The following is a 288358-nucleotide window of genomic DNA, read 5'->3' on the forward strand; positions in this document are numbered from 1 at the left end:
CATGAAAGAAACCTAGGAGTCTACTCATGGTGGTGCTCATGGTAGCACGTCAGCGCACGCACCAAGCATCTCAACAGACGATGGATGTGGGACATCACCCCCACTGTGTGCCTCTGATATGCGAACGACACATTCGCCAATCTAGCATAGCCTGGAATCCCTTGGGTAAGTCCCTCGAGATTCTGCACTAGCTCTTCCCCCAAGGCACCTCCTGCCTGAGGTTCAGCTGCAGGTTGGCCCCTCCTCACTATAGGAGACAAACCGGTTGGACGCTCTGGTCCCACATTTGCATATATATATATCACTGTCATCAGAACATGCATTGACAAAAAACATAAAAAATACATAAAAACATCAAAAAGAGAAGATCATACCTAGCTCCTCTTCCCATTCTTCCCCCTCGGGCAGTGGGAGGTCTAGGTCCCCCATGAAGTTGGTTCCCGCATATGGCCAGTCTTCCACCACGATCAACTGGCGGCTCCCCCTCGGGCAGTGGCAGGTCTAGGTCCCCCATGAAGTTGGTTCCCGCATATGGCCAGTCTTCCACCACGATCAACTGGCGGCGAAGCCATATGAAGAACTCGGGCCGCGAAGACATCTGCTGGCCCCCTCCTCCTCTAGGCATTAATGCTGCCTAGCGAGCCATCCTAGGCTCTCGTGGTAATGGGTCCGCTACTACAGCTCCCTGGTACTGGAATAAAGGTAATCGTTCCAGGAAGAACGATACCACAATCGAACCATATCCGAACTGTTTCACCCCCCCCCCGCTCTTACACTTTGTAAGCTGCCTCTTTATATTTGTAGTCACTGCTGTAGCCCAGTCAAAAATGGTGGGGCTAAGACACTCTGTCGCCAGTAACAGATGGTTCTTGCTAGCCTCATGGGGCACGTGTGCCCTAGCTGCACGTGTGATGGTGAACAGTATCACCTTAAGAACCAAATCATGGATGGTGGCGATATCCACCTTGGTGCTGTTCTTCCCAAATTGTGCCTCTGGGCACACACGAGCCTTTACTTCACCTATTTTCTCTGCGGAAGGCCTGCTTCCAGTCAGAATGGGGATTGCCCCTCTCCGTGATAGTCCAGTAATGAAGTACACATCGGATACATCCAGCTCTAAGGTCTGATCTCGTAGTCGAAATACTTGGTCATCGATGTCCCAAGCATCCACTATGAACTGTAATAACTCTGGTTGAGCTCGTAGATAGGAGGTGAGAAAGGATTTATTGAGACCATAGTCTCTCAGCGCATTCATACATCCCTCATCTGCGATGGCTAAGGCATCTATGGCATCGTGCTCTCGTTCTTTCCATTCCACCAGCATTTTTGCGTGTTTCCTGCACCCACAAGGATGAATAAATCATTAATGAAGCCTTGGTAAGCATATACACCGGACAAATTTCAAAATCAATGGGAAAATCTAAGTAAAAACCTAGGTCGCGCGGTTGGCGCGACTGTTTCTAAAACAGTCGCGCCAATGGCGCGGCACCTTTGGGTAAATCACCCCATTGGCGCGGACCCGTGCCGGATACCCGCGCCAATGGGGCGCAACCCTAAATTTTGAAATCCCCCTTGTAGAGGCCCAAATCAGGAACAAAATGCATGAAAACAGGAATGAAAATGAAGCTTATGAGAGCGCCTCTTACCTGGAACTGGCGGAATCTCAAATGGTTGCCCGGATTGCTGGTAATCGCTGCTCGAAGTTTGCACTCCAAATGGACCACTACCACTATGCACAAGGTAAAAAGGTAAAAGTAATTTTGTTTTTACATTTTCACCACATTTATAGACTTTTTGACTTGTAATAAGGTTTAAAAAGTTGATTTTTGAATATTTTAATGTGCTTTTGGTCAAAAACAGGTTTTACGCTTGTTTCTGGTGCTATGACAGGTCCTTTTTGCAGCTTCGATGGTGAAGTGAGTTGTGTTTTAGGCTTTTTCGGACTCGGTAAATACACGAAAAAGTCATGATGGAGTTATCTTTCAGCTCTTTTCTAACTCATTAAAAGTGAAAAGATTGCCGAGTTGCCCCTCTTGACTCGTTAAAAGTAAATAAGAGGCGGTCGTCTTTAAACTCTTTTCCGACCGTGTAAAAACGAAAAGATCGTCGGACCCTTGTCGTTTCAGGTTCGTTAATGGTTACGAAATGACGTGATGTTGATCTCTTTTTTACTTTTTCAGGTCGATGTCACTATAAATGAAAAGTACTCCTCGATCGTAATGGTCGGGTGGTTCTTTCGAGCATTGTTTTATACTTTTTCGGGCTCGAGAGACACAACTTTACGAAAAAGGACCCCCCTGGAGTTTTTCTTTTTGCTGTCTTTTCAGACTCTCTAAATAGGAAAAGACGCCGAGTTTTTCCTTTGTCAGGCTCGTTAAAAATTAATGACATCGGATTCCGTTGTAATGACGCTCACAAGCACATGCTATCCCCATCAAGCTTGTTAAAAATAACTAGGGTACTCGCCAGAAATGGTGGGGAAAATGGATCCATGATTGTCATCGTGTCGGCAGTATGTCGCTCTTGAACATGGCACTTGTCTGCGTTCGTGTCGGGGTGGGGACATCTCATATTGTTTTACACTAGCCTCCATGGGTTTGGGTTATCCTATTTGACCTCTGTTTTACACTAGCCTCCATGGGTTGGGGGCATCTGTTACACAGTAATTTGTCACTGTTTGTCACCCTCCCTATTACCCCTCACCTGTACACTGGAGGACTCATTCCGAGACCTGTGAGAAGTGACATGACCTGAAACCACTTGCATCATATTCCTCTTAGTATGAGCTTTATTTGCCCTGAAGACATCTCCTGCAAAATCCTCATGAAAACAACTCTTTTTACATTAGCGCGGGTTCACAGTTTACTGCACGGGCCAATGAGGGGAATCCTCTACAAAGGGCGCGCCATTGGCGCTCTATCCCAGAGTCGCACTCGCGCCAACCGAATTGAGTAAAGTTTTCAACGACCAAACTCCCGAAGGTTCTCTTCAACCCATTCACCAACTGAATCTATGTTGAGCTAGGATGGTTTGGCTTCGAATCTCCATAGAAAGGAAAGTGGTTTGCCACCTTTCATGGAAGTTTCCAAGTGATAAAGCCAATCCCATGAATAATGTGGTTGATCCTATCTCTTTCCCTCTCTATCTATAAAAGCTTGTCTCTATGTCTTGAGCAAGCTAGTTGGAGTGATAGTTCCAGGAGTTTAAGAGTTTGAAGCTGCAAGAGCCTTCTTTGCATCCATAAGGCCAAATCTAAGTAAGGAGATTCTTGTCACCCAAAGAGAGAGAAGCTTGTCCCTCATCCCAACAAGCTTTGCAAGACTTGTGTAGCTGACTACCCAGCCAAAGGAGGATTTGACGTCAGAACAATGGTTGTATTCTTCTTTGTTATTCATTAATAATAGATGACTATCGTTATGGTTCCACTCTCATTGTTTCATGTTTGATGTTGAGTTATATCTTTTCTGACTGATATATAATTGCATCTACTAGATTTTACGCTTGTTTTCGTGTGGTTCTTTGCGTGTGCAGGTATCCTATCACGGAGATCGTGCAGATCGTGACCGGCCAAAGCGAAGGAACGAAGGCGACATCTCTTCGACGAACACTAGCGTTGGAACCCAAGTAGGTTCTCACCATCTACTTTGTATTTGCAGTTAGGAACTTGCGTGATAGCATTGTGTGATTGTTGCTAGACCCGGTCTGGGCTAGTAGGGATTGTCTCTGTCCGTAGAGAGGATTTACCTCTACAACAATGATTCCAATTTCACCTTTAATGGACGAATTGGAATAAAATGTACTGCTCCCAATATTTCTGCTTTCATCCATTGGCTCCAGATGAATGTTTTCTTCTTCTTCTTCCCCTATAGGTTCTTCAAACATGTCTAGCTGTTACCTAAGGGTTTTTCTTGATTGCAGCCATCGAAGAAGAGAGTAGGTTGGCTGTGTGAAGTAGTGGAGGTGTTGGGTGAACATTTTCCTAAATTATATCTATTCCTACGAGGCATGAAAGGAAATATTTTTGGTTGGTTTTGTTTCTTTTTTCCCACACTGATAGTACCTGCAAAACTGAAATTGATTGAACAAAATAAATTGCAACTAACTGAAATGAACTTATTGAGATGAAATTGAATAACTATAAAGGAAAGCAAATGAAATGCAGAACTGAAAGCAAGGAAACAACTAATCTACTTTTGCTGAAATGGAAATTGCATAATTGAAAATGAAAGTGGGGAAATTGCTGAAATGGAAATTGCAAAATTGAAAAGGAAAGCAAGGAAATGTAGAAACTGAAAGAAATAACTATTCTATTTTTACTGAAATGAAATTTGCAGAATTGAAAATGAAAGCAAGGAAATGTAGAAACTGAAAGAAACAACTACTCTATTTTTGTTGAAATAAACTACTTAGCATAAGGTTGCGATAGAAAATAGAAGAAAGCAGTAATCACAAAATACTCTGACGCTTCCCTAGCAATGATGCCAAAAAGTGGTGAGCACCAGTGTTGCAACAATAATGCTTCAACTCCTGGGGCTTCCTACTTTACTTTTATCAACTTGGTAGTTCGTAAAAAACTTGGAAGCAATGGTGCTATATGCACAAGTACTAGCTCTTACTATAGGATGTCACTTGGTCAGCTAGTGCAAGATCATAGAGGCTACTCTACCTGCAGAAAGAGAAAGAAGACTGAAATGTGAAGTAAACCTAGCAAACTCTAATTAACCAACTAACCCTAATTTTGCAGAAAGAGAGCTGAAAACCTATTGAATGAATGCCATTACCTACAGAGGAAGTAAACAACATATATTCAAGCTATTTCTAGGAGGAAATGAGGAAAAATATCTTTTTGGGTTTTTATGTATTTTATGTGAAATTGTCATGCATGTAATTTATTTGTTTGTGAATGTGGCAGTGATTAGGTGGCGATGGAGGGAAACTTTGGGATTTGTAGAGGTGTAGGAAGGTGTGGATGGGTCCTAGGGGGCCTCTGGTAACCTTTTGGAGGCTTTCCCTGCAATCGGACTTCAAAAAGTCACCTACAGGAAATTCTACAGGAGGCTGCAGGGGATCTACATGAAGTCAACAAGAGGATCTACAGGAGGATGCCGAGAGCTATTTTAGAGGTTCTGAAGGTGGGAAAATGGTTGGAAAGGATAGATGAGGCCTAGAAGGATGTGTTAAGGTGTCTGAGGTTCATCAAAGAGGATTAGGGAAGAGAATGATGGTTGGACTTGTTCAAGGGAAGAGATGAGAGTTCATGAGAAAAGTGCAGAAAATTAGGGCAGATTTATGAGGGACTGTGGATGACCTATGGAACATGGATAACAGGGAGATGGTGATGGCTGATTTATTGTGAGGAGAAAATTGTTGTAAGAGAACTGTAACTCACCATGAGATGAAGCAAACAATGAAACTAGCTACAACAAAAACAAAACTGTGCATCAAGTTAACCTAAATTCTGATCTAGGAAAATAAAATGCTGAACAATGCTATGTGGAAAGGAAAGCATGGAAAGAGATTTATTGTAGAAACAGAAATGAGCATGAAAAAATAGATTTGAAGCAAATCATTAACCTCTAAATCAAACTACAACACTAGAAATTGCATGGAGAAGGCAGATCTGTGTTTTTGTGACAGCAAGAGGATCTTGACCTCAGCTCATGGTCCCAAAGGCAGGAAAGGAGGTCAAGGCTCTGTTGATGGCATTTTTTTATCTTTTTCATATCACTATTTAACCTACTTTAGCAAACTGAGATGGAAACAACTTTGTAAATCACCAAAAGCAACCTATTCTAACCAAGGAAGAAATCTATCTAACATCAACTAATTCATAAACTGCAACAAAACATATAAATACAAAACAAGAGGTGTTGGGTAGCTTCGGTTGGGCCTTAACCCAAGAGCTTTAGCCCTCTAAGGTAACTTAGTCCTGGCTCAGAAAATATTTCATCTTGATTATCAAAATAATAATCACATTACATGAACTTGTCCACAAAAGTAATCTCGAAATGAGCTGAGCAAAAGATGCAACAAAAGTGTGAAAATTTGTTTAACATCCAACAACCTAATGAGGCCCTAGGCCTCTCTATTTATACAACTGGAGCTCCCAACAGCTCCCCTAAAATCAAGGAGGCTTGGCTCCCAAGACTTGAGATAGACAACAATTATTCTTCACTTGCTCGGCTGCCTCTTTGATGCATTGATGTGGCTGGTTGTGCTTCGAGATTTCCGAAGGAGGATTCAAAGTAGGGAGTCATAAATGAGGGGGACACCCTCCTATAAATCCTCTCCCTTGTCTTCTTCGAATATTTGCTGCCAAATGCTCATTAAACCTTTGACTTTGTCTCCAAAATTGACCAAAAATCTGCATTAAGCACACATTAGACTTCATGGCATAATGACTAACCCAACTCACTCTATTAGCGTAAATATAATAAAAAACATGCAATAAACTAATGAGAATGGTGGATTAAGCTAAGTTAGGAGGCAAAATGAGCCCATATAATTAACCATTTATGGGGCTCATCACTAATATTATAAACCCAAGGTATATAAACCATAAGATAAATATTATAAACACTAAAATAAACATGGTTGACCATGGTTGATTTTTATATTGAGATAATATTTGTCACAATAAGACATTAGACCATGGTTGAACATAGTTGGCTATGATTAATGCTCGACCATGATTTATATTATAAACCTAAGGGAATAATAAACCCAAGGGATTGATTCTATAAAACATGGTTGACCATGATCAACCATGGTTGACCATGCTTGACCATGATTATCCATGATTATCCATGATTTTCACATGGAAATTTTTTTTTTCACAATGCGACAATTGACCATGGTTGACCATGGTTAACCATGGTTGATTACGATTGACCATGGTTGACTATGGTTAACCGTGGTTGATTATGATTGACCATGATTGATATTATAAACCCAAGGGATTAATATTAAAACCCCAAGTTATTATGAAACCAAGGGAATAATATTAATTCCAAGGGACTAATATTATGAACCCAAGGTATATAAACCCTAAGATAAATATTTTAAACACTAGAATAAACATGGTTGATTTTCAGATTGAGGCAATCCTTGTCACAATGCGACATTCAATGATGGTTGACCATGGTTGGCTATCACTGACAACAGTTGACCATGATTGATATTATAAATCTAAGAGAATAACAAACCCAAGCAACTGATATTATAAACCAAAGAGAATAATAAACCTAAGGAATTAATATGAAAACCCCAAGGGAATAATATTAAATCCAAGGGACTAATATTATAAAGCCAAGGTATATAAACCCTAAGACAAATATTATAAGCACTAAAATAAGCATGGTTGACCATGGTTGATTTTCATATTGAGACAATCCTTGTCACAATGTGACATTCGACCATGGTTGACCATGGTTGACCATGGTTGGCTATGATTATGGATGGTTGGCCATAATTGGTATTATAAACCTAAGGGAATAATAAAGTCAAGGGATTGATATTATAAACCCAAGGGATTAATAATAAAACCACAAGGGATTATGAACCCAAGAGAATAATATTAAACTAAGGGGACTAATATTATAAACCTAAGGTATATAAACCCTAGGATAAATATTATAAACACTAAAATAAATATGGCTGACCATGGTTGATTTTCATATTAAGACAATCCTTATCACAATGCAACGTTGGACCATGGTTGACCATGGATGATTTTCATATCGAGACAATCTTTGTCACAATGTGATGTTGAACCATGGTTTACCATGGACGTTTTTCATATCGAGACAATTTTTGTCACAATGTGATGTTTGACCATGGTTGCCCACGATCGACCATGGTTGACCATGTTTGATTCTATAAAACATGGTTGACCATGATCAACCATGACTAACCATGGTTGACTATGATTGTTCATGATTGTCCATGATTTTCAAATCGAGGCAATTTTTGTCACAATGCAACATTTGACCATCGTTGACCATGGTTAACCATTGTTGACTATGATTGACCATGATTGACGATGATTGATATTATAAACCCAAGGGATTGGTATTATAAACCAAAGTGAATAATAAACCCAAGGGATTAATATTAAAACCCCAAGAGACTATTAACTAAGGGAATAATATTAAACCTAAGAGACTAATATTATAAACCCAAAGTATATAAACCTTAAGATAAATATTATAAACACTTAAATGAACGTGGTTGACCATGGTTGATTTTCATATTGATACAATCCTTGTCACAATGCGACATTCAACCATAGTTGACCATGATTGCTATTAAACCTAAGGGAATAGTAAACCCAAGGGAATAATATTAAACCCAAGGGATTATTATTATTATTATTTTAAACCCGAGGGATTATAAACCCAATAGAATAATATTAAACCCAAGGGAATATTATTATCATTATTATTATTTAAAAATATTTTAATAATATTTGTGATATGTAATTTTTTTAAAGGTTAATCTCTTTTCACATTTTGTATATATATAATGTCAAGGTTCATCTTAATTTCAAACTTCAAAATTAAGGAAAAATTTGTAGGTAGAGGGATTTGATCTCTTCAAATACTTGATAAATCCAAAGTTAGGATGAATTTATCACAACCAAATACTTCAACTTAATTTTTCTCTCTTTATACGTAAAGCATTTGAATATTACTGTGAAAAAATTTGATACAATTAACACATAACATTTAAAAAGGATTGTAATGTTTAGCATATATAAATTATTTTAATGTTCACATAACATTCACACAATTGATTTATATTATATACACTTTGACTAATACATATGGAGTTGTCTTTAGTGTGACTTTTTGGACTTCTGGTGGCGAAATCCAACCGAACAATTTGAGGTGAAATCTTGATTTGTGTTATTTAAACTAGTTTTTTGACTACATATATGGATTCAGCACCCTGAAAAACTCCTAGGGAAATGCAAATGTGCAAGTGTTACCCATCACGCTTGTGACTTCAATAAATTCATGTTGTATTTTAGAGAAATTAGACTGGAAAAGCTTCCAAAAAATCTCACTAAATACAACTCAGACTAATACACCATAGTCTCGACTCTTATCACATATCTCAAATATATATAATCCCATGCGGCATAAGTTTATTAATAAATTTGTGGATGTTATATTGAGGCTCTTGATTTAGCTTAATTAATATGTTTCGATAATTTTTGTGTATCTAACAGTTAATTATCATGCTACAAATGAATTTTCTTTATTACTTTGAAGTTACTTAAAATGCATAGTATATCGTGAAGTTATTTATTAATATGTGCTATAATGTAATGATATTTTTTAATATCTTATAACCAAACGTATAAAAAGAAATAGATTGATGTATTATTTGGGCTATAAAGATACATGCTCTCCATTTATATATTTATCTATTCATATTTCTTTTTTCATAAAAAACCATGTGTATTTTAATGTTTTGCCTATATAAATTATTTTAATGTTCACATAACAGTCACGCAATTGATTTATGTCATATACACTTTGACTAATACACCATAGTCTCAACTCCGATCACATATCTCAAATATATATAATCCCATGCGACGTAAGTTTATTAATGAATTTGTGGATGTTATATTGAGGCTCTTGATTTAGCTTAATTAATATGTTTCAATACTTGTTGTCCATCCATTGGTTAATTATAATGTCGCAAATGAATTTTATGATTTTTCGTTGTTTGAAATTACTTAAAACGCATAATATATCGTGAAATTATTTATTATTATGTTCTATAATCTAATTAGATTTTTTAATATCTTATAACTAAACGTAGCGAAAAAATAGATTGATGTACTATCTAAGCTACAAAGTATACATGTTCTCCATTAATATATTTATCTATTCACATTTTTTTTCATTAAAGGAAAAGTGAAATTAATCTTTTTATACTTTACTATGAATTTTTTTGGGGAAATTGTCATTAACATTTTATTAAAAAAATGTACTTTTATATTTCAAATATTATAAAATATTCTATTTATAATTATCTTAAAATAAAAATTTAATTCAACACTTGAATTGTATAAATTAAATAATAATTATTTTATACTTTTTTTCTCCTTGGAAAAATCGTAATTTTATTCATAAGACAAAATTACATGTTGTAGTTTCTAAAAAGCATATGCATATGGTTTGTTCCTGTTTTCACTAGGAACATATATATATATATATATATATATATATATATATATATATATCTATATATATATATATATATATAAACTATTCTTTTCTCCCTTTCTTTTGTTCCACCTTTCACCAACCTCTAGCGTTGGGAGTGGTTGTTACAATGGAAAGCTGATTTTCATTTGTATGTATGGGAGAGTCTTTGTCAGAATCAGATCCTTCTGATCCATGAGTTCGCTTGTTGCCAGTTATTTCTATCCCTGTTAATTGAGATTCTTGTTGTTGCAAAGGGTTGTTGGGGTCTTTCTCCTTTTTTAGTGTGCTATTCTGGACCTTTTGATCATCCTTTTTTGTTTTATATTATGTTGTTTCTACTTTTTCTGCTTCTTCATCCAAGGGGGCTGTATATTTCCATGCTTTTGGCTTTTTCTATTGCTTCTTGTTCCATTTGGGGATTTTTTTTGCTTGAGGACAGGCACTATGGAGGTGTCCTATTTGTAGACATCCACGACATCGGAAGGTTATATTTTCGTAGTCTAAAGGTTGAGTCCACTGTGTATTAAAGTTCAAAGTTATGCTATCTAGTAATCCCTGGCTAAGATCCACTTCAAAGCATATCATGGCAAAAGTAAATATCCCTCTTGTAAGTCTGTCCCCGTCAATCTTCAGGAACTTTCCCAAGGCGTTCCCTATGGCTATTAAATGGGAGGTTGTGCAGCCTGACCCAAACTGGCATTTTTGATACCACCATTGTGTTGGCGTCGAATTCTGGAAACCAAGGGGTCATGAAGAGTCCTTCATTGCCCTAGAACCATGGTCCCTTATTGAGTATATGTTCCCTTTCCTGTACTGTTCTGAATATGACTATAAAAACCCTTTGGGGAATAAGTATATTTCACAATTTGGTGACCATGCATCATATATCCATTGGCGCAAAACATCTGATTTAGGCAAAAACCCATTGAATCTGCATATAACTGATTTGGAATAGAGATATGTGTAGAAGTCTTTTATCTCAGGCATTGCGATGGTGAGAGCAGGATTCTTAGATTTTTATTCTACAATGTAGGGCCCTGGTAGCTCAGGTAGTGTTGTTGGTTTGGCTTGTGCTTTTTCCTTACCTTTAACTACATCCTTACAGGAGCCTGAGCTCTTTAAGCTGGTTCCAGCGCATCCACCCCGCAGACGTAGGTTGATCATGATGGTTGAGTCTGTGGTAATGCCATAATCCTGAAGTGTGAGGTTATCCTGTAAACTGAGACCTGAGTAGATCAGATTTTGCCTGCATGCTGGTATACCGAGGTGGTTTTGGATTTTATACCTTAACTCCTGAATCATCTTCCCCTTTTAGATCCTCTAGCAAATATGTCTTCCTTCCAGCATTTTAATGAAGATTTGTATCAGATCCGCCTCAGTAGAGTGTGGATCTGTCTGAGAAGGGGCTCGATCTGTTGCCCATGTGCCCAGATCTGATGGATCTAAACATATCGATGCTCTATCTGGTTCTTGCTTTGCCAGATCCTGTTCTTGGTGGGGTGGTAGGTCTGTGTAAAGAGCGCCCAGACGGATGCCCCATAAATTCTCCTGTGCTGCCATAACCCTCATAGAGGGTTTCCCATTTCCTTTTGTCACAGGGTTTGCTAGTCGATGGTAAACAGAGGAGAAAGGTTTGTAGACAGCCAAATCTGGCCAGCATATGAGCCGAACTTCCATCTGGATGCCCACATCGAAGTTCGCATGGCCAGATCTATAAGGAGCATTGCGATTTAGGTAAGGGGAGGTCATACGTGGCCGTTGTGGAGGTCGCTCCGCCTCTGGGATTTATACCCTGGTTCACGATGCTGCCAAACGATTGCTTGCTTTTCTGCATCGTCTCGCACAACTTTGTTGAGTTTGTCATAAATTTTGTTTGTTAATTTAAATTGTGTTATATGTTTTCACTTGATACTGGATCCTTGAATATTGATGACAATTTTATTTTGTTTGTTAATTTAAATTGTGCAACAATTTTGCTAGATTGTATTATATTTGATTTTCTTTGCTACTCCATTCTCATTGGAGTTTTTCAATTTGACTATAATATAAGAATCTATAAATTTTCAAAAAAAAAAAAATCAGAAATTTGAATAAAATGATATTAAGCTAAACAAATATCTATGAGTTAATTACAAATCTCTATTATGTTAAATATGGGATTTGATTCTTGGAGGGATGCTACTACTACCTTAAATTTAAGTGAGTTAAAATATATTAATCCTTTTACAATTATGAAAATGTTTGTTATTAATATTGTATATATCTCTCTTTTTGTCACTAGTTTTGAAAGGCTATTTATTCTTTTACTCTTCTTTCTAATAAATATGGTGCGTATGTTTTTAATGTACTACAACATATTCAATAGTTTTTTGGAATTTTATTGTGGAAGATGAGTGAAAATGTTACATGTTTAAGGTGGAAATTCCACTCATTATTATCTAAAAGATTTAGCTATTTTCCCCAATGATGGGTGGAGTGTCTATGTTGGACATACTCACTCATCTCACACACTAACATTCCAAAAAACTTTATTAATCTTTTTGGGAGTTAATTTTTGTATTACCTTCAAAATTCAAGATACATCGCTAAAAGGCCATTGTTCAAAAATAAACCAGCCTCAATCCACCATAAAGGAAACTTGATCTATTGGCAAGTAAAAAGAGAAACATAGTATCAACATAAATAAACTACCACGATCACAGTTGTACCATATCAAAAAAAGGCTACAAGATAAAATAAGATAACTAAAACAAAATAGAATCGAGAATATGAAGATGCCATAGGAGCATCATTCCTTGCACTTGTACCATCCAACACAAAGGGCTGAAGCTCATATTGGAGGTGGTTTCCCAGGTAACCCAAGAAAGCATCCATTCCCTCTAGACAAGACTTCTAATAACGTTTCACCCTTTGGATTTTGTTCAGGGAAGAATCGATATCATTCTTATCTTTATGTTTCTCCTTCATAACTCTACTTAACAAAGTCTTCAACTTCCCATGGAAGGTGAGGGAATGTAAGTATTCGTTCCTTCTTCCCATGGTATGACTAGGGTGAGGGAGCTAATTGAAAACCTCCTCCATTATTTTTGAATCTAAATAGGCCTAGCGAGCATTAATGACATAGGTCTCCAATTGATGAATCTCCTCCTAAATACTAGGAGAAGTCAATGAGTGATAAATGACAATCATTTCCTAGCATGAGTCTAAGCATGCAACTAACCCTGTTGGCCACACCCATTAGCCTCTCTATGGTTGTGCATGCTCTGATGAGGCATTGAGGTCAAATAAAAAGGATACCATACACAAAACCAGGGCCTCAACCAACTCCCCCAAAGAGAGAAAAAACCAACTAGGCCCTCCTTAACTACAAACTAGCGACAATAGAGATAACAGAGTCCCCTGAAACACCCAAAGGAAATAACACATCAATATATAATTGACTCATAGAAACATTGCCCTACATGAACTCCAAATAAATAGGCAACTATAGGTTATAGAGTGTTAGATAAGACTGAACCAAAGAGCAGGATACCAGTAGAATTAAGCCATAAACCCCCCAAAAGGAAAGGGAAAGGAATTGAAATTGAAGACGTGATAAGAACCACCAAAGACCCAAATACCTTGATGATGCAGGAGCATCTTACTCTTGAAATTAGAAAAAAATTAAATGAAATGTGGAAGGAATTACATTCCTTTATTTTATTAGTAAATTAGTTTTTTTTTAGTTTAAAGATCACAAAATTTGGATAGGAATGATGTTAGAAAAAATAAGAAATATTATCCACTTTTGTGGATATAGATGGAAGTAGTTTTTCTATTAATTTTAGTAAAACTAACTAGATTTTTAGGAGGAAAAAATATGAAGAAAGCTAAGACTTTGTGGAAAAAATAGGGAGCTTGGATTCCTTTTTTGGAAAATTCCAAGTGATTCAAATTTTAGTAATGATAGAAGAGGAATTAGATATACAATTATCTATGAATATATCTACTTAGGTTTTGCAATTTATTAGAAAATAAAAAAATATATGTTAGAAATTTGTTGGAGATTCTGTGAATGGGAAATGTAATTCGAAAGTGTAAATGAGTTAATGATGTTTCCACACTCCAACCATTAATCATGTTCCAAGTTTTCAGGATTTGGCATCGATTTTGGTATTATAGCTATAGCACATAGAAACAAAGTGTGAAATGGTATTCCATGCTTGATGAGGAAGATGAGGTCGAAGAGGGAGATAAAACCATGAATTGAAAAGGTATCCATGTTTTAATGTAAATTGAAAAGTACTTCCACAAGTAGTAGGGACAAAACCATCACTCTAAAAGTTAGAAACCAAGTCACACTCCCAGACACTTTGACCATTCTCCCCGCTGTGGACTACAACACAGTTGGTGACATGAAGAAGGTTATTGTGAACATTTCAACGTTTGAGTTAACAAATATCATGAGCCAATGACACAATATCTTACAAGCAGTTTGGTAGTCCTCTGTGAGTAATGATACCTCTTCTAACATGGGATCTCGTATGTCTTTTGGTTCCCTCGAATCTTTACTTAATTCTTTAACAATGGATGAAAATACATGATGCCCCCCTTTTCTGTTAACTTTCAAAATATTTAATTTCAATGTACACAATTTCTTGGTTGATTCAAATGCATCGATGAACATAATTCCATTATCTTTCACCAAGAAAATCAATGCAAAATGGGACAAAACCGATGCACAGATTATTCAGCTGGACATAACTCATGTCCATACTATTAGTGAGCTCAGAGATGTGATCATTTATTTATCATTCGATGGGTGAGTCCACCAAGGTATCAACATCATAATTGTGGACATTCCATAAGCATATGGAGTGTTGTTGAGCAAATATTGGTCCAAAAATCTACAAGGGTACTTTTCAATTGACTGGTCACATTTATGGCTTCCGTATAAGGGTAAAAATAATCAGATTTGGGTGAATTCAGGAAGATACATGAAACATATTGTCACTGCCTTGAATTGACAAAATGCACCAGTGGATTTCAAAGAACCAATCTTTGAAAATTGCTTCTTGGAAACCAAATTAGGGTGTTATCTTACATAACCATCCCAGTCCCACCAGATACACATTTGGAGCTCCTTCCTAGTTCAACTGGTGAAAATGACCTTTATATAGTTAGTAGTAGTAATAATAGTATTAGTGTAGTTATGAGTCCCTATACATATGATATGTGGACTTTGTACTTTGATGGTTCCAAAACGTAGGAGGCCTCTGGAGCTGGTTTCATTTAAATAGACCTACTACAGAGAAAGAATTTGATCTCTAACTGCATGGAATTTGAGTGCATGAACAACACTATAGAATATGAAGCACACATCTTAGGCTTGAAAAGAGCCATTGACCTCAATGTTTCCATCTTGAAAGCAACATGTGACTCAGAAATTGTGGTGTGATAGGTATTCAATACCATACATTGTGTGTCACCTCATCTTAGAAGCTATCAACAAGAGGTATGGAGTTTGATTTCACACTTCCAATCTTTTAATATCATTTGTATTCCAAGAATGTGTAACATAGTTGTGAATGCATTAGCAAATGTCATTGCTAAGTTGTCACCATTGGGGGACAATTTTCTTGTTGAAATTATAAGCCATCCGTCCCCTGATAGTATCATTGATTTACGCGTTTTTTATGATGACCAATAGATATTGTGCTTCATGGTGAATGTTGATATGTTCAAAGATGCAACAATAAATGAGGGTGAGCATGAAATGGCATTGCAGGATGCATCGATTGCAAATAAAAGAAATATCATGCGAAAGGGTGTGGTATCGTTGGAAAAGTTGTATGACCTGCATAATCTCTTTCAAGGACCTATTGATGCTACAACCCACAGTTCCACGTCATCACACGAGAAGATTAACTTGGGGACAGAAAATGATCTGAAGTATGTCATTCTTGGTACTTGTTGTACACCACAAGTGCGGAAAGACTTTATCCTCATATTCAAGCATTATCGAGTTTTGCATGGAAATACGGCAAGCTTAAAATAGATGGCATGCAACTTGTTGGGTGTGGTTTTTCACCCATTTTCTGCACCTTATTTCCTTTGTTTTGACCTTTATGTCCTTCGGACTTGTGCCCTTATATGACCAAATTCCCTGATTTATTACCTTTTTCATCCATTTTACTATCATGTTACTTTACTGTATTTTACTAAATAAATACGAGGCTTTATTTATTTTTGAGGCTAACTAGATGAGCATTGAAGGATCATGTTAGAAAGTTTATATTTTTCAGGTGTTGCCTTGCGGAAGTAGACAGGCAGTAGGACTTATATGCAGGAAAGGGTAGAACAGTTCATTGTTACATTTTGAATGTTGTTACATATCATTGCTACATACTTGGTGCTGTTACAGGTGGCTACTGTTACAGGTTGCTGCTACACATTGGTGTTGTTATAGGTTGCTGTTACACATTGGGTGTTGTTACACCTTGCGTGGATTCGCCGTTACACCAACAGTGCTATCTTTAGTTATGTCGCGTCAACCCGAACCATCATTTGCTTAATATTGTTGCACCAAAGCTGGAAATGTGGGTACTATTCCACATAATAGCCGTTGGCAGTAGATTGTTTATTTTTGAGGCAACACGACTCAAGAAGTTGTAACTAATGTATATTTATTTAGAAGTAGGTTGCAACTTCTTTATTTTTGGATCAGCATGAGAATCAAAGATTCTCATGGCTAATCTATTTTCTAATTTTCGGGATGTAATAGTTATAAAAGACTCGGCTTTTTATGTATCAAGGAGGTGCATTTAGAAGAGTATTGTTACTCTGCTTTTGTAACTCTTGAACTTATTTTAATATCAATTGGCATGGTGATGCTGTTATTGCTTCTCAATTTATCCATTAATCACTTTTTGTGTCTTCTTGCGCCATACTGAGGAGGAAGGGCTCTCCTCTTTGGCAAGGATTGTAGTGATTAGGTAGTGTACATTTTAGTTCAATTTATTGATTTATAGTTTCTCGCTGTTGCTGTACATATCGTGGATTGCATTCGATGTTGTTTCTATTTATCTTATGCTGTTGCACAGAGTTGAACAACAGAAGAATAGTAACCAGCTGGAATAGATGTTAGCTCTAGGTGTGGTGCGCCTTTATTTCAATAGCTGCGAGTTGTGATTTAATTCTATGGATTTTTTTTATATCTGCATACATGATTGATTCAGTAATTTAGATCAGTGACACCTTTTACAGTTTTTCTGCAATTTCTTATGCTTGGCTGAAGTGTATCGGCACAGATAGTGCGAACTCCATTGAAACAGCAAGACCTACCCTGGGTTGATAATTAATGTTGCAGTCTGAGTCAATTAAGGTTGATAAAACAACACTACATTTTGGCACCATTGTCGGGGATGGAAAGTTGACGATACAGTCAGCCAAGTTGTTTGTTTAATATAGAAGTGCTCCTAGTCCACAACTGTTGGGCGGTAAGATGAGAGGTAAGAACCTGCGCATCGCTCTAACATACCTGGGCAGGCTCACCATTGTGATCACTAGGACACTTATGAAATTTTGATGCTTTGATTAGTGTGTCTTCAGCTCTTCAGTTGCTGGGTGGTAAGACGAGAGGTAAGAACCTACACAATGGTCTAACATACTTGGGTGGGTTCACCACTGTCGAAGGCTAGGATACTTAGAATTTGAATTGATACACATAGGGTCCATGTGTGTACTTTTTAGGACTTACAGAGATATTGGAATTACCGCCACTCTAATAAGTCACAAGAACAACGGGTTGTAAAAAGGAAACAAAGGGTGAAGATTTGGGAAGGAAGAAATTTATCCAGTAATTAATCTCCAAGGCAGAAAAAGAATACTCTAGCTCTCAAAGGAATGCAAGGAAGATAGGTCCAAAAAAGGCTATTACTCCCATAGTGAAATCATAAACCTCCAATCCCTCCATCTCGGGACCATATCATTCTAAGGCCAGCACTCATACCTTCAAGATCAAGGATTTGATTCATGAGCAGGAAGGGGAAGTGAGTAGCCAGAATTTGAGGACTGAGGGCCAAGGGGAAACCGAGGGGGAACATCGGACACCTGAGAAGGAGAAGCACTTAGAGACTTATCAATATCTAGATACAGGTAGTGCGGTGAAACAACCAACTCCAGGAGTATCTGAGGCATTAATTGCGTCTGCAGGGCCATCACAAACGCAACTGGAAAAACGTCTGCTACAGGAAGGATTAGAAGAATTAATCATGGGGGACAACAATGATAACAATGCTAAAATAGACACCACCACTACCACTTTTGAATTCCCAATTGGGAATCTCAGGGGTGAAGCTCCTATGAAGAATATTCCTCTATCATCCTTACCATCCTTTCAAGGGATGACTGTGGAAGACCCGGATACATTTCTATTTGAGTTTGATGTCTTGTGTAGAAGTTATGATTATATAACAGATGCTCAAAAGTTAAAACTATTCCTTGCTACCTTAAAAGGAGCAGCCTTGAGATGGTTCATGGGATTAGGCCCCGCTTCCATTTCAACATGGAATGATATGAAGGAGACGTTCTTGTCAAAGTACCAAGACTATTGTAGGACTAGGGACTTGAGGGAAGAGATATTTAGAATGACACAGAAGGAGGAAGAAAGCCTAGAAGATTATGTGGAATGGTTCCACTACAATTTGCAGAGGTCTAAACACAGTGATTTAGACCTAGAAATCTTGAAGACTATATTCATCAGAGGAATGAGGGACAACTGCCTTGATACCCTGAACCTATTAGGAAAGGGGGATATATCACAAGAGCCATTTGTGGAAATTATCAAGCTCTACTTATGATGCTCTCGAGGATCATCTAGAGGAAGAAGTACGATTTGGGATGCCTCTGTTCGCATACAAAAATCTGCAGGCGAAGGAGTAACCAGAGCGGAGATCAGAAATTTGTTCAAAAATTTCAAGACCGATATCCTTAGTACTCTCTCAGCCCAGATAACAACAACACAAATAAAAAAGGCACAACCAGAAGCTGATACACCCCTAGTTGTGTTATGTCTAACTTTTCAGAAGAAACATCCTTATAGGGAATGTGAACTGAACAACATCAGCCTCTGCAACATCTGCGAGCTGGAACATTTGACAGAGAAGTGTCCAGAGCTTCCTAGACTAAAGGCAGCACTTAGAGAATCAAGCGAAGAGGTGCAGTCCTCTTTTTGGCTTATTGGGCCCTGACCCAGGTTCGGAAGAGTTATTTAGCCAAACAAATCCCGCAACTACCGGCCCTTTTGGCAACAACCTGCGGAGCGCAGACTGAGGTCGCACCTGTGGTAGCTGGGGAGGGTGCTGGAACTAGGTTTTCGCACCCTTGGGATTTCTTGATGTGGTCTGGAGGGTTCACGCGCTGTTCTATGGTCTTGAGCCACTCTGCTTCCACGTAGATCTGGAATAAGGCAATTCCTTAATACTTATTATTAATGAGTTATTATAGATCAGACCTACTTTTCATGGTCTTTAAGCAAACATTCAATAGAGATAACCAGTGCGTGCATCCAGAAAATTTATAGCTTTGCATAAACTCCTAACATAAGCATAAGCGTATATATAAAACAGATATATCAACCATAAATTAACCAGATCCACAATATTTTAGATTCAACACAGTATTTCAGAACCCATTTATCTTTATTCAACTCTTTTGCCAATACATCTAGATCTACCCTGTGCACTCAGCTGTAGGGGTCTGTGCACATAGCTGCGGACACTACTAGGCCTCTACACACACAACTGCAGAGCCTCTATCTACCCACCAACACCCTTGACTCAAACTTACAGACGCCGAAAATATTGTCTTCACATACCCATAGCACTATGATTCATTCAAACCCAAAAAAACCTACTTTCTACCCTTAGAGCCTCGCTCTATTTATACCTTCCCATGGTTCGTGGACCACGGACAGGCCGACTTACTTCCTATTATTCTATATTATTTCTTGGGTGGACAACACTTTGGCTCGGCCTATTACATTTCATGCTCCACATATTTCGGAGTTTTACAATATTTTCATCCTAACTTATAGGCTTTAAGCCCCAAAATTGTTACGCGGGACCTCCGCTACCCAACAGTCCCCTAATACAATCATTGTGACTCGTCTCAAGTCACTCATCGGTTCAGCGATACGCAATTCACCTTCCTACGAGTGACATGATTCTCCCTCTTTGTCTCCTGCAACGCTTCATCTGGCTCTTGCTTCATTGTCTCTACCACTTCACGCAATCAATAATGCTCATTTTGCTCTACTTGGTTAACACAGAACACCCCCTCATAGAATTTTAGTTCTAGCTGGGGTGTTGCATACAGGACCTCCTCATGCCAACACAGCTAATTTCTAATTTCGTATCTTCTCTTCGCATTGTCTGTTGTAGCTTGTGTTGCAATTTTTCAAGACCATTGTTGTTGTCCACAAGATCCCAATATTCAAGGTACATCAGAGACAACTTCTTAACTGCAATTCCACCATTTGTCTCCATATTTACAACCTTTCCCTTATCTTTTATGGTTCGTCGATCAGCCCATGGGTGAGGCCACAACATGTGGACCAGTTCTGCTTCGTGTCTACAAATTTCCGGCACATTCCCTACCGTTGATGCGGAACTTTGCATAGTGCCTGCAGTTGTCAACACTGTATTCTTCAGAAAGCCCTGCATCTCCATTGGCCATATCACAACCCTCGAGCTTACTCCTTGAGTGTAGATAATGAAAATTTCCATAGTAGCAGGAAGGAAACTACCATTTACTTTTCTCGGGAAGGGGTCTCCATTAAGCTTGGCAAGCTAGACCGCGCCCCCATTTGTAACTTCTTTGACTACATAGGGTCACAACCAATGCATTTGGAGCTTTCCAGGGAATTTCTCGAACTTGCTGTTATATAGTAATAGTATATCATTCTCCTTGAAAGTGTGCACCTTGATATGGCGATCATGCCACGCTTTCTCTCACTGTTTCTGTACTTGCTGATGGAATCCGGCCAAAAAATGTTCCTCTTCAAGTTGCTCCAGTTGTGCGAGCTATTCCTCCAAAGCCCCACGGTCTTTCATGCCTGTTATTGCCGCAATGCGCAAACTAGGTACAATGTATTCCATGGGCATGACGACTTCCTTGCCATAGACTAACTGAAAAGGTGTCTGGCTCGTCAACTTCTTGCACATGGTTTGGTATGCCCATAGCACAACAGGGATGTGCAAGTCCCAGTCATTTCGTTGCGCATTACAGACCTTGGTCAATGCAGTCTCCAAAATTTTGTTGAATGCTTTGACGGTCCCATTCACTTGTAGATGGTATGGCGTACTCTATTGATGATATATCTGGAATTCCTCAGTGAGCGCGCTGATCATTTCATTTAGAAAGTGCATTCCCTGGTCGCTCATTAGAATTTTGGGACATCTAAACCGTGTCAACACATTCTCGAACAAAAATTTCACAGCTGTAGCAGTCGTGCAGTCCTTAACTAGCTGTGCTTCTACCCATCAGGTCAAGTATTCTATCGTGGTGATGATATAGCATGCGCTTGTCTTCCCTTGAGGTGCGATAGGTCCTACGAAGTTGATTGCCTACTTCTCGAACGGTTGCAGCATCATCTGTGGCTTAAGTGGCATTTCATCCCTCCACGATGGTTTCCCAATCCATTGACATACGTCACAGGCCCGACAATACAATTTTGAGTCTTAATGTAGAGTTGGCCACCATAGTCCTGCGTGAAGAATCTTCTGTGCTATCCTCGCTCGAATTCAGGGACATATTTGCATAATATTTCATTGTTGCCCATTTGGTAGAGGTGCCCTGCAATAACAGTAAAGTCTGTTGCGCTTTTTCTTAACAGAATATCCCTGCGGCATGGTTCCTATGGTTAAGAAGTGGATTATATCCTCAAAATGGCCATCCATGATGCACACTGCATACAGTTGTGCATCCGGTAGTCCTTCCCCTAAGTTTGTGGGCTTCTCAATTTGGGACAGGTGATTTGGGCTTGCGTTTAGACATCTAAGCTTTACGATGACTTTGAAGTCATATTCTTGAAATAATAGAAACCACCTATAAATGCGCCCCCCCAACACAGGCTTATTCACTAGGTATTTTAGCATAGAGTGGTCAGTATACATCTTAAAGTGTCCTCCGAGCAAATAGTGGTCGTATTTCTGGAACGCGTATACCATCTCCAACCCCTCTTGCTCAGTAATGGAGTAATTCTTCTTAACTTTTGATAATCGTCGACTTGCGAACGCAATTGGGTAATCAATTCCCTCTGCTCCTTCTTGAGTGAGTACCGCACCTAATGCGATACACGACGCGTCGACATGCACGTGAAATTCGATGTCCCATTTTGGAAAGACCAATATAGGGGCTGATGCCATCTTTTCCTTAAGCATTTCCAGACTTTTGTTGCATTCCTCATTCCAGCAATAAGTAGCATCCTTCTTCAGAAACTGTTCCATTGGTGCTGTGATCTATGTGTAGCTTTTTATGAACTTCCGATAGTAACCAGTGTGTCCTAGTGTGGCATGTAGTTGTTTGACACTTCGCGGCGCTTGCAGATTGAGTATGACAGCGATCTTCGCCGGATCCACCATCAGACCTTGCTTACAAACCACATGGCCGAGTAGGTTCCCGAAGGGGACGAGGAAAGTACACTTCTTTAGGTTTAACGCAATCTGGTGTCGTCGGCAAGTATCCAGCATTAACCATAAGCTCACGGTATGTTTCTTAACTAGCCCGAATACTGTCCAATCATCAATATATACCTCTAAGAACTTGTGTGTAAATTCCTTGAATGTAGCTACCACAACATGGGAGAATATCGCCGACGTGTTCTTTAGTCCAAAGGGCATCACCTTATACTGAAAATAACCCCATTTGGTGGCGAAAGTTGCTTTACTCCGGTCCTCTAACACGATCTTGATCTGGTGGTACCCTGAGAAACTGCCCGTGAAGGAGTAGGCTTCCTGTCCACCCACATTTTCCAATACCTCGACTGTAAATGGCATCAGAAATGGATCGTTAACACATGCATCAGTGAGCTTCTTGAGATGCACGCATTTGTAAATTTCACCTTTATGTTTCTTCTCCTGCACAACCATAGGACTTACCCAGTTAGACTCCTCTACTGGTTCAATTATTCTTGTTGCAAGCATCTTGTCCAACTCTTCTCGGACCTTCGCTTTGTATTTTGGATTCAACCGGTAAGGCCATTGCTTAACTGGCTTTGCATCAGGCTTTAGGGTTATCTTCATCATTCCCAGGTCACTAAGGATTCCTTTTGACTCCATGATTTTTGTTGGGAACAAATCTTGATATTCTTTAAGCAACTCGATGACCTCTTTCACTGTGGCATTGTCCCAATAGTCCCCAAGCATTGCATACTTTGACTCTTCCTCTATTCCGATGTTTAATTGTTTCGTTTTCAGTGGCACGGTGATGTCTGGATCCTCGATTGCTAGTCTGCGCACTTCACGACTCCCCTCTGTTTCCGGAATATTGATGTTTCTAGGGTCGTCCTCATCATCTTCTACCTGCACATTGTAACATTCTAGGGCCTGGCTCAGTTGTCGCGACCAGTCTGGCTATGCGATTTCTTTTGGTTCCAGTGGTATTTTGAAAATAGCGACCTTCACAACCTGCAACGCGCCATCAACAGTATCCATCCATTGATCTTCAAAGAGGATTGTTGATAGAAACCCTTCGTGCAAGATATCCCACTCGCCTGTGCCATGTCGGAGCTCTGTTTCAGTATACCAGTTCCTTGGAATGAGATCCAAGGTATGATAAAATAAGTGTACCCACTTTGGTTGAGGCTCTTCTCCATAAGCTTGGACCCATCTGGTAAGGTGCATGCGTGGATCATCACGTCCATCGTATTTCTCAGTTATTCATAGTTCTGGCCTCCCAAATCTTATCTGCATCATGCGCCTGCAGCCGCGCCAATCTTCGAAGGTTCCTTCATGTGTGCCCCACCATTGCGTAGGTATCAGGCGCAATGCCCATCACAATGCATCAAACTGTTGGTGCTCTGGTACCGCGCTTTCAAACTTGGTCAGGAATTCATCTACTACTGTCAGCGCATCATACATCGATAGTTCGTGATTCTGAGATATAATGTAATACAGAGATTTAGTCATCATATTGCAGTGTAACGTGGTTACTCCATTCAACCGGTTATGCCACCGCTCGTCTTCTTCATCTAAATCTTCAATGCAGGACTCTGCATGCCCCCATGATATTCTCCCTTCCTCCGTTGGCTTGACCCACTCTTGATTTCGTGCAAAAATTTTGTAGATACAATCTAATTCATCGTCACTCCCTTCGTTGCGCACAAGTTCAGTGTAACGTGGTCCTTCAGCCAGATCTAGCAGAATGACTACGTGGAGCGAATTCTTCTCAAATATCATTTTCTGCTTCTTTAAATTAATAACCCCATTCATATCGGTGGCCCAGTCTATCCCTAACAATGCAAGGTAAGGGATACTTTCATCCACAATTTCTATTACTTCAAAGTTTGTCCGGGTGCTCGCGCCTTCTATATCTACCGTAATTCCTTGCAGTCTTCCCATGGGCAGGATCTTCTGTTGGTTCACCATCCGCAATTGAATAGGAGACCATTGTAGTGTGGGCTTGCCCATGCACTCCCAAGTCTATTTAGGTAGTACATTTGCATCTGGGCCCAAGTCCAGAATGATCTGATCCATCTTATAATCGTCAATCTGTGTCATTAATCACATTTCCCGCATAGTATGCAAAGCATGTTTCCCCAATTTTCAAACCACGCGAGGTTCACTCGACCCTACACACCTATTTATCAATTCTTGTAAGCCCCTAACTGCCCTATTATCATAAAGCAATTTCATGCATGTCTCTAAAAAGGTAGTCAGCATCGAGGGATCCCTTTCTGGGTCGGGTTGATCCCTACTACCTGGGGTAGAGACCTCCGCGAAGCTCTCCCTAGCTTCCAAACATGTCTCCTTGCAAACCCCGGCATCGTCCTTGGTTACTTTCCTCTTATCCTCCCCTGTAGCTGTGCCACTTCTGAGCACCATGTTTATATTGGGGTCTTCCTCGCGTGGTTCGGCCCTCATCATTTGGACGTTCTGCGTTGTCGTAGGTTGTGCTGCCCTCTTCTCACGTATCTGTGCTATCAATGTGGGGCAATCTATTATTTCATGATCAAATTGCTCACAGTAAGGGCATGATATTCTGGTCGGGTTGGTACAGTCCCGCGCATAGTGTCCTGGTCCTCTGCAGTTGTAACAGATTAGCTGCCCGCAACCCCTTCTTGGCCCCATTCCTCCCCGTCCTCGTCCACGTCCATTTAACCCACCATGCGCTATCGCCGCAGCTAGATCCTGACCTCGCGCTGCAGTCTCCATTCTATAAGCAGGTGACTGGTCCATCAATAATTGATAACTATGGTAGTCTCGCTCCTCATGGCCCACCAATCTGCAAAAGTTGCAAAATAGCTGCTGGGGGGTCTAGTTAAATTTTGGTAGTAGATGACAGTTTTCCATGTTGTGCTTTCCTCCCACCTGACAGATTGTGCACCAGAGCGAGGGTGTCATGCTTGGCCCTGCTTGTGCCTCTGGTTGCAACGGTGTTGGTCCCCCTGTTACCACATAGTTAGCAAAGACCAGACAGTGATGTTTATCATGACCCTAGCTTCTACACTTTATACACCACACTTCCTCCTAGGCTTCGGGGCGGGGTGCCTATTCTTGTTTTAAATTCTGCATTTCTAAACACATGTTTTGTATTTACGTGTAATGCCCCATTTAAATATTATCCTGCAAATTTTTTTAATGTTTACATTATTTGAAAATGTAGAGAAATATTGGTCTAATATAAAATTCATGATTTATATTATTCAAATTCCCAACTTACCTTCTCAAATTGAATCTTAGGTAGAGTATGGTCTCTTTCCATTATTTCAAATAATATATATATTCATCTCACATTCCCCAATGTACCCTCACATTTACTAGGGAGAAGACATTGGCCTCTCCATTTAATTACATCTCACATTCCCCAATGTACCCTCACATTTACTAGGGATAAGACATGGTCCTCTCCATTTAATTACATCTCACATTCCCCAATGTACCCTCACACTTACGTGGGAGAAGACATGGTCCTCTCCAACTCATTATCAATATATATATTCATTTCACATTCCCCAACGTACCCTCACACTTACTTGGGAGAAGACATAGTCCTCTCCATTTAATTATCAATATATATATATATTCATCTCACATTCCCAAATGCACTTTCAGATTTGCTTAGGAGAAGACATGGTCCTCTCCCATTAATTTCCCAATTTTATATTCATGTCACATTTCCAAATGTACTCCCAGCTTTACTTAGGAGAAGAGAAGTCAACTGTAAGGATGGATGAGAAGTTAATGACATTAATGAGGGGTGGTTGAGATGGAGAAGAGAGGGAGGGTATAAAAAGGGAAGGGGGAAGGGAGAAAAGGGAGGTGGGGTCTTGCTTATGATTGTGGGGTTGGTTGTGATTTTAGGATTTGTTGTGTTTTTGGAGACCTTAGGAACCTGTGGAGGTTTCTTGGGTTGTTGAGAGGAGGGAAATATTGTTCATCTTGGTCTAGATCATTCATCTTGGACACACACACTATATCTGGTTAGACTTGGGCTCGGACGGCTAGGGAACCTGTGGAGGTTTCCTGGGCTAGGTATTATTTCCTAGTTGGCTGAGAGGTAAATCCAGTTGGGTCCATCAAGAGGAACGTTTAGTAGGAGCAATAGGACAAAAGCATCTCCACCAGCCACCGGTACAAGTATTCCTCCATAGATTACTCATGTAAATTTTATTAGAATGAAATATTCACCATAAGTTATAATGATTAGAATGTAAATGGTAAAATTTTATTTGTTTAAAAGTCTTGTAAGTAAACTATTGTCTCTTATTGCATTTAAATTCTTCAAAAATAGATCTGTTAGTAGACCCTAGGATAGGGCTCTTACACATGGTATCAGAGCATGGTTCAAAATCTGGACCCAAAGCCCACTAAACCCCAAATACTGCTAGAAGGAGGGCTTGAACCTCTGACCTTGTAGCTGTTAAGCTATTGTGGTTAACAACCTTTACCCATCAGAGCATCTTAATTTTGTTGCTCAGCAACCCCATTAGGGCATCTTAATTCTGGTGTATGTAATATTAAAGAAATGAAATAAAGGGCCAACTTATTGATCCTCCTAATAATGACGTGGAGGTGTAATAAGAGGGGTTTTTAACCAGAAGTCAATGGCAGCCTGTGAATGAAAGTGGGTGTAAGTCGGATGAGTTGAATAACCAAACATTGCATTGCAGAAGGATATGGAATCAATGCGTCCATCCCATTTCTTCTTATTACTATGTCTATTTCCTTTCTATTTCTCAGATGCAGAAGCCCATGGTCGCGGATCGGCTTTTAATGTGACTCTGTTCAGGTAGATTTAGGGTTTATAGATAGAGAACCCTATTTATATGCTCATTCTCATGGTGTATACATTTATGATTTGTATTATGGCTGAGAAAACTTTGTCCCTATGTATACATACTCTTTTTTCGTATGGCTGTTTTTTTTTTAACTACTGTTGTGGATAAATTATCCGCTAAGGTTTCGGTGCAGAAGAAAATAGAAGAAATGGAGTTGTAAACCCTTGAGCTCAGTGCACGGGTTACTTGAAGAGGGGTAAGAAGAGCAGCATAAAGGAATGTCGTAGGTTTTGTAACCTCTATGGACCGTTTTTAGGGGGGAATTTACAAAGGTGGATTTCTTGGTTTTGATTTTGAACGATTTGTTTGGGGTTTTGATTTCAACTGGTGGTGGCCTATTTTCGTCCGAGTCAGGGGTTGATTCCGGTTTGGCATTTTCTTGAAAGATGATGTAGTTCAAATGCCCTTATGGAGCCTGAGGACGTGACGGAGAGTTATACATTGTGCATTTCAACTTGTATATGATTTATGTGGTTATTTCTGTCGGTGTTGAATGTTTTGGTTAAGAGTTGCAGGTAATTTGAGAGTCCTGGTCCTAGTCAAAAATGGTTTTGGGTATTGAAATGTTCCCCATATATTTGATGCAATGTATGAGCGATGGACGTGCTTGGCTTGTTTTCTTGGGGTTTTTGGGATTTCTGTCATCTTTTTTTTCTACCATTTTTTTCTTCTGGGTTTTCGCTTTATTGGGTATTCAATGACACTCTGCCATAGCGGAATATATTAGCCTAGTTGCATTCTTTGACATTAGGATTATCAGGAGTCTGTTTTCTGGTTTTACAATCCTCCTTTCTACCTCTCTTTCTAGAATGTGCTTTAAAATTATACCATCATTACAATCGCGTCAAATATCCGGTAACACAAAGTGGCTCATTTTTTTCTAGAATGTGATTTAAAATTATACCATCATTACAATCACGCCGAATATCCGGTAACACAAAGTGGCTCATTTTCAGAGGCCAGATGTCCCTGAAAAGGGAGAACCATTGTTCATAGCATTTTGGTTTGGCTAACCTGCTCTGTCAGGTACTTTTCCGTTGAAATCACCCAGGTCTTGCACCTGGTCTCGGCCACTTATTCATGCTTCCAGGGGAATTGAACCTTGCTGGATGGTTTGACACGCCTCTGTCTTTTCTCAGACCAAAGGATATTTTGCAAGAATGCTTGGTTTTAGTTTCTTTGGCTAAGATGGTTGTGGGTTTTTGGTTTTGGGGCCATAGAAACTTGATACAGTCAAAGCACATTTTTGTGAGCTTGGATATGCAACTCAATAGTCTTAGTATGACAGAGTTTGGAGTAGTGGGGTGACGGGCTTAGGGCTTACTCTCAGCAACATATGCTTTTCTGAATGCGATCTTTATCGTGGACACCTTTGATGACATAGGTGTCCTAGCAGGCAGCTCAAAGTAGTCATTCGCTTGAGCTCACAATGGTCATCTTACTCTACACTTGGATAGAGATGCTGTCACTGTGGGATCACAGGTAATTATAACTTAGGCCCATATCATTTCTCAATCTAAATTCTGCAATCAATGAATGATAATAATAATAATGCATCACAGCAGCCCAGAACCAGCATGTATTCATGCTATAAATGAATGGGTCAATAATGTTATCTTACTTTCCATTATGACCTGTATACTTAATGGTTTCGATGATAGAATCTCTAGGATTAGATGAATAAAAATTCCCCCAACAAGGTACAAGTGAATTCTAGGAAGAGAATGTGTGATCTTTTAATTTCCCTTTTGATGGGTATTAAGTTTTAACAGTCCAGAATCAGAAAAGCTATTCTTTGTTATATTGTCAACATAATCCTGTAGACCTTTTTGGGAACGGTAATATCTTTGATGCAAAGCAGAAAATTTGATTCCATATCGGAGAGATGGCTGAGCAGACGAAAATGTCAATTGCCACTTTCATTACAAGGAACTCAATTTGATTGATTGCCACTTCCATTACAAGGAACTTGATTTGATTATTTTTCCTGATAAGGAACAAAACTCATGATATTTGGTTCTTTGCATTTAGGTTCCTGGATCTGTGACATTAGCTACTCACATATAACCTGAATGAAGTTTTCCGTTGGGTTTAAGTTGGGGATGAGATTTCTTTCTATGTGTCCTGGTTATAATGGATCTATTCAAAATCGAGTTGTTGTTTGGTGATACTGGTTTCATAACCATACACGTCATACACTGGTGGGATTGGTTTCATAACCATAAATACACTCTATCTCACCTTGAGTTGAGAAACCTGGCTGACATTGTGATTGCATTTTTGACATATTTGAAAGTCAACCACTTTGGAACATTCATCCAGTGTATAGCAGAGTGTATGGCAGATTTGTGGCTAGAAATGCTAGTGCTAGTGTAGTGTTTGTTGTTTTAGTTGGATGTTCATCTCAGATTAATGTTCAAGTTCCGAGTTAATATCCTCTTTTTCTTAAGTTTGCAGCTACGTGTAAATATTGAACATTTTGATTCTTACCTAATAACCATGAATTCAAGAGTAGCTGGTGCAGTTGCCGTTATTTTAATTGAAATTTTGTCTCAGTTCCATGTTTTCAATTTTACTGTGAGTATAAAAATTCAACTTTGTAATATCTTTTTTGGTTGCTTCTCAATTTCCTACAAGTTCGGAGACAATTTCTTATAATTTTTTGGCAGAGTTTGTAGTGATGTGTGAATATAGAACATTGTGATTCCCTTGATAACCATGCAGTTGATACAGTTGGGCTAATCCTACTGGGATGTCAATTTTCTCAAACTCAACTTTTAGGAAGTATCTTGGATCTTGATCAAAGTCATGTTCTCTTCCATTTGTCTTGACTTTCCTAAATTTGTTGTTATTATTGCTCAGAGTGTAGATTTCTTTTATTATTCATTTTTTTTTGCTGTAGTCTAAGGAGACTGTTTTTTTTGCCTTGAAAATCATGGAAATTCTGGTAATATTTTGATAAATTCTGGCAGAGATTTTTGTAAATTTAGGTTACAGTTGTCAAACTTCAAGATTTTGGGTGCCCCAGAGGTTTTTGATGGTGCTGAATCTATTTCTACTGTCAAAAACATGATTTAAACATTTGTCTTGATTGAGTTTTCTTGTCTGTTGGTAAAAATGTGGTGATGCCCAAGAAAATATTGGTTTGAATCAAACTACATTTCAGAAGCCTAGATTGATGGTGAGGAGTTAAGGATGAACAAGAAAAAGCTAACTTCTTGGACAGCTCCACCCCACCCAAGCCCATTGCCCTCCACCAAACTGATACTATTTTAATTAAATATATAAATATGATACTATAAGTTGTCCGATCTTCCTTATAAAGTTCTTTTTACATATCAATATCCCATCAAAACTTGAGTTGGCTAAAATATTGAGCTAGTTCAGTTTAGTTTCATTACCCAATTGATTATGGTAAGAAATTGTTTGAAGTAGTTTACTTTAACTACTTACAACTTTAGGCTTCTTAAGAGCATATACCTATGTGTGGATTAAATTTTGATGAGTTTTCCAACATTATGAGAGATTGTCAGATAGATCTAAGACCTTGAAATTATTAGCCCATAAGTATTGTTTAGTCCAATCAACCATCTAGTGAAAGGATCTGCAAAACATTAGAGTTTAACTTATTATATCCAAAAAGGAAATGCAAGTGTTTAAATGTTTTGAGCATGAAAAAAAAAGAACATAAATGATTTACGAGAAACTTTCAAGCCTAATTTAGATCTGAAAACTGTTATCCTAAGACTTGAAAATTTGCAATCTAAATCCACAAATTTAACTTGATCAAACCCTAGATTGCCAATAAAAGAAAAATGAAAGGGAAAAAACTTTTAAATGAATGGTTAAAAGTGCAAACGAAGAGTAGTGCCCATCCCACTTGGGCTATGGGGGACACTTAATCTATTCTTGAGTAATGCTCTTGAAAATGGTCTTGAAAGATGATGTTATAGTAATTGATTACCTAGAGAATTTGCTATTATTCCTACCACTCAGCCTAAGGATGAAAGTCTTCTTTTGTTTGCACCTCCTTCACCCATATGTTAGGCATGAGGTTGCACATATCATTGGGTATGTGGATCACTACCAATATTTTGGATAGTTGATATTGAACATGGTTGATACAACATATTTTATAAATATTTCATCTTGGCATAACTTGAATTGATCTATTGCTTGGGTTATCTTTGGACTATCTAGAGTGTGGTAGAAAATGTTAGGAATAATGATGATAAGTCTTAGATATCGTGTAGATTTTGTACAAATAAAAATGGTAAGGACGCGAAGGAACCAAGGGCTCGGAGAGTCTTCACAAGGACCTCCTTCAAATAACCCATTACCTTCACCAGAATTGACTCTCATCCTGTGTTCCGTAGAAGTGATTAATGAGACCTTGAGAGGGCACCAAACAAATGAAATGGAAGGGGAACACCCTCCATCAGGGTTAGGGAATCCCAAGGGATCTAGAGACTATGATAGGGGACCTCTAGTTGAGGACATTACTAGGGAGCTCCAGAAGATTAAACTCCCAGAGTTTGTAGGAGGTCGTGCCAGCGAGCGTGTAGAAGCCTGGTTAGAAGGAATGAGAAGATGTTTTTCACTAAGGGATTACAATTCCAATTCCAAAGCCAAAATAGCAATATTCCAACTCAGAGATAGTGCTCTGAATTGGTGGGGTAACTTGGAGCGTCAACTGCACCTCACTCCAGACACAGTTACTTGGGAATTATTTGAGGAGAGGTTCAGGAAGAAGTACCTGCCAGCGTATTATGAAGAACAGTAGGTAGGAGCCTTCCATGCCCTGATACAGGGAGGTCGTACTGTAGAAGAATACGAAATTAGATTTATGGAATTGGTCAAGTATGTCTCCTACATGGATACTGACCAACGCCAAGCAGATCGTTTTATGTATGGATTGAGACCTAAGATTAGGGCAATGGTGCGGATGTGGAAACCATCCTCAGTTGTAGAAGCTATAGAATAGGCTGGTTATGTCGAAGAACACTTAGACTCAAAGGGTGGAGGTAGGGCCATCTTTTCATGTCAAACAGGATTCATAGGGAAGGCCCCTCGTACCTTCCAAAGGGGAGGAAGTCTGCGGCCACCACCATATGGAAATATGATTATACCTAGAACACCGACAGTAGGGATTTTAATGGTTTCTAGTGCAGCTTCACCTATAGCTTCAAGGGTGCGTACAAATCAAAGTCATACGCGAGGAGAAACAAGTAGGGGCAAGGGTTCCAGGGGAAGAAACTCTTTCCAAAGAACTCCACAACATTCGATTCAAGGACCACCATGCATCACTTGTTGGGGATGCAGAGGACCTCATTACCAGCGGGACTACCCTGAGTTTCAAACCGGTAACAACAGAAGAGAGGGAAAGGAACCAATGGGGAGAGCAGGTATCCACCACTGAATCTATGCAGCAGTTGACAATCAGCAAGTTGGGCACCAGTCTGCCGTGGTAGAAACCTCGAGTATCATAAACAAAGTAAAAGTTAAAATTTTGTTTGACTCTGGTGCTACAGATAGTTTCATTTCACCAGTTGCATTAGAAAAACGTGGGTTGGCAGCCTATGAGCACGATGACTTTAAACAAGTTGAGATGGCTTCTGGAATAAAACATGCAGTAGGGCCTAGCATTGACCAATGTCACGTAAACCTCAAGGTGTGTATGACTAAGTTGAAGGCATACGACATAGTATTGGGGATGTATGATGTAATTATTGGGATGGACTGGCTAGAAGCTCATCGAGCTTTGGTAAACTGTTTCAAGAAGAAGGTGATCTATTTAGATGATGAAGGTAGGCCAATTGAGATTTTTGGAATCAAGAGGGGAGTGTCCCTACGATTCATATCTACGATGAAGGTAAGATGTTGTCTCAGACAAGGTTGCAAGCTATATTTGGTCAATATTGTAAGTGACTAGAAAGGACCTTCCCTAGATCAACATCCAGTCTTCACAGAATTTAAGGATGTTTTTCCATAGGAATTGCCTGGATTACCTATTTTAAGAGAGATTGATTTCACCATTGCTCTTACATTGCACGTGGATTTGCTGAACTCCTAACCCTGGATCCTGTATCGGAGTTTCATGCAACCTCATTACTGTCTCTAATGCTTCAGCCTGGGTTGAGATCTTTTCCTCTGACAGCACCATCCTCAGATGTGGTGTCAATGATGCCACAAACCACGCACAATGTTTTGCATCTGACAGTGTCATGTTCACTTTACGGATTGTAATTTTCAATATTTGATCTAAATCCCACGGAGTTTCACTAGGCAACATCGCGATCTGCTTTAACCCTATGATCGACTGCATTTCTGATTTCAGTTGGCTAAATTCATTTTTCAATTCGGCCAAGATCTCCACTATTCCCGCATTCGGGTGATCGCTTGAGTACTTTACATACCATGTCAGTGCTTGGTCCTGTAGTGCGCTAACTAAGGTAACATTTTTGATGTTATCATCCGTAACTATGTGCACTTCTCATACTACCATTACCACGAACCAAGATTCTTCTGGATCTTCACTTCCTGCTCCTTTGAATACCGGTAACTGGATCGCGCTCGTCATGGTTAGCTTCTGTTTTGCATGTCGGTGGACCTACTGTGAACTCGTACCGCTCTTGATCCAATCAATCCTCAAACTCTTTCTCCATAGGGTTCCAGCGTCCTGACATCAGACATCCCTTAGGTAGATCCCAGTCCCAGCAACGGAACCATTTGTTGGCTTATTGGGCCATGACCCAGGTTCGAAAGAGTTATTTAGTCAAACAAATCTCGCAGCTACCGGCCCCTTCAGCAACAGCCTGCGCAACGCGGACTGAGGTCTCACCCGAGGTAGCAGGGGAGGGTGCTAGAACCAGGTTTCCACACCCTTGGGATGTCTTGATGTGGTCTGGAGGGCTTGCGTGCCATTCTGTGGCCTTGCGCCACTTTGCTTTCGCGTAGATCTGGAACAAGGCAATTCCTTAATACTTATTAAATGAGTTGTTATAGATCAAACCTATCTTTCACGGTCTTTAAGCAAACATTCAATAGAGATAACTAGTGTGCGCATCCAGAAAAGTTATAAATTTGCATAAACTCATAACATAAGCATAAGTGTATAGATCAAACAGATATATCAACCATAAATTAACCAGATCCACAATATCTCAGATTCAACACAGTATTTCAGAACCCACTTATCTTTATTCAACACTTTTTCCAATACATCCAGATCTTCCCTACGCACTCAGTTGCAGGGGTCTGCGCACACAGTTGCGGACTTTACTAAGCCCCTATGCAAACAGTTGCGGAGCCTCTATATACCCACCAACACCCTTGACTCGAACTTACAGACACTGAAAATATTGTCTTCACAAACCCATAGCACTACAATTCATTCAAAACCAAAAAAAAAACTACTTTCTACCCTCAGAGCCTCGCTCTATTTATACCTTCCCATGGTCCGCGGACCACGGGCAGGCCGACTTACTTCCTATTATTCTATATTATTTCTTGGGAAAACAACCCTTTCACTCGACCTATTACATTTCACGCTCCACATATTTCATAGTTTTACAATATTTTCATCCTAACTTATAGGCCTACCCAACACCTCTTACTTCATTGCACCATGGAGGCCATGGCAACCGCGACCTCTAAGTATGTCTTAATACTTTGCTTGTTTAAATTCAAGGAAAAATGCATATAATAATCAACCATATCCATGGAAATATTTTTCCCCTCCTTCAGCTCAGTTCCCTTCGCCCTGGAACCAATGGTCTCCATCTCCTCGTGTCCAATATCCTCAACCCCAACCATACTCGTGGAACTAGAACTGGAGAGGAAATGCCCAGAATTCAGCTTTTCCTGCACCACCCATGCAGTAGTAGTTGCAGTTACCTCCTTTCCAAGCTTCTGCTCCTCCACCACCTGTACGACCTCAACTACCTATGCAACCTAACCCAAACCCAAATAATAAAGTAGCTCAGGGCATAGAGGCTCCTACAACCTTCCAGACTTACCTTATTACCCCCGTGGAATTTAATGAAATACAATTACGATCGGGCATGGTAATTAACCCTAGTCACTCCCCTATCATTACGGAGGAAGACTGTGAACCATCCAGGGGAGAAGTCAGAGACTCTGAGGCAGTTACTACACCTACAACAACTGATATAGAGGAAGCTATTACATCTGTAACAGCCAACCCGAGAAGAACTGTTACATTTGTAACAACTACTTCAGGGAAGGCTGATACACCTGTAACAACAGATTCAACTGTTGTTATGTAGGAACCCCCGTATCCTCAGAGACTGGTTGAACCGAGGATGATTTCCCAGCCTGAATCTGATTTCCTTAGGGAGTTGCAAAATCTGTATGTACGAATCCCTTTACTGCAAGCCCTTAAGGAAGTACCTATCTATGCCAAGACAGTGAGAGATTTGTGCATCAAGAAACCTGGAAGAAATCCTAAAGACCCTGCCACCATACATGTGATGGGAGAGTTATCCGAATTAATGTTTGCTCAGCCTCTCCTTACCAAGTACAATGATCCAGGCAAGCCTACAGTCACCATCTACATTAATGATCAACCCATAGCCAATACATTAATTGATCTTGGGGCTGCCATTAATGTAATGACGAAATATCTCTTCATTTCTCTCAGGCTACAAGGACTTAGACACACCCCTACCATGCTGGAATTGGCAAATAGGTCTCGTGTTAAGACCGAAGGAATGTTAGAAGATATAGTGATTATGGTAGCTTCCTGGAGATACCCGACCAATTTCCTCATTTTACAATCCAAATCCAATTTGAGGGGGCATCCTTTGATCCTAGGGAGACCTTGGCTAGCCATTGCGAACACATTTATAGGCTGTAGGGCAGGATCCATGGTGATATCGGACGAACAGGCAACCCAGAACCTTAATCATTACCCCCCAAAACCAAATGTGGATGTGTACAACCCTTGGTGGGATGAGTTTGAACCTGAGTCAGATCTTTCCCTACCACTCCTCACTCTAGGGAAAGCCCAGTATTTTAAATATGAAACAGAAGATGATGTTATTAATGGTTTTATTAGTAATTCCATGTTTGTTGCTTCTGTTGAAAATGAAAATGAGGAGGAAGAGGTGGAAGATATAGATTTTGAACAAATGAGGACAACTCCGAATATTGCTAGTAGCCCAATTGAGATTGAGGCTGGAAAGTTTTTGAATGTTAACCCCAATTTGACTGCTGAATAGAATCAACGGCTGTTACAACTGTTGCAGAAGTATAAAAAGGCATTTGCATGGGATTATACGGATATGAAAGGGATCCACCCTAACCTATGCACTCACCGTATTTATTTGAAGGATGGTTGCAAACCAGTCAGACAGCCACAACGCCGCATGAACCCTGCACTAAAGATAGTGGTGAAAGAGAAACTACAAAATCTTATGAGTGCTAATTTTATTTATCCAATATTTGACAGTCAGTGGGTGTCACCGCTTGTCATCGTTCCTAAAAGGAATGGCAAGTGGAGGGTCTATGTCGACTATAGAGAACTCAACAAGGCCACTCAGAAGGACCATTTTCCATTACCATTTATAGATTAGGTCCTTGATACTCTCTCCAGAAAGAAATTCTTTTCATTTTTGGATAGATTTAGTGGCTACAATCAAATACAAATCGCCCCGGAAGACCAGGATAAAACAACCTTTACTTGTCCTTGGGGAACCTATGCATACAGAGTGCTACCTTTTGGGCTCTGTAATGCACTAGCAACCTTTCAAAGGGAAATTCTGGGAATTTTCTCCAACTTATTGAATGACTGTCTGGAAATCTTCATGGACAATTTCACACCTTATGGAGATGCTTTTGAAGTAGCATTAGTCAATCAAGAAAAAGTGTTAGAACAATGTGTACAAACTAATGTTGCCTTGAGAACAGAGAAATGTCACATGATGATGACTGAAGGGATCATGTTTTGACATTACATTTCTGCTGATGGAATCAAGGTAGAACCTGCAAAAATAGAGGTAATCCTAAAAATTCCAACCGCTAAAACACAGAAAGAGGTACGTAGTTTCTTGGGGCATGCAGGGTATTATAAAATATTTATAGAAATTTTTTCAAGAATTGCATCTCCATTATTTTCCTTACTCATGAAGGATGTGGATTTCTTGTGGATAGGGAAGTGTGAGTAGGCCTTTTTAAAGCTGAAAGGTTGTGTATCAGTAGCCCCAGTGTTGCGAGGACCTAATTGGGAACTGTCATTTCACATAGCTATGGATGCATCAGATATTGTTGCAGGTATTGTTTTGGGCTAGTTGGAGGATAAGAAACCTTATGCCATTTACTACATAAGTAAAAATCTAACTCTAGCTGAGCTCAACTATATAGTGACCGAGAAGGAGTTCTTATCAGTCGTGCATGCCATCAATAAATTCTGACATTACATCATTGAATATCAAGTATTTGTACACACACCAGTCTGTCATTCGTTTCTTAATGAATAAGCCAATTACAAATGGTAGGATTACACGTTGGTTATTTCTGTTACAGGAATTTGATATCACTATTGTAGATAAGCCTGGAAACCACAATGTAGTAGCTAGCTTTCTTTTCTAGGCTAATTATTGATGACAGTTGCACTCCTACTGAAGATTCTTTCCCTGATGAATATTTCTTTTCTATTTCTACTTACTCACCTTGGGATGCAGAGATAGCCAATTATCTTGCTGTAGGGAAGTTTCCCCAGTATTTGTCCTTTAGGGAGAAAAAGAAAATAATACAACAAAGTGCTACATATACCTGGATAGATAGGAACCTCTACCACACTGGACCCGATTTCCAGACTAGATGATGTGTTAGAGGATGAGGTCTTTGATATCCTCAAAGCCTATCATGAGGAACCTTGCAGAGGACACTTCAAAGATAAATAGATAGGATACATAGTCCTTTCAACATGGTACTATTGGCCAACAATATTTCAAGATGCCAAGAAGTTTGTGAAGGGATGTGCTAGTTGTCAAAGGATGGGCCAAACATTGCAATCGGATGAGATGTTGTTACAACCCCAAATTGTCATAGAACCTTTTGAGAAGTGGGCTCTTGATTTTGTGGGACTAATCAATCCTTCATCAAGACATAGATCCTACATCTTGGTATGTACTGACTATGTCATGAAATGGGCTGAGGCAAAGGAACTAACTACAGCCACGAAGCAGGTTGTCTTATATTTTATGTTTGAAGACATCTTCGTCCGGTTTGGCATACCTAGGGAGACAGTAACAGATGGAGGGTTGCAGTTCACATCTCATAAGATCTGAGAATTGTTCAAGAAATATAAAATCCATCACAAAATCACAACACCTTACCATCCACAGGCGAATGGCCAGGTGGAAAGAACTAATAAAGTCATTGAGGGGATCCTTACTAAGACTATGGCCAATCATTGAAGAAATTGGGCTGAAAAAATTCCGGAAGTGTTATGGGCATACAATACTACATGGAGGAACACCACTGGATTCTCACCATATGAACTTGTGTACAGAAAGAACCCTTTATTCCACATTGAATTTGAAATCAAGACACTAAGGACAACATTGTAGGTCAATTTGGATTTGACTACAGCAAAAATGCAAAGATTGAACTAGCTCAATGAATTGGAGGAGAAATGGTTGGCTGCTATCTAGCAAACAAAGATTATCTGGGGGGAGAGAGCTAAGTGGCATGACAGATTTATAAAGAAGAAACAATTCCAGAAAGGAGATTGGGCTCTCTTATACGACTCAAAGTTTAAGGACTTCAAGGGTAAGCTCTGTGCCAAATGGTTAGGCCCTTATGAGGTAGATGCATTCTTTGACAATGGGACTGTAAATTTGGTAACCATTGACAGTGTAAGGACATCATTACTTGCAAATGGACACCGTCTCCGGTTGTATCACAAACCTACCTCGAAGGGTTCATTTTTCAACATTGTCACAAATTAAGATCTACATGTTATGGGAACAGGGGAAAACCCTCCTATGCTGCAAAAATTTTAACTTTTTCAATAAGTGTAACAGTTGAAAACCACCTAGTGGTGGCTGTTACACCGTTCTCAAAAAAAGAAGAAGGATATATATTAATAAAAATAATAATAATAATAATCTAGCTGTGAAAACCTTTTGCAGGCGCAGACAGACACTGTTTGTAGTAGTTGAAAACCACTTGGTGGCGGCTGTTACACCCTTTGCAACAACATTTGTTATTTCAAAGTGTATCATATGATAAGTGCTATTACACGATATTTTGTTTTTTATCTTTTTGTAAAAATTAAACTAATATATATCAGTCATCTTGGCTATTACACCTGTAACAACCGACAACTTTTTAGGAATAAAATGAAATATTTTATTGTAATAAATAGCATAAACATCACCGTGAGCCTCATTAGCAGATCCAAGTCTGTGTGTCTCGCTGCCCAAGTATGATTCGACGTTGCACCGCCCATCACCATGCCCCACATCACCTAGTTACATCATCAAAAAGGTAAAGGTTATATTGCATTCCATTTATTTTGTAATTATGGTAAGTTAATATGACCAATTGACGGCCGAAGACGGCTGTCATAATTAAGCTGGGGGGGTGTTTTGGGAAGTTTTAGTGTCTACAGATAAACGCTTAAACCCCTAGACTAGTAGCTAAGTCTAGAACAACAGTGCAAAGCATTCTCTACTTTTTCTATAACCAATAGATTAAATAAGACAGGAAATAAGCCTACCTGAAGCTTTCACTTACTCCTTATCTCCCTTGACCAATTCTGTCGCTCCTTTCCATACTTAATCCGCTTGAAAAGTACCTGCACACTAATGCAGGAGCATTCAGCCCTAGTCAGCAATGTGATGGTAAGATCACATGTTGTGACTAACAAAGGGTTGGAAGACAAGAGTTTAGTTAATTTTATTTATTTAAATGTATGAAAGTATTTATTTATTGTAAAATATGAGAAAAAGGGTATAGTGGTTGATTGATCCTCCCTGTGTGGAGATCAAGCCAAACAGTTAGAGTTATTTGGTTTGAATAGGATATGAGGAAATTGAAAGCTTGATTTAGCGTTTTTTTAGAAAAGAGTGGAGTTGAAGAGACTCTTTAGGAGAGAGTAAGAGATTTCTGGATCTGAACCAAAATTGGTTCATGAATCCACTTTTTTATAAATTGTGATCTTTTTGTATAATTCAGAGGTTGGAGAGCTTGGATAGGTTAGCTAGAGGTTAGTGAGAGAGAGGTTAGACAGGTGGAGTCAACTAAGAGAGAGCGAGTATTCCAAAATAGAAACAAGGTCTTGTATTGTTGTAATCGATCTAGAGGGCCGAGAGTTTGTAACTCATTGTGTTGAATAAAATATCAGTGTATGTCAATGTGCATTTGAGCCACTTTAAAACCTAGTCGTCGATCCAAGATATCATGGATTGCTAGATATGGAGTTGTATTTGTGAAAACAGAGTAAATAGAGGAACCATTGAAGAAACAACGAAAAACCTAAAGTAAAGAGGTAGACAAAAGGATAAAGAGAAGGCACGATGGCCGTTGGATCTATAAGATCAACAGACCAGATCTAATCGGGGAAGCAAAGCCACTTTATCGCATCGGCGAAGTTCATATGTATGCGATAGACTTTATGCTTTAAGTCTATGCGATGAGCAATCGCGATATATCGCATCGACGGAAGTCTTTGTGGATGGACCAGGCCCCAACCCTTTGCCAACGCTGATTGGGATAATGTGATGAAGCGTGGACCGTTGGATCATATAGTTGATCAACGGCGGAGAACTAATCGTTGATCACATATCGGGTAAGTCAAGTGACAATGGGAAAAGGAATGCCGATAGCGATATGTGATAGCGATGGCCGATTGCATATGCCGATAGCGATGGAGCTCCAATCGGAGGTCGGAGATCGGAGGAGTAGTGCTACAGAAAGGGGTTTGAAATACACAGACCCGATAAAGTTATAGTTGCGGGTTTATAATATCTGAGGTCTAGCCTTAAGCTTCCAGTCGGATTTCTCATGTGTTTAGTGCATTTCCGTCTATTGCAACAACATAGTTGTCCCAAGGTTTTAAAAGGAAAAGGCATATGAAGGAGCGGACCCAAGGAGATTTATAAATGTGGGTTGATGTATTTTGAAGTTTGATTTACATGATTAGAGTGAGATTTTCCCTTGTATTCCTTTGTATTATGATAAAGTTGTATAATCGGGTTTTTAAGGCAATAGGGCAATAATGAACACTTTCGATATAGATTGTGAGCCTAACTCATAGACTACACATGGGAGATATGAAAGGATGTCAGTCAACTAGCATCATTTTGGTATCAAAGCTAGCTCAATGCTCTGTAAAGAATGGTTTGGAAATTGAATTGTAATCTCAACATATATATAATTGCACTGAAGTGAACCGATACAAATGGGGATCGGACTACAAAGGACACTGAAATTAGAGCGGGGAAACAATGAATTTTCTAATGAAGGTCTAGTAATAATTTTTATTTTGATGATTTTGCAGATATTTGTTTTGAATAACTAAGGAACAACAAGGGATTGAAATTTCAAAGGAGAAGGTGCTTTCCTTTCAGGAAAAATGAAATTTCTTTGTAAGTTGATTGTATGATTGATTTGAATTAAAAGGTAAATTGAAATGAAAGGTTTAGAAGTTAAAGTTAAATAGAAGAGTGGTTTGTTGTGGCATTGAAGTCATTTAAATTATTTGAAGAATTTTGTGAAATTTGAGAATGATTGAGAATTGCTTAAAGTATTGTTGAAGACAATGATATTGATAGATTAAGGAACATTTAGACTGAATGTAGGATTCAATAGATCTGAAAAGAGAGTCATGACAAGGAATGAATTTGGAATTTGTAGAAGCAAGATAGGATTTTCTTACAAACAGGTTATCAGAAGAAATTGATAGTGTCTGCCATGAATTGGTAAAAATAAGTGAAATTTAGATCTAATTTTAATTGATCTTGAAAGCTGAAGAGTTCATTATGAAAAGTAAAGTGGGAAATAGTTCTTGGTTGTATGGAGTCTTTTGAATGGAAAGTCTAAATGAAATAGTGAACAGATGAATCATTTGGCAAAGATTTAACTGGTGGAATGGGAATTAGTTTTAAGACATCTTGGAAGGTTTAAAAGGTACTTTGATGTATCTTGAGATAAGATTGTGCAGGTCAGTGGAAACAGTGGAATCACTGAAAGGTAGAATGAGTTGTACCAGCTTCATAACATATGAGCTATGTTAAAGAAGATAAAGCAATAAGAACTCTTAGATGATTAAAGGTGACAGTACGCAACAATAAATGAAATTATTGAATGAAAGAAGGAAGTGAGCAATTGAAGATGCAAAGCCTAAAGCAAGGAGTGTTCGGGAGAAGATGAGAACAACTTCCAACTGTGGTTGGGTAGAAGTTGTTGAGGTAGCTCCACAATTATGATTATGGATAGGAGATAACAATTATAGCAAGAGGAGTGTTGTGTAGAATTGTTAGTCAGTGAAAGGTTCGAGGAAAGAACCAATAGGTGCCAAAAGGTTGAACTCAGGAAAGTTTTTTGAGGCATGAATGATACTTGTTACAGGTGAAATGAAAAAGGCTAGTTGCAACTCACTAGTGAACAAGGAAAGTTCAGCAGAGGAAGAAATGGAATTCACTATTGTTAGTCATGATAGAACTAAAAAAGGAAAGTCAGAAGCAGAGGAAAAAGAGTGCTGAAGTAGTTGGACTCAAAGGGATGAGCAAAGAAGAAAGAGACATAGATTTGGCTGAGATGAAGACAAAACTTAGTCATTTGAAGAAGCTAGTATTGAAAGGAATTAGAGAAAAATGGAAGCAAGGATTTTATGTGGAAAAAGAGTTAAATGGCCTGTCAGAGAATTATTTGCTGAGAAATTAATACTCCAAACAGTTGAGAATGAGAGGAATGTGTTGGTAGCATCCTCACAGACAAGAGGATCTCATATTTTTGGGATTAATTATTTTTGTAAATGTAAAATTGCAGGCATGCAACCTATTGAATTTTAACATGTGTATGAAAAGGTGAAAGAGTCAAAGGCAAGACAAACACAAAAGGAGATGCATAAAGACTTTCAAGACTTCAATTAGTGGAGTAAATTAAAAGGTATGGCTGAATGGTTGTGTCTTTTCTTAGTAAAGGCATATTGGATCATATTTGAAGGAATTTTAGCATGGATAGAAGACCAATGGGAAATGGGCAAATGAAAGGAAACATATGCATTGCAGATTTTTGAAGTGAAGAAAAGGAAAGCTGACACAAAGAACTTAGCTGAAGAAGTTAAGTTAAGTAAATATTTGAAAGATCAAAGTCTTATCACAGAAGAGGAGGAGACATTGTTGTTTTATTGGGATAAACTGAGTGTTGGAAGAAATTGTGTAGAACAGGAAGGTATTCTACAAACTTATGATGAAGTTTCCATGCATAGTCAAGAAGTTGCAGTCCCAAAAGTTTTCTTTGATGAGGAAGAAATCAGAGATGTTGAGGAAGAATTTCTCAATAACTTAGTGAACTATTAGAATAGTTCAAAGAAGCATGAGGAGCTGATCACTAAGGCTTCAAATGAAGAGCCTTGTATTTTTGAAACTAAGATGTTGTGTATGTTTTCAGGTTTGACAGGTGATGAACACCAATTGGACAATGTGCTTATGCATGTTAATGAAGAAGTGATATTACTGGAAGAAATGGTTGAAACAAAAAGATATTTTGAGCATGTATTTAATAATCTTGACAATGATGGTATTGACAAGGAAATTGTCATGATTAAAGAAGCTAAAGATAAGGAAATGAAAGTTTGTGATGATAGCCAGAATGAACTATCTTCAGTAGAGAATCAAAATAAGAGTATTATAGAAATTGTGAAGGAATATATTATGATGTTGGTAGATGCAGAAGTTCAGGAATTATGTGATTTTAAATTGGATTATTTTTATGAATCTGTAAATGATAAAGAAGTCTTAGAAAACCAAAATTTTGTTTCTAATGTGGGAAAAGATGAAACAACATCATTTTGTTGCAATATAATAAGTTTAGAAGATGAAAGGATACTTCACAATGATATGCTCCAAGAAATCCTAGCTATTGAATTGTTGAATGATAGTCTTGTGTTAGAACAAGAAACACTGTGTAATGCAAAGGAAAGTATGGAAATGAAAATTGATGACAATTTCATAACTTATGCAGAAGGACAATATAAATATTTGATGACAGAATTACCTATGGAAAGTGAAAACCATAGTTATTTTGAGTCTGACAATTGTGATGGAAATTTTGTTTTATACAGGAAGGAGGAGTCATATGTAATTGACATGCTTATTGAATATGAAGGAATCTGTATTTTTTTGGAAAAGATATTAGATGAACCTGATAACATAGAGGAAAGGATTATCTTTAATGATAATGGAAGGGAAGCTGTAGAATACAAACAACAGTTTGTAAATGATAGAGGTGAAGAAGATTTGGACATAAATTTTATAATTTATATGGTAAAGGAGAATGTACAGTAGACAGATGTCAGAGGAGTTCAGTTAAGAACAAATTGTAAGGAGGAAATTGAGAAATTTTGGAAGATGAAATCATATGAGAAGAGGGACAGCAAGGAAGAGAAATTAACAAAAGGAATTTGTATCTATAAGAAAAGAGGACAATAACAAAATAAGATTTGGAATCCTGGAAGAACATAAGTGACAGTGGAAAAAGAATTGAATTAGCAGCATGATGAAAATGATGACCAGTTACAAAGTAAAGTTTGGGATAATGGATGATCAACAGAAGAAACACATGACTAGGAGGTCATGAAAGCTTTCAACTTTGGGAGTCTGATGCAGGAGCATTCAGGCCTAGTCAGCAATGTGATGGTATGATCACATGTTGTGACTAACAAAGGGTAGGAAGACAAGAGTTTAGTTAATTTTATTTATTTAAATGTATGCGAGTGTTTATTTATTGTAAAATATGAGAAAAATGGTATAGTGGCTGATTGATCCTCCCTATGTGGAGATTAGGCCAAATAGTTAGATTTATTTGGTTTGAATAAGATATGAGGAAATTGAAAACTTGATTTAGCATTTGTTTAGAAAAGAGTGGAGTTGAAGAGACTCTCTAGGAGAGAGTGAGATATTTTTGGATCTGAACCAGAATTGGTTCATGAATCCACTTTTGTATAAATTGTGATCTTTTTGTATAATTCAGAGGTTGGATAGGTTAGCTAGAGGTTAGCGAAAGAGAGGTTAGATAGGTGGAGTCGAGTAAGAGAGAGCGAGGATTCCAAGATAGAAACAGGGTCTTTTATTGTTGTAATCGAGCCAGAGGGCCGAGACTCTGTAACTCATTGTATTGAATAAAATATCAGTGTGTGTGAATGTGTTGTTTCTATTAAAAAATCCCCCGCTTTCTCTGCATATTTGCTTGCGGAACAAATTAGGCATTTCTTCTCTGTTTTTATGCTTTTAGTATAAATCACAGCGTTCAAAGCCTTATTACAGTCCATAGTGTAAATAACAACGTTTGAGCCGCTTTAAAACCTAGTCGTCGATCCAAGATATCATGGATTGCTAGATATGGAGTTGTAGTTGTGAAAACAGAGTAAACAGAGGAACCATTGAAGAAACAACGGAAAAACCTAAAGTAAAGAGGCAGACGAAAGGATAAAGAGAAGGCATGGTGGTCGTTGGATCTATAAGATCAATGGACCAGATCTAATCAGGGAAGCAGAGCCACTTTATCGCATCAGCGAAGTTCATATGTATGCAACAGACTTTATGCTTTAAGTCTATGCGATGAGAAATCACGATATATCGCATCGGCGGAAGTCTTTGTGGATGGACGGGACCCCAACCCTTTGTTAACGCCAGTTGGGATAATGCGATAAAGCGAGGACCGTTGGATCATATAGTTGATCAATGACAGGGAACTAATCACTAATCACATATCGGGTAAGTCAATTGACTACAGGAAAAGGAATCCTGATAGTGATATGCAATAGCGATGGTTGATTGCATACGCTGATAGCGATGGAGCTCCAATCGGAGGTCGAAGATCAGAGGAGTAGCGCTGTGGAAAGGGGTTTGAAATACATGGACTTGATAAAGTTATAGTTGTGGGTTTATAATATTTGAGGTCCGGCCTTAAGCTTCCGGTCGGATTTCTCATGTGTTCAGTGCATTTTCATCTATAGCGACAACATAATTGTCCCGAGGTTTTAAAAGGAAAATACCTATGAAGGAGCGGACCCTAGGAGATTTATAAATGTGGGTCAATGTATTTTGAATTCTGATTTATGTGATTGGAGCGGGGTTTTCCCTTGTATTCCTTTGTATTCTAATAAAGTTGTATAATCGGGTTTTTAAGGCAATAGTGCAATAATGAATGCTTCCAATATAGATTGTGAGCCTAACTCATAGGCTACACATGGGAGATATGAAAGGATGTCAGTCAGCTGGCATCACACATAGACAGAAGACAAAAACTGATCAAAGCATATGATAATGATCTATTGATTAAACATAGAATGGAATCAAGTTTATTATATACATATGAAAGCATCAATAAACAATACAAACATATGGAAAAATATTTGAACACGTTATTAGTAAAAGGAAGAGTTACAACCCAATTTGCTTGATTCAATGTCACTCCTCCAGTTCAATCCCATCCTCTCCTCATAACAAGAAAGACATTTTGACATCATTACAATACTTGAAACCAATTCAAGTCTCATACTAATAGTATCTCTCTATAATTCAATGATTTATAGCCCTTGATCACTTAGATGAGTGGTTTTTTTATAGGTGAATGAAGCAAGTTATGCCATAAATGGTGATAATGAATGCCCTCCCAAACTTAGGATTTAGTTCCATGGAGGAATGGATAAAGGGATTGATGTTCCTTAACTTCCTCCCTCATCCAATTTCGAGCCCAAAGGAGTTGAGAGCCTTGGGAAACTTCTAGAAGCATCCTATGGATAAGAATATTCCAAACCCCAATGCATATTTCGCTCAAATTCACCTAGTGTAGGCAAAAAAGGGCTCAAGTGCACTGCAATGCACCTTGGTAGTATACTGGACTGCATTGCACTGCACCCTGATAAAGGCCCGCCTGTGCTAATCTTCTTAGAGGCAGTTTTTGGATGATTTTAGTCATGGAAACTCTTGGGAAGGAGGCATTCTAATGGTTGACTTCATTTAGGGCATGTAATAAATAAATTAGGGTTTGATGGGCCCTAATAGTACTAATCTGTAAGTCGGGGTTGATGTGCCCAAATGGATCTGTAACAGTTGCCCCCTAAAGCATGAAGTCGTAAATATGTATGTCAAGTGAAATGCTTTACTATGTGGAGAGGAGGTTTCAAAGTGGAAGGTGACCTGCATCAATTACAATACATATATCATGATAATTTGATTTTTTCTCATGAACTTGCTAAGGGAAGGCATACCCATGCTTAGCTTATAAACTTTCATTACATGTACAAATATAGTCGTCTATAGATATAGACCCATGAATGGATGACCATGAATGTAAGGCCATTGTACATTTGATTTAGTACTCCTGAAAATATCGCAACCCAGATGGATGAAACTAGATTCGGGGTCTTCAATCTCGTTCAATCTTTCACTCAAGTACAAGTCTAACCATGTGAATAGATGATCTGAAGTTGAACATGGGAAGACATCGTCTGATTACTAACCAATGATGTAAGCCATTAACAGACGTGAGAGGAATCACTGATAATGATGATGACCCTCAAGGTACTACAGTACATTTCACATGGTGTGAATAAATGATTTGATGTCGAACACCATACAAAGTCTTTTGGTCGAAGGCTAGTGATGTCAACCTATCGCTGGAAGCAAGAAACCTGCCACTGATGTATGCAAGCCTTAAGGTAATGAAGGGGTGTTTTTAAGTTAACTTCTTGGATAATGTGTTGATGTCGACAAGAAGTGACTCATCGCAGGAGGGCCTTGATGTATCCCACATCAATGACACGAAACGAGGTAAATGGTTTGGAGATGAAAATCGACTAACAATAGAAGGTTTAGGAATGGCGGTCATGAAAATGAAGGTTTACGGTATTGCAACGGATGAAGTTTGAACTGAATGACTTCTCTTGAACATGTCGGTGACACTAAAATGAATTGGTAGCATTGACCCAAAACAAGGTAATGGATGGTATGATAGACCAATGGTGTGATAACCATCAAGCTGAATGACCCAACCCACATAGTCACGGTGATGAGGTGAAAGTGTCATGTTCAAGAGCGACTTGATACCATAAAGCTTTTTTCCAATTTTCCCCAGTCATTTCTGATGAATGTCCCTTTATTTTTACCAATCTTGAGGAGGATAACATATTCTTGTTTTATAATTCCACCCTTCAGGTGAATCCATCGCTATTTGATGCTTTAACGAGTCTAGCGAAGGTGAAACTCGGTCTTGTCTAGATGGACAAGTTTGTCGCTATTTGATGTTTTTAACGAGTTTAACGACAAAGATAACTTAGTCCTTTTCATGTTTAAAGAGTTTGAAAAGGGACAAAAAGAAAACTCCACAAGTTCTTTTTCGTAAATTAATCTCTCAAGTCCGAAAATGCGTAAAATAATACAAGAGAGATCCCATTGACCATGTTCGATCAACGTATTCCTTTTTCGTAGTTAATCTATCTTAGTCTGAAAAAAGGTTAAACTTATACTGAGTAGATATCAATTCCAATCCGTTAACGAGCTGGAAATGACAAGCGCTCGGCAATCTTTTCATGTTTAGAGAGTCTGAAAAGAGCTTAAAGAGGACTCCACTTTGAGGAACGAGTGGTGTCTAGGATAGAAACTGGTTCCAATGATGTTGGAACTTCTCAAAACATGTTGATTTATGTGAAGAGGCTAGCTAATAAGACCACTCATTGCAACCGTTCTTCAAAAAGGGTAAAACAACCAAGTGAAGTGTATGATCGGCCAAAGGGATGGTGGCGATGGGATAAAAAGAACCAAGGCTCATCTTACAAAAAATGTTGATAGAATGGCAATCACAAGGGTTAAAAATGGAAATGGGTTCATTTTTAGATAAGCTTGAACCATAGGGATATTCTTGGATTCAGTTTCATGTTTACACAAGCTTGAAACGAAAAACTATGCTTGGATTCAGTTTCATTTTTACACAAGCTTAAAATGAAGAACTATGCTTGGATTCAGTTTCATTTTTACACAAGCTTAAAATGAAAAAAATATGCTTGGAACTAGTTTCATTTTTACACAAGCTTGAAACGAGGAAAATCTTTGCTTGAAATTGGTTTCATTTTTACACAATCTTGAAATGAGGAAAAACTATGCTTGAAATTGGTTTACATGCCCCCAGCATGATGAAAGGAAGAGTCTCCTGTAACCAGATGGAAGTCGCTGCGGTGAAGCAGAACGGTTATCCAACACCTATTTGGCTTTGTCCAGATAGGGACAAAGGTGAATGGGGTGATTCCCTTCACATAACCTACAGGGAAACTTAACTTTACCATTAGGTACATGCCCCCCAAGCTTCATTACATTCACCTAAGTAGACTACTTGTAGCTATCAGGTGGATGGAATGAAGGTTCTTTTATGAGATCAAGTGAAAGACTCGACTGGGATTTTATGAGATCTAATCAAAGACTCGACTTGGAACTTTGCTCCAGGGGACCTTGTTTCATTTTTTAATGAGCTTGACACAAGACAACGAAATCTGCTCAAATTCTTTGTTTCATTTTCTAACGAGCCTGACACAAGACAAGGAACTCTGCTCATGGACCTGTTTCATTTTTTAACGAGTTTGACACAGTAAAAGAACTATTCTCATATCCTTGGTTTCATTTTTTAATGAGGTTGACACAAGACAAGGAACTATCCTCATGGACTTGTTTCATTTTTTTAACGAGGTTGACATAGTAAAAGAATTGTCCTCATATCCTTGGATCACAACGCACAAGAGGTCATGAAGGAGAGATCTAGTTCCAATGCCCCCAGTACATGATGTACAACATCACTGAATTGATCGTCAGTTGATGTATGTATGGAACAGGTTGCCACATAATTGACCCGTGGCGGGGATGATACCATTGGTACAAAAGGACCATTAAGGGAAGATGGTTGACTGGAATCCATATTTGGACCGAGAAATGAAAGCTAGTCAACGGTGATAATTCTTCTTTCATGCAGCAAACAAATCATTCGAACGAGTGTTGAAACAATAGCTCCCATGTCATAAACATAGTCGTGCCCAAGAAGTAAATTGTAATCTAAAGGGCCTGGGACTACCATCACATTCAGATAAATGGTTTTTCCTCCCAAAGTAATAGGTAACTGAGGGAGGATCCCTAATGGTTGACTGGTTCCTTTGTTAAAAGCTAATAGATTCTGGGTAACAAGCACAAGCGGTAGCGAATCGAGCGCTTGCCACACAATTGAGGAAAGGATACTCACAGATGCACCTTCATCTATAATAGTGCCAGATACAATCATATTACAAACTTGTACTATGATCTGGAAAGGCACATAAGAAGGAAGACGAAATCCTGCCAGTTGATTCCAATCAAAGGAAGTGACCATACTACTTGGAGGGGGTCCCGTAAAAACGAGAGAATTAACCCCTTGAGTTACGAGAGCGGGAGGATTTTCCTCCTGTCCTGATGGAACAAGAGGATTGCCCCTAAGCTCATTGGAATCTGAAGAAACAAAAAGAACCTGAGTGGTATCATATTCACTCTCTTCAGGAACGGTACGATTAGTTGAAGGTGAAATCGGGTCAACTGTTAACTCGACCTATTGATTTGGGTTGAGTATAGACTCATAGGAGTCACTTTCAGAGAGAGTGTGTTTGATCGACAATTAATTTTGGTCAGTCAATTCATCAACTAGTGAAGGATTTAGGGAGAGTTTCCTGTAACCAGATGGAAGTCACTGCGGTGAAGTAGGACGGTTATCCAACACTTTTTTGGCTTCATCCAAATAGGGACAAAGGTGAATGGCATGATTCTCTTCACATAACCTACAGGGAAATTTAACTCTACCCTTCTTTCCATGAACTTTTCTACCACTAGTTTATGGTGTGTCACCAACATGATCTCTAGAAGTTGATGACACAGGATGATGTGAACGAGAAGACCATTCTTCTAAGATCTGAGGAATATCAAGACAATTTCGAAGAATATGGTCTCCTGCATAAATTTTTCATGGATATCGAACTTTGTGAGGCTTGATGGACGGTTTCTCATTAGATGTTGCATTCAAAGCAATGGTTTCTTGGTTTCCCCTCTGCTGAATTTGCTTCTTCTTCTTCTTCTTCCATTTCTTCTTCTTCTTAGACAACTGTTTACTAGTACCAATACTTTCATTAGGCAAAGAGGAAGAAGGGGAGGAAGAAACAACCAAGGAAGAAGGGAAAGGGTCAATTTTAGGATCAACTAGAGGTTGATTTTGTCCAGTTGAAGGAGTACTCGATTGCGTAGAAATCACGACATTTTGAAACAAGGGGGTTGAAAACAACCATACTGGCAAGCCAATGGTAAATCCCAGAAGGGACAATGTAGCCATATATGGAACACCAATATTTCCGAAAGGAGGAAAAGCACTAGGATTCCCATCAAAAAGAATTCTTTGATCGGTGGACTCCGGATTTTTCACCATATGTTTCAACCTAAGATCAACTAAGGAGTGAGCATGGAGGATGTTATTTGCGGTCAATTAAATTTATTTTAATCAAAGTAACATAACAAAACAAAAGAGGGATAATCTAGAAAAAAGGTTTACCAAGCAACTGTGAACTGTAGAATACCTCCCACTGAATCGAGAAGTACGGGCAGGAAATCTCCTCAAATGTTGTTTTTGGTGTATCACAGTTTACAAGGTGGCCAACTTGGTTACCTAAGGATGTATAGCAACCTAGTGTTGTCCTCCCATATATACCAGAAAGTACATGGAGGCCCAATCCGTATAAGCGTTGTCTAATGCAAAATCGCACAATGAGAGCATTCCCATATACTTTACGTACTGTAACACCGCCCTATATACCCGAAGGTACGTGGACGAGCTACGATATACTCACGTACGTGGAATGAGGTATCGCACTCGGGATGTATTGCAGACAAGTTAGTGACAGCTGCTTTGTTTTACGACGCCGGAACATGTCTCTAGCCTAGAACCACTAAATTTTCTCGTTAATGACAATTCTCCATTAGATAAATTGATGTTTATTTTAAGTTGATTTCCTAGGAATGCAACTATCATGATAAGCATTTTTTCCATTCAATTTAACGATGGAAATCCTAGCTACTTAGGGTTAAAGCAATCAGATCTTTGACAAAGAGAAAAGAGCACTTCTAATGCAATTTCCCTAGCTATTCCTTTCAAGCATTCACAAAATTTTTCAATTCAACATGCATTTATTTCTTTTCGATTTCCCTTAATGTGAATGAAAAAAAAGGAAAACTAGTGCACAATCGATCAATAAACTCTTTTCATAAAAATGATGATGTTGCAACAATTTCTTTTCAAGGAAAGGAAGACTTGGCACTTTCATTTTCAAAGAAATGAGGAATTACGACACTTTCAATGAAAAGACTAATCATAATGCACACATCAATCAATCGACCTTTCATGAATGAAGACTTTACGACAATTCAATTTTTGAAGGAAAACACGATTTTACGACACTTTCTTTCGACAAAGACCAATCGACCAAAAACTAACTTTCAACTATAGATTGAAAATGACAAAGTAAATACATAAGAAACATTTATCAAAAATTTATCAATCCTAGTCTAAGTAGGGCCAGGTAAGGAGATGAAAAACTATTTTCAGAGACAAGACATCATTGACATTCAGCAAATCATTCAAACAAGAGAAAATTGGAAAAAACATTCAGCTCCTAGATGGAAAACTGACCCTCAAGGGATCAGCGCCTGTTGCAGTGAGAGACAGTGCGCTTCAGTGCACTGGCTCTATGCGGGAAGTGCATTACAGCACATTGTGTCCTTCATTGGGTTGCGCTGGTGACAGTAAGCCATTTTTGAAGGTAATTTGACACAGTTTTGACTCAATTTTCAATGAAATAAGACTGAAATTCAATCAACGACCACAAGTACAGTATGTAGAAATGTCTTAAGAGGCTGATAAGCTACTAAGATTGATAATTTCTCCCAAGTGGAGTCGCCAATTTGTTTTTGGAAGTTTTAGTGTCTATGGATAAATGCTTAAACCCCTAGACTAGTAGATAAGTCTAGAACAATAGTGCAAAGCATTATCTATTTTTTCTATAACCAATAGATTAAATAAGACAGTAAAGAAGCCTACTTGAAGCTTTCACTTACTCCTTATCTCCCTTGACCAATTCTGTCACTCCTTTCCACACTTAATCCACTTAAAAAGAACCTGCACACAGACAAAAGACAAAAACCGATCAAAGCATATGATAATGATCTATTGATTGAACATAGAATGGAATCAAGTTCATTATGCACATATGAAAGCATCAATAAACAATACAAACATATGGAAAAATCTTTGAACACTTTATTAGTAAAAGGAAGAGTTACAACCCAATTTGTTTGAATCAATGTCACTCCTCTAGTTCAATCCCATCCTCTCCTCATAACAAGAAAGACATTTTGACATCATTACAATACTTGAAACCAACTCAAGTCTCATAATAATAGCATCTCCCTATAATTAAATGATTTCCAGCCCTTGATCACTTAGATGAGTGGCCTTTTTATAGGTGAATGCGGGAATTTATGCCATAAATGGTGATAATGAATGCCCTCCCAAACTTAGGATTTAGCTCCATGGAAGAGGGGATAAAGGGATTGATGTTCCTTAACTCCCTCCTTCATCCAATTTCGATCCCAAAGGAGTGGATAGCCTTGGGAAACTTCTAGAAGCATCCTATGGATAATAATATTCCAAACCCCAATGCATATTTCGCTCAAATTCACCCAGCGCAGGCCAAAGAGGGCTCAAGTGTGTTGCAGTACACCCTGACAGTATAATGGATTGCACTGCAGTGCACCCTGATAAAGGCCCGCCTGCGCTGATCTTCTTAGTGGTAGTTTTTGGATGATTTCAATCATGGAATCTCTTGGGAAGGAGGCATTTTGATGGTTGACTTCATTTAGGGCATGTAACAACTGAATTAGGGTTTGATGGGCCCTAATAGTAATAATCCGTAAGTTAGGGTTGATGTGCCAAATGGATCTGTAACAGGGGGGAATGAATCATGTCATGACATGACTGTCGCATGATTTGTAATTATTGGAAAATCCAGCAATTAAGGCACACGACCCGGGAGTTATTGTTACTTCATACCAAATCATACCAAAAAGGGTAAGGGCACTATTGACGAGACCTCCCCACGACTCACCATTAAAGAAAAATTCATTAAGCTGTACAAACCATGCATGCCAAATCTTAATCCAAATCTGCACCTGCGCCACCCTACCACCCTATCATTTACCCTTGTCAGAGGCACTGAATCCCTATTCATAGTGTTTTGAGAGAAACAAGGTAGAAATGTAGGTTGAAACAGCTAGAGTGTGTGCCAGAGGGAAGATAAGAAGGTGAAACAACATTTGAATTGCAAAAGCAATGGGTGGAGCAACGATATAGCACGAACCAGGAACTACAGAGGCCTTGGAAGGCTGTCCTGAGGCATGCCAGGTCTTCAAAGATGCAGGCTAGTTCAAATTCTTCCAACAATTGGAAGGGTTAGACAATGACATGGCCATGGAATTCATGAAGAACCTGGAAAGGAACCAGATGGAAGTCAGAGGAATAGAATTTGAGGTCATGGAAGAAGTTATTTCCAGAGTAACAGGATTGCAGGCAAAAGGGAAGAGATGGTTCACCAAGAAGGTTAATGACCCCTTGCTAAAAGTGGATTTTCTTCAAGAAAGCCAGTTGTTGGTAAAGAAGGCCAAGGGAATTGATAGGCTATCACTACCCCAACCATGGGCGAACATTTCTCTCTTCCTCATTAGGTACATTAATTGTGAGGGAAGAGAAACAATTGTGTTTAATTACCATTTCCCATAGCTGAACCATCTCTGCCATCAATTGTGGATTAACCTGCCATATTTCTTGCTAGCCAATATTAGACATATGGTTGTAGTTGTTAAAATAGCTGCACATCTAGAGACATGTGTCATAAATCATGGCCTTATTAAACTCGTCATACTGGATGCCTTAAGCCAACAAGGAAAAAATTGGGAAGAGTTCATGTGAAAAAGACCCAGGACTACTCATAGAAGGCAAACAGAGAGGCCTGGGGAAAATCCAGAGGTAACAAAGGAGCAACCGTAACCCTCGACAGTGAGGATCAACAGAAGTCGGCTAACAAACCAATTGGCGATAGAAGACCGAAGCAGAGGATAAGGGTCAGTGGACCCCTAGAGTTCCCATCTACGTCGAAGAAGAACAAGGAAGCAGTTGAACAAAAGGACGAGGAGCAAGCTCAGCCAGAAAAACCTCCTTCACCTGGTAAGAGTGAAACACAGTCCTTGCTGTCAAAAATTGAAATTTTAGAAAAAGAGATTGAGAAATTAAGGGAATAGTTAGCAGTAGGGAAGGCGGAGCCAAGATCCCTAGGGTTGGATACTTTGGCAGAGGCTGTGGACAGGGCTAGAAGGGGAGAAATCCCGGGAACTCTGTGTATAGCCTGTGCTGGGAAGTTGGTGGAAGCCGAATTCAAAGTTTGTGCAATAGATGCTACCTCAAGGGAGATTAAAACTGAAAATTGGGAACCTGTTACACCCGAACCTATCGAGGATGTTGTTGATACACAAGAACCAACAATCAAGAAATCGCAATCCACAGAGAGTGATCAAGAAATGGATACACAAGAACCCTTTGCTGACATTGTTGTTTCGCCCAGAACAACAGTGGAGGAGGAAATCAGCCAAGCAGAGGAAGAAAAATATAAAATCCATGAGCCAATGATCACTCTTGTTGTTACACAAGAACCAGCAGCAGATATCGAAGCTAGTCCGAAGGTAAACGATGAGCAAAAACCTATGGATATTACTGCTGTGACACAAGAACCAGCAACAAGAGTGGGGGATGACCAGGAAAATAAAGAAACTATGGTAAAACCCACTGATGAAGCTACTGTTACACAAGAACCAGCAATCGAGGTATGACAGTTTCATCCTCAGAAGGCTGCTACACTGTTAGTTGATGATGCATGTGGGAGAATGTCAAGACCTATTGAAGGATGGAATTCTGAAAAATTGTTGTTGTTGGTAGAGCTGCAAAAGTGGAAGCAACTAACACTCTCTCTACAGGAGGGAGTGATTCCACTCAATGTGCATAAGAATATGATGGATTCCTTGCAAGAGAAATGCTTTAAGGAAGAATGGGAAAGAAAAGACGAGGCACAAAGGCATAGAAAAATGATAAAGGAAAGGGATGAACAACTGTATCAACTATAGCGGGAGGTCTCTGGCCTAAAGTTTGATAAGACCAAACTCTGTGACCTCGCTCTAAACCTGTTAGCATGTAGGAAACTATCCCCGTCATACCCTATGTTCCTGTGGTAACATTACTATTTATTTCAGTTGAGAGCAGTTTATGAGAATAAGTCCTATTTGGGTTCTTTTACCCGCACATTTTTGGAAATATTTTAGTCCTGTGATTTTGATGATCAGAATTTGCTATGCGAGCTGTTCCCGCACAACATGATGTGCGAATATGTGAGAACGAATATGGTGGTGACTATCCTCTCTTTCATGGGATATTTTCAGTTGCGGGCATTCCTCTCATTTATGAGGAACCGGATTGAGTGGCAATTGGCTAAGAAGACAATAGAGACCAATGAGGAGAGGACAACACTATGGGTCTGGGTTGAATCGGGAATGGCCTATGAACTCCGTCGAGATTTCAGGTAGTTCTTGAGCACTCTAAAAAGGAGAGACCAATTGGCCATCTACAGAAGAAAGATTGTGAGGATCTGCCTTAACTTATTTGCAACCATGAGAAGCCAAGCACTGGTTGGATGTCTCAAGCACACTGAGGCTTACAATGCAGAATTGAAGGAGGAGGACCCATTTGAGTATAAGAACTTTGTGGTTGTTGTTTCATGGGTGTCAGAATATGCCAGATTGTGCTGACACTAGGGGCATTCTGGATTGGCCTCAGGTTTAGATTCCCTTTGATCTGGTTTCCATTGGAGGAATATTAGCCTGGCTATTAGTTATGTGATCATGAAGAAGAATCTTGGCCACATGAGTTAATGGCCGATTAAGGATTTAGAGCTCCAGGTCATGACACTACTGTTGCATACAATTTTACAAATTTCCATTGGGGGCACAGTAGAAGGATCTGAGATTCTGCATGGGGACATGCAGTGGCTTCAGTCGAGGGGAGATGTTGGGTGTGGTTTTTCACCCATTTTCTGCACCTTCTTTCCCTTGTTTTGACCTTTATGTCCTTCAGAATTGTGCCCTCATATGACCAAATTCCCTATTTTCTTACGTTTTTCATCCATTTTACTGTCATGTTACTTTACAGTATTTTACCGAATAAATACGAGGCATTATTTCTTTTTGATGCTAATTGGATGAGCATTGAAGGAGCATGTCAGAAATTTTATCTTTTTTCAGGTGTTAGCTCGCAGAAGTAGACAGGCAACAGGACTTAGTTGTAGGAAAGGGTAGAATAGTTCGTTTTTACACCCTGAATGCTGCTACATATCGCTGCTACATACCAGGTGTTGTTACAGGTGGCTGTTGTTACAGGTTGCTGCTACACATTGGTGCTATTACAGGTTGTTGTTACACATCAGGTGCTGTTACACCTCGTGTGGATCCGTTGTTACACCAACAGTGTTGTCTTTAGTTATGTCGCATCAGCCCGAACCATCATTTGCTCAATACTATTGCACCGAAGATGGAAATGTGGGTACTATTCCACATAATAGCTGTCAGTAGTATATTGTTTATTTTTTAGGCAATAAGACTCAAGTAGTTGTAACTAATGTATATTTATTTAGTAGTAGGTTGCAAATTCTTTATTTTTTGATCAACATGAGAATTGGAGATTCTCATGGTTGTTCTATTTTCTAATTTTCGGGATGTAATAGTTATAAAAGACTTGGCTTTTTATGTATCAAGGAGGCGCATATAGAAGAGTACTGTTACTTTGTTTCTGTAACTCCTGAACTTATTTTAATATCAATTGGCATGGTGATGTTGTTATTTCTTCTCAACTGATCCGTTAATCACTTTTTGTGTCTTCCTGCACCCTGCTGAGGAGGAAGGGCCCTCCTCTTTGGCAGGGATTGCAGTGATTAGGTAGTGTACATTTCAGTTTAGTTTATTGATTTATAGTTTCTCATTGTTGTTGCACATATCATGGATTTCATTCGTTGTTGTTTCTATTTATCTTATGTTGTTACACAGAGTTAAACAACAGAGGAATAGTAACCAGCTGGAATAGATGTTAGCTCTAGGTGTGGCACGCCTTTATTTCAATAGATGCGAGTTGTGATTTAATTTTGTGGATGGTTTTTTATATCTTCATACATGATTGATTCAATAATTTAGATCAGCAACACCTTTTACAGTTTTTCTGCAATTTCTTATGCTTGGTTGAAGTGTATCAGCACAGATGGTGCAAACTCCATTGAAACAGCAACATCTACCCTAGGTTGATAATTAATGTTTCAGTCTAATTCAATTAAGGTTGATAAAACAACACTACACAAATCATCCAAAATGTGATACCAACAAAAGAAGGGGCCAATCCATTTACAAAAAAAAAATGAGAAAAGTATAGTCAACACTTGAGCCTCTTATTTAGAAATAGTTAATGAAACTGTTGGATGCCTAGATCATATACAGATTGCATCACTCAACTTGGGTGTCAAATTTGGTCCTAGTGAGAAAGAAGTTCGGGGAAATCCACTTGTGTGTCAATTTCTAAAATATCAATTGTGCCTCAGACAAGGAAAACTACCTCATGTCATCCATGGAATAAACACTGCAAATAGTATCGGGTTCAAAAATGTTTTCTTTGCTAGAAATTTATTCAGGATACCACCAGGTTCTGGTTTTGGATCTTGACAGACTTAAGACCACCTGTCACATGAAGTGGGGCACGTTCACATTCAGGTGAATGTTGTTTGGGTTAATCAATGCTTATGCAACATTTCAACATGCAATGGAAATCAATTTCCGCGGACTAATTGGATGGAGCGTAGTGGTCTATCTTGACGATGTAATAGTATTTTCTAAATAGAGGTTAGACCACATACGCCACTTAAAGAAAACTTTTGATTGATGTTGCAAGTATGTGATATCCTTAAATCCCAAGAAAAGTATCTTCGCAATTTCTGAGGGTAATCTCTTGAGCCACATTATTGCCAAGTGTGGGATTAAGATAGACCTAGACAGGGTCAAAGAAATCATGTAGATTCCCTTCCCAGTGAACAAAAAGGCTATGTAGTCCTTCTTGGGGAAAATCATTTTCCTCCGCAAGTTGATCTTCAACTACGCCCAAATTGTTAAGATAATACAAGAGATGGTGAAGAAGGATGCAATTTACAAATGGGATAAAAGGGAAAAGGATGTGTTTTCCCATATTAAATAGGCTATCACAGAAGCACCTGCATTGTATAGCCCAAACTTCAACAAATATTTTTTTCTCTACACCTTTTCTTCTGACACTTCTCTCACCGTTATACTCACCCAAAAGGATGATCTGAAAAATGAGCGACCTATCTCTTTCATGAGCACGAGTCTGCAAAGACCAAAACTTAACTACCCCACCATCGATAAAAAATATTATGTGGTATACAAGGTGGTAAAGCACTTTCGACCCTATCTATTGAAGAATCATTGCATTATCTTTGTTCTGCACCCGACATTCAAATCACTGCTCGTTCAACAAGAGATGGGTGAAAGGAGAGCAAACTGGATGACTGGGTTGCAAGAATATGATCTAGAGATCAATCCAGTTCACACAATCAAGGGCCATGGTATTTTTCAACTAGCGGTAGAAGTAATGAACGCAAAAGAAGAAGAAGGCCTTTCAAGATGGGAGAAATAAATTGAGATGTACAATGTTGAGTGAGCCTTCCCCACTATGAGAATAAACTCTTGGTATGTTGATGTGCGCCAATACATTCATAATGACATTGTGCCCTCCCAAATTTCCCCATGGAAGAGGGCACTTAGAATTAAAGAATTATCCTATCAGTTGGTGCATGGGGTGCTTTTCAGGAAGCACCACAACGAAGTACTTCTCAGGTGTTTGAAAGCACATGATTCAGAAAAGGTATTGTGTGATCTCCATGACAGACCAGCCAAGGGTCACTTTGCTGGAAACACAAAAATGCATAAGGTCATGCGGGCTAACTTTTACTAGCCTACATTATTAAGAGGTTCTCATGCTTATTCCTGCAAGTGTCCAGCCTTTCATATGTGTGCTAGCAGAAATAAGAAGTTAGCCGCCCCATTGCATCCCATTACAGTGGAAGAACCTTTTCAATAGTGGGGCTTGGATATTATTGGAGAAATATTTTCGCATTCATCAAAGAAACACTGCTACATCCTTACTGCCACATATTACTTCACGCGGTGGACAGAAGTAGTTTCTCTCAAATAGGTGAGTGATCCAGAAGTCATTATCTTTCTGCAACAAAACATGATTTCTAGGTTTGGTAGTCCTACTTCACTTATTTTCGTCAATGCAACATACTTCTCATCATTAATACTCTACAATTTTACATTAGAAAATGGTATTATATTGAAACATTCAACCAATTATTATCCGCAAGGGAATGGTCTTCCTGAATCCATGAAAAAGAACCTAAACCACATTATCAAAAAGACCATTTCTCTAAGCAGCAAAAATGGCACTTCACTTTGGTAATTTCCTTAAGGGTTGACCGAGTCACACTGAAGCCTTCACTAAACACCTCCCGTTACTTCTTGGTATATGAAAATAATACATCCTCTCACCCAACATCTACTTGCCTACCCTCCAACTCTCACAAGAATCCAAAGGCAAGTCGTGTCTGTTAGTGCAACATAGGATGGACACCCTTCGCAAGCTACAGGAAGAAAGGTTGAAAGAAAAAGAAAAAAATTCACTTCAACAAAGTCATATCAAGAGGTGGTTGGATAAGAAGTCTGTAGGGAAGAACAACTTCAATGTGGATGACTTAGTCTTAAAGTGGGATAAATCCCACAAGGACAAAGGCAAACACACTAAGTTTCAGTCCCTGTGGATTCGGCCATTCACAGTGCACGAAAGTCTTGGCTAGCACACTTATCGTCTTCAATCACTTGACGGTAAGATTGAATCTCTCCTTGTCAATGTCCAAGACTTAAAACATTACTTCCAATGAATATTTGGGGTTGTTCCCTACACTATGTACATAGTCTTTTCTTTCTTGTTTGCTTGAGTTTCATTTTGTTTTCATCATGTGAATAAGTGTTGTGCATGTACATGTTGTGGCTTCTAATTATGTGTGTGGCCAAACTCTAAAGAGTCTTGTGACACTTCAAAATTTGGCTAACCTTCTATCCATCTTCCTTGTGTTGGTTATATATTTTTTTCCGATGAAGTTCTGAAGGAAAATACAATCTGTCTGTAAGGAGAGTTTTGGTCCAACCATGAACCCATGTCTTCTGAAAACCTCATGCCTACACTTAGTGTTTATGTTTCAGTGTCTTCATGCTTATCCAACTAGTAGAAGCAAAGAAGGGGAAAAATCTAAACAAGAAAACCTAAATTAGATGTCTCTATATGATTCTCTAAAGGAATAACCCCTCCTGCTCTCAATAAGTTGGGATCCCTCTTCCACCCCAAAATAAATAAGTTCTAATGCAAAATCCTCTTTAAAATAAATAAATAAAGGTGAAATAAGAGAAAGGCTTCCTGCGTAGAGAGGTGAAGCAAGCAACTTTGTCGAGGTCCCTTATAGGCTCACTGGTAGCAGAGCAATGTTTGTGTTCCTGTGTGACTCCATCAGGGTACTATCCAAGCCTCCTTGTTACACTAAAATTTGTCACCATGACTATTTGCAGTCAATATGGCTCCATCAATTGTCATACTGTCCTCTTTGGCAAGTCTCATACCTCTGCTTCTCATGTCAAACTCCAAGAAAGAGAGAAAGTCCTTAAAAGTCAATATAACTCTGGTTACGCAGTTTCTCTTAGCCTTACCTGCGTGTACGCACCTCAAGTTCATAAAACCTGCGTACTTGTATGCTCTGTCTGTAAAGGGGTGGGTGCGTACTCTTGTAAAGGTCAAAAGGCGCAAGTTTCACTTCAAAAAAGTTACTTGTGGTCAATTCTAGAGCATTCTAGAAGATGGTTTGACGTGGATTGAGCGCCTCCAGATGGTTCATGCATCCCAATGAAAGAGGAGCTTATCCCATGAAGAGGGGAGCTATCCCATTGAAAGAGGGGCTTATCCCATTCATGGTGGACCTAATTAACTTCCTCCAAAGCACTATAAATACAGGCATTGGGCCAGAGGGAGGGGAGGTTGAAAGCTGAACATTCCTAAGGGTAGATTCTGCTGAAATTAGGACTCCCTTATAGAGCTTGAGAGGAGAGATTCCAATCCTTTCCTAGCTTCATTTGGAAGTGGGTGAGCTGATCAAAGTAAAGGAGAACTCTTGCTGGACCCTGGGAGGGACCTGCACAACACCAAGGCACTGGTTGTAATGGTTTCTTTTGTTTCCAATTAATACAATTAAGTTCATTTTTCTCAACAAGTTGTTATATATAATTTGTTTCATATACTCCTTGGTCTTTATGATGAATATGTTTTATTATATGAGTTATTCAGGTGCTATGTAATCGTTTGCTTGTTAGTGAATGCAGGCTTCAAGGAGAAGGAGCTCATCTGGATCAGAGAGGCTGGACTACAACAAACAAGCGTTGGACCAAAAGTAAGCCTTAAACACCTGGTTGCTTTTATTTTAAATGCATATTTAGGGAAAGATAGTGCTTGATTGTTTTGTTTGTCACTAGACGACCTTTGGTTGCTAGGGAGGTCAGTTTTGTCCACAAAATTGACTCTTTCCGCATGACAAAATGGCAACCATACTGGGGAATCCATGGATTTGATTGATTTCTCTTTTGATTGATACTTTGATTTGAGAAACTCTGATTTCTTTCTAGTTTTTGACTGATTGACTGTGAATTTGGGTGGAATAGCTTAGGGTTAAGTTAGTTTTTATTTTTCTTGATTTTGAGAGCAGTACGCACCCTCTGCGTTAAGCACAGTGCGTACCTGTACGCACTTTTGCTGTGTACACAGAGCGTGGCCGCACCTGTGCAAACAGGCTGCCTGCGTACCCCTATCAAAAGCTTAGAAAATTTCAATTTTTTCCTTTTTATCTTTTAGATTTTGTTTATAGCTTGTTTTTGCTACCCAGATCCACTGTTCACCTGTCAAAAGTTTTCATCTAAGCTTGTTTCATTAGCGTCAAGGGTTTTAGTGAAGTTCATAGAAATTCTAGCCCTAGGGTTGATTTTTGCATTGGTCTTGTAGTGACTTTGGCTTTAGAAGTTGTAAAAACCTTGGATCTCCCTGGTCTTTTCAGTCTTCTTAGAAGTCGGACCTTTCGTAAAATCCACCTTTGTGAGAAACCTACCTTTGTGTTGTCTCTTTGCGGAATTTCGAGCAGGCTTGTTGGTTAAGCTGTGAATTTCATTCTTAAGAAAAAGAACAAAAACATTTTATTTTGTTTTTGACTAGTTTATGATTCTGCATGAATTAGTCCTTGGTTGGATTGTAACTGAGTAAAACATCCTGGAATTATTTTTTGTAGGCTTTTACCTCATTAGATTTGCTTTTAGGTGAATTTCTCTTAGATTTGCGTAGCTCTTAAAATTGATTTTCGTTTTCATAAATCTTAGATTGATTTGATTATCATAGATCTTAAGATTGGTTTTTGTTAAGTAGTCTTGTATGTTTTGTTAAATAGGAAAATAAAAAATCTCTTTTGAGGAAAGTTTGTTTTAGTAGCGTTTGAAGTCTTTGAAAAGAGAAAGGAAGTTTTCGTGAATAATTAGTGGTCATGTGTTGTGTGCTTTGGAAAAGATAAAGAGATTGTTTCTTTGATTTTCATTGCCAAGAAAGTTATCTTTATAAAATTTTCATTCTCCAACTCTCTTAGCTAGGGAATTCATTGAAAAAGTAAAGATTGTTTTGTTTCACCCTAGGTGCATCTTTTTAGTGGATTTGAGTCGAGTCTACACACCATCAGTTTCATCTCCGCTACCTTTTGTTCTAAAGAAAAGCCATAAAAATTAATGCTTAAAGTAAAATCAACTTAGTAACCTTTTATTTACTAGGGCTCTGAAACACCAATATAGATCAGGCTAGTGTCTTGGAGTAGGAGAGTAATTAACTCTCCAAGATAGTAAAACCAAACAAGTAGCTTATCTTGTGGTAGGATAAATCCAATTGTTTCATTTGTACTCTGGGAAAGCTCCTCTTAAAGGAGAAGCACGAGACCGTGTTCGAACCAGTGAGGGAATCAATCCTCCTTCATTGGGAAAGGCACCAGATACGCACGTACTACAAACAGTAAACCTCGAATTAACCATTGTCGAGGAGCCTGGGGTCACTTGTCGGTAAACCTTGGATTATTGTCAAGGAGCTGGCAAGGGGATTGAACTTGTTACGCTACCCTTGCATGCTATCGGGTCGTAGACTGTTCCCCCAGGTATATTTGTTGTTGTTGGTAACCTTAGTGACTATTATCTTTAGGATTCTACCCAAGGTGACGGTGGAGGGAAGATCCCACTGTACCTGGAGCAGACGTCGACTAGACTCACTTGGATTTTCTAGGGGGTTCACTTCACTTGAGACGGTTAAAGTGGAGGAACTTGGTCCAGTCTATTCATTAAGCAGGTTGCTGGGGTAACTGTTCCACCCGCCACTTCTGTACTGGATTCGGCGATGTTGGATTTCATCACCAACTAGTTTTTTCGGTCCGAAAGGTTACTGTTTGTGTTTGGTTTGACGCCCTAGATTCTTTAGGCGTGTGATTTGAATTTGTTTGGTTCTTTAGAGACTTTAGGCGGTTTGCTTTGAGATTTTACTTTGTTTGCGTGTGCAGTAGTTAAAAGTTTTTAGCTGTGGCTGAATTACCAAGACAGTCCCGTAGACTTTGGGGCCAATCTCCTGAGGTTGTAACCGTGGCTGATTTGTTGAGGAAGTCCCGTAGACTTCGGGGCCAACCTCCTGAAGACATCCCGGGCCATTACGAAGGTTTGAAATTCCTTGTAACTCCTAGTGGCAGTAAAGTAGGGTCACCTGAAGAAGGCGAGTCTTCATTGGTTGTTCATCCTGATTACCAAAGTCTAGAAACAGGTTATAATCCTGAAGCTGTTTCGGTTTCCAAGCTTGCTGGTAGTTTTTCATCTACTAGTGATATAGGCGAAGAACCTGAGATATCTGAACCTGTTACTCCAACATCGGGGTTAGTCTCTCCAGTTTCTAGTGCTCCTAATTCACCTAGGGTAGAAAGAGTCATCACCGAAAATCTTCCTTCTGGTTTGATAGCTATTGAAGAGCTTGCTCCGGAAGAGGAAATAGGTGTCCCTATCCCTGAGAATCAACCTACTATTGATCTAAGGGAGCGTGAATCCATTTTTTACAGTCCACCTAGAAGTACTACTTGGTATCTTTCTTTAACTAATTATTTGGACAACTCAGTGTCGAGTTTTTCACCACCTTGTGTTTCTTATCCACCTAGGGGTATTTATACTCCCATGAATATGTCAGGTCAGTCGTCCATGTTTACTCAATCGCATGAATCTTTTTTGTACGGCGGTCCTTCTGTTCCTGCTGGGTATCAGTCTTTGTCCGGTACTTTTTCGGGAGCATCTCCTCAACCCATTGAACAAAGGATGTTCACTGGAAGTAATGGTGCAAATCCGTTGAGTGTAGAAGACATTCTTATGATGTCAGGTTCTATTCCCGCTTCTCAACCTCAAGGTGGCCAGTTACCGCCTAGGGGGCAGCCTCAATTAATGCCTGGTGGGCAACCTCAAGGTACACAATTTGCATCTGGGGGGCAACCTCAAGGACAGTATGTGCCTATGGTACAATACATTCCTCAAGGTCAACCCCAGACTCAATATGTACCCCAAGGTCAACCCCAGTATCAATTTACACTTCAAGTTCAACCCCAGTATCAGTACATGCCTCAAGGGTATCCGCCCCAAGGTCAGTACTCAAGTCAAGGTTTCCAACCACCCCAAGGTCAATCTTATGTTCAACGTACGGGAAATGTGCCTTTCAATTATCAATCCTACCCTGAACCCGGTTATGGATCTCAATATCCTCAACCTGTTATGGGTCAATACCCCGGAATAAATATAGTGTGGGATCCATCACAAGTTCAACAGGTGTTGCAGCCAAGTGTACAGTTTTCATCTCAAACTGGACAACCCTTAGTTTATGGTCCACCCCAGCAACCAGTCCAGTCTAATATTCAAACTTCTGTACCTTCGGTAGTTTCACAGTCTGGGCCTATTTCGCCTCGTACTCCATCTCAAACGACTACTGCAACTACCGCCACATCTGTTCCATCTACCACACTTACTTCTGGAGTATCGACAACTCCAATTTCTACTGTCCCTGTAACTACTCAGACATCTTTACCATCGTCTGGATCCATGATTCAAACTACAGTTCAGATGCCTGTAGGACAACCTGGTTTAAGTACGGTTGTCACAAGTCAACCACAATTCACTTATCAACTGTACCAGGGACAGTACCAATTCGGTCCTGCTGTCCAACAGCTAGTTTACCAGTATCAACCGTATCCTGGGTACACTTATCAACAACCACAGCAACCCCAGTACGGTCCGGTTAATCCTGGTTTTCCAGGAGGATACAATATCCTGAATGCGATTCCTATTCCTAGTTATCCTGGATATCCTCCTCCTCGGGCTGGTATAATGACCCAGAGTTTTAGGGATCCTAATCGGCAGCTGCCGTTTATCGCAACTTTGGGTTTACCAGACTTGTCGCGCCTAACGAACGATCCAGTTAATTATCTTCAGTTTTGGCCGCCAATGCCGAATAAGTTGCCCAGTGACATTCCCAAGTTCGAGGGTAAGTCTGGAGAGGACCCTGATGACTTACCACCTCTGGTGTGCCTCAAATTTCATCTCGGATGATTCGATCCGTTTACGTCTCTTCCAGCGCACTCTCATTGGTCTCGCGGCCAAGTGGTACATTGAGTTACCACGGGCCTCTTTTTATAATTTTAGCCAGTTAGCTACCTCGTTCCTAACTCATTTTCAGTTGTCAGTCAGATATGATAATGGCACCGAGTTACTAACTTCATTAAGACAATCGACGTCCACTTATATTTCCGATCATATTCATGAATGGAGACGTCGAAGGCGATTAGTGAAAGTTTTTATCCCAGACCAAATCTTAGCTGAATGGTTTGTTAAATCATTGTTACTGAAGATTACTGAAGATGTAGCCAAGACCGAGGTAGTTACTGAGGAGCAAGTGATTGCTCAAGCGCAGTACCTTGACTTAGTTTACACTCAGTCAGGTACGTTACACGAAAAGATCCCAGATCTTCCAAAGTCAAATCAAATCGCTGCTGCTCCTTCGGGATCTCATGCTACTGATGGCATGATTGGTACGGTGAACACTAAAAGCAAGAAGAAATCCTCCAAGAATTCTTCTCCTATTATAACCTTACCAGACTCCCCGACAGGAGATTCTTCTGTTGAACTCTCCGCCGATATTCACGTTGTAGAGTCATCTACGACTAAATCAAAATCCGGTGGGAAGAAGAAAGGTAAGAAGAAGAATAAAGCAGACAAAACTCCAAAGGAGAAAACTGAAAAGGTGGAATCCAGTGATGAAAAACGCAAGCCTCGTTATCCATGTCTTATTTGTGAAGAAGAACACTTTACAAGAGACTGCCCTCATCGAGCAGAGGTTGCGAAAATCGTCAAGGGTTCCCAAATTCCTGCTGTCTTGAAGGACCCATTTCCGAAAGATAGCAAAATGATAGGTTCTTCCTTGAGTGCCACTGAAGAACCCATATTGATGATGTCTCATGTAAGGATTGCGACTCGATCGCAAGATTATGGTAGTAAAAGTCCTGTTGATGGATCGAAAGAAGCAGAATCTTCTCATTCTAATCCATCAACCTCAGCTCCCGGTTCCGATCCACTACAGATCGAGAAACCTAACCCAGACTTAGTAATCAAACCGCCCGCCAAGGGTGTACTTCGAAGGTCTGCTTTCAATCCACATGCGAGAGCAGCCCAGAATTACAACATTGTTGAGGACTTAGCTGTTTCACCCTCAGCAATGTCGGCTTTGGAAGTGCTGCAATCATGCCCAGCACAACACAAATTACTTTTGTCGGCTATAGGAGTTGTTGATGTTCAGGACCCGAACCTAATAATCTTTGATCTATAAAATAGTACACCGCGTTTGCCTCATCAAATGGCTTTCCAGATCCCAGTGATAGTAAAAAACAGAGCTGTTCATCAGACTATAATTGATGAGGGAGCTTCCACGTGTATTATGTCGATGCAGTGTTGGAGATCGCTTGGTTCTCCTTCACTAAATCAATCCCCGACGATTCTTAAGGCCTTTGATGGTCGTGGGTTCCGTCCTTTTGGCATTCTATAGGATTTGCCTATAGGGGTTGAAGGAAAAACCGTTAGTCTAGATGTGGAGGTGGTTGATGCCCCTCTAGACTACAACCTTCTCTTGCGTCGAAGTTGGACTTACCCTATGACAGCGGTCGTTTCATCGGTCTTCCGAGTAATAAAGTTTCCACATAATGGAAAGATCGTAACAATAGACCAGCTGACTTACTTTTCATCCGACCCAACCTCTTCAGAGAGTATCCAGCATGTCGGTAAAACGACTATCCCATATAAGGATGTTGGTGTAGGTTTAGTTAAAGATGTCGGTTTACTGGGAACTTTTCCTTTTCCTCCACTCAACGCGTCGTCTTCATTCGCAACCATTCATATGATTACATCAGACACTATTTATTACGACGATCCTTGGATCGTTCCTTCTGAATCTGAAATAGACTCGTTTGGTAATTCTATGCCGTTGAGTCCATATGAAATTGCCTATGAAGCCGTGCAGTCTTTTACCGACCCGTGTTCAACCAAAGTCGACCAAATGAATGTGGTCCGTGAGGAATCACTTTTCACATCAACCTCGGAGTTAATAGCGTTTCCCAAAGTTGTGTCATCTGACGAACAACTTCGCGAAATCCTGTGTATAGATGATTTACCATGGGAGGATCTCCATCATAGATCTTCGTTTTTACCTGAGGTTGATCGTTTTGAAAATGATTTCTCATCAGTTTTTATAGCTGAATATGTCAAAGAGGCTCAGAATCCCATGAAACATCCTGATTCAGAGTTGAATTTGGGAAATATCTCTCGAACTCTTCCCATTGACATTTCAGTAAAACCCGAAATTTTTGAAAACATTCATATAGGTGCCTCGTGTACAGATGACGAAATTCAGACATACAAGGCCCTATTTCAAGAATTCTGCGACGTGTTTGCCTGGTCTTATGAGGAAATGCCAGGAATTGATCTCGCAATTGTTGTTCATGAGATCAAGACTTACCCAGATGCTAAACCCGTCCGGAAACGTTTGCGTCATATTCACCCACGAAAAGCTGCTGCAATTAAAGCAGAAGTTGAAAAGTTGTTGAAAGCAGGTTTCATTTATCCGATCCCATTAACGGATTGGGTATCGAATATTGTTCCGGTTAACAAAAAACAGGGAACAATAAGAAAATGCATCGACTATAGGGACATTAATCGAGCTTGTCCAAAGGACAACTACCCAACGCCCTATATCGATCAAATCATTGATGATTGTGCCGGCAGTGAAATATTTTCCTTTATGGACGGTTTTTCTGGTTACAATCAAATCAATATTCTACCTGCCAATCAACCAAAAACGGCTTTCATTTGTCCATGGGGGACATTTGCTTACTGAAAATTACCTTTTGGGCTTAAGAACGCCGTAGCAACTTTTCAAAGGGCAATGTCTTACGCGTTTCATGACATCAAACACATTGCGCAACCGTATCTCGATGATTTGCCCGCTCATTCATTACATCGAGCTGATCACCTTGTCCATTTACGAGCAATCTTCATGAGGTGTCGGCATTATCGTATTCGGTTGAACCCGCACAAATGTGTCTTCTGTATAGAAGTGGGACGATTGCTACGATTTGTAGTTTCAAAAGCCGGCATTCGCGTCGATCCCTCGAAGGTAGAAGCTATCATCAAATTGCCCCCTCCTTCGAGTCTTCACCAACTCCAACATTTGCAGGGGAAAGCAAAATTTTTACAACGATTCATTCCTAACTACGCCGAGGTTACAAAAGGTTTTACACGGTTGTTGAAACAGAACGCTCAATTCTCTTGGGATGAGATAGCTCAGAAATCTTTTGATGCACTCAAACACGCGTTGACCCATGCACCGTTGTTGCATCCTCCCAACTACAACCAGGACTACTTTTTGTACCTCACCGCCTCCCATTCCACCATTGGAATGGTTTTAGTTCAGGAAGATGAATTCGGAACGGAACATGTGATATATTACCTTAGTAGGACGTTAAATCCCACTGAGCTAAAATACTCACATGTGGAGAAATTGGCATTGGCAGCCGTTCAATTTGTCCAACGTTTTCGTCACTACATTTTACTCCGTAAAACTACAGTCATTTCGGATTGCAACCCTATGATCTACATTTTGACTAAACAATTTCTAGGGGCAAGTACTCCAAATGGATTGTTATCCTGTAGGAGTTCAACTTGGAGTTTGAGAAATCTAAGTCTAAGAAATCCTTAGTTTTTGCAGAGTTAATGTGTGACTTCCCGCGTGCTAACACGGAAACTGTGGCAGAGGAGCCCATTGCGGACGAATCTCTGTTTCTGATCAGCACTTTAGATCCGTGGTATGGAGATATCATCATCTATCTCCAGACCCAATCCTTTCGGCCTGAAGCTTCAAAGTCGGAACGTCGGAAAATTCGATTCCAGTCCCAACAATACAAAATTATTGGAGATACTCTTTATCGTCGTGGGGTGGACTCTATTTTTCGACGTTGCTTAACTCACGAAGAGGTAGAAAGGGTTCTAAATGACTGTCACTCTGGAGCGTGTGGCGGTCATATGTCTGGGTATGCCACAGCCCAAAAGGTGTTGCGCGCTGGCTACTTCTGGCCGTCCTTGTTTAACGATTGTATTACTGCGGTTCGAAAATGCCACAACTGACAAGTGTTTGATCGAAAGATGTGCGCTCCACCTGCTCCTCTCCACCCTATAATTGCCGTTGGTCCTTTCGCCAAATGGGGTATCGATTTTATTACATGTAACCCTCACTCGGCCGGGGGGCATGCGTATATCATCCTTACGGTTGATTATTTTACTAAGTGGGCCGAGGCGATGCCTACATTCGAGGCAGACGGCAAGACAGCTGCAATTTTCGTATTCAATCACATAATTGCTAGGTTTGGTGTCCCACAAGAAATAATCACTGACCATGGGCGCCATTTTCGAAACGTTATGATGACAGAACTTACAGGCCAGCTTGATTTGCGTCACGATAGCTCAACTCCTTATTATCCACAAGCGAATGGTTTGGTTGAGTCTATCAACAATGTTTTAGTTATCATGATCTGACGAATCATTGGTATTCATCAGTCGAATTGGCACAACATGTTATTTTCAGCGCTTTGGGCGTACTGAACCTCAGTGAAAAAATCAACAGGGTTCACTCCTTTCCAACTAGTTTATGGTTTGGAAGCTATGCTACCCATTGAATGCGAAATCCTGTCACTGCAAATGGCCATTGAGTTACTTCCAGCTACTTCCGAAGAGGAGAAGCGTTTATTATACTTAGCTCAATTAGATGAGAATCGATGTGATGCCGCATTGGCAATCGAGACTCACGCAAAACGAATGAAAGCTCAGTATGATCGAAATGTGACCCCTCGAAATTTTTCAGAAGGAGACCTAGTGTTATTATATGATCAAGCTAATGATAAATTAGGTGCTGGAAAATTCGTTCCTATGTGGCATGGGCCCTATATTGTCAAGCGAAAGCTAGCAAAAGGGGCCTATGAGCTGGTAGACTTTGACGGGGACTCTTTGGGTAAACCCAGAAATGGACTTTACCTTAAGAGGTATTATGCTTAAAAGATGGGTATGGAGATCTTAGTTAGGTTAAGGCTTTCTTTCTAGTTGGTGTGTTTGTTAGTTTAGACAGTGTGCTTAGCTTAGAAAGTGTGTTTTCATCGTTATTACGGCTTATCTCGATTTTACTCTTGATGATGCAGATGTCGATGCCTCTCCAAACATACATTGGTTTCGCTGATGGTGCTTGTCGTAGTACACGGAATATTTCTTCCGCAGCTTGGGTTATCTATTCGCCCTTTGACAAGTTAGTTTCTATGCATGGGGTAAGCCTCGGTCAAACAACAAACAACATTGAAGAATACAGTGCAGTGATTGAGTTATTGTCTGAATCTATTTCATTTGGGATTCGGAGTTTGATAGTGAGGTTAGATTCTGAACTCATTGTATTACAGCTTAATAGAGTATATGCCATTAGAAATCCAGTGTTATTAAGGTTATTTTTGCGAGTGCGTCTCTTGGAATGTGAGTTTGATTACATTGAATATCAACATATTCCAAGGTCTTTAAATACATTAGCAGATGCAATTGCTTCTCGAATGTTAAATAGACATTTGCAATAAACATACATGTAAATTTAAAATCATTCCATAACATGATTTACAAGATAAGTCGGTAATAATGATATATATAGATAGGAGTGTGTCAAAAAATACATCGTCTTCGATCATAGGTTGAAAAAACACCTTATGATCGGCAAAAATGATAAGTACAAAAAACCAAAATGTCACATGTGTCTACAAAAACGACCATCCAATCACTGGTGATGATCTCTATATGACACCACTGCACGAGCCACCCTACACAAGAACCTCCTAAAAGGTCCTGGGACTCCGACTACAAAGCGCTGAAGCCTGATAGGAATATCATCTATAGTAGTCTCCGGTATGTCTGTTGTAAGACGCTCTAGGTCATGCTCCAACTCAGCTAAAGTCTCTGTGGCCTCGTCCTGTGGGGCCGGTGCCGCTGCAACTGGTAGTCTCCTCTCGAAAGGCCGGAGATTGGCTGGTCGACCTGGGCCTACATCTGCATTTTGAAAATTGTCACTGTCAGTTTTGAGACGATTCAAAAACAAAACAAAAATAGACAGTTTAAAAATTTGTAGAAAATGAAGTTACCTGTATCATCCCACTGTTCTCCCGGTGGAAGAATCATGTCCGGATCTCCACGAAAATCAACTCCAGCATAAGAAAAATCCTGTATCGAAAAGACCTGGTCCTCTAACCAGTGAAAGTACTCCGGAGTAAATCGAACAACCTCCATTCCCTCATTAGGATGACGGGCCATAACCGCAACCCATCGCATCAATTTGGGCTCTCGAGGAAGCCCAACACCAACAGTGAGTTGTTGTGGGATCAGCATCGGAACCCTCTCTAAGGCAAAACTGACAACTAAAGGCCCATAACCAAAAGACTTCAGCTGCCCGTTTTTTACTCTAGTTAGTTGGCATTTTACATTGGCCAACACAGCATCACACCAGTTAAAAATGGTTCCTTGATAGCAATAAATCGCCATCCGCATTTGGGACCCAGTGGCAATGTGCAAAGCGGAAACCCCGCAAAGTCTGGTAACTGTAAAGGCAATCACCATAAGTTCAGGTTGATATATAGTTTTGATCTCTATCCCCTTCTCCTGGTTCTGAGTGTTAGACCACTCTAGTCGGAGACTAGTGATGGACTGGCCACCCGGCCTAGTCCCGAACAGAGTCAAGTGTTCGTCTCTCTTGGGCAAACCAGTGAGAAAGTAAATGTCTGAGGGCTCTATCTCGAGCTAGTGCCCTCCAATATAAAAGCATTGGTCCTGAAGGTTCCACCTTTCTACCAGCCATTCTAGAAATCTCACTTGGGCCCTCATGCCAGGTATGGCCCAGTATTTATAAAGGTCGCATGCCTTCAAAGCATCAATTTACGGTTGATGATTAATGGCGGCCAAATCAACATCTTCGTGCTCTCTCTCGCGCCAATCAAGCATGGTGGGCAATCTACACACCAAAAAACATCTGTTAGATTCAATGAAATCAAAACATTTTGGTCCATTTTGAAGCAATTGGGGTTTGAAAACTCGTTTTGCGGGGTACGCACCCCGCCTTTAGGAACAGAGCATGCGTACGCAGGTTCCCTTAAGGCAAGATGCGTACGCCCGGCATTTTCCCAACTGAGAAAATGTCGGGGTACGCAGGTCACCAGTGGAGCACCTGCATACCCCGAAAGGCATATCTTGAAACACCAAAACCTCCAAAACATGAAACTAGGGCCTAAAAATGAATTCCAAACGGATGAAAATGAAGAGGAGGATGTTGTAGAATACCTGAAATAGACGGCGTTCAATTTCGACGGTCGGATTCTCCACAATGTCCACGGGAAGTTTCTTGCCAAAAGCCCTCTTTCTCTCCTCAACAGTAAAATGGTAAAAATGAATTGGTAAAAGCCCTTTTTATAGGTTTTTTGGGTAAATAAATGGTAAATTTGTTTATTTTTCACAATGGGAAGGTATTTTTCAAAGTATTTTTATCTATCATCAACAGGTATGAGTAATGTGTTGGTTTTTGTGCAGGATAAAGGATTTTCAGGGAAAATTGTCATTTTTTACAAACAAAAACATCAGAGTCATCTTTAAGCCCTTTTCTGACTCCTAAAACATGAAAAGGTTGCCGAGCGTTTCTTTTACACTCGATAAAACGGAATTAAAAGACGGTCCTCTTATAGCCCTTTTCTGACCGTAAAAACATGAAAAGATTGCCAGATTTTTGTCGTTTCAAATTCGATATTGGAAATAAAACAACGTGTCCTTGATCGCTTTTTACTTTTCAGGTCAAAGACACTAATCATGAAAGTACTCCTTGGTCGTAAAGATCAAGCGGTTCTCTCAAGTATTATTTTATACTTTTTCGGGCTTGGGAGACACAAACTTATGAAAAAGGTCAACCCTGGAGTCTTCTTAAGTTTTTCAGACTCTCTAAAATTGAAAAACGCTGAGTTTCTCCTATACTGGACTTGTTAAAATTTCACAGTAAAGGACCTGTTCGATTACAAACAGGAACGGACCACTCCTTTTTAGGGTTCGAATCTAAACTAAGTTTGACTCATCCAAAGGATGAGCTTATAATCAAGCAAATGTTATCCTCCTCAAGCTTGTTAAAAAATAAAGAGGTACTTGCCAGAAATGGTGGGGGAAAAGAGAGAAAAATGAGTCTATTTGTTATCCTTTGTCTCAGAGAAACCTTATCACCGCTCTTGAACACGACACTTTTCATTCACCTGGGTTGGGAAATCCTTTGCCTCACAGTTGATCAAACCACATTAAAAGTATTCAGCCAGGTATTAACTTTGGGTCAATTGTTACCAAGCCCATCTGTCAGTCGTTATGTGTTCAAGAGGTCACTGCAAATAAACCATTCATCTGCAAAATACCTGTCATCCATCTTGACCGTCCCTGACTCAGTCCTTACAGCTACATTTCTTCAGCTTGATCTGTGATTTCGTGTTGTGGGCTTGCCTATGACGGATCGCTTTCTATCGACATCAACACATTATCTAGAAAGATGATCTACAAATCGTCAGTACCTTGAAATCCGCATGCATCAATGGCAGATTTCTCGCCTTTGACGACAGTTTACATCATTGACTTTCGATCGAAGGATTCCGTGACATGTTCGACATCAGCACATTCATTCACATCTCATGGATTGTACTGGGTACTTTGAGAACCATTGACATCACTGGTGGTCTCTCTCACACTTGTTAACAGTTTACATCATTGATTGGTAATCAAGTGGTTTCTACCATGCTCAACATCAACTCATTTATTCGCATGGATAGAATCGTACTATTTCGGGAAGTAGAAATGAAGACCCTGGATCTAGTTTCCACCATCTAGGCTGCGAGGAGTTTTGTATTCATTATATAGTAGACTAATTATAAGCAGATGGCTGTGTCCATACTGTGTCTGCATGAGTCTATGATTATGATGTACTGCGAAATCATTCCTGTATCAGAGCAGTAGTTAGTTTGTTAGTTAAAGTTTTTTATCTGAGTATGGGAATGCCTACCTCAGCGATGATATGATCTCATACATGTATTTTGTGTTGAATATTTGCAAGTTCCGACTGGGCTCTCCACAAGATAATCCTTGAAATGATAAATTACTTCACCCTTCCTAGATGATATGAAACCCTAATCTACTACAGGCTTCGCACTTTAGGGGGCAATCTGTTACACTAAAATTTGTCACCATGACTATTTGCAGTCAGTATGGCTCCATCAATTGTCATACTGTCCTCTTTGGCAAGTCTCATACCTCTGCTTCTCATGTCAAACTCCAAGAAAGAGAGAAAGTCCTTAAAAGTCAATATAACTCTGGTTACGCAGTTTCTCTTAGCCTTACCTGCATGTACACACCTCAAGTTCATAAAACCTGCGTACTTGTACGCTCTGTCTGTAAAGGGGTGGGTGCGTACTCCTGTAAAGGTCAAAAGGTGCAAGTTTCACTTCAAAAAAGTTACTTGTGGTCAATTCTAAAGCATTCTAGAAGATGGTTTGACGTGGATTGAGCGCCTCCAGATGGTTCATGCATCCCAATGAAAGAGGAGCTTATCCCATGAAGAGGGGAGCTATCCCATTGAAAGAGGGGCTTATCCCATTCATGGTGGACCTGATTAACTTCCTCCAAAGCACTATAAATACAGGCTTTGGGCCAGAGGGAGGGGAGGTTGAAAGCTGAACATTCCTAAGGGTAGATGCTGCTGAAATTAGGACTCCCTTATAGAGCTTGAGAGGAGAGATTCCAATCCTTTCCTAGCTTCATTTGGAAGTGGGTGAGTTGATCAAAGTAAAGGAGAACTCTTGCTGGACCCTGGGAGGGACCTGCACAACACCAAGGCACTGGTTGTAATGGTTTCTTTTGTTTCCAATTAATACAATTAAGTTCATTTTTCTCAACAAGTTGTTATATATAATTTGTTTCATGTACTCCTTGGTCTTTATGATGAATATGTTTTATTATATGAGTTATTCAGGTGCTATGTAATCGTTTGCTTGTTAGTGAATGCAGGCTTCAAGGAGAAGGAGCTCATCTGGATCAGAGAGGCTGGACTACAACAAACAAGCGTTGGACCAAAAGTAAGCCTTAAACACCTGGTTGCTTTTATTTTAAATGCATATTTAGGGAAAGATAGTGCTTGATTGTTTTTTTTGTCACTAGACGACCTTTGGTTGCTAGGGAGGTCGGTTTTGTCCGCAAAATTGACTCTTTCCGCATGACACTCCTGGTAGTAGAGCAACACGAGAGATGAAAAATTATACTATGGAAATCTTAAGCTCGCGAGTTGCACTAACCTTCCCAACTCTAAACATTGTGATATCGTTGATTCTTATGTTGTGTTTAACCGAGAAGGAATAAAGGGGGCCATGTCTATTTGTGGGGTAAGTGGGAATACAAAGTAATCTGTATGATGAATCAATACTCCCTGAAGAACTGAAGCCCTACACAGAATAAGTTAATCGAGATAGAGAAGTTGGAATTCAACCAATGTGTCGCCAAGTGTTGTAGTTGTTGCAACACCCTCCAAAATTTTGGCTTACACTCAATTTCAGAGCCTTCCTTGGTCTTGTACATTGTGTTGCAAACATCGAAGCTTATTTCATGAGATTTCTTGAAGTATTTTGTTCCCTTTTGCATGCTGGGTAAACTATCATCTTTTGGCATGTTTGGTTGTCGCACAATGTTTACAAGCTTATTATGATGGTTTTAAGGGTTTGTATTTATGTATATGAATTTTCCTAACTATGTAAACATCTGTCGCACTCATTCACAAAGTTTTGAGCATTGTCACAGAAGTGTCGTCATGGTCATCCCAAAGTTTATCTTAAGTGTCGCACTTGTCGTAACTTGTCATAAAGCTATCGCACAGAGGGAAATGCTTTTCTCATGTGTTTGGATGATCTATGTTTCATGTCATCAAAATATTCGAAGTGTGTGATCAGATTCAAAGTTCGTCACCGACCTCATCGATCTCACACTTAGCCATTTTCAGAAAAACCTCCTAACTGAGAAACATGTAGGTTTTAACCCTATACATAAATTACTTGCATACAAATTCTAAAAAATAGAAAATAGAAAATGGCGAGAGCATAAAACATTAAACAAATATACATATAGATTTCCCCTCGATCCCAAAAATGGGACTACTAGATTGATTTTTCATTATATTCTTTTCAATGTTACAATACATATATATACATGGCGAAGCATCCATAAACCTTGGATTAGAACATAATCGTCATTCCCTTGACTATATCTACAAAATACCATGGGAAGAAAACCATCATACCCAAAACCATGTGAAAAAACCACGCACAAAACCATAGGTAGGACCTCCCACCTAATATAGGGTCCAAAACAATTTTCCTCAGGGTGCTGCCGTGGGGGGCTATAAACCCCCTCAAACCCCCTAATAGGGGAGGTTTTCACCCTCCCTGTTCCACCCAATGCAACAAACAGGTGGGGTTGTCATCCCCTCGCACGTGGGGCTATTCGTGGAAAGAATATAACACACACCCAACATTCTCCTACTTGTTATTTTATTTCCACAAAGGGCCACACTAGAGCTTAGTCATTGCTCTAGCCCTACAAAACCCATTGTTTCTCTACACCAGGAAACTTCTCAGTTCTCACATACTTTTTCAATGCGTCTAAAGCATTCTTCAAAGTGTCCATCTTTACCAACAACACCTTTTTTGTCCTCAACCATATCCCTCACAAAGTGATATTGAACATCAATGTGCTTTGTGTTTGAATGATTGGCAGGGTGTTGGCTTGAGGGGGCCCAACCCAGGTTCAGTGTTAGTTATCCAAACAAATCCCTACACTACTGGCCTTTCAGCATCATCCCGTGGAGCGTGGACTGAAGTCTCACTCGAAGCAGTATCGGGGGATGATGGAACCAAGTTTCCACACCCAGAGATGGTTGTGATGTCGGTTTATTCTAGCTATACCTTCCTTCATGTAGATTTCTTAGCCCTCTGTTCCACCCTTCAGTACCTTCGCAAAAGGGTACAATTGGCTTTCATGCAGCGCTAACATGCGGCTCAAGAACTTTCATGCTGCTACAGTAGCGAACTGTGATATCTCCCAAATTAGGCTAAGTGTCTTACTTATCTTATTAACCAATCTTAGTTAGCTTCGCGTAAATAGATGTTCTTACTTGCGTTCACTTAGCCAACACATTTACATACATTCGCGCATCATATAAGCATTATAAGTGAAATTCATACCCAACATAACAAGATGCATAAATAGGAAATAAAGACGCAGAAATTGTAGAATACTTCTCTTTATTGATAATTTTGTATAATTACAGACTCAACCCACCCTGTGCATTCAGCTGCAGGGTTTTGTGTACTCAGCTGCAGAGCCTCTACCTATGCTATGACCCAAACTTAGACTTCTACCTCAAAGCTATCTCTCATATATCATATCTTCATGTGTCTATCTTCTATTCTTTGATATCAAACTACTTATAGCTTAGCTCTATTTATATAATCCCATGGTCTGCAGACCATGGGTAGATATACAACCGACATTACATTTCCAAAATAAGAGCAGACAACCCTATGACTCTTCAACACCTACGTGCTCCGCGACCACAAAATACAGAGTATTTACACTTGGATTACAAAATTTGACCAAAATATGGGCTTTTAGCCCCAAAACTACCCTTGGGGGATCCCGCGCCCAACAGGCCCCCAACACAAACATTGTGACTCAACCTCCAGTCACTTTGCAGGCGAAGATCTTAGTGCGAAGACCTCACAACTCCGTTTGGATGAACGCAACATCGGCAGTGCACTAAGTGGCCACCTACTGGACTTCTTCCACTCTCTGCTCGGTGACTACCGCTGAATTACCACCCTGAATCTTCTGCCGAGTTTCTGACAGTGTCACGAGCTTTCCTTCAATGGAAGCTGTGATTGTACATGCCTCATCTATCCATGGCTGTAGGTGCACTTTAAGGACCACTTCTTTGTGCTAACCGACATCCACCTGTTCCTTAAGCGCCTTTTCCTCCTGCATCCATGCGAGTCTCTATGTAAGGACGACCATCTGCATGGTCCCTTTGACCTGGTCATATCTTTGTTGTAGCTCATGCGCCTCTATCTCCAGGTGCTCTACATCTGGGTCCTCTTGGAGGGTGGTCAGGACCTTGAATGATTGTTTAAAAAGTCGTGTGTAGTCTACTACTGCACTGTCAACCACTGCTATTGCTATTGTAACAGTGGTGGCACGTTGTTCCCTAACTTCTGATGGAGTTGAAGGATGAGACCTCAACTACAATTCTACAATATGTAGGTTCAGCTCCATCTGAATCCTGGCCATCACTATCCGAGCATCATGCACCCCTATTGCCAACTTGCAGACGCGCGTCTCAACCGGTTCTTCTTCTTGAATATCCAACTCCGCGAAAATTCGGCAGGATTCCTCCACTACCTGCATAATTTTCTTATTCTGGTCCACTGCGTCATTACGCTGCAAGCCCAACTTCTTGATATTGATGCACTGCTCGCTCATCACCTGCAGAGTGTGACTCTCTCGAGCCCTAAGTTCCACAATGACTCCATCCTCCAAGAGGTGGAGCATCTCTTGAGGGAGCGCAGCCATATTCAATCCCACCCCTTTCAGGCTACTGACCGTGGGCCTGTGGGCCTCATTTTATGTAGTAAGTGACCCATCTGGTAGCAGTACCACGTTGGTCATCCTTGTGCGCAACATCTCCACGGAAACTGAAGCGCCAATCGCGAGGCTGGTGGACACTGTGCCGGCCTATGGAATGTGAGCCTACAACTCATGCAGCTATGTTCGGAGAGCCGCTAATACCAATTGCTACTGCTCTTTGAACTATTGGAGGGCCTCCGCGGTGACATCCCTCACCATTTCTCCAATATCATGCAAATACCCCTTAGTGAGGGTGATTGGGTCCAAGTATGTCTTTGAAGCCTTGGTTTTCTTCTGTGACACTGCCTTCTCTTGCGGTCGTTAACGCTTGAGTTGGGTGGACATCGTTTGCGGGTCTACACCACCTTGTTCTGTCGGCTTCTCTATTTCTACCTCAGCCCCAGGCGAAGGTGACTTTTGTCCTTCGCGCTCTTCTCCTCCTGTCTCCTGCTATTCTACCAATTTTGCGACATCACATGCTACCTGAGTCTTAGCCTCTGCTTCCTCTTTTCTGTGCTTCTCAGCCAGCTGCACCATTATGAGCTTTGTTTCTTCCTTCTTACACTACGCAGTAGACTTGTCATTTTCCACCGTCGATCCTATTGCAGCACGCCACTCCGAAGGCCAAGACTCTTTGACTGTAAAGATAATATCATTTGTTTCCCGATAACATAAGCTATGCCATGTCTTCATGGGGTCCTTCCACGCCCTGATAAAGACATGGTGGAAATCTACCTTGAACTCTGCAAAGCTCTACAAACTAGCGTATATTATGGGTGATAACCATGGCTTGCAATTGATCCACATTCGGATACTCATCTCCATCAAGATCCAAAAGATCTTGCTTTCTTTTACGCGCTGCGTGTCCTTGGTTGCCCACAGCGAATCATACTTCGCTGCCTCTGGAAGGCTCGGCACAACCGAAGGGAATTGGCTGTCATCTGGTAGCTCCCATGCTATCAATACAATTGACAACAAGAGCCACACTTATTGGAACATCTTTCCCTGCTCCTGTGCCTCATGATAGTTCACAAGGAACTCGCCGCATAGATAATTCACCTAGTTGAGCTGGACTCCTTTGTAGGTTTTAACCACGTACAAAAATTACCTGCATATGAATTCTAAAACACAGAAAATAAACAATGCGAGAGCATAACACATAAAAAACATATACACAGAGATATTCCCCTGCATCCCAAAACCGGGACTACCAACTTGATTTTTTCATTATGTTCCTTTCAATGTTACAATACATATTTATACATGCCAAAGCATCCAATACCATGGACCAAAAACCATCGCGTCCAATACCATGGACCAAAAACCATCGTGTCCAATACCATGGACCGAAAACCATCACGTCCAAAAAACTTGTGCGAAAATCATACACAAAACCATAGGTGGGTCCACCCAACCTAACATAGGGTCCAAAACCAAAATTTTACGGGGCGCTGCCCCGGACCCCATAAAGTGGGGTTACAGGTGCCCTTCAAACCCCCTGTTAACTACGTGGAAAGAATATAACACAACCCAACATTCTCCCACTTGTTGTTTTCTTTCCACAGGGGGCCACAAGAGAGCTTAGTCATTTTCCCAGCCCTGAAATTCCCATTATCTCTCTACACCAAGAGAACATCTTAGATCTCACAGATTTTGTCAATGTATCTGTAGTATTCTTCAAAGTGTCCACCGTTGCTAGCAACAAATTTTTTTCTTCTATCATATCTCTCACAAAGTGATACTGAACATCAATGTGCTTTGTCTTTGAATGATATGTAGGGTTCTTTGCCAAGAAAATTGCACTTTGGTTGTCATAGCCTATCCTTATAGCTTCCTGTAATAACCCCATACTTGAACACAATCTCTGCAACTAAACTGCTTCATTGCTTGCATGAGTGGCTGCCATGTATTCTGCCTCTGTAGTTGATAGTGCCACTACAAAGTGTTTCTTACTTATCCAACTGACTGCACCTCCAAATAGGTTAAACACATACCCACTTGTAGATCTTCTCTGATCCAGATCTCTAGCCTAGTCTGCATTGACAAAGCCATGAATATCCAACACTCTGTCCAATCCTGGTCTTCCTTGGTAGCACAAACCATAATCACTAGTGCCATGCAAATACCTGAAAACCCACTTCACTGTTGTCCAATGCTCCTTTCCTGGTTTTGACATAAACCTGCTCAATACTCCCACTGCATGTGCAATGTCTGGTCTAGTACAGACCATTGCATACATCAAGCTACCGACTACACTTGCATATGGAACATGGGACATGTCCTCTTCCTCTTTTTGTGTCTTGGGACATTGTTCAGTAGATAACCTCACACCTACAGGAATAGGAACCTTCACCGGTTTACTATCCTGCATATGAAACCTCTGCAGTATTGTCTCGACATACTTCCTCTGGTTTAACTAGAGCTTCCTCTTTGCCCGATCTCTTTTAATTTCCATGACCAAAATATAGTTTGCAGCACCAAGATCTTTCATGTCAAATTTGGAGGACAATTGGGTCTTCAAATCCTGGATAATTTCTTTGTCATTTCCAACCAGCAACATATCATCCACATACAAGATCAAATAAATAACATGGTAACCAATTAATTTAAAATAAACACAATGATCTGCTTTGCTTCTGGTGAAGCCAAGTCCTCGTATAAATGTATCAAATTTCTAATACCACACCCTTGGTGACTATTTTAACCCTTACAGAGACTTCTTTAACTTGCATACCAATTCTTTCTTACCCTTCGCTGCAAAGCCTACAGGTTGCTTCATGTAGATTTCCTCTTCTAGATCCCCGTGAAGAAATGTTGTCTTCACATCCATCTGTTCTACCTCAAAATCAAAAGCAGCAGCAACAGATAAAAGTAATCTAATAGAAGTTACCTTGGCAACAGGAGAAAAAATATCACCATAATCAATTCCTGGCACCTGGGAATAACCTTTTGCTACCAACTGAGCTTTGTATTTCTCCACTTTTCCTTTGGTAGGAGCTTTAGATTTACAGTCCCTTTTGTAGTCCCACTGAACAGGGTCTACCATAGGCCCGAGCGAAACCCCTCAGCAACAAAGGCATCCCCTTGAAGTCAAAACAACTCTGATACCAAATGTAGGTTTTAACCCCGTACAAAAATTACCTGCATACGAATTCTAAAACATAGAAAATAAACAATGCGAGAGCATAACACATAAAACACATATACATAGAGATTTTGCCCTGGATCCCAAAACCGGGACTACCAGCTTGATTTTTTCATTATGTTCCTTTCAATGTTACAATACATATTTGTACATGCTGAAGCATCCAATGCCATGGACCGAAAACCATTGCGTCCAATACCATGGACTGAAAACCATCGCGTCCAATACCATGGACCGAAAACCATCGCGTCCAAAAAACTTGTGCAAAAATCATGAATAAAACCATAGGTGGGTCCGCCCAACCTAACATAGGGTCTAAAACCAAAATTTTTGGGGCCGCTAACCCAGACCCCATAAAGTGCGGTTATGGGTGCCCTTCAAAACCCCTATTAACTACGTGGAAAGAATATAACACAACCCAACATCCTTCAGTGCATTGGGCTGCTAGTGCAATCATAGGCGCAAGCACCTCATCCATGCGGCACTTCCACATCACCTTCCCTGCTAATATTTGCATTGCTACCTTGACTGCAAGGTTGTTAATGCTGGAGATGGCATACCCCCGCTTCTTCTTCTCCAACTTGAATTTCTTCTTCATAGCTTCTGTAAGGGAAAACTCACCACCTTTTCCTTTTGATATATTGGCTAGATCCTCCCCTGAGTAAGGTAGCCATGTGATCCAATGGATCAAGTGGTCTGTGATAAGAATGGGCTCCTCCAGTTACAAACACCCATCATGCTCCAAGCAGAGAAGCTGCCTGATAACGAAGATAATCACTGGGCCACGGTGGTAATGCAATACCCAAAGCAGGTTGAGCAGCCCAACTTTCTCTACACCCTTGAGCCATGTCTGTGTCTCTAATTCGATCGTTCCAGCAGTCGTGCCAATCAGTCAGTGCATTAGCTGCTCAATCACTAAATGCAAGAATTTCTCGTGATCTGCGAGGTCCCAATCTTCGAACTTTAGTATAGGAACTCGCCCTAAGCACGGCCCCTCAAAAACAATGTCATCCGGAAGCAACAGAGTTTGTAGAGAGCACTTTCTCTCATCTATGTCCTTTGGCACCTTGGCTTTTCCCTTGTGCAGAGTAACATATTATGGTAACCTAGTAATAGGGTCTGCACCCTGGGTTTCAAATTCCATTTCCAAATCCTCCTCATCCGCCATCATTTCTTCAGATTCTTCCTCGTCTGCCTCCATATTAATGGCCTTCCCCTTTTCTTACAAAGTGAGCTTGGTCCTTTTTGGGTTTCTTGGTGTCCTAGGTGATTTAGGGACTTTGCTTACCACTTTGACACTCTCTAGGGTAGCTTCTACTACCTCAATTTCCTGTGCGGCTTCCTTGGCTGTCACCACTTCTGTGTCCATGGCTTCCACGGCTGTCAACCTCATTCTATTTAGGAGGTCCTGAGTCTCCTTCGACAATCTCTCAAACACTGAACTTTCTCTCAAAGCCTTAAAATTCACACGGTCCATACACACCTGATAGCGCGACAACTGAATTTTCAAAATGCCAAGTGTTTTTTGCTGGACAGCCACTTGTAATTTATAGGGCCTTTTGAATTCAAATCCAACTGTTCCCCCCACATTCGGCCCATTAATGCTAGATTGGCAGCATATTTTCAAGAATCTAATCCATAAATTTCACCTTAAGTGCCTGTCGCCCGCTCCATTTGGCCACAATCCAACCATCAAATCATGAACAGTGACTTTAACGGTCACTTTCCAGTGGACCTGCATGCTATTTCCATGAGTAGCGTAGCTACCTTCATGCTATCGCGGACCCTGTGACACTTCCCTGCTTCGCGCAGTCCTGAAATCGAGCAGATCCCCAAACCGGGTAGTGTATTTTATTATCTTGCACCTCCTTTTAGCTGCCTGGAGCACTAAGAATGTGCTTTTGTTGCATATTCAAATGGTCGAGCCACCTGTGGATGGCTTCAATTGACTTCCATTCACCTTTCCTAGGAAGGGATCTCCATTCAACTTAACCAACTGGGTTGTGCCACTGTCGGTAATCTCCTTAATAACATAGGGCCCCAGCCAATGCATTCTGAATTTCCTAGGAAATTTATCAAACTTAGTGTCATACAACAACGCCAAATCATTCACCTTAAAGGTGCGCAACTTAATATGTCAGACATGCCATGATTTTTCGCGCTGCTTTTGGACCTTTTGATGACATCCAGCCAGAAATCTCTCTTCTTCAAGCTCATCCAACTATGTGAGCCTCTCTTCCAGAGCCCCATGATCTTTCATACCCATGAGTGCCATTATGTGCAGACTAGGCACAATGTACTCCATGGGCATCACCACTTCAACACCGTATACCAACCTAAAGGGTGTCTATCCTATTAACTTGTTGCATGTCGTCTGATAAGCCCATAGCACTATAGGTATGCGTAGGTCCCAATCATTTCATTGAGCGTTGCAAACCTTGGTCAGCACATTCTCCAGCACTTTATTGAATGCCTCCACTGTCCTGTTAGCCTGTGGGTGATAAGGTGTTCTCTTTTGATGATATACCTAAAATTCCTCAGTTAGTGCATTGATCGTCTCATTCAGGAAGAGCATACCACAATCACTCATCAAGATCCTTGGACATCCAAATCGTGTCAGTACATGCTCAAATAGGAACTTCGCAGCCATCGCGCCCGTGTAATCCTTCACCGGCTACGCTTCTGCCCAATGAGTCAAATACTCCATCGCAGTGATAATGTACCTCGCCCCTGTCTTCCCTTGTGGTTGAATGGGTCCTACAAAATATATTGCCCACTTATCGAAAGCTTGCAACGTCATTTGTGGATTCAAAGGAATTTCATCCCTCCACGTTGGCCTACCTATTCACCACACCCCTGCACGTAGAATCTTTTGTGCGATTGCTCTCCTTGCATAATGTCATCCCGCAGTGCCTCCATGTGCGTCCGCAAGGATGTTTCTTTGTTCGTACCCAGGTACATAACTCGCAATATCTCATCAGTCCCCATCTTGTATATATGCCCAGCAATGACAGAGAAATCTGTTGTGCACACCGCCAATTCCTTCTTTTATTGGACAGAGTATCCTTCCAGTGTAGTTCCTATTGTTAGGAAATGTATTATATCCTCAAAATGACCATCCATGACATATACTGCAAATAGCTTCACGTCAGGCACCCTTCTTCCAAGTTAGTAGGTTCTTCCCCTATTTCGATGCGCAACAGATGATCTGGTCCTGCGTTAATCATCCAGGCTTCACAACCAATTCAAAATCATACTCTTCGAACAATAAGGGCCATTTGCAAATTCGGCCCCCCCAATGCAGTCTTATTGACTAGGTACTTCAGCGCAGAGTGATCCGTATACATTTTAAAATGGCCTCCTAGCAAGTAGTGCCGGTACTTTTGGAGTGCATGAACCATAGCTAGCCCCTTTCATTCAATGGTAGAATAGTTCTTCTCTTCTTTGGATAATATGTGGCTTGTGAACACGATAGGATGGTCCAAGCCTTCGCCTCCATCCTATGTTACTACTGCCCCCAGCTCTATACATGACACGTCAACATGTACATGAAAATCTTTCTTCCAGTCTGGGAAGACTAGAATCGTCTCTTCTTTCAATATATCCAAGCTTTTCTTACAGTCATCATTCCAGCAGAACGTGACACCATTCTAGAATTTAGATTTTGCCTCCATACCGATGTTCACTTGTTTTGTTTTCACCGTTGCAGTTATATCAAGGTTCTCAATCTACGGTCCTTGAACCTCACAGTGCCCTTCTGTTTCTGGAATGTTAATCTTCTGTGGATCCTCATCCTCATCTCCAGCAGTTACATTATAACATTTGAGTGCGTGACTTAGTTGAGTAGCCCATTCAGGCTGAATTAGGTCTAAAGGATCATGCGGTATCCTAAAGATGGCTACTTTCACCACTTGTAGCGCCTCATCAATACTATCAAACTCGTCCTCAAAACTTAATGTCATCATGAATCCTTCGCGTAGGATATCCTAGTCACCTGTCCCATGGCAGAGCTCTATTTCTATATACCAATTCATTGGGATAACATCCAGGGTATGACAGAACAGGTGCACCCACTCAGGTTGGGGCTTTTCTCCATAAGCCTACATCCATTTGGCTAGATGCGTGCGCGGATCATTCTGCCCATCGTACTTGTCTGTCAGTCACATCTTAGGCTTTCCAAATCATGTTCTCATCATCCTCCTACATTCACGCCAATCATCAAAGCTTCCCTTGTGCGTACCCCACCATCTTGCGGGCGTAGCACAATGCCCAGTCCAAGGCCTGGAAGCGCTGCTTTTCTGGTATCTCCCTTTCAAATGCATCCAAAAAGATATCTACCTCATTTAGACCATCATAAATAGGTAGATTTCTTGCCTCTGATGACACACAGCACAGCAACTGAGTCATCATGTTGCAATTCAGCGTAGTTACTTCGTGTAACCGATTCTGCTAGCGTTCTATTTCTTCATCAGAATTTGAAGTGCAAGAACTCTCGCGATCCCATGTAATTTGTCCATCCGCGGTGGGATTCACCCAGTCTTGGTCTCATGCTGTTATCTTATAGGTGCAGTCTAGATCATCATCGCTCTCATAATCATGGACTGGTTATGTATAGCGTGATTCTTCAATAGGATCCAAGGGTATTATTACGCGTAGTGACTTCTTCTCAAAGATCATCTTTCACTTCTTCAGATTGATTACCCCTTTCATATCAGTAGCTTGGTCAATTCCTAGGAGCATAGGGTAGGGATTGCTATCATTCACTATTTCTATTACTTCAAACTCTTCCAGCGCACTCGCTCCCTCAATGTCCACGGTCACCCCGTCCCCATGGGGATGATTTTCTGCTAATTCGCCATCCTTAGCTGAATTAGATACCATTGCAGTGTAGGTCTCCCCATTTGCTCCCAAGCTTGCTTTGGTAGGACATTTGCATCTGACCCCAAGTCCAAAATGACCTGATCCATTTCATACTTTCCTATTTGTGCGATCAGTCTCATCTCCTGTCCCGTCCTTGTTTTATGCTTGCCAATATTTCATACTACATGCGGCTCATCTGGCGTGATTCCAATGTATCTATTGATGAGTTCTTGTAGTCCTTTCACAACTTACTGTTGTGCAGTAACTTCATACAGGTTTCCAAGAAAGTTGTGAGCATAGAGGGGTCCATCTGCGGCTCAGGCTTATCCTTGCTTCCTGAGGTGGAGGCCTCGGCGAAGATTTTCTTAGCTTCCATGAAGGCTTCACATGCATGCTCCAAGTAAAACTTAGCCTCTTTTTCCAGGGATTTGCGAACCTATGAATTGTCCTCTAGCTGCTTCCCCTATCACAATCCCACTACTGAGCACTATGTTTACGTTCAGATCCTCCTCGCGTGGCTCAGACCTCATCATCTACAAGTTTTGAGTCAGTGGAGGTGGTAGCGCCACTTTGTCTCGTATACTAGCTATCAGCATAGGACAACCTTCTATTTCATGATCAAACAACTTGCAATACTTGCACGACAGACACATTGGATTAGTGAAATTGCATGCATAGTGTCCTAGTCCTCCGAAATTGTAGCAAATCCATTTTCCTCGACCTCTACCAGGTCCTCCTCCACGTCGACCTCGTCTGCGCCCCTGAAATCTTGTCCATGTCGTTCTTGCATTCTGGTCGAGGGGCTATGTTTCAGCTTGAACCCTGTAGGCAGGAGTTCTATCCATCATCAATGCATAGCTCCTGGAAGTATGCTCATCATGTCCTACCGACTTACAAAAGTTGCAGAACAACTGTTGCGGTGCTTGTACATACTTCTGTAGCAAGTGATAGTTATCCGTGGCATGTTTTTCGGCTACCTGATAGATAGCGTACCATAATGCAGGCCCTACGCTAGGTCCTACTTGAGCTTCTGGCCTTAAAGGCATCGGACCTCCCCATACAAGGTAATTCGCAAAGATTGGGCAATGGTCTTTGTCATGACCCTAACTCTTGCATTTCAACCACCATACTTCCTCGCATACCTCTGGTCGAACCGTCCTGTCCTGCTTCAGACCTTGCATGTTAAGGCACAAATTCTTCAGCTGCGCATGGATCTGTTGAACTCCTAGATTAGGATCTTGCATCGGAGTCTTATGTAGTCTCATGGAAATATCCAAGGCCTCTACCTGAGTTGTTATCTTCTGATGCGATAGCATACTTCTTAAGTGTGGTAGCAGCGAAGCCACAAACCACTCGTGATGGTGTCCATTTGTCAAGTTCATGTTGGCTTCGTGGATTGTACATTTCAACCTCTGATCTAGTTCCCAAGGCATCTCGTCTAATCACATCGCGATTTCTTTGAATCCCACAATCGACTGCGCCTTAGATTTAGGCCTGCTAAATTCCCTATTTAGTGCTGCTTGGATGCCTACCACTCCAGCATTCAGGTTATCATTAGATTAGTTAATATACCAAGTTAGTGTACGATCTTGTAGAGCACTAACCAGTGTCGCCTTCTTTATGCGATCATCTGTAACACCTTGAGCTTCCCATACAGCCCTCAAAACGAATCGTAATTGGTCTGGGTCCTCATTTCCCAAGCCTTTGAACAAGGTCAACTTCACTGTATTTTCCATATTGAACCGCAGTGGAGCTGGAGGTGGTAAGGGTGAAGTTGGAGGCGATGGCGGTGAAGCCAGAGGTGGTGTGGGTGGAGGTGGTATTTGCGGGAATCCAAGTCTTATTAACTGAATAGCGCTTCGTGCAGAAACCTTCGTTATCGCTTCTTCATCTGTTCGCAGAGGTGAAATCAAGGGGCTATACTCTAGACCCTTATTTCCTTCGTTTCTATAAATTTTTCTACTTCGCGTAGTCTCAAACATCAAGGTAGCTGCATAACCCAGTTTTCGCACAACAACATTTTAATCCAAGTATTCAAATATTTTACGTACTTACTCGCAGTCCTTTGCAAAAGCATCGCTCGGCCTCACTATAGCTGACTGAGGTGTCGACCGCGAATTCGGTAACAAATCCTCCTCTGACACGATCAAGCCAATGATCGAGAGCGTGAGTGATCTTATACTCTGATGCTTCCAACATTTGCACTAGCTCTGGGGTCCAAACAATAGGACCGTCAAATTTCCACCTTCCTTGGCTATCTGCTAGCTTCGCAATCCACTCGTATAGCTCAATAGGGAAAGAGAAGAAAAAGATCTCATGGATCTTTGTATACAGGTACCAGTCCAACCACTGTTCCTTTGTCACTCGCGGGTTTCTGTTCTCTAGTGCTGCAAATTCATGGATTTTTCTATCCAACCAGTATCCAATCTCCTTCTTAGTTGGATTCCAGTGATACAACATCAGACATCTCTTATGCAGATTCCGGCCTCAGCAACATAACCATTTGTTGGCTTGACGGGGCCTGACCTAGGTTCAGTGTTATTTAGCCAAACAAATCCCTACACTACTGACCCTTTCGGCATCAGCCTGCGGAGCGCAGACTGAAGTCTCACCCGAAGTATTATGGGGGGATGCTGGAACCAAGTTTCCACACCCATAGATGGTTGCGATGTCGGTTTATTCCTGCTCTACCTACCTTTGTGTAGGTTTCTTAGCCCTTTGCTCCACCCTTCAGTACCTTCACGAAAGGGTACAATTGTCTTTCGCGCAGCCCTAACATACGGCTCAAGGACTTTCACACTGCTAGGGTAGTGAACTGCGATATCTCCTAAACTAGGCTAAGTGTCATACTTATCTTATTAACCGATCTTAGTTAGCTTCACGTAAATAGATGTACTTACTTGCGTTCACTTAACCAACACATTTACATACATTCACGCATAACATAAGAATTATAAGTGAAATTCATACCCAACATAGCAAGATGCATAAATAGGAAATAAAGACGCAGAAATTGTAGAATACTTCTCTTTATTAATAATTTCGGATGATTACAGACTCGACTCACCCTGCGCACTCAGCTGAAGGGTTCTACGCACTCAGTTGCGGACTTCTACCCTAGGCCTCTGCGCACTCAGCTGCAGAGCCTCTACCTACACTATGATCCAAACTTAGATTTCTACCTTAGAGTTATCTCTCATACATCATATCTTCATGTGTCTATCTTCTATTCTTTGCTATCAAACTACTTAGAGCTTAGCTCTATTTATACAATCCCATGGTTTGTAGACCATGGGTAGATCTTTTATAGCCGACATTACATTTCCAAAATAAGGGCAGACAACCCTATGACTCTTTAACACCTACGCGCTCTGCGACCACAAAATGCGGAGTCTTTACACTTGGATTACAAAATTTGACCAAAATATGGGCTTTTAGCCCCAAAACTACCCTTGGGGGATCCCATGCCCAACACAGGGTTCTTTGCTAAGAAAATTGCACTTTGGCTGTCATAGTCTATCATTATAGTTCGTTGTACCAACCCCATACTTGAACATAATCTCTGCAACCAAACTGGTTCCTTGCTTGCATGAGTGGCTACCATGTATTCTACCTCTTTAGTTGAAAGTGCCACTACATATTGTCTCTTGCTCATCCCACTGACTGCACCTCCAAACAAGTTAAGTATATACACACTTGCAGATCTTCTTTGATCCAGATATCTAGCCCAGTTTTCATCAACAAATCTATGGATGTGCAAAACTCTATCAAATCGTGGTCTTCCTCGATAGCATAGACCATAATCACTAGTGCCACGCAAATACCTGAAAACCCACTTCATTGTTGTCCAATGCTCCTTCCATGGTTTTGACACAAACTTGCTCAATAATCCTGCTACATGTGCAATGTCTGGTCTAGTATAGACCATTGCATACATCAGGCTACTGACTGCACTTGCGTATGGAACACAGGGCATGTCCTCTTCCTTTTCTTGTGTCTTGGGACACTATTCAATAGATAAATTTACACTGACGGTAATAGGAACCTTCACCGTTTACTATCCTGCATATTAAACCTCTAGAATATTGTATTGACATACTTCCTATGGTTTAACCAGAGCTTCCTCTTTGCCCGATCTCATTTAATTTCCACGCCCAAAATATAGTTTTTAGCACCAATATCTTTCATGTCGAATTTGGAGGACAATTGGGTCTTCAATTCCTAAATGATTTCTTTGTTATTTCCAATCAACAACATATCATCCACATACAAGACCAAATAAATAACACGATCACCAATTAATTTAAAATACACACAGTGATTTGCTTTGCTTCTAGTGAAGCCATGTCCCCGTATATATGTATCAAATTTCTGCTACCACATCCTTGGTGACTGTTTTAACCCATACAGAGACTATTTTAACCTGCCTACTAGTTCTTTCTTACCCTTCATCACAAATCCTTCAGGTTGCTTCATGTAGATCTCTTCTTCCAGATCCCCGTGAAGAAATGTTGTCTTCACATCCATTTATTCTACCTCAAAATCAAAAGCAACAAAAATAGATAAAAGTAATATAATAGAAGCTACCTTGGAAATAGGAGAAAAAATATCACCAAAATCAATTCCTGGCACCTGGAAATAACCTTTTGCTACCAACCAAGATTTCTATTTTTCCACCTTTCCTTCTTCATTCATCTTCTTCTTAAACACCCATTTTCTACTAATGAGTTTCCTTCTAGCTGACAAGTCCACCAGATCCAAAACCTCATTTTTGTGCAAAGGTTCCATTTCATCAACCATAACCTCTTTCTAGAGTTTTACATTCTCTGAATCTACTACTTCCCTGATAGTTCTGCGATCATCATCAGTAATAGATAAAGAAAATTTTGAACAAAAAGTAGTTGGACTATACCTTTCTAGCTGCCTTCTTTCTTGAACTGATATTCTCACAGCTCGAGTTTGTGGCTCTTCATATTTTGATTCCTCTTTTGCTGTAGAGTCTGATTCCTCCTCCTTATCTCAAACTCTATCTTTTAAGGTTCATTTGGTAGGACTTCATGTTTAATAACAACTTTCACCTCTCTAAACACAACATCATGTTTGTACATAACCTTCCCTGTTTCTGGGTTCCAAAGATTATAACCTTTTAAACCATCCTTATACCCAATAAAGATGCACCTTTCAGATTTACTATCCAACTTGGTTCTTTTCTCCTTTGGAACATGTACATATGAATCACATCCAAATACCCTCAGATGTGAAAGAGAGGTTTTCTTACTAGTCCATACCTCTTGTGGAGTCTTATCCTCCAACGTTGATGAAGGTGATATGTTGACCAGGGAACATGTGCTCTCCACTGCCTCCTCCCAAAATTCCTATCCTAGCCCAACACCACTGATCATGCTTCTTTCCTTTTCCATCAACGCCTTTTGCATTCTTTTTGCAACTGCATATCGAGTAGTCTTCTGCCACGCTATACCACACTTCTTACAAGAACTCTTCACATTACTTCTTGCAAAAATATCCACTGTTATCTGTCCTCAATGCCATTATCTTCTTCTCTGTCTGGTTTTCCACCAGAGCCTTAAATTCTTTAAACCTGTCAAAGAATTCAGATTTCTTCCTGAGGAAATATATCCATGTATTCCTTGAGAAGTCATCTATAAATGATACATAGTACATATATTTACCCGGTGATGGAATTGGCACAAGTCCAAACACATCACTGTGCACAATCTCTAATATCAATTTCACCCTCTTATCTCCTGTTATGAAACCTGTTATCACCCCAAGAAACTCTCCTAGGTTGTATATCAGAGATGCTCGGGAACATTACAAACTCAACAAAAATGTTGGAAAATGGTGGATGAATGGAAGGAATGAGGCATATTCAAGCCAGATAACCAATTCTACTATGCTTAACCCTAGACATGGGTGAACACCCCCAGACTACAAGGCTTTAGATCACCAATTACTCATAGTTTAAGGAATAGGTGAACATGGAGAATACTGACCACACCAGCAGATGCAAAAGACCATGTGATGGCTGTCTGCAACTAGTAGAAAGGTCTGTAAATCTATTTCCTAATGCGCAGACAGGATGACAGCTCTCTGGCATCAAAATAAGAGAAACCTGCATACAAATTCAATGATACATACTAGATTCTAACACAGAGGTGGGATGACAACCCCTCTAATGCTAAACATCAAGAGCACATGAAAAATGCACAACAGGCACAGCCTAGAACAAAGAAGAAGTGGAAAGTGAGCAATTAATAGCAAAAGAAGCTTGCATTAGCTGAAAATGAAGACCAAACACTGCAGGTATCACAGTAGTTACAGTCTCCAGAAGTTGAACTTTACATCAAAATATCATTCATCAACCCTCATTACATCTATTTGCTGGGTATATATAGAGTTTTATTACAAAGATATTTTTCTAGGCTATGCATGGAGGGGTCATAATGAACCACCAACCACATTCACTCTCTGATAGAGTCTCTGCTACGATCTGCTGGCTTTAATGGACAGATCTGATCTTTTCTGATATTCTGTTGTCCTTCCTGAGCAGGTGAAATGTTGTCTGAGAGGAGCTCCATAACTGATTAATGCTTTGATCAGCTCGAGGTCATCCTTCTCTTTTTTGGCCATGTTGTTCCTTGATTGCAGTGGTTGAAGAGTTAATACAGACAGTACCGGGACTGGTAGCCGGCCACCTTCGTTTTTCGGGAGCACAGAACAGGCTATGGGCGTGGACAGAATGGCGGAGGCATGCATATTACGAGAACAACTATCAGTCGTCGGATCGCGCAGAAGAGCTGCTGAGATTGCATCAGAGGAAACAATCGGGAGGAAGCGGGCGGAGATCATTGTGAACCGTCGGATCGCGGTCGAGCAGATCCGACGGCGAGCGGGCACGAAAGGTGCACGGAGATTAATGACCGAGGAGCAATGGTTTCTCGGGTGGATGGAATTCCCCGCACCGCCTTTGGAGCTACAGTGGTTTCCGTATGCAGGGGCGAGATTCAGTAATATTGTGACGCGTGGTGGATGCGAGGGTGGGAAACCGCTTTCCCTGCGCAATAATGGGTGGGCAAGTCGCGTGAGCGGGGCTTGCGACTACCGTCTGATCGTGCGATGGACGGTCGAATGGCGAGAAAAGTGCACAGGGTTTAACGTGCGGTAAACATAGTGGAGACCATCGAATCGTGATGCGATCGACAATGGGGATTTAACGAAGGATGGAGGGCAGACCATCACGGGGACGTATGGGCGCGATTTCATTGGTTAAGCGCCTGGGCTTAAGAATAAGGGTTATGCAGAGCTTCATAGGAGACAGGAAAGCGGGAAATGAAGAGATTTTCAGAGGAAAAACAGAGAAAGTGGGTTTTAAGAGTGTGAGAGGAAATTGAAGGAGGAGGGGAGAGAAGACTGTTGCAAGCTTTCTTTAACCATCAACAACACGGCCAAGCTGTCATTTTATCCCCCAACTGCTGAAGTTTGTAGCAGAGCTAACAAAACCAACTCACAAAAAGATAGAATAAATAGATCAATGCCTTATAAATCAACATTTTCAAGGGAGAAACCTCCTTTACATTACACAAATGAACAATTCTTGGATGATACAAATGACAAGGCCTCATTTCTATATATAGGAGTCTAAGGGGTCATAACATAATCAGAGCCAACATAACAATAATAATGTAAGGGCACAAAAATAACAATAGTGGGCTTCTATGGGGCACAATAATAACAAGATGGTGACTACATGGGCACAACAATATAATAAGGGGGTTGCAATAATAACAATAAGGGGTTAAACTAGTAGTATAGGGACCTAACATGCCCCTCTCCTTCAAAAAGTGTTGTCCTCAACACTTGAGTAGTTCTGGATGCTTCTGTATAAATTTCTTGTCCTCACATGTGGAAACTTCAGTGGGTAAGTTCTTCCACTTGATGAGATACTCTGAAATTGATCGATTGCGTAGTTGTTGGGTTCTTATTTTTGTGACTGCTTCAGGTTCCGATATGACTTTTCCTTCCTCGACAAGTTTTGACAATATTGTTTGAACTGGGAGCTTTTCATCTATAACATTGTTTAAGCATGAAGCATGGAAACCTGGGGGCACTCGAGAGGATGCAGGAAGCTCCAATTTGTATTCCATAGTACCAATATTTTGCAGCACCTTGTAAGGACCATAGTACTTTCGTGATAATTTATTATCCTTCTTATCTTGCTTGAGGGACACTTGTTTGTATGGTTGTATTCGTAAAAATACCCAATCAGCTACATCAAAACTTTTTTCACTGCGATGTTGATCTTCTTGTGGTTTCATTCGATTATGCACCAAAGTGGGATTATCCTTTGAAATTTGGAGAACTTGTTGTTGATGCTCGATGTGATATTTCACTGCTTGAACCTCTTTCTTATTGATATGTCCTTCTATCTTGAGAATTTTAGGAGTGGTAATTCTTGCCAATGCATTACAATATATGGTCAGATTCATTTCTTGATGCTTGATGTGATCTTTCACTTCTTGAACTTTTTTCTTCTTGATATGTCCTTCTATCTTGAGAGTTTGAGGGGTAGTAATTCCTGTCAATGCATTACAAGATATGTTCGGATTCATTTCTTCTTTCTCTAGGGTTGGTTCTTAGTGTATATCCTCTTCTTTTGACATTTCTTGTTCCTTTTCTTCCTCCTCTTCACAATCTATGTAAAATAATTTCTTCTCAGCACACTTATGACCTTTAGAGTATTTGCTATCACAACTGTAACAAAGCCCTTTTTCTCTTTTTTCTTCCAATTATTGTGGTGTCAACCTTGTAGGTTGTGGAAGGCTAGGGGAATCAACACTTCCATCTTTATAGTTGTGAGTGGTAGGCTTCCTTGTTGCCATAATTTTGCTTTCAATTTTTCTTGCCAACCTGAATGCATTCTCCAATGAATCAGGTTCCCAAAGACGAACCTCATGTTGAATGTTATGCTTTAAAGTCCCTATGAAGGCATCAATCCTCTGCTTCTATGGAATATCATTTACCCTTATATTCAATTTTTGAAAGTCCTCAATGTGCTCTGTCATTGTCAACACTTTTGTTTGAGATTTATCAATTTTTCTAAAGAAGGTGTTGCTCTTTGTATCCTCATAATGTGCTATCATTTCCTCCATGAAAATTGACCAGGTGAAAAGTCGTTTACGAGAAAAAGGCCCTTTATACCATAAAAAATGATTCAGTTCTAAATATAAAGATGCAATATGTACCTTTTGTAACAGTTTCAACTCATATAGATCAAAATATTTCTCCCTCTGTAGTATTCAATTTATCGGATCCTTGCCATCAAACTTCCTCATATCGCTTTTTCTTGATTTTAGGAGCTTGATATTTAAACGATTGTAACTATGTAATTTCATATCTTTAAGTTCTGGAATATTAGCCTGTGATAGCTCTCTTAGTCCTATTTCTAGCACCGCAAGTTTGATCGCAATTGGATTCCTGAAGAAAGAGTTATTCCCAATCTCCTTTGATGACCTAATTATAGACAAGTTCAGTAGAGCGAACTTGTATGACGTGCCATGCGTCACTAGTTCGACCTTAGGTTCTGAAAATGATACCCAACAAACTAAAGTCTGCCTGCTTTTTGTCACATTTTACGAAATTTGAATCACATGCTCAGAGAGAGAGTTATGGCAATTTTCCCAAGGTCACTTGTTTGGAATGTAATTCGAGGGCTTGTAGAAACCATAAATGTGTTGGACTATATCTCCCTAAATATAGCGAACCAAGATTTGAAATTTGGGCCCGCGGTTCACCATGATTTTGGCTCAAATGGGCTTTAATTTCAAAATCTAAACCTTTGTAGAAAACAAATTATAGCGAAACTTCCACGATGACCCATTTGAGATGGAATTTTGGAGCTTGCAAAGACCCTAACTTCCTCAGATCATATCTCCGAAAATATAGCAACACAAGATCCGAATTTTAGACTCGAGGTTCAAAACCATTTCGGCTCAAATGTTTTTTTTTCGTAGCTTCTGAAACTTCGTAGAAAAAAGGTTATAGCGAAAATTCCGCGATGACCTGTTTTGGAGTAGTGAAACCCTAGAATCCCAAAGCTCTGATACCAAATGTTATGAAACTAACTCACATAAAGATAGAACAGATAGATCAACACCTTAGAAATCAGTCTCTTCAAGGGGGGAACCATGAACAATTCTTGGATGATACAAATGACAAGACCTCCTTTCTATATATAGGAGTCTAAGGGGTCATAACATAATCAGAGCTAACATAACAATAATAATGTAAGGGCACAACAATAACAATAATGGGCTTCTATGAGGCACAATAATAACAATATGGTGACTACATGGGCACAAAAATATAATAAGGGGGTTGCACTAATAACAATAGTGGGTTACACTAGTAATATCGGGACCTAACGTCACCAGAGATGAAACTCACTCACTTCTGCTTCCCATATACACAATTTTTACATAAATCAAAATCTATAGAGAAATTAGAAATACCTTCTAACATACCATTACCATGAACTATTCGAAGGCCCTTCTCTCCAGTATTTCCAAGCCTTTGATGCCATAGCATGGTATTTTCTCTAGAGACCACTATATTTTCTGCTCCACTTTCAGGAACCACAAAACTGTTGCACCCATCAATAAAAGTGTTACCTTGAAGCTTGTAGAAAGTTACAATCCAAACTCCCCACATCAATACCAGTGCTCCCTAAACCATCTTGCAAGTATCTTTCTCAGACATTGTTTTTACACCTACATCATCTATCTTGCTTACAAAAATCAAATTTCTAGCTAATGCAGGAACATGCAGAATACTCGGAAGTGTTCTAATCCCTCCACCTTGCAACTTCAACTTGACTTTTCCACGATCGATGATTCTACCCTTCCTACCATTCCTTAAGAATACATCACCAGCATCATATTTATCATACTCATAGAACCACTCCCTGTGGAGAGTGAAATGATAGGATGCATGTGAGTCAACCAACCATCCCTCATGATCTACATATGTACTTGTAGAAGAAGCCAAGTACACATCGCCACCTTCATCTAAGGTGGTTTTTGCCTCTGTAGAAGGAGCATCATCATATCTATTTCCTTTCTAAGGAGATTTAGATCTACAGTCCTTTTTGAAGTGCCCTTCCTTTTGGCATTTCCAGCACACCCTTATAGGTTTTCCTAGAGATTTAGATCTCCCTCTAGATTTAGATCTCCCACTCGAGGATTTATTTTTGTTTCTATTCTAGGACCATCCTCATACAGACAAGGCATCACCATTTTGGCCCTCTGTATTTTTCCCTCTCACCTCCTTCGACAACAAGGATGAGTCTATTTCATCAAACTGCAAGGCAGTCACATTGCTACCTATTGCAACAATGAGACTATCCCACAAATCTGGTAGAGAACACAATAAACTGATGCACTTATCTTCATCCAATTTTTTATATCAAAAGATAACAACTGGCTTACCACAATATTAAATGTGTTCAAATTCTCTATCATTGAGTCTCCATCCTTCATCCTCAAGTTATACAACCTTTTCCATAGGAACAGTTTATTCACAAGAGACTTAGATTGGTACAAAGTCCCTAACTTGTCCCACAAATCCTTCATCGAATCTTCCCCTGATGCATTCAACAATACTTAATCTAAGATACACAACTGTATTGTTCTCTTTGCCTTATGATCAAACTTCGCCCAGTCTTTAGCTGACATTGTCGTTGGTTTAGTACTCAGATCTACCACAATCAACTCACCTTTATCCACCAGCAGATCCTCCATCTTGAGTTTCCACAACTCGAAACTCTGACCATTAAATTTCTCAATCTCTATCTTTCCACTGCTCGCCATATTCTTTCACCATAAGAATCGATCCCGCAGATCTCTCACTGAACAGGGTCTACCACATGCCTGAGCAAAACCCCTCAGCAGAAAAGACGTCCCCTTGAATCCAAAATAGTTATGATACCAATTGTAGCTTTTAACCTCGTATAAAAACTACCTGCACACGAATTCTAAAAAACCAAAAATAAATACTAACGAGAGCATAAAAGATAAAACATATAGACATAGAAATTTTCCCCTCGATCCCAAAACTGAGACTGCCAGACTGATTTTTAATTATATTCCTTTCAATGTTACAATACATATATATACATGCCAAATAATCCATAAACCCCAATCCATTAACCCTGGATTAGAACATAACCATAGTTATCTTAACGGGATCTACAAAATACCATCGGAAGAAAACCATCATACCCAAAACCATGTGCAAAAACCATGCACAAAACCATAGGTAGCTCCACCCACCTAATATAGGGTCCAACAACAATTTCCCTGGAGAACTTCCCCTGACCCCATGGAGGGGGCCTATTGCCGCCCTAAATCCCCCTGACAGGGGGAGCTGCCACTCCCCTGCTATGCTCGGTGCAATGAACAAGCGCTGATATCACCCCCCCGCACATGGGACTAGTCGTGGAAAGAATATAACACACACCCAATACAACCGAGCTTCACCATGCCTCTCCAAAGCTGCACATTGCGTAGTTTTAGTCCTCTATCTATGAACTTTCTTCTTGGAACTACGCAATGTGAAGTTATTTCCTCCTAGGACTACTATACTACGTAGTTTGTGTGCCCAAGCCCCAACCTTGACTTACCTCCATATTGGTGCAATCATGTCCCAAACCTAGCTTAAACTGCACACTTTGCATCATTAATCCTCAAGCTCATCTGTTGAGCCCTTGAACTGTGCAACTACATAGTAACCCAGCCTCCCTTAACTCCTAGAACTACGCAGTTAGCTCTCCTAGTGTCCATTCCATCAACCTGTCCCATTGGCTCCAGAAATGCACAGTCTTGTCCCTCGGACCTGCCTTAGTTTTGCACTGCACAGTCTCAGAGCTCAAGCTTTTCCCCTCACTGTTGGAACTATGCACTATGCAGTCCCCAAGTCTCTCTTCCCGGCCTGTCACTTGTTCTTGGTTCAGTTGGTGGATCAGAATGCATCATCTTAGACTAGGGGGTTTTCGATTGATTTTGCCTCGTCATGAGTCAATTGCAGGAGCATGTAATCTATCATGTCATGGAAATATTATGGAGAATGAGAATAAGGAGGTAGGCATGCTTAAAGACTCTCTTTTATATGAACTTACAAGTTGATCAATCAAGAGAAAGCGAAGGGACACTAATTGCGACCACTATCCAAGACTGGAGATCATTGAAGGGTCTGCATCATGAAGCCATGCAAAGGTGGAGAGAAAGCATATTCAAGAGGAAATCCAACACTTAGTAGTAGCAATGGCTTGACATTGCCATATCATCAAGCAGCCCATGTCAGCAGTGTCATTTCATGAGTGGTCATATGCCACATCACTATTTTGGATCATGTATATTGTATTCAAAATGTATTGTAAAGTGGAAGTCCAAAGGACACACATAGAATGTAAAGAGTCGTGTAAGTTGAAAAGTCATAGGAAGTCAAACAGTCATGAGGGTAGTCAAAGAGTCACCCTTGTTTATATATACTCCCTCATTGTATGAGCAAGGGACTTTTCACATTGGCTCCTCCTGCAAGGCATTAAAGAGATAATCTAGTTCTTTGAGGGTCAAGGAGTGGCTCCAATGCTCCACTACTGGAGCTAGTGATGTACATTGTAAACATTTGACCTGGAACTGTTACTTAATAAAAGAACCCTTCAAGGCTAGCATGTTCTTCATGCATGGATTGTGAATGTTTGTAAGACTATTTTGCGGATGTATGTATTTCATGTTTTCTTTCACATGAGTTGAGATAGTTGAACTATTTCAATTATTTTAGTACTTATCATATTGAGAATGTATTGTAATGGTTGTTATTTTTGTCCCATCCTTGTTGACTATTCCGCATGATAATAAACAAATATTTCCTCATTTGTTAGTTGTAATGACTGTCGCAACCTCTGTGGACTATTCCGTTGGATGTTAGATGGATCCTTCTGGTTCATGTGTGTCTCATCTTGGGTGGTACTATTACCTCTCACTTAGAGGCTCCCTTTTCTCATCTTTTCACAGTAGAATAACCTTGACACATTTGTAACTAAACACTCACTAGGAACATCTTCTTGCTTTTCGAAGACATGATTTCATGCCTCTCTCTCGATGACAATTAGAGTCAAGGATAATATTTAAGGATTCGACAACCGATCCTTTATACCGAATGAGACTCCTACACAAAATGGTGTGAGGTCTAATTGGGATATAACATTGGGGAGATCCCTTGAATGTTGGTGGGTCCAACACCGTCAACAAAAAGATTTTTTATTTTTCCCGAATTTCTAGAATCAGTGCACTTGTAAAGTAGAGAAACCTACATAGATCAGTGTAGTTGCTAAGTTATGCAACATGCGGCCAGTGCAGGTGGACCAAAGGGCAGGTTGCGCTGGGACAAAAACATTTTTTTAGGCTGATTGTCCCATAAGCTTAGAATTTTTGGAGAGGATATGCTTAGGGATTTGCAAAGGGATAATGATAAAGTGTTTAGGATGTTTATTTATCCTATTTTCAGGTCCATTGAATGTATGTGACAAAATGGCATATAAAAAGCTTGTTTGAAAACCACTACTAAAACTACTTCCTCCACTAGAACTACTGGTACTATATCTAAGATGTACTTGCTGAAATTTTAGTATTTTGATACAATACAAGGGGAAGGTTAGGGAGAGGAGGAGTTGTACCACTATGTTGCAAACTGCCACTAGTAAGAACCAAGTGATCTTCAAATAATAATCACCTCATCACAAAATGCATATCATCATCTACAAGAGTATGCTCACCAGGCGTTGTAATCATTTGTATAGTTGGATAAAGCATATGAAATCCTCCTAACTCTGAGTGGGGTCTGTTATCACTCAGATTTTCCTTGAAGTTGTCAGAAGAAGGAAAGGGGTCTGAGATAACCACAAACCAACTTTTAAGTACAAAATCTAGCCAATATGTACTCAGAGAGGGCTCTCTCTTTATGATTTAGCTTTGTTTATAGGATATTAGGCTAGTTATGAAAGCTTGGGGGTTTTGATTTTGTTTGGTGGTGGAATTTAGAAGCAGATGGATAGAACAAGGTATTTCAGGCCATTGGGCTATGGAGTCAATTGAGGATGGCTTAACTGGATTAGGTTGATTTCACAAAGGAGGGTTTCACAGGGCAAGATAGTTAAACAATAGACAAACAATAGCTTAAAAGGGTGAAATGGTCTTGAAAGGGAGGAAGGGCAATTAAGAATCCTTCAACAAAGTTTAAGATGAGGGAAAGTGGGTGCTCATTAACAAAAAGCAATTAAGAAAGTTTTGTTAAATGTCACAGTAATAAACTAAAAATCAGGGAGCAATTAAGAATTCCCTACCTATGATAGCTTAGAAGAAAACATTAGGAATATAAACGATTTTAAAGACAGAATGCAGTAAAGAACTTTCTGAAATATAATTTTTCGTTTATTATTCAGATATGAAACATATATGAATATTTGAACAAGAAAACTGTAAAAACATAAGATATAGAATACTTATTTGTTTCTCATTTGACACGGGTATCCTATAAAAGTCCTTTGCTTTATTACTTTGTCCAGCCAGCCATACAATAGTTGTTCAACAACACTTCTATTCCAAAATAGAGAGTCTACAGAAATGTCTAAGAATCCACACACAGTACTTCGAATGAGGAAGTACTTATACAAAATTTACAACAAAATATCTCCTAACTGAGAAATATATATTCTAGGAAAACTAAATATATTTTACATGAATGTAGAGACAGATGGTCTCGAAAGTAGAAACTGAATGTGAATTGCTTGGTTGCTGTCCCTGTTTTTGTTGAAGGAGCTGGAGGTAGGCCCTATGATTGTGCATCTCGCTGTCTTGCTCATAATCCTGTTCTGGCTTATTGTTTTTATCTTTTCACTGATACTCTTTTACCTGTGACTGATACTCTTTACCTGAACCTGTCACTCCAATAGTTTCAGCTATTTCCAAAAGGGACATTTAGCACTAGAGCCGTTGCTAACGTAGAAGGGACTGTTGTAGAAGCCACTGGCACTACATTGAAAGGCTGAGAGGTCGACTCACTCTGCCTACTTTGTAGTGTTTTCTCTAATTCTTGTTCTGTCTCCTTTAGTTATTCATTTAGCTTCAGGACCAAGTCCATAAGCTCTTCTTCATTCTTCTTTTCATTTACCTCAGTAGTTTAAGGGTGCATGAGTGGTGGCAATTTCAGCTGCTTTCTCAGTGTAGCTATATCTTCATTCTTTCCCTTTACCAAGCCTTCTGTGGCTTTTATATCCTTTGGGTTATGGCCCAATCCAATAATCAAATCCTCCAATGATTTGATTATGTTGTCCTTTGCCTGTGAGGAGGCCCTTTCTAGCTGCAATTGAGCAGTGGTGTTGTTCAGTGAATTCTCCAACCTATGTGCCATCATGGCCTTGCTTGTCAGTGTAGAATAAACCATTTCCCCTGTTTGCTTATGCAATTCTATCTGATCTATGGGGTGAATATCTTTGGCTAAGACCTCAAAATCAGTTTTGAGGTAGTCTGCAATTGATTTGGGTTGTTGTACTGTAGGCTTTAGAAAACTCATCTGCATTTTGCCTTCTTTGATGTCATAAGCTGACATCAACCTGGTTTGATTAGTAGGGGCCATCTTCAAGTATTGAGTGTAGGCTTGGGCCTTCAACTGTTCATTTTTGGCCTTTATCTCCTTAAATTTTCCTTTGATGTCTAAGGTCTTTTCAGATGAAGACCTGAAAGATGAAACTTCGACACTCTGTTGTCATTCAAGCTCTTGTCTTTGTGAACTAGAAGGTGTCCCACCTACTGGGAATGTATGTAGACTATCTCCACCTTCTTTCCTTAAACTCCCTGTTGTTTCTTCAAAAAATTCTTCCTCTGAATGTGGATTTAGCTTGTGCCTCTTAGCACCAGGCTGGTCTGAAGGACCAATGGCAAGGGTAGCTCAGTTTCCTTCTCTCTTTTTAAGCTTTTTTCCTCATTTAGAGGAGTCTGCAAAATTAGGGGGTCTCCCATATTAACCTGAGCTGGATGGGACTGTGGTGGAGCCTATTCTTCAGAGATTTCAGGCTGCTCTGACATGTCTGGTTGTCTTGATGCTGGAGTATTGGTTCCCTGTTCTTTTCCCTGTGGTGGTTCTGCAGGGGGTGCACTAGTTTCCTGGGAGTGCCTTTGAAAAGTATCTGCTGTAGAGGCACTAGTTCTTGGTGTTGGCTTCTAAGCAGTTCCAACTGGTACCTATTCACAAGAGTCCAGGTCAAGTCACTTTTCTAGGTCTTTCATCACATTCTCTACATTGACTTGATCACTATCCATCTCAACTAAAGTTCCTTCCCTCCATTCATCCATATTTGTATATTGCTATATTTTAGGGATTTTGTGATGAAAATATGGTGATAACTTATGTTTCATTCTCCTATCACAAATGAAACCTTGTGGATCATATCTCCAAATAAAACTTTTATTTAATCTCATATGTTCTAGGATTTCTTCTGCTTCTTTGCCTGCTTCTCTATTGTTGCAGACAAATGGGCCTAAGTGATCTTTAATTCTCAATTGTGCTTTCTTCTTGGCTCTGGTAAAGTGAATCTAATCAGAGTTTATCATTTGCCTATAATATTTTAATGCAAACAGCCTCATAGGAACATATTTTGTTAGTTTGAATGGAGGAAGTTCACAACCATATATTCTGATCTCTATGTGATTCTGGTACAAGTACCAGTCAACTATTTTTTTCTGCTTGGATAGCTGAAGGATTCTTTTGATTTCATCACTAATCCTAGGAGGAGGATTTCCTGTCAGCATGGTGGTCACTGGGTGGACAAACTGGTCAATGAATTCATTGTATGAATAGGGACAAGCAAATGAATAGTGGAAGATAGAAGTCCAAAAAATGACTGATCTGGGATTACCCTTTGTATCAAGTTTATTTACAGAGAATGGGAACTTGTCAGACTGATAGTAAAGGAAAAGGTGATATATAAATGTGGAATACTTGAATACTTTTTCATTTTCCAGCCTCATGAACTGGTCATGGATCTTCTCAACAATGAATGCAATATAGTTATACTTGACAGTAGGAGGCTGACCAGCGGGAAAAATGGACATTAAAACTAGGGTCAATTCATTCACGACTCACTAGTATTGAAACCCATGACTACAACTATCATATCAATTATATTTTTACCTAACCGTGTGAAGAAAACTGACAAATAGGGAGGGGGATTTTTGGGTTGATGCTGCTTATCCATAAAAGTCTGGCAAAGGCGACTGACTTTAGACTAGGACAATTTAGATGATTTCTCTAGCAAATCTCGAAGGAAAATATGGGTGAGGTCTTGACTGGGCTGAAACTAAAGCATCTCATTGATTGAGTCTGCAGTAGTTGTGAAGAGAACAGTTTGATTGGGGAACATTACTGCTCTGAGGTTGGGATCATAATTGGTGTGACACTGATGGATAATGTCAGGGAAAATGCACACAGAGGGGAGCATATGCATTGGGAGATTTGATTCCCAAAGTCTTATGGTATCATATCCATTCATGTAATTGTCTCAGCATCGACAAAATACTTTCAAGTGGTCTTGGTCGGTATCAAGGTCTTTTATTTGAAAATCTTTATTTGCTAGGGGCAGATAACCCAAATCACAGTGAGGGGTAGTGATAGGTGCTACACTGAGGGCCATGGGAGTTTCCATTTCGGTTCTTATGGATTCAGATAGGAAAATGGGGTTTTTAAGTGGAATCGGTGAAAACAGAGGGTCTTGGGAATCTTGAATTCTAAACTCAACAACTCAATGATAATGAAATTTGGGTTTTTTCAAATTAATTACAGAGGAAAGCAAGTATTTAGGGTTTTTGGATGGAAACTGGTAAATACCTATTTTTAGTGACGGGCAATGGAATGCAGGTTCACTAGGTGCGAATGACAGACTTAGAGTGGCGTCGAAATGCAATTTTGAGGGTGGCTGACGGTTGGGTGTACGAGCTGGTCGACTTCAACGTTCAGGTTGCATGCATGCATTCGTAGAATAAGGACGAAAACTGTTTAACTTTGTTTTTATACAAAGTCAAAGCTTTTGGCGGGTTCAGGATTTGGACAGATGACGTCAACAAGGAAGTGATTTGATGTTTTGTCGGTAGCGGGAGGCGGTAAACGGTTTTCATCGCACCGCTAGTGGAGGGGAGGTGGTATTTGGGCACGACCGCACGATTCCACACAACGTTTGACACGTAGCACAGGTACTGTTTACAAAACTGCTCACCATCGCACGCTAAAGGTCGACCGTGGAGCTCATGTGATATGCACGATGACCGTCAGATCTGCAGGATCCGATCAGACGGTTGTCGGGGAGGTGAAGTGGTGGAAAGTTAACGGAGGGCGGGCCCAATATTAATTAAAATTTTAATCATATCAGGGGTAAAGCGATTAGTTCAAAAAGTTATTAATTAACCATGGGGATTAATTAATCCTTGCTTTAGCATGAAGGGGATCGGGCTCTTAATTAACTACGGATTAGTTAATTAATCCCGTTTATTGACTTTATTATGGTTATATTTAACCGAGGGGTGGGATATATAAAAATTTGGGGAATTTGCATATTTATAATAATATGGGAGTGGGTAACTTTTATATAGGGGAATTATATAATAATATGAATTAGTGGTTAATATGACTTTGTGAAATGCGTGCTAAGTTTAAAACATTTTCATATATATATTTAAAACTTAGGCTAAGTGAACATGAGGGTTTATATGGAAAGTGTTTTATTTTCCCTAAGTAAAATAGGATTTTACTTAGGAAAAGATTTATTAGGGAAATGAATAACTTATGAAGGGGTGTGATTATTGGTGAAGGGGCTTAAGTGCTTAAGGTATTATAAATTATTGGGCCGAGGGTTCAGTCCCTCCAAAAGTAAAAGAAATGCTCTGAGCCCCTCTAACTTGATAGATACCTTGGCACTTAGGGGAAATTAGTGAAAATTTAGGGGAAATAAATAGGGAAGTTAATTATTTTTGACATTTCTTGCTTGATGTGCCTTCCATGTGATTCATGCCTTTGCCTTGTGATGAAAGTAAAAGATTTACACATTTAGACTTATCATTCACCACATATTATTCTACGACCATCATCTACTTACCCTACCTACTTTAATCTAGCATTTTCACTTCTTTATTAGGGTGCACTTAGACTGGAAAACCCTTATCAAACTTTCTTTTCTTTTACATGGTGATGCTATCTAAGTCTACGCTTATTACATCCAAGGCTCAGATTAAACTGTTGAGATCCTTTTTTCACTCTACCTATCTACTTATCTGCCAAGATTAAATTGTTCGGTCAGATCTTTATTCTCTATTTCTACAACATGAAATTGAAAATATGAACTAACCAAGTTTAAACTATTTGACTATTCATGAATTGTGGCATAGGTGACAAGCTGCACACAATTGTTATTATAAAAAGTATTGGCATTTAGACTTGCACACTTTCTAAGTATTTTCTTTTTGTTGGGGTTCATTTTCTTTCATTTTTTTGACCTCTTTTTATTTCTTTTCACCCTTTGATTTTTCTTTTAGGGTATAACCTTTTTACATTTTTAAAATTTTTGGATTTTTTACAAATATGGAAAACCTTTGCAACAAGTAAAGGTATGAACATATTACAAAGCTAAATCAAGTCAATCATGATATATGACACCTATTGGTATAGGGGCATAACAGTGGCTCCACTTGGGGATGGCTTTCCCTGGTGGAAAGTCAAGAACAGTAGATCAGTGGCCTCTTAATGACTTTGACTGTGCTCTGTAATCTTCTTTTGCTTGTTGCTTTATTGTATGTATGACAGTGATACTTCTGAAGCTTAGGGCCTTCTCTTCGAGCTTCAACTCCAAAATCTTATTGTCCAATCAACACTATGACATTACAAAAGATATAATATGTACTTGTGAGGAACATGGTAACATTAGTAAGTAGGATCAAAGTAATGCTTTAACATCCGACCATTGACTGGTCCTTCTTCTACTTCTGTGCCATCTAATTCTTTAAGAAAATATGCATTGTTTCCTTTGAAAGCATAGATGATGTATGGTCCTTTCCATAGGAAGTCAAACTTCCCATGTTTCCCCTTATCCTCTCTTTTGGAATCCCATCTTAACACTTTATCTCCAAAGTAGAAATCTTCTGCCTTGGTTCTTCTTAAGCTTCTCCTACAACACTTGGAAACTTTGGTACACCTCTTCGCTGGTCTGCTGCAAATTGATAGTCTAGTTTATCCTTTGTTGAATATCATTAGGTTCCACTTGAGCTTCTTGGAGTATTTTCATGATAGGAACTCCTAATGATGAAGGAAAGACAGCCTCCATGCCATATACTAACTCATAGGGACTGGTTCCAATGATTTTTTGGTTGTAAGCATGTCTGCCCACAAAGCATTGATCAGTTTTTTTTTCCAAGTTTTCTTGTTTTCTTCCAACAGTTTTTTGATGATATTAATTAGACTCTTATTGGAAGATTCGACCAGTCCATTTCCTTGAGGGTAGTAGGTTGTGGAATGGCCTAGTGAAATGTGATACTTGTTACGGAAACTAATCATTTTCTTTGACTTGAAGGCTATAGCATTATCAATAATGATTTTAGTAGGGTAACCAAACCTAGACAATATATTGTTCTCTAGGAAACCTATGATCACAATGTCATTGGCTTGTCTGGAAGGGATGGCCTCTATCCATTTAGTAAAATAGTTAGTGGTAGTGAGTATCCATTTGTGTTGGATTGAAGAGGGTGGATGGATTTCTCCAATGAAGTCAAGACCCGATTATTGGAAAGGTTTCTAGGTGGAAATGGGTTTTAAGGGTAAAGGTAACAATTTTCTTTTACCTTCAAACATTTGACATTTATGGAAAGAAGTTACAAATTTCTTCACATCTGCAAACAAGGTTGGCCAATAGAATCCAACCCTTAGGATTTTATCTGCAGTTGACTTCCAATAGAGATGTCCACCACAGTATCCTGCATGAAATTCTTGGAGAGCCTTGTTAGCTTCATCTTTTAATAAATAATTTAACAATATTCCTTCATAATTTTTCCAAAAAAGATTATTATCTAAGATACAAAACTTTGAAGCTTTCATTTTTAAAAACCTATTCTTAGTCCTGGAGGAGCCTGTAGGTTTTGTAAAACATAAATTACATCAGCATACCAAGGGTAGTCTGGAAAGGCCTCGCTGATTTGTGGAGTCGCCATCTCCTGCTCGTTATCCAGTTCATTTTTGTCTAGGGCTTGACAATTAGTTTCTGCCATGAATTTGGCTAATCCTTGACCTTTTATTAGTTTGGTAGGTTTTATCTCTATATCATACTCTAAGATGGTAGCAATACATTTACCTCTTTTGCCATCAATTCCATCCTGAGTTAGGATGTCTTTGACAACTGCGTTAGGAACATAAGCTATCACATGAGAGTATAATATGTAGACTCTGAAGTCTTTAATGGCTTTTACCAGTGCAAAAGCTTGTTTCTCCATTATTTTGTATTTTAATGATGCATCTCTGAGTGCTTTACTAAAAAAGGCTATAGGTTTTCACATCCTTGATCATCCTTTTGTAATAAAACTACAGTTATGGTGTGTTCTGATGCAAAAGAAAAAATGATGAAGTCTCTATCAAATTGTGGACTGGTGAGGACCGGTGTTCTGGTTAAGGCCATTTTAATTTCTTCAAATGATTTCTTGGCCTTTATTGTCCATTTGATACTTGAATCCTTTTTTAGCATGTTATTTAGTAATCTAATGAGTTCATCTAAGTTAGAAATAAATCGTCTTAAAAAAATTATCTTTCCTAGGAAAGCCTGAAGTTCTTTAATACTTCTTGGATGAGGTATCTGTAGAATAGCTTCAATCCTGGAAGGGTCAATTCGAATGCCATCTTTGGAAATGATATGACCTAAAAGTTTACCCTCCTCCAGATCGAACAAGGACTTCTTTGGATTCAAAGAAATGCCATATTTTCTGCATTTTAAAAAGACTTGCCTGAGATGGTCCAAGTGTTGTTGATCTGATTTAGAAAAAAACAATTAGATCATCCAGATATATAACAAGAAAATCATGAATTTCTTTGGCAAAGGAAATGTCCATTGCCCTTTGGAAGGTTTCTCCTGCGTTTTTTAGTCCAAATGGCATTTTGATGTACATAAAAGTGCCCCATGGTGTTGTAAAAGTAGTTTTCTCTTGGTCATCAGGATGAACCAAGATTTGGTTATATCCTGAAAACCCATCTAAAAGTGAAATTCTACAAGAACCCACTACCCTTTACAAATATGATCCATTTTAGGTAAAGGATAGTTATCTTTAAGAGAGACCTTATTTACATTTCTCAGATCAACACATAATCTTATTTCCCCAGTTTTCTTCCTAGTCGATACCAAGTTAGACACCCACTCTAAAAATCTAATAGGGGCAATAATCCCTGCTTCATACATGCGTTTAATTTCTTTCTCAATCAATGGTAATAACACAGGGTTAATTCTTCTGTGTTTTTTCTTAAAGGGCTTTTGATTTTCTTTCAGAGGTATAGTGTGCTAAATAATAGAGGTGTCATGGGACTTCATATCTTCGTAACTCCAGGCAAAGACATCCTGGAATTCCCTCATAAGTTCAACATACTTTAGCTTCTGGTCAGGAGGTGAATATTTTGACAATTTTATCATTTTTGGATTATTTTGAGTTCCTAAGTTGTATTCTTCAAAATCTGCTCTTAATGGTTCCATCTTAGGTTTATTGGGAATGTCATTGGAATCAAACAGATCTTCTAGAGGAGTCAATCCTTTGGGTAGATGATTGTCCTTTAGGTTGATAACCTCTGTTTCTTCTTCAATTATTTCATCTAGGTCCATTTGTTTTAGGTCTTGAATTTCTTTTTGTGTGAATTTTGTGGGATGAAGCATATTTATTGAACTTTCCTCTGAAATGTTGATTTCTACCTCATCTATTTGATTAGAACTAATAATTGTATCAACATCTATGTTACTGTTAGAAAACTCTTCATCTAAAGTTAAAAAGTTATTGATCTGCTCATCACTATCAAAAACTTGCCAATTCTTCAGATTATCAGGGATGGTTGGTCTGTGCCTAATCTCAGTAGTGTGTTGATGATTAGGTTGAAAAGGTAATTTGCAGGTGCTGGAAAACATGGCCAGGCTGTGGGCTTGCATGTTGTGTTTTCTAGGAATAGTCGCAAGCTGAGTTTCCAAAAAAGTATTGAGAATTTCTATGACTGTTCCTCTATAATATCCTAGTCTAGGATCCCTAGTTGAGTAAGTTCCTTTAATCTGTTTGATTATTAATTCTAAATCTCCTATGACAGACACTCTGATTGCTCCTAATCTTTTGACAAGTTTAAGACCCAACAAGAGAGCCTCATATTCTGCTATGTTATTGGTGCACTTAAAATTTAGTCTGTAGGCATGGTCTCCAACATGATCATTTTCTAAATTGTACACCCAAACTCCTACTCCTGCCCCTAATTTATTGACTGAGCCATCAAATTCTAAATGCCAAAGGATTTCATGCTCATAATTGGTGTCTGGGGTAGTAGGAGCTTGTTTAGCAGTGGGATCTGGTTTTTCGTTCTCATCTGATTTTTCTTTGTTATCTGATATTTCTTGAATATGAACACTTGATTTTTCTTTTTTAATTTCTTTTGGTTCTGCTGCTAAAACTTCTAAAGTATTGGAAGGATTGGTTTCTGCATTGTAAAGAATGAACGAGTCCATATCAGAGTGTACTAAGTAGATGGGGAAATTTTGGGGTCTTTCCTGACTACTTACTACGTATTTCATTAATGCTTCTCTATATAGTTTCTTTGGTTGTCAAAAAATCGATATAGTAGCATATGACATATCCAATTGAAGAGATCGCTGAAATTTAGCACCCCAGGATCTGGATAATAACATGCCATATTTGGGTGGTATATCTGCTACCACTATATCCATTAAAATTTTCTTTGCAGGGTATTGAACCAATGAGACACACAAGTCTTTTATCAATCCTAAACATCTCCCCTGACTAGAATCAAAAGAAAACAAATCTTTGTATGGTCTAGTGATGTCTAGGTATAGCTTTTCCATTACAAACATGGGCATGAGATTATGAGATGCCCGAGAGTCAAACATGGCATTGTGAAGTATAATTTTTTTTTTGAACAATTTTTTTTTTAAAATACAAATCATTAAAAAAAAATAAAAATTCTTAAAACAAATTTAATTTTTTTAATTTAAAAAATTATTTAAAAAAAAAATAGAAATAAATATTGGTTTTTATAATGGTTTTTTTTAAATACAAACCATTAATTTTTTTTTAAACAAATTTAATTTTTTTTATTTATTGGTTTTTTAACGTTTTTTTTGTTTTTTTAATTAAAAAAAAAAATTCGTCATCCTCCGCTCCCCGGCTGCGACACCACGGGTGGTCGGGGGGGTCGCTGGGCGATTTTTGCAGGCCACTCTGCCCATGGGCGCGCCACCATGGGCGGCCGGGGGGTGGGCGGGCGATTCCTGTAGGGCCCTCTGCCCACGGCCGCGCCACCACAGGCAGCCGGGGAGCGGAGGGATACAAATTTTTTTAATTTTATTTTTTAATTAAAAAAAAAACGTTAAAAAACCAATAAATTAAAAAAAAAAAATTTGTTTAAAAAAAAAATATTTTTTTTTAATGATTTGTATTTTAAAAAAAAACGGTTATAAAAACAATTTTTTTTTTTTAATAATTTTTTTAATTTTAAATTAAAAAATTAAATTTTTTTTAATGATTTGTATTTAAAATATATATATATATATATATATATTTAATAAAAAAAAAATTGTTTAAAAAAAATTAATTTAATTTTTTTTAAATAAAAAATGTAGGTTTCATAAAAAATAACTACTTTTTTTTTTATAATTTGAATTTATTTTTGTTTTTTTAAATATTAATTTTACTAGTTTTTTTAATTTTTTTCGTTAATTTTCTGTTCTTTTTTTAAAACTAGTTTGTTTTTAATTTTTTTTTCCTAGTTTTTAATTAACGATATATAAATATGTAAAATATCAAAAATGCAAAATATCGACCTTCTTCTTTAAATATGCAAAACAAAAAAAAACGTCACTACAAAAAAAAATAAAAATAAAAATAAAAACAAGAAAATATGAAGAAGAAAACCACTTCCAAAATTATTAAATATACAAAATAATTATTTACATTTCATACATTAGAAAATTTAAAGTCAAAAAATACGTCTTTTAAAAAAAGGGTCTGATGCAGAATTACCACTTTTTAAAATCAGCATGAAAATCACTACCATTCTAAAATGCAATGTACATAAAAGAAATTAAAGTGCCAAAAACTATGCTCTAAAAAAACATGTGTGTTCTGCATCACCCCTTTTCAAAATCGGGTCACTTTTTTGCTATCTCTACAAAACGAGTAACAGTATCAGTTCCCGTTTCAAAGTTTACGCTGTTAAATTCTCCCGAGGTCTTCAAAGCTCCTTTTGTACCGACTAGCCAGAGGAAGGTCTTCGTCTAACCAAAGAGGATTAGGGTTGGAATGATTGATTAGAAGAATAGCTTGGTTGCTTGAAGTTCGAGCATTAAAGTCACCCATTAAAAGGATATTGCCTTCATTCCTTAAGGCTAGAAATATCATTCTCTAAACCATTGTAAGGACTAGTTTTACTAGATTCTTTTTCTTATAGAAGTTAGAATTGATGGGGGGAAATAACAGATTGCTATGTAGGTCTTTTTAGCATAAATGTTAGTAATTTCTATCCAACTATATTGGTTGTAAGGTCGTTTTTATAAATCCTAGCATGGGGAGAGATGTTCTTCTTAATGTAACAAGTTATACCCCCAATGCCTCTACGGGAGGATCGCTTATTCCAGGTAGACCATAATGTAAAGCCATCTATGTTAGGGACCTTAGATTCTTCGTGCTCCAAGTTTCAACAAGCAAAATAATATCAACATCATTCGAGATCCAACTTAGCTTGGGGCCTTTGTTCCATGGAAAGCCCCGACAGTTCCAAGAAAGAATCTGGAGCATGTTGAATTGCTATTTATTATTATATTTTTTGTTTCTATCTCGAATAATGGCTTTTCTATTTCTGATTATTGCCCATTTTCCTTCCTTCCTAGCTTCCTTTACCTTTTGAACCTCCTTTCTCAATTCTGCTTGATCTTCTGGAATGAGATCTCCATTTATTTTAATTAATAGTTTTTTTAATAAATTAATTTACCAAAAGTCAAGGTTAATTTACCAAAACTCAAGGATTCCAAGCAAGATTTTTTATTAAATTATATGATAAAAAATTTTACATTACTAAATAATAATTCAATTGTTTTCGTACCGATTAACCATTCAATTATAATAAAATTTGTTATATTAAAAAAATATATATATAATTTTCAACCTACATATACATAAAAGTATGTGTAGTTTGATTTATAGATAAATGGTTTTTTTACGCGCATTTTTTTTATTAATTTTAATTAAAACCCTATAGAGATTTTAAAAAACTTGAATTTAAGTTCTATAGAATCAAAAAGTTCCAGTTTGTTTTTTCAAAGTGCTGATCCATTTATATATTCAAAAAATGTATTTTAAACAATAAAAAAATCACAATCTCAAACATTTTAAACAATAAAAACAACAATTTCAAGAAAGAATTTGATTGTTTTGTTATTTAAAATGCATTTTTGAATGGATTCAGCTCTGTGGAAAACCCCTTGGGGCACTCAAATTCTATAGATTAAATATAAACTCAAGGTTTTAAAAATCTTTGTCAGATATTTGTTAAAATTAACTAGAAAAAAATGTAGTAAAAAAACTCATTTCGTGTACAAGTTAGCCTACTTCTAGCCCCAAGGGTTAGCTCAACTAGTCGAGTCCCCATTGTTAAGTCCCTCGCCAATAGTCCCTCAACGCCCTTGGAGTTAGGCCCTGCTAGTACCTTCGGGGTTGATCTGCCCAGATTTTCTGTGGATATAACGGCCACTATATATATTCTAATTTTCAAAAAAACATCTACCTTTAAAATAAGAAATATATATTATATATAATTAAAAAAAATTATAACATTTAATTACATTTAATCTATAACTCTTAGTTCTAATCAACATTCTAATTTAAAAAAAAATACTCTAACATTCTAATTTTCATTAAAGAAATACTCTAATTTTGAAATGAGAAACATATGTTATCATTTGAGTCTATTTTTGAGTCCATTTAAAGTATGTCTCCTAATTCTAATCAATAATCTAATGTTTCATTTCCAACCAATTAATAATTTCTTTTTGACTTAGCAAAATAAATTTTAGCAAATCGGTAAAAGCAATTTTTTTGGTTATTCGCACGCTTGGACTTTGGATTTTTCTTTACTCTTAAATAATTTTTCATTAATATTTTAGATCTTTATGCTTCCCGTCAAAGAACTTTATGTTCAAAATTTTATTATTCATAACTGATGTTTTGATAATAAATTAACCTTTCATAAATAATTTTTTTCATTTAAAAATTATCATTCAATAACATAGTTATTTTAATAAAATTCACATATTTAAAATAAATAAATAAAAAATGACCATAACACACAAATGACTTATCAAATCTTGAACCATTGTGATACCTACAACAATATCCAAAGAATAAACCAAAAAAATAAGAGTCATCTTGTAACTCAAATTTATTGAACAAGTATTTTAAGGGCTTGAATCCTATTGAAAAGTCTTCTTCTTCCTTCCTTCCTCCACTGAGTTCAGGGAAAAGTTTTACATCAAAAGAAAATAAAGCATAACAAGAAATATGAAAAATAAGATAAATTTGACATAAACTAGAAAATATTAAGATTCTTAATTCGATACACACAAACATAAATATCAAAATAAGAAAAATTTTGATATACGTTTACCCCTTTTTCGGGTTGAGATTGACTATTTACGAAAAAGGTACACTTTGGTCGACATGGTCAAGAGGTTCCCTCAGATATTTTTTCAACCTTTTTGGATTCGAGGGACAAATTACAAAAAGGGACATGATGGAGTTTTCTTTTTCGTCTCTTTTTCAAACTCTCTAAATGTGAAAAAGATATCGAGTTATTTTTTCGTCGGACTCGTTAAAACTTTACGATGAAAGATTCGTCACCATGATGAGAACGAGGTTTTCCTACCTAGGGCTCATAAAACTTACTAGGATGGATTCATTCGAAGAATGAACTTACATGACAAGCATATGCTATCCCCTTCAAGCTTGAGATAAAAATAATTGGAGTACTCGCTAGAAATAACGAGGGAAAAATGAAGATGAGACATCCTTTGTATATGCAACATCTTTCTCTTGAACATGACACTCTTCTACTCTCATGTCAGGTTTGGGATATCCTCACTTAGTCACTTGTCCTCTCGGGTTTGGGTGATCCGTTTTGCCTCTCATTTGACTATTCCATTTTGTCATCATGGCCTTTAGTCATATGTCGAGTCAGATGCCACCACACTCTGAAGTCGTGTCGTCGATGTTCAAGAGAAGTCCAATCTGCAGTTATTTACCTATACATTATTTGAGTCATTGTTACAGTCCTGACAATTATTCCACTTTATTCCTCGTTTCATGTCGATGATGGGGGATTCATCATTGCCCTCCTTCGACAGGTCACTTCCTATCGAATTTAGCTCATTATCCAGGAAGATGACTTAGAAACTCCCTTTCAGTATCTTAGAATTGGCATGCCCTAATGGCTAGTTTTTCACATCCAATGACAGGTCTTCATTATTGGCTTTCACACGAGTGATTCCATGAGTGTTCGACCTAACCTTCATTATCACATTCACGGATTGTATTGTTGTACCTTGAGATCCATTATCATTATTGGTGGTTTCTCTCGTGCTTGTTAACGGTCCACATCATTGGCTGGTAATCAGGTGGTTTTCTAGGATGTTTGACTTCAACGCATTTATTGACATGTTAGGATTCATATGTTGGTTGGGTCAGGATGGAGCGCAAGACCCTGAGTCTTGTCTGTTATGACTGAGACTGCATGGAATTATATGTAATTCACGATTGTACCGTGGGACTTTATATTTATGATGATCCTTGTTATCTGGATGGCTACACCCATACCATGGATCTTTTCATATCGTCTGCTATAGAATTTCCCACTATAGATCAACAGATTATGCAATATACTAAAGAAAAATACAAGATCTACTTCTACAACAAACTTGCAGAAGCTTAATTGAATATGAGCAACATCAAATAGAACACATATAATTAAGAATGAGAAAGCAATCACACATGAACACAAAAGAATACTATGGGGAAAGCCTCAGCTAAAAACCCCGCTATATGTATTATCATACAAGTGGAAATATCTCAGGATTACACAAAGCTTTAGCTCACAAGCTATCCAGCTCTCAGTATACTCCCTCACTGATGAAGGTGGAAATACATCAGGATTACACAAAGCCTTAGCTCTCACAGCTAGCCAGCTCTCAGTACAATCCTCCTGGATGCTCACAGGCAATCAAGACTTCTCCTAAGCCTTCTCCTTTGCCCTCCAAGCCTCCTATTTCCTTGCGCAGTTTCTTTGGGTGATCCTCTTGTTACGAAGTATAACACTGATCACTCACACTAATCTCACACCCTGCTCTAACACACTGTCAGAACTGCACAATCCTCAAGGGAACCCTATTCCTTCTACATAGATGAGTTTCCTTTATAAGAAAATTCCTCCATCTGATAGTACATTATCCCTTCCTTTAATCTCAACTGGGTCTCTGTCTGAACAAACATGCATGAGTTATTTATGAGAGAATATTCAGTTATCTGGAGAACACTAGTTGCATGCATGCATGCATTAACTGACTGAACTCACAATTAGTTCCTCCAACTATTTGGAACTAATTTAACTGGACTTAACTCAGTTAACTGAGCTAACTAATTACAACTCAAAGTGCAACTCATCCTGATCTCCTTTAATCAAGGGATAACTTTCCTAATCAATGGAGAAATTGTTGCATGTCATGTCTTCACATAAATTTCATTTTTGATTTCCTACAACTAATTAACTCAAGATGAATTAATTAATTATTTTACAAACAACTGCTAAGATCAAATTTGAATTTGAATTCTCAATTTTAGTTCAAGGACTAATTAAAATTGGAATGTATCCTGAAATTCTATTTATAGCAATGCTATTTTTAGCATTTCTAGTTTTTGTTATTTCCAACAAAGTTGGAGTATATCCTGAAATGCTATTTATAGCAATGCCATTTTTAGCATTTCTATTTTTAGAATTTCTTGTTGCCATTTTCAACACTCCCTCACAACAAGAAAGACATTCAACTCGAACCCGATCCTGAACCTTTGGAATGTTCTGCATGCAACACTTCTCTCAAGTGTTGTTGCTCCAGCAACTCTAGGAACACAAAAAATATCCAACCTGAATCAGAATGATGCCTCTATCATCAAAGTTGCTGATTGCTATTGCGTCTGTCGACTAAAAACTCTGCACCTCTATGCTCTTCAGTGTCTGACTTCTCTAGCCTCTGTCACTTTGATCTATGACTGCATCAATCACACTAATTCCTCCCACGACATCCTTGTTGTTGTTGATCCTTTCTCCCAGCGATGCATCTGCACTACACCTCCTCTCATCATGTTGCATCGTGATGCCCACTGCGGCACTGCAACTCAGTTAATGAGAAGTAAGCAACTAATCTCCCAACTGACCTCCCTGTTGGGCTAGAAACACCCTCTGATGCTGAAGCTTCCTCTGCCGCTCCATCTGCATCTTTCTCTACCCACTCAGCCAGTCCTGCTACTCCTTGCCGGGGCTTCCGTAGCAAGGTCTAATTAAAGAGGTTGGTTACCTCAAGGATCCTACCCCTATTTCAGCCTTCTTGGGAATATCACTTCACATCGCCCCACCTCCCACGTCGAGGTATGGCTGCATGTGATCACTCTGCCCACTTGGATCGAAATTCCCCCCTACTGGAGTTCTCTGCATGAGTGGATGCCTCCACTCAATCTACTCTCGTCTTCTCCAGTTGTGGCTACTCCACAACCTCCTGAAGCTGCTTCACCAATTGTGGCTCCTCCACAATTGTCTGAGACTTCTTCTAGTGCTTCATGTTGAGAGGTAATGTACTCTCCCTCTCAACCACCAAGTCTCCAATAGTTGCTTTGCTCCTCAAGGCTTTGCATGCATCTTGAACCTCAAGAGCATACAGGTTCTTGACTCGTGAACCGATCTGCTTCACCTGTCTCATGGTGATGTGTCTAAGGAAAACCTTTCCCTTACTGAAGACTACATCATAGCCTTTGTCTTCTAGCATCGCGATCGATACCAAGTTTTTCTTCAGTCCTGACACATACTTCACATCTGTCAAGGTAATGCGAGCTCCATGCTCCCTCTGAAAAATAACTATGCCTACACCTGAGACACTATACTTTTCCTCATTACCCATCTCTATGAGTATCTGGAGGTCTTTCTCCTCCAAGGTACTGAACAAACTCTTATCGCCGATCATGTGGAATGAAGCTCCACTGTCAAGAAACCAACCGCAACCCATCATCGATGAAACCATGCATGCGATGAGGGTGAAATCCAACTCGAACTGTGAGGCCAGTGCCTCACCTTCTAATCCTTCCAAGGATCCCTTCTTGGATTTCTTCTGTGGACAATTTGTTGCATAATGGCCCACCTCATGACAATGAAAGCATCGCACTTTCGATTTGTCAAACTTCTTCCCACCATGGGAAGAACTCGATTTGGAATGAGAATCCTTCTCCTTACTCGCTAAGGCACAATTTTCTTCATCCTCCTTGGACGAAGAGCCATCTTTGGTGCTTCTTCTTATCTCCTCCTGCATCAGATCCGACTAAAGTCGTTCCCAATCTGGCAAATTTTCTCTTCCATTTAGCGAGTCTTGGTAGCTATGCCAGCTCTTATGAAGACCAAGGAGAGCAAGATTGACCATGTCATTATCAGCTGTCGTGATCCCTACACTTCCAAGCTCATCCCTGCAGGTGGTGAGCTTGTCCAGATATGTAGAGATCGTGTCACCCTTTTCACACTTGATTTTCCGAAGCTTGTCTTTCAATGCCAGCTTCCTCTAATCAATGCTATTCTGATATAGATCTTTCACTATTTTCCACAATGAAAATGGTGTCTCCTTCCCATGGAGACTCGAGACTATGGTCTCGAACTCCCTCCAGAAGGTTCTCCTCACTCTAGCCACACATTTCTTCCATTTCGCCAATTCTGTAGCATTAGCTGCTGTCAGCTTGGGGACTTCTTGATCAATGAAGTCCTTTAGATCGTTGTCCTCTAATACTACTTCCATGTGATCCTTCCAGGCTATATAATTCGAGCTTCCATCAAGGGCATACTCGAGTCTTAAACCATTGAACGCCATTGGTGAAATTTGAGATGTGATAAAAATTCGAATTCTATAATCGGGAACTTCAACCTTCGAACTTATCCCTTCTTTGTATACTGTTCTCTCCTTTGATCACCTTTGCTCTGATACCATGTAGAATTTCCCACTGTAGATCAACAGATTATGCAATATACTAAAGCAAAATACAAGATCTACTTTTACAACAAACTTATGGAAGCTTAATTGAATATGAGCAAGATCAAATAGAACACATATAACTAAGAATGAGAAAGCAATCACACGTGAACATAGAAAAATACTCTGGGGAAAGCCTCAGCGAAAAACCCTGCTATATGTATTATCATACAAGTGAAAATAACTCAGGATTACACAAAGCTTTAGCTCACAAGCTATCCAACTCTCAGTACAATCCCTCATTGATGAAGGTGGAAATACATCAGGATTACACAAAACCTTTGCTCTCACAACTGGCCAGCTCTCAGTACAATCCTCTTGGATGCTCACAAGCAATCAAGACGTCTCTTAAGCCTTCTCCTCTGCCCTCCAAGCCTCCTATTTCCTTGCGCATTTTCTCTGGGTGATCCTCCTGTTACCAAGTGTAACACTGATCACTCACACTGATCTCACACCCTACTTTAACACACTGTCAGAACTGCACAATCCTCAAGGGAACCATGTTCCTTCTGCATGGATGAGTTTCCTTTATAAGAAAATTCCTCCAACTGATAGTACATTATCCATTCCTTTAATATCAACTAGGTCTCTGTCTGAACTGACATGCATGAGTTATTTATGAGAGAATATTGAGTTATCTGGAGAACACTAGTTGCATGCATGCATGCATTAACTGACTGAACTCACAATTAGTTCCTCCAACTCTTTGGAACTAATTTAACTGGATTTAACTCAGTTAACTAAGCTAACTAATTACAACTCAAAGTACAACTCATCCTGATCTCCTTTAATCAAGGGATAACTTCCTCAATCAATGGAGAAACTGTTGCATGTCTTCACATAGACTTCATGTTTGATTTCCTACAACTAATTAACTCAAGATGAATTAATTAATTATTTTACAAACAGTTGTTAAGATCAAATTCGAATTTTAATTCTCAATTTTAGTTCAGGGACTAACTAAAACTAAAATTGGAATCTATCTTGAAATTCTATTTATAATAGTGCTATTTTTAGCATTTCTATTTTTTTCTATTTCCAATAGAGTTGGTGTATATCCTAAAATGCTATTTATAGCAATGTTATTTTTAGTATTTCTTGTTGCCATTTTCAACATCTTCATCCTCCGGATGGCTGTGTCCATGATGTGGATTCATGACTTGATCTCAGATATGTATATGTATATGTGTCATTGATTTGCAGGTCTCCTGATGGTGCATGTCCTTGTCCTTGCAAGAGCTCGTAAAGCATCTCAACCATCACTCCGTGTCTTGCCTTCATGCTTTAGGGGGCATCTTATACACAATATTTTGTCATGCCTCTTGCACTTCCTTGTGAAATACTGTGAAGTACCCGAAACATGACCATTATACAGTATACTCATCCATGTATACAGCTCAGATCCCTCCTAAGACATCATTTGGAAAATGTCTTGAGATTTCCTTGAAGGAATAACTCTTAAAACTCTAAAATGAGAGACATCGCTCTTATGAGGCTTAAAACAATGATGGTCGTATGTTGCATTGTGTCTGACCCACAATGGCATCGCTCTGGCATACCTGCGATGATCCAAAAAAGGTAATTTTCCCAAAGGAGATGAGAAGCTTCGTGATCTAGAAGCTTCCAGAGCAGTGAGCTGGAGGTGGTTTCGCATAGATGAGGTCGAATCCTCCTAACTTGACCTCTTTGTCTTATCCCTATGAGCTACCTCCTTGAGATGTGGGCCTAATTCTATCTTTGGAGAAGTCCTAACTCCCTCTCCCAACCTATAAATTCATCCTCTCCCATTCCCAAATGGTTGGTCTATGTCCATTTGCACCCCTATGTTGAGCTTGTGCCTAGAGGTTATTCATTAGACTTGGAGAAGGAGTGTTTGGAGAGTTTCTTGGCTTGGACTTGGATTACCACTCAAGGAGAGCCTTTCAACATCAAGGCTATGGTTGTAAGCTTCCCTTTATTCCTTAAATAATATACAATTATTGGTTCATCTTCCCAAAATATATATGTTCATGTATGTATTAGCTTGGCATTCCTTGATCAATTAAGTAGGTTGTTATTGGATTTGCTATTGGTTTTGGCATGCTTTGTTGTCTCTTGATCACTTGTGCAAGTACATAAGCGCTGAGAGAAGCAGGAACAAGTTCATGACACAAGCGGTTCGAGGCCCTCAACAAAGGAAATCGAAATAGCATCAAAACGAGGTAGGTCATCTCTTTCGTTCTACTTTTCAATTATAACCTAGGAAGATGTCTAGTTGATTGTCACTTCAGTTGCTAGATCCACTCATTGGGTTAGAGGGACCATCTATGTCCGCAGAGAGGATTAACCTTGTCAACACTTACCACTCGTAGTTTCTCTCCTCAACCATGAAACACATGCAATGACCTAGAATGGAACCCCTTCTAGCACTCTATTATTTAACATAGCCTAATAGCCATCTCAAGTTAGAGGTTTGGTTTCCTCAACACTCAATAAGATAAAGTTACGCTGACTCTAAACTGTTCTTGAAATTCCTTATGTAGCTTGCAACACATATGCAAGTAATGGGAGTTAACTTGGCATGCACTTGTACCATGGCGGTTAACAAGGTAGATCAAATTTTCGAAGGCATAAATTTCACATGCAATCTTTGATTGAGGTAATTCTCACACCATTAGGATGGTTTTAGTGTGTAAATCATTCTTAGGGGCATGGGTACAATTTCTAGACCCTATAACCCGAAAAATTCTCATGTTGTGGACTGAAATAGCCCGTGAAGGTTCCAACCCCTAATTTTCCAAACTGGAACATACCAATAAACTAGGTCTACAAGTTGATTCCTTGACTTTCTCACCCAAAAGGTATCAAGATTTAAAAATATATATATAATGATCCAAAATGGATCATTGATGATATTTTATTAATAACATTAGATTTTAATGCTTATTATATAAAAATAGTGGATGACTATAAATTAATAGAATTTGAGGTTATAATATACACATGCCAATAGGTTCTTGTTATTCTTATAATCCCATATGCATATTATTTCCAGATCAATAATCATCCTAGGAAGAGAAAATATTTGGAATTGCAAATTTTCTAGAGTGCCATAAAAATGAGGATTATGATGGATCTAGGGGTAAGATGGACCTATACTCATACAAATTAATTTTTTTAGCATCTTATCCTTGTGTGTGTGCAGGCCTGCATGTGTGTTGTTGAAAGATTAAACTAACATAAGCATTACTATCTTTATTTTTTATTTATTTGTTAGTGGTAGTAGTTGTATTTTATTTTATTTATTATTTTTCTAAACCTATGCAATCTCTTTATGAGCTGAGCTAAGTTAATGAAATTGTTCCAAATACTTACATTCAAAAATTATAAAAGTTACTCTACTTTTAGAATATAGCACATCCTTCTCTTACTTGTACAATCTCTAGCGGTTAGCGGTAAGTTTATTAGTGACCGTTAATAGTCCTTTGTGAAAAAATTAACACTTTATATAGACAAAATCTATTGTAATTAAAATTTTGTGATTCCATATAATTTTAAAACCCTAATACTAATTATTTACCATTATACCAAAGCATATTTTAAGAAAATTAAATGCCACATGTATACATTCATGTAGTGTTTAAAAAGCTTCTAGAACGAACCTCTTAATGTATTACCTTACTTTATACCTCTTAATGTGTTACTTTACCTTATTCATATCTTTGGATGTGGAATGTGCTATATATATATGCACGGAATGCATTGGCTAATAATTTCAATAATTTCAAGTCTAATGCATTTTAGATATTTGTGGTTAGAGATTTCAACAAATTGATGCTTTAGAATTTTTCCTAACACATTCTTAAAAAGAGTAGTTATTTTATTCGTAAAAATTACATGTAACATATTCTGGAGTTTGTTGAATTATAAATCTAGTCTTTGTTTATTGAGATATTAAAAAATACACAAATATTTTCTTAAAAGTTATGATTGGAGATACTAAAAAATACACAAATATTTTCTTAAAAGTTATGATTGGTCAATTGAGTGTAAAATGATTTAATCAATGTAATACATAAATGAATGATTAAATTACACAAATAAATGACGTGGACAACTCGACCTGACCTTCCCATTTTAGTGTTAGTATTTTTAATATTAGTAAAACTGCGGAACAATGCGGAAAATTCGGTGTTAGTATTTTTAATATTAGTAAAACTGCGGAAAATTCGGAAAATTCTTCGCAGCCAATAAGTGAGTGCGCGCCATATTCTTTCGTGATGCACAATCGCTTTCTTGCAAAATTCTTCGCGTAAAACTCTGTGAAAGTCATGTGTGGGGAAAAACACTTGGCAAGTAGCAATTGCGAAAAACACTTAGCAAGTAGCCATATTTGTTTGTTCGCTTTCCAAGGTGATGTACAAACTCACATGTTGGAATGATAAGTGAAAGCTATCTGAACTTTTAGCCGTTGAAATTTTAGGTTTTCTATGTTTTAGAAAAGTGTAGCCTATAATATTATAAATAGAGTCATTTTTATAATAGGAATTATTTTTAATGTGATTTTTTAAATTTTTTGTGTGGGAATTTTATGGAAAAATTTGAGGTGAAATCTTGATTTGTGTTATTTAAATTAGATTCTTGATTGTATCTATGGATTCAACAGCCTCGAAAATCTCTAGAGCAATTCGATTGCACAAGATTACCCATCAAACATGTGATTTCAATAAATACATGCCAGATTTTAGAAAAAATTGATTAGAAAAACCCACCATAAAAACTTCTAAAAAAAATCACACTAAAAACAACTTCTTATAAATATCTCACTAATCATGAACGTGTTAAACTCTACCACGAAAATTCAGTTTTCAATATATCTATGTTTTGAATCTCTAACCTAAATATAGATATGTTTAATGTTTTTTTCACACTATAAAAGTATATGGATGTTCGCGTCAATGTAAATTCATAGCAGTCTCTCATCTCACACACTTTAAGTGTTGTTTTCCCACTCCAATTCTTTCACCTCATTATCTCTCTTAATATTATTAAATTTTTTATTTTTTGAATTTTAAGTTATTTTATAATAAATGGGAGTTATTTTATGATGATGATGATGGTTAACGTCCACTGGGACCAAACTTTGGTCTTTCGGACCTAAAGAAATGAATTATTTAGTTTGATTTAAGATTTTATTCCTATTCTCAAAAAGCCTGGAGAGAAGCCTCTTGAGCTCATTGTAATTTTGACAACATAAAAGGCTAGGAAGGTCAGTATTGCAACAAAGATTTTGAAATTGAGATCTAATGTGGTTGTATGTGGGGCACTCTAAGAGGAAGTGATTTTCATCATCGATGTTCATATTCTCACAAAGATGGCAGAACCTTTCCATCCATGGTGTTTTAGGAACTGCCTAACTACCCGTTTCACTATGGAGCTCATCAGAGTTCGTTCTAGTCTTGGCTATATTAATTTTCTTCTTTGAGCTAGTTAAAACGAAGAGATACTTTTGATATTCTAGGGTGGGGTTGATGACCTCCTTATAATATCTTAATTTTCTTTTAGCTACTAAATCTTTCTCACACCACATTTTTCTTTGAACTTAGAAGTAACAATATTTTTAATATTATTAATGTTTTGCAATGCAACATTCTTGTCGATCTCCCAATGGTTTAACCAGGCCCTGGCGTATTTATACCAACCTCGTTTGAGCCTTAGGTGGTTTTGGCTGGAATTTAAAGCTAGCTTAGGAAGTCTATGGTCTCCTATGTTATTGAGTTTGTGCTTGTATAACAGAAGCCTAGTCATAGCTAGGCTCTTAATAGGGGAAAGACCCACTTCTTTAAGGAGAATAGGATAGGGTGTGTTGCTTTTAATTTTGAGGTTATATGTTATAAAATGCTTTTGTATTTTCTCAATCTTTCTCCAGGATTCTCTAGAGATGCTACAACCTTAAACCTCACATCCATATAAGATAACTGGAGTGACTAAAGTTTCAAAGAGGAACTTCTTTCTATCCCAGATTACGAGGTTTTCCGTTTTACAATTATTTTCAAGACCAAAATAAGTTTTCCATCCCCCATTAATCCTTTTCTCAATGCTATAATTCTAGTTGAGCTTGTGATGAATACCAATTCCTAGGTACTTGTAGGAAGACACTTCCTCCAAGTTACTATTGTCATACATAAAATTAGCGTAAGTGTCCTTCTTAGATTTGATAATCATAACTTTTGTTTTGTAAGTGTAAATAATCATACCCATGGTAGAGCATAAATCCTTAAGAAGTATAAGTTGTTTAGCAAGATCAGATGGGCACCTTGCGAGAAGAACAATATCGTCAGCATAGAGAAGAAGGATGATGACTATCCTAGGTAAGATCATGCTAGCACATCCTGCTTCTTCTAAATAACCTTCTACCTTGTCAATGTAAATGCCAAGTAGGGTAGGGGAGAGGGGGCAACCTTGTTTAACTCTGATATTACACTTAATACTTTCGACAACCCCTCTTTGCTCTTTAACTTGGTAATTACATTCTCGTATAACCTTATGGAGGCAACTCTCAACTCAAAAGGAACCTTTAGCTCTTCTAATTTGTTCCCAAGGTTGTTTCTAGGAACCGTATTGAAAGCCTTTCTAAAGTCCACAAAGCAACAAAAGAGATTGGATTTATCATTGCGGCATTCCTCCACAATGATCTTAAGCATAATGAGGTGGTTTGTTGTTGAGTGTTGCTTTCTAAAACCCGCTTAGCCTTTAGCCTGCTTACTTTCACTTTCAAGCCATATGCTCAACTTCCTTTCCAAAATAATACCATATAACTTGGCTAGGAGAAGGCTAATCATAATTGTCTAATAATTAGAGGAATTATTTGTATCCCCACTTTTAAAATAGGGATAATGAGGCTTTGAGTCCATGGTTTAGGGAACCCTTGCTTGACCGCTTGATTGAAAAGCTTGTGAATGTGGGGGAATGAGGACATGACCTCCAATTTTCAAGACTTCTGCCTGGTAACCTTCAATGTCCTTAGCTTTCCCATTAGCCAAACAATTAACCCCAAAATCAATGTCTTCTAATGAGGAAACTTCTTTCATTGTGAGCAGGGTTTCAAAGTTATCCATGACATTTGGAGATTCATAAAGCTTTTTAAGATAGGAATTCCAGTCGTGTAAAGAAATTTTATTATTCTTAGTTTTCCTAGTTAGAATCTGCCTCCAGAATTTCTTAGGAGCTACCTTAGAGAGGTGTAAGAGATTCTCTTGTCTTTTACGAATATACTGCCTTTTTTTATTTTTAGTTAGAGCTTTGTATATTTTTATCTTGCCAATTTTAAGAGATTCATCAACAACTTCCTTAATTGTTCTCCTCGCAATTTTACAATCTTTGTCATCCCATGGGTTGTGTTATCACCAAAATAGGACCCTGATAGGCTGCTGATCAGACTATCTCAGTGTAACTGTTTCAAACCAATCTTTGACTAAGGTTTAGCCTCCTTAGCCTAAGAGGGCTCTCTCAAAAGGTTATTGATTTTGATTAAAAATAAGAGGGCTAACTCTTGTTAAATAACAGTGACAAATATGAAGGTTGGACAAACATTACATAAGTTTCCATTGGGCCTATGGAGTCAATAAAACCTCAGCAAATAATGATACAGCCTTTACATAGAAGTCAGGGCATGTGGCTTTTAAATGTTCAAAACACAACTCTTATAAAACCACAGTTCATGAATGTGTACAGGAAATCAGAGCAGCATAAGTGAATTCTGAATGATTACACATCTATGCAACTGTAAAATAAATCAAGGATAAAGTAAAACCACACATCTTGAACATAGAAACACTTTATGAATCCTGAGAAGAAAAGCAGTTCTATTATATTACTGAACTCTGTCTTTCTACATAAGCCAAAACAGTACTCTGTTTTATAAAATCTCCAACCCTCATTACATCACTGTCTTAGCTATATATAGAATTCTTATTCTACCTAATTCGAGATTCCTCCTCCAGTATGAGGGGAATTCGATAACTGCTTTTGATGACACCTATCTACAATTCAACTAACTATTAAATACAATAAAGTGCTTAACTGGAGTTTTAAAGAGTTCTAATTTGACTATGACTCTAACTCTATCTTCCATGTATAATGATTCCTCCTCGTTCTTTGACACCTGGTCTTCTTTCAGTTTGGTTGAGATGGCTGAGATGGGTAATCAATGCTCCATGTTGACCTTGGATGTTGACCCCTTTAACTGCTTCAGTGGTGTTAGGAGATATCCCTTGCTTTTCGGTTCCAGTTTTCCACAACTTGTTCGAATATACAGCAGCATGTCTTCTAGCCCTTTAATATCCCAAAAATATAGAACACTACCATGTTCCTGATGTGTTGGAGGCTTCATCGATGGACAAGTGTGCAGGCCAAAATTCTTTGTATGCAATTCATTTAATACCCCATGAAAGGTGATAAAGTGGCTTTTTAACAGAAACTTTAAACTTGAGTTAAAATATTCCACCTTTTTAAAGGTACACCTGTCTTGATCTGAACGGCTTTGATAGCTTCATTTGGTTTCTTACATATCCTTTAGGTGTTTCCTTTTGAAAATTCCCGCCCATATTACCAAACTGTTTGTTTGCGTTAAAACCATCACCTACAGCAGTTTCGTAGCGCGCTACGAAACTGCTGAATTGTTTAAACAGCTTGCCTTTGTCCTGAGATATTTACCGCCCAGACATTTGATTGCCAAAACTCCCTTTGACCTTTGATATATATAGCAGGGATCTACATGTCCTCAAAACAATAAAACTAAGCAAAATTTGACAAAATTTGGAACAAACCTTTCTTTGAAAAGAAACTTCATTTAGCAGCTAACTGGTCTAGCTGTGCCTTCAGGTCTTTGATTTTCTTCTTCATAGCTTTATTCTCAGCTCTTAGGTGCATATTTATCTTTCTGATGAATTTGGCCTCTTTGATTGCTGGTACTGTCCATGTGTAAACATCAACTACTGAATCCAACTGGTTTTCTAGGGTTTCACTTTCTTTCCATACAGCCTTACGATAATTTGCATACCTGACTGCAGAATCCCTAGTGGCATTCTTCACCTTAGCAATCTCATGTTTAGCTGCTTCTAACTGGTTCCTTATAGCTATAATATTACCTCCTTGAGATATGATGACTGTTCTGCTTGTGTCTTTTTGCTTAATTTTCTCGGCTTCCTCTGTTCTGGGCAATTTCTCGACCTCCTCTGTTCTGGGCAGAGCTTCCTTTACTTGCTTCCTTGTAATAGGTCTTCTAGGTTTGAAAATGAATTCTTCACCTCGCTCATCGAACTTCAGCCTTTTTGAGGCCTTAGACTTCTTGGTACTTTCTGGTGATGACTGTGTCAAATCAATATGCACTGGTTCAATTTGCTCAAACTCAATGGCCTGTAATAAATCATTCAAGCTTGCCTTGGATGTTGGGCTCTCTTCAACAGCTATGGCTTTGCCCTTTTCTTTGTTTATCTGGCTTCTTGTCCTTACTCTTGTAACTGCTTCAGTTCTACTTGTTTTAGGAACAATCTTCTTATCATGAGTTTTTCCTTTTGTTGATTGCTCAGGTTGTTCTTGAATGATTAGTGGCTTCACTGGTTTCCTTTGCTGTAACTTGATTTGCTTTTTAGCTCTTGCTTCTTTCTGTAGCTCAGCTATTGTGAATTCTTTGACTGGTTGTTCTTTAACTGGTTGTGGAGTAAGACCAGTTTTGCTTTGGAATCCAGCCATGAAAATGAACGAATTCCAGTCTCTGCCTATCTTCTGGAGGCCATCTAAAACTAGCGACTTAATCAAACCATGATGAAATAAGGAGGTTTCACAGTCCTCTTTCCTCAGCTGCACCTTATCACACATTTTACTCAAACTGCGAAATAAGTAAAAAGGAATGTCTATGGAAACTTTCCCAGTGAAATGCAAGAGCAGCTTGAAATGATAAGAATAGACCTTATTGCATCTTCCTTCACAGGTCAAGTATTTTTGAATGCAGGTGAGAAGAAGGGCATAATGCTCCTTGACATAGTTTCTGGGCACTGCTTTTGTTAGGTCTTCATTCACATATGCCTCTTTTAAAAACTCCTTACATGGATTCATATCAAACTTAAAATTCTTAAACCATTCTTGCCGTCCTCTTGGGATCTCTGTTATAGCAGATATTGCTTCTGGAGACACTTGAACTTCCAACATAGCTATTTTTGAATTTAAACCAGTGAAGTTTAGCGCAAATTCTTTGGTTACCTGCGCATGTCCTCCTTGCAGCTTTTTACAAAAGTTCCAGCACCCGGCATCTTTGAATGCTTTCTTCACGCCTTCATCCCTCAATGCTATGTCTAGACCTTCAGGTTCAGTCCTCTGGCATTTACCGGATCTGTGTTCTTTTCTCTCCATTTTTCTCTTTGAAATCTTCACACACACAATGACCAACAGCTTCAGTTGAAATGGCGGTTGAGTTCTTTTTTAACTCGGCCTCGCTTGTAATCAGGCTCGCTTGAAAACAGCCTCGCTTGAAATTTCAAATGCATCATCAGACAGACTTGATACTCATGTAGCACTTACGATTATCATAAAGGTCCATGCACGGTAAAATCCATTGGGAATGATATTTCTGTGCATTTCAACAGATCTATTGGTGGAGTAGTGATTAATGAGCGCTCAAACATGATACGAGAGGTACACAAACTGACATGAGAGGACACAATTGGTGACTCATCAACAGACTTGACATTTTGGGAAAGATTCGCTGCGAAATGCACGAATCCCCGATTTCGCAGCGCGGTTAGTTTAAAATTCTAATGATGCGCTGCGAAACGGCCTAATCATAACGCGCTGCGAAATTGTTAAACCATAATTGCGCTGCGAAACTGGCCAATAGGATTACGCTGCGAAATCACTAAAAGACTCGGTGACTAGGATAAGACAAGACATGGCTTATAAAACAATGATGGTGGAGGAGAACCAATAGGATTCGAGTATAGTTTGAATCGAAAACTTTTTAAAACTCCAAATCCTAAGTAAGAAATATAAAACGAAATCAACTTGACACAGACCTTTGTCATTGGACTAAGACAAACATCTATATGCATAGAGTTTTTAGTTCTAAGTGATAACAGGTTGGTTTTGCTATTTCTTTTATTACTTGAAACTTCAATTGAAAACTTGCTAATAGAATATGAGAGGGTTGTAGTAAAATTATGATAGAGATATTCTATGTTGTCTATACTAGATAAATGAAGCAAATTAGTTTTTAATTCATTTAGAAAGAGATCTTTTTTATTTCTATCAAAGATTAACTTCTTTTGGCTATAAAGATGATTTTCTATGGGATCTCTATGCATGACAAAATTGAGAGTTATAAGTAAAGGCCTATGATCAGAGTCAGGCTCGTGGTTGTTTAAGATGTCAAAATTTATTATTTCGTTGTATAGAGGGAGATCAAAGATAACATAGTTTACCACGCTGCTACCAAGCCCATGGATGCAGGTCATCTGGCTAGAATTGGGCCACTTATTTAGACCATTGCAAATTATGAGATCCTGAGCACTACAGAGCTTGACTAGCTCTGACTCAAACAAACAACAATGTAAACTTTGAAACGAGAAGTATAAACTCAAAACGGGAACTTTGATGAAAAAACCCCGAAAAAAACATCAAAAACAGTGCTAAAGACGAAAAGTGTTGACGCTGGAATAACATCTTTTCTTTTTTGGGGTAAATTTTCAACATGTTTTAAAAATGGCGGTGAAAACCAATTTTTTGCCAAAAATTATCCAAAAACACCCTCAAAATGAAAAGTGTTAATGCTAAGAGAACACCTTTTTTTTTTCGAAAGTAAAATTTGAACATTTCGAAATAATGGCGTAAAATATTTTATCATGACCCCAAAAAACATTAAAAAAAACACAAAATATAAATTAAAATATATACTACAAACAAAACATAAAATTAAAAAAAATAAATAAATAAAATCATAAAAATGTAAAAAATACAAAATTAATGATAAGAATTAAAAAACTAAAATAAAAATAAAAATTATAAACAAATAAATAGTAAAATAAATATTAAAAAAAAAATTCCTGTAAACCATAAAAAAGTTGGCAAAAGAAAAAAAAACAAAAATATGGAAAAGAAAAGAAAATATTTGCTGCTGTTGTTCTTCTTGGAGGAATTTCTCTTGTAAGTCAGAGGACTAAACGCTGTTGTTTTGTCCATGCTCATTTCTATTGCATCTATCTTTGTAAATCAGGTAGCCTTGTGCACCTGTACTGCTTTTCAGATGGAGGGTGAAGTTATTCATCCTCAGAGGCCTATTCCTCTCTCTGTAAATATTTTCTTTTTCTTAATATATTAGCTCAGTCTTTACGTAGAAAAAAAAATAAACTAAAAATTAAGTAGGTAAAGATAGAAAAATTAACCAAAAAAATTAACAAAAACAAAAAAATTAAAAATAAAAATTAAAAACAGACTAGATTTAAAAAAATAAATAAAAAATTAACAAAAAAAATTAAAAACTACTAAAATTAAGATTAAAATGTTGATTACTTAAAAAAAGAATATGAAAATATATATAAAAAACAAAAATAAAAAATAAAAAATGTTAAAAAAAATTTATCTCGTAAACCATAAAAGAATTTGGAAAGAAAACTATATATATATATATATATATAGATATATATATATATATATTAAGTAAGTAAAAATAGAGAAATTAAAAAAAAAAAATTAGCAAAAACTAGGGAAAAAAAAATTAAAAACAAACTAGTTTAAAAAAAATTAAAAAATTAACGAAAAAAATTAAAAAACTAGTAAAATTAATATTTAAAAAAAAACAAAAATAAATTCAAATTAAAAAAAATGTGTATTTAACAAAAAAAAAAAGTTATTTCTTATTAAACCTACATTTTTTATTTAAAAAAAAAATAAATAAATAATTTTCTTTTTTTAAACAATTTTTCCTTTAATGTATATATATAAATATATATTTTAAATACAAATCATTAAAAAAAAAATAAAAAATTTAAAAACAAATTTAATTTTTTTAATTTAAAATTTAAAAAATTATTTAAAAAAAATAAAAAATAAATATTGGTTTTTATAACGGTTTTTTTTTAAAATACAAATCATTAATTTTTTTTTTAATTTATTGGTTTTTTTTTTTTTGAAAAGCAAAAAAATTTCGTCACCCTCCACTCCCTGGCCACCCGTGGTGGCACGGCCGTGGGTGGAGGGGCCTGCACGTAGGCCCTCTGCCCACGGCCACGTGCCACGGGCGGCCGGGGGGTGGGCAGGCCCATGGCTGTGCCACCACGAGCGGCCGGGGGTGGGCGGGCGATTCCCATAGGCCCCTCCACCCATAGCTGCGCCACCAGGGGCTGCCGGTGGGCGGCAAGGGAGAGGAGGGACATGAAATTTAAAAAAAAAAAATGTTTAAAAAAAAATATTTTTTTTTAATGATTTGTATTTTAAAAAAATTATATATATATATATATATATATATATATATATATATTTATTTATTTATTTAATAAAAAAAAAAAAAAAAATTATTATTATTATTATTATTATTTTTAAATAAAAAATGTAGGTTTAATTAAAAAATAACTAATTTTTTTTAGAATAAAAAATACAATTTTTTCTTTTGAATTTATTTTTGTTTTTTTAAATATTAATTTTACTAGGTTTTTTTTAATTTTTTTCATTAATTTTCTATTTTTTTTTAAACTAGTTTGTTTGTTTGTTTGTTTTGTTTTTTTCTTTTCTTTTTCTTTTTCTCTTTTTCTCTTTTTCTTTTCTCTCTTTTTTTTTTACCCCCAGTTTTTAATTAACGATGTATAAATATGTAAAATATCGAAAATGAAAAATATCGACCTTCTTCTTTAGATATGCAAAACAAAAAAAAAACCTCACTACAAAAAAAATAAAAATAAAAATAAAAACAAGAAAATATGAAGAAGAAGACCACTTCCAAAATTATTAAATTTACAAAAATAATTATTTACATTTCATACATTAGAAAATTTAAAGTCAAAAAAAGGTCTTTTAAAAAAAAGGGTCTGATGCAGAATCACCACTTTTTTAAATCAGCATTAAAAATCACTACCATTCTAAAATGCAATGTACATAAAAAAATTAAAGTGCCAAAAACTATACTCTAAAAAAACATGTGTGTTCTGCATCACCCCTTTTCAAAATCGGGTCACTTTTTTTCTATCTCTACAAAATGGGTAACAGAATCAGTTGCCGATTAAAAGTTTACGCTGTTAAATTCTCCCCAAGGTCTTCAGAGCTCCTTTTGTACTGGCTAACCAGAGGAAGGTCTTCGTCTAACCAAAAAGGATTAGGGTTGGAATGATTGCTTAGAAGAATAGCTTGGTTGCTTGAAGTTTGAGCATTAAAGTCACCCATTAAAAGGATATTGCCTTCATTCCTTCAGCTAGAAATATCATTCTCTAAACCATTGTAAGGACTATTTTTATCTAGATTCTTTCTCTTATAGAAGTTAGAATTGATGGGGGGAAATAACAGATTGCTATGTAGGTCTTTTTATCATAAATGTCAGTAATTTCTATCCAACTTATTAGTTGTAAGGATCGTTTTTATAAATCCTAGCATGGAGAGAGATGTTCTTCTTAATGTAACAAGCTATATCCCCAATGCCTCTACGGGAGGATCGCTTATTCTAGGTAGACCATAATGTAAAGCCATCTATGTTAGGGACCTTAGATTCTTCGTGCTCCCAAGTTTCAACAAACAAAATAATATCAACATCATTCGAGATCTAACTTAGCTTGGGGCCTTTGTTCCATGGAAAGCCCAGCTAGTTCCAAGAAAGAATCCGAAGCATGTTGAATTGCTATTTATTATTATCTTTTTGGTTTCTATCTCGAATAACGGAATTTCTATTTCTGATTATTGCCCATTTTCCTTCCTTCCTAGCTACCTTTACCTTTTGAACTTCCTTTCTCAATTCTGCTTGATCTTCTGGAATGAGATCTCCATTTATAAATATTCTCGTTCCTTTTATACTCGAGGTTTTACTAAGTATGTCATGCTTATGGTCAGTAGAGCTCACCTTTATTCGGCTCAGCCTTCCTTTATTCTCAGTTAGTTTCCCCAACCTTGTTGCTTCTGTGAGACACGTTGTTTCAATTTGTAATCTATTATGTAATTTTGTCTGGGCTATGGCTAAAGTATCCTCGTCTACCTCCTCTTTCAAAATGAGATTATAAGGTTCAAGGCCCTTTTGTTACGCTCATGGTCTAATTCTATCATTTTCATTTCATCTTTAATTTGTTTGATATCTAATTTACCTACCACACTATTTAGGGTGAGGAGGCTATTAACTTTTTCTTCTAGCTCTTTAATTGTGTCCTACATTTCAAGACTTTCTAAAGTATCAACATCTACTTGTTGGGATGTTTGGTTCATATCTTGGTTGTGTTTTTCTATAACCTGCAACCTAGTCTTTATTGCCTCCATCTTAATAGTTAATAATAACTATTTATAAAATTGTCTATTTGGAGTAGCTCAAGTGGCCATTGCTATGGAATGAAGACTTACAAAACCAGAAAATCTTGAATTTGAATCTTGTACTATTTTCCCCGTTATGAAGTGAATAAAATCATAACAAACTTAACAAAAAGGCATTGTCTTTAGTGAGACTTTTTGGAAGCTTTTCCGGTGGGTTTTTCTGGTCAAATTTCTCTAAAATCCGGCAGCGATTTATTGAAATCGCAAGTTTGATAGCTAATTTCTGCACAATCAAAGCGTCCTAGGGGTTTTTCAGGGTGTTGAATCCAAATATGCAGTTAAAAAACCATTTTAAATAATACAAATCAAGATTTAACCTCAATTTTTTCCGCCGGATTCTGTCACCGGAATCTCCAAAAATTCGCACTAAAGACAACTCCTAACAAAAAAACTATTCACAAAATTATAAACCAATAAAAAAATCATTTACTCATTAAGTTCCTCCATAATGCAATTATATCAAATGCAAACAGAAACATAAATGTTACGATGAGTTTGTATGGCTTATTTGGAACTATCCTAACATGCCCTGCGATTCAAATGGGTTAAGTAATAAAATTTAAATTATTATTTAAATTATAGTTTTGTTAATAAATTAATTTACCAAAACTCAAGGATTCCAAGCAGGATTTTTTATTAAATTATATGATAAATTATTTTACATTACTAAATAATAATTCAATGGTTTTCATACTGATTAACCATTCAATTATAATAAAATTTGTTATATTAAAAAAAAATATATAATTTTCAACCTACATATACATAAAAGTATGTGTAGTTTGATTTATAGATAAATGGTTTTTTTACGCGCATTTTTTTTATTAATTTTAATTAAAATCTCGTAGAGATTTTAAAAAACTTGAATTTAAGTTCTATAGAATCAAAGAGTTCCAGTTTGCTTTTTCAAAGTGCTGGATCCATTTATATATTTAAAAAAAGTATTTTAAACAATAAAAAATCACAATCTCAAACATTTTAAACAATAAAAACAACAATTTCAAGAAAGAATCTGATTGTTTTGTTATTTAAAATGCATTTTTGAATGGATTTAGCTCTGTGGAAAACCCCTTGGGGCACTCAAATTCTACAGATTAAATATAAACTCAAGGTTTTAAAAATCTTTGTCAGACATTTGTTAAAATTAACTAGAAAAAAATGTAGTAAAAAAACTCATTTCGTGTACAAGTTAGACTACTCCTAGCCCCAAGGGTTAGCTCAACTAGTCGAGTCCCCGTTGTTAAGTCCCTCGCCAATAGTCCCCTGACGCCCTTGGAGTTAGGCCCTGCTAGTACCTTCGGGGTTGATCTGCGCAGATTTTCTGTGGATATAACGACCACTATATATATTCTAATTTAAAAAAAAAACATCTACCTTTAAAATAAGAAATATATATTATATATAATTAAAAAGAAATTATAACATTTAATTACATTTAATCTATAGCTCTTAGTTCTAATCAACATTCTAATTTAAAAAAAAAATACTCTAACATTCTAATTTTCATTAAAGAAATACTCTAATTTTGAAATGAGAAACATATGTTATCATTTGAGTCTATTTTTGAGTCCATTTAAAGTATTTCTCCTAATTCTAATCAATAATCTAATGTTTCATTTCCGACCAATTAATAATTTCTTTTTGACTTAGCAAAATAAATTTTAGAAAATTGGTAGAAGCAATTTTTTTGGTTATTCACACGGTTGGACTTTGGATTTTTCTTTACTCTTAAATAATTTTTTATTAATATTTTAGATCTTTATGCTTCCCGTCAAAGAACGTTATGTTCAAATTTTTATTATTCATAACTGATGTTTTGATAATAAATTAACCTTTCATAAATAATTTTTTCATTTAAAAATTATCATTCAATAACATAGTTATTTTAATAAAATTCACATATTTAAAATAAATAAATAAAAAATGACCATAACACACAAATGGCTTATCAAATCTTGAACCATTGTGATACCTACAACAATATCCAAACAATAAACCAAAAAAATAAGAGTCATCTTGTAACTCAAATTTATTGAACAAGTATTTTAAGGGCTTGAATCCTATTGAAAAGTCTTCTTCTTCCTTCCTTCCTCCATTGAGTTCAGGGAAAAGTTTTACATCAAAAGAAAATAAAGCATAACAATAAATATGATAAATAAGATAAATTTGACATAAACTAGAAAATATTAAGATTCTTAATTTGATATACACAAAGATAAATATCAAAATAAGAAAAAATTTGATATACGTTTACCCCTTTTTCGGGTTGAGATTGACTATTTACGAAAAAGGTACACTTTGGTTGACCTGGTCAAGAGGTTCCCTCAGATATTTTTTTCAACCATTTTGGATTCGAGGGACAAATTACATAAAGGGACATGATGGAGTTTTCTTTTTGTCTCTTTTTCAAACTCCCTAAATGTGAAAAAGATACCGAGTTATTTTTATGTCGGACTCGTTAGAACTTTACGATGAAAGATTCATCACCATGATGAGATCGAGCTTCTCCTACCTAGGGCTCGTAAAACTTACTAAGATGGATTCATTCAAAGAATGAACTTACAAGAAAAGCATATGCTATCCTCTTCAAGCTTGAGATAAAAATAATTGGGGTACTCGCTAGAAATAACGAGGGAAAAATGAAGATGAGACATCCTTTGTATAGGCAACATCTTTCTATTGAACATGACACTCTTCTGCTCTCATGTCAAGTTTGGGATATCCTCACTTAGTCACTTGTCCTCTCGGGTTTGGGTGATCCATTTTGCCTCTCATTTGACTATTCCATTTTGTCATCATGGCCTTTAGTCATATGTCGAGTCAAATGCTGCCACACTCCGGAGTCGTGTCGCCGATGTTCAAGAGAAGTCCAATATGTTGAGATTACAACAAGATGATGGAGCTTAGTGAAAAGAGTCGCCTTCACTAAGTGGGCCCGCAGGCTATTTTTGGCGCAAGTCTATTTTTAGACTATGTCTATTTTTAGACATATGGATCATGTCTATGGATTGCAGGTTGCTGTTTATGGATGATTGATCAAGTTGGGAAAAAATAGATGGACTTCTATTTTTGATGAAAGTGTGAGTGATCACAGTGTGAGTGATCAAAGTCAAAAATAGAAAAGTCAAATATTATTATCTCACAATAATATTTGGACTATAAACTTAATCTTATTCTCTTGGAGCACTTCAGTTTGAGCTACAGAGGTGGCACATGCAGCTGTCAGAAGGAAATACGCTTTTCTTATGAGTCAGTTGAGTTGTTGCATGCATGACTTCAGTTAGAACTCAATCAGTTGAGTTTGGTGGAGTTGATTGTGGAGTTGATGGAGTTGTGTTCAGTTTAGCTTTGTTAAACTGGTTGTATTTAGTCTAACTGGCAAATAGACTAGAGATGAGTTGGATGAATTAGTTATTAATTAATTCACAAGTTATTAACTCATAATATAACTAATGAATACATCAGTTAACTCAGTTGCATGTCAGTGCATGTTCAGTTCAACAGGGACAGGTGGTAGAGAATCAGATTGCTATCAGTTGTGACTATAGTTGTGCACCAGATATTGCACAATAAAGGGATTGAGTATGCCAATGAGTTTGCTCACGTATTTGCCCACATTATAGCTTGTGCTCACGTCCAACAAAGAGTGAGTGACTATTTTGCAGGTGAAAAATGAGTTTGGTAAGCCATTCTCATCAGTTCTTGAGGAGGTATTGAGCAGTGGAGGCAGGCAAGCAGCGGAAGAGATTTGGAGATCAGATCTGAGCTGTATTGTGTGTAACAGAGGTGGAGATACTTGTGAGAAGTATTATGCTGTGTAATGTTACATGACTCAATCATTAATATACAGATAGTTGGGGTTTTTAGCGAGATGCTTTCCCCGGGATACATACTGTGTTAATGTGTCAATGCTCTTGATGTTTTATTTTTATTGATGCTGCTATATTGTTGATCAACGTAGAGGAGCTTATGTATTGTGTATGTATTCCGCAATAGTACATGATCAGGATAATCTCTGTTGAATATGTGTTAAATTATTCAAAATTTCTACACAATATGCAGTTATTTAACTATACATTATTTGAGTCATTGTTACAGTCTTGAAAATTATTCCACTTTATTCCTTGTTTCATGTTGATGATGGGGGATTCATCATTTCCCTCCTTCAACGGGTCACTTCCTATCGACTTCAGCTCATTATCTAGGAAGATGACTTAGAAACTCCCTTTCAGTATCTTAGAGTTGGCATGCCCTAATGGCTAGTTTTTCGCATCCAACGACAGGTCTTCATTATTGGCTTTCACTCGAGTGATTCCATGAGTGTTCGACCTAAACTTCATTATCACATTCACGGATTGCATTGTTGTACCTTGAGATCCATTATCATTAGTGGTGGTTTCTCTTGTGCTTGTTAACGGTCCACATCATTGGTTGGTAATCAGGTGGTTTTCTAGCATGTTCGAATTCAATGCATTTATTCACATGTTAGGATTCATATGTTGGTCGGGTCGGGATGGAGCACAAGACCCTGAGTCTTGTCTGTTATGACTGAGACTGCATGGAATTATATGTCATTCACGATTGTACACATGTTTCTAATATATGGATGGTTGTGACCATACCGTGGGACTTTATATTTATGATGATCCTTGTTATCTGGATGGCTACACCCATACCATGGATCTTTTCATATTGTCTTCTATAGAATTTCCCACTATAGATCAATAGATTATGCAATATACTAAAGAAAAATACAAGATCTACTTCTACAACAAACTTGCAGAAGCTTAATTGAATATGAGCAAGATCAAATAGAACACATATAACTAAGAATGAGAAAGTAATCACACATGAACAGAAAAGAATACTCTGGGGAAAGCCTCAGCTAAAAACCCCGCTATATGTATTATCATACAAGTGGAAAGATCTCAGGATTACACAGAGCTTTAGCTCACAAGCTATCCAGCTCTCAGTATAATCCCTCACTGATGAAGGTGGAAATACATTAGGATTATACAAAGCCTTAGCTCTCACAGCTAGCCAGCTCTCAGTACTATCCTCTTGGATGCTCATAGGCCATCAAGACTTCTCCTAAGCCTTCTCCTCTGCCCTCCAAGCCTCATATTTCCTTGCGCAATTTCTCTGGGTGATCCTCCTGTTACCAAGTGTAGCACTGATCACTCACACTAATCTCACACCGTGCTTTAACACACTATTAGAACTGCACAATCCTCAAGGGAACCCTGTTCCTTCTACATAGATGAGTTTCCTTTACAAGAAAATTCCTCCAACTGATAGTGCACTATCCCTCCCTTTAATCTCAACTGCGTCTCTGTCTGAACTGACATGCATGAGTTATTTATGAGAGAATATTCAGTTATCTCGAGAACACTAGTTGCATGCATGCATTCATTAACTGACTGAACTCACAATTAGTTCCTCCAACTATTTGGAACTAATTTAACTAGACTTAACTCAGTTAACTGAGCTAACTAATTACAACTCAAAGTACAGCTCATCCTGATCTCCTTTAATCAAGGGATAACTTTCGAAATCAATGGAGAAACTGTTGCATGTCATGTCTTCACATAAACTTCATTTTTGATTTCCTACAACTAATTAAATCAAGATGAATTAATTAATTATTTTACAAACAGCTGCTAAGATCAAATTTGAATTTTAATTCTCAATTTTAGTTCAAGGACTAACTAAAATTGGAATGTATCTTGAAAGGCTATTTATAGCAATGATATTTTTAGCATTTCTAGTTTTTGCTATTTCCAACAGAGTTGGAGTATATCCCGAAATGGTATTTATAGCAATGCCATTTTTAGCATTTCTATTTTTAGAATTTCTTGTTGCCATTTTCAACACTCCCTCTCAACAAGAAAGGCATTCAACTCGAACCCAATCCTGAACCTTTGGAATGTTTTGCATGCAACACTTCTCTCAAGTGTTGTTGCTCCAGCAACTCTAGGAACACAAAAAATATCCAACCTGAATCAGAATGATGCCTCTGTCATCAAAGTCTCTAACTGCTATTTCCTCTATCGACTGAAAACTCTGCACCTCTGTGCTCTTCAGTGTTTGACTACTCTAGCCTCTATCACTTTGATCTCTGACTGCATCAATCACACTGATTCCTCCCACTACATCCATGCTGCTGCTGGTCCTTTCTCCTAGCACTGCATCTACACTGCTCCTCCTCTCATCATGTTGCATCATGATGCCCACTGCGGCACTGCAACTTAGTTATTAAGAAGTAAGCAACTGATCTCCCAACTAACCTCCCTGTTGGGTTAGAAACACCCTCTAATGCTGAAGCTTCCTCTGCCGCTCCATCTGCATCTTTCTCTACCCACTCAGCCAGTCCTGTTACTCCTCGTCGGGGCTCCCGTAGCAAGGTCTAATTAAATAGGTTGGATACCTCAAGGATCCTACCCCTATTTCAGCCTTCTTGGGACTATCACTTCACATCGCCCCACCTCCCGCCTCGAGGTATGGCTACATGTGATCACTCTGCCCTCTTGGATCGAAATTTCCCCCTACTGGAGGTCTCTCCATGAGTGAATGCCTCCACTCGGTCTCCTCTCGTCTTCTCTAGTTGTGGATGCTCCACAACTTCCTGAAGTTGCTTCACCAATTGTGGCTCCTACAAAATTGTCCGAGACTTCTTCTGGTGCTTCATGTTGAGAGGTAATGTACTCTCCCTCTCAACCACCAAGTCTCCAACAGTTGCTTTGCTCCTCAAGGCTTTGCATTCATCTTGAACCTCAAGAGCATACAGGTTCTTGACTCGTGAACTGATCTGCTTCACCTATATCGTGGTTATGTGTCTAAGTAAAACCTTTCCCTTTCCGAAGACTACATCATAGCCTTTGTCTTCTAGCATCGCGATCGATACCAAGTTTTTCTTCAGTCCTAGCACATACTTCACATCTGTCAAGGTAATGCGAGCTCCATGCTCCCTCTGAAAAACAACCATGCTTACACTTGAGACACTATACTTTTCCTTATTACCCATCTCTATGAGTATCTAGAGGTCTTTCTCCTCCAAGGTACTGAACAAACTCTTATAGCCGGTCATGTGGAATGAAGCTCCACTATCAAGAAACCAACCGCAACCCATCATCGATGAAACCATGCATGCGATGAGGATGAAATCCAACTCAAACTGTGAGGACAATGTCTCACCTTCTGATCCTTCCAAGGATCCCTTCTTGGATTTCTTCTGTGGACAATTTGTTGCATAATGGCCCACCTCATGACAACGAGAGCATCGCACTTTTGATTTATCAAACTTCTTCCCACCATGGGAAGAACTCGATTTGGAATGAGAATCCTTCTCCTTACTCGCTAAGGTGCAATTTTCTTCATCCTCCTTGGATGAAGAACCATCTCTGGTGCTTCTTCTTATCTCCTCCTGCATCATATCCAGCCAAAGTCGTTCCCAATCTGGCAGTTTTTCTCTTCCATTTACTGAGTCTTGGTAGCTATGCCAACTCTTCGGAAGACCGAGGAGAGCAAGATTGACCATGTCATTATCGGCTGTCATTTTCCCTACACTTCCAAGCTCATCCCTGCAGGTGGTGAGCTTATTTAGATATGTAGAGATCGTGTCGCCCTTTCACACTTGATTTTTTGAAGCTTGCCTTTCAGCGCCAGCTTCCTCTGATCAATGCTATTCTGATATAGATCTTTCACTGTTTTCCACATTGAAAATGGTGTCTCCTTCCCATGGAGACTCGAGACTGTGGTCTCTAACTCCCTCCAGAAGGGTTCTCCTCACTCTAGCCACACATTTCTTCCATTTCGCCAATTCTGTAGCATTAGCTGCTACGGCTTGGGGACTTCTTGATCAATGAAGTCCTTTAGATCATTGTCCTGTAATACTACTTCCATGCAATCCTTTCAGGCTATATAATTCGAGTTGCCATCAAGGGCATACTCGAGTCTTGAACCGTTGAACGCCATTGGTGAAATTTGAGATGTGATAAGAATCGAATTCTATAATTAGGAACTTCAACTTTCAAACTTATCCCTTATTTGTATACTGTTCTCTCCTTTGATCACCTTTGCTCTGATACCATGTGGAATTTCCCACCGTAGATCAACAGATTATGCAATATACTAAAGAAAAATACAAGATCTACTTCTACAACAAACTTATGGAAGCTTAATCGAATATGAGCAAGATCAAATAGAACACATATAACTAAGAATGAGAAAGCAATCACACATGAACACAGAAGAATACTCTGGGGAAAGCCTCAGCTAAAAACCCCGCTATCTGTATTATCATACAAGTGGAAATAACTCAGGATTACACAAAGCTTTAGCTCACAAGCTATCCAGCTCTCAGTACAATCCCTCACTGATGAAGGTGGAAATACATCAGGATTACACAAAGCCTTAGCTCTCACAACTGGCTAGCTCTCAGTACAATCCTCTTGGATGCTCACAAGCAATCAAGACTTCTCTTAAGCCTTATCCTCTGCCCTCCAAGCCTCCTATTTCCTTGTGCAGTTTCTCTGGGTGATCCTCCTATTACCAAGTGTAACACTGATCACTCACACTGATCTCACACCCTGCTCTAACACACTGTCAAAACTGCATAATCCTCAAGGGAACCTTGTTCTTTCTGCATGGATGAGTTTCATTTATAAGAAAATTCCTCCAAATGATAATACATTATCCATTCCTTTAATATCAACTGGGTCTCTGTCTGAACTGACATGCATGAGTTATTTATGAGAGAATATTGAGTTATCTGGAGAACACTAGTTGCATGCATGCATGCATTAACTGACTGAACTCACAATTAGTTCCTCCAACTGTTTGGAACTAATTTAACTGGACTTAACTCAGTTAACTGAGCTAACTAATTACAACTCATCTTGATCTCCTTTAATCAAGGGATAACTTCCTCAACCAATGGAGAAATTGTTGCATGTCTTCACATAGACTTCATGTTTGATTTCCTACAACTAATGAACTCAAGATGAATTAATTAATTCTTTTACAAATAGTTGTTAAGATCAAATTCTAATTTTAGTTCAGGGATTAACTAAAACTAAAATTGGAATTTATCCCGAAATGCTATTTATAGTAGTGCTATTTTTGGCATTTCTATTTTTTTCTATTTCCAACAGAGTTGGTGTATATCCTGAAATGCTATTTATAGCAATGTTATTTTTAGTATTTCTTGTTGCCATTTTCAACATCTTCATCATCAAGATGGTTGTGTCCATGATGTGGATTCATGACTTGATCTCAGATATGTATATGTACATGTGTCAATGATTTGCAGGTCTCTTGACGGTGCGTGTCCTCGTCCTTGCAAGAGCTCGTAAAGCATCTCAACCGTCACTCCGTGTCCTGCCTTCATGCTTTAGGGGGCATCTTATACACAATATTTTGTCACACCTCTTGTACTTCCTTATGAAATACCCTAAAGTGCCTGAAACATGACCATTATATAGTATACTCATCCATGTATACAGCTCAGATCCTTCCTAATACATCATTTGGAAAATGTCTTGAGATTTCCCTGAAAGAATAACTCTTAAAACTCTAAAATGAGAGTCATCGCTCTTATGAGGCTTAAAACAATGATGGTCGCATGTTGCATTGTGTCTGACCCGCGATGGCATCGCTCTGTTCCCTGGCATACCTGTGATGATCCCAAAAAGGTAATTTTCCCAAAGGATATGAGAAGCTTCGTGATTTAAAAGCTTCAAGAGCGGTGAGCTGGAGGTGGCTTCACATAGATGAGGTCGAATCCTCCTAACTTGACCTCTTTGTCTTATCCTTATGAGCTACCTCCTTGAGATGTGGGCCTAATTCTATCTTTGGAGATGTCCTAACTCCCTCTCCCAACCTATAAATTCATCCTCTCCCATTCCCAAATGGTTGGTCTATGTCCATTTGCACCCCTATGTTGAGCTTGTGCCTAGAGGTTATTCATTAGACTTGGAGAAGGAGTGTTTGGAGAGTTTCTTGGCTTGGACTTGGATTACCACTCAAGGAGAGCCTTTCAACATCAAGGCTATGGTTGTAAGCTTCCCTTTATTCCTTAAATAATATACAACTATTGGTTCATCTTCCCAAAATATATATGTTCATGTATGTATTAGCTTGGCATTCCTTGATCAATTAAGTAGGTTGTTATTGGATTTGCTATTGGTTTTGGCATGCTTTGTTGTCTCTTGATCACTTGTGCAAGTACATAAGCGCTGAGAGAAGTAGGAACAAGTCTGTGACACAAGCGGTTCAAGGCCCTCAACAAAGGAAATCAGAATAGCATCAGAACGAGGTAGGTCATCTCTTTCATTCTACTTTTCAATTATAACCTAGGAAGATGTCTAGTTGATTGTCACTTCAGTTGCTAAATCCACTCATTGGGTTAGAGGGACCATCTATGTCCGCAGAGAGGATTAACCTTGTCAACACTTACCACTCATAGTTTCTCTCCGCAACTATGAAACACATGCAATGACCTAGAATGGAACCCCTTCTAGCACTCTATTATTTAACATAGCCTAATAGCCATCTCAAGTTAGAGGTTTGGTTTCCTCAACACTCAATAAGATAAAGTTACACCGACTCTAAACTATTCTTGAAATTCCTTATGTGGCTTGCAACGCATATGCAAGTAATGGGAGTTAACTTGGCATCCACTTGTACCATGGCGGTTAACAAGGTAGATCAAATTTTCGAAGGCATAAATTTCACATGCAATCTTTGATTGAGGTAATTCTCACACCATTAGGATGGTTTTAGTGTGTAAATCATTCTTGAGGGCGTGGGTACAATTTCTAGACCCTATAACCCCAAAAAATCTCATGTTGTGGACTGAAATAGCGCGTGAAGGTTCCAAACCCTAATTTTCCAAACTAGAACATACCAATAAACTAGGTCTACAAGTTGATTCCTTGACTTTCTCATCCAAAAGGTATCAAGATTTAAAAAAAAATATATAATGATCCACAATGGATCATTGATGATATTTTATTAATAACATTAGATTTTAATGCTTATTATATAAAAACAGTGGATGACTATAAATTAATAGAATTTGAGATTATAATATGCACATGCCAATAGGTTGTTGTTATTCTTACAATCCCATATGCATACTATTTCCAAATCAATTAATCATCCTAGGAAGAGCAAATATTTGGAATTGCAAATTTTTTAGAGTGCCATAAAAATGAGGATTATGATGGATCTAGGGGTAAGATGGACCTATACTCACACTAATTAATTTTTTTAGCATCTTATCCTTATGTGTGTGTGTGTGCATGTGTGCATGTGTGTCGTTGAAATATTAAACTAACATAAGCATTGATATCTTTATTTTTTATTTATTTGTTAGTAGTATTAGTTGTATTTTATTTTATTTATTAATTTTCTAACCTATGCAATCTCTTTATGAGGTGAGATAAGTTAGTGAAATTGTTCCAAATACTTGCATTCAAAAATTATAAAAGTTGCTCTACTTTTAGAATATACCACATCCTTCTCTTACTTGTACAATCTCTAGTGGTTCTAGTGGTAAGTTCATTAGTGACTATTAATAATCCTTTGTGAAAAATTTAACATTTTGTATAAACAAAATGTATTGTAATTAAAATTTTGTAATTCCATATAATTTTAGAACCCTAATACTATTTATTTACCATTATACCAAAGTATATGTTAAGAAAATTAAATACCACATGTATACATTCATGTAGTGTTTACCAAGCTTCTAGAGTGAACCTCTTAATGTATTACCTTACCTTATACCTCTTAATATGTTACCTTACCTTATTCATATCCTTGAATGTGGAATGTGCTATATATATCTATGAATGGAATGCATTGGCTAATGATGTCAACAATTCCAAGTCTAATGTATTTTAGAAATGTGTGGTTAGAGATTTTCAACAAATTGATGTTTTGGAATTTTTCTTTAAGACATACCTAAAATGAGTAGTTATTTATTTGTAAAAATTACATGTGTAATATGTTTTAACATCGTCTGGAGTTTGTTGAATTATGAGTCTCGCCTTTGTTTGTTGAGATGTCAAAGAAATACACAAATATTTTTTTTTAAAGCTATGATTGGTCAATTGAGTGTATAATCATTTAATAAAGGTAATACATAAATGAATGATTAAATTACATAAGTAAATGACCTGGACAACTCTCACTGACCTTCCCATTTTAATGTTAGTATTTTTAATATTAGTAAAACTGCGGAACAACGCAGAAAATTCATTGTAAGAAATTGGTAAGAAATTCTTCGCTTAAAATTCTGTCCCGAAAATTCTTCGCAGCCATTAAGTGACTGTGTGTCGTATTTATCGCAAAATCGCTTTATCGCAAAATTCTTCACGTAAAATTATGTGAGAGTCATGTGTGGACAAAAATCCTTGGAAAGTAGCAATTGCGAGCCATATTTGTTTGTTCGCTTTCCAAGGTGATGCACAATCTCAAATGTTGGAATGATAAGTGAAAGCTATCTCAACTTTTAGCTGTTGAAATTTTAGGTTTTCTATGTTTTAGAAAAGTGTAGCCTATAATATTATAAATAAGAGTCATTTTTATAAATAGGAATCATTTTTAATGCGATTTTTTAGATTTTTTGGTGTGGGAATTTTATGGAAAAATTTGAGGTGAAATCTTGATTTGTGTTATTTAAATTAGTTTCTTGATTGTATATATGGATTCAACAGCCTGGAAAATCTCTAGAGCAATTCGATTGCACAAGATTACCCATCAAGCTTGTGATTTCAATAAATACCTGCCAGATTTTAGAAAAAATTGATTAGAAAAACCCACCATAAAAACTTCCAAAAAATCACACTAAAAACAACTCCTTATAAATATCTCACTAATCATGAACATGTTAAACTCTACCACGAAAATTCAGTTTTCAATATATCTATGTTTTGAATCTCTAACCTAAATATAAATATGTTTAATGTTTTTTTCACACCATAAAAATATATGGATGTCCACCTCAATGTAAATTCATAGCAGTCTCTCATCTCACACACCTTTAAGTGTTGTTTTCCCACTCCAATTGCTTCGCCTCATTATCTCTTTTAATATTATTAAATTTTTTATTTATTTGAATTTTAAATTATTTTAAAATAAATGGGAGTTATTTTATGATGATGATGATGATGGTTAACGTCCACTGAGACCAAACTTTGGTCTATCTGACCTAAAGAAATGAATTATTTAGTTTGATATAAGATTTTATTCCTATGCTCAAAAATCTTGAGGAGAAGCTTCCTGAGCTCACTGTAATTTTGACAACATAAAAGCCTAGGAAGGTCAATATTGCAACAAAGATTTTGAAACTGAGATCTAATGTGGTTGTATGTGGGGCACTCTAAGAGGAAGTGATTTTCATCCTCGATGTTCATATTCTCACAGAGATGGCAGAACCTTTCCATCCATGGTGTTTTAGGAATTGCCCAACGACCCGTTTCACTATGGAGCGCATGAGAGTTCGTTCTAATCTTGGCTATATTAATTTTCTTCCTTGAGCTAGTTAAAACGAAGAGATACTTTTGATATTCTAGGGTGGGGTTGATGACCTCCTTATAATATCTTAATTTTCTTTTAGCTGCTAAATCTTTCTCACACCATATTTTTTCTTTGAAATTAGAAGTAATAATATTTTTAATGTTATTAATGTTATGCAATGCAACATTCTCGTCGATCTCCCAATGGTTTAACCAGGCCCTGGCGTCTTTATACCAACCTCATTTGAGCCTTAGGTGGTTTTGGCTGGAATTTAGAGCTAGCTTAGGAAGTCTATGGTTTCCTATCTTATTGAGTTTGTGCTTGTACAACAGAAGCCTAGTCATAGTTAGGCTCTCAATAGGGGAAAGACCCACTTCTTTAAGGAGAATAGGATAGGGCGTGTTGCTTTTAATTTTGAGGTTATACATTATAAAACGCTTCTAGATTTGCTCAATATTTCTCCAAGATTCTCTAGAGATGCTACAACCTTAAACCTCACATCCATATAAGATAACCAGAGAGACTAAAGTTTCAAAGAGGAACTTCTTTCTATCCCACATGACAAGGTTTGCCATTTTACAATTATTTTCAAGACCAAAATAAGTTTTCCATCCCCCATTAATCCTTTTCTCAATGCTATAGTTCCAGTTGAGCTTGTGATGAATACCAATTCTTAGGTACTTGTAGGAAGACACTTCCTCCAAGTTACTATTGTCATACATAAAATTAGCGTAAGTGTCCTTCTTGGATTTGATAATCATAACTTTTGTTTTGTCAGTGTTAACAATCATACCCATGGTAGAGCATAAATCCTTAAGAATTATAAGTTGTTTAGCAAGATCAGATGGGCACCTTGCAAGAAGAACAATATCGCCAGCATAGAGAAGAAGGATGATGACTATCCCATGTAAGATCGTGCCAGCACATCTTGCTTCCTCTAAATAACCTTCTAGCTTGTCGATGTAAATGCCAAATAGGGTAGGGGAGAGGGGGCAACCTTGTTTAACTCTGATATTACACTTAATATCTTTTGACCACCCCTCATTGCTCTTTAACTTGGTAATTACATTCTCGTATAACCTTATAGCGACAACTCTCAACTCAAAAGGAACCTTTAGCTCTTCTAATCTGTTCCAAAGGTTGTTTCTAGGAACCGTATCGAAAGCCTTTCTAAAGTCCACAAAGAAAAAAAAGAGATTGGATTTATCATTGTGGCATTCCTCCACAATGATCCTAAGCATAACGAGGTGGTCTGTTGTTGAGTGCTGCTTTCTAAAACCTACTTGGCCTTTAGCCCGCTTACCTTCACTTTCAAGCCATATGCTCAACTTCCTTTCCAAAATAATACCATATAACTTGGCTAGGAGAGGGCTGATCATAATTATCTGATAATTAGAGGGGTTATTTGTATCCCCACTTTTAAAAATAGGGATAATGAGGCTTTGAGTCAATGGTTTAGGGAACCCTTGCTTGATCGCTTGATTGAAAATCTTGTGAATGTGGGGGATGAGGACATGACCTCCAATTTTTAAGATTTCCACCTGGTAACCTTCAATGTCCTTAGCTTTCCCATTAGCCAAGCGATTAACCCCAAAATCAATGTCTTCTAATGAGAAAACTTCTTTCGTTGTGAGCAGGGTTTCAAAGTTATCCATGACATTTGGAGATTCATAAAGCTTTTTAAGATAGGAATTCCAGTCGTGTAAAGCAATTTTATTATTCTTTAGTTTTCCTAGTTAGAATCTACCTCCAAAATTTCTTAGGAGCTACCTTAGAGAGGTGTAAGAGATTCTCTTGTCTTTTACGAATATACTGTCTTCTTTTATTTTTAGTTAGAGCTTTGTATATTTTTATCTTGCCAATTTTAAGATATTCATCAACAACTTCCTTAATTGCTCTCCTCGCAATTTTACAATCTTTTTCATCCCATGGGTTGGTTTTTCTATTTCTTTTATTACTTGAAACTTCAATTGAGAACTTGTTAATAGAATATGAGAGGGTTGTAGTAAAATTATGATAGAGATCTTCTATGTTGTCTATATTAGATAAAGGAAGAAAATTAGTTTTTAATTCATTTAGAAATAGATCTTTTTTATTTCTATCAAAGATTAACTTCTTTTGGCTATAAAGATGATCTTCTATGGGATCTCTATGCATGACAAAATTGAGAGTTATAAGTAAAGGCCTATGATCAGAGTTAGGCTCGTGGTTGTTTAAGATGTCAAAATTTGTTATTTCGTTGTATAGAGGGAGATCAGAGATAACATAATCTACCACGCTGCTACCAAGCCCATGGATGCAAGTCATTTGGCTAGAATTGGGCCACTTCTTTAGACCGTTGCAAATTATGAGATCCTGAGCACTACAGAGCTTGACTAGCTCCGATCCAAACAAATTCTCCCCAAGGTCTTCAGAGCTCCTTTTGTACCAGCTAGACAGAGGAAGGTCTTCGTCTAACCAAACAGGATTAGGGTTGGAATGATTGCTTAGAAGAATAGCTTGGTTGCATGAAGTTCGAGCATTAAAGTCACCCATTAAAAGGATATTGCCTTCATTCCTTAGGCTAGAGATATCATTTTCTAAACCATTGTAAGGACTATTTTTATCTAGATTCTTTTTCTTATAGAAGTTAGAATTGATGGGGGCGGGGGGGGGGAATAACAGATTGCTATGTAGGTCTTTTTATCATAAATTTCAGTAATTTCTATCCAACGATATTGGTTGTACGGGTCGTTTTTATAAATCCTAGCATGGGGAGAGATGTTCTTCTTAATGTAACAAGCTATACCCCCAATGCCTCTATGGGAGGATCGCTTATTCCAGATAGACCATAATGTAAAGGCATCTATGTTAGGGACCTTAGATTCTTCATGCTCCCAAGTTTCAACAAGAAAAATAATATCAACATCATTTGAGATCCAACTTAGCTTGGGGCCTTTGTTCCATGGAAAGCCTCGATAGTTCCAAGAAAGAATCCAGAGCATGTTGAATTTCTATTTATTATTATCTTTTTGGTTTCTATCTCGAATAACGACTTTTCTATTTCTGATTACTGCCCATTTTCCTTCCTTCCTAGCTACCTTTACCTTTTGAACCTCCTTTCTCAATTCTGCTTGGTCTTCTGGAATGAGATCTCCATTTATAAATATTCTCGTTCCTTTTAGACTTGAGGTTTTACTAAGTATTTCATGCTTATGGTCAGTAGAGCTCACCTTTATTCAGCTCAGCCTTCCTTTATTCACAGTTAGTTTCCCCAACCTTGTTGCTTCTATGAAACACGTTGTTTCAATTTGTAATCTATTATGTAATTTTGTCTGGGCTATGGCTAAAGTATCCTCGTCTACCTCCTCTTTCAAACTGAAGATTATAAGGTTCAAGGCCCTTTTGTTACACTCATGGTCTAATTCTATCAATTTTTTCATTTCATCTTTAATTGGTTTGATATCTAATTTACCTACCACACTATTTAGGGTGAGGTGGCTATTAACTTTTTCTTCTAGCTCTTTAATCGTGTCCTTCATTTTAAGACTCTCTAAAGTATCAACATCTACTTGTTGGGATGTTTGGTTCATATCTTGGTTTTGTTTTTCTATAACCTACAACCTAGTCTCTATTGCCTCCATCTTAATAGTTAATAATAACTATTTATAAAATTGTCTATTTGGAGTAGCTCAAGTGGCCATTGCTATGGAATGAAGTCTTACAAAACCAAAAAATCTTGAATTCGAATCTTGTACTATTTTCCCATTACGAAGTGAATAAAATCCTAACAAACTTAACAAAAAACTATTCACAAAATTATAAACCAATAAAAAAATCATTTACTCATTAAGTTCCTCCATAATGCAATTATATCAAACAAAAACAGAAACATAAATGTTACGATGAGTTTGTAGGGCTTATTTGGAACTATCCTAACATGCCCTGCGATTCAAATGGGTTAAGTAATAAAATTTAAATTATTATTTTAATTAATAGTTTTTTTAATAGATTAATTTACTAAAACTCAAGGTTAGTTTACCAAAACTCAAGGATTCCAAGCAGGATTTTTTATTAAATTATATGATAAATTATTTTACATTACTAAATAATAATTTAATTGTTTTTATACCGATTAACCATTCAATTATAATAAAATTTGTTATATTAAAAAAAAATTATATCTATATATATATATATATATATATATATATATATATATATATATATATATATATATATATATATATATATATATATATATATATATATATATATAAATATATATATATATATATATATATATATATATATATATATATATAAGTATGTGTAGTTTGATTTATAGATAAATGGTTTTTTTGCGCATTATTTTTATTAATTTTAATTAAAATCTTGTAGAGATTTTAAAAAACTTGAATTTAAGTTCTATAGAATCAAAGAGTTCCAATTTGTTTTTTCAAAGTGCTGAATCCATTTATATATGTTAAAAAAATGTATTTTAAACATTAAAAAATCACAATCTCAAACATTTTAAACAATAAAAACAACAATTTCAAGAAAGAATTTGATTGTTTTGTTATTTAAAATGCATTTTTGAATGGATTCAACTCTATGGAAAACCCCTTGGGCCACTCGCATTTTACAAATTAAATATAAACTTAAGGTTTTAAAAATATTTGTCAGATATTGGTTAAAATTAACCAGAAAAAATGTAGTAAAAAAACTCATTTTGTGTACAATTTAGACTACTCCTAGCCCCAAGGGTTAGCTCAACTGGTCGAGTCCCCGTTGTTAAGTCCCTCACCAATAGTCCTGCGATGCCCTTGGAGTTAGGCCCTGCTAGTGCCTTCGGGGTTGATCTGCCCAGATTTTTTGTGGATATAACGGCCACTATATATATTCTAATTTAAAAAAAACAACTACCTTTAAAATAAGAAATATATATTATATATAATTAAAAAAATATAGCATTTAATTACATTTAATCTATAACTCTTAGTTCTAATCAACATTCTAATTTTCAAAAAAAAAAATTACTTTAACATTCTAATTTTCATTAAAGAAATACTCTAATTTTGAAATGAGAAACATATGTTATCATTTGAGTCTATTTTTGAGTCCATTTAAAGTATGTCTCCTAATTCTAATCAATAATCTAATGTTTCATTTCTGACCAATTAATAAATTCTTTTTGACTTAGCAAAATAAATTTTAGCAAATTGGTAAAAGCGAGTTTTTTAGTTATTCACAGGGTTGGACTTTAGATTTTTCTTTACTCTTATATATTTTTTATTAATATTTTAAATCTTTATGGTTCCCATCAAAGAACGCTATGTTCAAAATTTTATTCTTCATAACTGATGTTTTGATAATAAATTAACCTCTCATACAAAAATTTTCATTTAAAAATTATCATTCAATAACATAGTTATTTTGATAAAATTCACATATTTAAAATAAATAAATAAAAAATGACCACAACACACAAATGCCTTATCAAATCTTGAACCATTGTGATACCTACAACAATATCCAAAAAATAAACCAAAAAAATAAGAGTCATCTTGTAACTCAAATTTATTGAACAAGTATTTTAAGGGCTTGAATCCTATTGAAAATTCTTCTTCTTCCTTCCTTCCTCGACTGAGCTCAGGGAAAAGTTTTACATCAAAAGAAAATAAAGCATAACAAGAAATATGATAAATAAGATAAATTTGACATAAACTAGAAAATATTAAAATTCCTAATTTGATATACACAAAGATAAATATCAAAATAAGAAAAATTTTGATATACGTTTACCCCTTTTTCGGGTTGAGATTGACTATTTATGAAAAAGGTACACTTTGGTCGACATGGTCAAGAGGTTCCCTCGGATATTTTTTTATACCTTTTCGGATTCGAGGGACAAATTACAAAAAGGGACATGATGGAGTTTTCTTTTTCGTCTCTTTTTAAAACTCTCTAAATGTGAAAAAGATACTGAGTTATTCTTATGTCAGATTCGTTAAAACTTTATGATGAAAGATTCATCACCATGATGAGACCGAGCTTCTCCTACCTAGGGCTCGTAAAACTTAGTAGGATGGATTCATTCAAAGAATGAACTTACAAGACAAGCATATGCTATCCTCTTCAAGCTTGAGATAAAAATAATTGGGGTACTCGCTAGAAATAATGAGGGAAAAATGAAGATGAGACATCCTTTGTATAGACAGCATCTTGATCTTGAACATGACACTCTTCTGCTCTCATGTCAAGTTTGGGATATCCTCACTTAGTCACTTGTCCTCCCGGGTTTGGGTGATCTGTTTTGCCTCTCATTTGACTATTCTATTTTGTCATCATGGCCTTTAGTCATATGTCAAGTCTAATGCTGCTACACTTCGGAGTCATGTCGCTGATGTTCAAGAGAAGTCCAATATGCAGTTATTTATATGTACATTGTTTGAGTCATTGTTACAGTCTTGACAATTATTCCAATTTATTCCTTGTTTCATGTCGATGATGGGGATTCATCATTGCCCTCCTTCGACGGGTCACTTCCTGTCGACTTCATCTCATTATCCAGGAAGATGACTTAGAAACTCCCTTTCAATATCTTAGAGTTGGCATGCCCTAATGGCTAGTTCTTCGCATCCAACGACAAGTCTTCATTATTGGCTTTCACTCAGGTGATTCCATTGAGTGTTCAACCTCAACTTCATTATCACATTCATGGATTGTACTGTTGTACCTTGAGATCCATTATCATTATTGGTTGTTTCTCCCGTGCTTGTTAACGGTCCATGTCATTGGCTGGTAATCAGGTGGTTTTCTAGCATGTTCGACTTCAACACATTTATTCACATGTTAGGTTTTGTATGTTGGTCAGGTCGGGATGGAGCGCAAGACCCTGAGTCTTGTCTGTTATGACTAAGGCTGCATGGAATTATATGTCATTCATGATTATACACATGTTTCTACTATATGGATGGTTGTGACCATACCGTGGGACTTTATATTTATGATGATCCTTGTTATCTGGATGGCTACACCCATACCATGGATCTTTTCATATAGTCTTCTGTAGAATTTCCCACTGTAGATCAACATATTATGTAATAGACTAAAGAAAAATACAAGATCTACTTCTACAATAAACTTGCGGAAGCTTAATCGAATATGAGCAAGATCAAATAAAACACATATAACTAAGAATGAGAAAGCAATCACACATGAACACAAAAGAATAATCTAGAGAAAGTCTCAGCTAAAAACCCCGCTATCTGTATTATCATACAAGTGGAAATATCTCAGGATTACACAAAGCTTTAGCTCACAAGCTATCCAGCTCTCAGTATAATCCCTCACTGATGAAGGTGGAAATACATCAGGATTACACAAAGCCTTAGCTCTCACAGCTAGCCAGCTCTCCCTCTACCCTCTGTTGTGCCATACAACAACCCCCCCATTTCATATCATTTATATTCCAAACATTAATGTATGAAATGGGTCCCTTGTAATTTTGAATTGGTATCAATGCTCTTGTCATCCAAAAAATCCAATAAATAAATAAATGTGCTTTAGAAAACCTTCGGGGCAAACCCTTAAAAATAAATTATGAATAATTGGTCATTGCGATAAAGCGATCGCAAGATCGCATATCGCAATGACATATGGATTGTAATTAAGCACCCAAACGTTTTCCGCCGATGCGAATTCGGCGCATTCGGCGATCGGCAATTCCCCATATATGTTTTATATCAACCATGCCAAAAGATCCGACGCGATGCGCATTCGGCGATCGGTGAAGTGCTTCAGCAGTGGTAATGTTCCCAAAGGCTTGTCCCGATGCGATGCGAAATCAGGAATCGGACATCGGCGGTAATCGCACCCAAATCTTATTGCGCCCAAAGCTTTTCGCCGATGCGATATCGCATTCGGCGATCGCTGATATTCAAAGCACGCCATTAAAACACGCTTATCACACCCCGATTGCGACCCGATAAAGCGCGGTTTTCAACAAAGAGCCGTTAAGTGATGGGATGGCGCAATTCAATTGTAATAAAAGCTTTATCTTTCACGCAGGCCTCCATCTATGCTCAACCGCCAAAACGTCCATCTGCATGCTTAAAAGGTTCACTCACCCAAATAACGATATTAGGAGCATTTAAGGAATGGCGGATTAAAAACGGCCAATTAATAGGAATTATGTCCTAAAATCTTTTTACAGATTGGATCCGCGCCCATGTTAAAAGCTAAATCCCTCAGTTATGCTTCTATTCGTATGTGCTGTTTCACTTAAGAGTTTTTATTGCCATCTCTGTATATTACGCCCAATTTCTTCTTTGTGCAGAATTCATTCGCAGAAACCAGGCCTGAGATGATGGGAAAGAAGTCCAAGAAATCTGCAGGTGCTTCCTCAACACCAACAGCAGCACAAGCAGCCGCGAATAAGAAGAAGGGATTAATTTCTGATACCACTTGCACGGGGCTCACCAAAGCTACTTGGTCAGGCACTTATAACTTAATTGAAGCTAAGAAACCAGAAAAGACGGTGGAAGAAGCTACTGTGGACTTGACCAAGAGGTCTGATTTAACTCTCAAGGATCTAGCCGACTCTTTCCTGCATAGGATAGCGGCCAGAGAACAAATTCTTCCTTATACTGACATTGTGCGATGGGCAATTGAAGAAATTCTCATCACAGACAGAATTTTTAAAACCAGAGATGGGAGGATCTTCGGGTCATTCAGGCCAGAAGACCTAAGGCAAATGTATCATTTGCCCGAGCCAGAGAAAGTATATAACAAGGCCTTTTCGGAGAAGTTTGCAAGCGAGAACGAGATTGAATCTGAACCTATCAAGGATTGGAGGCAAAATCCCAACAAACACAAGCACGAATCCTCCGGTAAGTACTCGATAGATTCTTTAGCTTCTCCTTATTGTTATGCGGGGATTATGATGTGTAGATTGTGGGGTTTGCATGATTCTGCCAATTTTACCATTGAAATGGTTCCTCTAATGGAGGCAGCAGTAAATGGTTGGATTATGGATTGGGCTACTATTCTTTCAGATAAATTAGCAGTGGCTGTTCGAGATTTTAGATTTAAGACTGTTGTTACAGAGAGGAAAATGCCCCCGTTCTACTATAGTGCATATATCATGGACGTTCTTTGTTTCAATTCTGAATTTCCTGTCCTAGGGTGGAGGTGGACTGCACAGGACCCTTCACCCATCCATATATATTATCAAAAATTGTGGAAGTCTTCTTATAAAGACCATCTATACCAAATCTGTAATGGTTTGATGGTGCCCATTTACTATTCCATTTTTGATAAACCCATTCCAAGGATTTCCTATGAAGCTTCCTTCGACTTACCAGCTGTAGCAAGTTGGTTTGGAGAGGAGAATTTTACCTATATTAGGGTTTTCAGGAGCCAGGCCAAGCCGCATGTTCTTCCGTTATATGTTCCAGACAAACTGTTAGCCCGAGAGATCTCCTACAAAATTATGGCCGAGAGTGTAACCCAAACTCTGAAGAAAGAGAAGAAGAGGGGCTGGCCCCCTTTTCCCTTGAGGATTGATGTTTATACGCTGCATGATCTGAAGCATGCAGAAAAGGAGGCAACAAAGATGCAAGCTTTATCCCTAGCTACTATCCCAAGCAGACTCTATGATCCAAACCAAAGGGCCTACACTGCCCTAGAACAGGCCAAATTAAAAAAAGTTGACCATCAAGAGCATGAGTTTGATGACCTGTTCGTAGGTACCGATACAATAAGCCAAACCAAACAGCTTGCCAGGATGAAATACAAAGATGAGAATTTAACTGAGTTCAATAAACTTAGAGAGCAGAGGTTGCAAAATCTGCCTCTAGATTTATTGGCAACAACCCCAGCATCTTCCTCAAGCGAGCCTGATCGGCAACAAATGAGCCAACCTCCTGTTATAACTAAGGAACAAAAGAAACAATAGGAGGAAAGGCAAAAGGAGCTGCAGGCAGAAAAGCAAGGAAAAGAGCAAGCTGAGAGGCAGAAGAAGGATCAAGAACAGAGAAAGCAGAAAGAGATAGAGGAACGGATGAAGAAAGAAGAAGAGGAGAAACAAAAGAAAGAACTGGCAGATAGGCAGAAAAGGGAGCAAGAAGAAAAACAAAGAAAAGAATTAGAAGAGAAGCAGAGGTTAGAGCAAGAGAAAGAGCAGCAGAAGCAAACCACTGATGTCAATGTGGACACTACTACAGACCCCAGTTTATTACAAGAATGGCAACAATTTCATTCCATCATCTGTGGATTGGAATGTTCAAAAGATGGGGATAATTCTAAGACAAACGATACGCAGGATGTTACCTCTCCTCCGGTTCTAAGTGGAACCAGCGGCCCACCAAGTTCAAAGGAAGTTGAAGTTATCCCAAAAGACCCCTCCGACCAGGTTATTCTACAGATAGAAGACATTCCGCCATTGGATGTTTTCTACAGCCCAAAACATAGGGCAGTTGTAAGACGGTCAAGGAAGAGACGAAGGATTGATCAACCTTCTATCTTCCCCGAACCAACGGTCACGGGTAAGGTAGTATGGAAGGAGGAATTGGATCCCTCCGATGACTTAACAAAGCTATCACAGTATGCAGGCGCTTACTCAGCGGCAACAATTGACAAAGCATCGGAGGTGAGCCTCCTATTAAAAAATAAGGACCAAGAAATCTCTGCGCTGCAGGCAGAATTAGTTGAGGCAAGGCAAAGGACAATACAGGCAGAAGAACAATTGCTGGCAAAACAGCAAGAAAATGATCAGCTGACTCAGGAATTGCAAGCAGAAAGGCAAAGGATCGATCAGGATGCAATCCAGAAAAAAGAAGAGCTGTCAAAGGCATTGGAGGATTTGCGAATGGCGAATGAACAAATGATAAAGACCAAGGATGAGCAAATCGCCCAAATGTCATCACAGTTGGAAAAAATGAAGGGAACATCGCATATGAAAGAATTTAAGTCGGAGGCACTATTAATAAACAATGCATTGATAGCCCAGCTTAGACTCTTATGCCAACAGATCGATCGAGCTGAGCCCCTTTGTGAGCTAACTACAGCAGTGAATCAGCGGGTAGAAAAGGCCAGAGCTGAACTGGATCAAGCAGATGAGGACATTGCTGCATATATTGAATGGCAAGATACCGATTTGGGAAAAGCAGCAAAATTGCCCAGGATTATGGAAACAGAGAGAAATATACTTTTCACTTAATGGCATACTCAAATGATGAAAGCAGAAAGGGCGGCTTCACGGTGTAAATCAACCGCCAGCAATCTAGTGGATCTAGTCAATAACACTCTTTACCTGGCCAATATGATTTCTAAATGTACACCGGGAAAGATGACTATGGCAAATGCATTACAGCAGACATGCTACCCTGTGTTAGAAGAAAAAGGAAAATTAATCGCGGGAGTAAAAAGCCTATCCTTAGAGGCATATTGGCTCTTTTTAATTAAGCCGCATACACAGAGATCTGCCCTAAAGTGCCTTACAGACGCAATCGGGTATATAATTCCCGAACTCCAAGATGCCACATATGCTGCACAGCTCACTTCACGCCTCAACAAACCTCTGGAAGTTGAGCCGATGCTTGCAATTAATCAGCTCAGATTCAAAGGAAAGGAACCGACTTGATGAGTCACCCGCCCGCTTGCCAGATCGCCAGCCGAAATTGGATCAGAAGTTATTGATACCAGCTTTAGTAGCTTTTCAGTTTCTTAGATATTTAGATTAGATTAGTATTTATAGACCCTTTCATTGTTTTGGAAAGGGTCGTAAAATTTTGTAATAGACTTAAAAGCTGAAGTTTGCACTACTGTGCTTCAGTCTTTATTCTTTTGTGAAACTCGACCAATAGTTCTTATTTAACGAGAAGGCTGTTTTATGCAATTGCGCACTATTGTCTATTGTTTGGAATGCTTTCTGGTTTGAAGGAAGGACTGCGACATAGCGATTAATATACTGGATTGTTAAACAGCTTACATGGTACTTTTATCTGCATCTGCCTTCTTTCCTCTTATATAAATTGCTGTGTTATTATTCTTGCTATCGTTGAATATATGTATGCGCTATAACTGCAAATCGTTATTTCATTCCACTATTGGATGTTTTATGATATGCTTTCTCTCTCAAACATGCATGTGACAATGATATAAATGATAAAGTGTAGCAATTTCGCTGTTATCGCTTTGCTTAACTATTTAGGCACAGCAGTTCTTAATGATTTAATATCTATGCTTTAGAGATAGAGTCATCTATATGCCTGTCTAAAAGCACAGACCATCAAACGCTACACTTTAGAAATCGATAACTCCCCGGGATAGATTATAGTTGTTATATTCCTGCTGATAGTTTTAGTCCATCGCTTATCGCCAGAGTAGTCTATAAGTCACTCATCCATCCCATTTATCTATATTTCTGGGAAACTGGTCCCATCATCCCCAGTCGGAGCCACTTTTCCAAACGGAAAAGGAGCTGTACTAAGGTCCGGACCGGGTGGTTTCCCCAATGTTGTTGCAGCGATTTTCGAGGCATCAACATTTTTGGCGCTAGAAGGAGGGCCTGACTGTGAATGGCAAGCAAATCTAGAACTACAAGCCATTCTAAGAGTAATTCTCCCTCCGAATCCCCTCGATCTTCCCATTTGCATACTGGTTCGCCGGTATCCAAACAAGGAGAAGGGGAATCAACTACCACTGCTCAAACCCATCATACCTCGGAACAATTAAGTCTTGAATCACCTGAAGTCCAGTCTCTAATCCATAAACTTCAGAGCTTCTCGATTTCACCACAGAAATCTGAGGTATCAGAAAGCAGTGCGACTTCGCAGTTCAATCTCACTCACCCTCTCACCAGACTTCAGAGCGAAAAACTCGGTATTGAACCCACCGAATTCCCTTTACCCAAAAGGAAAAAGGCGAAGAAATATACTGAAGAATCTGATAGTGGAGAACTTTCATCCACATCCTCCATCTCACCTCCTCATCTGCAAAGTCAACCATTCACTCCTCCATTACATATTGTTGTTCACCAGGGATCACAAGCCTCAACATCCCAGCCTGCTCACTCCTCAACTTTATTTCCTGCTCATTCATCTGGAATTCCAACAGTAGTATCAACTCCTGTTGTTATCATAATGGCAGATCCATGGACCAGGCCTGGTGCAGTCAATATGCCTGCACCATTGCACGCTTTACCCGACGCTCCTGAAAAATGGCTGCCCAAGTTTAATCCAGATAATGGGACCCAAGCTGAGGAACATATCAATAATTTCATGTTGGCAGTCAACTTGAAAGGAGTAACAGAGCAAGATGTTGTGGTTAGACTCTTCCCTTATACATTGCAAGGATCAGCAGGATCCTGGTACTTCTCTTTGCCTTCTAGTTCTATTACCAGTTGGAACACTTGCCAAGAGCAGTTTCTCACCAAATATGGAGATGATAGGTCTTTAGCTACCTTAATAAATGATCTCTCCAATCTTAGAATAGAGCATCGGGAACCCATCAATGAATTTAATGCCAGATTCAATAAACTCCTGAACAAAATCCCTACAGATTCTAAACCAAGTGAACAGATTCGAAGCGAATGGTATATCACTGCTCTACCTGCCAATATAGCCATTTTTGTAGATAGAGCTGGGAAACCTACCTTAGCTGAAAACATGAAGGAAGCACTTGCTGTGGAAAAGCGCATAAATGCTCTAGAGAAGAAAGATGCCTTGGAAGACAGAAAAGCCAAAAAAGTCTATTTCAAAGAGGATTCTAAGAAGAAAACCCCAAAAGATCCATATGACATGGAGGGATTACAAAAAGTCCTGAAGACTTTGTCTAATGAAATGGTTGACATAAAGAAACAGGTAGCCGAAACCTCAAACAAAAGACCATTTAGGACTTTTAAGAAAAATGAAACAAAGCCACCCAATGTTATATCTAACGCAGATTCAGAGCAGGATGAAGAGGAAGAGGAGACACCCTCACAAACTGACGATGAAGAAGAAGTAGCTGAATGCCACGGAATGTGGGATTTCATACTCCCTAATTCCGATACTGATAATGAAGAAGAAGCTTTCCCAGTAACCACTAGAAGTAGAAATGCTTCTGAACCTGTCCAAGCAACTTCAAAGAAGAGGAGTGCAGGTGCCACCACAACAAAGGAAAAAGTTCCTCCAAAGAAATCACCTGTAGTCGTTCCCCAAAACCAGCCTTCAACTTCCAATTCTCCTTCAACATCTAAAACACTAGTGGTAGCCGATTCAATGGAGTATAATATTGTTGATGATATGAAGAAGACTAAAGCAAACATCACTTTGTTTGAACTTAGTAAGTTAAAGCATCAACAGAAATTACTTCTAAAAGAATTAAATGCTGTCCCTGTGACACCTCTTCCCAGCTCAAAAGCTGCCAATGATTCAGGCCAACCTCCTCCAGGTATGGTTGAAGCTACTGACTCGGTTCTGATTGGAGATAGGTCCAATTCTCATACCCCACCCTTCCTACTGACCTATGCGATTTACAACCGAAATCTACACAACTGTTTAATTGATTCAGGGGCATCATCTAACATTATGCCAGCTTCAGTTTGCTCTAAACTGAACATCGAACCCCAGAAGTCTGCTATTCACATCGTACAGTTGGACCGAACTAAAGTGCAGGTTGTGGGAGAAATTAATTCTGTAACTATCAGGTTGTCTGCCGATCCCAGGATTGTACAGAGGATAGATATCTTAATTGCCGACATACCTGAATTTTACGGTTTAATTTTGAGTAGAGATTGGTCCGAAAAACTGCATGGGTATATTTCCACAGATTGGTCACATATGTGGCTTCCCTACAAGGGAAAGCCAAATCAAATAAGAATTGATCGTGAGAAACATATGACCCACACAGTTACTGAATTCGAACAAGAGAATCAACCTGTAGCATTTAACAACAATATTTTGGGGAATTATTCGTCAGAATCATTCTTCGGCAACTTTGTTGCCCAACCTTCCCCTTTTTCAGTTAATCATTGTACATCTCAAATTGAGAATTTTTCACAAACGGATATGTCTAGATGTTTTAATGATGATGAAAAAGCTGTAAATACGTCTGTTAATACTCCTTTATTTTGGTCTTTATATTTTGATGGCTCTAAGTCCAGCGAGGGCTCAGGAGCAGGTTTCATTTTGGTTAGTCCACAAGGGGAAAAGACAATGCTGTCCTGTAGGCTAGAGTTCGAATGCACTAATAATACATCCGAATACGAAGCTTTGGTCCAAGGATTATATAAGGCAATCGGCCTTAAAGTCCAATATCTTAAAGTGTTCGGCGATTCTGAAATCATTGTTAAGCAGGTAAGGAATGCAATTCATTGCCTTTCAAACCACCTTAAGCATTATCAGTCGCTAGTGCAAGATCTTACCTCACATTTTTCAGCATTTAACATTTCCTCAATTCCCAGGTCACAGAATTCGGCAGCCGACCTACTAGCCAACGTAGCTTCCAAACTTCTGCCTTCTGAAGACTACAACCTTGATAGATTTTCTGTAGAATTGATTTTTAGGCCTTCTATTCCTGACAATGTCACTAATTGGAGAGTATTTAATCATGACGAAGATATTTTGCAATTCTTAACCTCTGAAAAGTCCTATGATAGTCAAATCATTGAAGAAGACGAGCATGACTCTCAAATGAAAGAAACACCTCGAGAGAATGCGATTCCTAAGCCAGTGGTAAAACTCGAAGACCTATATGATATCAAAGACAGGTTTAAACCTGTAATTAATGCAAAGCTTCAAAGTTCTACCCTTAGGTTTGAATTGATAAATCTAGGTACTGAGCAAGCTCCTCAAAATATCAATTTAGGATTAGGACTTTCTTCGGTAGAAAAGGAAGCATTTATTAAACTGTTGAGAAAAAAAAAGTAGGTCTTTGCTTGGAAGTATGATGACTTAAAGACTTATGATACATCCATTATCCAGCATACTATTCCTATGCTTCCCGATCAGAAGCCGATTCAGCAGAAGTTAAGGAAAATTCATCCAAACTTGGAGAACCAGATAAAGTCGGAACTAAACAAGCTTTTGAAAGCCAAGATTATTTTTCCGGTCCGACACTCAAACTGGGTCTCTAATATGGTGCCAGTCAGAAAGAAAAATGGCGACATTCGAATTTGTATTGATTTCAGGAATCTGAACAAAGCGAGCTTAAAAGACAACTTCCCATTACCTACTATGGAGCAAATCCTCCAATCAGTAGCAGGTTCTGAATTGATGTCCTTTCTTGATGGATTCTCAGGATATAATCAAGTTCTGGTTCATCTCGATGACCAACTTAAAACCACATTCAGAACAAAATGGGGAACATATGCATATCAAAAAATGCCTTTTGGGCTCATAAATGCAGGAGCGACATTCCAGAGAGCTATGGATATAGCCTTTAGAGGGTTGATTAATCGGACAGTAGTCGTCTATCTTGACGATATTACTGTATATTCTAAAAAGAGATATGATCATTTGCATGACTTGAATCAAATCTTTCAGCGATGCAAAAGGTATGGTATCTCTCTGAACCCAAAAAAGTCTTTCTTTGCTCTTGACCAAGGAAAACTCTTAGGCTTTATTGTATCTAAGGATGGCATTTATATTGATCCTGATCGAATCAAGGAGATTTCTGAAATCCCTTTCCCGCACAACAAAAAATCGATGCAGTCATTTTTAGGCCAGATTAATTTTGTTAAACGATTTGTTCCGGATTTTTCTCAAATTGTATTACCACTACAGACAATGATTAAGAAGAATTCAATTTTCAGGTGGGGATTAGAGGAAAAGCAAGCTTTTGATGTTATCAAGCAATCAATAATCAACGCCCCAGCCTTGAATACACCAAATTTTTCTAATCATTTTACATTATATACCATTGCGTCCGATGTGTCTTATGCTGCAGTTCTTACGCAGCCAAATGCGCACAATTTAGAGGCACCCATATCATTCTTCAGCTCAAATCTGCAGGGTGCCGAATTGAATTACTCCGACGTTGAAAAACAAGCCTTTGCTGTATTCAAAGCGGTCAAGCATTATAGACCCTTCCTTCTGAAAACCCATACAAAAGTAATAGTTCCTTTCCCGGCAGTTAGGCAACTATTAATTCAAAAAGAGTTGGGTGAGAAAAGGGCAAATTGGGTCACAACGCTTCAAGAGTATGACTTAGAAATAAAGCCAGCGAAGATTGTTAGAGGTCAAGGTTTTTGCAGGATATTGGCAGGAGCATCAAACATTCCTGAATCAAGCGATATGGATCAGACTGAATCAATCAATCAGATAAGTGTCACTGATTCTGAATCTCAATATGCAGATTTAATATTTTATTTGAAGAACGGTTATGCTCCTCCAAATTTATCTTACAAGAATAAAAGGGCCATTAGGTTAAAATCAAAGAATTTCACAATTATTGATGATGTGCTTTTTAAGAAAAATTATGATTCTGTTCTATTAAGATGCCTTGAGAAACCTGAAGCCCAAAAGGTCTTGCAGGAATTACATGATGGACCAGCAGGAGGACATTTTGGAGCTGACACAACAACTCATAAAATTATTCATGCTGGTTACTATTGGCCTACTTTGTTTAAAGATGCTCACGAATACGTAAGGAAATGTCTGAATTGTCAAACTGCTAGCGGAAGACAACGTAAACTGGCTTTCCCTTTGCAACCAGTCAACATTGAACAGCCTTTTGAGCAATGGGGATTGGACATCATTGGGGAGATTAATCCACCTTCTTCCAAACAGCACAAGTACATTCTTACTGCTACCGATTACTTTACAAAGTGGGTTGAGGCAATCCCTTTAAAGACAGCAAATTCTGAAGCCATCATTGAATTCATAGATCAATTCATCATTACCAGGTTTGGTGTCCCAAACGCTCTTGTTTTTGACAATGCTTCTTATTTCTCAGGCAATGCCATGTTTGATTTCGCTATTAAAAGAGGGTTTAAATTAAAATATTCTGCTAATTACTATCCTCAGGGTAATGGTCTAGCAGAGTCAACTAATAAGAATTTGATCAAAATTATTAAGCGAACAATCGAAGAGAATCATAGGAACTGGCACAAATCCTTAGTATTTGCATTATGGGCTGATAGGATAACACAGAAAGCTTCCATAGGAACCTCTCCGTTCAATCTTGTATATGGAAAAGAAGCAATACTACCAACCAATCTTGTTCTTCCTTCTTTAGCCCTAGTGCAGTTTATTGAGGAGACTCCTTCTTCTTCTATCCAGCTTAGATATGATCAAATTCTCAAATTAGAAGAAGAAAGAGAAAAAGCTAAGGTTATTCATGCCAAGCACCCGCAAGTTATCAAAGCAGCATTTGATCTAGTCTCATCCGGTTCAAAACAATTCCAAGTTGGCGATTTAGTTCTGAAATGGGACAAAGCCCATGAAGACAAAGGTAAACACTCCAAGTTCCAGAAACTGTGGCTTGGACCATTTCAGATCTGTGAAAAGATAGGCCATTCAACCTTTATACTGCAAGATTTATCAGGGTTGAGAGATTCTCTCCCTGTTAATGGTCTGATCTTGAAGAAATTCTTTAATTGAGGAGGTAACCCCTTCTCCTTTTAGATTCATAGATTTTTATAGTTTGTAGGATCTGTAGAAAATAAGGTTGTAAGATAACTTCCATTGACCTTTTGCTATATTTGAAAAGTTATCTCACTGGAGTACTATCAATATTTGCTTTTGAATAATAGAACTCTTAACCAAGAGGGATAATTTCTGGGAAATTACATATCTCTGTATTCTGAAATCGCAGTCTATCTTTTGTAAACTCCTCCCAAAACATAAAAGTTCTATGAGTCATGTTGGGTTTTCAAAATTGGTCTCCAAAGGTTATCTATATTAAGATAGAAGCTAATCCATCTTCAGCATCTTTAACTCTTAACCTGTCATCCATTTACTCTTGAGGAGAAAATTGTTCATCCCGTTCACTAAAGTTTATGGTTACTCAGAGTGTAATTCTAAAATATAAAAGATTAAAGATAAGAGGTCTTATTACAAGCCTTCTTACCATGGTCATAGGAAAATAATTTAACTGACATTACCAAAACTGCATACCAAACAGGGTAATGACTTGAAATTACAAGACAAGGGGTCTCATCACGAGCCAGCTTGATCTGTTAGATTACTACCAGTGAATGGCATTGTCAACAGCTGGCCACCAAACCAGGACAATGGCTTTTATCTTAAACAAAAAAGGAAATGAAGTACAAAATATGAAAATAGGTTTTGAATTCATTCTGTTTAGTCACACTCTTAAGTGAATGGAACAATGGACAATAGCATGGTTAAAAAGGTAACCCTGTCGAGACTATAAACGTTTGCTGGCAGCAGAGGCTCTACCTATGACAGAAGGGTTTATTTTAAAAGCTGAGTTGAGAAAAGTTTTCTATTTTATCATTATAAACCATCAAAGACCTATTTTAAAACTTAGAATGCATTTATTTTCTTTACAAAAAAAAAGAGGAAGTCAACAAAAGAATTCTACTTTATTCAGAATGAATAGATATCTAGTTATATTAGAAAATTTCCCTTCCTGATTGAGATTCTATGTTAAAAAGTTTAAGTGTTTTCATTAGTTCCAGAGATAACTGGTTCTTCCAGCGAATCGCCAATTGTTGTGCCATACAACAACCCCCCCATTTCATATCATTTATATTCCAAACATTAATGTATGAAATGGGTCCCTTTTAATTTTGAATTGGTATCAATGCTCTTGTCATCCAAAAAATCCAATAAATAAATAAATGCGCTTTAGAAAACCTTCGGGGCAAACCCTTAAAAAGAAATTATGAATAATTGGTCATTGCGATAAAGCGATCGCAAGATCGCATATCGCAATGACATATGGATTGTAATTAAGCACCCAAACGTTTTCCGCCGATGCGAATTCGGCGCATTCGGCGATCGGCAATTCCCCATATATGTTTTATATCGACCATGCCAAAAGATCCGACGCGATGCGCATTCGGCGATCGGTGAAGTGCTTCAGCAGTGGTAATGTTCCCAAAGGCTTGTCCCAATGTGATGCGAAATCAGGAATCGGACATCGGCGGTAATCGCACCCAAATCTTATTGCGCCCAAAGCTTTTCGCCGATGCGATATTGCATTCGGCGATCGCTGATATTCAAAGCATGCCATTAAAACACGCTTATCACACCCCGATTGCGACCCGATAAAGCGCGGTTTTCAACAAAGAGCCGTTAAGTGATGGGATGGCGCAATTCAATTGTAATAAAAGCTTTATCTTTCACGCAGGCCTCCATCTATGCTCAACCGCCAAAACGTCCATCTGCATGCTTAAAAGGTTCACTCACCCAAATAACGATATTAGGAGCATTTAAGGAATGGCGGATTAAAAACGGCCAATTAATAGGAATTATGTCCTAAAATCTTTTTACAGATTAGATCCGCGCCCATGTTAAAAGCTAAATCCCTCAGTTACGCTTCTATTCGTATGTGCTGTTTCACTTAAGAGTTTTTATTGCCATCTCTATATATTACGCCCAATTTATTCTTTGTGCAGAATTCATTCGCAGAAACCAGGCCTGAGATGATGGGAAAGAAGTCCAAGAAAGCTGCAGGTGCTTCCTCAACACCAACAGCAGCACAAGCAGCCGCGGATAAGAAGAAGGGATTAATTTCTGATACCACTTGCACGGGGCTCACCAAAGCTACTTGGTCAGGCACTTATAACTTAATTGAAGCTGAGAAACCAGAAAAGACGGTGGAAGAAGCTACTGTGGACTTGACCAAGAGGTCTGATTTAACTCTCAAGGATCTAGCCGACTCTTTCCTGCATAGGATAGCGGCCAGAGAACAAATTCTTCCTTATACTGACATTGTGCGATGGGCAATTGAAGAAATTCTCATCACAGACAGAATTTTTAAAACCAGAGATGGGAGGATCTTCGGGTCATTCAGGCCAGAAGACCTAAGGCAAATGTATCATTTGCCCGAGCCAGAGAAAGTATATAACAAGGCCTTTTTGGAGAAGTTTGCAAGCGAGAACGAGACCGAATCTGAACCTATCAAGGATTGGAGGCAAAATCCCAACAAACACAAGCACGAATCCTCCGGTAAGTACTCGGTAGATTCTTTAGCTTCTCCTTATTGTTATGCGGGGATTATGATGTGTAGACTATGGGGTTTGCATGATTCTGCCAATTTTACCATTGAAATGGTTCCTCTAATGGAGGCAGTAGTAAATGGTTGGATTATGGATTGGGCTACTATTCTTTCAGATAAATTAGCAGTGGCTGTTCGAGATTTTAGATTTAAGACTGTTGTTACAGAGAGGAAAATGCCCCCGTTCTACTATAGTGCATATATCATGGACGTTCTTTGTTTCAATTCTGAATTTCCTATTCTAGGGTGGAGGTGGACTGCACAGGACCCTTCACCCATCCATATATATTATCAAAAATTGTGGAAGTCTTCTTATAAAGACCATCTGTACCAAATCTGTAATGGTTTGATGGTGCCCATTTACTATTCCATTTTTGATAAACCCATTCCAAGGATTTCCTATGAAGCTTCCTTCGACTTACCAGCTGTAGCAAGTTGGTTTGGAGAGGAGAATTTTACCTATATTAGGGTTTTCAGGAGCCAGGCCAAGCCGCATGTTCTTCCGTTATATGTTCCAGACAAACTGTTAGCCCGAGAGATCTCCTACCAAATTATGGCCGAGAGTGTAACCCAAACTCTGAAGAAAGAGAAGAAGAGGGGCTGGCCCCCTTTTCCCTTGAGGATTGGTGTTTATACACTGCATGATCTGAAGCATGCAGAAAAGGAGGCAACAAAGATGCAAGCTTTATCCCTAGCCACTATCCCAAGCAGACTCTATGATCCAAACCAAAGGGCCTACACTGCCCTAGAACAGGCCAAATTAACAAAAGTTGACCATCAACAGGATGAGTTTGATGACCTGTTCGTAGGTACCGATACAATAAGCCAAACCAAACAGCTTGCCAGGATGAAATACAAAGATGAGAATTTAACTGAGTTCAATAAACTTAGAGAGCAAAGGTTGCAAACTCTGCCTCTAGATTTATTGGCAACAACCCCAGCATCTTCCTCAAGCGAGCCTGATCGGCAACAAATGAGCCAACCTCCTGTTATAACTAAGGAAAAAAAGAAACAACAGGAGGAAAGGCAAAAGGAGCTGCAGGCAGAAAAGCAAGGAAAAGAGCAAGCTGAGAGGCAGAAGAAGGATCAAGAACAGAGAAAGCAGAAAGAGATAGAGGAACGGATGAAGAAAGAAGAAGAGGAGAAACAAAAGAAAGAACTGGCAGATAGGCAGAAAAGGGAGCAAGAAGAAAAACAAAGAAAAGAATTAGAAGAGAAGCAGAGGTTAGAGTAGGAGAAAGAGCAGCAGAAGCAAACCACTGATGTCAATGTGGACACTACTATAGACCCCAGTTTATTACAAGAATGGCAACAATTTCATTCCATCATCTGTGGATTGGAATTTTCAAAAGATGGGGATAATTCTAAGACAAACGATACGCAGGATGTTACCTCTCCTTCGGTTCTAAGTGGAACCAGCGGCCCACCAAGTTCAAAGGAAGTTGAAGTTATCCCAAAAGACCCCTCCGACCAGGTTATTCTACAGATAGAAGACATTCCGCCATTGGATGTTTTCTACAGCCCAAAACATAGGGCAGTTGTAAGACGGTCAAGGAAGAGACGAAGGATTGATCAACCTTCTATCTTCCCCGAACCAACGGTCACGGGTAAGGTAGTATGGAAGGAGGAATTGGATCCCTCCGATGACTTAACAAAGCTATCACAGTATGCAGGCGCTTACTCAGCAGCAACAATTGACAAAGCATCGGAGGTGAGCCTCCTATTAAAAAATAAGGACCAAGAAATCTATGTGCTGCAGGCAGAATTAGTTGAGGCAAGGCAAAGGACAATACAGGCAGAAGAACAATTGCTGGCAAAACAGCAAGAAAATGATCAGCTGACTCAGGAATTGCAAGCAGAAAGGAAAAGGATCGATCAGGATGCAATCCAGAAAAAAGAAGAGCTGTCGAAGGCATTGGAGGATTTGCGAATGGCGAATGAACAAATGATAAAGACCAAGGATGAGCAAATCGCCCAAATGTCATCACAGTTGGAAAAAGTGAAGGGAACATCGCATGTGAAAGAATTTAAGTCGGAGGCACTATTAATAAACAATGCATTGATAGCCCAGCTTAGACTCTTATACCAACAGATCGATTGAGTTGAGCCCCTTTGTGAGCTAACTACAGCAGTGAATCAGCGGGTAGAAAAGGCCAGAGCTGAACTGGATCAAGCAGATGAGGACATTGCTGCATATATTGAATGGCAAGATACCGATTTGGGAAAAGCAGCAAAATTGCCCAGGATTATGGAAACAGAGAGAAATATACTTTTCACTGAATGGCATACTCAAATGATGAAAGCAGAAAGGGTGGCTTCACGGTGTAAATCAACCGCCAGCAATCTAGCGGATCTAGTCAATAACACTCTTTACCTGGCCAATATGATTTCTAAATGTACACCGGGAAAGATGACTATGGCAAATGCATTACAGCAGACATGCTACCCTATGTTAGAAGAAAAAGGAAAATTAATCACGGGAGTAAAAAGCCTATCCTTAGAGGCATATTGGCTCTTTTTAATTAAGCCGCATACACAGAGATCTGCCCTAAAGTGCCTTACAGATGCAATCGGGTATATAATTCCCGAACTCCAAGATGCCACATATGCTGCACAACTCACTTCACGCCTCAACAAACCTCCGGAAGTTGAGCCGATGCTTGCAATTAATCAGCTCAGATTCAAAGGAAAGGAACCGACTTGATGAGTCACCCGCCTGCTTGCCAGATCGCCAGCCGAAATTGGATCAGAAGTTATTGATACCAGCTTTAGTAGCTTTTCAGTTTCTTAGATATTTAGATTAGATTAGTATTTATAGACCCTTTCATTGTTTTGGAAAGGGTCGTAAAATTTTGTAATAGACTTAAAAGCTGAAGTTTGCACTACTGTGCTTCAGTCTTTATTCTTTTGTGAAACTCGACCAATAGTTCTTATTTAACGAGAAGGCTGTTTTATGCAATTGCGCACTATTGTCTATTGTTTGGAATGCTTTCTGGTTTGAAGGAAGGACTGCGACATAGCGATTAATATACTGGATTGTTAAACAGCTTACATGGTACTTTTATCTACATCTGCCTTCTTTCCTCTTATATAAATTGTTGTGTTATTATTCTTGCTATCGTTGAATATATGTATGCGCTATAATTGCAAATCGTTATTTCATTCCACTATTGGATGTTTTATGATATGCTTTCTCTCTCAAACATGCATGTGACAATGATATAAATGATAAAGTGTAGCAATTTCGCTGTTATCGCTTTGCTTAACTATTTAGGCACAGCAGTTCTTAATGATTTAATATCTATGCTTTAGAGATAGAGTCATCTATATGCCTGTCTAAAAGCACAGACCATCAAACGCTACACTTTAGAAATCGATAACTCCCCGGGATAGATTATAGTTGTTATATTCCTGCTGATAGTTTTAGTCCATCGCTTATCGCCAGAGTAGTCTATAAGTCACTCATCCATCCCATTTATCTATATTTCTGGGAAACTGGTCCCATCATCCCCAGTCGGAGCCACTATTCCAAACGGAAAAGGAGCTGTACTAAGGTCCGGACCGGGTGGTTTCCCCAATGTTGTTGCAGCGATTTTCGAGGCATCAACACCCTCCAAGCCTCATATTTCCTTGCGCAGTTTCTCTGGGTGATCCTCCTGTTACCAAGTGTAACACTGATCACTCACACTGATCTCACACCTTGATCTAACACACTGTCAGAACTGCACAATCCTGAAGGGAACCCTGTTCCTTCTGCATGGATGAGTTCCCTTTATAAGAAAATTCCTCCAACTAATAATACACTATCCCTTCCCTTTAATCTCAATTGGTTCTCTGTCTGAACTGACATGCATGAGTTATCTATGTGAGAATATTCAGTTATCTGGAGAACACTAGTTGCATGCATGCATGCATTAACTGACTGAACTCACTATTAGTTCCTCCAACTGTTTGGAGCTAATTTAACTAGACTTAACTCAGTTAGCTGAGCTAACTAATTACAACTCATCCTGATCTCCTTTAATCAAGGGATAACTTCCTCAATCGATGGAGAAATTGTTGCATGTCTTCACATAAACTTCAATTTTGATTTCCTACAACTAATTAACTCAAGATGAATTAATTAATTATTTTACAAACAACTGCTAAGATCAAATTTGAATTTGAATTCTCAATTTTAGTTCAAGGACTAACTAAAATTGGAATGTATCCTGAAATGCTATTTATAGCAGTGCTATTTTTAGCATTTCTAGTTTTTGCTATTTCCAACAGAGTTGGAGTATACCCTGAAATGTTATTTATAGCAATGTCATTTTTAACATTTCTATTTTTAGAATTTCTTGTTGCCATTTTCAACACTCCCTCTCAACAAGAAAGGCATTCAACTCGAACCCAATCCTGAACCTTTGGAATGTTTTGCATGCAACACTTCTCTCAAGTGTTGTTGCTCCAGCAACTCTAGGAACACAAAAAATATCTAACCTGAATCAGAATGATGCCTCTGTCATCAAAGTCTCTGACTGTTATTTCCATTATCGACTGAAAACTCTGCACCTCTGTGCTCTTCAGTGTTTGACTACTCTAGCCTCTATCACTTTGATCTCTGACTGCATCAATCACACTGATTCCTCCCACTGCATCCATGCTGCTGCTGGTCCTTTCTCCGAGCACTGCATCTACACTGCACCTCCTCTCATCATGTTGCATCATGATGCCCACTGCGGCACTGCAACTTAGTTACTGAGAAGTAAGCAACTGATCTCCCAATTGACCTCCCTGTCGGGCTAGAAACACCCTTTGATGCTGAAGCTTCCTCTGCTGCTCCATCTGCATCATTCTCTACCCACTCAACTAGTCTTGCTAGTCTTCGTCGAGGCTCCCGTAGCAAGGTCTAATTAAATAGGTTGGTTACCTCAAGGATCCTACCCCTATTTCAGCCTTCTTGGGACTATCATTTCACATTGCCCCACCTCCCACCTCGAAGTACGACTGCATGTGATCCCTTTGCACACTTGGATCGAAATTCGCCCCTATTGGAGGTCTCTGCATGAGTGGATGCCTCCACTCGATCTCCTCTTGGCTTCTCCAGTTGTGGCTGCTCCACAACCTCCTGAAGCTGCTTCACCAATTGTGGCTCCTCCACAATTGTCTGAGACTTCTTTTGGCACTGCATGTTGAGAGGTAATGTACTCTCCCTCTCAACCACCAAGTCTCCAATAGTTTCCTTGCTCCTCAAGGCTTTGCATGCATCTTGAACCTCAAGAGCATACAGGTTCTTGACTCGTGAACCAATCTGCTTCACCTGTCTCGTGGTGATGTGTCTAAGGAAAAACTTTCCCTTACTGAAGACTACATCATAGCCTTTGTCTTCTAGCATCGCGATCGATACCAAGTTTTTCTTCAGTCCTAGCACATACTTCACATCTGTCAAGGTAATGCGAGCTCGATTCTCCCTTTGAAAAACAACCGTGCTTACACTTGAGACACTATACTTTTTCTCATTACCCATCTCTATGAGTATCTGGAGGTCTTTCTCCTCCAAGGTACTGAATAAACTCATATCATCCATCACGTGGAATGAAGCTCCATTGTCAAGAAACCAACCACAACCCATCATTGATGAAACCATGCATGCGATGAGGGTGAAATCCAACTCGAACTATGAGGCTAGGGCCTCACCTTCTAATCCTTCCAAGGATCCCTTCTTGGATTTCTTTTGTGGACAATTCGTTGCATAATGGCCCACCTCATGACAATGAAAGCAGCGCACTTTCGATTTGTCAAACTTCTTCCCACCATGGGAAGAACTCGATTTGGAATGAGAATCCTTCTCCTTACTCACTAAGGTGCAATTTTCTTCATCCTCCTTGGATGAAGAGCCATCTCTGGTGCTTCTTCTTATCTCCTCCTGCATTAGATCTAACCAAAGTCATTCCCAATTTGGTAGTTTTTCTCTTCCATTTACTGAGTCTTAGTAGCTATGCCAACTCTTAGGAAGACCGAGGAGAGAAAGACTCACCATGTCATCATCGGCTGTCATGATCCCTACACTTCCAAGCTCATCCCTGCATATGGTGAGCTTGTTCAGAAATGTAGAGATCGTGTCGCCCTTTTCACACTTGATTTTTCGAAGCTTGTCTTTCAGCGCCAGCTTCCTCTAATCATTGTTGTTCTGATATAGATCTTTCAATTTTTTCCACATTGAAAACGGTGTCTCCTTCCCATGGAGACTCAAGACTATGTGGTCTCGAACTCTCTCCAGAAGGGTTCTCCTTGCTCTAGCCACACATTTCTTCCATTCCGCCAATTCTGTAACATTAGCTGCTGCCGGCTTGGGGACTTCTTGATCAATGAAGTCCTTTAGATCATTGTCCTCTAATACTACTTCCATGCGATCCTTCCAGGCTATATAATTCGAGCTGCCATCAAGGGCATACTCGAGTCTTAAACCGTTGAACGCCATTGGTGAAATTTGAGATGTGATAAGAATTTGAATTCTATAATCAGGAACTTCAACCTTCGAACTTATCCCTTCTTTGTATGTTGTTCTCTCCTTTGATCACCTTTGCTCTGATACCATGTAAAATTTCCCACTGTAGATCATCAGATTATGCAATATACTAAAGCAAAATACAAGATCTACTTTTACAACAAACTTATGGAAGCTTAATTGAATATGAGCAAGATCAAATAGAACACATATAACTAAGAATGAGAAAGCAATCACACATGAACACAAAAGAATACTCTGGGGAAAGCCTCAGCTAAAAACCCCGCTATCTGTATTATCATATAAGTGGAAATAACTCAGGATTACACAAAGCTTTAACTCACAAGCTATCCAGCTCTTAGTACAATCCCTCACTGATGAAGGTGGAAATGCATCAGGATTACACAAAGCCTTAGCTCTCACAGCTGGCCAGATCTCAGTACAATCCTCTTGGATGTTCACAGGCAATCAAGACTTCTCTTAAGCCTTCTCCTCTGCCCTCCAAGCCTTTTATTTCCTTGCGCAGTTTCTCTAGGTGATCCTCCTGTTACCAAGTGTAACACTGATCACTCACACTAATCTCACACCCTGCTCTAACACACTGTTAGAACTGCACAATCCTCAAGGGAACCTTGTTCCTTCTGCATGGATGAGTTTCCTTTATAAGAAAATTCCTCCAATTGATAGTACATTATCCCTTCCTTTAATCTCAACTAGGTCTCTGTCTGACTGGCATGCATGAGTTATTTATGAGAGAATATTCAATTATTTGGAGAACACTAGTTGCATGCATGCATGCATTAACTGACTGAACTCACAATTAGTTCCTCCAACTATTTGGAACTAATTTAACTAGACTTAACTCAGTTAACTGAGCTAACTAATTACAACTCAAAGTACAACTCATCCTAATCTCCTTTAATCAAGGGATAACTTCCTCAATCAATGGAGAAACTGTTGCATGTCTTCACATAAACTTCATGTTTGATTTCCTACAACTAATTAACTCAAGATGAACTAATTAATTATTTTACAAACAACTGTTAAGATCAAATTCAAATTTTAATTCTCAATTTTAGTTCAGGGACTAACTAAAATTGGAATGTATCCCGAAATGTTATTTATAGTAGTGCTATTTTTAGCATTTCTATTTTTTTCTATGTCCAACAGAATTGGTGTATATCTTGAAATGCTATTTATAGCAATGCTATTTTTAGCATTTCTTGTTTCCATTTTCACCATCTTCATCATCCGGATGGCTGTGTCCATGCTGTGGATTCATGACTTGATCTCAGATATGTATATGTATATGTTTCATTGATTTGCAGGTCTCCTGACGGTGCATGTCCTTGTCATTGCAAGAGCTCATAAAGCATCTCAACTGTCACTTCGTGTCCTGCCTTCATGCTTTACGGGGCATCTTTTACACAACATTTTGTCACGCCTCTTGCACTTCCTTGTGACATACCCCGAAGTGCCCGAAGCATGACCATTATACAGTATACTCATCCATGTATACAACTCAGATCCCTCCTAAGACATCATTTGGAAAATGTCTTGAGATTTCCCTGAAAGAATAACTCTTAAAACTCTAAAATGAGAGTCATCGCTCTTATGAGGCTTAAAACAACGATGGTTGCATGTTGCATTGTGTCTGACCTGCGATGGCATCGCTCTGCTCCTTGGCATACCCGCGATGATCCCAAAAGGTTAATTTTCCCAAAGGAGATGAGAAGCTTCATGATTTAGAAGCTTCCAGAGCAGCGAGCTGGAGGTGGTTTCGCATAGATGAGGTTGAATCCTCCTAACTTAACCTCTTTGTCTTATCCCTATGAGCTACCTCCTTGAGATGTGGGCCTAAACCTATCCTTGAAGAAGTCCTAACTCCCTCTCCCAACCTATAAATTCATCCTCTCCCATTCCTAAATGGTTGGTCTATGTCCATTTGCACCACTATGTTGAGCTTGTGCCTAGAGGTTCTTCATTAGACTTGGAGAAGGAGTGTTTGGAGAGTTTTTGGGCTTGGACTTGGATTACCACTCAAGGAGAGCCTTTCAACATCAAGGCTATGGTTGTATGCTTCCCTTTATTCCTTAAATAATATGAAACTATTGGTTCATCTTCCCAAAATATATATGTTCATGTATGTATTAGCTTGGCATTCCTTGATCAATTAGGTAGGATTGGATTTGCTATTGGTTTTGGCATGCTTTGTTGTCTCTTGATCACTTGTGCAGGTACATAAGCGCTGAGAGAAGCAGGAACAAGTCTGTGACACAAGCGGTTCAAGGCCCTCAACAAAGGAAATCAGAATAGCATCAGAACGAGGTAGGTCATCTCTTTCGTTCTACTTTTCAATTATAACCTAGGAAGATGTCTAGTTGATTGTCACTTTAGTTGCTAGATCCACTCATTGGGTTAGAGGGACCATCTATGTCCGCAGAGAGGATTAACCTTGTCAACACTTACCACTCATAGTTTCTCTCCTCAACTATGAAACACATGCAATGACCTAGAATGGAACTCCTTTTAGCACTCTATTATTTATCATAGCCTAATAGCCATCTCAAGTTAGAGGTTTGGTTTCCTCAACACTCATAAGATAAAGTTACGCTGACTCTAAACTATTCTTGAAATTCCTTATGTGGCTTGCAACACATATGCAAGTAATGGAAGTTAACTTTGCATCCACTTGTACCATGGCAGTTAACAAGGTAGATCAAATTTTCGAAGGCATAAATTTCACATGCAATCTTTGATTGAGGTAATTCTCACACCATTAGGATGGTCTTAGTGTGTAAAACATTCTTAGGGGTGTGGGTACAATTTCTAGACCCTATAACCCCAAAAAATCTCATGTTGTGGATTGAAATAGCCCGTGAAGGTTCCAAACCCTAATTTTCCAAACTGGAACATACCAATAAACTAGGCTACAAGTTGATTCCTTGACTTTCTCACCCAAAAGGTATCAAGATTTATAAAAAAATATATAATGATCCAAAATGGATCATTGATGATATTTTATTTACAACATTAGAATTTAATGCTTGTTATATAAAAACAATGCATGACTACAAATTAATAGAATTTGAGTTTATAATATACACATGCTAATGGGTTCTTGTTATTCTTACAATCTCATATACATATTATTTCCAGATCAATCAACCATCCCAGGAAGTGTAAATATTTGGAATTGCAATTTTTTTAGAGTGCCACAAAAATAAGGATTAAGATGGATCTAGGGTTAAGATAGACCTAGACTCATATTAGTTAATTTTTTTAGCATCTAATTTTGAGTGTATGTGCACGCATGTGTGTGTTTTGTTAAAAGATTAAACTAACATAAGCATGTGTTGTTGAAAGATTAAACTAACATAAACATTGATATTTTTATTTATTTATTTATTTGTTATTAGTAGTAATTGTATTTTATTATTTTTCCAACCTATGCAATGTGGTTATGAGGTGAGATAAGTTAGTGAAATTGTTCCAAGTACTTGCATTCAAAAATTATAAAAGTTACCCTATTTTTGGAATTTACCACATCCTTCTCTTATATTATTTACCATTATACCAAAGCATATTTAAGAAAATTAAATGCCACAAATATACGTTCATGTAGTGTTTACCAAGCTTCTAGAGTGAATCTTTTAATGTGTTACCTTACCTTATACCTCTTAATGTGTTACTTTACCTTATTCATATCCTTGGATGTGCAATGTGCTATATATCTATTCATGGAATGCATTAGCTAATGATTTCAATAATTCCAAGTCTAATGCATTTTAGATATCTATGGTTAGAGATTTCAACAAATTGATGCTTTAGAATTTTTCCCCAGGACATACTTAAAATTAGTAGTTATTTTATTTGTAAAAATTACATGTAACATATTCTGGAGTTTGTTGAATTATAAATCTAGCCTTTGTTTATTGAGATGTTAAAAAATACACAAATATTTTCTTAAAAGTTATGATTGGTCAATTGAGTGTAAAATCATTTAATCAATGTAATACATAAATGAATGATTAAATTACATAAATAAATGACGTGGACAACTCGACCTGACCTTCCCATTTTAGTGTTAGTATTTTTAATATTAGTAAAACTGCGGAACAACGCGGAAAATTCGGTGTAAGAAATTCTGTCCCGAAAATTCTTCGCACCCATTAAGTGGGTGCGCGCCATAAAACCGTGGAACAACGCGGAAAATTCGGTGTAAGAAATTCTGTCCCGAAAATTCTTCGCACCCATTAAGTGAGTGCGCGCCATAAAAATGCGGAACAACGCGGAAAATTCGGTGCAAGAAATTCTGTCCCGAAAATTCTTCGCACCCATTAAGTGAGTGCGCGCCATAAAACTGCGGAACAACGCGGAAAATTCGGTGCAAGAAATTCTGTCCCGAAAATTCTTCGCACCCATTAAGTGAGTGCGCGCCATAAAACTGCGGAACAACGCGGAAAATTCGGTGCAAGAAATTCTGTCCCGAAAATTCTTCGCACCCATTAAGTGAGTGCGCGCCATAAAACTGCGGAACAACGCGGAAAATTCGGTGCAAGAAATTCTGTCCCGAAAATTCTTCGCACCCATTAAGTGAGTGCGCGCCATAAAACTGCGGAACAACGCGGAAAATTCGGTGCAAGAAATTCTGTCCCGAAAATTCTTCGCAGCCATTAAGTGAGTGCGCGCCATAAAACTGCGGAACAACGCCGAAAATTCGGTGCAAGAAATTCTGTCCCGAAAATTCTTCGCTTAAAATTCTGTCCCGAAAATTCTTCGCAGCCATTAAGTGAGTGCGCGCCATATTTCTTTCGTCATGCACAATCGCAAAATTCTTCTCGTAAAATTCTGTGAAAGTCGTACGTGGAATTCTTATCGTAAAATTCTTCTCGTAAAATCCTTGGCAAGTAAGCCCTTTTTGTTTGTTCACTTTCCAAGGTGATGTACAATCTCGCAGGTTGGAATGATAAGTGAAAGCTATCCGAACTTTTAGCCGTTGAAATTTTAGGTTTTCTATGTTTTAGAAAAGTGTAGCATATAATATTATAAATATCTCACTGGTCATCGACGTGTTAATCTCTAACACGAAAATTCAGTGTTCAATATATCTGGTATATTTTGAATCTCTAACCTAAACATAAATATAATGGCCACTATATATATTCTAATTTTCAAAAAAACATCTACCTTTAAAATAAGAAATATAAATTATATATAATTAAAAAATTTATAACATTTAATCTATAACTCTTAGTTCTAATCAACATTCTAACTTAAAAAAAAATACTTTAACATTCTAATTTTCATTAAAGAAATACTCTAATTTTGAAATGAGAAACATATGTTATCATTTGAGTCTATTTTTGAGTCCATTTAAAGTATGACTCCTAATTCTAATCAATAATCTAATGTTTCATTTCCGACCAATTAATAATTTCTTTTTGACATAGCAAAATAAATTTTAGCAAATTGGTAAAAGCAATTTTTTTAGTTATTTGCAGGGTTGGACTTTGGATTTTTCTTTACTCTTAAATAATTTTTTATTAATATTTTGGATCTTTATGCTTCTCGTCAAAGAACGTTATGTTGAAAATTTTATTCTTCATAACTGATGTTTTGATAATAAATTAACCTTTCATAAATAATTTTTTCATCTAAAAATTATCATTCAATAACATAGTTATTTTAATAAAATTCACATATTTATCATAAATAAATAAAAAATAACCATAACACACAAATGACTTATCAAATCTTGAACCATTGTGATACCTACAACAATATCCAAAGAAAAAAACAAAAAAAATAAGAGTCATCTTGTAACTCAAATTTATTGAACAAGTATTTTAAGGGCTTGAATCCTATTGAAAAGTCTTCTTCTTCCTTCCTTCCTCCACTAAGCTCAGGGAAAAATTTTACATCAAAAGAAAATAAAGCATAACAAGAAATATGATAAATAAGATAAATTTGACAGAAACTAGAAAATATTAAAATTCCTAATTTGATATACACAAAGATAAATATCAAAATAAGAAAAATTTTGATATACATTTACCCCTTTTTCGGGCTGAGATTGACTATTTACGAAAAAGTTACACCTTGGTCGACATGGTCAAGAGGTTCCCTCAGATATTGTTTTCTACCTTTTCGGATTCAAGTGACAAATTATGAAAAGGGACATGATGGTGTTTTCTTTTTTGTCTATTTTTCAAACTCTCTAAATGTGAAAAAGATACCGATTTATTCTTACGTCGGACTCGTTAAAACTTTACGATGAAAGATTCGTCACCATGATGAGACCGAGCTTTTCCTTCCTAGGGCTCGTAAAACTTACTAGGATGGATTCATTCGAAGAATGAACTTACAAGACAAGCATATGTTATCCCCTTCAAGCTTGAGATAAAAATAATTGGGGTACTCACTAGAAATAATGAGGGAAAAATGAAGATGAGATATCCTTTGTATAGGCAGCATCTCGCTCTTGAACATGACACTCTTCTGCTCTTGTGTTAGGTTTGGGATATCCTCACTTAGTCACTTGTCCTCCTAGGTTTGGGTGATCCGTTTTTCCTCTCATTTGACTATTCAATTCTGTCATCATGGCCTTTAGTCATATCTCGAGTCAGATGATGCCACACTCTGGAGTCGTGTCGCCGATGTTCAAGAGAAGTCCAATCTGCAGTTATTTACCACTCAAGGAGAGCCTTTCAACATCAAGGCTATGGTTGTAAGCTTCCCTTTATTCCTTAAATAATATACAACTACTGGTTCATCTTCCCAAAATATATATGTTCACGTATGTATTAGCTTGGCATTCCTTGATTAGTTAGGTAGGTTGTTATTGGATTTGCTATTGGTTTTGACATGCTTTGTTGTCTCTTGATCACTTGTGCAGGTACATAAGCGTTGAAAGAAGCAGGAACAACTCTGTCATAAAAGCAGTTCGAGGCCCTCAACAAAGGAAATCGGAATAACATCAGAACGAGGTAGGTCATCTCTTTCGTTCTACTTTTCAATTATAACCCAGGAAGATGTCTAGTTGATTGTCACTTCAGTTGCTAGATCCACTCATTGGAGGACCGGTAGGGTGCGTAGCATGCTCGACTAATAAGGCCGCCATTGGCTCGACTGTTAAGGAGAGGACCGGTAGGGGCTCACCATTCCGATGGTGAGGATTTCAGCTAGGGACCATTTATGTCCGCAGAGAGGATTAACCTTGTCAACACTTACCACTCATAGTTTCTCTCCTCAACTATGGAACACATGCAATGACCTAAAATGGAACCCCTTCTAGCACTCTATTATTTAACATAGCCTAATAGCCATCTCGAGTTAGAGGTTTGGTTTCCTCAACACTCAATAAGATAAAGTTACGCCGACTCTAAACTATTCTTGAAATTCCTTATGTGGCTTGCAACACATATGCAAGTAATGGGAGTTAACTTGGCATCCACTTCTACGATGGCGGTTAACAAGGTAGATCAAATTTTCGAAGGCATAAATTTCACATGCAATCTTTGATTGAGGTAATTCTCACACCATTAGGATGGTTTTAGTGTGTAAATCATTCTTAGGGGCATGGGTACAATTTCTAGACCCTATAACCCCAAAAAATCTCATGTTGTGGACTGAAATAGCCTGTGAAGATTTCAAACCCTAATTTTCCAAACTAGAACATACCAATAAACTAGGTCTACAAGTTGATTCCTTGACTTTCTCACCCAAAAGGTATCAAGATTTATAAAAAAATATATAACGATCCAAAATGGATCATTGATGATATTTTATTAATAACATTAGATTTTAATGCTTGTTATATGAAAACAATGCATGACTATAAATTAATAGAATTTGAGGTTATAATATACACATGCCAATGGGTTCTTGTTATTCTTACAATCGCATATACATATTATTTCTAGATCAATCAACCATCGGAGGAAGTGTAAATATTTGGAATTGCAATTTTTTTTAGAGTGCCACAAAAATAAGGATTAAGATGGACCTAGGGTTAAGATCGACCTAGACTCATATTAATTAATTCTTTTAGCATCTAATTTTGCCTGTATGTGCACACATGTGTGTGTTGTTGAAAAATTAAACTAACATAAGCATTGATATTTTTATTTTTTATTTATTTGTTATTAGTAGTAGTTGTATTTTATTATTTTTCCAACCTATGCAACATGGTTATGAGGCGAGATAAATTAGTGAAATTATTCCAAGTACTTACATTCAAAAATTATAGAAGTTTCCCTATTTTTAAAATTTACCATATCCTTCTCTTACTTATATTATTTACCATTATACCAAAACATATTTTAAGAAAATTAAATGCCACAAAGATATGTTCATGTAGTGAACCTCTTAATGTGTTACCTTACCTTATACCTCTTAATGTGTTACTTTACCTTATTCATATTCTTGGATGTGGAATGTGCTATATATCTATGCCTAGAATGCATTGGCTAATGATTTCAATAATTCCGAGTCTAATGCATTTTAGATATCTGTGGTTAGAGATTTCAACAAATTGATGCTTTAGAATTTTTCCTTAAGACATACTTAAAATAAGTAGTTATTTTATTTGTAAAAATTACATGTAACATATTCTGGAGTTTGTTGAAATATAAATCTAGTCTTTGTTATTGAGATCTTAAAAAATACATAAATATTTTTTTAAAAGTTATGATTGGTCAATTGAGTGTAAAATCATTTAATCAATGTAATACATAAATGAATGATTAAATTACATAAACTAGTCTTGGGCCTGTTCCAAAGCTTATATATACCTACCCATATCCATAGCCAACCTCACAACTCACGAAGTGAACATTCCACAGCAAGAAATGGCTCATAGAGCTGCAGTTCTTCTCATCACGTTTTCATGCATTGTGATAATCATGGGTGCAGCTGCGTCTATTAATTACGCCCACCTGGGTGGATTTACCTCTGTTCAGCCCCATTCTCATGATCTGATTCGGAATGAACGCATGCTGGAGAGCGCTGAAATCACTTGGTCATCAATGGACGGCCACAACAAAAGGGACGTGGAGGCTCTTTTGTCGCTCAGAAAGGGCATCACGTTGGATCCATATGGATCGCTGTCCAACTGGACGGCCGAGAACGCCGACAACATATGCTTCTGGCATGGCATTCGCTGCAGAAAGAACACCAGAAGAATCGTTGCCATAGACCTCTCTGGATCGGGATTGGAAGGTACCTTGTCTCCATATCTTGGGAACCTTTCCTTACTGCGTCGTTTGAGTTTTTCTGATAATAATTTGACAGGGAGAATTCCACCAGACTTTGGGAAGCTTAAAGTGTTGGGAACACTTTACCTTAGCTATAATCGGCTCGAGGGTTCTATTCCAGTTGAATTGGGGTTGCTACAGAAGCTAGAGTACTTGTCTCTACGTTTTAACAACTTGGAGAACGCCATTCCTCCGACTCTGGGAAACTGCTCTTCCCTTGTGATTTTAAGATTGGAGAACAACCGACTGTCAGGCAATATACCGCCTCAGTTGGGAAATTTGAAAGAGCTTAAAAAGCTTGTCGTCAGCGGCATTGAGTACAAGGTGCAAAGTAATATTTCGGGCTCTATCCCCGCTGAAATAGGAAACTGCAGTAAGCTTTTGGTCCTAGCTCTTTTTTCAAATAGTCTCACCGGAAGCATACCTAAAACCATTTCCAAATTGAGCCAGTTGAAAACCCTATATCTTGGAGATAATAAGCTGACGGGTAACATACCTGAAGCAATTTGTAATTTGAGCAAGTTGGAAATCCTTTATCTAGATAACAACTTTCTCAATGGTACAATTCCAAAAGTTATAGGAAAGCTTCAATCCCTCATATCATTAGGTTTCAGTGGAAACAAGTTAAGTGGACATATACCATATAGTATAGGTCAGTTAAAATTTCTCGTTCAATTAGTATTAGACGAGAACTATATTTCTGGGAGTATTCCGGAAAGTATTAGCGGTTTGGTTTCACTTCAAGAATTACATGTACGGGGGAATGCAGTAGAAGGACCAATACCCCATGGTATTCGCAATTGCACTACTTTAAAATGGGTAATGTTAGCCTCAAACTTACTTAGTGGAGATCTAAACAATCTGGAATTTCCATCTTCTCTCGAAGTTTTCTCTGCATACTCTAATAACTTCACAGGGACTTTGCCAACATCTTTGATCAATTGTACGAGGATCCATATGTTGGATTTGCATAAAAATAATTTGACAGGTGAGCTTCCAAGGTATTTAGAAAAATTCAAAGAGTTAAGGATGTTAAGTGTTAGCTATAATAATCTCCATGGGGATATTCCTGAAGGGCTGACATATCTCAAAAAGTTGGATGTGTTGGATTTATCTAACAACCATTTTAGTGGAAGATTACCATCTCGTCTTGGGAGATTCCCTGGATTTGGAATGAATGATTCTTCACTAATTTCTGATGATGAATTACTTGAATATGTCAAGGGAAGTGAAAGTAGATATTTTTTGACATATATGACAGCAACAAGCACTTTGATTGACTTCTCTGATAATCATTTAAGTGGAAGTCTTGATATTCACTATCCATATTTTATGGATGTTTTCTCTGCACATTCTAATAACTTCTTTGGAGCTTTCCCTGAATCTTTGGCCAATTGTACTCATCTTCAAGTGTTGGATTTAAGGAAAAATGGATTGACAGGCAAGCTTCCTGAGTACCTTGGAGATTTTCATGAGCTAAGAGTGTTAAGTGTTGGTTATAATAACCTCCATGGTGAAATTCCTCAATGGATCACTTCTCTCATGAAGTTACAAGTGTTAGATTTATCCAATAACAATTTTGGTGGAAAAATTCCACCCAACCTTAATAGATTGCAAGGATTTGCAATCAATGGATCTTCACAACTGAGTGTTGATAAATTATATGTAATTCTAGTGATTAACATGAAAGGATATGAGTATACTCTTCCATATGTGTTGAGTACAAACACCATACTTGATTTGTCCACCAATAAGCTTACAGGGAATATACCTGCAACCATGGGAAAGATGAGCAGCCTTCGTTTATTGAATTTATCAGGAAACCAATTAGAAGGGAGAATACCTGCATCTTTTAGCGAGATATCTTCTTTGGAGCAGTTGGACTTGGCTAAAAATAATTTGAGTGGAGAGATTCCACCTGAGCTCTCTAAATTATCCATGCTGGCAGTTCTTAATATTTCATCTAACAGTCTTTGTGGACCAATTCCAAAAGGAACACAATTTACTACATGGAGTGAGACTTCATTTCAAAAGAATAAGTGTTTATGTGGATATCCTTTGCAAGCATGCAATCAAAGTGATAGTCAAGGGGGAGACGATAATAATAGTAATATTAGTAACACTAAAGTGGGATGGTTAAGACATTTAGATGAAAAAATGTCAGTGAATGCATTGGGGTTGGGAATAGGGATTGGCTTTATGGGAGTTGTTGGTGTGTTGACTGGCTACAAAAGAGCTAGGAATTGGGTATTGGCTATAGATGTATTGTCTGACGATAGAAGAAGACAAAGACCCGCTTATGGACTTTATCGATTCCCCACATAGTAGGAGTGTTTGCTTATATTCCTAAGTATTTTGATGATATGATGTCAATTAAAATAAATGTATATGAGAGAAATAATAAAGCTATCGGTTTCTTTTGATGGTGCAAAGGGATGTTATTAGATTTTGTAAATGTGAACATATTTGTTTGAAAAATAATAATTTAATACATAGGAATCATTTCAAGATATATTTATGTTATTCAATAACTTTCCATCATAAAATGTTCTTTTATTATACCCTATCCAAAATTTCACACAATTCAAACAAATTAAAATACACACATATTAAAACAATGCCTAAACTTAAGTAGTTAGAGTCAAAAAATTTCTTTAAGGTTCATCTTTCATTCAACTCATTGTCTTCTCAACAATGTCCCCACACATATTACCAATGATAAGTATAGGCATGGGATAAAAATCCCACTCTTAAGCAACATCTTGCAAAATCACATATGGAGGCATGCTTTCATTAGCTTGGACTATGTTGATTTTAAAGTAGTCTCTCTTCACTTACCGATATTCTATCATAAAAATTTCTTAAATATATGTAGAGCAAGTTCTTAGAAAAGAATATGTCATTGAGACAAAATTCACTAATCCAAATATCTAGAATTTACCAATCATTTATGTATTACATTGATTAGATGATCATAGACTCAATGCCTAATGATAACCTTCCAGAAAATATTTTTGGGTATTGCTCTAAAATTTTAATAAATAATTAACTCATGATTCAACAAACTCCACACCATGTTAAACTATATTGCACATGTAATTTCTGCAAATCAAATAATCACTCAGTTGAACTGTGTATTTAGGAAAAATGCTTTTGATAAATCTCCTACTGTTAGTTCCAGTCTTCGCAGCCTGTCACCAGGGATCAAAATGGGCTCTTACTATGTCTAGTTTTCAGAGATGTTTTGCACATGATTTTCAGTGCAAATCATATCCTAAGTATTTACATCAGAAGAAGCTCGGAAAGTTCTTTCCAACAATATATGACACTCCCGTAACCAGTTTTTGGATCAGAAGATATGATCGAAATGAATGAGTGATTCTTGGTTATGCATGTTTTGAGGTCAGTTGCTACACACAATGACAAGTTTACTACAAAATCAGTTTCTGAAGTAATGGTAAGGAATTTTTCAAACGTGAAAGGGGTTTTTGTCCATCACATACCAAAAAACAAAAACCTCCTTCAGTTTATGCACAAGTGCTACTATGTGGAAGATATGTAGTGATATTTGGAGCCTGCATTAAAACAAAGCAAAATTTTCATTTATTTTACTGTTTTAGTCATTTTAGTGTGGTGCCATTTTACAATAGATGGAAAGTAATTTTGAAAAACCCAAGGATTTTTTTGTTAACCACGAGCCATATAATAAAAACCTCTTTTAGTTTATTCACAGGTGTCGTGAATTTGAATATGTGACTAGATCTTTACAACTCATTTTTACATATTTAAATTTTTAATGATTTTCTGTTTTAGAGATGATTTTGTGGCATAGATTCCGAGCAACTGGAAAAGAATTTACAAAATTTGAGAGAGGTTTTTCTCCAACATAACCTTGTCTACAAAAACCTCTTTCTGTGTTGTAACAGGTGCTATTTTTTAGGAGATACGGGTTCATCTTCAACACCTATTTTTAGAAATTCGGTCCAAGTTTAATGTAACTGATTCTATTTTGAAGAAGATGGTTGAGCTCAATTCCCTTAATACAGGGATGAGCTAAATGTATAAATTTTATGAATTTCATAGTGTAGAGGTTCGATTTTGGCAGCAGAGAGGCTGTCTTGGCTTTGTGTAAAATTTTTCCTGAATATCATTTTAATAAAACAGTCTTTTGCCCTTTGGATCTGGGATTCATCACGGTGCTGATGTTTAGTATGTTTTTCCTGTAATTCATTTACACATTATTTTTTTCCTGCCTTGTTACAACATTATCTAAGTGATGTGTTACAAATTCATCCATAATGATGCTCCTTTCATGATGATTTTGTTGTTAGTTGTAATGGTTGTCTTAGCAGAATTCATCCTTGGCTACATGCTCTATTGAGCAACCTCATGATTCTCTTTCATCTAAAGTTACTGTTGCAGATTCATCCTTTGTTTGATGCCTGCAGGGTAGCGGGCTTTTTCCCTTATACTTCTCACATTTACAATCTTCACTTGGCTGAACATGGCACTTAATTTGCCCCAAGTTTGCCGGCAGAAACTGACATTGATGCCATAATCCAAATCATCCTTTCTCTTGCTATTTCGACCCAAACAAATCCAAAAAAACCTAGAGCTACTATACCTAGCCTAAAATCAGGATTCATTTTAGTCATCTCAAGTTCTAATTGCCAATATCCTAATTGAGATTGACAAGGAGAGAGCCCTCTCCCGACCTAGTAGGGCTAGCTACCAGGTTAAGCGTGGTTTGATGTTACCCTAGACCTACCTTCCTTCAGCCTAAGGTAGATTTAGGCCCTAACATAGTGACAACCACACTAGGGAAGAGGTGACAGATCTTCTCTGGGAAAGATCATTCAAGTTGTAGATCTGATTGTTGATGATGGACAGTAGTTAGACGCATGTGAAGGCTGAAACATTCACCTGGCGACTCCAACTCAATCCAGAGATTCCAGCGTTCACTGATCTGTTCATGCACTAAAATAAAATGATAGGGTATGTGGCAAACCCTGTGTTTTGTGAAGTTTTAAAAGAAGTTAGAGATCAGTTAGTGGATATTGAAATTGATGAAGTATTTCTCATTATCGTTCTTCAATGTTTGAGATCTCTGAAGTTTCCTCCTAAAGCTAAAACTGGTTTCTTTGAGTTAGTTGTTGAAAAATTTGAGAAGGAGATTCAGTATTTAAATGATCAGATCCAATCATATGAATTCTGAGATCCCAAAAAGTTCTTGGAAACTCTCCCTCCTTTAAAACAAGAAACAATAGAGCTACTCGTGGATGTTTGCATTGACAGTTTGCAGTTGGAGGTCTGTGTTGACGAGTTAGGGCAGCAAACAGAGTCTGATTTCTTTGATCCTATTGTCGCATATATGGATTATTTTTTCAATTTGAATGATAATTCAGATTGTCTTTCACACAGCCAAATTCAATTTGTGCATGGATGGCTGTCAACATTTCCAATTGTGTCCTGGTTCAAGCACTTCCAAGCAGCATCCTTGTCACAATTACTTGATTGGTTGATATGGCATTACAACGTTACTTGATCTATCAATTTTGCAGCAAAGTAGGTTATATTTGTACATAAATAAGCTGCATGAGGTAGCATTTTAGTTTTCGGTATTTGTTTATGTACAGGTTGCAGTATGTATATGTTTTTGGATTGGTATGAGTTCTTTTGGGTTTGCAGTTGTTTGGCTGTATTGCCCAGTGGATGAGGCACTTGGTCTACGGTCTTCTTGACACCTCCAAGGAGTTTCCATCCCCAATAAGGCCAATGTTAGTTCCAGTATTCGCAGCCTGTCACCAGGGATCAAAATGGGCTCTTACTATGTCTGGTTTTCAGAGATGCTTTGCACATGATATTTAGTGCAAATCATATCCTAAGTATTTCCATTAGAAGAAGATCAGAAATATCTTTCCAATGGTATATCACACTCCCGTAACCAGTTTCTAGATCAGAAGATATGATCAAAATGAATGAGTGATTCTTGGTTATGCATGTTTTAAGGTCAGTTGTTGCACACAACGACAAGTTTACTACAAAATCAGTTTTTGAAGTAATGGTAAAGAATTTTTCAAAATTGAAAGTGTTTTTTGTCCATCACATACAAAATAACAAAAACCTCCTTAAGTTTATGCCCAAGTGCTACTATGTGGGAGATATGCAGTGATATTTGGAGCCTGCATTAAAACAAAGCAAAATTTTCATTTATTTTACTGTTTTAGTCATTTTAGTGCGGTGCCATTTTACAACAGATGGAAAGTAATTTTGAAAAACCCAAGGAGGTTTTTGTTAACCACGAGCCATATAACAAAAACCTCTTTCAGTTTATTCACAGGTGTTGTGAATTTGGATATGTGACTAGATCTTTACAGCTCATTTTCACATATTTAAATTTTTAATGATTTTCTGTTTTAGAGATGATTTTGTGGCATAGATTCCGAGCAACTGGAAACGAATTTCCAAATTTTGAGAGATGAATTTATCCAACATGACCTTGTCTACAAAAACCTCTTTCAGTTTTGTAACAGGTGCTATAGTTTAGGAGATACGAGTTCATCTTCAACACCTATTTTCAGAAATTTGGTCCAAGTTTAATGTAACAAATTCTATTTTGAAGAAGATGGTTGAGCTCAATTCCCTTAATACAGGGATGAGCTAAATGTATAAATTTTATGAATTTCATAGTGTAGAGGTTTGATTTTGGTAGCAGAGAGGCTGTCTTGGCTTTGTGTAAAATTTTTCCTGAATATCATTTTAATAAAACAGTGTTTTGCCCTTTGCATCTGGGATTCATCACGGTGTTGATGTTTAGTATGTTTTTCCTGTAATTCATTTACACATTATGTTTTTTCTGCCTTGTTATAGCATTATCTAGGTGATATGTTAGGAATTCATCCATAATGATGCTCCTTTCATGATGATTTTGTTGTTAGTTGTAATGGTTGTCTTAGCAGAATTCATCCTTGGCTAGATGCTCTGTTGAGCAACCTCATGATTCTCTTTCATCTAAAGTTGCTGTTGCAGATTCATCCTTTGTTTGATGCTTTCAGGGCAGCAGGCTTTCTCCCTTATACTTCTCATATTTACAATCTTCACTTGGCTGAACATGGCACTTAATTTGCCCCAGGTTTGCCGACAGAAACTGACATTGATGCCATAATCCAAATCATCCTTTCGCTTGCTGTTTCGACCCAAACAAATCCAAAAAAACCTTGAGCTACTATACCTAGCCTAAAATCAGCATTCATTTCAGTCATCTCAAGCCCTAATTGCCAATATCCTAATTGAGATTGACAAGGAGAGAGCCCTCTCCCGACCTGGTAGGGCTAACTACCAGGTTAAGCGTGGTTTGATGTTACCCTAAACCTGCCTTCCTTTAGCCTGAGGTAGATTTAGGCCCTAACACCTACCATAATTTTGTAACATATGTTAGACAAGGAGGTGTTGAAATCATTAGTCTATGTATTCCATAGATAGGCTATATACATCACATATACCTAATCGTATTTTTCACAATGCACATAGGGGCACATTCCACATCCAAGGACATGAGTTAAGAAAAATTCTTTGGTCAAATTTCCTACCACAAGTTTGTAACATATGTTAGACATGGAGGTGTTGAAATAATTAGTCTATGTATTCCATAGATAGTCTATATATATCATATATACCTAATCATATTTTTCACAATTCACATAAGGGCACATTCCACATCCAAGGATATGAGTTAAGAAAAATGCTTTGGTCAAATCTCCTACCACAAGTTTGTAACATATGTTAGACATGGAAGTTTTGAAATCATTAGTCTATGTATTCCATAGATAGGCTATATATATCACTTATACCTAATCAATTTTTTCACAATGCACATAGGGGTACATTCTACATCCAAGGGTATGAGTTAAGGTAAGGTAACACTTCAAGAGGGATAGTGTAAAAGCTTCATAAATACTATAGAAGTAAATATTATGAAAGTGTATGCATGGGGTTTTTAATTTTCTTAATGTATATTTTCATATAATGGTAAATAATTAAAACCTAGAGGACTTTAAAATTATATGACATCACAAAAATTTAATTAGAGATGTAGCTTTTTTAAACAAAGTGTTAAAATATTCACAAAGGGCTATTAATAGTCAATTATGGACTTACCACTTTTCACTATAAAAATAAGAGAAGGATGTAGTAAATTCTAAAATAGGGTAATTTTTATAATTTCATGAATACAGGTATTTGGAAACTTAAAGTGTTGGGAACACTTGACCTTAGCTATAATCAACTCGAGGGTTTTATTCTAGTTGAATTGGGATTTCTAAAGAAATTAGAGAACTTGGATCTGCAATATAACAAATTGGAGAACACCATTCCTCCATCCTTGGGAAATTACTCTTCCCTTATTATTTTAAGACTAAGGTGCAACCAATTGGCCAGCCAATAGGTACTGCCTCAGTTGGGTAATTTGAGGTTGATTAGACACCCTGGAATTCATGGTTTTGAGTAGAAACACAAAGTAATATTTTGGGCTCTATCCCCTCTGAAATAGGAAATTGCAATAAGCTTGTATTCCTAAGTTTTGTTTCAAATGGTATCACAGGAAGTATGCCTAAAGCCAATTTCAGTCAAATGAAAACCATACTTCTTAGAGATAATAAGCTCACCAGTAACATACTTGAAGCCATTTGCAATTTGAGTAAGTGAGAAATCCTTTACCTGGACACTAACAATCTCAATGGTACAATTCCAAAATCCATAGGAAATCTTCAATCCCTCATATCATTGGATTTAAATACAAATAGCCTCAGTGGACCTATACCCTATAGCATAGGCCAGTTAAGGTCTCTCACTCAATTACTAATAGGAGGTAGTAATATTTATGGGAGTATCCCTAAATTTAAATTATTAACAGTTTTGTTTCACCTGAATATTTAAGTATATATCACACTACATTGGAGGGATCGATTCCTAGTGGTATTGGTAATTGCACTATTATTGACGTTGTGATCAACACCCACCAAAATTTTGCCTTCACACAAATTTTAGAGCCTATTGAGGATCTTACGATCTATTTTCTATGGTCACTTCATTTTCAATTGATGTCATGCTAAGTGTTTAAGTCTTCTTCCTGGTTTTAATTGTCGAGGTCACTTTCTCACACATACTCAGTTAGTAATGAGTTCATGATCACACTTTCTTTATGCAAGCTTGAAAAAGCATAGCGTTTTCCATCAAGGCAGTACCAGTGTGATGTTCAACCCATGTCGATAGTCAGTGCACCCTATCCATTGACAGTCTCCCTCACTTTGGTTGCAATTGTACTTCTATTTTGGTGAGTTTTCTCGACTGTCGTTTTGCACACCTTGCTTTCACAAGTGTCACTTCCACATTCACGGCTATCATTTTCACTTTCTTTCACATTCGCAAGTGGTGTTTTCATGTTATCATCACTCTGGGGTGTGTCTCCTTCAATTTCTTTAGCTTTTGCAAGTGTCATTTGCACATTTTTCTACTATCGCAAGTGTCGCTTCTCACTATTTTTACTCCTATATGTGTCACACCTTTGCACACCACAAGAGGTATCTCTAATGAACTCTTCTACATTACATGGTCCTACATATTATAAGAATATGTGGTAGACACATTCCTACAACTTAGCGCACTTTCTGGTTACAGTAAACCCTTGTGTTGCAATGTGTCATCTTGACTATCACTCTTAGAAATAAGTGTCGCCTTGCTATCTTTTCAAGGTGTGATTGGTGTTCATGAGTCTTGTGCATTCTTTTGGCTTGTATTAATGGCATTCATGTGTGTGATACATGTTTGAGTCTTGTTCAAATGCTTTTCCCTCTCTTACTCTATTGGTCACACTTAGCCATTTTGGAGCTCTTCTTGGTCATCCTACCTAGTGCAAGTTGTGAAGGCATGAACCCCCTACTAGGCTATGAGCATAGCCTATTCATGATCCTTATTGATGAGATATCTCCCTCCTAGACTTGTGCACTAAGCCTTTCCTAAGGTCATCTCCTATGACTGCACATTCAGAACCTTCAAAGCATAGTCACCTAACACTTTTTGCTTGTACTGACTCACAACACTATGTTTTGAGCAATTATATCTTGTATAGAGAATGAAGCACTTCTAGTTCCCCTCTACAAAAGAAAATTGTGCCATAAAATGCCTCTTCCCTCTCACAGTGTGTTGGGGAAATTAATTGTTTAATAAATAACATCTAATCACCTAAACATTAATTATCAACCTGAGGAATGTCCTTTATTTCAAAGAAATCAACAAAATATATGCAGGCAACTACCAACAACTAATACTAGTTCTACATGACTATGTTCTAAACTATCAAGCTCATTCTTCATCAATCATAATAAAATGTAAAAATGAAAGTGATAGAAAATAAATTGCAAGAATGAAAATTATGCTAGGCTCACAACAAAATTCGAATGCTAATCTAGGGCTTGGAAAATAAATCTATTTACAAATAGAAACTACATTCATAATGAAATAAAGAGGAAAAACAATTGCAGTACAAGCTAAAGAAAATAACAATAATAAATCAATAGAAATTGTAAATTAATGGAAACAATAATCTGGAAAAAGGAATGGTAACCAAGACATGAAATGAATAACAATCAGAATTATACCATAAAATCAGCAAGCATGAATATAACAATAGAGCAATGAATAATGAATAATAGATGAAAAATTGTTCAACTTCCATTTCAAATCAACACCATTGATAACAAAATAAATGAAGAATATTTACTTATTGTACATAAACAACAATCCATGCTTAGAGGAGGGGGCCCTTCCTCCTTAAATAAGATGTTGGAGTAAGGTTATGAACAACAAATCAAATCAATGCTCAATAGATCCAAATACAATTATTCATCAATCTTTTATTAATTAAAACTTAGGAAATACAAATCAATGCATCTTCATCCTCCACTTCTTCCATTTTTTAACTCTCTACCACTGTTGCCTAACTCCTTTTCTGTGATGAATTGTTTCATTTAAATACACAGGGAAGTCACAACCAACTCTCCCAAAACTGATCTTTCTATTTTATGAACATATTACAAAATGATTTTATTACAAATTTAGAATTTTTACTATAGATCAATCATAAAGATCAGATATGAAATACCTTTTCATCATCAGTTAGTTCAGAGAAAGTCAAATTTGATTATGCATTTGAGGAAAATTGCAAACTGGCCACAACAGTAAATAGGGGAAAATTGCCTTCAAAGAACCTCATGTATCTCTCAAACTGAAATTTGAAAATTGCACATTAGGAAACTAAATTGGTTCATTATGAACAAAACACATGTCTCTTATTTTCAAGATTAATATTCATTTTCCCGAAACATCCAATGAAAAATTGTCACTTTTTATCCCAACGAATTTCTAAGTTCGAATATTTTACTATGAGTTGGAGCTTCGATTTACAATCTAGAAGATCTTGGAGGCTAAAATTGTGATTGATTCTATAAAAAATCCATTCATAAACCATCATTGGAAAAATTATGTATAATAATATTCAAGTTATTAAAAATAAAGGAAAATAAACATTACTAAACCACAAAATCATTATTAAGCATAATATGGTATTCAACGGGAAACTATGGCAAATGGAGTGATAAAATAATGGTAGAAATGGATGAAATATATGTCAAGAAACGGTAATAATTATGATAATTTAGTGGCCCAACATCTCCCCCAGATTGAACATGCTTCATGTCCTCACGCAACCCAATGTCTCTATACCTACCCACCTATAATTTCATTTTTCAATGTATAATAAAGCACTTCGTCCAACTCATGACATTGATGAAACATAAGATTTCTTTCCCAAAAAGGCTCTTCAAAATAATGGTTATAATATTCTAGTAGTATTGGTGAAGTTATAACAATTTTCATATTGACTTCAACAATATGTATATGGAGTTGCAACAAATTATGATATAAGTAGCAACAATCTTCATTAACCATTTTCTCAAAAACTATGAACCAGATTTTGCTGAAATTTTGCAGGAAAATTTCTATTATACTAATTCTTATCCACCCTAAAAATAAGAGCTATCTGATGTACAAATCTTGATATAAGAAAAATGGATGAAGGTTATAATGTTTAATTTCTCAAAAATTATAAATCAATTTTGCCTGAAATTTTACAGGTTGGTTCCCATTTCCTTAATGCTTCTTCACATTGAAAATAAAAGCAATATGATGCAAAACCCTATTCTATTTCAGGCTTCGCACTTTAGGGGGCAATCTGTTACACTAAAAAATGTCACCTTGACTACTTACAGTTAGTATGGCTCAAATCAACAGTCATGCTACCCTCTTAGGCAAGTCTATGCCTCTGTTATCCATCTCAAACTCAAAATAGAGAGAAAGTCTTGTAAAAATCATGTTTATCTCTGGGGTCGCAGGTTCTCTCTAGTCTTACCTGCGGGGACGCGGACCTTTTTCACAAAAACTGCGTCCATGGACGCTCTGTATGTAAAGGGACAGGTGCGTCCCTCTGTAAAAGACAAAATGCGCGAGTTTTATCTTGAAAAAGTTACTTGTGGTTACTTCTAGAACATTCTAGAGGTCGGTTTGATGAAATGGATGCGCCTCCAGTTGGTTCATGTATCTCTATTAAGGGGAGTCTTATCCCATCAATAAGGGAGCTATCCCACCCAAAGAGGGGGATGATCCCATTGATGGTGGACCAGAATAACCTCTTTACAGCACTATAAATAAAGGCATTGAGCCAGGAGGAAAGGAGGTTGGAGCTATACATTTTCTTTGGGTAAATGCTGCAGGATTTAGGTCTTCCATTAGAGCCTTTGTGAGGAGAGATTGTCTTCACTTGATTCTACTTGGGAGAGGGTGAGCTTTGTCAAAGAAGAGGAAAACCCTTGATGGACCCTGGGAGGAACTTGCACAACACCAAGGCCAGGTTGTAAGAGTTTCTTTGTTTCGTTATTAATACAAACTGGTTTATTTTTCTCAATAGCTTATGTTAATGAGTTATTTCATGTGTTCCTTGGTCTGCATGTTGGATATATGTTTTATTATATGAGATGCAAGTGCTTGGTAATTGTTTGATTGTTGGTGGTTGCAGGAATTGACTTGAAGGAGGAGCTCATCCGGATCGTCAAGAACGGACTTCAACAACAGCGTTTTGGAATAAGGTAAGCCTAAACACTTGTAGTTTTCATGTTATAAAAGGTGTATTTAGAGAAAGATCACTCCTTTTTGTCTTGTTTGTCATTAGAATGTCTTAGACTTCTAGGAAGGTCAGTCGTGTCCGCACCCTTGACAGTTTCCGTGTGACAAATTGGCGACTCCACTGTGAGATATCAACAAAATGGTTGTAGGTGACATTGCATGATTTTTGGAATTTTACAAACTAGTTTAGCTTAAAATTTTCTATGGTTTTCCATTTTATTGATACCTTCTCGCTTTCCAAAAATCGCAAGAATCCATTTCATGGTTTTAAAGATATACATGAATCAATTTCTGCACTGTATAAAAATAAAATTGTATTCCTTAAATGAGGAAGAAAAGAGAAATTCCATTATGTGTACCAATTCCTCCCCCAAACTGTAGAATTAGCATGCCCTCATGCTATACTAGAAAACAAATTGAGGTTGTTGCTACAATCGATGTTGAAATATTTGTTTGGTGTATAACAACATGGAATAAGGGAGGTTTTGGGAATGAGTAGGATGGGGATGAATGATAAAGAGTATTAATGACATGGTCATGATGAATAAATTAATGAAAAATACACTCTCCCAAATTGAAATCTTTTGTGTTTTTGAAAAATAGGAAGTGGTAAGAAGGGGAAATAATGGTTTAAAAATATGAGCGAATAATGCTTAGTGTCTTTTCATGAAATTCTCCTAAAATTTTAATAAATAAAAGACTTATGTTATTTTACCTCAATTTTTACCTCCATGAAAGTGTGGAATGGCATGGATGGACCGATATTTGTTGAATATGATGTAGGTTGAGTTGATGTTGAAAGTGACGTAGAAGGTGGAAGCCATGTGATCCGGATTTAAATAGGAACACAAAAAATTACAGAGATAACCATAAACACAGCGATGCAGTGGAAATAATACTTCATTTCATTAATGTAAAATACTGAAATATTCTTACAAACAGAAATGGAAATAAACCAGCTAGGGTGATGGTATCTTATCTCTGAGAAGAGATGTGGCAGCTACATGCCTCTCAACTCTGTTACAATGAGGCTCGAAGGCCTATTTATTGTTGAGAAACAATGTAAAATCCTAAACATCCAAAAACCTAACCCTAGAAGATGAAATGCCAAACTGTGGGCCCCGTTTGGGTAAATTGGTACATCAACTTCCCAGGGTCGTAACTTTGGCATACGATCTTTGTTTGACGCGCACAATATCTCATTAGAATGATCTATCCGAGAACTACAACTTTGGGAAGAGCAACATTAGTCCATGGACCCACGTTGCTCCCAGTTTTCCCAAAAAACGTCGTTTAGGGCCTCAAAATGGCTCTGGAAATTCATGACCGGAAAAACTGCTAAAAATGGTAAATTGTGCTACAATTAAGGAAACTGAAAAGTTGAAAGAAACAATGGTGGAGGTCCAAGTGGACTTGGTGGGTGGCCACCAATATCCACCTGGATCATTCCTCCCCCCTTAGGAAGAAATGGTCCCCATTGCATTGAGTTCCTCCATGAGATGAGGAAACTTCTGCTGAACTTGGTCCTTGGTGAGCCACTTGCCCTGGTGAAGGAGTTGGCCTACTTTGACAACCCAATACAGTTGGATATTCTACTGGTGAGTGTGCTTGATCTGTGTGTTCATGATCCAATCAGTTCCAGTTTTTTCCATGCAATCTGGATTTAACTATGTGGGTGTGAGTTGTTCTGCAATGTCGGATGTGTCTAGTAATGGTGGAAAGTATGGCCAAAGGTAGTCCACATTGAACACTGGGTGTAGGCCAAGGAATGGGGGAATGCTGAGCTCAAATGCATTGTCTCCCACAACCTTGGTAATGGTGTAAAGACCGTATCAGAGTGGTCTGAGTTTCTGATAGGCTTCAATAAGGCGTTCCTTTTGCAAATGCAACTAGACTTTGTTGCCCATCTGAAACTTGTGTGGCACCCGATGTTGATCATGTCATTGCTTGTACTTGGCATTTGATTTCTTCATAATGTCATGGACCTGCTAGTGAATATGTTGGATGTGCTCAATGAATTTTTTTGCCTTATCTATTTCAGACTGGACATGAGCCGAATCTGCGTGAGTAGCTGCAAATGGCATGGCCACATCAATGGGACATAGTGGTTGGAATCCAAAGCCCACCTGAAAAGGGTTGTGGCTAGTCGAGCTGTGGAGAGCCCGGTTGTAGCTGTGATGAACATAGGGGAGGCTCTTGTCCCATGTGCGAGGATACTTTGAGTTGTACATGTGCAGAATGTGTACAATCATCCAGTTGACAACCTCTGTCTGGCCATTAGTTTGAGGATGGAAGGCTATGGACTTAATGAGTTTGGTGTCCACCATCGACCAGAGACTGGACCAAAATGTACTAAGGAACCTGCTGTCCCGATGTTACACTAAAAAATGTCACCATGACTATTTGCAGTTTGTATGGCTCCATCACCTGTCATACTATCCTCCTTGGCAAGTCTCATACCTCTGCTTTCCATGTCAAACTCAAAGAAAGAGAGAAAAGTCATTAAAAGTCAAGTTATCTCTGGTACGCAGTTTCTCTCAAACTCACCTGTGGGTACGCAATCCAAGTTCACAATACCTGCGTACTTGTACGCTCTGTATGTAAAGCAATGGGTGCGTACTCCTGTAAAGGTCAATAAGCGCAAGTTTCACTCCAAAAAAGTTACTTGTGGTTATTTCTAGAGCATTCTAGAAGCTTGTTTGACGTGTATGAAGCGCCTCCAGATGGTTCATGTATCCCTATAGAAGAGGAACTTATCCCATCAAGAGGGGAGCTAACCCACCCAAAGAGGGGCTTATCCCATTGATGGTGGACCTGATTAACTTCCTCTAGAACACTATAAATACAGGCATTGGGCCAGTGGGAGAGGGAGGTTAAAAGCTAAACATTTCTAAGGGTAGATGCTGCTAGAATTAGGACTCCCATTTAGAAGCTTGTGAGGAGAGATTCCCCATCCTTTCTTGTTTCATTTGGAAGTGGGTGAGCTTTGTCAAAGTAAAGGAGAACTCTTGATGGACCCTGGGAGGGACTTTCACAACACCAAGGCTCAGGTTGTAATTGTTCCTTTTGCTTCCTATTAATGCAAATGAGTCCATTCTTCTCAATAACTTGTTATTTATGAGTTGTTTCATGTACTCCTTGGTCTATATGTTAAATATGTTTTATTTTATGAGATTATCAAGTGCTATTTAATCGTTTGATTGTTAGTGAATGCAGGTTTCGAAGTGAAGGAGGAGCTCATCCGGATCGGCGAGGCTGGACTACTACAACAGCGTTGGACTACAGGTAGGATCTAAACACTTGATTTCTTGTATGGTAAATGCATGTTTAGAGAAGGATTGCTCTTGTTTGTCTTGTTTGTCACTAGAGAGTCTTAGGCTCCTAGGGAGGTTGGTTGTGTCCGCACTATCGACTCTTTCCGCCTGACAAAATGGCGACTCCACTGGGGAATCCATTGATGTGAAAGTTTTTTCCTTTGTATGCAACTTTGATCTGAGAAAAGTCATTTATTTTCTGGTTTTTGGCTGTGTGACTTTGTATTTGGGTGGGTTAGCTTAGGGTTAAATTAGATTTAGTTTTTCTTGGTTTTTCCAGTAGTACGCACCCTCTGAGTATTGCACAGTGCGTACCTGTACGCACTGTTTCTGTGTGCACAGAGCGGGCCCGCACCTGTCTTAACAGGTTGCCTGCGTACCCTGCTAAAAATTAAGAAATTTCCATTTTTTACATTTTTCCTCTTAGATTTTGCTTTTTCTTAGTTCTTACTGCCCAGATCCATTAGTCTCCTGTCAGAGATCTTCACCTGAACTTGTTTCGATAGCATTGAGTGTTTTAGTGGATTTCATAGAAGTTTAAGCCCTAGGGTTTGATTTTTGAGTAGGTCCTGTAGTGACTTTGGCGGTAGAAGTTGTCAAGCCTTAGATCTCTATGGTTTTGTCAGCCTTCTTAGGAGTCAGACCTGTCATAAAGTCAACCTGTGAGAGCAGCTTACCTTTGAGTTGTCTCTTTGGCAAATTTCGAAGTGCTTGTTGATTGAGTATTGAATTCCATTTTACAAAAAGAACAAAAAGATTTGAGTTTTGTTTTGACTGGTTTTTTGATTCTGCATTAGCTGGTCCTTGGCTTGATTGTGGTCAAGTAAAACAACCTAGAATCATCTTTGTAGGCTTTTGCCTCGTTAGGTTTGCTTTAGAGTAAATTTCCTTTTGATTTACTTGTGAGTCAATTTTTTCATAGATTTTATAGATTTTGAGATTGATTTTCGTTAAAATAGATTTATATGCTTTATTAAATAAAAAAAAATACAAAAACATCTCCTTTGAAAAGTTTTATTTCAAGTAGCTTTTGGAGTATTTTGAAAGAGAAAGAATTTTTCGTGCACGTAATGAGTGGTCATGTTTGTATGCTTGGAAAGATAAAGAGTTTTATTTCTTTGATTTTCGTTGCCAAGAGAGTTGTTTTTATATAAATTTGCATTCTCTAAACTTTCTTAGCTAAGAATTTCATTGAAAAAGAAAAGTAGTGTAAATCATCCTAAGTGCATCTTTGTAGTGGTTTGAGTCGAGTCTACACACCATTGGTTTCATTTCCGCTACCTTTTGTCTTTAAAGAAAACCATAAAAATTAACGCTTAAAGTAAAATTAACATAGTAACTTTTTCTTTTACTAGGGCTTTGAAGCACCAATATAGATCAGGCTAGTGTCTTGGAGTAGGAGAGTAATTAACTCTCCAAGACAACAAAACCAAACAAGTAGCTTATCTTGTGTTAGAATAAATCCAATTGTCTCATTTGTACTCTGGGAAAGCTCCTCTTAAAGGAGAAGCACGAGCTCGTGTCCGAACCAGTGAGGGGATCAATCCTCCCTCGTTGGGAACGACGCCAGACACGCACGTATTACAAACGGTAAACCTCGGATTAACCATTGTCGAGGAGCCAGGGGTCACTTGTCGGTAAACCTTGGATTATTGTCAAGGAATCGGCAAGGGGATTGAGCTTGATACTCTGCCCTTGCGTGCTGTCAGAGTGTAGACTGTTCCCCCAGGTGCATTTGTTGCGGTTGGTAACCTTAGTGACCATTATCTTTAGGATTCTACCGAGGTGACGGTGGAGGGAAGATCCCACTGTACCTGGAGCAGACGTCGGCTAGACTCACTTGGATTTTCCGGGGGGTTCACTTCACTCAAGACGGTTAAAGTGGAGGAACTTGTGCCGGTCTATTCATTAAGCAGGTTGCCGGGGTAACTGTTCCACCCGCCACTTCTGTACTGAATCCAGCGATGTTGGGTTTCATCTCCAACTAGCGTTTTCGGTCTGGAAGGCTACTGTTTGTGTTTGGTTTGACACCCTAGATTCTTTAGGCGTATGATTCAAATTTGTTTGGTTCTTTAGAGACTTTAGGTGGTTTGATTTGAGATTTTACTTTGTTTTCGTGTGTAGTAGTTAAAAGTTTTTAGCTGTGGCGGAATTACCGAGACAGTCCCGTAGATTTCGGGGCAAGTCACCTGAGATTGTTACCGGAACTGATTTGTTGAGGAAACTCCGTAGATCGCTGGGTGGACCTCCTGAAGACGTCCCGGGTCAGTACGAAGGTTTGAAGGTCCTTGTAACTCCTCCTAGTGGCAGTAAAGTAGGTTCACCTGAAGAAGGAGAGTCTTCCTTGGTAGTCCATCCAGATTACCAAAGTCTAGAGACAGGTTATAATCCCGAAGCTGTTACAGTTTCCAAGCTTGCTGGTAGCTTTTCATCTACTAGTGATTTAGGTGAGGAACCTGAAATATCTGAGCCTGTTACTCCAACTTCTAGTGTTCCAAATTCACCAAGAGTAGAACGAGTTATCACCGAAAATCTTCCTACTGGTTTGATTGCTATTGAAGAACTTGCTCCAGAGGAAGAAATAGGCGTCTCTAACCTTGAAGATCAACCTACTATTGATCTAAGGGAGCGTGAATCTATCTTTTACAGTCCTCCTAGAAGTACTTCTTGGTACCTTTCGTTAACCAATTATTTAGACAACTCAGGGGTAGGTTTTTCTCCACCTCGTACTCCTTTTCCACCTGGAGGTATTTATACTCCTGTAAATATGTCTGGTCAGTTGTCCGTGTTCACTCAACCTCCTGAATCTTTCTTACACGGTGGTCCTTCTGTTCCCACCGGGTATCAGTCACTTTCTGGTACCTTTGCGGGGGCATCTCCTCAACCCATTGATCATGGGTTATTAGCTGGAAACATTGGTAATAAACCGTTGGGTGTAGGGGACATTTACATGATGTCAGGTTCAGTTCCCATTTCTCAACCTCAAGGTGGCCAATTACCACCTGGGGGGCAGCCTCAATTAACGCCTAGGGGACAACCTCAAGGTACACAAATTGTGTCTGGGAGGCAGCCTCAAGGTCAATATGTACCTATGGTACAATATATGCCTCAAGGTCAACCCCAGCCTCAATATGTACCCCAAGGTCAACCTCAGTATCAAGGGTATCAACCCCAAGGGTATCAACCTCAAGGATATCAACCTCAAGGTCAAGGTCAACCCCAATATCAGTATTTACCCCAAGGTTATCAACCCCAAGGTCAATACTCGAGTCAAGGTTATCAACCACCTCAAGGTCAGTCATATGTTCAAGGTATGGGAACTATGCCTTTCAGTTATCAATCCTATCCTCAATCTGGTTATGGATCTCAACATCCTCAACCTATTACGGGTCAATACCCCGGAATGATAGTGTGGGATCCATCACAAGGTCAACAGGTGTTGCAGCCAAGTATATAGTTGTTATCTCAAACTGGACAACCCGTAGTTTCTGGTTCACCCCAGCAACCGCAACCTATCCAGTCAAATGTTCAAACTTCTGTAACTTCGGTAGTTACTCAGCCGCCAATTGCACCTAGTACTCCATCTCAAATGGCTGCTGCAACTACCGCAACATCTACCGCACTGACTTCTGGAGTATCGACAGCTCCAGTTTCTACTGTCTCTGCAACCACGCCTCAGACGTCTTTACCGTTGTCCGGATCTACGATTCAAACTACGGTCCAGATGCCTGTAGGGCAGCCTGGTTCAAGTACTGTTGTAACAAGTCAACCTCAATTTACCCACCAACAGTACCAGGGACAGTACCAATTCGGTCCTGCTGTCCAACAACTGGTTTACCAGTATCAACCGTATCCTGGGTACACTTATCAACAACCTCAACAACCCCAGTACGGTCCGGTTAATCCTGGTTTTCCAAGAGGATATAATATCCCTAATGCGATTCCTGTTCCTAGTTATCCTGGATATCCTCCTCCTGGGACTGGTCTTGTGACCCAGAGTTTTAGAGATCCTAACCGGCAGTTACCGTTTATCGCAACTTTGGATTTACCAGACTTGACGCGCCTAACGAACGATCCAATTCAATATCTTTCGTTCTGGCCGCCAATGCCAAATAAGTTGCCCAGTGATATACCCAAGTTCGAAGGTAAGTCTGGAGAGGATCTGTCCAATCACGTGATGACTTACCACCTCTGGTGTGCTTCCAATTCTATCTCGGATGATTCGATCCGCTTACGTCTTTTCCAGCGTACGCTCATTGGTCTCGCGACCAAGTGGTACATTGAGTTACCACGGGTCTCTTTTTACAATTTTAGCCAGTTAGCTACCTCGTTCCTAACTCATTTTCAGTTGCCGGTCAGATACGATAACGGCACGGAGCTATTAACTTCATTAAAACAGTCGACCTCCACCTATATTTCTGATCATATTCATGAATGGAGACGTCGAAGACATTTAGTGAAAGTTTTTATCCCGGACCAAATCTTAGCTGAATGGTTTGTAAAATCATTATTACCGAAGATTACTGAAGATGTAGCTAAGGCCAGAGTAGTTATTGAGGAGCAAGTCATTGCTCAAGCCCAGTATCTTGACTTAGTTTACACTCAGTCGGGTACGTTGCACGAGAAGATCCCAGATCTTCCAAAATTGAATCAAATCGCTGCTGCTCCTTCGGGATCTCATGCTGCTGATGGTATGATTGGTACGGTGAACACAAAGAGCAAGAAGAAGTCTTCCAAGAATTCTACTACTCCTATAATCACCTTGCCTGATTCCCCGACAAGAGAGTCTTCTCCTGAACTTTCCGCCGATATTCACGCTGTGGAGTCATCTACGGCCAAATCAAAAAATGGTGGAAAGAAGAAAGGAAAGAAGAAGGCTAAAGCAGACAAGGCTCCGAAGGAGAAAACAGAAAAGTCGGAAACCAATGACGAAAAGCGCAAACCTCGATATCCTTGTCTTATTTGTGAAGAGGATCATTTTACAAGAGATTGCCCTCATCGGGCCGAGGTTGTGAAGATAGTCAAAGGTTCTCCCACTCCTGCTGTGTTGAAAGATCCATTTCCAAAGTAGGAGAGTAAAATGATAGGTTCTTCCTCGAGTGCCAGTGAAGAACCCATATTGATGATGTCTCATGTACGGATTGCGACTCGATCGCAAGATTATGGTAGTAAGAATCCTGTTGATGGTAAAGAAGTAGAATCTTCTCATTCTAATCCATCAACCTCAGCTCCCGGTTCCGATCCACTACAGGTCGAGAAACCTAACTCGGACTTGGTAATTAAACCGCCCGCCAAGGGTATACTTCGAAAATCTGCTTTCAATCCACATGCGAGAGCAGCTCAGAATTATAACATTGTTGAGGATTTAGCTGTTTCACCCTCAGCAATGTCGGCTTTGGAAGTGCTGCAATCATGTCCAGCACAGCGCAAGTTACTTTTGTCGGCTATAGGAGCTGTTGATATTCAGGATCCGAACCTGATAATCTTTGATCTAGAAAATAGTACACCACATCTCCCTCATCAAATGGCTTTCCAGATACCAGTGATAGTCAAGAACAGACCTATTCATCGGACTGTAATTGATGAAGGAGCTTCTATGTGTATTATGTCAATTCAGTGTTGGAGATCGCTTGGTTCTCCTTCACTGAACCAATCCCCGATGATTCTTAAGGCCTTTGATGGCCGTGGGTTCCATCCGTTTGGCATTCTACAGGATTTGCCTATAGGGGTTGAAGGAAAAACCGTTAGTCTGGATGTGGAGGTGGTTGATGACCCTCTAAACTACAACCTTCTTTTGGGTCGCAGTTGGTCTTACGCTATGACAGCAGTTGTGTCATCGGTCTTCAGAGTTATAAAATTTCCACACAATGGCAAGATCGTGACAATAGACCAGCTGGCTTATTTTTCATCCGACCCAGCCTCTTCAGAGAGTATCCAGCATGTCGGTAAAATGACTATCCCTTATAAGGATGTTGGTGTAGGATTAGTTAAAGATTCCGGTTTACTGGGAACTTTTCCTTTTCCTCCAATCAACGCAGACCCTTCATTTTCTTTCATTCATATGATTACTTCAGCCACTATTATTTACGATGATCCTTGGATTGTCCCATCTGAATCTGAGATAGACTCATTCGGTGATGCCATGCCTTTGAGTCCATATGAAATCGCTTATGAAGCTGTGCAGTCTTTTTCCGACCCGAGTTCAACCCAAATTGACCAAATGAATGTGGTCGGTGAAGAGTCACTTTTCACATCAACCTCAAAACGGATAGCATTTCCCGAAGTTGTGTCATTTGACGAACAACTTCGCGAAATCCTAAGTGTAGATGATCTACCGTGGGAAGATCTCCATCACAGATCTTCGTTTTTACCTGAGGATGATGAGTTTGAAAACGATTTTTCATCAATTTTTACAGCTGAATATGTCAAAGACGCTCAGAATCCCATGAAACATCCTGATTCAGAGTTGAATTTGGGAAGTATTTCTCAAACTATTGCCATTGACATTTCAGTCAAATCCGGAACTATTGAGAACATTCATATAGGTGCCTCGTGTACAGATGATGAAATTCAAACATACAAGGTCCTATTCCAAGAGTTCCGCGACGTGTTTGCCTGGTCCTATGAGGAAATGCCAGGAATTGATCCCTCCATTGTTGTTCATGAAATCAAGACTTACCCGGACGCTAAACCCGTTCGGCAACGTCTGCGTCAGATACACCCTAGGAAAGTGGCTGCGATTAAAGCAGAAGTCGAGAAGCTGTTGAAAGCAGGTTTCATTTATCCGATCCCGTTAACGGATTGGGTATCGAATATTGTTCCAGTTAACAAGAAACAAGGAACAATAAGAATATGTATCGACTATAGGGATATAATCGTGCTTGTCCAAAAGACAACTATCCTACACCCTATATCGATCAAATAGTTGATGATTGTGCCGTCAGTGAAATATTTTCCTTTATGGACGGTTTTTCCGGTTACAACCAAATCAATATTCTACCTGCCGATCAACCAAAAACGGCTTTCATTTGTCCTTGGGGGACATTTTCTTACTGCAAATTACCTTTTGGACTTAAGAATGCCGGAGCAACTTTCCAACGGGCAATGTCTTACGCGTTTCACGACATCAAGCACATTGTGCAACCGTACCTCGATGATTTTCCTGCTCATTCTTTACATCGAGCTGACCACCTTGTCCACTTATGAGCTATTTTTATGAGGTGTCGGCATTATCGAATTCGGTTGAACCCACACAAATGTGTCTTCCGCATAGAAGTGGGACGATTGCTAGGATTTGTAGTTTCAAAAGCCGGTATCCGCGTCGATCCCTCGAAGGTAGAAGCTATCATCAAATTGCCTCCTCCTTCGAGTTTGTGCCAACTCCAAAGTTTGCAGGGGAAAGCAAACTTTTTACGTCGATTCATTCCTAACTACGCCGAGATTACAAAGGGTTTCACCCGGTTGTTGAAACAAAAAGCTCAATTTTCTTGGGATGAGATAGCTCAGAAATCTTTTGATGCACTTAAGCACGCGTTGACCCATGCACCGTTGCTGCATCCTCCCAACTACAACCAGGATTATTTTTTGTATCTCGCCGCCTCCCACTCCACCATTGGAATGGTCTTAGTTCAGGAAGATGAATTCGGAACGGAACATGTGATCTATTATCTTAGTCGGACGTTAAATCCAACTGAGCTAAAGTATTCACATGTGGAAAAGTTGGCACTGGCAGCCGTTCAAGCTGTCCAGCGTTTTCGTCATTACATTCTTCTCCGTAAAACTACAGTGATTTCGGATTGCAACCCTATGATCTATATTTTGACAAAACAACTGCTAGGGGGCAAGTACTCTAAATGGATCATTATCCTGCAAGAGTTCGACTTGGAGTTCGAGAAGTCCTAGTCTAAGAAATCCTTAGTTTTTGTGGAATTGATGTGTGATTTCCCGCATGCTGACACAGAAACTGTGGCAGAGGAACCCATTGCGGACGAATCTCTGTTTCTTATCAGCACTTTAGATCCGTGGTATGGGGATATAATCGTCTATCTCCAAACCCAATCCTTTCGGCCTGAAACTTCAAAGTCGGAGCATCGAAAAATTCGGTTTCAATCCCAACAATACAGAATTATTGGAGATACACTTTATCGCCGGGGGGCAGACTTGGTTTTTCGACGTTGTTTAACTCACGAAGAGGCTGAGAGGGTTTTGAATGATTGTCACTCTGGAGCGTGTGGCAGTCATATGTCTGGGTATGCCACAGCTCAGAAGGTGCTGCGTGCTGGCTATTTCTGGCCGTCCATGTTTAAAGATTGTATCATTGTGGTCCGAAAAAGCCACAACTGTCAAGTGTTTGATCGCAAGATGCGCGCACCACCTGCTCCTCTCCACCCTATAATTGCCGTTGGTCCTTTTGCTAAATGGGGTATCGATTTTATTACTTGTAACCCTCACTCGGCCGGGGGCATGCGTATATCATCCTCGCGGTTGATTATTTTACTAAATGGGCCGAGGCGATGCCTACATTCGACGCAAGCGGCAAAACAGCTGCAGTTTTCGTATTCAATCACATTATAACTAGGTTTGGTGTCCCGCAAGCAATCATCACTGACCATGGGAGCCATTTTCGAAACATCATGATGACTGAGCTTACAAGCCAGCTTGGTTTGCGCCACGATAGCTCTACTCCTTATTATCCGCAAGCCAACGGTTTGGTTGAGTCTATCAACAAAGTTCTGGTTATCATGATCCGACGAATCATTGGTATTCATCAGTCGAATTGGCACAACATGTTATTTTCAGCGCTATGGGCATACCGAACTTCAGTGAAAACTTCAACAGGGTTCACTCCTTTCCAGCTAGTTTATGGCTTGGAAGCTGTATTACCCATTGAATGCGAAATCCCATCACTTCAAATGGCTGTCGAATTACTCCCAGCTACTTCCGAAGAGGAGAAACGTTTATTATACTTAGATCAATTAGATGAGACTCGACGTGACGCTGCATTGGCAATTGAGACTCACGCGAAGCGAATGAAAGCTCAGTATGATAGAAATGTGACCCCTCGAAGTTTTTCGGAGGGAGACCTAGTGCTATTATATGATCAAGCTAACGATAAGCTAGGTGCTGGAAAATTCGTTCCTATGTGGCATGGACCCTACATTGTAAAGCGAAAGCTAGCAAAAGGGGCCTATGAGATGGTAGATTTTGATGGGGACTCTTTGGGTAAACCCAGAAATGGACTTTATCTTAAGAGGTATTATGCTTAAATGATGGGCATGGAGATTTTAGTTAGGATTAGGTTTTCTTTCTAGCTAGTATGTTTGTTAGTTTAGATAGTGTGCTTAGCTTAGAAAGTGTGTTTTTCGTCGTTATTCTGGCTTATCTTGGTTTTACTCTTGATATTGCAGATGTCGACGCCTCTCCAAACGTACATTGGATTTGCCAATGGTGCTTGTCGTAGTACACGGAATATCTCTTCCGCAGCTTGGGTTATCTATTCGCCCTCTGATGAGTTAGTTTCTATGCATGGGGTGAGCCTCGGTCAAACAACAAACAACATTGCAGAATACAATGCAGTGATTGAGTTATTATCTGAATCTATTTCATTTGGGATTCGGTGTTTGATAGTGAGGTTAGATTCTGAACTCGTTGTATTACAGCTTAATAGAGTCTATGCCATTAGAAATCCAGTTTTATTAAGATTGTTTTTGAGGGTGCGTCTCTTGGAACGTGAATTTGATTACATTGAATATCAACATATTCCAAGGTCTTTAAACACATTAGCAGATGCAATTGCGTCTCGAGTGTTAAATAGATATTTGCAATAATTGTAAATTTATAAACATTCCATCACATATGTTTAACAAAATAAGCCGGTAATAATGATATATATAGATAGAAGTGTGTCAAAAAATATACATCGTCTTCGATCATAGGTTTAAAACACCTTATGATCGGCAAAAATGATAAGTACAAAAAGTCAAAATGTCACATGTGTCTACAAAAGTGACCATCCAATCACTAGTGATGCTCCCTATAAGACACCACTGCACGGGCCACTCTACATAAAAACCTCCTAAAAGGTCCCGGGACTGCAACCACATAGCGCTGAAGTCTGATAGGAATATCGTCTATAGTGGTCTCTGGTATACCCACCGTCAGACGCTCTAGATCCTGCTCCAACTCAGCTAGTGTCTCTGCGGCCGCGTCCTGAGGGGCCGGTGCCGGTGCAACTGGATGTCTCCTCTCAAAAGCCCGGAGATTGGCTGGACGCCGTGGGCCTACATCTGCATTTTGAACATTTTTACTGTCAGTTTGAGACGATATATATAAAAAACAAAAAAATAGATAATTTAAAAATTTGTGAAAAATGAAGTACCTCTGTCATCCCATTGTTCTCCCTGTGGAAGAACCATGTCCAGATCATTCTGAAAATCCATTCCGGCATAAGGAAAATCCTGAATAGCAAAGACCTGGTTCTCTAACCAGTGAAAGTAACCGTCAGGGAACCAGACAACTGTCGCGCCCTCATCAGGATGCCGGGCCATTACCGCAACCCATCTCGTTAAATTAGGCTCCCGAGGAGCCCCAACTGGAACAGTAAGCTGCTGGGGGATCAGCATAGGAACTCTCTCTAGGGCAAAGCTCACAACCAAAGGCCCATATCCAAAGGTCTTCAATCATCCACTCTTTGCCCTAGTCAGTTGGCCTTTCATATTGGCCAGCACAGCATCGCACCAGTTGAAAATGGTGCCTCGGAAGCAATCTACCGCCATCCGCATTTGGGACCCGGTGGCATTGTGCAAAGCGGCAGCACCGCAGAGTCTGGTAACCGTAAAGGCAATTACCATAAGTTCAGGCCGGGATATGTATTTGATTTCTATCCCCTTCTCCTGGTTTTGATTGTTGCACCACTCTAGCCGGAGGCTAGCAAGGGATTGGCCACCCGGCCTAGTCCCGGAGAGAGTCAGTTGCTCGCCCCTGTTAGGCAAGCCAGTGAGAAAATATATGTCGGAGGGCTCTATCTCGAGCTGGTGCTCTCCGATGTAGAAGCATTGGTCCTGAACGTTCCACCTTTGGACCAGCCACTCTAGGAATGGCACCTGAGCCCTCATGCCAGGTATGGCCCAGTACTTGTAGAGACCGCATGCTTTTAAAGCATCAATGGAAGGTTGATGACCTATTGCGGCCAAATCAACGTCCTCCTGTTCTCTTTCACACCAATCAAGCATGGTGTGCACCCTGCACATCATAAAACATCTATTAGAATCCATAAAATTTTAAAATTTTGGTCCATTTTGGAGAAATGAGGGTTTCAAAACGCGTTTTGCGGGGTACACACCCCGGCCTTTAGGAATAGAGCGTATGTACGCAGCTGCTCTTAAGGCCGGGTGCGTACGCCCGGTATTTTCCCCATTGAGAAAATATCGGGGTACGCAGGTCAGCAGTGCATGACCTGCGTACCCCAAAGGGCGCATCTTGAAACCCCAAGACCTCCAAAAAATCAAATAAAAACCTAAAAATGAATTCTAAATGGATGGAAATTAAGAGAAGGATGTTGTAGAATACCCGATGAGACGGCGTACGATTCTGACGATTGGATTCTTCGCAATGTCCACGGGAAGTTTCTTGTCAAAAGCCCTTTTCTCAACCTCAACAGTAAAATGGTAAAAATGACATGGTAAAAAGTCTTTTTATAGGTTTTTTGGATGAATGAATGCTAAGTTTGTTTATTTTTCACCATGGAAAGATGTTTTTCAATGTATTTTTGCCTATCTTAAACAGGTATGAGTAATGTGTTGTTTTTGTGCAGGACAAAAGGATTTAGAGGGAAAATTGTCATTTTTCATGAACCAAAACATCAGAGTCATCTTTTAAGCCCTTTTCTGACTCCTAAAAAATGAAAAGATTGCCGAGCGTTTCTTTTACACTCGTTAAAATGGAATTAAAAGACGGTCTTCTTATAGCCCTTTTCCGACCGTAAAAACGCGAAAAGATTGCCGGGTTTTTGTCGTTTCAAACTCGATATTGGAAATAAAACGACGTGTCCTTAATCGCTTTTTACTCTTCAGGTCAGTGGCACTAATCATGAAAGTACTCCTTGGTCGCAAGATCAGGCGGTTCTCCCAGGTATTATTTTATACTTTTTCGGGCTTGGGGGACACAAATTTACGAAAAAAGTTCAAACTGGAGTCTTCTTAAGTTTTTCAGACTCTCTAAAATTGAAAAATGCCGAGTTTCTCCTATACTGGGCTCGTTAAAATTTCACAGTAAAGGGCCTGTTCAATTACAAACAGGAACGAACCACTCCTTCCTAGGGTTCGAATCAAAACTAGGTTGGACTCATCCGAAGGATGAGCTTATAATCAAGCATATGTTATCCTCCTCAAGCTTGTAAAAAATAAAGAGGTACTTGCCAGAAATGGTGGGGGAAAAGAGAGAAGAATGAGCCTATTTGTTATCCTTTGTCTCAGAAGAAACCTTATTACCACTCTTGAACACGACACTTTTCATTCACCTAGGTTGGGAAATCCTTTACTTCACAGTTGATCGAACCACATTGAAAGTCTTCAGCCGGGTTCCGGGGATTAACTTCGAGTCATTCATTACCAAGCCATCTGTTGTGTCGTTATGTGTTCAAGAGGTCTGCAAACAAAATTTTCATCTGCAAAATACTTGTCATCCATTTTGACCATCCCTGAGTCAGTCCTTACAGCAACATTTTCTCCAACTTGAACTATGATTTCGTGTTGTGGGCTTGCCTGCAACGGGTCGCTTTCTATCGACATCAGCACATTATCTAGAGAGATGACTTAGAAATCGTCAGTACCTTGAAGTCTGCATGCATCAATGGCAGGTTTCTCGCCTTTGACGTCAGTTTACATCATTGACTTTCGATCGAAGGATTCCGTGAAATGTTCGACATCAACTCATTCATTCACATCTCATGGATTGTACTGGGTACTTTGAGAACCATTGACATTACTGGTGGTCTCTCTCACACTTGTTAACAGTTTACATCATCGACTGGTAATCAAGTGGTTTCTACCATGTTCGACATCAACTCATTTATTCGCATGGATAGAATCGTACCAATTCGGGAAGTAGAAATGAAGACCCTGGATCTAGTTTCCACCATCCAGGCTGCAAGGAGTTTTGTATTTCATTATCTAGTAGACTAACCATAAACAGATGGCTGTGTCCATACTGTGTCTACAAAAGTCTATGATTGTAATGTACTGCAAGATCATTCCTGTATCAGAGTAGTTAGTCTGTTAGTTAAAGTTTTGATTTGAGTATGGGAATGCCTACCTCAGCGATGATACAATCTTATACATGTATTTTGTGTTGAAAATTGCAGGTTCTGACCAGGCTCTCCACGAGATAATCCTTGAAATGATAAAGCGCTTCACCCTTCCTAGATAATACAAAACCCTAATCTACTACAGGCTTCACAATTTAGGGGGCAATCTGTTACACTAAAAAATGTCACCATGACTATTTGCAGTTTGTATGGCTCCATCACCTGTCATACTATCCTCCTTGGCAAGTCTCATACCTCTGCTTTCCATGTCAAACTCAAAGAAAGAGAGAAAATTCATTAAAAGTCAAGTTATCTCTGGTACGCAGTTTCTCTCAAACTCACCTGTGGGTACGCAATCCAAGTTCACAATACCTACGTACTTGTACGCTCTGTATGTAAAGCAATGGGTGCGTACTCCTGTAAAGGTCAATAAGCGCAAGTTTCACTCCAAAAAAGTTACTTGTGGTTATTTCTAGAGCATTCTAGAAGCTTGTTTGACGTGTATGAAGCACCTCCAGATGGTTCATGTATCCCTATAGAAGAGGAACTTATCCCATCAAGAGGGGAGCTAACCCACCCAAAGAGGGGCTTATCCCATTGATGGTGGACCTGATTAACTTCCTCTAGAACACTATAAATACAGGCATTGGGCCAGTGGGAGAGGGAGGTTAAAAGCTAAACATTTCTAAGGGTAGATGCTGCTGGAATTAGGACTCCCATTTAGAAGCTTGTGAGGAGAGATTCCCCATCCTTTCTTGTTTCATTTGGAAGTGGGTGAGCTTTGTCAAAGTAAAGGAGAACTCTTGATGGACCCTGGGAGGGACTTGCACAACACCAAGGCTCAGGTTGTAATTGTTCCTTTTGTTTCCTATTAATGCAAATGAGTCCATTCTTCTCAATAACTTGTTATTTATGAGTTGTTTCATGTACTCCTTGGTCTATATGTTAAATATGTTTTATTTTATGAGATTATCAAGTGCTATTTAATCGTTTGATTGTTAGTGAATGCAGGTTTCGAAGTGAAGGAGGAGCTCATCCGGATCGGCGAGGCTGGACCACTACAACAGCGTTGGACTACAGGTAGGATCTAAACACTTGATTTCTTGTATGGTAAATGCATGTTTAGAGAAGGATTGCTCTTGTTTGTCTTGTTTGTCACTAGAGAGTCTTAGGCTCCTAGGGAGGTTGGTTGTGTCCGCACTATCAACTCTTTCTGCCTAACACCCGATCTGAGATGATAGACTGTGGGATCCCAAAGTGTACCCACACTCGTTCAAAGAAGAGTTTAGCAGTGGCTTCTACTGTGATATTCTTCTTGCAGGCCTCCATAATGGCCATCTTCAAGAACCTGTCGACGACCACAAAAGCACAGTCATTTCCATGCTTAGTGGAAGGAAGGCCTGACATGTAATCCATGGAGATGGATTCCCAAGCTCAACTAGCGGTATGAAGAGGGGTATAGAGGCCTTGCTTCTTGATGGTCAGTTTGGCAATGTCACAGGCAGTGCATGATTTGATGTACTTCCTGACATCCTATCGAATATTCGGCCAATATAAATACTTCTGCAATACTGCCACCATTTTCTCAACCCTGAGATGCCCAGCAGCCCGACTGTAGTGTGCTTCCCAAATCACCTTGGCACGCTCGCTTGAAGGAACCCAAAGGTGATCTAGGTGGCATAACAGGGCATTCTGGAGGTGAAAATCTGGAACATGCTGACCCTCCAAGAGTGTTTGGTATGTGTCACCGAATCCTGGGTCACTTTTGTAGAGAAGTGGCCAATCAGAAGTCTCGTGCCCACAAGAGTTGAGCACGGTGGTTAATGCCATGATCAGTGGTCGACTGAGGCAATATGCAACATTATTGGTGCTGCCCTTCTTATACTTGATATTCAAATGGAATTGTTGCAGGTATGTGGACCACTTTTGATGGCGATCATTCTGCAATTTCCCTTAGGTCTGTATGAACTGCAAGGGTTGGTGGTCTGTGTGGATGACCGTTTCCTTCCCCAAAATGTAATGCTTCCATTTTCGGTAGACCTGCACAATGGAATACATCTCTTTGTCATAAGTGGGATAATTTTGGACTGTGTCTGAAACTGTCTCAGTGTGATATGCCACTGGATGCCCATGTTGAGTAAGGACTACCCCAATAGCATAGTTAGAGGCATCTGTCTTGACCTCAAATGGTTGTTGCAAGTCTGGTAATGCAAGCACTGGTGCCGAGCAGAGGTGATCTTTCAACTCTGTGAATGCCTTCTGTTGAGATTCAAACCAAAAGAATTTTTCTTTCGCTCCTCCCTTGGTGACATGACTCAAGGGCCAAGTGATATGCAAAAATCCCAACACGAACCTACGATAGAAGTTGGCAAGACCTACAAAGTTGCGGAGCTTTGTCAGAGTGGTTGGAGATGGCCAACCCCGAATGACTTGGATCTTGGCTAAACGCACATGCACCCCCTGTTCATCAATAATGTATCACAGATACTGAACCTCGGTCATGCCAAAAGTGCATTTCTCCAAATTGGCACATAACTTGTGTTGCCGTAGTGTTTGGAGAACTTATCAGATGTGGTGGAGGTGCTTTTCCCAACTCTAGCTGAAGATCAAGATGTCATCCAAGTATACCACTACAAATGTGTTGGTGAATGGCCGCAAGATGTCATCCATTAGCCTCATGAAGGTTGCAGGAGCATTCGTTAATCCGAAAGGCATAACCAACCATTCGAAAAGGCCCTCCTTGGCTTTGAAGGTAGTCTTCCACACATCAGAGAGTTTGATTGGCACCTAGTGATATCCTGACTTCAAATCGATCTTGCTGAAATATTTTTCCCCCTTCAGTTGGTCCAAGAGGTCATCAATCCGTGGGATCAGGTACCTATTACGGACAGTGATCTTGTTTAGCGCCTAATAGTCAATACAAAGTCTCCAAGTCCCATCCTTCTTCTGTACCAACGCGATCGGGCTCCCATAGGGCGATGAACTCAGACGAATGTGACATTTCTGCAATAGCTCCTGAATCTGCCTCTTGATTTCGTCATTCTCCAGAACGGAGCGTCGATAGATTGGTCCATTGGGCAGCGATGCACCTAGGGTCAGATCGATGGAGTGCTTAACCTGACAGTGTAGAGGAACCGCTATGGGGGAGGTGAAGATGTCCTCATAATCCTCCACGGCCTTGTCCATCTGTAGTTGTCGTGCGGAGGGGCCCTGTCTGGAGGTCGTGGCCACCGTCTTCTTCTTTCCTTAAGGGCGAATCATCAAGAAAAAAAATTGCTCGGCTTTGGAAATGATGTTACTGCATTGTTTTGCAGTAACCAAAGAGATGGCGGTAGGCGGTGCTACCTCCGGTATCCTGTACAACTTATTTCTCAAAGTAAAAATAACAGCATGGGGCCTTGATTCATACACAACATGTCACTTCCACAAGTATGGTTGTCCTAATAATACATAAAAAACTTCAAGGGGAGCAATGTCACACAATACCTCATCTGTGAAGGGCTTGATGTTGTATGGAAAGCGACACATCTAGCTCGCGCGTAGTTCTCATCCTTGGTGGAGCCACCCAATGGTGTATGGTTGTGGATGTGTTGTGGTCGGTAAGCCCATATGCTTCACAACCTCTGCTGAAATGATGTTCTTTTTTCTCCCACTGTCGACAATGAACTGTAGCGGGGAGCCCTTTACCCACATCTGGGAGTGGAAGAGATGCTCGTCCTCCTCTAGATCTTCGGGTTCCTCCTTCTGGATCTTCGTGTTGGCAACAGTGGCATTAGGCTCCGCATCGATAATCTGCTTCCCTTTGTCATTCCCCTTGTCAAGTTCTGACTCAGATTCGAAACATGCATCTGATTCTGAAACCTTTAGCTCGGCCACCAGTGACTGCTTGGCCCGACACTCACTTGTGTTGTGAGTGGAGCTCTTATGGAACTCACACCACTTCCTTGTGTCCTTTTTCGGCTTCACGGCGCTATTCTTTGCTTGTAGCTTTGGCGAGTTGACTTGGGCCACCCTGCCTTGGCTTTGTCCTTTGTTCTATGGTTTGGGGGCACCTTTCCCTTGCTTCAAATTTGCAGATCCAAAGTCTCACTTCTTCTGTTTAAACTTTTGCTCGACCTTGACGGCGTATCGGTATGTCGTGCTGAGTGAGGAGATGTTTAGGAATTCTATTTCTTCTTGGATGTACTTGTGCAGGCAGCCCTGGTATTTGAGTACCAAATTTTGCTCTGAATCCTCGATACCCAACTTTGTGCAAAGGGTATGGAAAATATTGGTAAACTCTGGCACGTCTTGGTCCCTTCCCTGCCGCAGTGTGGTCCACTTTATGTATTGATCCTCATAGCTTCCGACAGGGTAGTACTACTCCTTGATGGCATCCTGAAACGAATTCCAAGTGGGTGCAGCTGAAAATATTGAGCCTGTACTTTCATCCTTCTGATCGCAGTAGGTTTCCCACCAGTGCTTGACGTGGGGGGCTTCTTTGAGAAGAACGAAAATAATCTTTTCCCGATTGGAAAAATCATGAACAAAAAAAACCCTCTAGAAGATTTAACCATTTATCAACAGCATCTGCGTCTATCTGACCCTCGAATATGGGGATTTCAAAATTAACTTGTACCTTATAAGGTGTGGCATTTCCAGAGTAGCTGTTGGAAGCCGATGTGTCACCCTTGTGTAGCCACTGAAATATCTAGGAAAATTTGTCCATCATTGCGTTCCTTTGTCGCTCGAGGGCTTCTTCGAGCAAGATTTTGATAGGATCTCCTACCCCCTCGTCTTTCTTTTCATCTGCCATGGGAGGCCATCGGGATTTGCGAGGCTGGTCTTGCAAAGGTTCGACCAGTTCAAGCCCTAACTCCTTATATCCCGACCTCATTGGGGACTTGCAAAGAAAAACAGAGAAAAAGCAGACCGCTCTGATACCATTGATCCGTATTTAAACATGAACGCAACAAATTATAGAGATAACCATAAAAACAGAGATGCAATGGAAATAATACTTCATTTCATTAATGTAAAATACTGAAATATGCTTACAGATAGAAATGGAAATAAACCAGCTAGGGCGATGGTAGCTTATCTCTGAGAAGAGATGTGGTGGCTACATGCCTCTCAACTCTGTTACAATGAGGCTCGAAGGCCTATTTATTGTTTAGAAACAATGGAAAACCCTAAACATCCAAAAACCTAACCCTAGAAGATGAAACGCCAAACTATGGGCCCTGTTTGGATAAATTGGTACATCAACTTCCCGAGGACGTAACTTTGGCATACGATCTCCGTTTGATGCGCACAATATCTCATGAGAAAGATATATCTGAGAACTACAACTTTGGGAAGAGAAACATCGGTCCATGGACCCATGTTTCTCCCAGTTTTCCCAAAAAAACGTCGTTTAGGGCGTCAAAACGGCTTTGGAAGTTCAAGACTCGAAAAACTACTAAAAATAGTAAAATGTGCTACAATTAAGGAAACTGAAAAGCTGAAAGAAACAATGGTGGAGGTCCAAGTGGACTTGGCGGGTGGCCACCAATATACACCTGGATCACCATGCAAGCCAAAATAAAGTAATCATGAAGTGTAGCAGAGTTTCCCCTCCCCCAAACTGATTAGTTGCCCTATCATCAAAATTTCTATAACACATCTCATGAGTAGCCTTAATCAGTAATCCATTACCTTAATAACCTCATTATACATAAAATTGACATAATCATGTGTTGAATGCCATGGGATAAAAATGGATGAAAAGGGAATATAAAATAGGGTAAAAATGATGAGAAAAAGATGCATTCTCTATACCCATCAACTTTGGCTTTTATGGGCACACAAATGGTGATACATGGGATGAATTAGTTATCTGAGTCTTTTGTTCTCAAGATATGACCAATTACTTGGAATTCATGATTATAATTAGGTCTCTTTATTCTACCCCAAAATAATATTAGAGTTGTTAAGCTAGAAATAAATGGTGACTGATTGGGAAAAGAAACTATCTTTGATTAAATATATGAAACTTGTAGAATAAAGGAATGATAGATTAGTTGATACAAAATTTCAAATCTCAAATATCCTAAAGTTTTTGTCCCTGACATGTAAAGTGAATATTTAGAACTCATTAATATATATAAACCATAATCATCATCATCTAAGAACTGATTAAATATTATCCCATGAACCATGAGTTCTAGCAAACCTTATATATGCAACAATAAGATTTATCGACAATTAGTTTTGAGAAAGCAAGGTAACCAAGTAGATCATAGTGTTGAATTAACTTCTAAAATATAGACATGACAACTACTTCTAGCAGGTGTCCATAGCCTTGATAAATATGCATTTTTAACCCATTGAGAAGTCAGTGTCCTATATATTAGAAATAAATACATAGTTACAAGAGCATTTCAATTTCCTTATATATCTATTAAAGGTCATTTTTCTGGCTTGGTAACCAGTTAATAACAATGCCATTCATAGGAGCTAACAAAAGTGAACAATTCAACTCATGAATTTTACAACCAAAGGCCATTACCCTGGCTTGGTGACGAGTAGTGGTAATGTCACTTTATTAGGTCCTATGATCATGGTAGGTCAGCTTGTGATGAGACCTTCTATCCTCCAGTTGACTATTTATGTTTAAAATTCAACTATGGTATTGTTAATCAACAAAAGATTACTTAATAGATGGGGTGACAGGTCAACTCCTTAAGAGCTAGGGATGGATTTTTTTTTTTTTGTAATAACTATATTCAACTTGGCTTGTCTTTCTTCTCGAAAAATAATAACCTTAAAATGAATGTTGATAAATATATTTTTCTTTGTTAATATTGGAGTTGAGGAACAATTCATTAGAGAGTGATGAAAATATTTAAGTACAATTTTGTGGTAATCATCATAAATTTTACAAAATCAGGGACTTGGAAAATTAAGAAAGTTGAACGTTGGCATGATGAAATCATCTTTGTAGAATTATCCCTTAAAGATAATATTTTGTTTATAGATAAAAAAAGATAAAATGAATACTCAATCATTATGTCAAAGAGGGCATAGAACATTAAAAGTATTACCCATTCACCAAGGAGAAAAAAACTGGAATGACCTACAAGTGTGAATCAAGAAAAGTGAACAAAATCGTGAAAATGGGATAATAACAATAGTTTTGATTGAGGTAACAAAAACCGTGATTTAGGTAACAACAATTGTGATTGAGGTAACAACTATAATTGAGGGAAGAACAACTGTGACCTAGGAAACAATAGTGGTAACTGATGGAACAACAATTGTGATTTAGGAAACAACAGTTGTAGCTAAAGTAGCAACAATTATTATTTGAGATTTATTTATTCATACCCCCCCCCCCCCCCCACCACAAACTGACGCAATGGATGATCTAGGCATGGTGACATGGAGAAGGATTATCCAATCAATGGTCATAGCCACTTTACAAAATAACGAGGAATTAAGAGTGAATCATTTCTGATAAGACTTATCATAAGAGTGTTTAATATAGTATTTGAGGCAACTATATACTTGATAAGACTGGGGAGCAATAGCACAAAGCTCAAAAACTTGCTTCTTTTATTTTGAAGAAGGAATGACAACTGCAACTTTGAAGGAAACAACACCTGAAACAAAAAAAACATAAGAGAAATAAAATAAGAGACAACACTTTATTGAAAAAAACCATAAATAAATAAATGACTTAAGTTACAACAACTATGATTTCAGATGTAACAATGTTATTTCCTTAGGGAACAACAATCTGTTTCAATAGTAGTTGTGAATAAGCATGAACAAAAGATCTTTTGGAAGAATTCTTTGGTAGAAATGGCATGGTTGATGGTGTAGTGGTCCTAAACAATATAGAATTCAATTCTTCATTTATCCTGTTATGAATCGATTGAGTAACAAAAAAGTCTTCATGTTATTTTTTCTTGTTGGCAAGCATTAGCGAGAAATTTTGTAGTAAGCTCTTATGAAAAAAAAATAGATCATGGAACCTAGAAAGAATAAACATCATATAATATTAAATTTATTAATATATGATTGGATGAAATACCCTTATTTCATTAAAATCTTCTTCAAGAATCACTTGTTCATGAATGGACCTCCTTTATTCTCCTAGGACCTACAAAAAACAAGCATCTACCTGCAATAAAACATGAAATTATGGAAGATGGGAGGTGTACGATATCTCTTAATAAATATGAAAAAAATAAAAGGTATTTACTCTATAATAAAAATCCACAGTAAGAAATAACAAAGTAAAATCCATTTATTACTTGCGAGATAGCAATGGCCAGCCATACTAACCAACAATGTTTTAATCATAACTTCTTTTATTTTTTCGTATGATTTGAGTGATTCCAAAGCCAAATGAAAGCTAATTCATAGGGCTATCTCCAATAGAAAAAAGCTTTAAAAATTATATGTGATGATATGTCAAACATTCTCAAAATGACCTTCATAAGAGAGATGTTTTCTATTTCCCAGTTTATACCAAGAGTCCATATTTTAAGCATAACTTTTTCATTTGATGATGGATTGAGCTTATTCAAGTTGAAGATTAAAGTATATTTATGTAGTTATCTCCAATAGAAACATTTTTTTAAGACAAGAATAATTGATGGGTCAAATATGCTAATGAACAACTGGAAGAAACAAAATTTTAAGAATGTTGATTTACGTTAGGCAATCAATATTTTTGCCATAACTTTCTCATACGATATTCAAATCAAGTGATTTAAATTTGCTTATAAACTAGATTCATAGGGAAATATACCATAAAAAAAGTTTGAAAAATCTAGTCATTTATGTCAAAATAGCAACAAGAAATCCTAATTTAATTTTTCCTTCAATTAAATTAGGAATTAAATCGAAATTCTATTCCATAGCAACTTGTAATAGTTAACTAAGTTAATTTGACCTAGTTGGCTCAGTAAATTCAAGTTGGAAGTTTATCCAGAGTCATGTAGAGTGATTCCTAAATTGTAGGGGTCCCGGTTGAGTTATTTTGAGTTGTAATTAATTAACTCATTCTAACTGAGTTATAGTCAGTTAAACTAGTTCAAACAATTGGAGGAACTAGTAGGAGGTCTAGTAGTGGGGATCGAATTCAGTGAAACTTCATTCCATTAGTTAACTAAAGATTCACTCATAAATAACTCATGCATGTCAGTTATGAGGAAGACCCAGTTGAGATTAGAGTTTAGGGACAATGTACTATCAGTTGTAATATTTTCCGACTTGTACAGATGGTTCATGCAATAAGTTGAGGGCCTATGGATGGATTGCGCAGTTACGGAGAGAGAATTTCCCAATTAAATATGGGATAATTATATTAGGAATTGTGCAAGGAAGTAGGAGCTTGGAAGGCAGCAGAATTGGCTAAGTGTTGGCTTGAGGTGGTTTGTGAAGTAGAGAGATAAATTGTACTTGTGCAAGAATTATTCGGGGTTGAACAAGCATTATATTTTCTTCTCAGATCTTCTGGTTAATGCAATATAGATAGCGAGGTTTTGAGCAGTTGCTTTCCCCATAAAAATATTGTGTTATGTGTGATTTAAATTATTCCTTTTCTGCTTAGTATTTTCATCGATCAATTTTTATTTCCGCTGATGAGTAGAGTAGATTCTTGCCTTATGTTTTAACGTATCACATTAGTTGTTGAATCTATAAAGTAAAAATCTACATTGTATCAGAGCTGAAGACATTATAGAAGAGGAGAATTCGAGTTTTTTGTGTAGGTGAAATCAAATTTGCAGGTTCATACTTCAGAGTCAGCAGTATGTCATTCTACGGTTTGAGACTTGAGTATGCCCTAGAGGGAATCTCGAATTACATATCTTGGAAGGATAGGATGGAGGCAATGCTAGAAGACAATGGGTTGAAGGAAATCATAGATCATGATATTCCAAAGCCTCCAGCATCTGATGCTAAATATCTAGCTGAATGGAGAAAGTGTGTGGCAAAAGTGAGAAGGATTATCCTAGAAGGAGTTCGAGATCACATTGTCTCCAATCTCCACAGTAAGGAAGCTCCATTTGCAATGTGGAAGGCATTACAGACCTGTTTCAAAATAGCAGTGACCACAGGAATCTAACACTGAAGGAAAAACTCAGAATTATCAAGATGGAGAAGGGCAACTCTATTCTAAACTACTTAACCAAGTTCACCTAATGTCAAGATGAGCTTGGAAGTGTCAGGATTACAATTTCTGAAGACGATCTGGTGAGCCTAGCACTTCTAGGACTTCCAACGAACTGGTATAGTTATCAAGACTCAGTTAATGGGAGAGAGAATCTACCAGAGTGGGAGTGATTGTGGTCCGACTTGGTACAAGAAGAGATTTAGCGAAACACCAGAGATGTATCCTCATCAAAGCATGATGATGAGGACAATTGTGCCTTATAGGTCAAGGCAAAGAAATGGAAGAGGAAGTCATCCCATTCCAAATCATATTCTTGTCAGTGTGGAAAGAATAAGGACATGTCGAAAATCAAGTGTTTTCACTATCATGAGCTGGGATGTTTTTCCACAAAGTGTATGCATAAGAAGGCCAGTAATAAGCCCTTAGGAGCAGTGGCAGGTGAGGCTCTCTCTTCACAATTCGAATTGGATTTTACCCTCATCGCTTGTATGGTGTCATCGATGATGGGTAGTGTGTGGTACCTGGACAATGGGGCTTCTTTCCACATGGACGATTACAAAGAGCTCTTCAGTAACTTGGACGAGAAGGATATCCAAATGCATATCAAGATGGGTGGTGATGGGAGGTATAACGCAACTGGGATCGATATAGTTACCTTTTAGAGAGAGTCTGGTTCTCCCCTCACTTTATGAGATGTTATGTATGTTTCGTGTTTGAAGAAGAACTTGGTTTATGTTGCCACACTGGAGGATAGAGGCTATGATGTGATATTTAGTAAGGGGAAGGTGGTCCTTCGTCACATAGCCATAGGACAGGTGAAGAGGATAAGGGTTCGAGTGAATATCCTCTACAAGTTGTTGGAAATAACACTGAGAGGGGGGGTGAATCAGTATTATCAAGTCAATAATATTTCATTTCCATAATCAGATTCATATACGCTAGTTCAGTTAATGAAACTTGCCTGTATACGTGACAGTACTTAAGGCAACTAGCATATACCCTGCAAAATTATAATTTAGTTAATTCATCATATGTTGATCTTTAATCTGTACATCATAACAATATAAACAGTAACCAGGTGTAGTAAAATCAGAATAGACAATCACACACATGAACACAAGATATAAGGTGGAAACCCAATGTGGGTGAAAACCACCTGCTGTAATCATCTCTATCTTTTTTTTTAATAAGAAACTTCTTTTACAATTTTTGTACTGGTGCAGTCTTATACTAGTATGCAGGCTTCTACCTGCAGAAGGCTACAACCTTCTCTCATTCTCCAACTTCTCCTGGAAGGGAGCTATAACCCCCTAGCTCTTGTACTAGATGATGTGTTTACTAGTACGTAGGTGCTAACCTACAGAAGGCTACAACCTTCTCTTTTCTTCGAGGGACCACGTTTCATAAATTTTTAGACTAGATCCATCAATAACATCAATCGAACATCAAATATATCTGCATCAACCAATCTCCTTTACACCAACCAAAAATGAATCAATCAATCACTTCTCAGAATCCTATAACCAGAACCCAAGCTAGAACCCAGAACACTGCAACAACAAATAGAAGTAGCTAAAGCATATTTTATGAGGTATACGCTACTTCAAGGTGTCGAACCTTCATACATATGTTGTTTTCTCAAGGCGAACCTGTGTACATATCTGCAAATCAAATTTAAGATGTATACGTTGTTTTGATATGTAGAACCCACGTGTATATGCACCTTTGCTAAAGTGAACTTGTGTACAGATCTGTAAATGATGATTTAAACTTTACAACAATTCCAGACATCAGTTATACCCAGATCATCATATTTACAGATTACAATATGTGCCAGTTATTCAGATAAAAGATCAAAACCACACAAAGTTACTTCTCTTCAAGCTTTAAGATCTTGACCCATCAATAGAACTTATCCTTCATCAAGCGCTCAGGTTCATCCTTGATTTAGATCCAGCTATGCACCATAACCCAATAACCTGTAATCTGGATCTTGCTCTTCATTAGATATTCAATCCTTGAGTGCCTTTGCCTAATGATCTTCTCTTCCTTTTATAGTCTTAGGCCTTACTCAATACCATGGTCCAAAACCACTTAGAATCAATACCTTGGACCAAATACCTGGGGTCAATACTTCGGACAAGATACCTTGGACCAATACCATGGATCAAAATACCATGGACCAAATATCATGGACCAAAACTAAGTTTTCCAACATGTATGTGCCTTTCCTTCCATGAAAGTGTGTGTGTACGCTATACGTGCCTTTTGGTCTACGAATCCGCGTGTACACGTGGCTTGGTCAATGGGGAACCTGCGTATACTTCTCTTTCTCCATTCTCTAACTCTAAACTGTGATTTGTCATCTGAGTGAGTTGCCATCAAGGACAACACCTGTGTCATAGTGCCAAAACTGTATCATAATGCCAACAATCTCCCCCTTTGGACTTGATGGCAACCCAAAGTCACTCTCCCCCTTTGTCATCAAGGGCAAAGGGTTATGCTCCCCTTGAGTACATGTTGAATTCTCTGATATGCTGAAGTGTGTTGTTCATGCTCCCCCTGAATATAAGCAAGGTCTGCAAAAATATGACTCTACACATCATAAAAGACCTTCCTATCACCTATGACTCATACATAAATCCATCTCCCAACCAAGTGCGGATATGCCAAGTTTGACTCATCCACCCAATCAAGTGGGTATATACCAAATGTTTATACATGTCAAAACAAGAACATTACATCATCTATCCCATGCATAGTGGGGAACAAAATAGGTTGTTTCATGACTTTGACATTAAAAGATATACATGACATAGAGGCTAAATATCTAAAACAAAACTATGATAGTTATCAGCAACTATCATCAGCGGCATTTGTCAATCACCATCCAGACCAGCAACCATGATCTCCCCTTGAACCTATTCCACCTGAATAAAAAAAAATTGTGAATTTGTACCAAGATCTTCTAAGATAATGCCAATAATGCATTATTAGAAGTATATGCTCCCCCTGAACCTGTGCCAGATGATCACTGTCAGACCCATATCAGACTCTTTTCATCCTAAGTCTGGCCCACTGTTTTTCTTCAAACCAACATATACGAGACTGTATCCATAGAAACTGGCATATGTATGTGGATACGCTTCATGAAACTCATGTATAACCACTTTTCTCTGAAACAGATAAGTTTCAACAGCAAGATGATGCATCAACTACTCCCAGCTTCTATCTGAGATATTCAAATGTCTCTCTGGGTAGTGGTTTGGTGAATATATCAGCAACCTGTTCTTTGGAGGGAACATACTCCAATTTGACCTTTTGTTCAAGCACTTGTTCACATAGAAAATGATATTTGATGGGTATGTGCTTGGTCTTGGAATGCATGACTGGATTCTTTGAAATACTGATTGCACTTGTATTATCACATAGAATGGATATGGGTGGAGTACATGTGATATGAATGTCTTGCAATGTCTGCATCATCCAAAGGAGTTGTGTGCAACAAGATGCAGCAACCACATATTCTGCTTCAGTTGTAGATAATGCAATTGAACTTTGTTTCTTGCTGAACCAAGACACTAATTTGGAACCCATATAGAATGCACCACCACTAGTGCTCTTTCTGTCATCAATGCTTCCTACCCAATCTGCATCTGTATATGCATGAAGTGTAAGATCTGTATCTCTAGGATACCATAAACCAAAATTCTGTGTTCCTTGAAGATATTTGAAAATCCTTTTGACTGCCTGAAGGCATGATTCCTTTGGATTGGCTTGGAATCTTCCAACTATTCCTACTGCATGCATGATGTTTGGTCAAGTACCTGTTAGATAAAGCAAACTACCAATCATGGATCTGTAGGTTGGTTGATGTACTGCTGCTGATTCATCATTTGCGCTGAGACTGCATCCTGTTACCATAGGGGTACATACCGGTTTAGAATCTTCCATGCCGTATTTTTTCAAGATCTGCTTGAGATACTTGGTTTGTGATAGAAAAATACCATCTTTCTTGTGTTGAACTTGTATACAAAGAAAATATCTGAGCTCACCAAGCAGGGACATTTCAAATTCTTGCTGCATTACCAAAGCAAAATTTTGACTCATGGCTTCTTCATTGCTACCAAAAATGATATCATCAACATACACAACAAGTATTAACAATTTATCATTGTCAATATTTGTATATAGATTGCTATCAGCTGATCCTTTTGAAAAACCTTGTTGATGGAGGTATTTGTCAAGATGGTAATATCAAGCCCTTGGAGCTTGTTTTAGACCATAGAGAGCTTTTCTGAGTCTGCATACAAGTTTTGGATCATTTGCAAGGATGAATCCATCTGGTTGCTCAATATATACTTCTTATTCTAAGTCTCCATTAAGAAAGGCAGATTTTACATCCATTTGGTATACTTTGAATTTCTGAAAACTAGAAAGAGCAAGGAACATTCTTATGGCTTCAAGTCTAGCAATAGGTGCAAAAGTTTCTTCAAAATCTATACCTTCTTGTTGAGAATATCCTTTACAAACAAGTCTGGCCTTGTTTCTGATAACTTCACCATTTTCATTCACCCTATTTTTGAATTTCCATTTGGTTCTTATGATATTCTTATCATGAGGTCTAGGAACTAATTCCCAAGTATTATTCTTTTCAATTTTCTCAAGTTCTTCATTCATTGCCTTGACCCAACATTCATATTTGCATGCTTCATTTACATTTTGAGGTTTGATGGAGGAAAACAATGCTAGATAGCTTGAAGCTTCTATAATAGTTCTTCTTGTCTGCACACCTGCCTCTTTCTGTCCCAAAATTTGAGTCTCTGGATGATTTTTCTAAACATACGTGGATGGAGTCTTTTCTTCTGCCGTTATCTGTTCTTCTGGTGCTTCATTGGTTTCTTCTTCTTCAGAATTAGTCTGATTTGATGTGGAAGGATAATCCTCATCTTCTCCACAATATTCAGTTTTTACCTGCTTTGAATTTTTGCCTGTTTCATCAACCACAACATCAATACTTTCAATAATTTTCCCAAGTATTTTATTATAACACTTATATCCTTTACTTCGGGAAGAGTAACCAAGGAGAATGCCTTCATCTACTCTAGGTTCAAACTTGCCAAGTTTTTCATTAGTCCTTTTGATGTAACATTTGCTTCCAAAAACTTTGAAGTATTTTACAGTAGGAGTCTTACCATACCAAAGTTCATGTGGAGTTCGAGTGCTGCTTACCCGAACTTTTGCTTTGTTGAGAATAGTGACGGTAGCAAATGCAGCTTCACCCCGGAAGGTTGCAGGAGTTCCATACTCATCTAGCATGACACGAGCCATTTGTTGAACAGTTCTGTTCATCCTTTCTACCACTCCATTTTGTTAAGGAGTCCTTGGGGTGGAGAATTCTCTTTTTATTCCATGTTCTTCACAAAAGTCGAAGAATTCATCCGAGGTAAATTCCCCTCCTCGATCAGATCTGAGGAATTTGATTTTGCGATCTGATTCATTTTCAACCAAAGCTTTGAAGGCTTTGAACTTTCCAAATGCTTCATCTTTATGCTTTAGAAGTCCTATCCAACACACACTGGAAAAATCGTCAATGAACAATATAAAGTATTCTTCTCCATGAGGTGATTTTTTCCTTGATGGACCACATAAATCAGTATGAACAAGTTCAAGAGGCTTACTAGCTGATCCTTCCTTCTTAGGGAAATGTGCTCTGGTTTGCTTACCAAATTGACATGATTTGCATATTGTATTTTCTGGAATGTTGATATCAGGAAGATCACGAATAGCCTAGAATTTGCATGCTTTCCTTATTTGAGGGAAGCTTAGATGCCCCAATCTTCTGTGCCATAGCCAGTGTTCATCATTTTTGCTTAGATAGCACTGTTGTTGTCCTCCCTTGAGTATGTATAAGTTGTTTGGAGTTATTATGCCTTTGATCATGGTTTCTCCTGTATCAAGCTCACGAACAACACATCCATTTGATCAAAATACTACTTCATTTCCTTGATCACACATTTGACTAACACTCAATAGGTTATGCTTTAGACCATCAACATACATAACATTCCCAGCTTTAACCTTTTATTTTAAGAGAAAAAACCCTTTACCTTTTATGATAGCAGGAGTGTCATTTCCAAATGAGACCTTCTTTTCCTTTTCTAAGGCATTATATGACTGAAGTTTTTCTTTATCACCTGTCATGTTTCGAGCATCCACTGTTAATGTACCACTAATTTTCTTGTCCTTCTGCATACAAGGCTATACCACATCTTTCTGTTTGTGGTTCTTTCTTTCTCCACTCAATGAATTTTTCTCCTTCTGAGATGTTTGCCGAAATTTACTCTTGCATTTAGAATGTTCATGATCGAAGCTATTACATATAGAGCATTCTATTTCATTTTCAAGAAGCGAAAAGTTATTGTAGGTCCTTTTCATGATCCCTGTCACATTCTTTTGATTCCGTGCTTCTCTAGTCATGATGGTCTTGTAAGCAACACATTGAGCAACTTTGTATCGAAAGTTATGACATGAAAAACATTGGCCATTAAAGAAGTTCCTGTGATTATCGAATCTACTGACCTAGTGATTATAGTTTCCATTGACATTCATTCTTGAAGTAGATTGAGTATGATTTACCTGAGGTTGGTTATAGCTTCTATTCATCCTTGAAGTAGATTGAACCCAATTTACTTGGTGATTTTCTTTATGTCTTTGCTGACGATTGTCAAATTGTTCATTGCTCTTTGCTGCATCAAGATAGCTTTTAGTGGAGGTTGACGACTTCTGTGCTTAAGATGCTTCTTCAGTATATCCAAGACCTGTCTTTATCAGAGGAGAAAACTGCACTTTGATAATTTCATCTAAAGTTTCTGATCCTTTAGCAAATCTAAGATTGAGAGCTTTTGTTTTCTCAATATCTTTCCTTAGACCCACAATTTCACATTCTAGTTTTTCATTGTGTTTTTCTCTTTCAGCAAGTTGGAATGTTAGAGTATCTATAATCATATTATTTTATTTTAAACATATTTTGAGTTTAGATATTTCTTCATAAAGATCACCTTCATCTAAAGCATCCAAGAAATCATCATCTTCAAAATCCATTAGAAGTCTATAGTCATTATTATCTTCATCACTATTTGACAAACCGTCGCTATCTTCATGCGTATAGTAGCTCTTCTTACTTACACTTTGTTTTCTATTCCATTTTTTTGTTTCCTTACCTTTATCAAGCTTATCTTTATGAGGAAATTTGGTAGCATAATGACCAACTCTTCCACAAGCAAAACATTTGAAAGGTAGTTTACCTCTGAATCTTCCAGAACCCCGTTGAAGGTTCTTGACAAAGTTTGCTTCTTCCTCTTCTTTTGAAATATGTCCTGATTCATTGAGTTCTTCTCTTCCTGGAGCTTTGAATGTGGCTTATCTCATATCTGATGGACCTCCTTTTCTCATTTTGAAAGTAGTTAAGATTCCGTGCAGCTGTGTCATAGTAATATTCTGAAGATCCTGCTTTTCTTCTATGGCAGAAACTTTTGATTCAAACTTAGTAGACAAGGATCTTAAAACATTTTCAACTAAAGTAACTTATTTTATCTCTTCACCCAAGTTCTTCATGCAGTTAACAATCTCATCTATACGTAAGAAGTAACTAGCTATACTTTCATCATTGTGCATTTTGAGAGTTTCATATTGAATTCTGAGAGATTGCATTTTTGCACGTTTTACCTGATTGTCTCCTTCATAGCTTAGAACGATCTTGTCCCATATTTCTTTGGTGATCTTGAGCTGCATAACTTTGACAAATTCTGATTGTGACAGACTCCCCAATAATGTATTGACAATCTTGGCATTGGTTTCATATTGCTTTTTACCTGCCGTATCTGTAGGAATTGCTGATGGAAATGTATATCCTCCTTCCACAATTTCCCAGACATCTGTTCCAAGAGATTGAAGATAGGTTGTGGTTCTTACCTTTCAATAAACGAAGTTGCTTGGTGGTCTAATGGATCCCTCTCTTTCGTAGTTACTCATGATGATAGATCTTCTTTCAAGCGATCAAGCTTCTTCTGAAGGACCTGCTCTGATACCAGTTGTTGGAAATAATACTGAGAGGGGGGGTGAATCAGTATTATCAAGTCAATAATATTTCATTTCCATAATCAGATTCATATACACTACTTCAGTTAATGAAACTTGCGTGTATATGCGATAGTACTTAAGGCAACTAGCGTATACCCTGCAAACTTATAATTTAGTTAATTCATCATATGTTGATCTTTAATCTGCACATCAGAACCATATAAACAGTAACCAGGTGTAGTAAAAACAGAAAAGATAATCACACACATGAACACAAGATATAAGGTGGAAACCCAATGTGGGTGAAAACCACCTGCTGCAATCGTCTCTATCTTCCTTTTTAATAAGAAACTTCTTTTACAATTTTTGTGTTGGTGAAGTCTTATACCAGTACGCAGGCTTCTACCTACAGAAGGCTACAACTTTCTCTTGTTCTCCAGCTTCTCCTGGAAGGGAGATACAACCCCCTAGCTCTTGTACTAGCTGATGTGTTTACTAGTACGTAGGTGCTGACCTACAGAAGGCTACAACCTTCTCTTTTCTTCCAGGGACCACGTTTCATAAATTTTCAGACTGGATCCATCAATAACATCAATCAAACATCAAATATATCTACATCAACCAATCTCCTTTACACCAACGAAAAATGAATCAATCAATCACTTCTCAGAATATTGTAACCAAAACCCAAGCCAGAACCCAGAACACTACAACAACAAACAGAAGTAGCTAAAGCATATTTTATGAGGTATACACTACTTCAATGTGTCGAACCTTCGTACATACATTGTTTTCTCAAGGCGAACCTGTGTACAGATTTGCAAATCAAATTTAAGATGTATATGCTGTTTTGATATGCAGAAGTCGCGTGTATACGTGCCTTTGCTAAAGCGAACCTGCGTACAAATCTGTAAATGATGATTTAAACTTTACAACAATTCCAGACATCAGTTATACCGAGATCATCATATTTACAGATTACAAAATGTGCTAGTTATTCAGATAAAAGATCAAAACCACACAAACTTACTTCTCTTCAAGCTTTAAGATCTTGACCCATCAATAGAACTTATCCTTCATCAAGCGCTCAGGTTCATCCTTGATTCAGATACAACTATGCACCATAACTGAATAACCTGTAATCTGGATCTTGCTCTTCATCAGATATTCAATCCTTGAGTGCCTTTGCCTAATGATCTTCTCTTCCTTTTATAGTCTTAGGCCTTACTCAATACCATGGTCCAAAACCACTTAGAATCAATACCTTGGACAAAATACATGGGGTCAATACTTCGGACAAGATACCTTGGACCAATACCATGGATCAAAATACCATGGACCAAAACTAAGTTTTCCAACATGTACGTGCCTTTCCTTCCATGAAAGTGCGTGTGTATGCTATACATGCCTTTTGGTCTGCGAACCCGCATGTACACGCAACTTGGTCAATGGGGAACCTACGTATACTTCTCTTTCTTCATTCTGTGAGTCTAAACTATGATCTGTCATCTGAGTGAGTTGCCATCAAGGACAACACCTGTGTCATAGTGCCAAAACTGTATCATAATGCCAACACAAGCTGGAGGTATAAGATTGTGTTTCCTTGAGCACTAAAGTAGAGAAGGTGTAGATCTGAGATATCAGTGAATTTATGCATAGGAGGTTGGGTCACTTGCACCATGGCGCTTTGAAGATCATGAAACAAATTTCTACTGGTCTTCCCAAGGGTACACAAGAGCAACTGGACACATGCAAAGGGTGTACATTAGGGAAGTACACCAAAGATTCCTTTCATGAAAAAGATAGTTGAGCACAGGCGATACTTGATCGAGTTCACTTAGATGTGTGTGGACCATTCTCGAAAGAATCCACAACCAAGCACTGGTATTATGTGATATTTGTTGATGATTTTCTCGTAAGTGTTGGATATTCTTCATGTAAAAGAAAGAATGGACTTTTCCTAAGTTTTGGGAATTTAAAGCACTTGTCGAGAAATATACTGGCAGGAAATTTAAAGCTCTTAGGGGTGATAACGGTGGAGAGTATGTGTCGAATGAGTTCAAAAACTAATGTGCATCAGAAGGCATTCGATAGGAGTTGATAGCATCTCATAACCCATTATAGAATGGGGTGGTTGAAAGGAAGAACAAGATTATTGTGGGAGCAGCATGGGCGATGTTGCATGATCAGGGCCTACCATTACACTTGTGGGCTTAAGCATGCAACATAGCTATTTATTTTCATAATAGAAGCCCTCATCGAATTCTCGGGATGAGTACACGAAAAGAGGCTTTTTTAGGGAAGAAACAAGGTGTGGCACACTTCAGGATATTTGGTTCATTAGTCTACTGCCATGTTACCAAAGATGCATGGAAAAATCTAGAGCCAACAACATAGTTGGGCATATTTTTGGGGTACACTGATACACCTCACAACTATCGGGTGTACCTGCCAACCAACAAGATGAAAGTGGTTCGCATAGATGTAAAATTTGATGAAGAGAAGGCCATGAGATGTTCCCTTGAGAGGGAGCTTCAACTACATGTAGTTGAGGAGATTTTAGCTCCTAAGGAGGAACCTTAGGATGATGTGGAGCATCCACATGTAGAGGAGTAGGGAATGGAGACACCCACTCATGCAGAGTCTTCCAGAGATGGGAGAAAGTGCACCAGAGAGGCTAACAGGTTATTGCATGATGCTAGAGAGAATGTGGGAGCACCCACATCACAGTGCACGTAGAGGAGGTCACTGAAGAGGTACACTAGCTACATGACTCTGATGTCGGATGTGTAGAGATTGAGCCATCATATTTTGAGGAAGTAGTCCAACAATTAGTTTGGGTTGATGCCATGGTTGAGAAGTATGACTCCATTGTCAGGAATAGTGTTTGGGATGTGGTCCCAAGATCGGTAGACAAGTCAGTGGTGAGTTCCAAATGGATTTACAAGGTAAAGCAAGTAGTGGATGGTAGTGTTGAGAAAAAACAAGGCCAGGTTTGTGGCCAAAGGGTTTTCTCAGGTGGAGGGGATTGATTATGATGAGGATTTTTCTCCTGTTGTAAGGTACTCATCAATTAGGCCCATTCTAGCATTCTCTGTGCAGATGGGATGGAATATACATCAGATGGATGTAAAGACAACATTCCTCAATGACATGATTAAGGAAGAGGTGAATATTGAGCAGCCTAAAGGATTTGAGACCTTTAGCAGAGAGTTGCATGTGTTTTGACTCAAGCAAGCGTTGTATGGACTGAAACAAGCACCCCATGCTTGGTACACCAGGATTGATAGTTATTTCACCGCGTTGGGCTTTACCAAAATTGAAGCAGATGAAAATATTTACTATATTGTGGTTGAAGGTAAATTGTAGATTATTTTTTATATGTCGACCATTTGATTCTGACAGGTGATGATAAGCTGATCAAGTATTGCAAAGAGCATCTTGCAAGAGAGTTTGAAATGAAGGACTTGGGGCTTATCCACTACTTTCTGGCAATGGAAGTATGGAAAGGTGGTGAGGAACTGTTTGTCTCTCAGGGATACTCAAGAAGTTCCACATGGAGAGTAGTAAACCCATGGAGACTCCTCTAACTGGTAATTGGAGGAAGGAGGATGCTACTTCCGGTGAATTAGTGGAGGCTACTATTTACAGGCAGCTTGTGGGTTCACTCATGTATTTGGTGAAAACATGACCAGACATGTGTTATGCAGTTAAACAACTTAGTCAAGCAATGGTTAAGCTGACCAGGATGTATTAGAAGGAAGCCAAACATTTATTGAGATACCTCAGAGGAGCTACTCAGTATGGTATTTCATACAAACAGACAAAGGGTGTGAAGATTCAAGGCTTCACCGATGCAGATTGGGCAGGGAGACCATCCGATAGTAAGAGCACATTAGGTGGGATCGTTAGTATTGGGTCAAAAACTATTTCTTTGTAAAACATGAAACAAAGATCAATGGCACTCAGTTCAACAGAAGTAGATTACATGGATGCTAGTCAAGCAACTTGTGAGGCTATTTGGATGATGAAGATTCTGGTTGATGTGTTTGGTTAGCAGATGGATCCAACATTGATTTACTATGACAATAATAGTTGTATCAAACTCTCTGTGAATCCAGTTTTTCATGATCGGTCCAAGCATATTGATATTCGGTATCATCATCTTCAAGATTGTGTACAATGGAGAATTATGTTGTTGGAGTACATTCCCACAGATGAACAGGATGCAAACATTTTGACAAAGGCCTTGTTAAGATGAAAATTCAAGTTTCACAGAGGTAGGATTTGGGTAGCAGATAATCCCTTTCTTGTTGAGAGGGAGTGTTAAAATAGCAACAAGAAATCCTAATTTAATTTTTCCATGAATTAAATTAGGAGTTAAATCGAAATTCTATTCTCATAATAACTTGTAATAGTTAACTAAGTTAATTTGAGTTAGTTGGCTCATTAAATTTGAATTGGAAGTCTATCTAGATTCATGTAGAGTGATTCCTAAATTTTAGGGGTCCAGGTTGAGTTCTTTTGAGTTGTAATTAATTAGCTCAGTCTAACAAAGTTATAGTAAGTTAAACTAGTTCAAACAATTGGAGGAACTAGTAGGAGGTCTAGTAGTGGGGATTAGCTTTAGTGCAACTTCACTGCTCCACCAATTAACTGACGATTAACTCATAAATAACTCATGCATATCAACTATGAGGAAGACCTAGTTGAGATTAGAGTTAAGGGGCAGTGTACTATCAGTTGTATAATTTTTCGAGTTGTACAGATGGTGCATGCACTCAGTTGAGGACCTATGGATGGATTGCGCAATTATGGAGAGAGAATTTCCCAATTAAATATGGGCTAAATCTTTCAGGAAGTGCACAATGAAGTAGGGGCTTAGCAGGCAACATAATTGGCTAAGTGTTGCAATGAAGTAGGGGCTTAGTAGGCAGTAGAATTGGCTAAGTGTTGCCTTGAGCTAGTTTGTGAAGTAGAGAGATAGATTGTACTTGTGCAGGAATTGTTCGGGGTTGAACAGACATTGTATTTTCATCTCAGATCTTATGGCTAATGAAATATAGATAGTCAGGGTTTTGATCAATTTCTTTCCCTAGAAAAATATTGTTATGTGCGATTGTAATTCTTCCTTTTATTCTTAGTGTTTTCATCGATCCATTTTTGTTTTCGCTGATGAGTAGAGTAGATTATTGTCTTATGTTTTAGCATATCACATAAGTTTTTGAATCTACAATGTAAAAATATACATGGTATCAGAGCTAAAGACATTATAGAAGAGAAGAATTCGAGTTTGTTGTTCAGTTGAAATCGAATTTGCAGGTTCATACTTCAGAGTTAGCAATATGTCATTCTACGATTTGAGACTTGAGTATGCCCTGGAGGGAAACTCGAATTACATAGCTTGGAAGGACAGGATGGAGGCAGTGCTAGAATGTAACGGTCTGAAGGAATTCATAGATCATGATATTTCGAAGCCTCCAACATCTAAAGCTAAGGATCTGGATGAATGGAGAAAGTGTGTGGCAAAAGAGAGAAAGATTATCCTAGAATGAGTTCGAGATCATATTGTCTCGAATATCCACGGTAAGGAAAATCCATTTGCAATGTGGAAGGAATTGACGAACCTATTTCAAAATAGAAGTGACCACAAGAAGCTAGCATTGAAGGAAAAACTCAGAAAGATCAAGATGGAGAAGGGAAACTCTATTCCGAAGTAATTAACCAAGTTCACCCAATGTCAGGATGAGCTTGGAAGTGTCACGATTACTATTGTTGATGACAATCTGGTGAGCCTAACACTTCTAGGACTTCCCAAGAGCTAGCACAGTTATCCCATTCCAAAACATATTCTTGTCAGGGCGACGAGAATGTCGAAAATCAAGTGTTTTCACTGTCATGAGTTGGGACATTTTGCCACAAAGTTTCCACATAAGAAGGCCAGTAATAAGCCCCCAAGAGGAATGACAACTGAGGCTCTTGCTTCACAGATTGAATTGGATTTTACCCTCATTGCTTGTATGGTGTTACCCTCATCGCTTGTATGGTGTCATCAATGATGGGTAGTATAGTGGATCTTCTTTCCACATGACCAGTAACAAAGAGATCTTCAGTAACTTGGAGGAGAAGGATCTCCAGATGCATATCGAGATGGGTGATGATGGGAGGTATACCACAACCGAGATCAGTACAGTTACCTTTTAGAGGGAGTTTGGTTCTCCCCTCACTTTTCCATATGTTATGTATGTTACGGGTTTGAATAAGAACTTGGTTTACGTTGTCGTGTTGGAGGATAGAGGCTATGATTTGATATTTAATAAGGGAAAGGTGTTCCTTCATCACATAGCCATAGGATAGGTGAAGAGGGTAGGGGTTCAAGTGAAGAACCTCTACAAGTTGGAGGTAGAATATTGTGCTACCTTGAGCACTAAAGCAGAGAATGTGTAGAGCTGAGATATCGGTGAGTTGTGGCATAGGAGGTTGGGTCACTTGCACCATGGCGCTTTGAAGATCATGCAAAAAAATTCTACCGGTCTTCCCAAGGGTACACTAGAGCAAGTAGACACATGCAAAGGGTGTACACTGGGGAAGTACACCTAAGTTTCCTTTCATGACAAAGACAGTCGAAAACAGGAGACCCTCAATCAAGTTCACTCAAATGTGTGTGGAACGTTCTCGATAGCATCCACAACCAAGCATAGGTATTGTTGTAGCTTATATTGTGATTTAAGCCTTATTTATCAATTTTATCACAATGTGTGGCCTAAAATCATTAAGGGGGTTCAACCTCAATGAAGCCCTTTATATTCTCTACCCCGCAAAGTCTAAAAGTAATATTATTTTGCTTGTGGTAATTACATATCAAAAGTATATGAAAACACATCGGAAAGCACATTACGTATTGGAAACAATAAAGAGAAACAAGTGATAAGGGCAATGCTTTGGTTGCGATACGATCAAATCGCAATCGCAAATCGCAGCAACACTTATATGATATTACCCCTGGCCGGACCCGAAAACATATATATATATATATATATATATATATATATATATATATATCTATATCTATATATAGATATATATATATATATATATATATATATATATATATATATATATATATATATATATATATATATATATATCTATATCTATATCTATATCTATATATATATATATATATATATATATATATATATATATATATATCTATATATATATATATATATATATATATATATATATATATATATATATATATATATATATATATCTATGGTTCCGTCGATTGCGATATGCGATGGCCGGACCCGATATTATATATGCCATGTTTTATACTATCGTCGGGTCTGCCATATCGCAAATTGTGTTAGGATTGGGTTAATACACCACTGAAAGCACCGATTGCGATTGCAATAAAGGTATGCCTCGATAGTTGTGCAGTTAAAAGTGGAAAAGGCATGTTCATGGTGTATTTCTATTATAAAAGAGATATAATAGAAATAGCGCAAATATGAAGGATTTATACATAAGTTCAACATTACGTTGATATAACAATGGAAAGCACCGATTGTGATATGCGATGGGATTCCGGATCCGATGCAGTTATTAAACTGGATTAATTCTTTTTCAGTTACACTTTTGTGTGCTTTGCGTTAATTTTGTTGTGTAAAAGGAAAAATCAGCGTTAAAGCCAAATTTGAAGAGGAAGGTAGTTGGGCATGTTTTCTTTGTGTTTGGGCAATATAAGTGCATCCGATATATATGTCACCCAAGTCTACGCACAAGTCAAAGTTTAATGCAGTTAATTACAATTTAAATGGATTAAGCGTTATTAAAGCATCCACAGAGGAACTCAAGAGTCGATTAATAGAGTTGAAAGCCAGCATTGTCATCTTCTATGTTCAATTATTTTCTGTTATTTTATGTTCTTTGAGATGTCTTTACCCTCTGGGTAATATTTTGTAATAATTCTTACTTCAGATAGTTAGAGAAACAGTTTAGTAGTTTGACAGTTTCAAAGATCAGCAACTATTTCACAAATGTATAAAAGGAGGAAAATTTACAGAAAAGAGGGGAGTGGTTCGAATTTTGGAGAACTCGGAGGCTAGACCACTGTATTCCTGATATCATCGTTGATTAATGAAGAATCAGAAGTTTCCATGAGTTGTTGGGTATAATTTTGTAACCTTCTTTGTCATGTGTCATGTTATGTTTTCTTCTTTCAAGAATAGTAATGAAGTTGCAGGTCTTTATTTGCTTATGTAGATAAAGTTAAAATTCCTTAAAAGAGCGCTCCTACACTTGAAGTTTCCACCTTCCTTTCTAAGTTATAGATAATAGTTTTTGTGAAAGACTAGCATATTATCTTTAACTTCTCCAAGAGTCACAGATAGTAGTTTTTGTGTTAAGCAGCATATTGTCTATTATTCAGTTCTCATTTTCATAATTCTCCTAAGTTAAAGATAGTAGTTTCTGTGAAAAACCAGCATATTATCTTTAACTTCTCCTTCAAGCTTTCTTCACTCATCATTTATATCTAGCAACATATGGCATTCTGAGATGTTCTGGTCATACATGTGTTAAGGGTTAAAGACCAAGTTTTCCAAGTCCTTCATTTGAGAACACAAAAAAAAATAAGTGACAGTAAATAATATTTATTAATGTCTTAAGCACAATTTCTCTACAGCCAAGAAATTGGTTTCTTAAGGTACAACAGGTATTATGTGATATTTGTTGATGATTTTTCTCGTAAGTGTTGGATCTTCTTCATGCAGAAGAAAGATCAGACTTTGGCTAAGTTTTGTGAATCTAAAGAACTTTTCAAGAAAGATATTGGGAGGAAAGTTAAAGCTCTGAGGAGTGATAACAGTGGAGAGTATGTATCGAATGAGTTCAAAAACTTCTATGCATTAGAAGGCATTCGACAAGAGTTGACAACACCTCATAACCCACAACAGAATGGGGTAGCTGAAAGGAAGAACAAGAGTATTGTGGGATCGACATGGGTGATGTTGCATGATGAGGGCCTACCATTACTCTTGTGGTGTGAACCATGCAACACAACTATTTATTTTCATAAAAAAAGCCCTCATCAAATTCTCAGGATGAGTACACCGGAAGAGGATTTTTTATTGAAGAAACCAGATGTGGCACAGTTCAAGATATTTGGTTCATCATTCTACTTCCATGTTACCAAATATTCACGGAAAAATCTAGAGCCAACAACAAAGTTGGGCATATTTGTGGGGTACATTGATACACCTCATAACTATCGCGTGTACCTACCAACCAACAGAATGATAGTGGTTCACAGAGATGTAAAATTCGATGAAGAGAAGGCCATGAGATGTTCCCTTGAGAGTGAGCTTCAACTACATGTGGTTGAGGAGAATTTAGCTCCTAAGGAGGAACTTTAGGATGATGTGGAGCATCCACATGCAGAGGAGCAGGGAGTGGAGACACCCACTCATGCAGAGTATTCCAGAGATGGGAGAAAGTGCACCAAAGAGGCTAACAAGTTATTGCATGATGCTAGAGAGAATGTGGGAGTACCCACATCACAATGTAGGCAGAGCAGGTCACCGGAGAGGTACACTGGCTACATGGCTCTGATGAGTGGATGTGTAGAGATTGAGCCATCCTCTTTTGAGGAAGAAGTGCAAAAATAAGTTTGGGTCGATTCCATGGTTGAGGAGTATGAATCCATTGTTAGGAATAATGTTTGGGATGTGGTCCCAAGACTGATAGACAAGTCAGTGGTGAGTTCTAGATGGATTTATAAGGTAAAGCAAGCAATGGATGGTAGTGTGGAGAAACACAAGGCTAGGATTTTGGCCAGAGAGTTTTCTTAGGTGGCAGGGATTGATTATGATGAGACTTTTGATCTTGTTGCAAGGTACTAATCAATCAAGTCCATTCTAGCACTGTCAAGGTAGATGGGATGGAAGATATATCAGATGGATGTAAAGACAGCATTCCTCAATGACATTATTGAGGAAGATGTGTATATTGAGTATCCTAAAGGATTTGAAACCTGCAACAAAGATTCGCATGTGTTCTGACTCAAGTGAGTGTTGTATGGATTGAAATAATCACCCCGTGCTTGGTACACAAGGATCGATAGCTATTTCCCTAGGTTGGGCTTCACCAAAAGTGAATCAGATGCGAACCTTTACCATATTGTGGTTGAAAGTAAATTGTTTATTATTGTTTTATATTTCGAGGATTTGATTCTTATAGGTAATGATAATTTGATCAATTCTTTCAAAGAGGATTTTGCAAGATAGTTTGAAATGAAGGACTTGGGGCTCATGCACTACTTTCTGGGGATGGAAGTATGGAAAGGTGGTGAGGAACTGTTTGTCTCTCAGGGAAAGTATGCCAACGAGATACTCAAGAAGTTCCACATGGGGAGCAGTAAACCCATGGAGACTTCTCTAGATGGTAACTAGAGGAAGGAGGATGCTACTTCCGGTGAAGTAGTGGAGGCTACTATTTATAGGCAGCTTATAGGTTCACTCATGTATTTGGTGAACACATGACTGAACATGTGTTATTCATTTTACTAACTTATTCAAGCAATGGTTAAGCTAACCAAGTTGTATTGGAAGGCAACCAAACATGTGTTGAGATATCTCAGAGGAAGTACTCAGTATGGTATCTGGTACAAAGAGACAGAGGGAGTGAAGCTTCAAGGCTTCACCAATGCAGATTGGGTAGGGAGTCCATCTGACAAGAAGAGCACATCAAGTGGGATCTTCAATATTGGGTCCGAAGTTGTTTCTTGGTACATCAGAAAACAATGATCAGTTGCACTCAGCTCAGCAGAAGCAGAGTACATGGTTGTTAGTCAAGCAACTTGTGAGGCTATTTGGATGAGGAAGATTTTGGTTGGTTTGGTTGGTCAGCAGATGGAGCCAACGGTGATTTATTATGACAATTAGAGTTGTATCAAACTATAATAGAATACAATTTTTCATGATCAGTCCAATCATATTGATATCTTGTATCATCATCTTCGAGATTGCGTGCAGAGTAGAATTATGTTGTTGGAGTGCATTCCCACAGAGGAACATGATGCAAATAATTTGACAAAGGCCTTGCCAAGATGTAAATTCGAGTTTCACAGAGGTAGGATTGGGGTAGCAGATAATCCCTTTCTTGTTGAGAGGGAGTGTTAAAAATAACAACAAAGAATCCTAATTTAATTTGTCCTTGAATTAAATTAGGAATTAAATTCAAATTCTATTCTCATAGTAACTTGTAATAGTTAGCTAAGTTAATTGACTAGTTCACTCAGTAAATTTGAATTGGAATTCTATCTAGAGTCATGTAGAGTGATTGCTAAATTTTAGGGGTCCAGGTTGAGTTCTTTTGAGTTGTAATTAATTAACTCGGTCTAACTAAGTTATAGTCAGTTAAAATAGTTAAAATAGTTGGAGGAACTAGTAGGAGGTATAGTAGTGGGGACAAGATTTAGTGCAACTTCACTGCTCCACCAGTTAACTAAAGATTCATTCATAAATAACTCATGCATGTCAATTATGAGGAAGATTGAGTTGAGATTAGAGTTAAGGGACATTGTACTATCAGTTGTATAATTCTTCGAGTTGTACAGATGATGCATGCAATCAGTTGAGGGCCTATGGATGGATTGCACAGTTATGGAGAGGGAATTTCCCAATTAAATATGGGCTGGTTCTCTCGATACTTGTGCAAGGAAGTTGGGGCTTGGTAGGTAATATATTTGGTTAAGTGATGGTTTGAGTAGGTTTGTGAAGAAGAGAGATAGATTGTACTTGTGCATGAATTGTTCGGGGTTGAAAAAGCATTGTATTTTATTCTCAAATCTTATGGTTAATGAAATATCAATAGTCGGAGTTTTGAGTAGTTTCTTCCCCTTGCTTTCCCCAGAAAAATATTGTGTTATGTGTGATTGAAATTATTCCTTTCCTTCTTAGTGTTTTCATCGATTAATTTTTGTTTTCACTGATGAGTAGAGTAGATTCTTGTCTTATGTTTTAGCATATCACCTAAGTTGTTGAATCTACATAGTAAAAATATACATGGTATTAGAGCTGAAGACATTATAGAAGGGGAGAATTTGAGTTTGTTGTGCAGGTGAAATCGAATTTTCAGGTTCATACTTTAGAGTCAGCAATATGTCATTATACGGTTTGAGAATTGAGTATGCCCTAGAGGGAAACTCGAATTACATATCTTGGAAGAACAAGATGGAGGTAGTGATGGAAGACAACGAGCTGAAGGAATACATAGATCATGATATTATGAAGCCTCCAACATCAGATGCTAAATATCTGGTTGAATGGAGAAAGTGCGTGGATTAAAGAGAGAAGGATTATCCTAGAAGACGTTGGAGATCATATCGTCTTGAATCTCCATGGTAGGAAACTTCATTTTTAGTGTGGAAGGCATTGACGGACTTGTTTCAAAATAGAAGTGACCACAGGAAGCTAGCACTAAAGGACAAACTTAGAAATATCAAGATGGGGAAGGGAGAATCTATTTCGAAGAACTTAACCAAGTTCACCTAATGTTAGGATGGGCTTGGAACTATCGGGAATATTTTTTACGAAGATGATTTGGTGATCCTAGCACTTCTAGGACTTTCCATGATCCAGGTGGATGTTGGTGGCCACCCACCAACCCATTTGGACCCCCACAACTGTCTCTTTCAGCATTTTCAGTTTCCTTAATTGTAGCACAACTTACTATTTTTAGCAGTTTTTCGGGTCCTGAACTTCCGGAGCCGTTTTGAGGCCCTAAACGATGTTTTTTTGGGAATCTGGGGGCAACATGGGTCTATAGACCGATGTTTCCCTTCCCAAAGTGGTAGTGCTCGGATAGATCTTTCTAACGAGCTATTGTACGCGTCAAACGGAGATCGTATGCCAAAGTTACGACCCCGGGAAATTGATGTACCAATTTACCCAAACGGGGCCCACAATTTGGCGTTTCATCTTCTAGGGTTAGGTTTCGGGATGTGAAGGGTTTTCCATTGTTTCTCAACAATAAATAGGCCTTCGAGCCTCATTGTAATACAGTTCGGAACAGTTCAGAGGCATGTAGCCGCACATCTCTTCTCAGAGATAAGCTACCATCGCCCTAGCTGGTTTATTTCCATTTCTGGTTGTAAGCATATTTCGGTATTTTCCATTAATGAAATGAAGTATTTCCGCTGCATCTCTGTATTTATGGTTATCGCATCTCTGTATTTATGGTTATCTCTGTAATCTATTGCGTTCCTGTCTAAATCCGGATCAGTGGTATCAGAGCGGTCTGCTTTTTCTCTGTTTTTCTTTGCATGTCCCCAACGAGGTCGGGATATAAGGAGTTAGGGCTTGAACTGGTCGAACCTTTGCAAGACCAGCCTCGCAAATCCCGACGGCCTCCCATGGCGGATGAGAAGAAAGACGAGGGGGCAGGAGATCCTATCAAAATCTTGCTCGAAGAAGCGCTCGAGCGGCAAAGGAACGCGATGATGGATAGCTTTGCGCAGATTCTTCAGCGGCTACCCAGAGGCGACGCATCGGCTTCCAAAAGCGACTCTGGAAACGCCACACCCTTCAAGGTACAAGTTAATTTTGAAATCCCCATCTTCGAGGGTAAAATAGATGCAGATGCCGTAGATAAATGGTTAAATCTGCTAGATGGGTATTTTTCTGTTCATGAATTTTCAAATCGGGAAAAGATTGTTTTTGCCCTTCTCAAAGCAGCCCCCCACGTCAAGGACTGGTGGGAAACCTACTGCGAGCAGAAGGATGAAAGTACAGGCTCACTATTTTCAGCCGCACCCACTTGGAATGACTTCCGGGATGCCATCAAGGAGCAGTATTACCCTGTCGGAAGCTATGAGGACAAATACATCAAATGGACCACATTGCGGCAGGGACGAGACCAAGATGTGCCAGAGTTCACAAACATTTTTCATACCCTTCGCACACAGTTGGGTATCAAAGATTCTGAGCTGCATCTGGTACTCAAATACCGCGGCTGCCTACACAGATACATCCAGGAAAAGATGGTGTTCTTGAACATCTCCTCACTCGGCACAGCATACCGATACGCTGTCAAAATCGAGCAAAAGTTTAAACAGAAGAAGCGAGACTTTGGATCTGCAAACCCGAAGCCCAAAGGACAAAGCCAAGGCGGGGTGACCCAAGATAACCCGTCGAAGCCACAAGAAAAGAACAACACCACAAAGCCGAAGAAGGACACAGGAAAGTGGTGTGAGTTCCACAAAAGTCCCACTCATAACACAAGTGAGTGTCGGACCAAGCAGTCCCTTGTGGCCGAGTTGAAGGCTTCCGAATCAGATGCATGTTCCGACCCTGAGCCAGAACTCGACAAGGGGAATGGTAAAGGGAAGCAGATCATTGATGCGGATCCCAGTGCCACTGTTGCCACCGCCAAGATCAAGAAAAATGAGCCCGAAGATCCAGAGGAGGGGGAGCGTCTTTTCCACTCACAGATGTGGGTGAAGGGTTCACCGCTGCGATTCATTGTCGACAGTGGTAGCCAAAAGAACCTGGTTTCAGTAGAGGTCATGAAGCGGTTGGGCCTACCGACTACACCACACCCACAGCCGTACAGTATCGGGTGGCTTCATGAAGGACGAGATCTGAAAGTTCGCCAGCAGTGCCGCCTTCCCTACAGCATCAAACCATTCACAGACGAGGTATTGTGTGATGTTACACCTCTGGATGTTTGTGATGTATTATTAGGCCAGCCATACTTATGGAGGCGACATGCTGTGTATGAGTCAAGGCCTCGTGCTGTCATTATTTCTTTGAATAATTCATTATACAGGATACCAGAGGTAGCCCCACCTACTGCCACATCCTTGATCACTACCAAGAAAGGCAGCAAGCTCATATCACAGACCAGGAAATTCATTTGTCTGATTCACTCCCAAAATAAGGGGAAGATCGTTGCTACACCCATGACCCCTGCAAAGGGTTCCTCCATGCAGCAGCAGCAGCAAAAGGATACGGTCATGACAGAACACAGGAACAACTTCTCCGCACCCACAGGGGTACCACATAAGTTTCAGGTGGGCAACAAAGTCTGGTTGCATCGACAGAAAGAACGCCTTACCAGAACCCATCAGAAGCTCAGACCACACCGACATGGTCCTTATAGCAGTACCAAGGCTATGGGGAACAATGCTTTGGAGCACATAATTCCTCCATTCCTTCGCCTGCACCAAATGTTCAATGTGGACCATCGTCGACCATGCTTCCCACCATCACTGGACACATCAGAGATTGCAGGACAAGTTCAGCAGATGGAGGAACTCAACGCAATGGGGACCATTGCTTCCTAAGGGGGGAGGAATGATCCAGGTGGATGTTGGTGGCCACCCACCAACCCATTTGGACCCCCACAACTGTCTCTTTCAGCATTTTCAGTTTCCTTAATTGTAGCACAACTTACTATTTTTAGCAGTTTTTCGGGTCCTGAACTTCCGGAGCCGTTTTGAGGCCCTAAACGATGTTTTTTTGGGAATCTGGGGGCAACATGGGTCTATAGACCGATGTTGCCCTTCCCAAAGTGGTAGTGCTCGGATAGATCTTTCTAACGAGCTATTGTACGCGTCAAACGGAGATCGTATGCCAAAGTTACGACCCCGGGAAATTGATGTACCAATTTACCCAAACGGGGCCCACAATTTGGCGTTTCATCTTCTAGGGTTAGGTTTCGGGATGTGAAGGGTTTTCCATTGTTTCTCAACAATAAATAGGCCTTCGAGCCTCATTGTAATACAGTTCGGAACAGTTCAGAGGCATGTAGCCGCACATCTCTTCTCAGAGATAAGCTACCATCGCCCTAGCTGGTTTATTTCCATTTCTGGTTGTAAGCATATTTCGGTATTTTCCATTAATGAAATGAAGTATTTCCGCTGCATCTCTGTATTTATGGTTATCGCATCTCTGTATTTATGGTTATCTCTGTAATCTATTGCGTTCCTGTCTAAATCCGGATCATTCCAAGAGATGGTACAGTTACCAAGACCCAGGTAATGGGAGGGAGAAACTATCAGAGTGGGAGCAATTGTGGCCCAACTTGGTACAAGAAGAGATTCAACGGAATGCTAGAGATGGATCCTCATCAAAGCATGATGATGAGGAGAATTATGCTTAGCAGGTAAGGAAATGAAAGGGGAGGGGAATTCATCCCATTCCAAATCAAATCCTTGTCAGGGCAACAAGAAGAAGGACATGTGGGAAATCAAGTGTTTTCACTGTCATGAGCTAGGACATTTTGCCACAAACTATCCACACAAGAAGGGCGGTAATAAAACCTCAGGAGGAGCAGCAAGTGAGTCTCTTGCTTCACAGTTTGAACTGGATTTTACCCTCATCGCTTGCATGGTGTCATCAATGATGGGTAGTGTGTGGTACCTGAACAATGGAGCTTCTTTCCACATGACCAATAACAAAGAGCTCTTCAATAAATTGGAGGAGAAGTGTAGAAATTTCACCTGTAGATCAAACTGGTAATGCAATGTACTAAAGCAAAACACATGAGCTACCTCTACAAATCATTAAGCGGAAGCAAAATCGATTTCATGAGCAACATCAACCATAAACACATATAACTGATCAAGAGAAATAATCACACATGACACAGATATATCACTGGGGAAAGCACCAACATAAAACCCCTAACACTGTATTATCAATCAAGTGGAAATCCTCTTCTATTTACAAAAAATATCAGCTCAAGAGCTATCCTGTACTCTCTGCAATCAAAAGATGAAGATGATAGACTCACTATGCCTCAATATGTAGGCAACCATCCATCAATCCCCTATTTCCTAGCGCAATTTTGATTGGGGTCCAATTCATAACATATGAGCATTGGCCCCAAATCATACCTGCTATCAACCATAGGTCCAACTACGCAATCCTTGAGGACACTAGTTCCTTCTGCATGCAAGGAATATTCCATGGGAAGATCCAAGCATTTGATAGTACACTGTCCCTCATCTGATCTCAACTGGGTCTCTGACAGAACTGACATGCAACAGTTATCCATGAGTGAATCCTCAGTTATCTAAAATAATAGTTGTCACATGCATGCAAGCATTAACAAACTATATTTTATTATTTTAACAACTTGTTAAAATATTCTAACTGGACTTGACTAGTTAGAACTAAGTCAACTGATTCTCTCATTATAGAACTCATACTTAATTCCTCAATCAGTGGGACAACTAATTTGCATGTTCTCACAAAGACTTCAAGTTTAATTTTTCCAACTAATTAACTCATGGAGATTAATCAGTTAATATTTTAAACTGCTGTTAAGACAAAATTCGATTTTACTTCCTATAGATAGACCAAGGACTGCTATAAATAGGAAGGGACCCAGAAATGCTATTTTTAGAACTTTCTATTTTTAGCAGTTTCACCTCTCACCCAAGGTGGCCAATGACACACTGGCCAAACTACTATTTTAAGACATGCTATTTTTAGGAGTTCTATTTTTAGCACATTCTAAATTTAACATTTCTTGTTGCACATTTTTCAACACTCCCTCTCAACAAGAAAGGCTTCCTCTTGAACCCGATACCGTAACTCCGGAATGTTATACATGCAACACATCTACCCTGTCCACTTGCTCCAACAACACTTGGAAAAAACACTCCCAAATGACCACTCTGTTGGGCTAGGAACATACTCTGATGCTGAAGCTCTACCTGCTGCTGACAAGTTCTCCCTCTCTGACATCTGCGCTACTGCAACATCTCCATGCATCTTGCACCGTTACACCCTTCTCTGTGCTACCCTGCACTGTGCAACACACTTATGCCTCTCGCATTGTTGCAACCTACATGCTCTGCACTGTCCTGGGATTCCCTGCACTGTAGCTCTCTCTGCCGCTCCATCCGCATCTATCTCTACCCAATCATTAAATTCTCGCTACTCCACATCGGGGCTCCCGTAGCAAGGTCTCATCTAAGAGGTTGGGTACCTCAAGGATCTTGCCCCTCCTCCTTGGGACGATCACTCTATATCGCCCTACCTCCTACCTAGAGGTATGGCTGCATGTGATCCCTCTACCCACCTGGCTCGAAGTTTCCCCCTACTGGAGGTCTCTGCATGAGAAGATGTCTCTACTCGATCTCCACTCAGCTTCCCATGTTGTGGCTACTCCACAACCTCCTGAACTTGTGGCACCAATCGTGGCTCCTCCACAATCGTCTGAGACTTCTTCTGGCGCTGCATGTTGAGAGGTAACATACCCTCCCTCTCAACCACCAAGTCTCCATCGGTTGCTTTGCTGCTCAAGGGTTTGCATGCATCTTGAACCTCAAGAGCATACAGGTTCTTGAGCCGTGAACTGATCTGCTTCACCTATCTAGTGATGATGTGTCTAAGGAAAATTGTTGGGTTCGTATAATACTAGTGATTACCCCATTACTATTGTAGTTATACCCCTTATTAATATTCTTGTGCCCCTATTGCGCCCATATTGTTATTACTGTGCCCCATAGAATCCCTCTATTGTTATTTTTGTGGCTTTATATTATTATTGTTAGGTTGGCTGGATTATATTGTGACTTCTTAGACTCCTATATATAGAAAGGAGGTTTTGTCATTTGAATCATCCAAGAATTGTTCATTTATGTAATGTAAAGGAGGTTTCCCCCTCGAAGAGGCTAAATTCTAAGGCGTTGATCTATCTTTTCTATCTTTTCTTGAGCTGGTTTCATAACAGCTAGTATCAGAGCTTTGTATTCTAGGGTTTCGCTGCTCCAAACTGGTCATCGTGGCATTTTTGCTATAACTTTTTTTCTGCGACATTTCAGAAGTTGCAAAAAAACCCATTTGAGAAGAAATCGCGCTGAACCTCAGGTCCAAATTTCAGAGATTTTTGTCTTTCTTTAAACAATCCATCTTAGCTTCTACACCTTTCTTTAAACCAGCCATCTTAGCTTCTACATCTTTCCTTAAACCATCCATCTTAGATTCTGTTGCTTTTTGTGCAAGTGACACTTGTTGCACTTGTTCTTGTAATTTTGATAGATCATATAGCATTTCTTCTTCTTCTTCATGAGTCATGCTAGAGCTTTCAGGTTCCTTACTAGGTTTTTGCATTTTCTTTCCTCGGGGCATTAGTTACCGATAATAATGCTCTATTATGCCCTTTGAATTCCTTCAAAATAAATTTTCAAACCAAGCTTAAGCAAATATTTAAGAAAATCTACACACCATTTTTTCACTTTGTAGGAGCTCGATATTGCCTCTGATGTATCTTTGTACTTTCCGATCATCTATTTTTGAATTTGTGACTTCTAGTAGCCCTTTTTGTCCTCTTTCTAATGCCACAAGTCTGACCCAAATTAGATTCTCCAAGGAAGAGTTATGCAAAATCTCCCACAGTGACTTGATTATAGACTAGTTCAGTAGAGTGAACTTGTACGACGTGCCACGAGTCACTATTTTGACCTTTGGATCTGAAAAATTCATACAAGAAACTATAGTCCGTCCTATTTCTATACCTTCTTATGAAATTTCAATCCGATCCCCAAAGAGAAAGGTATGATGATTTTCCCCAGGTCACCTGTTTGGAATGTAATTCAGGAGTCTGCAAAAAGACAAACTTCCTCAGATCATATCTCCGCAAATATAGCGCGAAAAGCTCTGAATGATATTCCCTTACTGAAGACTACATCATAGCCTCTGTCTTCCAGCATCGCGATCGACACCAAGTTTCTCTTCAGTCCTGGTACATACTTGACATCGGGCAAGGTAAGGCAAGCTCCATACTCCCTCTGAAAAATAACCATGCCTACACCTGAGACACTATACTTCTCACCATTACCCATCGCTATGAGTATCTGGAGGTCTTTCTCCTCCAATGTACTGAACAAACTCTTGTCGTCGGTCATGTGGAAAGAAGCTCCACTGTCAAGAAACCAACCACTTCCCACCATGGATGAAACCATGCATGCGAAGAGTGTGAAATCCAACTCAAACTGTGAAGCAAGTGCCTCACCTTTAGATCCTTCCCCGGATCCCTTCTTGGATTTCCTCTGTGGACAATTTGCAGCATAATGGCCCACCTCATGACAACGAAAGCATCACACTTTCGATTTTTCAACCTTCTTCCCATCATTGGAAGAACTGGGTTTAGAAAGAGAAACATTCTCCTTCCCCTTATTTGCCTTACTCGCTAAGGCACAGTTCTCCTCATCCTCCAAGGATAAAGAACTATCTTTGATGCTCTATCTAATATCCTCCTGCATCAAATCCGACCATATTCATTCCCAATTTGGCAGTTTCTCCCTTCCATTAACTGAGTCCTGGTAGCTATGCCAGCTCTTAGGAAGGCCAAGAAGTGCTAGACTCACCATATCATCATCAGCTGTCATGACCCCTACACTTGCAAGCTCATCCCTACATGTGATGAGCTTGGTCAGATACATAGAGATCGTCTCACCCTTTTCACACTTGATCTTTCGAAGTTTGTCCTTCAGTGCCAGCTTCCTCTGATCACTGCTATTCTCATATAAATCTTTCAATGTTTTCCACATTGCATGCAGAGTCTCCTTCCCATGGAGGCTCAAGACAATGTGATCTCCAACTCCCTCCAAGAATGATTCTCCTAGCTCTAGCCACGTTCTTCTTCCAATCTGCAGCTTGAGTAGCATCAGTAGGCTTGGGGACATCTTGATCAATGAAGTCCTTAATGCCATTATCTTCCAATACTGCCTCCATGAGATCCTTCCAAGATATGTAGTTTGAGCTGCCATCAAGGGCATACTCAAGCCTCAACCTTGTGAAGGCCATCTGGATGAAATCTAAATTGTGATGAGAACTAGATATCTATATCCCAAATAATAAACTTTGACTTTCTTTCTCTTGCTTGTATATTGTTCCTTGCTTGATTATCTGAGCTCCGATACCATGTAGAAATTTCACTTGTAGATCAAACTGGTAATGAAATGTACTAAAGAAAAACACATGAGCTACCTCTACAAATCATTAAGCAGAAGCAAAATCGATTTCATGAGCAACATCAACCATAAACACATATAACTAATCAACAGAAATAATCACACATAACACAAATATATCATTGGGGAAAGCACCATCATAAAACCCCCAACACTGTATTATCAATCAAGTGGAAATCCTCTTCTGTTTGCAAAAAATATCAGCTCAAGAGCTATCCTGTACTCTCTGCAATCAAAAGATGAAGATGATAGACTCACTATGCCTCAATATGTAGGCAACCATCCATCAATCCCCTATTTCCTTGCGCAATTTTGATTGGGGTCCAATTCATAACATATGAGCATTAGACCCAAATCATACCTACTGTCAACCATAGGTACAACTACGCAATCCTTGAGGACACTAGTTCCTCCTGCATGCAAGGAATATTCCATGGGAAGATCCAAGCATCTAATAGTACATTGTCCCTCATTTGATCTCAACTGGGTCTCTGACAAAAGTGACATGCAACAATTATCCATGAGTGAATCCTCAGTTATCTAAAATAATAGTTGTCACATGCATGCAAGCATTAACAAACTATATTTTATCATTTTAACAACATGTTAAAATAATCTAACTGGACTTGACTAGTTAGAACTAAGTCAACCGATTCTCTCATTATAAAACTCATACTTAATTCCTCAATCAGTGGAGAGAATAAAGCATAAATTCCTCAATCAATGGGACAACTAATTTGCATGTTCTCACAAAGACTTCAATTTTAATTTTTCCAACTAATTAACTCATGGAGATTAATCAGTTAATATTTTAAACTGCTGTTAAGACCAAATTTGATTTTACTTCCTATAGATAGACCAGGGACAACTATAAATAGGAAGGGACCCAGAAATGCTATTTTTAGAACTTTCTATTTTTAGCAGTTTCACCTCTCACCCAAGGTGGCCAATGACCTCACTGGCCAAACTACCATTTTTAGACATGCTATTTTTAGGAGTTCTATTTTTAGCACTTTCTAAATTTAACATTTCTTGTTGCACATTTTTCAACAAGAAGGATGTCCAGATGCATATCAAGATGGGTGATAATGGGAGGTATAGCATAACCAGGATCGATACATTTACCTTTTAGAGGGAGTCTGGTTATCCCCTCACTTTGAGAGATGTTATGTATGTTATGGGTTTGAAGAAGAACTTGGTTTATATTTCCATGTTGGAGGATAGAGGCTACATTGTGATATTTAGAAAGGGAAAGGTGTTCCTTTGTCACAGAGCCACAAGACAAGTGAAGAGGATAGGGGTTCGAGTGAAGAACATCTACAAGTTGGAGGTAGAATATTGTGTTACCTTGAGTACTAAAGCAGAGAACATATAGAGCCAAGATATTGGTGAGTTGTGGCATAGGAGGTTGGGTCACTTGCACCATGGAGCTTTGAAGATCATGCAACAAATTTCTACCAGTCTTCCCAAGGGTTTCTATAGCATTTAGACACATGCAAAGGGTGTACATTGGGTAAGTACACTAAAGCTTCCTTTCATGACAAAGACAATTGAGCATAGGTGATCCTCGATCGAGTTCAGTCAGATGTGTGTGGACCATTCTTAACAACATCCACAACCATGCACATGTATTATGTGATATTTGTTGATGATTTTTCTCGTAAGTGTTGGATCTTCTTCATGTAGAAGAAAGATCAAACTTTTGCTAAGTTTTGTGAATTTAAATCACTTGTCGAGAAATATACTGGTAAGAAAGTTAAAGCTCTAGGGAGTGATAACGATGCAGAGTATGTGTCGAATGAGTCCAAAAAATTCTGAGCATAAGAAGGCATTCAACAGGAGTTGAAAGGACCTTAGAACCCACAACAGAATGGGGTGGTTGAAAGGAACAACATGAGTATTTTGATAGCAGCATGAGCGATGTTGCATGATCAAGGCCTACCATTACACATGTGGGATGAAGCATGCATCGCAACTATTAATTTGCATAACAGAAGCCCTCCTCAAATTATCGGAATGAGTACACATGAAGAGGATTTTTTAGGGAAGGAACTAGATGTGGCACAATTTAGGATCTTTGATTCATCAGTCTACTGCCATGTTACCAAAGATGCATGGAAAAAGCTAGAGCCAATAATAGAGTTGGGCATATTTGTGGGGTACACTAATACACCTCACAACTATCGGGTGTACCTTCCAACCTATAGGATGATAGTGGTTCACAGAGATGTAAAATTCAATGAAGAGAAGTCCATGTGTTATGAAACCAGCTCAAGGAAAGATAGAAAAGATAGATCAACGCCTTAGAATTCAGCCTCTTCGAGGGGGCAACCTCCTTTACATTACATAAATGAAAAATTCTTGGATGATACAAATGACAAAACCTCCTTTCTATATATAGGAGTCTAAGGAGTCACAATATAATCCAGCCGACCTAACAATAATAATATAAAGCCACAAAAATAACAATAGAGGGATTCTATGGGGCACAGAAATAACAACATGGGGGTAATAGGGGCACAACAATATAAATAAGGGGTATAACTACAATAGTAATGGGGTAATCACTAGTATTATAGGGACCCAACATGCCCCTCTCCTTCAAAAAAGTGTTGTCCTCAACGCTTGAGTAGTTCTGGATACTTCTGCATAAAATTCTCATCCTCCCATGTGGAATCTTCAGCGGATAAGTTCTTCCACTTGATAAGATACTCTGAAATTGATCGATTTCGTAGCTGTCGAGTTCTTGTTTCTGTGACTGCTTCCGGTTCCAATATAATTTTTCCTTCCTCGTCAAGTTCTGGCAATATTGTTTGAATTGGGAGCTTGTCGCCTATAACCTTCTTTAAACATGAAACATGGAAAACTGGGTGCAATCGAGAAGCTGCAGGAAGCTCCAATTTGTATGCCATAGTACCAATCTTTTGCAACACCTTGTACGGACCATAATACTTTGGTGATAATTTATTATCCTTCTTAGCTTGCTTTAGGGACATTTGCTTATATGGTTGTAGCCGTAGGAATACCCAATCACCTACATCAAAACTTCTTTCACTGCGATGTTGATCTGCCTGTTGTTTCATTCTATTTTGTGCCAACACGAGGTTATCCTTTAAGAGTTGGAGGACTTGTTGTTGATGTTCGATGTGATGTTCCACTGCCTGAACCTTAGAATTTTCTCTTAAATATGATGTGATGGATGGTGGTTGATACCCATAAAGTGCCATAAATGGGGTCATTTTTGTTGCTGTATGGAAGGAAGTGTTATACCACCATTCAGCCAGAGGCAACCATTTGACCCATTGTGTCTGTTTATCAGATACAAAGCAACGAAGATATCCTTCCAAACATTTGTTTACTATCTCAGTTTGCCCATCAGATTGAGGATGATAAGATGAGCTATGAGCTAACTGAGTACCAAGACAAGAAAATAATTCTGTCCAAAAATTTCCAGTGAAAATGGGATCTCTGTCACTTACAATAATCTTTGGGTTTCCATGTAGCTTTTGAATTGTTTCCATAAATGCAGTAGAAACTGTACTGGCTTTAAATGGATGTGATAATGCACAAAAGTGTGCATACTTGGTAAGTCTGTCAACTACCACCATGATGACACTCTTTCCCTCAGACTTGGGTAAACCTGTGATAAAATCCATTGAAACCTCCTCCCAACGTTGGCTTGGAATGGATAAAGGTTGTAATAGACCCGGTGTCTTAATTGTTTCAACTTTATTTTGTTGGCAAACCAAACATTCCGCCACAAACTTTTGAATATCTGATTTAAGGCCATCCCAAAAAAATTCCTTCTTAACCCTGTGGTAAGTTTTTAAAAATCCTGAGTGCCCTCCTAAGGGAGAAGTGTGCAATTCCATAAGAATCTTTTGTTTTAGCTGGGAATTCTTACAGAGGTATAAGCGATCTTTGTACCATAACGAATCATTTTTCCAGCTAAATGTATCAGACGTACTGGAATCTTGTTGTAGCTTTCGAATAAGTGCCCACACTTCTTCGTCATTCTTCCATTCCTCCCTTGCTTCGTTTATCCAATCTGGTTGGATAATAGAAATGGCGCACAACAATGCTTCCACATCCTCATCCTTTCTTGAGAGTGCATCTGCCACCACATTTTGCTTCCCTTTTTTGTAGATGATTTCAAAGTCATAACCCAACATCTTTGTGACCCACTTTTGTTGCTCTTCAGAGGATAATCTTTGTTCTAAAAAGTATTTAAGGCTATCATGATCCGTTTTTACCTTGAAGTGTCTTCCCATTAGGTAGGGTCGCCATTTCTTAAGTGCATGGAGTATTGCCAACATTTCCTTCTCATAAATAGCTTTGCTTAAAAACTTTCCCTTGATTGGACGACTTTCAAAAGCAATGGGTCTTTCATCTTGCATTAGAACAACACCAATTCCATTTCCTGAAGCATCACATTCCACAATAAAGGTTTTTGTGAAGTCCGGTGTAGCTAAGACCGGTGCTTGGCACATTGCCTCTTTAAGATGTTCAAAGGCCTTTGTTGCTTCCGGAGTCCATGAAAATGCATCTTTCTTCAATAATGTTGTTAGAGGTGCTGCTATTCTCCCATAATTCTTAACAAACTTGCGATAATACCCTGTCAACCCAAGAAATCCTCGCAGATGCTTTATGGATGTGGGGATTTTCCATTCCTTAATGGCTTTAATTTTGCTAGGGTCTACCTTAACTCCTTCATGAGATACAATATGACCCAAATATTCCACCTCCTGGACTCCAAAGAAACATTTGGATCTTTTTGCATATAATTGTTTCTCCTCCAATAGTTGTAGCACCTTGTCAACATGTTCAACATGATCCTTCCAAGACTTGCTGTAGATTAGTATATCATCAAAAAATACTAACACAAATTTTCTAAGGAATGGTTTGAAAATTGAATTCATCAAACCTTGAAATGTTGAAGGTGCATTGGTAAGGCCAAAAGGCATGACCAAAAATTCATAATGACCCTCATGAGTTCTAAATGCCGTTTTCGGAATGTCTTCAATCTTCATTCTGATTTGATGATATCCTGAACGAAGATCCAACTTGGTGAAGTAAATTGATCCATGCAATTCATCCAGTAATTCATCAATGACAGGAATGGGGAACTTATCTTTAATAGTGAGCTTGTTGAGCTCCCTATAATCCGGACACATGCGCCATGATCCATCCTTCTTGTGCACCAATACTACTGGAGCAGAGAAAGAACTTTGACTTGGTTGAATTATACCAGCCTCTAGCATTTCTGCAACCATACGTTCAATTTCACTTTTTTGGACATAGGGATATCTGTACGGCCTGATGTTTGGAGGAACACTTCCTGGAATCAGATGAATAGCATGATCATGATCACGCATAGGTGGGAGACCTTTGGGAGTCTCAAATACCTTGGAATGATTGTCCAGGACTTTTTGGAGATCTGGAGAAATAGATGATTCCAATGTGGAAACATCTAGCGAACATAATTGTGCAATTACACCTCTTTGCTCCTTTTTTAGAAGCTTTGTCATACCATTAGAGCTGATTATCTTTCCTGGTTTCCCTGCAATACCCCTTAATTCAACTTCCTTTCCTTCCATAGAAAATTTGATGAAAAGTTCTTGAAAATTAAAAGCTATTGTACCCAAGGATTGTAGCCATTGGACTCCTAGTACAACATCAGCACCTCCCATTGGAATGGAAAGCATTGGGCTAGTCAATACATATTCTCCCATGGATAGCTTGATATTATGGCACTTTCCAGAGCAATTTATTGTTCCTCCATTTGCAATCATCACTTGACACTCTGGTGCTGGATATAGGAAGCAATTCAATTCTTTTGCTACCCTACAATGAATAAAATTGTGGGTGCTTCCTGAATCAATCAACACTATTACCTTTTTCTTCTTGATTTGTCCTTCTATCTTGATGGTTTGAGGAGTGGTAATTCCCGCCAATGCATTACAAGATATGGTCGGATTTATTTGTTCTTCATCTAGGCTTTGTTCCTGAAGTATATCTTCTTCTTTTGACCTTTCTTGCTCCTTTTCTTCTTCCTCTTCACAATCTATGTAGAATAATTTCTTCTCAGCACACTTATGACCTTTAGTGTATTTGCTATCACAACTGTAACAAAGCCCTTTTGCTCTTTTTTCTTCCAATTGTTGTGGTGTCAACCTTATAGGTTGTGGAAGACTAGGGGCAACAACACTTCCGTCTTTATAGTTGTGAGTGGTATGCTTCCTGGTTGCCATAATTTTGCTTTCCATTTTTCTTGCTAACCTGAATGCCTTCTCTAATGAATCAGGTTCCCAAAGGCGAACATCATGTTGGATATTATCCTTTAAAGACCCTATGAACACATCAATCCTATGCTCCTCTGGAATATCTTTTACCCTTATGTTCAATTTTTGGAACTCCTCAATGTGCTCCATTACTGAACCCTTTTGTTTGAGACTTATCAATTGGCTAAAAAAAGTGTTGCTTTTTGTATCTTCATAATGTGCTATCAATTCTTCCGTAAAAATTGCCCAAGTGATAAATTTTTTACGAGAGCAAAGCCATTGATACCATACAAACTGATTTGGTTCCAAATATACAGTTGCCATACGTACCTTTTGTGTGTTTTGCACATTATTGAGATCGAAGAATTGCTCCATCTGTAATATCCATGTGGCGGGATCCTTGCCATCAAACTTCCTCATATCGATTTTTGGAATATGGTGGGTCTTCGATCCAACATTAGAGTCTATGGAATCATGATTAACATTTCTTTTGTTCACATCATGAGTTTCCTTTACAACCTTTTCACCATTAGTAAGTATTTCTTGTAGAAAATTTGTCAAATTTGTCTTCAAATCTGTCATGTCTGTCTTCAAATCTGTCTTCAAATCTGCCATGTCTCTCTTCAAATCTGTCTTCGAATCATCCATATTAGCTTCCATGCCCTTTATCTTAGATTCCACGCCATTTATCTTAGATTCCACACCATTTATCTTAGATTCCACGCCATTTATCTTAGCTTTTGTTAGCTTTTGTGAGCGTGACATTTGTTGCACTTGTTCTTGTAATTTTGATATATCATGTAGCATTTCTTCCTCTTCTTCATGAGTCATGCTAGAGCTTTCAGGTTCCTTACTAGGTGTTTGCATTTTCTTTCCTCGGGGCATCAGTTACCGATAATAATTCTTTACTATGCCCTTTGAATTCCTTCAAACCCAGCTTACACAAAAATTAAAAAAAAAAAAAAACTACACACCTTTTTTCACTTTGTAGAAGCCTGATATTGAATCTGATGTATCTCTGTAATTCCAGATCCTCCAATTCTGAAATTGTGACTTGTAGTAGCCTTCTATGTCCTCTTTCCAATGCCACAAGTCTGACCCAATTTGGATTCTCCAAGGAAGAGTTATGCGAAATCTCCCACAGTGACTTGATTATAGACTAGTTCAGTAGAGCGAACTTGTACAACGTGCCACGAGTCACTGTTTCGACCTTTGGATCTGAAAAATGCATACAAGAAACTACAGTCCGTCCTATTTCTGTACCTTCTTACAAAATTTCAATCCGATCCCCAGAGAGAAAGTTATGACGATTTTCCCCAGGTCACCTGTTTTGAATGTAATTCAGGAGTCTGCAAAAAGACCAACTTCCTCAGATCATATCTCCGCAAATATCATGCGAAAAGCTCTGAAATTCGGACCCAAGGTTTAGCGCGATTTTTCTCAAATGGGTTTTTTTTGCGACTTCTGAAACGTCACAGAAAAAAAGTTATAGCGAAAATGCCACGATGACCTGTTTGGAGCAGCGAAACCCTAGAATCCAAAGCTCTGATACCAAATGTTATGAAACCAGCTCAAGAAAAGATAGAAAAGATAGATCAACGCCTTAGAATTCAGCCTCTTCGAGGGGGCAACCTCCTTTACATTACATAAATGAACAATTCTTGGATGATACAAATGACAAAACCTCCTTTCTATATATAGGAGTCTAAGGAGTCACAATATAATCCAGCCGACCTAACAATAATAATATAAAGCCACAAAAATAACAATAGAGGGATTCTATGGGGCACAGAAATAACAACATGGGGGTAATAGGGGCACAACAATATAAATAAGGGGTATAACTACAATAGTAATGGGGTAATCACTAGTATTATAGGGACCCAACACCATGAGATGTTCCCTCGAGAGGGAGCTTCAACTACACGCGGTTGAGGATGTTTTAGCTCCTAAGGAGGAACCTTGAGATGATGTGGAGCAACCACATGCAAAGGAGTAGGGAGTGGAGACACCCACTCATGCAGAGTCTTCCAGAGATGGGAGAAAGTGCACCAAAGAGGTTGACAGGTTATTCCATGATGCTAGAGAGAATGTGGGAGCACCCACATAACAATGCAGGTAGTGGAGGTCACCGGAGAGGTACACTAGCTACATGGCTCTGTGAGCGGATGTGTATATATTGAGCCATCCTCTTTTGAGGAAGAAATGAAGAAATTAGTTTGGTTTGATGGCATGGTTGATGAGTATGACACCATTGTTAGGAACATTGTTTGGGATGTGGTCCCAAGACCGACAAACAAGTTAGTGGTGAGTTCAGATGGCTTTACAAGGTAAAGAAAGTAGTGGATGGTAGTGTGGAGAAACATAAGGCTGGGTTTGTGGCGAGAGGGCTTTATCAAGTGGAGGGGATTGATTACGATGAGACTTTTGATCCTGTTGCAAGGCACTCATCAATCAGGTCCAATCTAGCACTGTCAGCGCAGATGGGATGGAAGATACATTAAATGGATGTAAATACATCATTCCTTAATGACATGATTGAGGAAGAGGTGTATATTGAGTATCCTAAAGGATTTTAGACCTTCAATGGAGAGTCACATGTGTGTCAACTCAAGAAAGCGATGTGTGGACTGAAACAAGAACCCCATGCTTGCTACACCAGGATTGATAGATATTTCACCGGGTTGGGATTCACCAAAAGTGAAGCATATGAGAACCTTTACCATATTTTGGTTGAAGGTAAATTGTTTATTATTGTTTTATATGTCGACAATTTGATTTTGATAGGTGATGATAAGCTGATCAAGTCTTGCAAAGAGGATCTTGCAAGAGATTTTGAAATGAAGGACTCGGGGCTCATGCACTAATTTCCAGGGATGGAAGTATGGCAAGGTGGTGAGGAACCATTTGTCTCTCAAGGAAAGTATGTCAACATGATACTGAAGAAGTTCCACATGGATAGCAGTAAACCCATGGAGACTCCTCTAGTTGGTAACTAGAGGAAGGAGGATGCTACTTCTGGTGAAGTAGTGGAGGCTACTATTTACCGGCAACTTGTGGGTTCACTCATGTATTTGGTGAACACATGACCAGACATGTGTTATGTAGTTAACCAACTTATTTAGGTAATGGTTAAGTTGACCAAGCTATATTGGGGTGTGGTATTGGGGATGCACTGGTGCACTACTCCACTATTAGACCTCTACTAGTAGGGCATGGAGGATTTTGATGATGTCGTTGATTGGGTAGTGTGGATGATTTTGATAGACAAGAAAGATGTTGTTGAAGAGCTAGTGAAGAATATGAATGGTGTATTTGTGCTACAAGATGAGAGAAATTAGTCGTGTAATCATAAGATGCACCATGCCAAACTTGTGGAAAAAATTGAGGGGGTTATATTTAGGTTGACATGGCTGCCCTAATACAAGAGCATTCCATGATGGATAATGCGAGTAAGAGAATGGAGAGAAAGTGTTTTGAACCATACATGTAGGCCACAATTTCCATGGATGTGAGCTTGTAGCTCTTCAATCTCTTTGATATGCTACTTCCATCCCATGTAAGAAAGAGTAGCTATCTATGGGATTCTTATTTCGGTACTAAGGGAAAAACACTTCTTCAAATTCTTCCTACTAAATATCCAATTGTGAAATTAGAGAGTTGATAATATCAGTTTTAAAAAATTCAAATAAATTGTTGATTTCAACTCTTGTAACTTCTGTTCTTGCAACAAATTTCAAAAAAGAAGAGGAATGTTCTCTAGAATTCTTACCGGCCTTGGAGATTCCTCTTGAATACCTTATGCATAATTCACAAAAATCATCATATGATAGCTGAAAAACATTACCTATTCCCACTAGATTTAAGAGTTCTAAAAAATCATCTTGGATTCCTTTAATTAGGCTTGTTTTCAAGGTCTCCTTTTCCAACTATTTATTGAAATCACTCCACATAGTCCTCCAAGATTTCATCTTCCCCTTGTGTTAGTATGAAAATATATTCATTGGCCTTGCAGTGGTCTTTGTACTTCTTCAAGAATACATCCTTCATGTCTTCCCACGTTTGAATGTAGTTCCCACAAAGGCTCTTGAACCATTTGAGAGGTCCTCCTTTTAGAGTAAGAGGAAACAATTTCAACCTTTGAGAAATAGTATAATAATACATATCCTGTACAAAGTACTTCAAACTCAAATAATAATGTATTTGGGTCTTTGTTTTCCAAACCATGAAAAGTCGGTGGAGCAGATGGTGGAATGATGTGCATTTGTGTCACTCCACCTAGATCTACGATAAGGAATTAAAAAGTAGAAATGTGTGCCCTTTCTTCCCAAAATAGAAGAGGCTCTTCATGTGCTACTTCAAGGATTCTTATTCAAATGTTCCTTCCAATTGGTTAGTGGAATGGGTGGTGCTTGCATCACCATTTAAGTGAAATGATAAGATTTTTCAAATTTCTACCTTTAAAATTCCTACTTTTATCCATCCATGCTATATGATGTGAAAGTGCCTACTGAGTGATAACTTTTCCACAAGTTAGATAAGGTGTGTGCATAGGTTCTTACATTATGTATTTAATATCTAACCCTCTCAGACTCAAGTATGCATCTACAACCAAATATTAGTGTGGTAGTGTTATTTGACTGCCTCCCCAACAATGACACTAAAATGTTGGGGAAATTAATTTCTTAATAAAAAACAACTAATAACCTAGACATTAATTATCAACCCAAGGAACATCATTTTATTTCAAGGCAATCAACAAAATATATGAAAGAAACTACCAACAACTGATACTGGTTCTACATGACTATGTTCTAAACTATCAAGCTCATTCTTCATCAATATGAATAAAATGTAAAACTGAAAGTGATAGGAAATAAATTGCAAGAATGAAAATTTTGCTAGGCTCACAACAAAATTCAAATGCTAATCTAGGGCTTGGAAAATAAATCTACGTACAAATAAAAACTACAATCATAATGAAATAAAAAGGAAAATAAATCATAATACAACCTAAAGAAAATAACAATCATAAATCAATAAAAATTATAAATTAATGGAAACAATAATCTGGAAAAAGGAATGGTAACTAAGACATGAAATGAATAGCAGTCAAAATTATACCATAAAAGCAACAAGCATAAATATAACAACAGAGAAATAAATAATGAATAATAGATGAACAATGATTCAATTGTCATCTCAAATCAACACCATTGATAAAAAAAAAATGAAGAATATTTACTTACTATACAGAAACAACACTCCATGCTTAGAGGAGGGAGGCATTCCTCCTTAAACAAGATGTTGGAGTAAGGTTATGAACAACAATCAAATCAATGCTCAATAGATCTAAATGCAATTATTCATCAATATTTCATTAATCAAAACTTAAAAAATACAAATCCATGCATCTTCATCCTAGCCTCTTCCATTTTCAACTCTCTACTACTATTGCCTAACTCCTTTTCTGTGATGAATTGTTTCATTTAAATACACAGGGTAGCCACAACCAGCTCTCCCAAAATTGATCTTTCTAATTTATGAGCAGATTGTAAAATGATTTTACTACAAATTTAGAATGTTTACAATAGAAAAATCATCAAGATAAGATATGAAGGATCTCTTCATCATCATTCAGTTGAGAGTAGGTTGAATTTGATTGTTGATCCAGGTTCAAGTGTGACGAAGGACCCTTCCAAGACCCTTTACTTTTGTGATGTGTTAATTTGCATTTTTAAAAGAACATAAATGAATACATCTGCATGTTGTAAAGAATAGGAACATGACAATCATCATCACATGAAAACATAAGTCGTTGATAATGGAGTTCGTCCATAAGGGACTACGTCTCCGGGCCCTAGTGTCAAGATGGTGTAGGCTGCTGCATTAAGTGCTGTCAATAGTGATGATGTACATAAGAGGCGATGTCGCTATCATATAATGAAAATTCCCTCATGCGGAAGGGGCTCCAAGAGATGTTCCACTACAGGAACTCTCAGTCAAAAGACTCCTATCAGTATGACACAAACTCATGCATGATGATAATGAGCATGCCGCCAAACTGGCATAAAAGGGATCTCCATGCAAACATCATGAAGACAACATGGGTATCCCATCAACATACAACAAAGGTATCTCAAACACAACATGATGAATCATGACAACAAGTACATCACACAGATGATTTCGTATCATATCAAGCAGGAATCATGAAAACGAGTAAGGAACAAGATCCCATATCAAGCACCAAACAGGGATCTGTGCAACATAATGCATAGAAAAAGAAGTACATGAACACACTGCATATACCTCACATCCAAGGGCCATCTGAAGAAGTGGATGTCAAACTGCTGAAGTTGTTCGTGCCATCGATCTCATGGCGTCGAATCGCATGGAAATGACTGCTCGCTCATGAATGTTGACACTTGCACTCCACTTAGAAAAGTGGCTGGAAAATAAAAAGAGCAAATAAAAAATCTGAACACACCATCAAATTTGTGGCGTCGAATAGTGCAAAACCGACTGTCAAATTTCTGAATTCTGAGAAATTGAGAATCTGGGGCTCAAGGAATCTTTTAGATTCCCCCTAGATTCCTCAAAGATTCTGATCCATGGGTGGACTGGAAATTTGCAACTCAAAAGGTGAATCCAACCTCGCCATTGCGATCCCTACGGAAAACCATGAAAACCGACTGTAAACTTGACTATGTTCCGAAAAAAATAATTTTTACCTCCCCGGAGAATCTTTGGGCATCAAAGAATATTCTGCCTCCTCTCTCTTGAAATCTATGCCTGCTCCTGGTTCCTCCATCTCCCCCCGTGCACTGGTGAAAAATGAATGTTTATATAAAATCCCAGGCAAATTTAACAAGGAGTCAGTTTAGGTGGATTGGTAAGGTTGGCATTTGGTTGAGGAGGGGTCGGGTGGTCAAACCCCGCCCCTCTCATTTTAACATTTTATCATTTCAATAAACAAATCTACATATGGTTGGGGGGGTCAGGCCCACATTGGGCGGCCCGCCCCCGTACCTCCCGCAATTCAACTGGCGCTTGAAATGACGCGTTGTAGGTTTTAATGGATGGTACTACGGGTTTTGTGGAGGACCGTTGTAATTTGGTGGTACGTTGGTACCATTCTGCATAAATGGGGCCGCCCGCTTAGGGGCTGGCCAAGTGGGGTGGGTGGGTTCGACCCCCTCTGGCTCCCTTACCCAATTTTCCAGTGCCGTTGTTTTGAGCTTTCGAGGGTGTGGGTCGGGTCCATCGGAGGTGGCCCGTGCCCACCCCATTATGTGTTTAATATTGTTACGATGGTTGGTGGAGGGCTCAGCGGGGTGATGGTCGTCGAGCCAAACATTAATTTTTAAAATTTTTGTAAGGTTTGGGGTTAGGCCGATAGGGGTCATGGCCCGTCGGCCTTATAAAAAATAAAATTTTGTCATGTAATAGTTTTTGGGGGTGGTGGCCCGCCACCATAATATATATATATTTTAATTTTTATGAAGCATAGAGGAGGTTTTCCAACCTTTAGAAAATAAGGGATATTGGGAAAATTAACGAGGCCACAATTTTGACCGATTTCGGGAGCTAGGTTTCATGCCTCAAGGTCAATCAAATAGTAGTACACTTAAACCTGGCCCACAACCCAACTTTGACCAAAATTTTGACTGGCTCGTTCTCCCTCATACAAGCTCGAATTGACGAACCGTTCACACCGTCGTGATCAGGACGACGAGATCTATGCTCTGGTACTACTTTGAAATCATTCTGATCACTTTGATTTTCGAGCTTTCATAAGTCCTCTTTGTCCTCTGTGTGTCTCTAGAGCCACCTAGATCTATCCTCCCCACTGAGGAGCTTTTGGTCCTCCAAAAGCATGAAAAACAATTTGAAAATTTTTTGTACCTTGTCTGCATCACAAGCATCCTGAAAGGCCTAGCTTCCATCTCCTTCACCTTTGTTCTTCGGAGCCTTAAGCGATGAGCCAACACCTGCAACCTTTGCAACCAGTAGTTCTTTGTTCTGCAAATTACATGCTTGACTTTCATGACCAACTAATGACCCAAGTGTCCTACACTTGCCACGAGTTTATAACACATACTCGTGGTCAAGTTTAGATCAAGATGGACACAATACCCCAGCTACAAAAACAAGGCCAACACATCATTGTTGCTTCAACAAGTGATGGAAAACACATCATCACTGCAACACATGATTTACAAAAATAAGGCCAAACACTATTGTTTCCTTGACAAGTGGTGGAAACACGACATCAATTTCACAGTTTATCATGCAACTTAAAATAAGACCTGACATTTTTGTTGCTTAACAAGTGATGGAAAACACATCATCACTTTTACATTTTAAAATGCAACAAATTATTTACAAAAGTACGACCATGGAATGCTAACATATCTAGAAACCATTTTTCACTTATCAATGTGAATGGGTCGCTTCCTTGTGGTGGCTTTGCTTGTCGAACCATCACTTCACCTAGTTCATGCACCAACACTCTACCTTTAAGGCGTTGTTCTAGATGGAGCCTCCAACAAGTGGCTCTTTGATGGCCATTTCTGTCGCAATGACTGCAACACATCTTCTTCCTCCATATTTTCTTAACCTGTTTCTTTACATGTTGTTGAGAGGGTATTTCACACCTCATCCTTTTGTGTGTTGCCATTCTTTTCCAACACTTAGAAAATGCATGGTTATGTAATCCACAAAAGGTACATGTTTTTCTATGCCATGTTTTATGTCCATCATTAACAACATGATTATCATCAAAATGATCATTCGAATGTCGAGAGTGGTTATACCTTTCCTTGTTGTCTCTGGTCTAAGTATGGTGATGAGAGCTTGTCTCAGCTCTTTCCTTGTAATGGAAACTGCCATGGGATGATGGGGATGTTTTCCCATCATTCTCTTTCCTCGATGATTTCGATGATGTCTCGGAAGAATCTGACACCTTCGAGCATTCTCCTTTGGTGTATCTTGAGCCTGCAAATTGAGGTCTCTGCACTACCTCCAATGGTTGAGTTATGCCTTGGTTATTAACACCAAGTTTTCCTTTGTCGATTTGGAAAGAACTAATGAGGGTTGTTCATCATCTGTTGTTAGTGGTTTTCTAACTGTTGTGGCACATTCCCCAACTTCCTTTCTGACATATCCAAGTCCTGCTCGACATGGTAATTCCTCTACTTTGATGGGGTTGATAATGCCTTGGCCATTGACGCCCAAGCCCTTTCCTTCATACCCCATTTTATTCAACAGTTTGGAGCCAATTCCTGTGGTATGATTTTCAAAAACAACGACACTATCATCAGGAAACATACATGAATTTGGAGAACTACTTTTTACCTCACATGGGTCTCGCTGCAGCTTTTCCAAGGCCTCATCCTTTGCTTGCAGTTGTCATAACAAACCATGTTTTTCCTCCTTCTCTTCTTGTAGACGCATCTTCAATTCGACGTTCTCTGTTTTAAGGTTTGGTTGTTGTGTTTCAGTTCTTCCATGGCCTCTTTTGTGGCTTGCAACTGAAGTTGCAATCGCTCCTTTCCCTCTATATCTTTCTGTAGAGTTTCATACATTATTTCCACCCTTTTGGAAATTTTGAGCATGGTCTCGTACATCGCTTTTTCATCCTCTATCACCACACGTTCCATTGTTCACGCTGCAATTCGCATCCACGCAAAGACCACTCTGATACCACTTGATCCAGGTCCGGGTGTGACAAAGGACCCTTCCAAGACCTTTTACTTTTGTGATGTGTTAATTTGGATTTTTAAAAGAACATAAATGAATACATCTGCATGTTGTAAAGAAGAGGAACATGACAATCATCATCACATGAAAACATAAGCCATTGATAACGGAGTTCGTCCAGGAGAGACTACGTCTCTGAGCCCCGGTGTCAAGATGGTGTAGGCCGCTGCATTAAGTGCTGTCAATAGTGATGATGTACATAAGAGGCGATGTCGCTATCATACAATGAAAATGCACTCACACAGGAGGGGCTCCAAGAGATGTTCCACTACAGGAACTCTCAATCAAAAGACTCCTATTAGTATGACACAAACTCATGTATGATGATAATTAGCATCCCGCTGACATGGCATAAAGGGATCTCCATGCAAACATCATGACGACAACATGGATCTCCCATCAACATACAACAAAGGGATCTCAAAACACAACATGATGAATCATGACAACAAGTACATCACATAGATGATTTCATATCACATCAAGCAAGAATCATGAAAATGAGTAAGGAACAAGATCCCATATCAAGCACCAAACAGGGATCTGTGTAGCACAATGCATAGAAAAAGAAGTACATGAACACACTACATATACCTCACATCGAGGGGCCATCTGAAGAACCAGATGTCAAACTACTGAAGTTGTTCGTGCCATCGATCTCACGAGGTCGAATCACATGGAAATGACTGCTCACACATGAATGCTGACACCTACACTCCACTTAGAAAAGTGGATGGAAAATAAAATGAGAAAATGAAAAATATGAACACACCATCAGATTTGTGGCGTCGAATAGTGCAAAATTGACTGTCAAATTTCTGAATTCTGAGAAATTGAGAATCTGGGGCTCAAGGAATCTTTTAGATTCCTTCTATATTCCTCAAAGATTTTGCCCCATGGGTGGACTGGAAATTTGCAACTCAAAAGGCAAATCCAACCTCACCATTACGATCCCTATGGAAAACCATGAAAACCGACTGTAAACTTGACTATGTTCTGACAAAAATAATTTTTACCTCCCCGGAGAATCTTTGGGCATCAAAGAATATTCTTCCTCCTCTCTCTCTAAATCTGTGCCCGCTCTTGGTTCCTCCATCTCCCCCCGTGCACTGTTGAAAATGAATGTTTATATAAAATCCCAGGCGGATTTAACAAGGAGTCAGTTTAGGTGGATTGGTAAGGTTGGCATTTGGTTGAGGAAGGGTCGGGTGGTCAAACCCCACCCCTCTCATTTTAACATTTTATCGTTTCAATAAACAAATACGCATATGGTTGGGGGGGTAAGGCCCACAATGGGTGGCCCGCCCCCATACCTCCCCAAATTCAATTAGTGCTTGAAATGACGTGTTGCAGGTTTTAATGGCTGGTACTACGGGTTCCATGGAGGACTATTGTAATTTGGTGGTATGTTGGTACCATTCTACATAAAGGGGGTTGCCCTCTTGGTGGCTGGCCACATGGGCCCGGCGGGTTCGACCCCCGCCGGCTCCCTTACCTAATTTTCCGGCGCCATTGTTTTGAGCTTTCGGGGGTGTGGGTCGGGTTCAACGGAGGTGGCACGTGCCCACCCCATTATGTGTTTAATATTGTTATGACAGTTGGTGGAGGGCTCGGCTGGGGACTCGGTGGGGTGATGGCCGCCGAGCCAAACTTTAATTTTTAATTTTTGTAAGGTTTGGGGTTAGGCTGACGGGGGTCATGGCCTGTTGGCCTTATAACAAATAAAATTTTGTCATGTAATAGTTTTTGGGGGTGGCGGGGGTGGTGGCCCGCCACCATAAGATATATATAGATATATATATATATATATATAGATATGAAACATAGAGGAGGTTTTCCAACCTTTAGAAAAGAAGGGAAATTGGGAAAATTAATGAGGCCACAATTTCAACCGATTTCGGGAGCTAGGTTTCATGCCTCTGGGTTGGTCAAATTGTAGGACACTTAAACCTAGCCCACAACCCAACTTTGACCAAAACTTTGACTGGCTCATTCTCCCTCATACGAGCTCGGATTGATGAACCGTTCACACTGTCGTGATTAGGACGACGAGATCTTTGCTCTAGTCATAGTTCGAAATCATTCTAATCGCTTTGGTTTTCAAGCTTTCATAAGTCCTCTTTGTCCTGTGTGTGTCTCTGAAGCCACTTGGATCAATTGTGCATTTGAGGAAAATTGCAAACTAGACACAATAATAAATCTAGGAAAATCACATTCAAAGAACCTATTGTATCTCTCAAATGAGGGTGAAATTTAGAAAACTACATAGGTGGAAACTAAATTGGTTTATTTGGAAAAAAACCCATGTCTCATATTTTCAAGATTCATCTTCATTTTCCTGAAAATTCCTACGCAAAACTGTCACTTTTTACCTGAGCGAATTTTTGAGTTGGAATATTTGACTATGAGTTAGAGCTTCAATTTATAATCTGGAAGAGATCTTGGAGGCTAAAATTGTGAGTGATGTTATAAAAAAATCATTAATAAACCATCATTGGGAAAATTATGTATAATAATCTTCAATTTATTAAAAATAAGGGAAAATAAGAATTACTAAACCACAAAAGCATGATTAAGCATAATATGGTATTTTACGAGAAATTATGGTAAATGGAGTGATAAAATAATGATATAAATGGATGAAATATATGTGAATAAATGGTAATAATAATGATAATTTAGTGGCCCAACACAGTGCATGATGCCTCTCCCAGGGCAAAGTGACTTCCCTTCTACTATTTTCCTTAGCGATCTTCACAATCTCTTCCTCCATTGAGCCCCCTTGGGTGCATAGTGAATCTTTAGTGAACAACCAACCACTATTAAAGAAAATTTCACCCAACAAAAGGATGTCTCCTCAAAAGTGCACTTCAGGGGAACAAGGACATTCTCTTGTTTAAAAAGTGCACTTTGGAAAAATAAGGACCTTCTAAGCACAATTTGAGAGAACAAAGATTGTTTGAGCGCAATTAGGGATAACAAAGACCCTTTGAGTGCACTTCGGAAGAACAAGGACCTTTTGACCCTTTTAAGCACAATTCGGAAAATAAGGGTCCACTATCTCTTTAAAAGTGCATGGTGCACTCTCAAGCAACAATCGTTCATCCTTGTCCACTGTTACTACACCCTACTCCCTCTTTGGCTCTTCCAAAGCGGAAAATGCATCCTCAAGCAATAGTCAGACAACCTTGTCCACTGAGCCTCTCTAGCGCATAGTGCACTATAAAGGAACAATGGTTCCTCCTTGTCTCTTGTGACTGCACCCTGAACCCAAGTAGTTTCTCTCTCTCTCCCTGAGCACATGACACACCTTTAGTAAACAACGGGGTCATCCCTTGCTCACTATCTGACTCAACTGCACTTTTACTATTTCCTATTCCTTTGAGCCTAGCGAATTGAGCAGTCTTAACCAACAAGCTCATCAACCTTGTTTGTTATGCTTGTACACTACATTGTATCATGGAGATCCCCTTCTTTACAATCCATGGCGTAGTAACAATAAACAAAGATGCTTCTCTAGGCCACTATTAATTTGAAATGCACTTTCCTTATCAAGCCTTCCTCTTTCAACCCTCACATAGGCCTATTATAAGCAACTTCTTCTATGAGCTAGGCAGAGATAAAATAGAGGATTTCAAGGCTAATTTTTCCTTGTCATGAGTGACTTTCAAATGTAGATGTACCTTCTCAACATGGCAAAGGGATTCTCAAGGAAGACACGAATAAGCACTTGCGGAGAAGAAGCACAAAGAAGAATCATCATGAAGACATGAAGCAAATCTTAGACCATGACAAATGGATACATTGCATGATAACTCAGAAGGTCTCGATGTTGATCTATGACCCTTTGAAGGCTGAAGATAAGTGTAGAACCTCTATTCTACACCTATTTGTCTACCATTTTCTTCAACTTTTCCTTATCTTTCCTTCACTTTTGCCTCATTTTCACCATAAAACCTCTCAGATCATTACATTCAGTGTCAATAAGCATGATCAAGCAAGTTTTGCTAATGGATGACTATTTGTTTAGTTTTTGACTTACTTGCAGGAATCCCGCAGCTATCTGATGATACCGCAGCTATCTGAAGATCCTGCAGCCTTTTTGTTAAACACTATGATCCACGTGTCAGTTTGCTAGATGAGCCACATGGGCACTTAGGTATCAGTGTGCTCGAGGTTCCTGTCCCTTTGTTCCAGCCATCCACGTCATTTTTACCCATGGTCAAAGCTGGTTAAGCCACGGTCAACTCAAGGTGGTTTAAACGGTGTTTGAAAGTTGTTTGGTCACGTCACCTTAAATGGTGATTTGTCCATGTTCTACAGATGGCAGGGGACGTAATACAACATAGGATTTATTATCCATGTCGACAGAACCACTAAACTCGTCCACGCAGCCGTGATGTGTCAAAGGACCTTTAATACGCATACCGTTTTATTGTTTTTCTGTTAACTAGCTGTACAAGTAGGCTATCTTAGAAACTCCTATAAATTGATGCGTCTGCGTACGCTCAAAGAACTTTTCATTAGTCGTAATTTGCTGCACTTGTGTTGAATTTAGAAGCTTTTGTGAACTCTGTTTTCTAGTGCTATTCCAGCACTCTGTTTTGTAAACTTTTTGCAAATGGAGGAATAGATATAGCACCGTTTTGAAGTTTCCAGATCTCTGAGTTTTCTTGTGGCCGAATGAACAGAGGGCCCCTGCTCATCCCAGCCTTTGTAAAGTATTTTATGTGCAGTATTTCATTATTTTCTTATTTATTTCCTTAAGCATGTATAGTTTCATTTACTTGTTTTCCTTTCTCTTCAGCTGATCAGTGTTATTTCTTTGCAGGTTTCTTTTAGCCCGGGATTTATTTTTATATGTGTTGTGTTTGCTTTACAGCTAATGGTATTTGAAGTTGACAATTCAAGTGCTGCCTTTGCCTTTATAGTTAGTTTTTAATCTTATTTCTCAAAGAGCTATTAACATACATGAATGATCTTCATCATAAATTACTATCTTTTAAGATCAAAATATCATTAACTTGCAGCTTGTTTGGGTACTTTTTGGACTGTTCTTAAGCTACTTTCTTTCCGTGCTTTACACAGTACATGTGCTTTGAAGCATCGAGTTAGAAAGAGTAAATCATTACCACTAGTCTTTAGAGTAAAAGTTTTGATTTTAAAGTGCTTCCTAGACTATTTCCTCACTACTTTCTAATCATGCTTTCCATAGTACATATGGCTGAAGTAGAGAATTAGAAATAGCAAATTATTATCATTAGTTTTTCAAGCATATTTTTCTCACTTTTATAAATTCCACTTAAGCTACTTTCTTTCCGTGCTTTACACAGTACATGTGCTTTGAAGTATCGAGTTAGAGAGAGATAATCTTTATTCTTGGGTTTTAAAAGTGATTCTCTTTTCTTTTATTAGCAGCAACTTGAACGGTGTCTAGTGCCATTGGTAGTGGTCATTTGCTTTCAAGTTTATTTCAAGTCATTCCAATTCATTTATTCCTTCCAAGCATTTCCTTTCAAGCAATTAGTTAGAGATCACTCCACACACACTTCCACTCATTTAGAATTCACTCTACACACACACCATCACTCACTTGTTTATAAATTCTCACTCCATCTTAGGAACATAATTAACCACAACAACACCCCCCAACGATAAGAAAAACTCTAAGAGGTTATTTAAGTACATATAGTACACCCTCACTTCATCAGCTTACGAGCCCCGGGTTGACAATAAATACTAGCAATTTAGATAACACTAAATTGACTAAACATTTTGGCGCCGTTGCCGGGGAAGTGAAATTAAGTAGCCATATTCTTAGAAGAAAAAAAATATAAAAAAAAACTTCAAGAAAAGAAGTTAATGACCTATCTAAGTATGCTCTCCTCTTGCACTTTGAAGTGATCTGGAGGATCAGAAAGGAGAAAGTTATTGATTTAATAGTCTCTTGAGTATGCTCTCTTCTTGCACCTAGAGTGAACTGGAAGATCAGAAAAAGAACTATTTAACTTAACTTGAAGATAAAATAAAAATGACATGCATAGAGCTAGAGATTCTAGGGGAAGGTTTTTAGCTAGAGCTCGAAGTTCAATTTTTACAAGTCCATCTGCTTCAAGAGATAGACAAGATACACCTCCCTTATCTCCAACCGAAACTCCTAGTCCTGAAATTCAAGAGCCAAGAGTTGACTCTCCTACACCTTCTATTGAGTTTGAACTAGGAAGAGACTCTTCTCTTTCTCCTACCAGGAAACCAATTGTAATTGAAGAAATAGACTCACCTGAAGAGGAAGGATAAATCTATTCTCATTCACCCTTTGTAGAAGAACCAGAAGATTTTGAAATCCCTAGGAGAATCATCATGGCAGAGGAAGAAGGAGGCGGTAGAGGTAGAGGTAGAGGAGGAGGAGGAAATAATAATAACAATGGAGGAGGTAGAGGTCCCATTGGAGGAAATAGAGATGGGGATAATTCATTTGGGTTTCCCATTGTTGATGAGGACTCCCGAGCCACCATGAAAAACATATCACCATCCGTCCTCCCAAATTTTAATGGATTAAGAACTGAGGACCCTGAAACATTCTTGTTTGAATTTGAAGTTGTGTGTCGAACTTATGACTATCTGGATGATACGCAGAAACTCAAACTGTTCCCATCAACATTAAAAGATCAAGCTTTGAAATGGTTCATGGGGTTAGTTACTCAATCCATTAGGACCTGGGATGAAATAAAACAAACCTTTTTGGATAGATATTTGGACTATTGTATGCCTACTGATCATAAGGGTGAGGTTTTTAAAATGGTGCAAAAAGAAGATGAGAGCCTAGAAGATTTACTTGAGAGATTTCAATATAATTTAAAAAGAGCAAAAATGAGCACCTTGGATGAAGAGACCTTAAAAGCCCTCTTATTAAAAGCCATTAGGGATGAATGGATAGATATCTTAAACATGATGGGGAAAGGGGATATTTCTCAGCTTCCTCTCAATGATATAGCAGAACTATGTACCCATCTCTCAAGAGGCAAATCAAAAACTCAAAAAGGGCCTAGAGATCCTTCTCTCCTTAGGGCAAATAAATCTGCAACAGGATCAGTGAGTAGGGCTGAAATCGGTAATATGCTAGACGAATTTAAAACTGACATCTTAGGGAGTCTTAGTGAACAAATTGATACCCTTAAGATTCAGAATAAACAAAAAGCAAAAGCCGAGGCTATGACCATCTTTTGCCCGAAGTGTAGAAAGAAGCATGCTTTAAGGGAATGTCCCTTGGAAGCACAAGTTGTGGAAACCTGTGTAATTTGCTCAGAAACCCATGAGACCAAGGAATGTCCTTCAATTCCTGGCCTCAAAGCAGTCTTTCAAGAAGATCCAAGTACGCTTGAATCCCTTTGTTTTGTTGCAAGGAAACCTTGGCAGGGGCAGCAAAATCAAGGGTTTAATAACTCTATGAATTTTCAGCCCCCACCAAATTGGAATCCTTGGCAACAACCTTGGTCACAACCACAAAATCCTTTTCAAGCATGGTTGCAAAGCATGCAAATGCAAAATCCTTATGGGAGATTTGCCCAATTCTATCAATATCCTCAATCCTTTCAGAATCAGCAAGCTCCCCAACTTCCAAATCAAGGTCAACAATTGTCATTACCATTCCCTCAACAACAACAACCTCCTCCACAAAATCAAAATTCTCAACTCTTGTTACAATCTCAGCAGAGGCCAAATCAACTTCCCTCTCAACCTCAACCAAACCCCAATAATAGGAATCCTCAAAATGCTTATGTGATGGAAGGTCAACCACTTATGGAAGGTCAACCATTCCCTACCTATATGGTTGTCCCTCTCAATGAGGTCCAACTCAGATCAGGTAGAATCCTAGACCAACCTTCTACAAGTGCTCAACAACCAAGCATTTCTGAAGAAGAATCTCTCAAAGCCAATAAGGGTTCTGAAGTATCCCTTCAAAACCGAAGCATTAAAGAAAAAGAAAAAGAATCAACTCCCTTAGTAGAGCAACCCACATCTTCAGCTATTCCTCCTTTTCCTGAAAGATTGCAAATTGATAAAGGAGTGGAGAAGCAGATTTGGTTGCCTGACTATAGCTTTCTAGATGAATTGAAAAATGTCTGTATCAAGATTCCCTTGTTAACAGCCATTAAGGAGATTCCCATTCTAGCAAAGACAATAAAGGAGATGAGTTTGAAAAAAACAATAAAAAGAACTAGAGACACAAAAAGGATACATCTAGTTGGAAAAATTGCAGACATTATGATGGGTAAAATTACCATGCAAAAATATGTAGATCCCGGTAGCCCTATTGTTAAAACTCACATTAATGGGGTTGAAATCCCAAATACCTTGATTGACTTAGGAGCCGCTATCAACATTATGAGTAGACAGACCATGGATCAGTTAAAACTTCCTAACCTTCTCTTTACACCTACTTTGCTGCAACTTGCAGACAGATCAATCATTAAACCTGATGGTGTATTGGAAGACATTCCAGTCTCACTAGACTCTTGGGAATATCCAGTTGATTTTATGATTTTAACTCCCAAGAACAATCTAGGAGGACATCCTCTTATTATAGGAAGACCTTGGCTGGCCACAGCTGATGCTTTCATAAGTTGTAGGTCGGGAGACATGTATATATCAGATGGTAATTCTACCAAGAAATTCAACTTGTATCCTCCCGCAAAGGCAATAACAGAAATAGGAGAAGATGAGTGGATTGATGATGAGGATACTCTTCAACCTGTTCTAACCATCTCTGAAATCAGTGAGGACAGTCAAATTCTAAATACATTAGAAAATTTTGAGGCATCTTTAGAATATGACTCTTCACAATTCCAGTTAGATGCAGATATTGAATATCTTTCCTCTAGACAGATGTCTCTCTTCTCAATGGAAGAGTTTGGTAGTTCTACAGTTGAAGTCTTTCCAGGAAAAACATTAAATATCAACAAGAACTTGGAAAGACTACAACAAGAAGAATTAACTAAACTGTTGCAAAAACATTCCACTGCCTTTGCATGGGAATATACTGACATGAAAGGAATCGACCCTAAGACTTGTATTCATCATATTTACATTGAAGAAAACAACAGACCTATTAGGCAGCCACAAAGACGGATGAATCCAAATCTTAGGGAAATTGTGAAAGAAGAACTTCAGAAATTGCTCAAGGTAAACTTCATTTACCCCATTTCAGATAGCCAATGGGTTTCTCCCTTGGTTATAGTGCCCAAAAAGAATGGTAAATGGAGAGTTTGCATTGACTATCGAGAATTGAACAAGGCAACCTTAAAGGATCATTTTCCTCTACCTTTTATTGATCAGGTATTAGACACTTTAGTAGGTAAAAAGTATTTCTCATTCTTGGATGGTTTTAGTGGTTACAATCAGATTCAGGTAGCACCTGAAGATCAAGACAAAACCACCTTTACTTGTCCTTGGGGGACTTTTGCCTATCGAGTACTCCCTTTTGGTTTGTGCAATGCACCTGCTACATTTCAAAGGGCTGTACTAGGAATCTTCTCAGATCTGATTCATGATTGTGTAGAGGTATACATGGACGATTTCACAGTCTATGGTAATACATTTGAAGAAGCTTTGGCAAATTTGGAAAAAGTACTGGTAAGATGTAAGGAAACAAATCTTTCTTTAAGTCATGAAAAGTGTTTTATGATGTTTACTGAAGGGATTGTTTTAGGACATCATATTTCAGGAGATGGAATCAAAGTTGATAAATCTAAAGTAGAAGTCATCTCTAAGTTACCTGTTCCAAATTGCCAAAGAGATGTTAGAAGTTTTCTTGGGTTTACTGGTTATTACAGAAGATTTATTGAAAACTTCACTAAGATAGCATCCCCTCTTTTCAAATTACTCACTAAAGATTGTGAATTTAAGTGGGATCCTGAATGTCAATCTGCCTTTGAAGCTTTAAAGACTAGAATATCTGAAGCACCCATTTTAAGGGGTCCAAATTGGAAACTCCCTTTCCACATTTCTACTGATGCTTCAGATACAGCTTTAGGAGCTGTTTTGGGACAAAAGGATTTGATCCCTTATGCCATTTATTACACGAGTAAGAATTTGACTCCTACTGAGTTAAATTATACTGTTACTGAAAAGGAGTTTCTAGCCGTTGTTCATGCTATAAACAAGTTTAGACACTATATAACCGGCTATGAAACCTTTGTCCACACTGATCACTCTGCCATTAGATACCTCATGAACAAACCAGTCACTAATGGTAGAGTTACAAGATGGCTTTTGCTTTTACAAGAATTCAACATAACTGTGTTAGATCGACCAGGTAAACAGAACACAGTAGCTGACTTCTTGTCTAGAATCCAAAACACTAATGAGGACTCTCCGGTAGAGGATAAATTTCCAGATGAGTATTTGTTTGCAGTAACTACCAAAACCCCTTGGTATGCTGATATTGCTAATTATTTAGTTACTGGAAAATTACCTTTACATTTATTCCCTAATGAGAAAAGGAAAATCATTCAGGATAGTTCACTTTATTCTTGGATTTCTAATGAATTGTTCAGAACAGGGCCAGATTTGATGATCAGAAGATTTGTACGAGAGGATGAGATGCCTGACATCCTTAAGGCATGTCATGCCGAACCTTGTGGCGGACATTTTTCTGATAAGAGGACTGCCTATAAAATCCTTTCATCAGGATATTATTGGCCTTCTCTCTTTAAGGATGCAAAGCAATATGTTAAAAGGTGTGACAGTTGTCAAAGAACTGGGAGACCAACTCTTTCAAATGAAATGCCACTACAGCCACAGGTATGCATCGAACCTTTAGAGAAATGGGCTCTAGATTTTGTTGGACCAATTAATCCGCCATCCAAGCAAAATAGATATATACTGGTTTGTACTGATTATGTTACCAAGTGGGTAGAAGCTATAGCATTAACTTCTGCTACTGAAAATTCAGTTGTTCAATTTCTTTTCAAGGATATTTTCACTCGTTTTGGTGTCCCAAGAGAAATTGTAACAGATCAGGGAAGCCAGTTTACATCAAGGATGGTGGAAAAGCTGATGGAGGAATATAAGATCAAGCATAGAACATCTACTCCATACCATCCGCAAGTGAATGGTCAAGTAGAATCTACAAATAAAGTTCTTGAAAGCATCATCACAAAGACTGTTCATCTTCATAGAAGAGATTGGGCAGAAAGGCTTCCTGAAGCCTTATGGGCCTATAGAACTACATGGAGGAACACTACAGGACATTCTCCCTATGAACTTGTTTATGGGAAGGAAGTCCTGTTCCCCATTGAGTTCCAAATCAAGACCTTCAAGACAGCAGTTCAATTGGGGATGAGCTTATCAGAAGCCCAGAAGCACAAAATGGACCAATTAAATGAACTAGATGAAATGAGACAAGATGCAATTCTAAGAACCGATCTAGTTCAGCACCAAAGAAGCAAATGGCATGATCGACATATCAAAGAGAAGAAGTTTCAAAAGGGTGATTGGACACTCTTGTTTGATTCAAAATTTAAGGACTTCAAAGGAAAATTTCAAACTCATTGCCTTGGGCCATATGAGATTGATGAAGTCTTTAATAATGGAGCAGTTAGAGTGAAGACTATTGATGAACTTCAAACTCCCTTTATTGTGAATGGCCACCGGTTAAAAGTCTACCACAAGCCACTCTCAAAAGAGGAGTTTGTTAAGTTATTCCAAGGCGATTCTGAAATGAGGCTGGTGGAGAAGAATTCTTCTCCTCCATCAGCCTAATCTCTGTTTCTTTCAATTCAAAAAAAAAAAAAAAAAAAAAAAAAAAAAAGAAAAAAAAAAAAAAGAAAAAAAAAAAAATGAATAAATGCATGAGCCTGAAAACCAATCTCTGATTGGCAGTCTCATGCAGAAAACATAAGGTGAAAATCAGGGTCACCTGACACCTAATGTTTTCCAAAAAAAATCTCTCTCTCTTTCATTTCCATTTCATTTATTTCATCTCACCATTTTCTTCCATCTTACCATCTTCACTTCACCTCACTGCTTTCCACTCACTCATTCATTCCTTCATTCCATTTCACTTCATTAATAAAGTTTTTTTTAGGCAACTAAAGTATTTTATGCAGTTGGAAGACTTCATTACAGTTTCTGCAGCCATTTGACAATCCTGCAGCCGATTAGCTTTCCTGCAGCCTTCTGTACCTGCACAAGAAACACAGTTTGTCTGAAGAAAATATTCACAGTTCCAAATCATCGAAGACAAGGAGGAAAGGTCATGTGCTAGCAATAAAGTTTACAAAAGGTTAGTAAATCATCAGAAGCCAAATCAAAAGTGATCCGAGGTATGTTCAAAACTCTAAACCTATGGTTATTTCATTATGCGGAATTTTCTGGGTTATGTCTTGTTGGCCACTAAACGTAATGATTACCCATTCTCTTTTTCCCATGCGACCACAAATCTCCGAATCCTCCACGTCTACCAGCTCATAATAACCACGATTTTCGAAATCACATATGGCTGTTTCGGTCATTAAGGTCCTGTACCCTAATGACGTAACCTACCGCATTACGTCTCTCAGTTCTCGTTCCGCAGCCATGTGTCATTCCACAGCCAAAATTAGAGAATGTAGCCGTTCCGTTCATCATTTCAAAAACCCTCTATGCTCATAACACCCTATTCCTCGCCATCATCTCCCTTATTTCGTTTTCACTCACTACGATTACCTCCATATACCATCCTCTGTTTTCCCTCTGCCGTATAGCCCGTAAACCTGTGATACCATCGTGTTACGACTGTTAGTCACTGTTTTCACTGTGTCCACGCTAATTCCACCGCTTAACTCTAAATTCAAGCCGTGAATTCCCGGTGTCTGAGGCTGTTGATGCACCGTATACCCTCTGTTCCACGAAGTCTGAACAGGAACCGAGGAGTTACTGTGTGAAGTTACGGAGTTACTGTGTAAGGTCACCATCAAATTTGTGTTTAAACAGAGCTGAGGAGTCGATGGGAAAGCTTTTGAGGGCTGAACCCGAAGGTTCGAAATTCTTGTAGGCATATCCTCAGGTTGAGGAGGCACTACAAAGAGCCAATTGGTTACAATGTATCAGAAAGTTTAAGGGCTACCATAAAGAAGTAACCAAAGCCTTTGCAAGATCATTTGAGGATAAAGACAGTCAGGCAATTGTGGGTGATTTAACAGTCACAGTCAGCGAAGGAAGCATGGCAAGGGCTACCTCTCTTCCACAAACCGGTGAACGTTGGTTCAAAAACCGGGCAGTCCAGGATCAACAATGGAAGTGGATTTTTAAAAACCCAGGTATGGACACAAGTGTTTTCACAAAAGGAATTCCAATTTCCCATGTTAAAGAAGAATGGAAAATTCTATTGTTATTAGTACAAAAGTTTTTCACCTGTGAAGGGAGATTTGGAGTGTTGTATGTCTATCATGGTAAAATTATGCTGCAGTTTCAAGGAGAACATGATATAAACCTTCCTTATTTCCTATTTCAAAGCCTTAGGAAAATGTGTTCCATGGCTCAACGAAATCCACGAAATGTAGAAGCTTACCTCTGTCACCATGGTCTTGTAAAATTATTGATAGAAGAACAGTTAAAAGAAAAACAAGACACATGGGAAAAATTCCTTGTAAGGAATCATTTCGCAGAGCCTGGAGAGTCTTCTATACCTAGAAAAAGCAGAAGGAAGAGAAAAGGAAGTATCTCTGAGACTGATATCTTAGAAGAACAAACTGTGGCAGAAATAGAAGTCCATCATCCTGAACCTGAGATTGAACCCACTGAAGACAGTGCTCAAGAGGTCATCTCAGAAACCCTCGCTGAACTTGCCAAGGAAGCTGCCAAAAAGAAAAGAGAGGACAAAAAGAAACAAAAACAAGATAAGGGGA

The sequence above is a fragment of the Pinus tabuliformis genome, chromosome 2_1 (genome assembly GCF_031772625.1).
Source record: "Pinus tabuliformis cultivar Carrire ecotype Pingquan chromosome 2_1, CPIR1, whole genome shotgun sequence".
NCBI lineage: Eukaryota > Viridiplantae > Streptophyta > Pinopsida > Pinales > Pinaceae > Pinus > Pinus tabuliformis.